Below are 288,358 nucleotides of genomic sequence, written 5' to 3'. Positions count from 1 at the left end.
ACTTGAATTATCACTGTATATAGCAATAGGATCATCATAAATAACTCCTATATTCTTCAACATCTACTTCATCCAAATTACTTGAGTACAATTGCTAGCAGGAGTAATGTATTCAACCTCTACAGTAGATAAAGAAATAGCATTTTGCTTCTTACTTACCTAAGAGACCAACCTCTTACCCAAAAATAATGCACCACCAGTAGTGCTCGTCTGGTCATCAACATCACCTGCCCAATCAAAATTTGTAAAAGCACTCAATGCAAAGTCATCATTATTAGGATACCACAAACCAAAATCAACTGTCCCTTTCAAATATCCTTTTTATAGCAATAACATGAGATTCCTTGGGATCAGCTTGAAATCTAGCAACATGACACACAACATTCGTTATATCAGGTCTAGTTTGAGTCAAATACAACAATCCACCAATCATAGATCTATATCTAGTTTGATTAGCTTTCAAAGAATCATCATCCTTTGTCAACTTACATCTGGTCACAATAGGTGTACCAACTGGTTTAGAGTCCTCAAAACCAAATTTCTTCAACAATTCCTTCACATATTTGGACTGAGATATGAAATTACCTTTATCCAACTGAGTAATTTGCAATCCCCAAAAAAATTTCATTTCACCAATCATAGACATCTCAAATTCATTTTGCATCTCTTCAAAAAATTTCTTGCATAGGCAATTATTTCTTCCAAAGATAATGTCATCAACAAAAAATTCAACAATCAAAATGTTACTCTGATCAATCTTGAAATAAAAATTACTGTCAACAGTACCTTTATTGAATCCAAGCTTCATCAAATACTTATCCAATCTAGCATACTAGGCTCTAGGGGCTTGCTTCAATCCATACAATACTTTCTTCAACCAGCAAACCATGTCCTTTTCATCAGTCAGCTGAAATCCATCTGATTGCTCAATGTAGACTTCTTCTACCAACTCACCATTAAGAAAGGTTGATTTGACATCTATCTGATAAACCTTAAATCTTTGCGAGCAACATAGGAAAGAAATAATCTAATAGCTTCAATTCTAGCTACTAGAGCAAAAGTCTCCTCATAATCAACACCTTCCATTTGTGAATAACCCTTACAAACAAGTCTAGCTTTATTTCAAACAACTTCACCCTGTTCATTCAACTTATTCTGGAATACCCATTTAGTTCCAATTACATTTTTATCCTTAGGTATAGGAACAAGAATCCATGTATCATTTTTCTCAATCTGATTCAATTATTCTTACATAGCTTTAATCCAATTTTCATCTTTACATTCTTCATCAACATTTTTAGGTTCAATCTTAGAAATCAAACAAATTTCTTCAGCAAGTCTTCTCCTAGTCATCACACATTTATTCTTATCACCAATAATCTAATTTTCAGAATGATTCAACCTCACATACCTAGGAGTTTTAGGATTTTCTTGAATTTCAAGCTCTTGAACTCTTTCTTCTGCACCTTTCTCTCCATTCTCTAAATTTTTCGGATCAATCTGAACTTGACTTAGGGTCTCCACTTGTTTTTCTTTATCTAAACTGGCATCTTGATCATCATAATCATATCCACAAGATCTAATTTGTCTCACATTACCTTCATCAACCTTCACATTAGTAATTTCGACTATCTTTCTCAATCTTTTATTATAACACTGATAGGCCTTCCTTCTAGTAGAATAACCAAGAAAAATTCCTTCATCACACTAGCATAAAACTTTCCAAGATCTTCAGCTCTTTTGATATAGCATCTACTTCCAAAAAATCTAAAATATCTAATAGTAGGGGCATGACCAAACCATAACTCATAAGGAGTCTTACCAGTATCACCTTTGGCATTTACTCGGTTAAGAGTGTATACAAAAATACTCACAGATTCTCTCCAATACACATGCATAACATTTCCTTCAATCATCATTGTTCTCGAAGCTTCTTGAACTGTTATATTCTTTCTCTACAACACCATTCTACTGTGGTGTCCTAGGAGCAGATAATTGTCTCTTAACTTCTTGCTCTTCACAATATGCATTAAACTCACCATAAGTGAATTCTCCACCTCTGTCAGATCTCAGACATTTCAACTTCAATCCAGTTTCAGTTTCAACTCTATCGTTGAAAATCTTGAACTTTTCCAATGCTTCAAAATTCTCTCTAAAGAAGGTAACACACATCATTATTGAATAATCATTAATCAACAACATGAAATACCTATCACCATGCAAGCTTCTTACTCTAGAACGACCACACAAATCAGTATGTACAAGATCCAATAATCCATTTGAATTGTACCATTTTCGCTTATAAGTAACTCTTGTATGCTTCCCTAATTGGCATTCCTTATATACCGAATTAGAAGGCTTTATTAGCTGCGGTAGATCTCTCAATGCTTGAGTCAAACTTATCTTAACCATGCAATCAAAATTTATATGACACATTCTTCTATGCCATAACCAACTTTCATCAACCTGAGCAATCGAACAACTTTTACTACCAACATTCAAGTGAAATATATCACCTTTAATCTTTGTACCTAATACAATCTCAGTTCCGAAGCTACTCAAGATCTCACATTTACCATTATTGAATTGCAAGTTATATCCCTTATCAACCATCTAACCAACACTCAAAATATTATGCTTTAAACCTTTAACATACAACACATCATCAGTATTGTGCTTACCATCAAGAGAAATAGAACCTCTACCACGGATTACACAAGATTTGTTATCACCAAATCTTACTATACCACCATCATACTTTTCCAAATTTACAAGTTTAATCCTGCCACTTGTCATATGGTGAGAGAAACCATTGTCAATTACCCATTTATCTTTCTCCACAACTTTAGTAGCCAAATTTTTCTCCTCATTAATGCAACTTGTAGAATCAGTAGTTACAAGATCATCTTCCTTGATAGCCATGAACACAAATTCATCTCCTAAATTTCCCTTATCCGACTCATCATCTGTCACACCTTCATCAACAGAATAATAACACTTCTTCTGATATTTAGTCTTATATAGCTTTAATGGCTTCTTAGGATTTCTATCTCTTTTCAGACACCTTGATGCAAAATGTCCTATCTTATTACATGAAAAACATTTAAAAGGTAATTTTCCTTCATAGTTACCGACACCTTTAGGCAGTCTTCTGGCAATAAGTGCTTCAAGCTCCTCAAGCTCTCTTTCTTCATCTTCCATCTTTTTCATCTTTTTCTCATATCTGGATACTCTTGTAGAACTTTCTCCCAAACCATATCTCTGCTTCCTAGAAACAACAGCTTTGAATGCAAATTTAGTCTTAGGAAGAGAGTCTCCAAATTCACTCAGCTCAAAAGTAGAAAGTTTACCAATCAACATGTCTCTTGTAACATTTGTCATAGTCTAGATCTCATCAATAGCAGCAACTTTATGGTTGTAAGCAGGAAGCAAGGATCTCAACACTTTAGCAACAATCTCAGATTTTTCTAATATTCCACCGGCACATCTGATTCCACACACAAACTCATTCACTTTCTGCATAAAAGATGTAATGTTCTCATCTTCACTCATCTTCAAGTTCTCATATTTTCCCTTCAAGCTCTGCAACTTAGCAATCTTCACATGACTATCACCTTCATGCAAGGTCTCCAATTTTATCCAGATTTCATGAGCAGTTTCTAAGTCCATCACATTAGTCATTTCAGAATCTGACAAGGCACTCAGCAATGCTTCCTTAGCTCTAATATTGAATTTTTCTTCATTTATCTCATCCGAAGTAGTAGGACCATTCTGAGGAACATTATATACATTCTTAGTAATCTTCCAACACTCTTTTCCAATGCATCTCAAATGACATTGCATCTGGCTTTTCCAGAGAGTGTAGTTTGTTCCATCAAATCTTGGACTATCCTTCTTGAAAGAAAAGGTTGCCATCCTGGATCTCCCCAAACGGTCAAGCTTCTTTCGGAGGATCTAGATCTGATACCAATTGTTGGCAACAATGCAGCAAACTGAGAGGGGGGGCGGTGAATCAGTTTGTTCAAAAACTTACTACAACTTAAATCACAAATCAGATTTGATAATTAACAGTTTAATGCATGAAACAACACCACATCATTAACACACATAACACCGAGATTTTTGATGTGGAGAACCCGGTTAATGGAAAAAACACGGTGGAACCTATCCACAATGAGATAATACCCTGTTAGGAGTAAGTGAAATATTACAATGGGGAATGCACATGCATTCAGGCACACTACCTAGAGCTCACTACTAAATTACAAGAAACCCAGAAGGGCTACAACCCTTAGGAAAGGCTCACTTCATTATAGGAAGTCTCATTGACTTACAAAATCATTTAAACAACAATCCAGATTACATGAACTGTGAAAATAGCATCTTCATATGCCTGGGTACAATTCCGGTTAAGCTCGCTATCAAATCTTCTTTGCAACACACTTCTTCACATAACTTCACACAACTTCCATGCTACTGAATGATTGATATAATATTCGCACATATCATGATACCTCTCAATGATTATTACATTCATTTATACAAGTCATCAACCCATGAAATATAGGTCAGCTCAACAATATCCATTGAGCTTATTTGTATCCTTTGAGTGTTTTAGAAGGTTTAATTTTCATTTCGAATACTTGACTTTGCTTGGATATGCATCCTCGCATGCAAGTCGAAGTTGGGGAAAAACTGAATGGTTAAGATTGCATACCCATTAACTTTACCTTTATGGTTTGGACCCACTATAATTTGGTTATTTATAATTGTTAAATAGTCTGCAATATGACATATTTTACTTGGATTCTATAGGAAATAATAGATATCCTAGCATCTCCTCATAATTACTCTTCTCTAGGATCTAGATCAAACTTTACGTATGCATCATTTGTCACTCTAGTTTTGGTCTATAATTACATAATTGACCTAAGTGATTTCTATAGGCATAGATTTGAACCTTAAACTTTTAAATTTGGATTTCTTAATTGTGGCCCATTTTTCTCTCACTCTTAAGGTCTTATGAGCCTAATAAAGAACAAATTATTTCAAATTGCACATTGGGTCCAAGGGATTGAGCTTAATTAGTTAAATAATTGAGTTCTCAACATGGAGACCCAAGTTTGACTCTTAATGGGGCATCTAGTATGGAATTCTAAGTTGTGACTCATGGTCTTCCATAGTTGACTTCTAATGTGGAGGCGATTTCTAAATATGTGGATATCTTAGTTGTGACTCTTGGTATTTCATAGTTGTTTTCTAGAGTTGTTGCTCAAAGAGAGCTAATATTAGTCTCATGGTTGTGTTCACAAGAGCTTTATTGATCTCATGTTGATGCTCATATGAGAATTTTTTTTTGTAAATGACTATCAATATAAAAATATTGCACACTAGGTTGGTGTACTAAATTTTTCCCCTACTTATTTAGAGCATCTTGGACAAATCTAGGATTGTCATTAAAACATTTATACAAAAGCATCATAACAATATCATAGAGCATTGTAACTACATAACTAGGGTGCATCACCATCTTAACATGCTAAATATTTCATTGTTATCTTTAATTGTTCTAGAGTCATTGAATGCACATAACTAGTGTGCATCATCATCGCAACATACTAAAAATCTCATAATCTTGGACTTGTTTATCTTTAGCCCCACGTGGCATATTTTATGGTTTACTGTGACTCTTTTAAACTCTGTTAATATGGGTAGAAATTTTAAAGTTTTTGATAGAGGAAAGTTTTAGGAGGCTGTGATTTTGATGTTTCTCTGCTAACAGTTGCTCGTCTGCTCTTAATATGACTGTAGCTAGGTCAGCCCTCTTGTTTTGGCTGCTTTTAATATAAAAAACATACTAAAAATCTCCTTGTTATCTTTTATTGATGTTCTAGAGTCATTGAATTGGTTCACGTAGGGGCTTGACTAAGGAGAACATGACCATCACTTAGCAACTTCCCAAATAGTATTTGTAAACATCATTTTCCTATATTCCTATAATTGACATAATGACAATCACATTTCAATTCCCAGATTTTAGCTAGTTTATTTCCACATATAGGTTTAGGGTTGCATATTAGATCACTTCCATGAGCACACATATTAATTTTGCAATTATAAAAATTATACTAAGACAAAGCACAATCCATACAAATTATAAGTGAATCATTCAAACAAACTCTTAATTTTCAACATATTAACACACTAATTTTCAGTAATATTTAAACAAATCATTAACAAAAATCAAACTAAATATCATATTTATCAATTTATTTAATTTTATCATTATTTTATATCTAAAGGAAACACCATTCAAATTCTTATTACTGAGAAAGCACATTCTTATTACTGAGAAATTACAGTGCTATAGCTATCAACTTTTTGACGAAGGTATTTTAGATTTTTTTACTAACATGATTGGGAGGACAAAACTTGTGCTTGAACCATACTTTTGGGTATCCACAAAAGTCGTCTGGAATGCATATTAAAACCTAACAACAGCAGTACAATTTCTAAACTATTTTCTAATATTTCTGTGCGATTCGCAGTAGATGACAGTGGTACAATATGACATGAACTGCTACCATATTTTTGTTTTTATTGTGGCAAATAGGTCAAACTCTTACATCCATTTTCAGTCCAGTACTTCCATTGTCATGTTACATTTTGTCTAGCAAGTTTTATGACAGTCCCTACTCAATATTTTATTTACATCAAGAAGGTTTTGTTTGCAGCATATCTTGCAGCTTACAACTTTATTTAAGTACACACCTTTCAGTGACAGCTTTTCATTGCATTCCATCACAGACCTTTTTTCATGTTACTTCCTCTAGATATATAAAATCACTACACTGCATCACTTGGAGTGTAAGGATACATAGTTAATTTGATAAGCCTTTATCTTTAAGTTTTTTTTGTGGATTGATAATGTGATGTTGCTTTCAATTATTTTGATCAATTAAAATGTTGTAACAAAATTAGTGGTATGAAAGTTTTAAGTTTTGGAAGGTCACACATGTGGTCTAGTATTGCGGTCTAGTATTGCGATACTTTGTCTTAGTTTAGTTATTAATATTGCTGAAGTCCACCTAAAAAATATGTAGATCATGTTCATGTGTGCTTGTCAATGCAGCTCAGGGTCCGAGAACCTCGTTAAAGGTTATCAAAGTTAAGCAACAAAGAACTTAAACACGCATGTAATTGTAGAATAACATAATATGGGATGGAAGACTCAAAGTCAATTTACAAAACTATCAACATTATAATGGTACAAAGATTAAAAAAATTGAGTTGTAGAATAAGTGATAGAGTTTTGCTATTTGATTTCTAACTTAGAAATGTTATCATAATATACAAATAGGTGCATATTTATACACACGTGAGTCCAAGAAAAACTCATTACAATCCCAACAAATTAGAATAACCCTTCAAGTATGGTCAATCATATACGTCAATAGCTTATCCACTCAATGGAGATAATTAATTGGGCATGATCTTCAAGGTATGCTACCTTATGCTATGTTTCCACAATGAGTGATATATTTTCCTCTTGCTATATCCAATGTAACTAATAGTTTAGAACTATAAACTAGGGAACAAATGAAAAAAAAAAAATTATTTATTTCAAACTACTACAAACCTCATGTAGAGAATGCAACTGAAGTTCAAACAAAACAACAAAGTAAATATTCAAAACAGAGTTACCATAAACTTGATTTCTAAGTAAGATTTGATCTTATGATTGAAATGTGGATGCCCATGACATAAAAGTTGCCTATTTTTGATAGTATGTAGTTAGCACAAAATTGGAAAATTATTTTGCATACATTGATAGTGTTAATTTATACATTTTTGGTAGGGAACATGAATGGTGGAAATGTGATTCAAATATTAATAATCAAGAATGTGTTGCGACTCCCTCAAATTTTGAAGGTTGTTTTTCTCTTAAGCCCTCAAATGTTCTAGGCTAGTAATTTATCCTCGAACCTCGGGCCCCAACATGGACCTAGAACCTTGGGTTCCAATTTCTTATTTCCTCGTGTTGTCTACCCCCTATTATGTGTTCCTTGTTCCCTTTTAGGCCTTTGGTTCCTTTTTCTCATCCCACTTTTCCTCCCACTCCCTACTTGTCTTGTCTTTTCATTCACCATGGACTGCAAGACCTATACCAAACTTGGAACTTTAGGTTTCAAATTCATTTTTTAAAACCTCATTTCCCACCTTGGGAGTCTTACATTGGTTTCATATTGGACTTCAAGCCTTGACAAGAATTAGGAACTCTACATTCCATTTTTTTCTTTTTCTCAAGATCTAATTCTTGATCACAAGTCAATCCTTCATTCAATATTGGACCCCAAGTACCAATGAGAACTTGGAACCTCTTGATTCTAGTTCCTTTTTTCAACTTGGAGTCTAATCTCCAACACATCCTTCTCTCTTTAGACCCCAAACCTTGGTCGGAACCTAGAACCTTAAGTATCAATTTCAACTTCCTCTCTACCACTAATCATTGTAGTACTTGTCAAACCTCAAAATCCACTTGAGAGTTGTACCTGGTGATCCTCAAAAGAGATTAAACCTTAATGAGGCAGTTGTGAAGTTTCTCGAGAGTGGGACAGGTGCCCTATGAAACTACCTCCGAGGTGTTAGAAGTTGGTTCTTTGAAATAAGGGGAAAGAGGAAAAAGGGGAAGAGATCTTTACTATTTCTTTACTATTAAATTGAACTGAAGAGGGGATATGTTATAGTAAAGATTGCTTTAGGAGATGACTTATTGTCGTTCTGGTCGAGAATGTGTGTGATGAAGTTCATAGGGTTTCGACCATTACTGGTTAGGTATTCACACCATCATGGAAGAGACATGATGCACCACAAACCCTTCATTGTTAGCTAGGAGAACAAAATGTGCAAAGACTACAAGGCACAAGACATAACATTAAAATCCCGACTGCGGGAAGCACCTGCAAGGGTCAAAGAAATGGTACAAACTCCTAAGGGATGTTAAATCCTTTGTGTTACAGAACATGATACAGGAAGATAATCCCAATCAAGAGATCCCAAGAATATTTTAACCTCCAAACTATGATTTCCTAAAGAGTATGCAATGGGGATACAATTCATCTTTTATTTTAGATGCCTTACAAAGAGAAGAAATCATTCATGATCATAAGCACACCTAATTAAACTCAAAATAAAGATACCCATATAAGTAAACTGGAACAAACTCAACAGAAATCAGCACAAGATACTTTGATTAATAAAAAGAAAGAGGCTCCATGGGCACATTTTTCCATAATTCATTAAGAGCAAAAACACCAAGCTAGAGAAGATTTTCCAAAAAACTAATAACATAGCAAACCCCTCTGATATTAAGAACATAGAGTTACCCATAAAAAACTATGAATTTATAATCGTTCCCTAGTAGAAACTTTTATCTTTTACAGGTTTTTCTCCTCAAGACTTTTTTTATTTTTATTTTTTTATCTCCCTAAACAATGAGAGCTCACAGGTTTTTAAAGAGAAAATAGGCCTCTTTCTTGGTCTTAGAAATGTATAAGTGATTGGGATTAGGAACATTTGGTATTGGTGCTTTTAAAATGAACCTAATGGGAATGGTTAATATATGCATGATAGATGGTAGTATTATAAGTGATGGCATTGAGAAACCCTAGGGAAAGGACAATTAGTTAGAAAAATCCGCATGTTTTGGTGGGCTTCTACAAGCCTAATTTTTATTTTTTTTGGTTACAAGGTGATTTGTACAACATTTTGTTACAATAGCGCTAGTCTGCGTTTGAATAGAGGTGCTATTTAACACAAACGCACTAAAAGAAAGGGAAAGACAGAGAAGGGAAAAGCACTGAAACAAGGTGAATAGCACCAAAACAATGTCAAACGCGCCAAAACAATGTCAAAAGTGCAACCTGTGTGACATTTTCAACATTCAAACATGTTATTGGTTAAAAAGAAAAGTTGATCTTTGTGGTGTTTGGATTCACGTCGGGTTCACCAAATGATGCTCTGCAAACAGGATTAGAAAATTTGTTTGATGGCAACACACACAAGAGCACAAGAAACAAACGTTAGTGTTAGCAACAAAAGATTATCCTAAACAGACATATCAAGAGAGATATTAAGCATGAAATAGAAAGCATATAAACATAGAATAAAATAGCTAATCAAGATGCTCATAGTTGCTCCTCCCTTGTTCCTCTCCTCTCCAAGTCCCAAATGAGTGTAGCTCTCAGCTTTTAGCACTAGCCATGGATGCCATATGGAGATTCAAGATAGTTGAATATGATAAGCAAATGCTATGCAAGTGTAGATAGTGATGCTATGAGAAAGCTCTATGCTAATGCCAGTATAACAACAATACTCTAATGCTTCTCTTTTTGCTTGAGGAGAAGGGTTCTATTTATAGAAGAAATGGGGAAATGAAGGGTTAAGATTGAATGGTTTAATCAAGGGCCAAGTTTGAAAGTTGGGGATCCATGTGCACAATTGGCACCAATAAAATGGTGACAAGTGTCAACATAGGATTGGGTTGAGAGAAGAGGTTGGAGGCATTAAAGGCCTGAGAAGACCTCATGGTTATCTAGAGGCTAAGGGTCAAGTCCAAATTAAGATTACCCACTGGATTAAGAGTTAATCTAAGGATAAACCTTTGTGCAAATGTTTAAGAGATAATCATGGTCAAAGCATTAATGGCCTGATGAGACCTTTGGGTTGGGTAGAGGTTGAGTCAAAACAAATGTTTTAACCATGTGGGAGGGTTTGAGGTAACCATTAATGGTTATTGGAGACTTTGGGGATTAAGTGGTTGAAGGTTGAAAGCCTTCAATGGTTATCAAAGACTTTGAGCCATTTAGTGGTTGAAGGTTGAAAGCCTTTAATGGTTATCAAAGACTTTGAGGGTTTGAGAAGTGACTTCCCTTTTGCTTAGGAATGTGACAAAGTTTAGAGAAGGGGTTAGGTTATTTAGAAGTGATTAGAAAATTCTAGAAGGGGTTTAGGCATGCAAGTGGATTTTGTAGGAAAATGCAAGTGGGAGAAATTTTGGTATTTTCAATTAAAATAAAATCATTTATTTCAATTAAATGGTGTAATTTGCATTTGGATAAATATTCAAATAAATATTAATTTATTTAAATGAGAAAAATGAAGATAAAGCATTAAAATGCTTGAAGACTTTGAGGGAAACCATTAAAGGCTTGAAGACTTTAAGGAAAACCATTAAAGTCTTAAGAAGACTATAGAAGGAAGCCATCAAGTTTGAAGACTTTAAAGCCATCAAGTTTGAATACTTTAAGGGAAACCATTAAAGGTTTCAAGTGGGTGAGGATAAATAGAATTTTAAATAAATAATTTATTTAAAATGGTTGTGCAACTTGCTTTTGTAGGAAAATACAAGTGGGTGAGGATAAATAGGATTTTAAATAAATAATTTATTTAAAATAGTTGTGCAACTTGCATTAGTAGGAAAATGCAAGTGGGTAGAGGATAAAGGTGATTTAAATAAATGTTAATTTATTTAAATGTGAGAGGTGGGATTTTGGGGGATTTAAATAAATATTAATTTATTTAAATGTGAGAGAATATTTAATTAAATAAATATGATTTATTTATTTAATTAATGGTCTGAATTTGGTTAAGTGAATTAAATCAAATAAATTGAATAATTTATTTAATTAATAGGAGAAGAGGGTTAAGATGAATTAATTAAATATTAATTTAATTAATTATTAATTGATGGTTAAATAATCAAATAAATACTAAGTATTCATTTAATTAAGTGGACAGATTTATGTGACTACAACATTTAACTGATCTAATTCTTACTATCGTTTCATTTCAAGATTAGTATTAATGTCTCAAAACATCGTTAAATTGTAATCATATTCACTCCACATTTAATCAATATATCACACATCAATGAATTGAAACATAATAATATCAAGTATAATACCATCTCACATGCATCACATGAAATGGCATCACAAAATAATACATCAAGTCCACACAAGGAACTTGACACAATATCAAACACACGTCTCAATACAAATACACCAGCAATCGACATATTGAGGAACACCATCTCAAACATGTAGGTGGTCCATACACACCAAGAATCATAAGGCACTAGAAATACACTAAAGCAAAGCATAGAATAATCACTCAATAACAAAACAAAACCATCATCTATGCAACCCTAGATACATAGTTGAATCAATGTTGAGATCAAAACATCTCCAAGCTACAAACGAGAAGGGCATTACAAAGATCTCATGTTCTACAAAATGATAAATTTTAACTTTAGATCATCTACTTGAATGTGGAAATGATCTTCAAATATGTGGATATTAGCTAGCACACATAAATGATCTATAGTTTATAGATTTGATTGGTTAGAATATGGATTATTGAGATTTTTTTCCATAACTGCTTCCATGTGAATGTGTGTAAGGATAGGCGATGGTTATGAACACATTAGGGGAATTTACAATATTGAGGCTCATGCTCTCCTAGATCAAACCCTTAATGAACTAATTTTATGGTTCTAAGTGAAAGGTTTGAATACAACAAAAAAGTAGGCACTAGAATTGGGATAGTGTGCTTCGATTATTTTAATAAGATGATTTGGTAAATTCTCTACAACAAGTTCTTGCATAAGCCTTCAACAATCTCTAACCTTTTATAATAATTTTAAATAAGTGAATGAATGCATTTAAATACAATAGCTAAACACAAAAATAAATATAACATACGCTAAGTCAACTCACAATGACTAATAAAAAATGCTAACAAGATGCAAATTTAAAACTTTATTATTTAAAAGCTCTAGGTTAAAATCCATAAATATAGAAATGAATTAGGCTAAATCTCCTACAAATCTAACCTAAGTTGATAGATCTAGAGACCAAGAATGAATTCAGAAGATTCATGATAAAGAATATAAAAATATATAATGACATGAATCAAATTCATACAAAGATATGTCAACTGTAAGCTAAGCAATACGTTTTAAATATTTTATTCAAAATAAACCCAAAACATAAAAAAGACATAAATATATTATTTAATTATTCTAAAAACAAACAACCTAAAACAATAAACTAATCATACACAAACCACTATGTAAGACTTATTTTCTTATAATATTAACTATGCATGGAACCCTAATCATTTTGACATATTTCCTTGCACCCATCACCTTTTGTAAGAAACTATGATATGGATGTCACACTCAAGCTCAAGGTGGTTATGAAAATTGTGTTCCTCAACTAACATCCTCCTATGAATTGACATCTCCATCATTCACCTAAAAAAAACTAACCCTATCATTTATTTAATTCTTGCCATGGACAAATAACAATATACATAAGTAGTTGAAGATATTATCAAAAAGGGAAGAAAAGCTATGTAACCCATCAAATAGTTTTATAAGAAATGGTGGGTTTAACTTGTATATGGAAGGACAATCACTCAAACCAATTTCAAAATTCGAGTTGCTATAACAAAAAGAAAGTTTTCTTTATTTCTTAATGATTCTTTTTCTTTTTAGAAGTGATAAAATCTTTTTTTCAAGGAAAAAAGATATTTTTAAGGGTGTAGATTGAGTAGTTGAAATTATTTTAAGATATTAATACTGATTTTGTATATAAATTTTAGTAAATATTGTGAAATAAATTTATCAGTTCAAAAATTATAAAAAAATTGTAATAATCAATCATATAGTTTATTTTTAAAATAATAATGTACACATTAAATCAATTTTTATAATTCTCTTTCTTTTAGTATTATTTCTCTCATTTTTTAATGATTTTGTTTATGTTTTATGTTCTTTGTTGTTGCTTCATATGAACTTTAAGGGTGTGACTATTTCCACACACTTTTGTTTAATGTATTTAGCACTATTTTATAAATGGTAATATAAACATATATTTATAAAAAACTCACACAATTAAATTTAAAACTAAACATTAAATTTAATAGTGTTAGAGTAATCTTTTATTAGCTAATAATTATTTATTTAATTATTAGTCTATTATACTCTATGCTTAAGCTAAACTTAGGAATCTTATAATTCTTTAAGGTTTTTCACCTTTAGGGTTTCGAGTATCCTCTTATAAGGATTCTCTCTTTGTATTTTCATAACAACTGTAATTATTGAATTGCATTCTTGTTGCATAATCAATATGACTCCTCTTTTCTGGATCTCTGAATTCTGGCCTCCATAGCTTTTTGGCTTCTCTCCTTCTGTGACAGGTTTGCATGCAGGTGATCTGCACGTGATCTTTGGGAGTTGTAGAGTTGATTTTTCCTCAACTCCAATAAATAGTATAAACTATATCTTATTATATCTCATTAAAAATCCAATAAAATATTAAAACTTTAAAAATTTCTTAATATTCATATATATGTATATGTGTGTGTGTGTCTATATATGTATACATATACATATACATACATATATGTATGTATTGTTGGATAGTGAAGTCCAACAAGTACAACCTATTGGACGCCTTTTGGCATTCCTTGTGAAGACTTCCAAATACAAACAAAACATTATGGATAATGTACAGTTGATGTATTGTTGATGTATAATGAGATGTTGCATGTAAAACCAAAGAACAAAGGTAATAAAGGGATTTCCTCTGCTTTTCCCGTGGAAATAGTCAAATTGGCGAATCATGTAAATCTAGTGTTTGTGTTTGTGTTTATTGTTTGTTCAATCTTCCCTTTTAACTCCGAGTTTATAATTGTTTATTTATCTACACTTTGCATCAACAATTGGCATCAAAGCTTGTTGGAGAAGTTGAGTCATAAATCGTGAATAATTTTTAGGAAGATAGGAGAGGTGGATAAATGGAGAATTGAAAAATTCTTGGGAAATTTTTTGGTATGTGGAAGATGCAAATGGAGGCATTGATTTAGAGAGACCTCTCTATTATGCTAGAAGGAAAAGCCAAGAAGCCACCTACAATGGTTGATGAGGAGTGGGAGAAATTACATAAGAAAGCAAGAGCAACCATCATCCTCTCTTTATTCAAAGCATATTTTTTAATGTTGCAACGGAGAAGACAATGAAATGATTGTGGGATAAATTGTCTAATATGTATGAGATGGTCTCTACTTCAAAAAAGTTTTTTCTCGTGAAAAAATTATACCACTTAAAGATAACATGCCAAACCATCTAAATGAATTAAATATATTAATCAACCAATTAATTTCCATGAATATAAATCTGGATGATGAAATCAAGGACATCTTATTATTGTGCTCTCTACTAGATAGTTGGGAAGGAGTAGTGATGACAATGAACGATTTGGTGTCCAATAAACAAGGAAGCGAACTGGAATTTGACAATGTTGTTAGGACTCTCCTTAGTGGGAGAAACTGGATATCTCAAAGACATATGAGAATCAAGCATCAAATGCACAATCACAATATGATATTTAAATTAATACATCACATATACAAAGTATGAAAGAATAACATGTGGAGGACTCTAGAAAAAAAATTGTATATGTTTACTTATAATCTCATCATGAGAGAGATATTTTCATTCGCTTACATGTCTCCTAGAATTATGAACTCCTTTGACAAATGCAACCATACAAACAAATATGGGTCACATAACACATTATTTATCTAATACTTGAATTGTATAGTCACCCTATTTCTATTAACTGAACACTACAAGGGGATAGCTCCTTTCACTACAAACAAGTATGAGGGTAATTTTTATTCATGCTTTTATCTATACTATACATCCTTATCAACCTACCATTATTGACTCATTTCACATGCATGAATTAGACCACAAAGATAGTGGGTGCATCACATTTCATATTTCACCACGCTAATTTTTTCACTCAGTCCTTTTATATGCATATCTATAAATACAAATAAACATGGCAAACTTCATGTCATCCTATTTATATTCACCCACGTGATACTTATAGATTATTGACTCCTTTCATACATACATTCAAAAGAACAAAAATATATGATATTATCATCAAACCATCCTATTTCTATTCACCCATATAACACTCAAAGATTACTAACTCCTTTCGCACATACAAACACAAAGATGAACTTATATGATCTCCTACCCATCTCATCACCCTATCTATATTCACCCTCACCAAACTCAAATATTACACTCATTTCACACTTGTGGCCATAAGAACACACATATGTGATTATCTAATCATAATTCATCATGTTTCAATCAAGAACTAACATGAATGGCCCATTAAAACCACATCATTCTGATTCCATTAGCTTGCACTACACTCATAGGTTAGCCCCTCCTTTCACATGTGCGGACACACGTGCAAACATATCTCTAAACCCAACATAAGCTTGACACACACACCACATTGGGTGATGCCTAAGCTGGGTAAAACACAAAAAACGTTTACAAAAACACAAAGGATACTTCACGGTTCCTTTACGATTCAACACAAAGTAGACAAATGATGACATAACATTTATTTATTATATTTCCTATAGGGAAATGATATTCAAGTTACTCTTTATCTTCCCTTTATTACTTATCTCAGGTACTATACCTTGGACCTTCACCCCAATAATTCGCCTTCTGTTTCCCTCCCTTATACCTTGCAAGAGCCCTACCACGTTGGGAAAGTCAGAATGCCATCAAAAGATTTTCTTTAATAGCTTTATTTCTGTCATTAAAATTTGGTTTTAAAAATCACCCTACGGTATCCATAAGTTTCCATGATTGTCACAATTCCATGAATTTACACCTATGCCCCCACCATGTTTGAATGTAATGAAAGGTCTCCATTCCTTCTAGGTTTCGTCTCCATGATTTTCTTATAACAATCCTCTCTTCTTCTCTTCCATTTTCTTGGAAATGACTTCCCCATCTTTTGTTTGATAAGTAAATTGTGACGAGGTGAACTCCCTCTATAACTTTTCACAAGGAGACTGACCGAGTCTAAATAGGTTGGCCACCAAAGTAAGTCAAGGTGAACAGAGAGGATCTTGAGACCTACATGGAACAAACCCAAAGTCATCTAAATCATCTATTTTTCTTTCTTTCTTTTCTTTCTTTCTTGTGTTTTGGTTTATTATCTTTTAGTTCTTCCTATAGGTTATCTATCTCCTCTTGTCGTAGCCTTGTACTTCATGCACCCTCTACCTTCACCCTTCCCCTTTCTTTCTTTTTATTCTGCTCAGGTCTGCAACCAACTCATTTTTATCTCCTTATGCTCTCTATCATCCTGATGATGGATCACAGAGTGTGATCTAAAACATTGATGATTAAAAAATATACACACAATCTAATCCAGAAGCCGCAACAACAATACTTCATGGATTGTGGAAATCTTTTATCATTAAACACAAAGTTTTTAACTACATCATTTCTTTTTACTCTTGTAATTTATGTTTTGTGTGTTATTCAATTGTTTATATTATATAATATCTTGTAAAGAGTAATTAGATAGTGTATTCTAAGACATATGTTGAGATCGTTTGTATCAATTTTTTTATGAGGTCGTGCATTGCCACCAAGGTGTTTTGATTGTCTATGCTTTTATCTTTTTTTTAATTACTATATATGATGTTTTCAATTGCTATCTATGTATCTTATTGATGATGTTTTGTATTGATATACAATGTCCAACAATGTGTTGTAGAATGCATATGTTGTGACTTTATATATTTGGACTATTTTAGTATTTTAGCTTTGCTATTTTCACTATATATGATTTGATTATTTTATTTAGTTCAACATTGAGATTATGGCTTATTATTGATTATGCATTGTCTTATCTAGATCATGCTAGTTGTATATGATTTATAGTTAGATATGATGATTGATATCATGTTATGGTTTATACCATATTGTATGCTTCGTTCTATGCTTTAGCTATCCTTATATGATGTAGGTATGAATGATGCTTCACTCGAGTATGTAGGTATATGTTCTCTTTATGGTGGTTAATAAGATGGCTATCTTGGGTATAATATGCTTGCTTAACCTCTATCTTAGTCAATTTGAGTTGCAAGATGAGTCTGGTGAGACCATGCATGCTTTGGATATGAATTGATGGCAATTTTAGAATACATGTGCTGTGACTAAACCTCTAAAGTGAGTGGTTACTCTACGTTTGTTTGTTTTACCTTGGTACATTACATTTAAGTTACTTTCAAAATGCATGTTTATCATGTTTGTAAAATATTCTCTATGCATATGTTGAGGGGTTTATTATTCCATGCTTTAGCGAAGAAAATTTTGTGTATTATTTTATTCAATGTGGAAAAGAAACCAAAATGAGTTTGACTTTATGAAAATAAGATGTGTCAAGTATTTGAGATTAAAAGTATATGTAGAAATCAATTGAGATATATTTACGCGGAGAGGCCTAACATTATAGTGGCACCCACCCATTTTTTTCTGTAGAAATTATAAAAAAAAAAAATTAAAGACTAAAATCTAAATTAAAAAGAATCTTTCTATTATTATTATTATTATTTATTATGACCACACAACGAATAATTTAAAAATAAGATAAAGAATACAAATCTAAATTTAAAAAACAACTTTCTATTATTATTATTTATTAAAAAAATTTAAAAAATTGAAGTCTAGATTTAAAAGAAACAAATCTAAATTAAAAAGCAACTTATTATTATTATTTATTAAATGTAAAAAAAATTATATTTTTAAATCTACATTTAAAAAAACTTCTAATTTAAAAAATTATGTTTTTAAATCTACATTTTAAAGAAACTTCTATTTTTTTATTTTTTTTGTATGCAAATATTTCCTATTCTAAGATAAGACTCTAAAAATTATATTTTTAAATCTAGATTTAAAAGAAGCTTCTAATTTATAAAATTATGTTTTTAAATCTAAATTTAAAAAAAACTTTTTTTTTAATGCAAATCATTTCATATTCTAAAATATAAGACTAAAGTCTAATAAATATTAACTATATGAAATTAATTAATCTATGTTTAAGGTAAGGATTTTTTAAATTTGATATCTTTCAACGTCCTCTACATAAATTTTATTTATAAAATATAAGTATGTTAATTTAACATTTATTTATAAACATGTTTGACCCAACTACTAACCTCTAATTTTCTTTCCTTTAACTAAAATATTTAAATGAAGTGGATTCATTTCCTTACAATAATGTTTAATATAGAAATTGTAATATTGAGACAAAACATCTAGTACATATTTGTCTAATAAATTATTTTACCAACAATATCTATGTACAAATGTCCAATAATTGTGTGTTATGGTTAACAATAAAGTTGCACAACTCCTTCAATCAAATATTCAAATTTTAACTATTGGGTGTAAAAATGGGCGTTTATTGATACATGTGGATTGTTTTAGTGGGATTTTAATTATTACTCCAAGAGGTGTAACTCCACAATGACACTGGTACCACTATAGGGCCTAACACATCCATGAAAGAAAAATAAGCCAACAGTCAACAAACAAACAACATGAACATGTTTATACTTTGAAGGATGTTTTTGATTAAAAAGCAGCCAAAACTGGGGGTTGACCCGAAAGAAACAAAAAAACCATTACCAACACTAGCACCGCAGACATGCAGCAATCAACCAATCCCTACTCTAGTAATAAAAAACAAAAACTGCCTGCCGCTATCGGATAACCCGAGATTGAAACCAATCTCGTCCATCAAGCGCCATAACTAGCAATAAACCATCATAATGTCATTACTATAACAACTATTAAAAGTAGCAATATTACCATGGAACACAAGCGTTCTAGCGACAAAAACTAAAGCAAAAAGGCAGGAAACCAACCATACAACCTAATTATCAGCACCTGTGTGCTTAGAGAGCATGAGCTCTGTCCAGTCATCAGCTAGGAACTAGAACAGTCCCTTAGTGGTGTCGCTTCCCAACCCTTCCAGATCCACCTTATCCTGGTGGAGCAAGCACATAGAGGTAGTTGACGAGTGCATCACTTTGACAGTGAATTTCCCAATCTTGTTGACATAGGACTCCAGGTGCTCCATCTTTTTCTTAACACCATTTAGATCTTCAAAGATAGCCCTACAACTCGAACACTACTCCACCTCTTTCTTCTCCCCTTCATCAACAACAGTCTTCCCATCGTCAGAGTGTCTACCATCCTCCTCTGAGGTGTGGGGCAGGGGAGTGTTGGAATGAGGGGAGGTGTTCTTGATATCCTCCTTGATGGTCTCCAAGTCAGGGACATTAGTGCCTAAATTGGAGGAATTTGAGCCCTCTGTGGCCTCTAGATCCTCCTCCCCCTTCTCACTTTCCGCTTTCTCATAATCCTCCTTATCTTCATCAACATAATGCTTTCTCACGACCATTTGCTTCATCCTGGATTTATTTCTGTGGGATCTGCACGGGGTGATACCCTCCTCAGCATCAAACTCAACAAGGAGGATTTTGGGCTCCTTTCTGGGTTTCTTGGAGGTGGGTTTCATAGCAGAAGGGTTACATTTATTTTTTTCCCCAATTTCAAGGGGGTAGGGGGGCCTTGGTCAAGGGATTGAGAAGGAGTCATTGACTTTTTCAAAGACTTCTTGGAGCCTTTTTTAGAACCTTCAAGGGGACCCAGAATGGAGGGGGCGGGTTGAACCAAGATAGGTTTAGGTGGGCAAAGGGCCTTATGAAAGTTGTAAAGCCTAAACATCAACCCCTGGTGGAGGATGGTAAAATTAACCTCTTGGCTCATACAATTGTGGATATCTTTGACAGTAGACTCAAGAGCATACAACAAAAAAAAGAAAAAGAAATGGTGTCATGGTTGCGAAAGTGGTTTAGCAGCAGGAAGTGATAATAGTAGAACACACCATACCTTCCCTCGAGGGTGAAGTATTTGATTATGATTTTGCAAACCTAATCCCACGGGTAGGGTAAACATTCCCTGTTGAAACCCCCACGCATTCTAGTCGGTTCCTCACCCTTTTTGAAGAAGCAGTTCATGTTGTTTCCGTCTGCAACCCTGCTGGTTTTCTTCCATTTCCTTCCTTCAGTGGAGAGACCCATAGCCTGGGCAATAACTTCTTCATTGATTTCAAACGAAATGTCCTCCATGACCACCCTCCTATCCTTCCAACTATTGACAAATTGTATGGAGAGGTTTTCGTCGAATCCCTTCATGGCTTCCATGAATGGGATGATTCCTCCTTCCTTAACATACATCCACACGCACGGGTCATTGCGAAAGCAGTTGTCAATTATGTCTAGTTCAATTCGGACTAAGTCCCCTCCCATGCTATCTTCCTCCAGAGTGAAGTTGAGATACAACGCAAGCCTGAAAGGAAAAATGCAGAGAGGAAAACCAGAGCTAGAGTTAAGAGAAAACAAACGATAATTAGCTAAAATAATGTAAAAGGTGTAATAATGTTTTTTGGTGTTGTTTCCCAAGGCTTGCGTTCACCATCTCTAGGAAGCATGTGAAGGGACACCTCTTGAGATCTCCGCCAACTTGAAAAGATCGTCATTATGATGAGTTCTAAGGTTCCATTTATTGTAATAATTAGGGTCCTTGCTATTATTAATGATCAAAAGTTGGCACTCTAACTCATCGATGATGCAGAAATAGGTGGCTAGCCAAGTCAACATCTAGCAGAGAAGGTGGCGACCACTAGAAGCCAGCAAGGCAAAGCCCGCCCAATTTGAATTTGAAAATCCCGCCAGCAGCGTAGCATAGCAGCCAGCCCAAAGTAACCTATTGATTAAAGGAAAGTGACACTTCATTGCTAGATAGAGGCGATTTGTTCATTCCCAATAAGGTCCTTTTGCTTGTCATTGAGAGAATCTAGGTGCCTCCAACACCTCATTCCTTTTATCTCTAGTCCCGTCGCAGCCAAATAGTCCGCCACCCCATTCCCCTCTCTATAGATATGCTAAATTTGAAAATCTTCTAGCCAGACAATCATGCACCAGATGTCCTTGATGACATTTTTGATTCTCCAGCAGATCCCTAAAGCGCCTTTAGTGGCTTGAATAATTAGTTTAGAGTCCCCTTCAATGATTAGTTTTTTGGTATTGGTGCCAAGGGCCAGCTTAAGCCCCCCAAAAAGAGCAAGGGCTTCCGCCATGTTGCTCAAAACAAAGTCAAAATTTCCTGCATTGGCCAAAACCAAGTTGCTCAGGCTATCCCTAATAATTCCTCCCCTTGTCGTTGAACCACTATGAGCATCACCATCAAAATTGAGCTTGAGCCAAGTGGGGGGGTGATGACCATCTGGTATTGAGCCTCTCCATCTTTTTTGAATTGTCATATCGGAGGAAGCTATCTGGAAACTTCCAATTTTTAATCCACCTCCGATACAGGGCCATAGGGCTAGCTTTCGGGGTTCTCCACTTGCTGATGATGGCGTTCTCCCTGAGGTTATTCTCAACTAAGTCAGTCACTGTGTCAACCAAGCTGCTGGTGTCATGGAAAATCCTATTATTTCTTGCCTCCCATATATGCCAATAGACATGGGGAGGAATGAGTCTCCAAAAAAGAGTGATTGGCGGGTGAGCAGAAGGGCACTTCTAGTTGCTGATAAACTGTTGCAAGTCTTCTGAGAATATCCAAGCCAAATTGAATTTCTAAAGAAATTTGTGCCAAACCCTAGAAGCAAAAGGGCAATGGATAAAGAGGTGATTTATGCTTTCCTCCGCACAGCTACACCTAACACATTTGTTGGCAAGCATAAATCCCCTCCTCTTCAAATTATCAATAGTAAGGACCTTCCCGTGAAGGGTCGTCCACCAGAAGAAGTTGATTTTAGGGATGAGCTGAGAGTTCCAAGCTTCTTTCCAATTGCAACAGTCGTTGAAGGAGGCAACCAAGAGATTGTAGGTTGATTTAACACTGAAAGACCTTGAGGGATTCGCGGTCCAAACAAGTTTATCGATGTGAGTGAAACAGGGGATCCTGATCCCCTACAGAAGGGATTGTATCTCTTCAGCCAGATGAATCCAATGAGGGGTATTTCCCAGACTATCAGCAAGCCTTAACCAACAGTAGGAGGGAGAGATGTAGTTGCTCACAAGGGAGCCAATCGAATCCTTCAGAGGGATCATGAGATAACTAAATCGGGAGGAGGCAAGGGGTCTGTCCCCAATCCAGTTGTCCTCCCAAAATCTAATTTTTTGACCACTTCCAACTTGCCACTTTAGACCCTGCTTGAGTAGTTTCCTGTTCTTAACAAAGTTGTTCCAAATTTTAGACCCAAGAGGGAGCTCATTGGAAGAGAGGAGGGAGGGGAAGGGGGTGTGGTTGAAGTACTTGGTTCTCATAATCATGCTCCTGTCCGTTTTGCCCTTCATAAGGATCCATCCAATTTTTGTCAACAAGGCTTTATTCAGATCAGAGATTTTTCTAATCCCAAGGCCACCCATGCTCTTTGGTTTGCATACCTTTTCCCAGTTGACTAAGCTGATTCTGGTCTTCTCCTCCAAACCCGTCCATAGAAAGCTTCTTTGGACTCTCTCGAGTTTCTCAGCCATAGAATTGGAAATCTTGAAAAGAGAGAGAAAGTAGACAGGGACACCTTGAAGGGAGGCCACCAAAGGCTGGAGTTTACCGACATTACTCAGATTTTTTCCAGTCCAGCCCACAAGATTCTTTTGCATTATTTCTAGGATTGATTGCCAAAAGTGGGGGGTGACCTCCTTGGTAGTGAGGGGGAGACCCAGGTAGGAATCAGGGAGATCAGTAGCACTACAACCCAGGATTTGGGTAAGTTTACCCTGGAGAATTTTGTCTATGTTAAAGAAGTAAACCTTGCTCTTGCAATAGTTAATCAGATGACTAGAGGCATGGGCGTACTCTCCCAGCAAATGCTTCCACTCTTTAGCCTCTATCATAGACGAAAGGCTAAAAAGGAAGGTGTCGTCCACAAATTGCTGCATAACCATAGGGGGAGAGTGGAAGCGACCTTTACCCTCGAGATTCTATTGGTCCTGATCAAATTGGAGAACTTCTTACTTAAGACTTTAGCTACCATAATGAACAAATAAGGTGAGAGAGGGTCTCCTTGACGAAGCCCCTTCCCAACCTTGAAGAAGCCCCAGGGGGTGCCATTGACAATCACTGAATAGTGAACACTTTCCACCGCCACCCTGATAATATTGATAAATCTTTCCTAGAATCCCATCTTAGAAAGGACCATATACAGGAATTTCCAATTAACCTTGTCATAAGCCTTAGAGATGTCAAGTTTGAGAGCCATACCTGGGTTGTGACTTTTCTCCATGGAGTGAATGACCTCATGAGTAGTAATGACAACATCAAGGATCTGCCTGCCCAGAACAAAACCTCTTTGAGAGGGACTGATGCATTTATCAAGGAGGGGTTTGATTCTGTTGACAATAACTTTAGAGAAAATTTTGTAAACTGAGTTACATAGGCTAATGGGCCGATAGTTTGAAATAAGTTTCGGATCAAGAACTTTGGGAACCAAAACAATGAAGGTGTTATTCAACTTCTTCAGGAGTTTACCAATGCCAATGAAGTCCCTGGTAGCATTAGTGAGATCATACTTCACAGTTTCCCAAAAAAGTATGGAAAAAAGCCGGGGGGAAGCCATCAAGACCAGGGGCCTTAAAGGCAATCATAGCAAAAACCGCTACTTTGACTTCCTCACCAGACACATGGCCTATCAACAGCTCATTATCAACATCATCCAGGACTTGAGGAATGAGACTGAGGAGTTTATCACTGATTTTAGTAAGTTCCATGATCCTATCATTCGAGTAGGCATTAGCAAAGTGAAGGGAAGCCCATTGACCAATTTCATTATTCCCCACCACTTCCTCATTTTTGTCATCGAGGATGGAGCGGATAGTGTTCCTCCTTTTATGCTTTGAGGCCGATATGTGAAAGAAAGAGGTGTTTTTGTCCCCCTCAGCTAACCATTGGATCCTAGATCTTTGCTTCCAGTAAATTTCTTCTAGATTCATGATATCTTTCCATTTGTGTTGAAGGATGTTTCCATTTCAAATTGTCTTCAAATATGATTTAGATAGTTGTAACTTTCTATTTTTTAAAAATAAATACATGATTTTAATAATTGTAACTTTCCTTTTTTTGTTGTTTTCTAATATTTGCAACTTTGTATATCTTTCTATTTAAAAAAATTTGGAATAAACCAATGATTTTAAAGTTGAAACTTTTTACTTTTTTTAAATAAGTGAATAATTTTAATATTTGCAACTTTCTATTTTTTTAAATAAGTGAATGATTTTAAATTCATGGCTTTTTCCTTCATATATCTATCTTAATTTATGTAGATAAATTATGCCAATTCTCAAATGCCTATTGAAGGAGTTGGCAACCATATATTCAACAAGTTATACAAGTGGCACATCTCCGAATTCGCCTTTTTCCCCTTATACAACTTGTTAAATATATGGCCAGATTCCTATTGAAGGGAAAGACACATAGAAAATAGGACATGGAGAAAGATAAATCTGACGTAATTTATCTAAATATATCTAGATGGATATGCTAGTTATCATAGATTGGTTATTTTTAAAGAGAGTAATTGGAAGGTTAGATAAGCCAAAACATAGAAATTATTGATGGCTATTTTTACAAATTAATTAGAGGGTTGGGTGAGCAAGAACATGAAGGTTATTAGTATATGGACAACTACTAGATTCTTTCTCCTATGGTACATTAAGACAAACCACATAGATATCATCTACAATAGAATATTCTTTATCTAATCCTAAAATCAAATATCCTAATCTTTTTATCATTTTTTACGCTTATTTATAAACATGTTTGACCCAACCCCGAAATTCATTTGACAAAAATATTTATATAAAGTAAAAATTGCAAAGTTGAGACAAAACATCTAGTAAGAGTTAGTAAGAAAAGTTATTATTTTTTATTTTTATTTTTTAAAATGAGAATTTAATTTACCATAGCGCATATTTCAAAGAAGAGTGTTATACCTAATGGGGATTAACCACAACAACATTCTTATAAAAGAGAATTTTTTTTAGTTTGGCCAAGAAAAGTAGTTTGGAATTATAAATATATTTTATAATTGGGAACAAACCTCGTTAAAGGCAGAGCCAAACGCTAAAATTTTACAACCTTTCGACAAATGCAAGAGATTCTTCTTCACTGCGTCAGTCTCTTTTTTACCTCTGGTCGAGTTAAGTTCGTAAACTCGGGTTCACTTTGCCGCGTGTGGAGTCAAAATCAAAGCGTCACGTCCAAGCTACGGTTAAGCAGGACCTTAAAACAAAATAATTAACCCCACCTTATTGCAGATGCAACAAACATGTCAAAGCAAAACAATTATTGAAAGCTGAGCATAAAGCTAAAAAGGCAGACCCCTTTAAATGGGTCCTACAGGGGACAATATATACGCGTGGTCTGCATCTCTGCTCACGTGTATGCTGACTCAGCTACAGCGGTGGGCCCACAGCTGGAAAGTGCCGGTCAAGTGTGGGACTGACCGGCTGCACAAAGCTGAAAATGATGGATGATAACTCGCGGTGACTGTCACAGCAACGTAGTTGGGTGACAGCTCAACCGTCTGAAAAAGGAAAGGAAAAAAGAGGAAAATTTCACTCTGCATGGGGAAGCTGTGTGTTTTTTCTTAATCTACTCAACCTAACTCGTTTGGCTTGCTGGACAAGGAAAATGAAGTGTGCTATTTACACTGCAAAATTTCAGAAGTTATAGAAAGAAATCAAAATAACCCGGGAAGGCACAAGCATTTTCATGTTGGGCTTCTACAGAATGGAGCTGGCGGCCATTGGAGGCAGCAGCAGGAGGATGCGATTGCTGGTTCTGTTGCTAGTTTTAATGGCGGAATTGGCAGAGCCATTGCTGGCTCCTCTGGAATTTCTGGCACTCCAATCAATGAAAAAAAACTTGCACGACATGCCTGGTTCGAATTATCTTTCGGCATGGGATTTTTCAAAAGATCCCTGCAAATTTCCCGGAATTCTTTGCAGCTCTTCGGAGCCCCAAAGAATCACAACGCTCAATTTGGGTGACCCGGCCGCCGGAGCGCCTGGACTGAGAGGCAAACTTCATGGCGCATTGGGTCTTCTCAGTTCGCTTGTGGAGTTTACTGTTGCTCCAGGGCAGCTTGTGGGTCCGATTCCAGCGACCATTGCTCAATTGGGTGAGCTTCAGTTTCTGGGAATCAGCAGGAATTTTCTCAGCGGCAGCATTCCGGCGGGTATAAGCGCGTTGAAAAAGCTGGAGACGCTTGATCTTAGCTATAACCAGCTCTCGGGTTCGATTCCTCAGGGCATCGGTCAGCTTCCTCAGCTCACAAATCTGATTCTGGCCCGCAATAAACTTACAGGGCCCCTGCCTAATCTCAGTGGGACTTCTTCTCTCTTACGACTTGACCTAAAGCAGAATGCCCTTTCGGGCACCCTGCCTTCTCTGCCTTCTTCTCTGAAATATCTTGCCCTTTCCAATAACCAGTTGAGCGGGGGCATACAAAATGTAGGGCATTTGAGCTCCTTGACATACATTGATCTCAGCTTCAATAAATTCACAGGAATTATACCCAGTTCCCTGTTGGGTTTCCACATTAATTCTCTCCATCTGCAGAGAAACTCCCTTTCAGGCCCTGTTCAGCCCAGTGCCGCTGTTAACATACCCACTGTTGATCTCAGTTACAATGCATTGAATGGACCCATTTCCCCATTTTTTGCATCTGTACAGACTCTGTATCTGAACAACAATCGTTTCAGTGGGGCAGTGCCTAGAGATTTTGCTGATAACCTGCTTTCTGCCCAAATTCAGGTGCTCTATCTGCAGCACAATTATCTGACCCAGATCAGTATAAAGCCCTCTGCAAAACTTCCTATCAGCACTTCACTCTGCATTCAGTATAATTGCATGGTTCCTCCCATTGTTTCCCCCTGTCCTTCCAATGCTGGTAAGCAGCAGAAGAGACCTTCATACCAATGCAAATGATCAAAGGGATAGATACATTGATTAATAAATTCTTGCCTTATTTTTGGACCTGCATGATCAACATTGCAAGCACAGAGAGCAGAGCTTTCTTGGCAATAAGTTGTTGCTTGTATATTGATCACCAGAGGTAACTTCACACTTGCCTGTGTAATTTTTGATGGGTTTTATTGATTGGATTCTTTGAATATTTATAGAGGTTTATTATATCAACAGAAGATCTCTTCAAGGAAAGCAATTTTAAGATATCTGAGTCCAAGGTTGAAGGATTCCTGCCAGAATGTTTTGTGGATGTTTATCTGGTGACGAGTTATAGAAAATGTTTCATTCATTGGGGACTCAGTTTTTGTATGGTGATTGTAAGCAACATTTCTGCTTACAGGAAACAGGGCATGTCTTCATCTCTGCTCAGATTGTTAATATATGATATTTGAAAGTATTGAAGCAAATGTGTTGATTCGTATGATATGTGGACTGGTTCAGAGCTCTGCAAACCAGATTAGTCCTACATTAGAAGAAAGTAATTGAAAAAAAGAAGCTTCCCTCTATTTTGTGATCTTGTAGTTCATTTTTTCCCCAACGTTGTAAGTGAGGAATTAACTACATTTAGAAAGTGACAATATTTTGGATTTATTTTGATTCATGCAGTGTTCTTTTAATGGGTTTTCTTTGTACTTTTTGACACACGAGTGATGAGATCAACCAATAACAACCCGAAGAGAAACTCTGTTTTGTTAATGAAGATTATCAGATGATGATTGTTTTTATGATCCAGGTGGACCATTTGTCATCACGAGAGATAAAAGAATTCTCATGAATTATTATTCATTAAATGTAGGAATCATGTAATTGAATTAAATTTTTTATTATGGAATAAAGAATTAGGAAAAATAGAAATTCTTGTAATAATAAATTAAAAAAATGATTAATGCAGTAATAAATAGGAGTAAGGGAGATATGTACAAGGAATTAGTTGAAGTTGTGATAATGATAATGACATTAATGTTAATAAAAAGTTAAAATTGATGATATAATAGAAAATATGAAAAAGTAGAGTGTAAGTGTCATTTCAATGAATCATTTGATGTCTTATTAATCTCATCATATTTATAAGTTTGTCATTAGTTTGCTTCATAATCAATTTTGAAGAAGAAATAAGGTAAATGAAAGAGGTAATCATTCAAGTTTCTTAGAGCATTGTGGAAGCGATGCCTTTAGTCATTGAATTTTAACAAAAATCAAACATCTCTTGAAAAAAAAGAGCCAAGTATCTTTTTTTCCTCATAAGTTAAAGTTTGGAGAGAGTTATCTGAGGCTTTGAAAAGGCAAAGTAATTGGCTCCTAATCTCATCTAATCTCTAGTAAGGAGAACATTTAAAACAAAATGATCCTTGATTCCAAGCTCCATTGAATGCATTTGACAAATATGATAGACCTAAGGAACATAGTGATTGGTTTTGGTATAAAGAGAGTGAACAAATATTGAACTATGACAAAGGGGTCCTCAAATAAGGAATTTAGAATGTAGTGTAATATAGAGTTTAGATGATCCCATGCATAAGATGAAAATGTATGTTATAGCAATGTTGAAGTTTCAAGGAAAGATATTCTTAAGGCTCTAACCATTTGGACCATAGGTAAGCTTTATGGATCTCATCTTTTGGACCCTTAATTATTTCCTTTGTAGAAAGAGTTGGTGCATCAATTAAAAAATTAAGTTGACCTGAAGCTTGTCCCTGTCAAGGCCTACAAGACCTCGCAAAGCAAAAGCCTTGACACTAGAGTAGATCATTTGTGATGTTACTTGTATAGAGGATTTAAATGCTTGATATAGGTATTAAAAAAATAGCCAAAGAATTGGTCATTCATCTAAGTTTATGCATCATAATTACCACTTGAAAGGTCACAACAATAATGAATGTGGTAGTACTAAAATTAGGGAGAATGGCGTCTTGGGCAATTGATTCATTAACATGAAGATGATTTTATAACTTAAGTACTCTTCTAATTTAGTTTTGGTTAGCTTTCCTATGATAAACCCCCAAATTTTGGACCTATATACAAGAACTTAGGCTAACAAGTAAATGAAAGAAGCAATTTAAGTTTAAATGTCACGAATCTAAAGCCTTTTAAAATCTCTATTTATTTATTTTGAAACGAAATGAGATGGATATAAGGGAAGAGAACTTAATATTTAGACACATTAAATATTTGAAGATTTGATGTATTTATTTGGAATCAACTTAATTAACTAAGTTTATGTGAACAATTAATAAGATGTACCAAAACTACACTTTTTATTTCATGTATTTATATTTAGTAGATCATACATTAAAGCATCTAAGAGAAGAGATTTCAAGTACCAAAAAAATGAGCCAATAGCTTGTATATTAAGTCATGTATGTTTGGTGTGTTTATGTGATCATTTCTCAATTTTAAGTAGAATGGAGGTCAATTACCATATATAAGTGCGACACAAACACCTATGATTGAAAGATCTTCAATAAAAGGAACTTCAATTGAATATCATGTGTCATCATGTGCTACATAAATACCTTTGATTGAAGGTGGTCTCTTTAGAAACCATCTAAAAAATATATTTTTGGGACTAACTCGAAAGTACATAGGGTTCTATGTTTTTGCCTAGTAGAGTGTTTTGGCACAAACATATTGATAGATGATAATTTGTGCAAAAGAAAGTTCCTTCTCTTATGCTATACAACTACTTTATTGCACATCTTCTGTACTTCTAACACTTATCCTCTTTCTCATGTTCACATACCTTTATACATTTTCCTTATCCACTCATTTTTTACTTATATGTTTGCACGTATTTCCATGTACACACTATCTATTATGATTTGACCTCCTTATTACAATATTTTTCATAGTCATTAAGTAATCCTTTTAGAGATAGACTCATCTTGACCTAATTTATATTTTAAAATTAAAGTGTAATCAACTTCCCACATGTACTCTTCCTCCCTAAGGTTGTCTAAACACTAGATTGTGCGATATGTTATTGTGCCATTGTATTTAAAGACATTCAACGAATTAATTTTTATCATCAAATTATTTAAAGACATTCAACGAATTAATTTTTAGAGTGATGTCCTCAATTTGATCTAATATTAATGAGTTGATTAAGGCGAATGGCCCTCACAAATCAATTGCATGACAACTAGTAGAGATATATATATCCAACCCCTACATATACCAAAACTCAAATAAAAAATCAAGGAACCTCAAATGATGCAAAGGGAAATAGTCTATGAATCACATAGGTCATGTTTATGGTTATAAAATTTTCACTAGTAGGGAGACTTATTTCCAAATTATCATTAATTAATATTATAGTTTTTAAATAAAATTTTCAATCTATTAACTAAGTACCAACTTTTGAGACACATTAAATTCAAAATCATATTGATTTATTCCATTCCTTAATCATCAAACTATTTATTTTTTCTATGTACATTTCTTGCATTCAATTATTACAAATTATCAATATTAACTTAACTCTAAATACTCTTGGAACAATGAATATGACACCACTCATGACCACTCAAGGATACTTTGCATTAGTTTTAAATGAACCTTTCTCACTTCTCCCTACTTCCTCAAGAATTTGTAGGGATTTCAATGGTTTTGGATGTTTGTGCATCTTGTCTAGGGTTTCTTATGATGTGGTGGTGTCCCTTTTATACATGTGCAACCCATTTGGCATCTCTTTTGAAATGATCATAATTGGTCATTATGTGGCTACTAGGTCATTTCCTTTTATTTGCAACAACCTCTCTTGACATGGTTCCTTCTATTGAGGATATCCCTCATGGCTATTGTGGTTTAGAATGGATGTTGTTTATGTCATGGTTGGGCTAGGGATCCCAATTATTGACCTTGTGTGTTGCAAGAAATGATTGTCATGTTCGTGATCCTCCCCTATGCTTATTTGTGGATATGAAATAATTGATAACACAAAATATTTTGCTAGTGTTCATTCAATTGCTTATACCATCTCTTCCTAACTTGCATTAATGGACATTGGAGTCCTAGTAGCCTCTCACAAAGGACAAAATCAAGCTCTTTCCTTACACTAAGGGTTTTTTCATTATAAATTTTTAATGTGTTTCCAATAAGGAGGCAACGTTGGGTGGTAGGTTGCAAATGTGGGGTCAACATCTTTCTTAAGCCTTGGTTTCTTTCTCTCAACCCTCTTTTTGAGCCCCTCAACATTATGCACGTTTGGGTTAGATTACCTAATCTCTCTCTCCATTTTTTAGGTATCTCTTGTTTTGAAGATATTGGCAATGCAATTGGCCATATTATTAGGATTGATGTCAGTTCTTCAAATTTTGGCCACACCACTTATGCTTGTATTTTGGTTGACTTTGATATTTCCAAGGCTCTCCTGGATATCATCCTTATGGTAAAGGAAATACCTTACACTTGGTTACTCAATTATGAAAGCCTTCCCTTACATTGTAAAAGATATTTTTTGGTTGGACTATTGTCTAAAGACTATTGATAAACAATGTGTCATAGACTACCATCTAAAGAAGGAAGATATGTCTTCTTAAACACGTATCTATTTCTAATCCACACATTTTGGGTATGCAAACTACTAGATGAGGGGATGGTGTGTAGGTTGTTGATCCTCTAGGTCTTTTGCATTGGTTGCTTTTGTTGAATTGTTGTTGTGAAACAACTTGACTATAGTTGTGTTGTTATAAAAAATGTTAAGACATTTCAAAACTTGTTTTATATGTATAATAAAAAACTTACCTCTCCTCTCATTTACCCGTCGAAACCCGATTTGTAAATATGTATATATACGACTTATTAAATTGACTAAAATCACTTTAAAAAAAATTTCTCCATAACTTTTTAGATAACTTTTTAGTCAACATTAAGTTTGAATGTCACCATTTTTTTTGAGGTATTTGGTCATTCCCCCTTGTCGATATTATTTGCTAGATTGATATGCATGATAAGTGAGAGTATCACAACAAGATTGAGGATTATATGGCATTGTTATGGAATATGGTTTGAATATCATCGTCTTCTCAAGACCTGTAATTGTGAGGAGAAAGAAGAATGGTTGGTTGTAAGGGAGTCAGGAGCGTTGAAAAACTTGCCATTTAAGAAGAAGAATATAGACTCTGTAAATTTCACATTTAACAATCCATATTACGGCGTAGCATATGGAAAGTTTGACCCATTCTCCATACTAACTAAAACATAATAATGTTCATTACTTAATATTTTGTTTAGTGAATAGACTATTAAAGTTTTGATCTGTGTGTAGTCTCTTATACTAAAAAAATGTGTTATGGAAGAGCTTGAAGAATAGTTGTGATCAACGCGTTGATTTTTATACTGGGATTGTTCTCACTGTTTTCTGACAATTTGTTTTTGTTTTTCTTACCCTTTTTTAAAGAAAGAAGAAAATGGTTAATCATTCTAGTTTGTTGAATTATGGTTGCAATTTATTTTAATCATAGTTTTATGATGTTTAAGTAAGGAGGAGGATGTGAAAGAGGAAGATGCGTTTATTTAGATATCTACATAAAAAAGTTTTTGGAAAAGAAGATTAATGGTATTTAAAAAATTATATATTTTTAAGTTAATAAGGAGCATATGTTTTGATTAAGATAAGTTGGTTTTGAAGAGATCATAGTTTTTTTTGTCAACAAATAGAATAGCTCAAAGTATACACAAAACAACTTAAGATGAGACATAATCACAAAAAATTGTAGCTAAAATGCCAAGAATAAACCAACACAACTAGAACCAATTTGCACATCACAAAAGAAAACCTAAGGATCCAAACTAAAAAATATCAAACCCCATCCTGTTCAACTACACACCCTTCACTTTAGTATGTTATTAGGAGATAACTTTAAGTATGTACCTTTCTTCCATCTTCGAACAACTATCTAGGAGATATTATCATTTGGTTCCTTAAGCCTAGGAGAAGGGGGGACTCAGGCCCCTTCATGGGCCCACCTATGGGAAATACACTAATGAAAGAACATCTAGTTGGAGATGCTAGTCATTGATAAACCACCACAAGAGTATGCACATGTTGTGTCAAAGTTGTGGGTATAACAAGAGCCTAGGAAATGGGGCATTGAACAATTAGATCAAAAGCTTGATGAAACTTACCAAGAGGAACCAAAGGAGCTAAAGGTGTAGGAATAAACAGAGTCACACCAACCACATGAGAAACTCCCTCAAGAATAAGACATTTCACAATAATAATGGGAAGAGACCTAAAATCCTAAGAAAACTTGTCATCCTGGGAGGAACCATAAGCTAGAGGGTCAAAAACATCAATACTCGAATGATAAGGGGCACATGTTTTTTATTAATAAAGCAACATTAACTAGGGCGTCAACCCTTTACATAGTCAAAGACTATCAACAAAACATTTACCGAACATAGTCAGAGATTATCAGCAACACAATTACAACAACAAAGAAACCTTAGAAACCATCAACAACCCAGACCCAACTCAAGGAGGGGTAGAGACACCCGAGCCTTGACAAGGAGGGGTCTGGGGGGATGGGAAATAAGGGACACATGTTAATATCATGGATAGGTGATATAATTACATGTAAGTCAAGAAAGGTGAAGATTAGTAAGTTGTTTTTAATCCTAAACCTTTAGGTAGATCGTGGGCTAGGTGATCTTTGCATGTAGGGAAAACTTTTTGCATTGATGGTGAATTATGTGTGATGTTGAGGAGGTTGTGAGAATTATTTCTTTAAATTGAATGAAATTATGAGAAAGAAAATCAATACTTAAGAGGGTGGTATCATATGCCATAAGGATATTCAATCTAGATGTGATATAGTAAGTGGTTCTAAAAGTTATTTTGACTCTAATTTTTAGCATGAGTAGCAATGGCTTCCTCTTTTGACAAGGGTAAAGGTAAGAAGTAGGGCCTAGAAAAGAGAACAAAATATGGCGTGGGAGGCACAAGTAAGGAATGCGTTGAAGATGAGGAGATGATCAATAATTTTGTTGAATATTTCAATAGAGAAATCTCAAACTTAATCACGAGGTTGTGGGTGTTGCAGGTTTGGGAGTTCACCAAAAGCATGGACAATATCACATGTGTTATCATTAGGAAGGTCATGTCAAAGCTAATTCTAGATCCTTCCAAATGAATTGGGTATAAAAATATTTTTGACGTCAATCAATCTCTAAGCTATGCATCTACATTATTGAGGCCAATAGGAACTTACCTAGTCCACAATAATCTAGATTAGGTACAACACAAAGTGGATACATCGTACAATTGTTGCATGGTAAATATTCATGGGAAAATGAATAATGTAAGAGAGTTTAGAAGGCTATGATGGAAGTAGCAATTGGACTCAAAGTAAGCCTTAATATCAATTATTGTATTATTCTTGCTATATGTTAGTTATGATTTCGAGTTAGTAGATGATTTGATAGTTCCCCCTCTTGGGTGGATTGGGGACCTATGTAATTTGTCCCCTCCCTTAAGTATAAGTAGGGTGAGGTAGTTTGCCTCACTATGGCCTAAAATATATCCCTTTTTAATAGTAACAATAAAGGAGACATATACATGGACAATGCTATTCTGGTTTCAAAATGGTGTATGGTGCGACTAACACGTGATGTTAGTCCCACTTTTTTAATCGTAGATTTTTGATTGGATGGCTGAAATTGCGTAACACGTCGCTGTTAGTCTGACAGATTCATCCATTTTGAAGCCAGAATAGCATCGTCCCGTATACATATCAGAAAAAGTACAAAATAAGATAGGGCAACCGAGGAAGAACCCCAAGTAGCAGTAGTAAAAGTACCAGCACCAAATCAGTGCACCAGAATAAGTAATCTAATGAGCAGCCAACACCCAAGAATGAATCCACAATGCCACCGACAAAAACCAAAAGAAAAATCCAGAAGAAAAAAAAATCCATAAAGCTACTGCTATAGTGTAAATCTACGTAATATCTACAGCCAGTCCAAATGGCAAAAAATCTCAGGAAACAGCTCCAAAGTTTTGATGTTGACAGTGATATCATAGATCAATGAATTCTTTTGTTAAAGAAAAATGATAGGTATAGGTGCATAACGACAATGAAAACAGAATTATATGATATTTTTCTGATGGGGAGCAATACAAACTTTTGCTTCAGCAGTACTTGCAACCCTGATTTGAAGTTTTGTACGCATAATTGTCATGTCGCTTGCTTTTATCTTTTAAAGCAAGAGGAGCCATGACCATAACTTGCTTCTTACTGTTGGAATAAATGAACTTTTCCTCTATTTGATTATTTCTTTCCATGACAAAACTGAATGGAAAGACCCACCAAGTGAAACATTGTCTGATCTCTCATTTTAATTTTGGTATCTGCTTTTCATACATAAAGTTTTATTATATTATTTTAGGAAGATATAATTTGTATTTTTGAAAAGTGGGCTGAATGAAATTATATATTAAATTGTAAATAAGTTTTTTAAAATAAAAGATAAAGTAATAGATATAAGTAACATGAAAAAATTATAAATTTTGAGGTTTGTTCTATTTAGTGCAATGTAAAGGTTAGATGATTTCATTTTCAAAGTGAATAGATATATTATAGTGATGTTTTTTATTAAGAAAGTAGTAAAATCCAAGGGTGTTGACCTTTAATACAACAGTCCGCAGGTTGTAAGAAAACAACAAAACATGGAGTCAAGCCCCGAAAAAACAAGGTCGGACAGGCGAAAAAGAAAACATGTCTAACCATCAACAACCCATACCCAACTCAAGGAGGGGTAGGGACACCCAAGCCTTGACAAGGAGGGGTTTGGGGGAGAAAGGAGGACTTCCCCTTCTACTTGTGACAAACCTTAATCTAGGTGATACTGTCATTGGGACCATCAAGAGAGAGATCAAGCAGTAAGGACCCCCCTAGGTTACCATCGGTAGTGCCAACAGAGTGTTGCTACAAAACGAAAAACATCTCTAATTATGGTTCAAGAAAAGATATTTTTAAGGTTCTAATTATTTGAATCATAGTTATGTTATACGTATCTCATCTTTGACATCTTTATCTATTTTCTTTCTAGAATGATTTGGTGAGAGAAAGTTTATCCATGTCAATGTCTACAAGATCCAACAAAACAAAATTCTTAGCATACTAGTTAGGGTAAATCGTTTGTGATGTCAATGATGCAAACAATTTAAATGCTTAATAGAGGTGTTCAAAAAATAACCAAAGTATTGACTATTATCTAAGTTCATGTGTCATAGTTACAATTTGAAAGGTCACACCAATAATTAATTTAATAGTGCCAAAATTAGTGAGAATGATGTCTTCATGTATTGATCTTCTAACTTGAAATTAAGTACTCTTCTAATTTAGCGTTGGTTGGCTTTCCTATGGAATGTCCCAACTTTCGGCCCCATATTTAAGAATAGGTATAATAGATGAGTGAAAGAAGCAAAACTTAATTTGGATATTATTGAATTAGAGATTTTAAAAACCACTATTTACAAATTACATATTTATTTATTTTTTAGATGGAATGAGATGGGTATTAGAGAAGAGAACTTACTAGTTAAACATACTACATTGGCATATTTTAAGTATTTATTTGAAAAGAAATCAATTAACTAAGTTTCCATGATATAATTAATAAGGTATGCTATAGCTACACTTTTTAATTATATTAAGTAAATAATATATTAAAGCATCTAGTAAAAAAAAAATCAAATATAAAAAAGTAAATTAATAACTTGTGCATTAAGCCATGTAATTTTGGTGTTCTTGTGTTATCATTTCTCTAATTTTAGTATGTATTACTCTTTGTAGTGGTGAAATTTTCATGTCCATGCCCTTTCTCATTTAGTTTTGTATCCATTTCAAGGGGTTTGAAAGAATAAAGGTGTGTCTCATTTTTTGTCCTAATCAACCACTAAAATCAACATTTTTTTCCCCAAAAGTCATTAAGAATTTAAAAACACTATAAACTATTAAATTATGAGACTTTCTATGTAGATTTAAAATCTATTGTTTATCATCTAAAAAGTAATTATCTTTTTTTAAATATGTTAGTAAATTATTTTTTATTCTTTACCATATTTTAATGAACAAAATATTTCTCATAAGCATAAATTGAATTATAAATAAGATCTTTTCATAATTTCTTAAACATGTAGTTCATTAACATTATGTCAAGAACACACAATTTTATTATAATTTTATTTATTAAATTAATTTTTAACTAAGATTAGTTAATTTAGACATATATTTCTCCAAAATGTACTTTTTTTTTGTATATATCCAAATTGTTCTTTTTGTTTGTTAAAAGAAATATATCAATACACAATAGATTTTTAGTTTTTTGAAATTTATTTCCATTGTTTGCTATTTTTTCACGTATCATGAGCATTGAAATGAAGGAGCTTTGATTGATGGTAGTCAGTTTGGAAGCCATCTAAAACTCATGTTTTCGGAAGTGACTCAAAGATCTTTCAACCAAAGATCAAGTTTTAGTGGTGCACACATGGTTTTTCTATGAGCTTCAAATGAATGAACTTTGATCAAAGGTGGTCACTTTAGAAGCCATAAAAAAATCATGTTTTTTTAAGTGACCCACAAGTGTGTAGGGTTTTATGCTTCCACCTAGTGAAGTGCTTTGATACATAAACACATTAACAAATGGTAATTTTTGAAAAAAAAAAGTTTCGTGTCTTATGTTTTACACTTATTATATTACACATATTTCTATGTACATCTACCGGTTATCATCTTTCTCATGTGCACACACCCTTATACATTCACCTTATCCACTCATTTATTACTTCTATGTTCGCTCTTATTTCCATGCACACTCTATCTACTATGATTTAGACTCCTTTTTAGTACATAATTTATCATAGTCCTGAGGTCATCCTCATGGATGAAAACTCATCTTGACCTAAGTTAAATTTTTTAATTTTGATTTAGACTCTTTTTTAGTACAAAATTATCATAGTCATGATGTCCATGGATGAAAACTCATCTTGACCTAATTTAAATTTTTAAATTTAAATGTAATAAACTTCCCACATTTACTTTTCCCATTTAATGTTGACTAAATACAAGATTATGTGATATGTTGAGCTATTCCCTTGTATTTAAAGACATTCAATGAATTAATTTTAATAATGAAATAATAATGATGAGTCAATCACATCTACACATTTCAATTGGTGCGCTAAAAGGAATAGATATTGTTACACAATCATTCTAGGAGCATTTACGTGACTAGATGGTGATGTCCTCACTTTTATCTATTCTTAAGGAGTTGATTAAGATGAAGGGCCCTAACAAATTAGTTGTAAGAAAACTAGCAAGGATACATATCAATATATCCAACCTTGACATATACCAAAAAACATCTAGGAAAAATCAAGGAACCTCAATTGAAGTAAAGGGAAGCAATCTATGAATCATGTAGATCAAGTTTGTGGTAACAAATTTGTCCAAGTTATGTAAGATCATTTCTTTTATAATCATAGCCTAACATTTTGTTTTAAACAAGTTACTTTACAAAATATTAATTAACAACTTTTGAGACCCATTAAATTTAAAATCAAATTAGATTTATTCCATTCTTTAATTATCAAACTCTTTTTATGTATATTTATTGCATTAAATATTACACATAATCAATAGCAACATAACTCTCCTCTTGCAACACTGAATATTGCTCTACTCTGGACCACTCTAGGATCCCTTGCACTAGTTTCAAATGAATCTTTCTCACTTCTGCCTACTTCATCAAGCATTTGTGAGGCTTCTTATGACTCCACGTGTCTTGTCTAGGTTTTTTTTTTGGTGTGGAGGAGTTTGTTCATGCTTATGTGGCCCATCTAGGGTCTCTTTTGGAATGACAGTCATAAATGGTCAGTCTTAAACCACACACACTAAGCAACATATTAAGCCTAGAGAATGTTAGTCAACTTTGACTGTTTAACACTTTTAAGTCTAGAAGTATATTCTTAGTGTGACCACACACCTTAAGCAACATATTAAGCCTACAAAATATCAGTCAACTCTGAACGTTTAACACTTTTAAGTCCAAAAATGTAATCTTAATGTATATGATTTAAGCCGTTCTGTCATAAATAATCATGTTGAAACTACTACGTTAAATTTCCTTCATTAAGATGAAGGACCCTATGGGGCAGAGAAGAAAAGATGAATGGCTGATTGTAAGGGACTTGGGAGCGTTGAAAAACTTGCCATTGATGAAGAACAAAATAGAGAATGCAAATTCCACAAATAACATCTCCACTATGGGAGCTAATCATTTTTGCTAATCATTCTAATTTTATAAATGATGGTTGCAATTTTTTTAATCAGAGTTAGTATAAATCATATATTAAGTTTAGAGAATATCAGTCAATTTTGAATATTTAACATTTTTAAATTTAAAAATCAAAATTCTGTGTGGGACAATCTAATATTAAATAAAAAAACCAACACCAAATGAACGCACCAGAACAAAGAATCCAATCCAAGAATAAATCCAAAATGCCACGGACAAAACCAAAAAAATATCGAGGAAAAATAATTGAGATAAATAGTGGTATACTGTAAACCTACGTACAGCCAGTCCAAACCCCAAAACAGTCGCGAAACAGCTCCGAAGTGTTTGATGTTGACAGTGATATCATAGTGTAATGAATTCTTTTATTAAAAAAGATGATAGCGACAATGAAAGCAAAATTATATGATATTATTTTGATGGTGAGCAATGCAAACTTTTGCTTCAGCAGTACCTGATTTGAAGTTTTGTTCGCATAATTGTCATGTCGCTTGCTTAAAGCAAGAGGATCCATGACCATAACTTGCTTCCTAGTGTTACAATAAATTAACTTTTCTTTCAATTGATTATTTCTTTCAATGACAAAAGCGAATGTATAAAGACCCACCAAGTGGAACATTGTCTGGTCTTATTTTAATTTTGGTATCTGCTTTTCATACATAAAGTTTTATTATATTATTTTAGGAAGATATAATTTGTATTTTTTTTTAAAAGTGGGTTGAATGAAATTATGTATTAAAGTGTAATATGTGTTTAAATGTAAAAGATAAAGTAATAGATTTAAATAACAAGAATAAATTATAGTTTTTTATTTAGTGTAATCTAAAGGCTGGACAAATCCATTTTTAAAAGTGAAGATATATATTATAGTAATGTTGAAGTTTCAAGAAAAGATATTTTTAAGGTTCAAATTAATTGGATCATAAGTATGCTCTATGGATCTCATCTTTGGTATTTTTATTTAATTTCTTTCTAAAATGATTTGGTGTATCAATTGAAAGATTATGTTGAAGAAGTTTATCCATATCAATATCTACAAGATCCAAAAAAGAAAAAGTCCCGACATACTAGCTAGAGTAAATCACATGTAATGCTAGTGATGTAGACAATTTAAATGCTTTATAGAGACGTTAAAAAAAACCTAAGTATTGACCATCATCTAAGTTTATGTGTCTAAGGCCACAACACTAATTAGTTTGGTAGTGCCACATTTAGTAAGAATGATGTCTTGATGTATTGATCTTTTAACTTGAAATTAAGTGCTCTTATAATTTAGTGTCGGTTAGCTTTCCTATGGCAAGGCCCCAACTTTTAGCCTCATATTCAAGAGTATGTGTAATAAATTAGAGCTTTTAAAAACCTCTATTTACAATTTTTATATTTATTTATTTTTAGATGGAACGAGATGTGTATTAGGGAAGATAACTTAATGTTAATGTTTGCGTACACTTCAGAAGATTTTATTTATTTCTCCAATGGTTGTCTTTCCACTTTGTTGTTCCTTATTTCTTGTCCGACGATTAGCTGAAAGTATTATGTCTCTGTATTGTGTATGTGCTAGCATCGTTTATTCCATCATGGATTTCATCCGTTGAAGTTCTTTGGCTCTTTGTGTATGTCAGTTGTGTAAGTGACATCTTCTTTTGGTGTTTTGTCTCCTGTCTTTCTTCTTCGTGAGCTATATCAGGTCCTGTTATGTGTTATATATATGCTGAGGGATGTGAAGTTTAATGTGATCAATATTCTAATGTATTTGATGATTACCAATGAAAGTCTTAGGACTTTGTTGCCGTGACCTTGCATCATCTTCAATCTTTTGATATAATTATTATGTTCAACTGAGATCATTCGTGTGTGAGGATTTGATCTCTTAAGTTCTGTACACAATTTGTGCATTCCATAAAATATTTTTTTGTGTGGCTGGGTTTTTCACCCTCAGGTGGAGGGTTTTCCCAGGATAAATTTTGTGTATCTTGTTCCTATGAGATTTTCTAAGTTTCAGATTTTTGTGTCTTATGTTTCTGGATCTAACATTACCATGGTATCAAAGCCAGGTTTGAGGTTGTCTCCCTTACGAGAGGTCTCAAGATTCTAGGAGGGTTGTTTGTTTATTGTTTGGTGTTATTCAAACTATGTTTTTCTAAAGACTACACCTTTCTCTAAGTTGCGACTTCATTTCTTCCTATTTCAGATTTCTTGAGCAACCCTACAAAACTCAACGAGATCTCTGCAATGCGACTGATCTGGGTATCACATCATGTGAGGTCCACTTTATTATTTTGGAAGGACAAGATCACGGCTTCTCTGGGTCGTTGCCCTTATCTGACATCTGCATCCTATCAGCTTGTATTTATTGTGATCATTTATCACATTGTTGTCATTTCTATAATTTGCAATCTTTGTTTTGTTCAAAGGAGAGAACACTCAGTATGTGGTGTATTTGAGCAAACCTTAATGCATACCAAAAGATTTCTGATATAAAGAATAGTGCTGGAGGAGTCTTATGAGAAGATTAGACTCAACTACAAGACTAACTCAATGGGAACTGGCAATAAAGAGATAAGTTTCTTTTATGTTTGAATGATGTTCATGAATTTTCATAACATTGGAATAGTGAATCATTATTTCTATTTGTGCGTGTTATTATAGGTAGAGGCCACACATGTTCTAGGTGCATAGCATGTGTTTGTGAACTTCCAACTGAATGCTATATTTGAGCATCATTTGAACTATCATTATGTTTCATATTGTTGGAGGTGTTGGTCACTCTACTGAGGGGAGACTTGGAATTGGGGTATACTCTAACATACCTCTTGATCGCTACAACACTGAAAAATATTAAAATTGAGACAAGAGGGCTCTCTCAGTGAGAGGAAACATACTGCAAGGAGATTTTTGTTCTAATCTCAGGATGGTCATATTCCAAGGATCATGGTCTTTTCAGCTTCAGAGGGAGCCTGCCATTTCAGCTTCAGAGGGACCCTGACATCTGTTATTTCATTAGAGGCAACCTTGGGCGATGAGGTCGGAAGGTTGATATCAGGTTTAGAGGGAGCCATGTCATCATGGGGATTTGGTTAAAGCATTTTTCTCCATGATGGAGAAATTTGAGGTGAAAGCCCTTGTTAATGAGTTCTTCTTTGTGAGGGAGAAGTTCGAGGTGCAATCCCTTGCTAATGAGTTCTTCTCTGTGAGGGAGAAGTTCGAGGTACAATCCCTTGTTAATGCATTCTTCTCTGCGAGATAAGTTTGAGGTGAAAGCCCTTGTTCCACCCTCTGTGAGTAAGCATTGTGGAACCACTGTCTGCAAGTAGGCATGGTGGTAATGCACTCTTCTCTGGGAGAAGTTTGAGGTGAAAGACATTGTTCCACCCTCTAGGAGTAGCCATGGTGGATGTCATGTTGAGAGACTCCATGACAACATCAGTTTGAGTGACTCTCTGATGAGAGCTTGTGTTTATTTCACTCATGGGAGTAGCCATGGTGAACATCATGTTGAGTGAATCCATGATGCTATCACGTTGAGAGAATCCGTGATAAAGTGTTGCTTTTTACACATATGGGTGTAGCCATTGTGTTAGTCATTGTTGAGAGATTCCATGACTTGAAAATCAGAAAATAATATCTCCTTTACTAAGAGGGAGTGTTAATGTTTGCGTACGCTTCAGGAGATTTTATTTATTTATCCGATGGTTGTCTTTTCGTTTTGTTGTTCCTTATTTCTTGTTCGATGATTAACTGGAAGTTTTATCTCTTTGCATTGTGTATGTGTTGGCAGTGTTTATTCCATTGTGGATTTCATCCATTGAAGTTCTTTGGCTCTTTGTGTATGTCAGTTGTGTAATTGACATCTTCTTTTGGTGTTTGGCCTCCTGTCTTTCTTCTTCGTGAGCTATATCGAGTCATGTTATGCGTTATATATATGCCGAGGGATGTGAAGTTTAATGTGACCAATATTCTGATGTATTTGATGATTATCAATGAAAAGCTTAGGACTTTGCTGTTGTGACCTGGCATCATCTTCAGTCTTCTGATATAATTATTATGTTCAGCTGAGCTCATTTGTGTGTGAGGATTTGATCTCTTAAGTTCTGTACACAATTTGTGCATTCAATAAAATATGTTTGTGTGGCTGGGTTTTTCACCCTCAAGTGGAGGGTTTTCCCAAGATAAATTTTGTGTATCTTGTTCCTGTGAGTTTTTTTAAGTTTCAGATTTTTACATGTCTTATGTTTCTGGATCTAACATTAACACTTAATGGTTAAATACACTATTATTTGCATATTTGATGTGCTTATTTGGAATCAAGTCAATTAACTAAATTTCTATAATATAACTAATAAGACATGTTGAAGCTACACTTTTTATTTATATTAAGTAAATAATATCAAAGCATCTAGTAAAAAAGATTTCAAATATGAGAAATGTGAATTTACAACTTGTATATGAAGTCATGCATTTTTGGTGTCCTTGTATTATTAATTCTCAATTTTTAGTATGTCATATTTTTAAGAATAACTTTGTAATGGTGAAATTTGCACATGACCATGACATTTCTCCTTTAGTTTTGTATCTATTTCAAGGGAGGTAAAAGCATACAAGGGTGTCTCATATTTGACCTAATCAAAATACACAAATCAACATTTTTTCCCCAAAAGCCAAATTAAGAATTTAGAGGAACTGTAAACTAATAATCTATGACATTTCCTATATAGATATTAAATCTATTTTTTTAACATTTAAGAAATAATCTATCTTATTTTTTTAATTTTTTTAGTAAATTATTTATTATGCTTTACAATGTTTTAATGAATAATATATTTATGGGTATGTGCACAAAGATGGTGGTTAGAAAAGTGGACACCACCCAAAAAAAACATGAAAAAAGAAGCAGCGCATACGTGGTTCTAAAATTTGAATTCACCGCGTACGCGCTTAGGTTTGTTCTTCCTGAGCTTAGAGAAGGTAGCGCGTACGCGTTGCTTTTAGGAAAATGAGCGCGTACGCGCTACACCAAGGAAAATGAGTGCGCACACGCTACTTATAGGAAAATGAGTGCGCACACGCGCTAATAATCCCAAGATAACTGCATACGCGGTGCCTATTAAAAAAAGTTTTTTTAAAAAAACTTGGACTCATTTACCCATGAATAGTGTGTTTTTACTTCGTTTTTTCTTCATTTTATCTCCTAAACTGTGAATGGGGTGCTAGATTTCTCCTCCACGCTATGGATCAAGGTTAGTTTTTGTTTATTTTTGTCTTCCTTTCCCATTTGTTCAATTTGTTTTACATTTTGAATTTAATTTCATTAATTTTGATTAGGTTTTTTCATTTTTTGTTTCAAAAACTAAATTCTTCTAATCCACAACAAGAACAACCAAGTGCACCTCCTGAAAACCCACAAGAACAACCAAATGTACCTCCTGAAAACCCACAAGAACAACCAAATGCACCTCCTGAAACCCACAAGAACAACCCCCAATTCCTCCTTTTGACCGCACACCCGAAACACTGGAGCAATTAATTAATCAGTTAGGACAAAATACGTCTAAAATCAATAGATTGATTGTTAAATTGAAAACATCTGAACTTGAGCATCATCAATCCCTCGCCACTAGCCTAGAAACATTAGCTAGTGGTGCCATAGTTGTTTCCACACAAATTACCAAATGGGGAAGCTTTAGGGATAGGTGTCGTCAATTCTATGCCGATGGGCTATCATACGATGAAGTAAAAAACAAAAATATTACTAAACAACAAATATGTGACCTTTTTCATTGATCCCAAAACTGGTCAGTCATTACCTCTTAATGCAAAGAGATTTTCCATACATTGTTGTACCAATGTGCAGATGAAGAATCTTTTTTGGCAGAGGTGGTGGATGGTCTTTGATGATCTACCTTGTAATAATTATGAGGTGCCATTATATTTTTTGAGAAAAGTATATTGTGAGTTTGTGCTCAATGTGCGCCCAAACTATTTTGACATGAGAGAGTTCCATGGTAGAGGTGGTGGCTCTTCCCAAGATAGACCTAGAGCCCATAGGCGATTACCCGCGAAGAGTCACCGCCTCGTAGCACCCAAACCAAACGTGCATCAAGCTGTCCCAGTAGAGTTGAAAGAGTCGATGGAGCTACAAACTCTTCATGCAGCCACAATGTTGACTGGTGCCATCATCCAACATGGGACGTCATTAGCATACCTTATTGTATTGGATGATGAGCCATTAGGTGGCGACAGAGAGCCCATCCAGCATATGTGTGTCAGTTGCTTGGGGATATGCTCGGGGATAGATGATGCAGCTGGTGCAGATGGATCCTCATCTCATTTGTGCATGATTTGTGGGAGTAGATGTCAGGCCCACACAACTAAGGATTTTGCGCTGACTGATGAGTTGATGGACACGGTGTTTGCCCAAGAGCGACAGACACAGGTGTGTTGATTTGAATTCATAGCATTTTATTTATCAGTCACTTTAAATTTGTAATTACATATGAATTTTCATTTATACATCGATTTAAATTGAGACAAATAATATACATTTCAGGATGCAGCAATGGTATCCCATACTCCTCCCCCAGTTACTATAGCTGCAACTTTGATGCCTGAGGTATAAATTTTTTAACATGTTAAAATAGAATAGTACACTTTGAGTTCAAAAAAATACAAGATATACTAACTATCTTTAATGCTTGGTCCGATTTTTGGTTTGTAGGTGTTGACAAGGGATGAAATGTCCCAGATTGATGACATCATGCTCTCAGTGATCGATTTTGGCCTACAAGGCTATACGGTATCATATTGTTTTGATGGAATATGCAAGTCATTTCATTTTAGATTTTTAAAATAATGTTTAATTTATTATTTGTACTAATATCTCATGTTAATTTTGGTTTTTTAGGGTACCCCCTCCGCGTCTAGGGCTTGTCCTAAGAAAAAGAATTGCTCGAAGATGCCAAAACGTGGGAAGAAGGTAATTGAACACATTTTTAGTTGTAGAATTGTTTGAAAATGTTGAACTCAAGTATTAGTTGGGGTTTGTAGATTGTGTATGGAGGAAAAATGGATTGTTAGAATTAAAAATGTGAAAAATATGTAAAATACCAATCACACACACACACACAGGACTTCTTGATGCAAGCTATGGAGTAACGTAATGTTACTCAGCTTCCCAAGGAGGGTCCCATGGTTCTCTATCTCACAATGTCCCTCAAACCAATGTTTTGCTCTCAGATTACTAAGCAAAATGGCTTAAGGATGGCAAATATGAGAACGAGAGAGATTTTTAATCGATTTTAGCATGAGATGTGTTATAAGCTAGATGAGATACTAGAAATGCAACAAACTAAATGATAAGATGACGAGGTTAGTATGAATACTATCCTAGCATACTATATTTAATCTATGATTGACCTAAAATGATAAATAAATTACTCTAGCATGCATGTTCATGATTAATTCTGATCTAAAAGAGGCTAAATGAAGAGCATAAGATGATATGAAAGCTTGAAACAATTTGAGTATAAGTGTGATGCTTCAAATTTGAAAGATGATTGTTAAGAATGGAGGAATGAGAGCTCTATTTATAGCACAAACAGGGCAATGGATGGTCAGGATTGAAAGGTTCAATCAAGGGCCAGGTTTGAAAGTTGGGGATCCATGTGCACAATTGGCACCAATGACATGGTGACAAGTGTCCACACCAGATTGGGTTGAAAGAAGAGGTTGGAGGCATTAAAGGCCTGAGGAGACCTCATGGTTATCTAAAGGCTAAGGGTCAAGTCTAAGTTAGGTTTACCCACTGAATTAGGATCTAATCCAAAGATAAACCTTTGTGCAAATGATTAAGAGATAATCATGGTCAAAGCATTAATAACCTGATGAGACCCTTGGGTTGGATAGAGGTTGAGTCAAAACAAATGTTTTAACCATGTGGGAGGGTTTGAAATAACCATTAATGGTTATTGGAGACTTTGTGGATTAAGTGGTTGAAGGTTGGAAGCCTTCAATGGTTTTCAAAGACTTTAGGGTTTTAGTGGTTGAAGGTTGAAAACCTTCAATGGTTATCCAAGACTTTGGGCCATTTGAGAAGTGACCTCCCTTTGCTTAGGGATGTGACAAAGTTTAGATGAGGGTTAGGTTAATTAGAATCGATTAGAAGATTCTAGAAGGGGTTAGGAAGGGGTTTGGGATTTTGCAAGTGGATGAGGGGATAATAGGATTTAATTGAATTAAATGATTTTCATTCAATTTGGTTGCAATTGGAGAAATTAAATAAATTAGATTTATTCAATTTAGGATAACTATTTAATTAAATTTGAATTTAATTAAAAGTGGCTAGGGGGATTTAATTGAATAAAATGATTTATTCATTAAATGGGTATAGTGAATTTTATTTAAATAAATTAAGTAATTTACTTAATAAAATAGAAGAATGTGGATAATTTAATTAAATTGGATTTAATCAAATAGAAAAATGAACATAAAATATTCATTTAGGAATGTGGTCATTTTTATACGTCTACATTTTGCCCCTCTTTGAAGTGACGTGTGTGCACATGTTAATTCAAAGAAAATGATGTGTTTTGTGATGATTTATGATTAAATGCAATTTTTGTGTCGCTCTCTGATTTGCAAGTCATGCCCCAGATTCGAGATTCTAATGTGTGATGCCCCAGATTCGATATTTGATGTGATGCCCCAGATTTGATTTGATGTGTGATGCCCCAGATTCGAGATTTGTGTTGTGTTGTCATGATTTTATGTAGTTGTCCAATACGAGTGTCGGTATAACTTGTTTTGATGTGAGATATTTCAAGTGATGTATAAATATCAATCTGTTGTATTGATCAGAACATGATTATTTGCATTATCTGTTTCGAGTTCAATGTGTGTGAAAGCCTGAGTTGTTTTACAAGCCGATATGGGTTGGAAACTTGAGTTGTTTTACAAGCTGATATGGGTGGGAAACTTGAGTTGTTTTACAAGTTTATGATTGTGGTACTTGAGTTGTTTTACAAGTTTTGATATGGTTTTTGAGAACTTGAGTTGTTTTACAAGTTGATATGAAATGATAGGATTTTGAACTTGATGTAGATGAGCAAATTTGTTTCATGTTGTTGATGTAAGTTTGATTTTGATATCTTTGTTTTGATGTGGAAACTGATATTGGATTTGTTTTGAGATTTGATATGATAATGCCCCCTCGGGAGATCGTTCGTGCACACAAAGCATGAATGATCTCTCAAAAGAAGAAGAATGTTGTTTGAAAGATGGAAGAGTAGATAGTGATGGCATGCATGGGTTTGATAAGATTGATTAGATAGATTGGAATGAGAGCAAGTCTTGTTTCAGGTATGACACCTCCTGTATAAGACATGGATGATCGATCATCTGGGTTTAGGAATGATATCGTCTGTATAAGATATGGATGATTAAGTGTCTGGTTGCAAGAATGATACCGCCTGTATAAGATATGGATGATTGAGTTTCTGGTTGCAAGAATGATACCGCCTGTATAAGACATGATAGAAGATAGTTTGGAAGAATGATAGAAAATAGTTTGGAAGAATGATAGAAGATAGTTTGGAAGAATGATAGAAATATGAAAGTGAAGAAAGATTCCATGATGATGTGATAGATATGCATGCGAGGGATGCAATGATGAATGATGAATGATATTTTGAAAATGAGATGTATGATATGATATGCAACTAATTGTAAAATGATATGGAACTAATTGTAAAATGATATGTAGCTATGTGTAAAGTAATATGCAGCTAATTGTAAAATGATATGCAACTATGTTTTTGGAGCATCTCTCGTTCTGTATTTGCCATCCGATAGAACCATTCATTTGCTTTCTTTGTAAATATCATCACTGAGCATTGATTTTTTTAGGATATGTTGAAAATTTATACAAGCATAATGGTATAATTGAACCATAATGACCTGAGAAAAATTTACCTGATTTTTGATTTTGCAAGATAGCACAAGCGTCAAGGTATAATTGAACCAGGACAACCTGAGTGCGTATTGCGTAAACATACAAGAGTTAACCTTTGTCCCATACAAATCCAAAATGTCCTCAGCAATATGCCACCGGATTTCTTCATAGGACAAATTTGCATGGTAAAAGACTTCACTCACAGATAGAAGACAAATAAAATATCACATTCCTTCCTTGCTTCTCTAGTCATAAGACATCCTGGAGGTGCTCAGGAGATATGATAAGCAAAAATTAACAACCATAAGTAATCATGCATGCTATTGGAAATGTATTCTTGTCAATTAAAACATCTTGCAAAATAGATCTTTGTTCAGTTGAAATCAGTTCAAGTTCGTGATGTTTAGCCTTCTTGCATTGTCATTTGTCATTTGTTGGTTGTTTTGATCCTTGTTGTCTTGCTACGTTTTTGGTCTGATGTTGAAAATCTTGAAGGCGAAATGCCCCAAGCGAGGTCAGGATTTTGCCCCTTGTCGTTGATACTACTTTGATATGGATATGTACACTCATCACCAAGCCATGGTGGGATATTATTTGGATAATTGTTTCAGATAAACCAAGGACAGTGACTACACTAAGTATGTCCAAGATTGATAAGCATTTGTGAATTTTTGGTGATGTCTCAGATGGATGGATATGATATGTACAATATGATTTGTGAAACATGTACTTCCATCAATTGATAAAGATAAGGCTAACTATAATAAAATCCAGCAGTCATACTGATTGATGTCATTGTTATGATTTGGTTGATGATTGATGTATAAAAACTTATTTCTCTTGATGAATTTGGAAAAACTAGGTTGTTGTTTCTTCAACGTGATGTTACGATAGAAGTTCTTTCTTCTTAGAATAAGGAGATTAGTCATGCATGAGTGATCAATGGTTTCCTTTGATTTGTTTGGATTCAGTTGATTCTTGTTTTTGAAAATTTCAAATCTTACTTTATCAGAGTGAAGGTTTAGCTGTCCCTTCAGGATAAAGTGTGTCAAATGATATGGATAAAAGCCTCCCGATCTGGAAACTAGATTTGACAATTTGAAAATTTTAAACAAGTGTTTTTGAGATAAAAATTTGTAAGATGGTAAAGGATTTGATTGATACTGATGATGAAAATTTTCCGGATTATGATAGGAGAGACATCCTCTATTGCTCGATTCGTTTAGGATTCAGACAACTTTTGTTTTGGCACAAATTTAGCTCGAGAAATAGTTTTAATGGTTTGTTTGTCACTCTGCTTTGATGAAAAATGATGTTGATGGATGGATTGATTATCAAGACTTGATGATTGATAGGAATGTCTAGATTCAAAGAGTGAGTACCCCGTATAAGATCGATCTGTCTGGTTTCGAGTGTACCTATCCCTGTATAAGACATGTTTGATGTTGATGTTGATTTCAAGAAATGAATTGATTAACAAGACATGTGATAAGTTTGATTGCAGACTTTGAGAGTTTTCCTGTTGTTGATCTGATTTGATGGATGGTCCATGTGTTCATGCTTTGATTTTTTTTATTTTTTTTTTTGTTGATTTTTGGTTTTTGGATATTTTGATTTTTTTGAGTTTTTGGATATTTGATTTTTTTTGAGTTTTTGGATATTTGATTTTTTTGAGTTTTTGGATATTTGATTTTTTTTTTTGATTTTTTGGATTAGAAGAAAGATGTATTTGGTTGCCCCAATGTATATCAAGACAAGGAATGGATGAATGGATGACTGAACCATTGAGGTTGAAATAGATTCGTTGTCCATAGTTTTGATCAAGATCAAGGATGAAAAAGGGGATATGGATAGAGATAGGATATAGATAGCACTGGATGATGGAAGCAATGAATAGATAGGATAGATAAATATGGATTAGAGTGAAGCAAGATTGTAGAAAGAATTGGATGATAGAAGAAATGAATAGATCGGATAGGGGATATGGATTAGAGTGAAGAAAGATTGTAGAAAGAATTGGATGATAGAAGAAATGAATATATCGGATAGGGGATATGGATTAGAGTGAAGCAAGATTGTAGAAAGAATCGGATGATAGAAGAAATGAATAGATAGGATAAGGGATATGGATTAGAGGATTTGGGAGATATGGTAGGAAGAATAGAGTAGATGAACTTTGCCCCCAAGCATAGAGGTTTCCATTTGCAAAAAGGTGATATGTAAGATTGTCATAGTATTTAGCACCATCTGAATAAGTGTTCTCGAACTTTTCAAAGATAGAGACCCAACCCACACTTAGAACCTCTGGAAAATTCAACTGAACATTTCTAGCAACTAGGAAGCAGACTCAAAAGGGAATAAGAATCTCAAACTGGATCAAGGTACTTAGTTCTTTGATTACCGATGTGTGTGCAAGTGGGTTCATTCTGGCTCATATGATCATTGTAATCTTCAGAATCCAACATGGCTAGCTACATGAGTTACCTTAACTTCAAAAGCATCCTGGATAGAGCCTCGCTGCCAGCGAACGTCCATAGCCCCGACGAGGTTATCGTTGTAATCTCACAAATATTGCTCCATTGCCAGCCAGGCGTCCATAGCCCCGATGGAGTTACTTGCATGTTCCCATAGCCAATCATTTTGATATTTCATTTCATTGCATTTTTCTTTTCTTGATATTCATTTTCTTGCTCATGCTTTTGATATTTCTTTTTTTGCTCTTTATTTCTTGCATTGGCTTGTAAGTGATGAAACTTACATGGGTCTGATAATTACAGTGGCGCTGAAGCAAGATTTTAGATTTTTCACTAGCCATGTCTTCAATTTAAGAGATCACAATGATTTTTAGAGCAATCAATTAAGTGTATGAGATATAGTAATCAAAAGATGTCAGTACCAAGATATGATAAGTGGTTCTTTTCTGGATTGAATGTGTATCCCAACCAAAAGAAAATGTTAAAGAGGAACAACCTCGGATTCTAAAGCATTTCATGAATAGATATCTAAGAAAAGGACTGAACATGAGATTCGAACATGGGCAAGTATGTGACAAAATGACACAAATGCCTATTTCACTGATGAAGGATTGTATGCAAAGGATTGAATGATAGGGATGGAAGGATAGAAAAGAGGTGTTGGATAATAGATAGAATGTTGGAAGATTTGTGCAAGGATAGAGGGAAATGTTTTCAAGATGAGTGTTGGTACTTGAGAAGTGATGAAGAGATGGAGGAAAATTGAATTTTGGGACAGAAGGACCCAAAATAGATAGAGGAAATGATAGAAGAAGTTTTGGAAAGATGTTTAGATAGAGGATTGAAAGAATTTCAAAGATGTGCTCCTCGTTGATCTTTCTTATGGATCATTTGAGGTGATGGATTTGTGGATGGAGGGAAGTAAGGACCCAAGATGGATGGAAGGGATGGAGAATTCGATTGTGGAATGAAAGGACCGAAGATAGATTTGGAGGATGAAGAGATTCCTTGATCTTGATCTTGACTTGGAGTAGGATCATTTGAGTTTGTGCTTTTCTCGAATCTTGTTGGATGAAAGTCTTTCCTAAAGATAGTTGAAATGTTGATAACCATCTCAAAAGATGTTTTGTTGGATATGGAAATCTTCTCCACTTTATGATTCTTCCTTGTTTGAACTAATTTTTGAGTTTGATTGTTGGATACTTTGCAAGATATTTTAGCATTTGTGGCAAGAATACATAGCACACATGAAGACAATGATCATCCTAATGCTAAACATTGAGTGTATATTCTTTTGAGGATGTGTTCAAATCCTCGATGTTATCACTGGTTTGATTTACAACAAAAGACACATCAAATAGACTCTTTATTCAAAGGTCATTGACAATATCATAGCCCACTAGTCTCGATACTCCATCAGCTCAAACAGCCTTGTCACCCCCTAGAGGGCGCCCGTTTTTTTGCCTTTTGCCAGAAATTAACCCAAAGTGAATTGCTTCACAATTGAGTAGTTATCTTGGGAGATATATGGTGAGTGATCTTGGGGGCGGATTCTTCCCCACCCTTGCACTATGATATTGCCAATGTTTGGCGACTGACTCGGTTCAAAGTTTCTAATGCTAAGGTTCTTGATCAGGCTTCCCGTTCGGCCGTCAGTGATAAACTCCCTCAGGAGGCTTCCCAACCTTTAGAACAAAGGCTTTACGTATCTCAAGGATACTGGGGGAAGGCTAATCGCTGCGCGTAACCGTTGAAAGGGACTTTCGTCACCCTCCACTTTTGATTATAGTGGGTTGGAACACTTGGCTTCAAAGTCGTTCCCCACTTAGGTCGTTCCCTTCACACCGGCCAAAGAATGGCTTTAAGAGTTTTTCAACCCCTCGGGAAGGCAGGCCTGCTAAAGGATTTAAATGCTTGAAATACAGAAAGCTTAAGAGTGGTTTGGCTTTTTGGTCACCCAGTTATGGGGAGAGCATATACCTTCCACTTTCGAGACAAGGCAATCAATTTGTTCTTTTTAGCCTCCAAGACAATGATTTGCTAACTTCTATTTGGAGATGTTGCTCCAACAAGCATGATGTTCTTTTTAACCCTTCATAGCAAAGTGTGTATTTTCAAAACTTTTGTAAAACAAGCCTGGTCAACAAAGTAAATCGTGATGTTTGATCAACAAAATTCAAGTCGATAGGGGAAAGTTTTCCCTCTTTGCCTTGCACAAAATGAAGATGAAGTTCTTTTACTTTGCAAAATGAAGTGAATCCTTTTAAACACCAAAGGATGGTGAGGTTCGTTTTAAGCTTTGCAGAAAGTAAATTTGTTTGTTCTTTTTTAGAGCTTCCAAAAATGAAGTGTTTTTCCTAACTTGCAGGAATGAAAGGTTTGTTTTGTTGTTCTTTTTACCATGCAATAAAGAAAGATGAAGTTTCTTTTAAAACACCAAAAAGGAAGGCATGAAGTTCATTTTATGCATCCAAATGAAATGATGAGGTTTATTTTAATTTGTGCAAAAAGGAGAGTGAGTTCTTTTTAACCAACTTTTGTTGAAAGAAAGTAAAAAAAGAAACTTAAACCCTCTAAACTAACTCCTCCCCCTGCACAAAAAAAAATATTAGAACCTGCACACAATCAGTGATCAAATGTTAGTGTGGGCTTACACAAGCCTAAATTCTGATCTTGGTTACAAATTTGACAATTCTGATCCTGAAATGCCCTGAAATTTGACTAAGTCTGAAATTTGGAAGATCTTCCAAAAACTAGATTTTGCATTACAACTCCTAGAGGTCTGAAACCCCTCTCAAACATCCTGAAAGTATATATGGAATATAACTTAAAGTATAAGTTACATTTCCATTTCCTCTTATCTTTTTCCTTTCTTATACTTAAATGTTATATTCCATATATACTATGCCTCTCACAAGCCTAATTTTTTACTCTGTCGTGAATTTTTTACTCTGCCAACTCTATGCGCTAAAGTATTGCATAAACGCGCTAAGAAAAAGCACCCACGCGCTATTATGTGGCTCCAATGCGCTAAGCTGTTTTATGGACGCGCTATTCTGTTTTTCTTCCGCGTCGAGACATACAGAAAAATATTAGTGAAAGTCACGCGCTAAAGAAAGGACTCCACGCGCTAGAGTATAGTTCCCACGCGCTAAACAGTGAGTGCGATGCGCTAGACTGTTAATTAGATGCACTACTCTGTTTTTCTCCCACGTTGATACCTACAGAAAAACTTAATAGAGGTCACGCGCTAATGTTTGAACTGCACGCGCTAGGTGATGGTCTGCACGCGCTATACAGTGGATTGGATGCGCTACTCTGTTTACCGGATGCGCTAAACAGTGTTTTACCCGCGTCAATACCTACAGGAAATTTTTTTAAACAAAATCACGCGCTAAGGAAAAGTATCCACGCGCTAAGACAGAGAGCCCACGCGCTAAACAGTAGGCTAGAAGCGCTAAACTGTTGGGCGGATGCGCTACTCTGTTAAGTAGATGCGCTACTCTGTGTTTTGCCCGCGTTGATACCTACAGGAAAATTTGTTAAAGAGTGTCATGCGCTAAGGAACAGTTTTAACGCGCTAAGACAGAAAGCCCACGCGCTAAACAGTAGGCTAGAAGCGCTAAACTGTTAGGCGGATGCGCTAACTTATGTCTTTGACGCGCTAATTCTAGTTTCCCGCGTACCTGCAAAAGTCTTCAAATTCAAAAAATGATAAGTTATTGGGGTGCGGGCCCCACGGTGGGCGCCAGAAATGTATGGAGGAAAAATGGATTGTTAGAATTAAAAATGTGAAAAATATGTAAAATACCAATCCACACACACACACAGGACTTCTTGATGCAAGCTATGGAGTAACGTAATGTTACTCAGCTTCCCAAGGAGGGTCCCATGGTTCTCTATCTCACAATGTCCCTCAAACCAATGTTTTGCTCTCAGATTACTAAGCAAAATGGCTTAGGGATGGCAAATATGAGAACGAGAGAGATTTTTAATCGATTTTAGCATGAGATGTGTTATAAGCTAGATGAGATACTAGAAATGCAACAAACTAAATGATAAGATGACGAGGTTAGTATGAATACTATCCTAGCATACTATATTTAATCTATGATTGACCTAAAATGATAAATAAATTACTCTAGCATGCATGTTCATGATTAATTCTGATCTAAAAGAGGCTAAATGAAGAGCATAAGATGATATGAAAGCTTGAAACAATTTGAGTATAAGTGTGATGCTTCAAATTTGAAAGATGATTGTTAAGAATGGAGGAATGAGAGCTCTATTTATAGCACAAACAGGGCAATGGATGGTCAGGATTGAAAGGTTCAATCAAGGGCCAGGTTTGAAAGTTGGGGATCCATGTGCACAATTGGCACCAATGACATGGTGACAAGTGTCCACACCAGATTGGGTTGAAAGAAGAGGTTGGAGGCATTAAAGGCCTGAGGAGACCTCATGGTTATCTAAAGGCTAAGGGTCAAGTCTAAGTTAGGTTTACCCACTGAATTAGGATCTAATCCAAAGATAAACCTTTGTGCAAATGATTAAGAGATAATCATGGTCAAAGCATTAATAACCTGATGAGACCCTTGGGTTGGATAGAGGTTGAGTCAAAACAAATGTTTTAACCATGTGGGAGGGTTTGAAATAACCATTAATGGTTATTGGAGACTTTGTGGATTAAGTGGTTGAAGGTTGGAAGCCTTCAATGGTTTTCAAAGACTTTAGGGTTTTAGTGGTTGAAGGTTGAAAACCTTCAATGGTTATCCAAGACTTTGGGCCATTTGAGAAGTGACCTCCCTTTGCTTAGGGATGTGACAAAGTTTAGATGAGGGTTAGGTTAATTAGAATCGATTAGAAGATTCTAGAAGGGGTTAGGAAGGGGTTTGGGATTTTGCAAGTGGATGAGGGGATAATAGGATTTAATTGAATTAAATGATTTTCATTCAATTTGGTTGCAATTGGAGAAATTAAATAAATTAGATTTATTCAATTTAGGATAACTATTTAATTAAATTTGAATTTAATTAAAAGTGGCTAGGGGGATTTAATTGAATAAAATGATTTATTCATTAAATGGGTATAGTGAATTTTATTTAAATAAATTAAGTAATTTACTTAATAAAATAGAAGAATGTGGATAATTTAATTAAATTGGATTTAATCAAATAGAAAAATGAACATAAAATATTCATTTAGGAATGTGGTCATTTTTATACGTCTACAGATTGATTAGTGTTTTTTGTCTATTTTACATGTACAATGACCATTGAGCTATGTGGATTTGTTGAATGCACCTGATTTGCCCGTGGATCAAGAGAGGGCAGAGGTATGTATCTCTACTTTATTTTCTTGATTTCATGATTATATGCACTCGTACATGTGAACTTGTGATATATTATAATCTTATAATTTTTTCATACATGAAATATCCATACCTATTTCATCAATGGCGAACCCTCCTTCGTGCACTAGAGAAGCATCTCAGGATCCGGTACACTTTTGTTTGATATGTAAAATTAATTGTTTTTAACCTTCAATACTTATCATTATATTAATTGTATTTAATCTTTGAATATTTTTTGTATAGGTAATATAGATATTTTCTACATCGATGGTGAGTCATCCTCGGTCCATTGGAGAAGCATCTCAGGCACAGGTACGTCATTGTTCTCTATATTATAATTTTTAAGTGTTTTTGATATATTTATGTTAGTACATTGTATTAATTGTACATTTAATCTACAATAGACCCCTTCGCGGTAAGGCCATAACGTGGATCGATTTAAGTATGTCTTCAAGAAAACTCCTAAGAGTGACAAGGAGAGGAGAGCAAGGACATTAGATCCTAGATCAATCGATGAGGTAATCTACATTTCAACTGCAAAGGAACTATAGTTAAATGCATAGTTATGTTGTTAATTGTGAACTATTTTCTACAAAAGAATTCTAACTTAGCTTTTGAATTGTGGTTTTGCACTACAGAGCCACGTACTGCATTCAAGAGGCTTGATTTTGATGATCCACCACAAGTTTAAGATCATATAGTGTTAGTTTTGGTCATAGAATGACCAATACATGTAGATATATTCTACATTTTATTGTATATCAATTTGGACATGACATATGCCACATTTTTGTAATACTTGTATTGACTTGGCAGACATGCCTTTTTCTTATATATATAAATATTGATATTTGATCCAATAAATGTGTACTGAGTTCATTATTTTGTATTCGTTGTATTTTGTGGTTGTCCTTTTATAAATTTAATTGATCATTTGCCTATATAATCAACAATATGAATATAAACAACAAAAATATATGATATAAAACATTGCAATCATGGAATATGATTTGATAAAATTTCTAAAATGTTTAATTAACCCTACAAAACTCCTTGTATTCAGTTCATTATTGTGTATTCGTTGTATTTGGTGGCTGCCCTTTTATAAATTTAAATGAATATTTTCATATGTAATCAACAATATGAATATAAACAACAAAAACCAACAATATGAATATAAACAACAATATGTGTTTGGTGCGAGAGCACCCTCACGCTCGCAATGGTCAAATTTTGTTCATCGTGTGCACAAAACGACATCGTGAGCGCGTCCGAGTGGGAAGGTTTACACTAGGCATGCCCGTGTTGTGCATCCCAAAGCACTAGAACATTGTGAGTCATACCATACCGATGCGATCTCTCAAGTGCCCCGAGTCCAAAAAAATGTCAAAATTTGACGGACTGTTTCTTGAAATCCAGGACACATATGGTCGATCTGTTTGAACCCGTGGGGTCATGTGACGCTCCTCTACAATGGCCTATCTTGGTTTTTGATGAATCGGAGCCATTTTCAATTGTTAGCATTTTTTCACCTACTGCAAAAACCATCAGTTGCGTGCAATGCAAAGTTGCAAGATTGGCTAGAATTGATTTGGTTCATCATGTGCACAAACCAACGTCACGAGTGCGTTTGGGTGGGCAGGTTTATGATAGGAATTCCCCTCTCATGCATCCCAAAGCGTCAGAATGTTGAGAGTCATACCGTACTGGGGCGATCTCTCAAGTGCTCTAAGTCCAAAAAATTGTCAAAATTTGACGGACTGTTTCTTGAAATCCAGAACACATATGAGCGATCCGTTTGAACCCATGGGGTCGTGTGAGTTTCCTCTATAATGACCTATCTCAGTTTTTTATGACTCGGAGCCATTTTCAATTGGTAGCATTTTTCGCCTCCTGCAAAAATCGTAAATTGTATGCAATGCAATGTTGCAAGATTGGTTAGAATTGATTCGGTTCATCGTGTCCACAAATTGATGTCACAAGAATGTCTAAGTGGGTAGGTTTATGCTAGGCATGCCCTTTTCATGCATCCCAAAGCGTCGAAACGTCGAGAGTCATACTGTACCGAGGCGATCTCTCAAGTGCCATGAGTCCAAAACATTGTCAAAATTTGACGGACTGTTTCTTGAAATCCAGGACACACATGGTCAATCCATTTGAACCCATGGGGTCATGTGAGGCTCCTCTACAATGGCCTATCTTGGTTTTTGATGAATCAAAGCCATTTTCAATTGGTAGCATTTTTTCACCTGCTGCAAAAACCGTCAATTGCAAGATTGGCTAGAATTAATTCGGTTTGTTGTGTGCACAAACCGACATCATGAGCGCATCTAGGGGAGGCAGGTTTACACTAGGCATGCCCCTCTCATGCATCCCAAAGCATCAGAATGTCAAGAGTCATACCGTACCGGAGCGATCTCTCAAGTGTCATGAGTCCAAAAAATTATCAAAATTTGATAGATTATTTCTTGAAATCCAAGACACATATGGTCGATCTGTTTGAACCCGTGGGGTCATGTGACACTCCTCTACAATGGCCTATCTCATTTTTTTATGACTCGGAGCCATTTTCAATTGGTAGCATTTTTTCACCTGCTGCAAAAATCGTTAGTTGCATGCAATGCAAAGTTGCAAGATTGGCTAGAATTGATTCGGTTTGTTGTGTGCACAAACCAACGTCACGAGCACGTCTGGGTGGGTAGTTTTATGCTAGGCATGCCCCTCTTGTGCATCCCAAAGTGTCAGAACATCGAGAGTCATACCCTACCGACACAATGTAGAAATTGCTTGACAACTTTTTTGACATTTTTTGCTCAAATTGTATCTAGTCTCAATGTATGACCCCTATGACCCGATAATGACCCAAATAATTCTCCATGATTATACAAGAATTAAGAATGCTCATGATTGACTAGGGACACATCACATATACTCAAAACATAGTCACAAAACATTGACACAAAAAATAGTCACAAAACATTGTCACATATTATTCAAAAATTTGCCTCTAAATATGGTTAAATCAGCTCTTGACTATTTGATTATACAAATAAATGTCTAGCAAATCATCTCATGGGATTTTATACAAAATTTGGCATTACAATATGTGCGATTCAACTTATCGTCATTTTAATGTACAAATCATCTCATGGGCTTTTATACAAAATTTCTTCATACACTACCTTTGTCTTTCCTTTTAAGCCTCTCGTTGTTCCATCGTTCCTCGCTTGTTCTTTCCCATGGTTGATATTGGTTGTCCTAAATAGAATCATATTACATATATATGTAAACAAAAGTTCATAAACAAACAAATAACCATAAATTTTCATCTTATCACTATTTTTTGGAATCAAACTATTAAACAATCACAATACTATTGACAAAACTAATAAGAAAAACAATTCAATCATTTGAAATCATGCAAAAAAAATAAAAATCACTTACTTCTATATATAAAACAATGATAGAAGTGCAGACACAGTTCCAGTGGGACCTTCAACGACCTCAAAAACTTCTTTTGAGGTCGTTGAGGCTCTTGGGCAACTAAAACTGTGTCTATGTACCGCGTACGCGCTGTTAGTCCATAAAATGTTGGCAAGCCCAACGGTATTTTTTTTCCCATTCTATACTAATAAGTAGCGCATACGTGCTCCTAAGCCTAAAAAATGTTATCACAGGGTAGTGAATAATGGGCTCAGTACCCCGTACGCACTTACAAGTAATAAGTACCATGTACGCACTCCTACGCCTTAAAAAAGTTATGGCAGGGTAGTGAGCTAATAGTTTCAGTACCCTGTACGCGCTATTGGTAGTAGAAAAAATGTGAATGAAAAGGGAGAGAGAGAGAGAGAGAGAGAGAGAGAGAGTAGGGGGGAGGGAGAGAGGAGGGGGGGCAGAAGGGAAGGAGGGAGGGAGAGAGGGAGAGAAGAGGGGGGAGGGTGGGAGAGAAGAAGGGGTATGGAGGAAGGGAGAGGGAGAGTAGGGGGCAGGGAGGGAGAGGAGAGGGGGGAGAGGGGGAGGCGGAGGGGGAGGATGAGAGAGAGAGAGAGGGAAGGAGTGAGAGGGAGAGAGAGAGAGGGGGGAGGGAGAGGGAGAGGGAAGGAGGGAGAGAGAGAGAGGGGGGAGGGAAGGTAGAGAGAGGGAGAGAGGTAGAGGGAGGGAGAGAGGGAGAGAGGAGGGGGGAGGGTGGGAGAGAAGAAGGGGTATGGAGGAAGGGAGAGGGAGATTAGGGTGGAGGGAGATAGGAGGGCAGGAGTGTAGTACCCCTACCCTAATCAATCTCTAATCTTGGTTTAATCTTGGTTAGTTTATCTTAATATAATGTTATAGTCAGATGTTGATTTAACGCATAGCTGTTGATGTGGTTTCCACACTAGTTGTATGCAAGTTGTTAGTGTACCTATTTCGTGGTATTAATATCGGGCTAACGCTTTCATTAAATTTTATATATGTATGCATGTATGACTCTTGGTTGCAGGAGATTTCAGGTACAACGCCGCATGAGTGCGAGGTTCGTCTTCACCTGGATGTGCAGGTTTGAGTGTACCTCTTTAACCCTTAGAGTTGGATTAGGTGGTCGTAAGACCCTAGTTGACCTTAGTCGTGCTCAAGTGAGCATCATCAGTCATCGTCGGTGTTCCCTTTTTGTTTGAGTTTGCGAGTCGTCTGTTTGGTTGACCTCCTCGATTTGCGTGTGTGGTGTGACTGGTTAAATTGATTAATTAGTCCTTAGTAATTATCTTGATTAAATATATATTTGTGCATTAGAGATTAATGGACTAAATTAATCGGGATTTCGTTATGCGATTTTTGTTGATATTGGATTGCTCGTTTTAAATTGGGAGTAAGTTAGAGTAAATGACTGATTTTGAATATTAAATGCATTTTGTATATGTTGTTGAAAAGAAAGTTTTGTATTTAATTGCAATAGATTTAATTGTATTCTGTTGGCTTTTGAAATTAGAAAGGTTAAATTGAATTAAATGAGAAAATCGATTTTGAATTGAAAAGGCAAGTCAATTTGTTGTTATAGTTAGAAAAGAATTAATTTCGAGAATTATTTTTAAATAAAAATTTTAATTCCAAAAATGGAATTTTGGTCAACTCTTCCATATAACCTAAAATTTGGGGAAATTTTGGAGGATGGAGATTTTAGGAAAATTTTTGGTTGGGAAATATTTTGGGGATGAAATTTGGGGGTTTTGGATGGGAAAGGATTCCTTGAGCTGCAGATTGGGGCTCTTCAGCAGGTCTTGCCAAGAATGCGAGATAAGGTAGGATTCAGATCCATCTTTTGATTTCTGGTTGTATTGTTCTTGTTTTTCTTTCAAAACCAAATTTTGGATATGAATTGGAAATGGCTGTTCATGAGGAATTTTTGTGTAAATCTCCATTGGGTGCTCTCAATTTGAATTCTATGTTTAGAAATTAGATGTTATTGGGAAGAATGGATGAGTTATTTAGTTTATTGCCCATTTTACCCAAGTATGGGTTTTGTTGAAGAAATTTTTATAATTTGATATTCTTCAGATTGTTGGGGTTTTGTTATTCCTCAGATTTTACCCTGTTTGTGGGTGTTTGAAAACCCAGTTGTGTTTGGAAATGAGGGATAGGAAACCAAAACATTTTGTTTTTGAACCGGATTTTATGTAAATCAAAATATATATTTCAAAGGGTTTCATTGATATATCGTTTTATTTGTTTAAAAACCGAACTGTGTATTTAAAAAAAAAAAATACATTTTAAGACGAACTGGGCGTGTGGTTTTTTTTTTAGACTGTTGGTTTGGGGTTGGAGGGCGGGGAGCGAAGCTCCACCCGCTCCTCCTCCCCTCCCCCGCTCGTCCCCCTTTCTCCCGCTCGCCAAACACCAATGGTCGCGGCTCACTGTGGTGGCCGCAGGGCGCCGCGGGACCTGCGGAGTGGCGCCGCCCGCGCGGACTCCCGCCTGCGGCTAGGGTTGGGTGCCCAGCCGTCCCCGTTGGGGGGTGGGCCCCGCCTTCGCCCTTTTCAAAATGTTTTTTTTTAAATTAGTTTTTAAAAAAGTTTTTTTAATGTATTTTTTTTATTATTCAAAAAAAAAAATGCATATAATAATTTTAAGTATTATTTTAATGTTAAGTTTTAATTAGTTTCTTAATTATGATTAAGGTTGCATCATCATGATCAATGTTAATTGGATATTAATTAATTTTATAATGGAATTTATAAGTTAACTATTATTCAATTTCATTTTATGGCTTATGCACTCCTTCTAATTAAGTTCTACAACTGTAATTTCGCAATTGGATACTATCGATTATATTCTGATTGATCTTGGACTAATAAATTTATATCTTACCTTCTAGCTGATTAGGGAAGTTGGCTAATTGAGGTAGTATTGTTTAAAAACAAAATAGAATATTATGTTATTGGAAAACTGTTGAAATATGTTATAATTACTAATTGATGATGTTAAATATTATTCCAGAACATATCATTTGAGTAATCGAGAAGTAAGTGAAATATTTATCGTTGAATATTTGAATTTAAACGATATGCTTTTGGAAATGATTATCTTCATTTAGACTCTCTTTTTATATTTATATTTCCGTGATCCGTATAGTGCATCTGGACTTGGAAAAAAATATGAAACTGTAGAGGTCGGTTTTGAACCAATATGTCAATGACGTTTTAATTGGAGATTAAATATCTTATTAATTGATTAATGGTTGTCTGAATTTTATTAATATGAATTGGTTTAAAAACTCTTTATGGCTTAATATGTCTGTTCGATGCTTTGAACCTTAGAGAGTTAGAAATCCAAGAACCACCTATTCCTAGGTGAGGTAGATAACTGTAATCCGATTTAGATCTTGTAGAAAACTTGATCGACTTTTAATGTTTAGATCAATTCGGAAAGATTGTATCTGTTGATTATTGCCTATGCGAGTTTAATTTCTGTATTCACTTTTGATTATGAAATGGCAAGTCGTGCTGGTTTTGATAGGACCCTGTCGTATGGAAGGATTTGAGGTACCTGTTTCAGTCCTTGATTCCGAGTTGACTGTTGTATTGTGGTAGTGTCGTTTTGATCATATCCTCTTTGTGTGAGTCGAATGATGATTTGTACTTGACCATTATTGGTCAGGTCTCTAGTTAGAGTACCGTTAGTAAGTGTGCATCTTTGAGTCGTGTCTGACCAGATGGTTGTTTCTCCCTTCTTGAACTCCGTTCGTCTGACCATGTCTATTCCTTGGTTTTGAGTTCGTTTGAGTTTAGTCTAGTGTCGTATGGGAAAGTGGCTTTCGATTGGGGGCGGCGCCCAAAGTGGCTGCTGGGTAACCCATCGAAAGTGAGTCTAATAAGTGATAACCTAACAGTAGATTAGAATGTAATCTCTAAGTAAGATAAATGTGCCTCACACATGGGACGAGTGCTAACATAGACTCGACATGCTGTGAGAAGGCCTGAAATGGCAAACCACCATCCTTGTCTTCACGAGAGGATGTGTGGGTCCACATGAGGCTTGGATGGGCCGGAAGCTCGGATTAGGTTGCCAGGGTGACCCAGTGTATGGGGTCAGGACCTATGAAGACTTGCCATGGTAACCATACCAGGTTGTGTGATGACACTTGTCCCTACGTTCGCTAGTGTGTGGTCGTTTTGTCTTGTTAAGAGTACATTTGTGGGTCGTCCTTTTGTCTCTACCCTTGTGAGTATCAGTTTCATGTTAGACCTTGGGTGGTGATGGCTCGGTTTTGTGGATGCTCTTCTGGACCTTTGTATTAGCTTGATTATGTTCAGCTGGACCCTTTCCTTTTCAGGGATCAATTATGTATTAATTGACCGATGCGGTCGTGTGTATATTGTTTATATTTCGCCTTGATGGCCAGATTGTAATGGTGTAACCTCTTGTATTCTTAACTTTATTAATTATCAGAGGGGTCTTGCAGTTGAGCAGACCCGGAGATGTAGCCCTTTAGGGGTGAACTCCGAGATCATTATGGTGTTATGTGATGTATTCTCTCATGTTTCCTTTATTCAGCTTTATCATGTATGATTAGCTTATGTTAGAATGGTTAAGTGGATAAATGGAATTAACTTTAAATGCTTATATTCAGTCCCTTCTTGAATGCCATGTTGATCGAATGTGTAAGTGGTTTAGATGAGATTTATCGTTGATGCATGTATGTAATCATCTTTTAAAATGCAATAAGATGGAATATGAAAGAATGTAACTTAGAGTAATGGAATATATTCAGTTGTTGTTAAAGAAATTAAGTATGCTTGAAAAGATCTCTTATGTTTATGATGGAATTCTAGTGTGTTAGAATATTAGATGTATGGCTTGTATTTTTATGAAAAGCTTGAATGAAGATTATGAATAGATCTTATGGATGAGTCTTTGCTTGTGATTTATATTTCCATCTTTTGAAAGAAATTATCTTGATTCAGAATTATCTCGTTATTAAGATATTCAGCTTATTGGATTAATTGTGTGAGTTAAGTGAATTGTGAAATTTAAGTAATCTCGTTGGGAAACTCTTTAGGTGTTAGTTGTTGATGTCTTCCGCTATGTAATCTGAATCTTTGATATCTTGTTGTATATTAATGTGGTGTAACTTTAAAAAAAAAAAAAAAAAAAAAAAAAAAAGAAAAAAAAATTATTGCACTCTATTCTTGTGTTATGGCTTAATCCCTTTGGGGTTTCCCGGCGGGGCATTACAAGGAGGGAGAGGGAGAGAGGGAGAGAGAGGGGGGAAGGGAGGGAGAGGTGTAGAGAGAGAGAGAGAGAGAGAGAGAGAGAGAGAGAAGGAGGGAGATGGAGAGAGAGGGGGAGGGAAGGTAGAGAGAGGGAGAGAGGTAGAGGGAGGGAGAGAGGGAGAGAAGAGGGCAGAGGGAGGGACCTATAACGACACCAAATAGTGTCCTAAGGGTCATATGGCATCCTATGACCCCTTAGGACACCATATGGTTTTGTTATGTGTCGTATGGTGTCTTAAGGGGTCATATGGTGTCCTAAGGGGTCACAGGACACCATATGACCTCTTAGGAAATAATACAACCTCTAATGATGCCTAAGGGGTCATATGGTGGGCTAATAAAATGATATATTAAATTTAAAGTTATGAATAGAACATCATACAATAGAACTTCAGTAGTTTAGTTTTGACATAGCTAAGTGTAAGAGCTTAACCTAACCCTAAGAGTACTGCCTAAGTTCTAAAATATATGATGCTATTAAATTCACAAGGTTATAGGACTGATCTCGATTGTGACTATAGGAATTACAGAAGAAGAGAAAGAGGGAGGGAGAGAAGAAGAGAAAGAGGGATGGGGTATGGAGGAAGGGAGAAGGGGAGAGAGCGAGAGAGAGAGGGATGGGGTATGGAGGAAGGGAGAAGGGGAGAGAGAGAGAGAGGGGGGGGGGAGGGAGAGGAAGAGATATCGAATCTAGGACACAATATGACCCTTAGAACACAATATGATCCCTAACAACATCTAAGGGGTCATAGGGTGTCCTAAGGGGTCATATGACACTATATTATCCCTTAGAACACCATAGGACCTATAACGACACCAAATAGTGTCCTAAGGGGTCATAGAACACCATATGACCCTTTAGAATACCATATGGTGTTGTTATGGGTCATTGGTGTCCCGAGGGGTCATATGGCATCCTATGACCCCTTAGGACACCATATGGTGTTGTTATGGGTCGTATGGTGTCTTAAGGGGTCACAAGACACCATATGACCTCTTAGGAAACAATACGACCTCTAATGACACCTAAGGGGTCATATGGTGGGCTAAAAAAATGATATATTAAATTTAAAGTTATGAATAGAACATCATACAACGAGACTCCAAGCAAACAAACAATGAGGCTTCGCTAAAAAGCAAGTGTAAGAGCTTTACCTAACCCTAAGAGTACTGCCTAAGTTCTAAAACATATGATGTTATTAGATTTGCATGGTTATAAGACTGATCTCGATTGTGACTATAGGAATTACACACTTGATTTCTTTCATGGGTATGTATCGTTCCAAGCTATTTGACAAGTGATGATCATCATATACTACTGCTGCCATGCATACAACAAACTTTAATTTCTTTAGGTGATAAGCATTGTGTAACAACATGGAAACTCTCGCATACCCACCACTATCATTCTCCAGGACATCATCTGTGTTACTCTCCCTCTTTCTCTTCCTACCAGTTGTTTCCTTCTAAAAAACATATTGCAGGTACTCTGACTCATCATGTTGCTTTGTTGACACTATTTTCCACATCTGCTTTGCTCATTAAAAAGACATTCAAGAAGAATATTGTTGTAGGTTTCCTTGTTTGTCACGGTAATACACCCATGGTTCAATTTCAAACCCTATTCCTCCTATTCAATACACACACACAAATCCATTAGTCAATTTTCTTAGGAGAGCGTACATGATAAAAATAAAAGAGGAAGTTGCGGACAAGAAATAAATTCACTTACTTCAATAGAAGTGCATACACAGTTGTAGTGGGGTATGGAGGGAGGGAGGGAGAGAAGAAGAGAAAGAGGGATGGGGTATGGAGGAAGGGAGAAGGGGAGAGAGTGAGAGAGAGAGGGATGGGAGGGATGGGGTATGGAGGAAGGGAGAAGGGGAGAGAGGGAGGGAGAGAGAGAGGGATGGGGTATGGAGGAAGGGAGGGAGAGAGAGAGAGAGAGAGAGAGAGAGAGAGAGAGAGAGAGAGAGAGAGGCACCTTGTATGCATTTGAGAGGGGGAGACAATACACTTACATGTGTATATATATACTTAATATATTATATATATATACATACATACATATATATATATATTATATATTATATGTATATACACATATTATATATACAATATCATATTATACACATATTATATATACAATATCATATTATACAATAGCGCGTACACACTGTTTATAGTAAACAAAGCACGTACGCGCTGCTTACACCATAAGTACTCCATACACGTTTTTTAAACCATAAGTACCCCATACACACTTTTGATTGTTTAGGCTTGGAAATAGGCTTGGAAATAGTCATGGATGACAAAGCTACAGTTTGAAAGTTTGATTTCCCTCCATTTCTCTCATTTTTGATGTGTTTTATTTTATCAACTTGGTTTATCGAATTTGTCGTCATCAGGTTTACACTTCATCAAGTGGGTATTTCTAAAATTGCCACCATTTTTCACCCATCTTCTAAACTTTCTAACCATATAATTTTTTTTCAATTTGAACAACAATAACATATTATTATTGAATTTCTTTTACTAGTGCCTCCATAGTTCTCACAGAGATAGGTGCACCATTTTTTGAATAACTTTTGATATACATCCAAATTTAAAAACCTTTATATATTATTGTAGTGCACTTGACTCTTTACAATTAAAAAAAATAAAATTGTATTTTCGATTTGTTTAGTGCAACTTATGATTTGCGCACGAACAGGTACCTAATTTTCAGGATGTGCTCGATTGGAAAAATCATAAAAAAAAAATACTCAAAAAAAACTACAAAAAATACACATCTTCTAGTGCTCACTCTTAAATATCTTTCTGTCAAAGGATTTGTCAAAATACTAAATCTAACTATGACTATTTTGATGCACACGTCAAACACTATGTTATGTTTTTTAGAAAAAATCAGGGTCAGTTTTTCGTGCGTGAAGGATTTGACCCTCTTAATATTATCCAATTTTGAAAAAGTTTAGTAGTTTGGAAACTAGATTCAAAGTACTACAATATTTGTTCTTTTATTATCTTCATATCTTGAGTGGATGACTTTCAAATTTTCCCTCCAAGTTTAGGTTCATCTGATTTCAGAAAAGGAAAAAAAAGTATCCACTTATACCCCCTTTTTGACCACCATCTTTGTGCACTTACCCTTATCATAATCATAACCTAAATTAGAAATAATATCTTTTCATAATTTCTTAAACATACGTCTTTAAGATAGGGTAAGTGCACCAAGATGGTGAACAAAAAGGGGGTATAAGTGGCCACTTTCTTCTTCTTCTGAAAACAAGTAAACCAACTTCAAAGAGATATTTGAAGGTCATGCACTCAAAACTAGAAGTTGAGAAAAGAATAAGAATTGTAGCACTCTGAATCTAGTTTATAAACTACTAAAGTTTTTAAAAATTGGATAATATTAAGAGGGTCAAACCTCTCACGCACGAAAAATTGTTCCTGATTTTATCAAAGAAACATAACATAGCTCTTTTCGTGCGCTGCACAAAATATATAGTTAGATTTATTATTTTATTTTTAAAGTGTATAGAATATAGTGTAGAACAATAGTGTGTAATTTATTTTGAATTTGGTCAAGTATATCAAAATTTAGTAAAAAAATCGTAGACATATGCCTATGAGGATTGTCAAGGCACTAGTAAAGAAAATTAAAGTTTACTATGCTAATGTTGTCCAAAAATAGAAAACTTTATATGGTCAGAAAGATGAGAAGACGTACATGAGATTATGGTGGTAATTTTAGAGATACCCACATGATCATTTGTAATCATGTTGGAAGATGAAAAAACATGTAAAGGGACAAAAATGGAGGGAAAATGGGCTTGCAATCCTTAGGGTCATTTTCAAACCCTCTTACCAAGCCAAAACCCTCACGAGTTCTAATATGCAAGATAACCCACTCGAGTTTTTAAAAACAAAAAGTACCATTCATAGTTCTACATAACCTGTACACATTATGTAGAACTAAAACCATCATTTTGAGTTTCACAAAACCTGTACGGGTTATGAAGACATCAAAATGTATGCTTGTAAACTTAGCATTTACTACACATATGAATAGACATACATATATAATATTTGGTTATGTGTGTATATATGCACATCTATAATTATATATACATATATTTATATAGATATATGTATATATATTTGTATACATGAATGTCTCTCTTCTTTTCCTCTCTCTCTCATCTTCCTTCCCCCATCACCGTCTCTATCTATTCTAAGCCCTAATTATCCTCCTCGAGTTATATCTCATCTCTCTCCCCCTCACACTTATCTCTTTGTCGAGTCTCTCACCCTCTTCTCCTTCTCGTTCTCTCTCTACCTCATGTCTCTCACCCTCTCCTCCTCTCTCTCTCTCTCTCTCTCTCTCTCTCTCTCTCTCTCTCTCTCTCTCTCTCTCTCTCCCTTCTCTTTCTTTCCATATCTCTCTTCCTCTCTTCCTATCCCCTTCTCTCTTTGTCTCTAACTCTCTCTCCCTCTCTCCCTTTCCCCTTCTCTCTCCATCTCTAACTCTCTCTCCCTCCCCAACTCCTTATCCTATTCTATCCCTCTCTTCGTACCCCCTACTCTCTCTCTCTCTCTCTAACTATCTCTCCCTCCCCCTCTCCCTACTCTCTCTCTAACTCTCTCTCCCTCCCCCTCTCCCTACTCTCTCTCTCTCTCTCTCTCTCTCTCTCTCTCTCTCTCTCTCTCTCTCTCTCTCTCTCTCCCCACTTCCTCTTTGGTTCCTAGTTCTACATAACCCGTACAGGTTATGCATAACTAAGGCCAAAACTTCTAGTTTTGCATAACCCGTACGAGTTATGAGAAATTGTGAACATTCCCATTAGGTTTGCATAACCCGTACTCATTTTGAGGAACTTTTTTATTTTTTAATTTTTATTTTGGCTACCAAGCCTAACACGTTTTTTAATTTCATAGAACATGCACGCGTTATGAAAAATTTCATTTTTTTTTTCATGTGGTCACTTTTCTGTTCACCATCTTGGTGCACTCACCCCATAATGTCATCGAGAGGAAACATTTTTCTAACTTTCTATTATAATTTTATTTATTATTAATTTTAATTGAGATTAATTATAATTTAGCCACATATTTCTTCATAATTTTTTTTTTCATATATACCCAAATTGTTCTTTTGTTTGTTAAAAGAAATATATCAATACAAAAATAAATTTATTTTTTTGAAATTTGTTTCCATTGTTTGCTATTTTTCCACATGCCATGAGCATTCAAATGAAGAAGATTTTATTAATGGTAGTAAATTTGGAAACCATCTAAAATTCATGTTTTTGGAAGTGACTCAAAGGTCCTTTAACCAAAGGTCAAGTTTTAGTGGTGTCCACATGGCTTTTCTATGGCCTTCAAATGAATGACCTTTGATCAAAGGTGGTCACTTTAGAATCCATCCAAAAGTCATGTTTTTTGAAGTGACCGACAAGTGTGTAGGGTTGTATGCTTCCACCTTGTGGAGTGCTTTGAAATATACACATTAAAAAATGGTAATTTGTTCAAAAGAAAGTTTCATATCTTATGTTATATACCTATTATATTACACATCTTTCTATACATCTACCACTTATCATCTTTTCATGTTCACGCACCCTTTACATTCACCTTATCCTCTCATTTATTATTTCTATGTTCACTCTTATTTCCATGCACACACTATCTACTAAGTTTAGCCTCACAAAAATTATCATAGTCATGGGTCATCCTCAAGGATGCAAACTTATCTTGACCTAATTTAAATTTTCACATCTAAATGTAATATACTTCCCATATTTACTCTTCCCTTAAGATTGACTAGACACAAAACTATGTGATATGTGATGAATAATGATGAACAGTAAGTACTCAATAGATATTGAGAGGTTGGGGGGGGGGGGGGGTGAGTCAGTATAGACAAAAACTTCCTTAAACCACTTTGACTGCAAAGATTGCACTAACTGGTAAACAGTATCACTGATCTAAACCATGGCACTACCGGTAAAACACAGAGAGACTATGAAAGACATAAACCGATAACACTTAGATCTTCACAAAACCTAATAACTCATTTCCACTTCACACATATGCATAAGCAAGTAATACATCAAAAATATAAAGACCACTAGATCAACATGTTTTACCACTTAACAGAAAACACTAATCATCACATGAAATAACATCACACATGACACACTGATTTTTCACATGGAAACCCAACTGGGAAAAACCACGGTGGGGATGAATACCCACAAGTTGTTCTTTGAACTCTTTTGAAGTCCGCTCTATTAGGAGCCTAGTCCGGTTAAGGACTTTACAACAGGTTTTGCTAGGAACCGATCCTGCTAGGGATCACCCGATTAAGGGATGGATAAATACTCGGTTAAAGGTTCGAACCCTGTTAAAGGTTACCTCGCAAGAGGATTTGAAGAACTCAATGATTTTGAGTCACCTTGTTAAAGGATTTACAAAAACCTTGTTAAAACTACCTGGTTAAGGGATTTCCCAACTACTGAAATGATTAGAAATCAACATGTAAAACACTTTAGTTCCTTCACATCTGCAATCACACTCTGCAAATCTTAACTCACTGCACCGGTTTGGAAAGAATCAAGTATCTCTTCAATTGGATACACACACAACCATTTGTCAACAACTTCACAATGCAAATCATCATCGACCTTATAGACAACAATTAGGTTGGTAGCCAAAACCTAAAACCCTAAACATCTAGGTTATCAATACAATCAGTCCAATCCTAACTGTTCAATTTCATTGCATAGTGTAAAATAATCTTGAACAAATCTCAAGATGTTCTCTATCGTTTGTTCTCTGCCGCTTCTAGAAGCTAATAACCCATCACACACTCTCCACCATTTACTGAGACTTCGCACATTCCCGAGGTAGATAGGATCAATCTTCTTCATGCAAGATCCTCAAGGAAATCCTTCACGCACACAAGGCTAATGTGACAACATGATCTGATCTTCATTTCAATGCTAACTCATCACAGGATGTCGTCAATTGAATCAAACAAACTTGAAATGCATCAACCAGAAACCCTAAAGTTGAGACTACCAACCGGTAGTCATATCAAATGAAATCCCGATACCAGTTCACATTCGAACATACAGATTCACATCATCATACTAGTTCACTTCATACCATTATACCAGTTCCCTTGCCAGTTTTCTTTCTTCAATATACTGGTTCACACTTCAACATATTCACATCAATGACAACATACAATATCATCATGTCATCAAACTCTGCACATATTCCACTTATCATATTTTCATGTTCACGCACCCTTTACATTCACCTTATCCTCTCATTTATTACTTCTATGTTCACTGTTATTTCCATGCACACACTATCTACTAAGTTTAGCCTCACAAAAATTATAATAATCATGGGTCATCCTCAAGGATGCAAACTTATCTTGACCTAATTTAAATTTTCACATCTAAATGTAATATACTTCCCATATTTACTCTTCCCTTAAGATTGACTAGACACAAAACTCTGTGATATGTGATGAATATTGATGAACAGTAAGTACTCAACAGATACTGAGAGCGGGGGGGGTGAATCAGTATAGACAAAAAATTCCTTAAACCACGTTGACTGCAAAGATTGCACTAACTAGTAAACAGTATCACCGATCTAAAACATGGCACTACCAGTAAAACACAGAGAGACTGTGAAAGACATAAACCGGTAACACTTAGATCTTCACAAAACCTAATAACTCATTTCCACTTCACCCATATGCATAAGCAAGTAATACATCAAAAATATAAAGACCACTGGATCATCATGTTTTACCACTTAACAAAAAACACTAATCATCACATGAAATAACATCACACATGACACACTGATTTTTCACGTGGAAACCCAACTGGGAAAAACCACGGTGGGGATGAATACCCACAAGTTGTTCTTTGAACTCTTATGAAGTCCGCTTTGTTAGGAGCCTAGTCCGGTTAAGGACTTTACAACAGGTTCTGCTAAGAACCGAACCTGCTAGGGATCACCCGGTTAACGGATGGCTAAATACCCGGTTAAAGGTTAGAACCCTGTTAAAGATTACCTCGCAAGAGGATTTGAAGAACTCAATGATTTTGAGTCACCTTGTTAAAGGATTTACAAAAATCTTGTTAAAGCTACCCGGTTAAGGGATTTTCCAACTGCTGAAATGGTTAGAAATCAACATGTAAAACACTTTAGTTCCTTCACATCCGCAATCACACTCTGCAGATCTTAATTCACTGCATCGGTCTGGCAAGAATCAAGTATCTCTTCAATTGGATACACACACAACCACTTGTCAACAACTTCACAATGCAAATCATCATCGACCTTATAGACAATAATTAGGTCAGTAGCCAAAACCTAAAACCCTAAACATCTAGGTTATCAATACAGTCGGTCCAATCTCGACCGTTCAATTTCATTGCACAGTGTAAAATAATCTTGAACAAATCTCAAGACATTCTCCATCATTCGTTCTTTGCCGCTTCTAGAAGCTGATAACCCATCACACACTCTCCACTGTTTACTGAGACTTCGCACATTCCCGAGGTAGATAGGATCAATCTTCTTCATGCAAGATCCTCAAGGAAATCCTTCACACGCACAAGGCTAATGTGGCAACATGATCTGATCTTCATTTCAATGTTAACCCATCATAGGATGTCGTCGGTCAAATGACACAGACTTGAAATGCATCAACCGGAAACCCTAAAGCTGAGACTACCAACCGGTAGTCATATCAAATGAAATCCCGATATCGGTTCACATTCCAACATACCAGTTCACATCATCATACCAGTTCACTTCATACCATCATACCGGTTCTCTTGCCAGTTTTCTTTCTTCAATATACTAGTTCACACTTCAACATATTGACATCAATGACAACATACAATATCATCATGTCATCAAACTCTGCACATATTCCACTTATCATCTTTTCATGTTCACACAACCTTTACATTCACCTTATCCTCTCATTTATTACTTCTATGTTCACTCTTATTTCCATGCACACACTATCTACTAAGTTTAGCCTCACAAAAATTATCATAGTCATGGGTCATCCTCAAGGATGCAAACTTATCTTGACCTAATTTAAATTTTCACATTTAAATGTAATATACTTCCCATATTTACTCTTCCCTTAAGATTGACTAGACACAAAACTATGTGATATGTTGCTATTACCTTGTATTTAAAGGCATTCAATGAATTAATTTTAACCATCAAATAATAATGAGGAATCACTTACATCTGCACATTTCGATTGGTACACTAAAAGGTATTGATAGTGTTACACAATCATTCTAGCAGCCTTTGCAAGACTAGATAGTGAATAGTGATGTCCTCACTTGTATCCATTCTTAAGGAGTTGATTAAGATGAAGGGCCCTTACAACTTAGTTGTATGATGACTAACAATGATATATATCAATATATCTAACACCTAAATATACCAAAAAGTATAGACTAATCTAGGAATCTCAAATGAAGTAAAGGGAAGAAATCTACAAATAATGTAGGCCAAGTCTGTGGCTACAAATTTGTCAAGTGAAGTAGGATTATTTCTTTTATAATAGTAGCCTAACATTTTGTTTTAAATAAACTTTCCATCGTATTGACTAAGTACCAACATATGAGACAGATTAACTTTAAATTCAAATTAGATTTTTCCATTCTTTAATTATCAAGCTATTTTTTTAATGAATATTTCTTGCATTCACTGTTACAAATTATCAATATCAACATAAATCTTCTCTTGCAACACTAAATTTATTTCTCTACCCTTGACCACTCTAGGATCCATTGCACTACTTTCAAGTGAATATTTCTCACTTCTTCCTACTTCATCAAGCATTTGTGGGGCTTCTAATAGCTTTAAGTCTCAATTCTAGGGTTTCTTTTGATGTGATGGAGTTTGTTTTATGCTTATGTGGCCCATCTTAGGTCTCTTTTCAAATGATGATCACAATTGGTCATGGTGTGGTAACTATGTAATTTCCTTCATTTTGAGCAACCTCTCTTGATGAGATTCCTTATGTTGAGGTACCTATTCTCCATGGATGTTATAGTTTGAAATGGGTGTCATTTAAGGCATGATTGTGTCAAGGGTTGCATCTTTTGAACCTATGCATTGTATGAAACCTTTATTGCATTTGTGATCCTCCCCTATCCTTATTTGTGGATAGTATGCAATTGATGATGCAAAACATCTTGGTAGTGTCGATTCAATCATTTATGGCCTTTTGATTCTTGACTTACACAAATGGGTGTTGAAGTCTCGATGACCTCTCGTAGAGGATACAATCAAGCTCTAGTCACATTATGGTAACATTTTTTCCATTGCAAAATTTTAATCTAATGTTGATAAGGATGTGGTGTTAGATGGCAAGTTGTGGATGTGGAGTCAACATTCCCTCTCTCTCAAGCCTTGGCTTTCCTCTTTCAACCCTTTTTGTAAGCCCCTCAATATCATGTATGTTTGGGTTAGATTATTTAACCTCTCTCTCCTTTTCTGAGCTATCTCTTGCTTTGAAGATATTATAAAAGTAATTAGCCATGTTCTCAGGATTGATGCCACTTCTTCAAATTTTGGCCACCATTTATACTAGTATTTTGGTTAACATTGATTTTTCTAAGATTTTATCTAGAGATATTGTCCAAGTAATGTGGAGGCAAGACCTTAGACTCAACTACTTGATTATGAAGGCCTTCCTTTCCATTGTAAAATATGTTTATCTATTGGACTATCATTCAAAGATTGTGTTGAAAAATAGTGTGTCTTGGACTATATTCAAATAAGGAAGAAATGTCTTCCTAAACATGCATCTATTTCTATTTCATATATTTTGGGCGTGCAAACTACCAAGCAAGGGATTGGTGTTATATATAATGCCAACCATATAATTTTTTGGGTCGGTTGCTTTTATTGAATAATTGTCGTTGTGAGACAACTTGATTATAATTGTGTAATTATTTGATTTTAATATGAACTGTTATTTGTTGTAAAATATTTTAGAAGCCTTGCTCATTCAATAAAAAAACTCAACTCAACTCTACTATCATTAATGCACCCAAACTGATCTGTAAGTATGCATATACATTTTATCAAAATGATCCATTTAGTTTCCTTCGTAACTTTTTATTCAACCATTAGTTTTGAATGTGATTAAAAGTCTTCAGTTTTCATGAATAGCAATTCAAAACTAAACATAATAAACATGTTAAGGAATAGGTTGAAGAGCTAGTTGTGGTAAACGTGTTGATTTTTATCTTAAAGCAAGAGGGGCCATGACCATAACTTGCTTCCTACTAGTGTTGGAATAAACTCATTTCCCCCATATCGACTGTTTTATTCAAAGCCAAAAGTGAATGGAAAGACCCACCAATTGAAACATTGTCTGCTCTCATTCTGCTCTCATTTTAGTTTTGGTATCTGCTTTTCATAAATAAAGCTTTTTTATATTATTTTATGAAGATATAATTTGTGTTTTTGAAAAACTGGGTGGAATGGAATTATAGATTAAAGTGTAAATAGGTTTTTAAATGGGGAATATAAAGTAATAGATTTATTTAGTAAGAAGAAGTTATAATTTTAAATAATTGGTTATTGATGTAGAAATTGATATTTCCTTCTTTAAAGCGTATATATATATATATATATATATATGTTGAAGTTTCAAGAAAAGATATTCTTAAAGTTTTAATTATAAGTATGTTGTATGGATCTCATCTTTGATATCTTTATTTATTTCTTTTGTAGAAAGACTTGGTGCAACAATTAAATAAAAACGTTGAGGAATTTTGTCCATGTCAATGTCTACAAAAAGTATTCACATACTAGCTAGAACAAATCATGTGTGATGTTAATTGTGTGGAGGATTTAAATGTCTGATATAGGTATTCAAAAAATAGTCAAAGTATTTATCATTCATCTAAACTTATATATCATAGTTACTGCTCGAAAGATTACATCAACAATGAGTGTGGTCGTAACAAAGTTAGTGAGAAATATGAAGATGCATTCATGACTTGAAAGTAAGTACTTTTTTAATTCGTCTTTTGTTAACTTTCCTAAGATATGGCCTTGATCTTTTGGCCCATACACAAGAGTAGGTTTAATAAGTGAGTGAAAGTATCGAATCTTATTTTCAATGTCACAAAATTAGAGCTTTTTAAAATGTTCATTTATAATTTATATATTATTTATTTTTAAATGGATTGAGATGTGTATTATCTCATGCCCCTATGTGATTGGTTAAGTGCATTTTTTGCTTAAATTTGAGCATTTGGAGTGTTCCCACAAAGTTTTATTTATGAAAAAATGAAAAAATGAAATCTTTCTCCATTTTAGTGAGAAAACTACTATTTATAAATTCAAAATAGCTTATAAAAAGATGGGGCTAGATATAAGTAGCAATTGCATATTGACAAAAAGTTTACATAGCTCAACAAATTTCTTTCCCTCCCTTTTTACATTTGCCTCCAATATTTGCTCCAAATTTTATCTACACAAATCATTTTAAAATTCTATAGTTAAAAAAAATGAAATTTAAGATGAGTGCTTATAACAAAGTAGAAAATTTATATATTCATGAGGCGACTACTTCCACAAATAACTCCTTAAAAAGTTGAGTAATGGTTGCTAACCAAAATAAACCAAGTATTCACATGGGATTCTACCCTTAGAAAAGAGAACTTAGTGGTTAGACACATTATGTTTGAATATATGATGTACTTATTTGAAATCAAGTCAATTAACTAAGTTTCCATGATATGCTTAATAAGATGTGTTCAACTTTTTATTTATAATAAGTAGATCATATATTAAAGCACATAGTAAAAGAGATTTCAAGTTAAAAAAAAATAGTTTTAATTTGTTTATTAAGTCATGTATTTTTGGTGTGTCTTTGTGATCTTTTCTCAATTTTTATTAGAAATTACTTTTAAGAATGACTTTCTAATGGTGAAAGTTGTATATCAGTGACATTTTTCATTTAGTTTTGTATCTATTTTGAGGGGCACCCGAGTATAAAGGCATATCTCATCTTTTGATCTAAGTAGACCACTCAAATCAACCATTTTTTTTGGGAAAAAAATCATTAAGGATATCAACACAATGTAAACTAATGATTTATGATATTTTCTATGCAGAGTTTAAACCTATTTTTTAACATTTAAAAAATAATTATCTTATCTTTTTAATTTTTGTTAGTAAGTTATTCATTATACTTTATAGTATTTCAATAAGCAATATTTCTTGTACCACATAACTTGAATTAAAAACAATATTTTTTCTTAAATTTTTAAACAAAGATCCTTTAACATTATGTCTATGGTACTCATTTTTTGTTCAAAGTTTATTTATTATTAATTTTTAACTAAGATTATTTATAATTTAGACATATATTTCCTTATAATACATTTTATTGTTATACTCAAATCATTATTTTTGTTTGTTGAAAGAAAGATATCAATATATCAAAATCAATTTTTTAAAATTTTTTTCATTGTTTTCTATTTTTGAACATAGGTTTTTATATTTGACAATAAAATATGTAAATTTAGAAAATAAAACAAAAACATGATTATTACATATAATTTATTAAAATCCATATTTTTTTTAACGCTTACTTCAAGAGATATGTTCATGTAAAATATCATGTCATGATGTCTGCATTTGAATGTAGAACACATTATCTAAATTAGTATTTTTTGTGCAACAAAATGGAGAAAGGTAGATTGCCATAGAAATACCCAAAATTGAAAGATATTTAATTGAAGGTTACATGAAATTATGTATAGTAAAATAGTTTTGATGTAATATTATGTGACATATATTTGATTGAAGGACTTTTGATCAAAGATCCTTTAACCAAAGGCCAAGTGTTAGAAATATACACACATGGCTTTTTATGGAATTCAAATGAAGGAGCTTTGATCGAAGGTGGCCCTTTTGGAAACCATCTAAAACTCATATTTTTGGAAATGATCCAAAGACCCTTCAACCAAAGGTCATTGTCATTAGGCTCCAATTGTCTTTGTTATAACCTTCAAAAAGAACCTTTAATTGAAATTTGTCATTTTGGAAGCCATTCAAAAGTTATGATTTTTTAAATGATTCACAAGTGAGATAAGATTTTATGCTTCCACCTAATAAAATAATTTGACATAAAAACATATTGATAAATAATAATTTGTATAAAATCAAATTTCATGTCTTGCATTATAGACGTACTCTATCACACATCTTTATATATTTATACACCTACTCTATCACACATCTTTCTATATTTATAAAGCTACTTTATCACACATCTTTCTATATTTCTACCACTTATCCTCTTCCCGTGTTTACACACCCTCTTCAGCCTATCCACTCATTTATTATTTATCTATATTCATTTTTTACTCAAATCACTTGTAAGGAAAGTTTAGATTCCTTCACAACTTTTATTCAAACATTAGTTTTGAATGTCCCCTTTTATTAATAAAAATTCCTCAAATATTATATTAGAGTGTTGGAAACAACTCACATATTGGGCCGTCTCCCCTTGGTGATATTATTTGTTCATTGGATTGTTATGCATGATAACTAAGAGCATTAAAAGATTGATGATTATATGGCATTGTTATAGAATATGATTTGAATATCATAGTCTTCTCAAGACACGTAAATGTTAAGAATTGGGGCAAAAGAATGATTGGTTGTAAGGGATTCAGGAGTGTTAGAAAGTTTTATCCACTCCCCATACTTTAACTAGAACATAATTATGTACAACACTTTATTTTTTTAAGCACCAGGTTTGTTCATTTACAGCCCCTAATAACACTCAACTTGGTGTTTTTGTTTTGTGAATAGTGTTGGCACAAAACAATGGATGTTAAACTCAACACAACACTCAGCTTAGAGATGCAAGTTTCTAACCAAGCAGCTATCCAAAACCCCACTATTAAGGCTCATTTATCTTGTCAATCTGAGGTCGTACAACTTGAAATGGGACAACAAAATATATGCACCAAGAGTGTCAAGGAACAAATCTATCCCATTCTAAGAAAATGGAAATTCTAAATAAATCTCCATAGGAAAGGAACTTGCTCCAAAATTATAACTCGGAAAGACTATGCTAACTTCTACTAACAAAATGTAAACTCCTCTAACTTATACATAAATGACTATTTTGTTCTATCGTGGTTGCAGGAACAGAAACAAAGTAACAGTTTGTGGTTGCAGGAGCAAACAACGAGCAATTTAACATAATAGAGTTAGACAACTGGGTAAGTGCACAAAGATGGTGGTCAAAAAGGGGGGTATAAGTGGACACTTTTTTTTTGAAATCAAGTGAACCTGAACTAGGAAGAAAAATTTGAAAGTCATCCACTCAATATATGAAGATAATCAAGGAACAAATATTGTAGTACTCTGAATCTAGTTTCCAAACTACTAAACTTTTTCAAAATTGGATAAGATTAAGGTGGTCAAATCCTTCACGCATGAAAAATAGACCTTGATTTTTTTTCTGAAAAACATAACATAGTGTCTGACGTGCGCATCAAAAAAGTCATAGTTAGATTTAGTATTGTGACAAATACTTTGGTAGAAAGATAGTTAAGAGTGAGCACTAGAAGATGTGTATTTTTTATAATTTTTTGTTGAGTATTTCTTTTAATGATTTTTCCAATTGAGTACATCCTGAAAATTAGGTACTTGTTCGTGCGCGAAGCATAAGTTGCACTAAACAAATCGAAAATACAAATTTATTTTTTTTAAATTGTAAAGAATTAAGTGCACTACAATAATATATACATTTTTTAAAATTTGGATAAGTATATCAGAAGTTATTAAAAAAAATGGTGCACCTATGTTTGTGAGAACTATGGAGACACTCGTAAAAGAAATTCAATAATAATATGTTATTGTTGTTCAATTTTTTTAAAATTATATGGTTAGAAAGATCAGAAGATGGGTGAAAATATGGTGGCAATTTTAGAAATACCCACTTGATGAAGTGTAAACCTGATAATGACAAAGTTGATAAACCAAGTTGATAAAATAAAACATGTCAAAAAGGAGGGAAATGGAGGGAAATCAAACTTCCAAACCTTAGCTTTGTCATCCAAACCTATTTCCAAGCCTAAACAGTCAAAAGCGCTTACGTGGTACTTATGGTATAAAAAGCGTGTATGAGGTACTTATGGTGTAAGAAGCATGTACGTTGTATCTTAACCATAAACAATGTGTACATGCTATGTTTACTATAAACAACACATACACACTATGTTTACTATAAACAACACGTACGCACTACGTTTGTTTAAATTTTGGGTGTGTATATAATATGATATTGTATATATAATATGTGTATATATATATAATATATAATTTATATATATATATATATATATATGTATATATATATATATATAATATATTAAGTATATATATACACACATATAAGTGTATTGTCTCCCCCTCTCAAGCGCGTACAAGGTGCCTCTCTCTCTCTCTCTCTCTCTCTCTCTTCTTCTCTCACTCTCTCCCTCCATACCCAATTACAACTGTGTCTGCACTTCTATAGAAGTAAGTGAATTTATTTCTTGTCTGCAACTTCCTCTTTGATTTTAATCATGTATGCTCTCCTAAGAAAATTGACTGATGGATTTGTGTGTGTATATATAATAGGAGGAAGAAGGGTTTGAAATTGAACCACAGGTGCATTACCGTGACAAGCAAGGAAACCTGCAACAATATTCTTCTCGAATGTGTTTTTAATGAGCAGAGCAGATGTGGAAAATAGTGTCAACAAAGCAAAATGATGATTCAGACTACCTGCAATATGTTTTTCAGAAGGAAACAATCGGTAGGAAGAGAAAGAGGGAGAGTAACATAGATGATATCACAGAGAATGATAGTGGTGAGTATGCGAGAGTTCCCATGCTATTACACAATGCCTGTCACCTAAAGAAATTAAAGTTTGTTGTAAGCGTGGCAGTGGTAGTATATGATGATCATCACTTGTCAAAAGGCCTAGAAGAGTACATACCCATGAAAGAAATCAAGTGTGTAATTCCTATAGTCACAATCAAGATCAATCCTATAACCTTGCAAATTTAATAGCATCATATGTTTTAGAAAGGTAGTACTCTTAGGGTTAGGTGAAGCTCTTACACTTGCTTTTTAGCGAAGCCTCGTTGTTTGTTCGCTTGGAGTCTCTCTTATGCTGACAATGGTCTAACTTAGCCATATCAAAACTAAACTATCGATGTTCTATTGTATGGTGTTCTATTCATAACTTTAAATAATATATCATTTTATTGGCCCACCATATGACCCCTTAGGTGTAATTAGAGGTCATATTGTTTCCTAAGAGGTCATATGGTGTCCTATGACCCCTTAGGACACCATATGACCCCTTAAGATACCATACGACACATAACGATACCATATGGTGTCCTAGGGGGTCATAGGATGCCATATGACCCCCCAGGACACCATATGACCCATAACAACACCATATGGTGTCCTAAAGGGTCATATGGTGTTCTATGACCCCTTAGGACACTATTTAGTGTCGTTATAGGTCCTATGGTATGCTAAGGGATCATATAGTGTTCTATGGCCCCTTAGGACACCCTATGACCCCTTAGATGTTGTTAGGGATCATATTGTGTTCTAAGGGTCATATGGTGTCCTATGACCCCTTACGACACCATATGGTGTCGTTATGTGTCTTATGGTGTCCTATGACCCCTAGGACACCTTATGACCCCTTAGGGAACCATATGGTGTCGTTAGGGGTCATAGGGTGTCCTAAGGGATCATATGGTCTCTAACGACCCCTTAGGACACCATTTGACCCCTTAGGACTCCATATGGTTTCGTTATGGGTCCTATGGTGTCCTAAAAGGTCATCCCTTAGAATGTCATTTGGTGTCATTATGGGTCGTATGGTGTGCTAAGGGATCATATGGTGTCCTATGACCCCTTAGGACTCCATATGACCTCTTATGTGTCGTTATGGGTCATATGGTGTCCTAAGGAGTCATATGGTGTTCTATGACCCCTTAGGACATATGCATGGATCCCTAGGATACCATATGACCCCTAAGAATACCATATGACCCTAGAGAAGGAGAGAGGGGGACTTAAGTGAAAAATAGAGACTTGATTCTCTCTCTTATCTCTTCCTCATACCTCTTCTTCTCTCTCTCCTTCCCTCCCTCCCCCCTCCTTATCTCTCTCTCTCTCTATCTCTCTCTCTCCCTCCCCCTACCTCTCTTTCTCTCCCCTTCTCCCTTCCTCCTCCCTCCCTCCCTCCTCTCTCCCTCTCTCTCTCTCTCTCCCTCTACCTCTCTCTCTCTCTCCCCTTCTCCCTTCCTCCATACTCCTCTCTCTCTCTCTCTCTCTCTCTCTCTCTCTCTCTCTCTCTCTCTCTCTCTCTCTCTCTCTCTCTCTCTCTCTCTCTCTCTCTCTCTCTCTCTCTCTCTCTCCCTCCCCCTCCTTCTCTCCCTCCCCCTCCTTCTCTCTCTCTCTCCCCTTCTCCCTTCCTCCATACTCCTCTCTCTCTCTCTCTCTCTCTCTCTCTCTCTCTCTCTCTCTCTCTCTCTCTCTCTCTCTCTCTCTCTCTCCCTCCCCCTCCTCTCCCTCCCTCCCTCTCCCTCTCTCTCCCTCTCTCCCCTTCTCCCTTCCTCCATACCCCCTCTCTCTCTCTCTCTCTCTCTCTCTCTCTCTCTCTCTCTCTCTCTCTCTCTCTCTCTCTCTCTCTCTCTCTCCCTTCCTCCATACCCCTCCTTCTCTCCCTCTATCCCTCCCCCTCCTCTCTCCCTCCCCCCTCCTTCTCTCTCCCTCCCCCTACTCCCCCCCCCCCCTCTCTCTCTCTCTCTCTCTCTCTCTCTCTCTCTCTCTCTCTCTCTCTCTCTCTCTCCCACCCTTTTCCTTCACATTTTCTCTACTACAAATAGCACGTACAAGGTACTGAACCTATTAATTCACTACCTTTCCATAACATTTTTAAGGCATAGGAGTGCATATGGTGTACTAGGCCTATTAGTTCGCTACCCTGCCATAACATTTTTAAGGCTTAGAAGCGCGTACGCATTACTTATTAGTACAAAGTGGAAAAAAAATACCATTGGGCTTGCCAACATTTTATTGACTAACAACACACATGTGGTTATTAATATAGAGCACACGAGGTACTTAGACATAGTTTTATTTTCCCAAGAGCCTCAATGGCCTCAAAAGAAGTTTTTGAGGTCGTTGAAGGCCCCTTTGCAACTGTGTCTACACTTCTATCAATTTTATATACATAGAAGTAAGTGAATTTTTTGTTTTTGCATGATTTCAAATGATTGAATTGTTGTTCTTATTAGTTTTGTCAATATTATTGTAATTGTTTAATAGTTTTGATTCAAAAAAATAATGATAAGATGCATATTTATGGTTATTTGTTTGTTTATGAACTTTTGTTTACATATATATGTAATATGATTCTATTTAGGACAACTGATATCAACCATGGGAAAGAACAAGCGAGGAACAATGGAACAATCAAAGGTTGAAAAGGAAAGACAAAGGAAACGTATGAAGAAATTACATGGCATAAGAGCAATGGGAGAAGAGGGTATGTCATCCTCAACATCTCAATTCGATTTACCAAACGAACATAATGCACATAATGCAATTGAAGAAGAGACATTTGATTTACCATATGAACCTAATGCAATTGAAGAAGATACCACATTGAATAATCAATTAAATGATGAACATAAACCTTCTCTATTTGATGAATTGAATGTACATAATGCACCGATGTTAACACCTCCTAGAATCATTCGTAGGAAACCAAAGTATCTAATTGACATTGATGAGAATATATTGAAGCCAATGCCTGATAAAATGAATGAACAAACTTATAGGAGAATGGTTAAAAGAATATGGCAAAAATATTTTGAAAACTTAAACCAAACTGCAAGATGTCAATTAATTGTTCAAATGATTAAAAATTTGAATTTTAGAGAGACAATGAAAATTCTAGGCCTAAGATCGTCTGAAAGTAATAGTGAAAGAACTATTGTGAGAAATCTATTTGATGCATATCAAGCTATTGGTTCAAAATCATGTACTAAAGATTCTAATGCTACTCGACGTGTCATTACATCAACCATAATGAGCAAGAAAATAAAAAAAATTGTTTGATAATCAAAACAAGTAAGTCATTAAACGTTAGTAGAACAACATTAAGTAAAGCATTAAAGAGGTGAGAAAAAATAGAGGAACCCAACAATAATTCTCTTTGGGCATTCTCAGGTAGACTACCACGCAAAGACAAGGTTGTTGTTGATGCACTAAGAACATTAATTGAAATTTTTTGGCATCACAACACAAGAGTTTCACCCAACCAAAGAGATGTTGTTAGAACACGAATTGGGTCTACAAATCGTAAGCCACATGCCAAACACTTTGGATATGAATCAAACTAAATTTTATGAAAGATTCCTTCATAAGTTTCCTCAAATAAGAATTTCTCAAAGATTTTTTGAAATGGCAAAACATTTTTATATTAAGATTAATCATGTACGCACCACGTGTTGTTGTAGGATGCATATTGAATTTTCCATGCACTATGATATTTTTCATCATATTTGTTATACTTTGCACACTAATGACGTTTTGCAGGAATGCAATATACAAGTACCTCCTAAGTCGGTAAGATAATTTATTTCAAGTGTTTTGTGTAATAGACATGACGGTTGCATTTATTATAAGATGCCTTGTTTGGAAGGTTTTTGTGCTATATGTGGTGGTTTGCAACATTTACCAAGATGCATACATTTGGAGACCACACATGAAATTGGTAGGAAACTAGTTTCTTTTGGAAAATACAAGACAATCACACATGGAGTTAAAGATGGAAAAGATTTGAAGAGATGTGAGCAAGTGAAAAATGATATATGTGTAGCTGAATTTATGAAAATGTTTCAAGAGAAACTAGTTTATGAGTATATAATGCATACACATAGAGCTCGATGGTTAGATGAGCAATTCAAGTTATGTAAGGACACATTTCCTCTTGGCACCATTGTCTCTATCATTCATTTTTCTGAAAATTATACACTACAACCTCAAAATGAAGTGAAATCTATGTATTATCATTCTACACAAATTTCTATTTTTGTACACATAGCATTCATGCATTCAAATGATAGAATAGAGGAGGATAGAAAGGTTGTAAGAGAGTATCACTTTACATAAGTGATTATCTTACTCATTCATCGGAGTTTGTACAAGGATGCTTTAAAGTTTTCTATGATAGTTTAAGGGAAAGGAACATACAATACAACCGACACTTAATATGGTCAGATAATTGCACTGCACAATTCAAGAATGCAAGGATGTTTTATTGGTTGACAAGGATTCTTATGACAAGTGGTGTACAACATTTTTGGAATTTCACTGAGGTTGGACATGGTAAGGGAGAACACGATGGTGCAGGAGCATGTGTAAAAAGAGCCCTAGCTAGAGAAGAATTGAAGTACGAAGGTGGTGCTGAGTTGATAGATGCAGAAACAATTGTGTGATGGTGTAAGTCTATGATGGGTCTAGGTAATCCAGGTACGTCAATGGTTCATAGACATTTTTGGTTGATCAATGAATCTAACATTGAAAACTATCTATATTGTTGTGCAGTTGTAGGATAGAGTGACATGCACTCATTTATGAGTTCAAATTCAAGTTCACTAGTAATTTATACGAGACAGATGATATGTTTTTTCTCTTCATGTATGTATTATTTGTGGGAAGAATGTGAATCACAAGAGTGGGTTGACAAATGGTCTTGTAGACTGTTGGTTCCCATTGATACATATCAAATTCCCAAAGCACTACAATTGAGCCAAATGGAGACATCAGTGGATTTTGACCATGTATCCAACCTAGTGGATTCAGGTGATTTTTGAGTTAATTTTTTTGCAAGTATTCTTTTTGGTTCATTTTGTTGTACATAATACTTTATTTTTGGTATTAATTAACACTTTATAAAATGTAGGTCATGTGTATGCAGTTGTTGCAGAAGAGAACAATGAAGAAGGAACGGATTACTATCTGTGTCATTGTGTTGAGCCAAAAAGAAAATTGACAATGTTTTGTGACCATTTTTTGTGTCTATCTTTTGTGACTATGTTTTGAGTTTATGTGATGTGATAAGGTCAATCATGAGCATTCTTGATACTTGTATAATCATGGAGAATTATTTAAGTCATTATCGGGTCATAGGGTTCATAGATTGAGTAGAGATTGTGTCGGTAGGGTATGACTCTCAACGTTCTGGTGCTTTGGAATGCACAAGAGGAGTATGCCTAGCATAAATCTACCCACCCAAATGCACGCATGATGTCAGTTTGTGCACATGATGAACCGAATCAATTCTAGCCAATCCTGCAACTTTGCATTGCATGCAACTGATGGATTTTGCAACAGGCAAAAAAAAGCTACCAATTGAAAATGGCTTCGAGTCGTAAAAAAATGAGATAGGCCATTATAGAGGAGCCTCATACAACCCCATAGGTTCAAATGGATCAATCATATGTGTCCTGGATTGGAAGAAATGGTCCATCAAAGTTTGACAAGTTTTTGGACTCAGGGTACTTGAGAGATCATGTTGGTAGTGTATGACTCTCAACGTTCTGTTGCTTTGGGATGCATGAGAGGAGCATGCCTAGTGTAAACCTACCCACCCGGACATGCTCGTGATGTCGGTTTGTGCACATGACGAAATGAATCAATTCAATCCAATCCTGCAACTTTGCATTACATGCAATTGACCGTTTTTACAATAGGCAAAAAAATGCTACCAATTGAAAATGGCTCCGAGTTGTCAAAAATTGAGATAGGCCATTGTAGAGGAGCCTCACATGACCACATAGGTTCAAATTGATCAATCATATGTGTCCTAGATTGAAAGAAACAGTTCGTCAAAGTTTGACATTTTTTTGGACTCAAGGCACTTAAGAGATCACGCAGGTAGGGTATGACTCTCGACGTTCTGACACTTTGGGATGCATGAGAGGAGCATTCCTAGTGTAAACCCACCCACTTGAGCATGCTCATGACATCGGTTTGTGCACACGATGAACCGAATCAATTCTAGCCAATCCTGCAACTTTGCATTGCATGCAACTGATGGTTTTTGTAGCAGGTGAAAAAATGCTACCAATTGAAAATGGCTTTGAGTCGTCAAAAACTGAGATATTGTAGAGGAGCCTCATGCAACCACATAGCTTCAAATGGATTGATCATATGTGTCTTGGATTGGAAGAAATAGTCTGTCAAAGCTTGACAATTTTTTGGACTCAGGGCACTTGAGAGATTGTGCCGGTAGGGTATGATTCTTGACATTTCGATGCTTTGGGATGCATGAGAGGAGCATGCCTAGTGTACACCTAATCACCCAGACACACTCGTAACATTTTTTGTGCACATGACAACCAAATTTTGACCATTGCGAGCATGAGGGTGCTCTCACACCAAACACATATTGTTGTTTATATTCATATTGTCGATTTTTGTTGTTTATATTCATATTGTTGATTACATAGGAAAATATTCATTTTAATTTATAAAAGGGTAGCCACCAAATACAGCGAATACACAATAATGAACTGAATACAAGGAGTTTTGTAGGGTTAATTCAACATTTTAGAAATTTTATCAAATCATATTCCACGATTGCAATGTTTTATATCATAATTTATTTATTTTTTATATTCATATTGTTGATTACATAGGCAAATGATCAATTAACTTTATAAAAGGATAGCCACGAAATGCAACGAATAAAAATAATGAACTCAATACACATTTACTAGATCAAATATCAACATTTATATATATCAAAAAAAGGTATGTCTACCAAGTCATTACAAGTATTACAATAATGTGACATATGCCATGTCCAAATCGATATACAATAAAAATGTAGAATATATCTACATGTATTTGTCATTCTATGACCAAAACTAACACTATATGATCCTAAACATGTGGTGGATCATCAAAATCAAGCCTCTTTGATCCAGTACGCGGCTCTGTAGATGGCTGCAAAACCACAATTCAAAAGCCAATATAGAATTCTTTTGTAGAAAATAGTTCACAATTAACAAAATAACTATGCATTTAACTATAATTCCTTTGCAATTGAAATGTAGATTACCTCATTGGCTAATCTAGGAGCTAATGTCTTCGCTCTCCTCTCCTTGTCACTCTTAGGAGTTTTCTTGAAGACATACTTAAAAGGATCCACGTTATGGCTGTACCATGAAGGAGTCTATTGTAGATTAAATGTACAATTAATACAATGTACTAACATAAATATATAAAAAATACTTAAAAGCTATAATATAGAGAACAATGGCGTACCCATGCCTGAGATGCTTCTCCAATGGACTGAGGATGGCTCACCATCGATGGAGAAACTGTCGCTATTACCTATACAAAAAATGATCGAGGATTAAATACAATTAATATAATGATAAGTATTGTAGGTTAAAAATAATTAATGTAATATATCAAACAAAAGTGTACCAGATCCTAAGATGCTTCCCGAGTGCACGGAGGAGGGCTCGCCATTGATGAAATAACTATGGATATTTTCTGTATGAAAAAATTATAAGATTATAATATATCACAAGTTCACATGTACGCGTGCATATAATCATGAAATCAAGAAAATAAAGTAGAGATACATACCTCTGCCCTCTTTTGATCCACGGGCAAATCAGGTGCATTCAACAAATTCACATAGCTCAATGGCTATTGTACATGTAAAATAGACAAAAAAAAACACTAATCAATCTACAAACCCTAACTAATACTTGATTTCAACATTTTCAAACAATTGTACAACTAAAAATGTGTTCAATTACCTTCTTCCCACATTTTGGCATCTTCAAGGAATTATTTTTCTTAGGATGAGGCCTAGATGCGGAGGGGGTACCCTAAAAAAACAAAATTAACATGAGATATTAGTACAGATAATATATTAAACATAATTTAAAAAATCTAAAATGATTTGCATATTCCATCAAAACAATACATAAAAAGGGTTGTGCAAAATATGATACCGTATAGCCTTTTAGGCCAAAATGATCTCTAAGAGCTTGATGTCATCAATTTGGGACATTTGGTCTTTTATCAACACCTACAAACCAAAAATTGGACCAAGCATTAAAGATAGTTAGTATATCTTGTAATATTTTTGAATTCAAAGTGTACTATTCTATTTTAACATATTAAAAAATTTATACCTCAGGCATCGAAGTTGCAGCTAAAGTAACTGGGGGGGAGTATGGGATACCACTACTGCATCCTAAAATGCATATTATTTGTCTCAATTTAAATCAATGTATAAATGAAAATTCATTTATGTAATTACAAATTTAAAGTGACTAATAAATAAAATGCTATGAATTCAAATCAACACACCTGTATCTGTTGTTGATGGGCAAACACTGTGTGTATCAACTCATCTATCAGTGTGAAATCCTCAGTCATACGGGCCTGACATCTACTCCAGCAAATTGTGCATGGATGAGATGTGGATCCATCTACACCACCGCATCATCTATCCCTGAGCAACTGACACACATATGTTGAATGGGCTCTTTGTCGCCACCTGGAGCAACTAATGGCTCATCATCCAGTACAATAGGGTGTGCTAATGATATCTCATGCTGGATGATGGCACCAATCAATGTTGTGGCTGCCTGAAGAGTCTGTAACTCCATCTACTCTTTCAGATCTACTGGGACAACCTGATGTACCTTGGGTTTGGGTGCTAGGAGGCGATGACTCTCGAGGGCTACTCGCTTACTGCCTCTAGGTCTATCTTGGGCAGAGCCGCCACGTCTACCATGGAACTCTCTCATGTCAAAATAGTTTGGCCACACATTGAGCACAAACTCACAGTATAATTTTTTCAAAAAATACAATGGCACCTCATAATTATTACAAGGTGGATCATCAAAGACCATCCACCACCTCTGCCAAAAAAGATTCTTCATCTGCACATTGGTACACCAATGTATGGGAAACCTCTTTGCATTAAGAGGTAACGACTGACCAGTTTTAGGATCAACAAAAAGGGTACATATTTGTTGTTTACTAATATTTTTGTTTTTCACTCGCTCATATGATAACCCATCAACATAGTATTGATGACACCTATCCCTAACGTTTCCCCGTTTTGTAATTTGTGTGGAAACATCTATGGCACCACTAGCTAATGTTTCTAAGCTAGTGGCGAGGGATTTATGATGGTCAAGTTGGGATGTTTTCAATTTATCAATCAGTCTATTTATTTTAGACATATTTTGCCCTAACTAATTAATTAATTGCTCTTGTGTTTCAGGTGTGCAGTCAAAAGGAGGAATTGGGGGTGTATCTTGTGGGTTTTCAGGAGGTGCAATTTGTTGTTCTTGTTGTGGATGATCAAAATCTAGTTTTTGAAACAAAAAATGAAAAAACCTAATCAAAATTAATAAAATTAAACTCAAAATGTAAAACAAATTGAACAAACGGGAAAGAAAGACAAAAATAAACAAAAACTAACCTTGATCCATAGTGTCTTGAGGAGAAATGAGGCACCCCATTCGCAGTTTGGCGGAGAAAATGGGGAAAAAACATGACTGTCATGGGAAAATAAGACCTAGTTTTTTTTTTAACTTTTTTTGACAGGTACCACATACACGGTCCTTTAGGGCTTATTAGCACGTACGCACTCATTTTCCTTTAAGTAGCGTGTACGCACTCATTTTCCTAAAGGTAGCACACACATTCTCACTTTCCTAAAAGCAGCTCGTACGCGAGCTACCTTTTCTAGGCTTGGGAACAATGGACCTGAGAGCGTACACGGTGATTTCAAATTTTATAACTGTATATGCGCTGCTTGTTTTTCCTTTTTTTTTTTGGTGGTGTCCACTTTTCTGACCACCATCTTTGTGCACATACCCAACTTAAAAGAAAAAGTGCATAAGAGATAACCAGATAGAATCCTCACCAAGTGGGCCCCCTTGGGTGAGTCTTTTGGAGTAAAAGTTATATCAGAAACTAACTATTATTCTTGTACAACCATATTAAAACTTCAGAGACTTAACTATTCCCAAAAGTATATCAATTTAACAACATAACATTGTTTTATCAAAAATAGCTACTAACTAACTAGGAAACATGAGAAGGATTTATAACATTCATCCTTGCAACAGTTTCCACAAGAGTTGCTCCACTCCCTAATATCTAGGTGGAGGCTTTTATTTAGAATATGAAATCTAAGAGAACTAATACAATTAGGACTCACCATCCTTAAACATCTATAAATTTCCCTAGATATGCTCTAACATCCAACATGATTATTAACAAAACTATTAATGGATCATGACTACTTTTGAAGACTTCTTAATGAGCTTGAACAACTAGTGCCCAAGTTGTATCAACCTCTGACATTTTCCATGCCTTGTTTTCCAGTCATATCCACGTTGTCATGCTACTATAAATGAAGCCCTATTTCATCAAAGAATTTGTCCACACAATTGTAACACCAAGATTAGCGCAATCATTCATATCCATATTTCATGATCACTTATTGCAACACATTCATCAATCATATAAAGATAGTAAATATTTATATTTGCATTCATAAGGTTCATGGTTTTGTCAAAATAAAGATTCCAAACTATAGGTAACATGATATGAAATAGGTCCATAAAGTCAGTCAAAGCATAATATAAAGTCCCATCAACAAATATAAAATTCCTAAGTATAGAAAAATGTCTACAAATAAAAGCATAAAACTAAGGCTCATCACATCCCTAACTGAAGGTTTTCTTGGTCCACTAGCAAAAGTTTTATGATTCTCCTTCCAGGTAAGCAATATGAAATCAGTAACAAAAGTTTCCCCTCTTGTTTTGGCAATAGGGATCTAATAGAATCCCTTACTTTTTGAAATTCTCCCATCCATCCCTCTCTTTTTTTGCATCATAATACCGAAGTTCTTCCCAGTGTGGAACATGCCACCATAACATAGGTGGCTGGAAAATCAGAGGCATCCACTTTTCTTGCTAGTTAAGCCCAAGTGAATGTAAGTGGTTTCTCTTCTAAGTGTTGCATGATAATTCCTAAGAGAATGACGCCCTACTCTTTTCAGATCTTTAGGCAGCCAATTCCAACTGCAGACTAAGTATCCATATACTGTTCTTGTCGTTGTTTCTATCATCTGTTCATATTCACCATAAACTTCTTTTTTCAATGATAGCATCCTTTTCTTAACATCTAGTTTAGCAGTTAGTTGGTTCCACCTATAATATATTTCATCAGGATCCCCTATTTTAGCTCTCAACGGAAACGGAACAATTTTCTCTATGTCTAGGTATTCCCTAGCTTGCTCTCCTTTGTTATTATCATTCTGAATGTAGGACATAAATGCCTCAAGGTGAATATCTCCAATTGAAAGCAATAGATTCCACTGTGGAGTATATGGGATACCATAATTATGGAGATAGAATTCACACAACAAATTTTTATGTTGGGGAGATGAGGTGTTATAAGCATTAATAAATTCCTCAAGGGTCATTAATGATGAGTTTGTTGGAATCCAATAACATTGAGAGGGGGTCGGTGAATCAATGTTATACCATAATTATCAATATTAGCCTTGTTAAAACATGCATACACCAACGGGTATACCAGTATATACAGAATTGAAAGAAGTAAAGCAACCAATAAGCCAATCACATAAATGAACACCATAACACACATAATTATACGTTGAAAACCTCAAAGAGGAAAAACCATGGTGGGATTTGTGACCCACAATATCAATCCATTGGCCTTATGAAGATATATTACAAAATATAGGGGCCTACACTTGCAGGAAGGCTTACAACCTAGAGCACACTGCTCAATCACAAAAGGAGCCTCGCTGACTACATATAAATCTAGACTACAATCCAGACAAATGATTGAACTACAAAGATAGCATCTTCTATGCTTGAATACAGTTCCGGTTAAGCTATGTCTGTTCCAGTCTAAAACCCTAAACTCTTTACCAGAATAACCCTTTACAATAATATCCTCACATACATGATCTCTCTGATATATTTCGCATTACTTAGCATCCATATTTGCATCCATTCTATTACTTCTTTCCCAATTACATATTCATATGATGATATCAAAATGATCTAACCAATTGACCTATATACCCTATACAACTTATCATGCCTTATGTTGGCTTACAAAGATATTTACAATATCAAAATAAATCTCGACTAGATAACATAAATACATGAATGTCAAAAACAATTGTCGATGCCAGATCCAAAAGATGTCGGCCTCCAATACCAATAACCTTATTCTAAACTATGTTGGCCTACATTGCTAGTAACAAAAGAAATCAATCCATCCTACCGGTGCTGATGTCGGTGCCAGTGAAGTATCTATCAATGAAGTGCCTGTTGATACATAACTAACCCAAAACATGAAGCTAGAACAAGATATCATGTTGCCATCAATGACAACATAGTGAAACCAACCAATTGAGTGTCAATTGCCAACATAATTCAATCCAGATAACTCCCTGCTTATCTTGTAAGAAAGATGCAATTCCTTTAGGTAAAGTGAGTATATTCTATGAGGTGGTATACACTCCATTTCCCACGGCAGTAGAGTAGCAATGCTATCTATTCTACCCTCCAATTTATTTATTTCTACATCTTTCTTCCTCAATTTTTCTTCTAACATTTACTTCTCCTTTTTCCATTCTTCTTCCCTCTTTTTTAATAATTTTTATAATTCAAGAGCAATTGAAGCCCAATAAAATGAGGGGGGTCTATGCTTACTTACCATGATTTTCATCCTCTTCTCCTGATTTAATTTTTCTACATCTTCAACCAAGTTTTCTAGCCCGAATGTAGTAGTCTCTTTCTCAGTCAAGAGTTTTGGAGGATCTTCTATGTTTAAGTGGACTCCAATTTCTCCAGAATGGACTGATGCTTCCTCTTCAAGGATTTCTTCTTCCTCTATTACAGCATCTTGTTTTTCATGTTCTGTCATAGGCCTAATTACATCCTGGGTCACATTATATGCTTCATAATATGTCGCATCTCATAATTCTTCTTCTCATGATTTCCCTTCAGACTCTTCTTTGGAATGGGATGTTTCATAATATTATCTTTCTTTAGTACTCTCAGAAGAAGATGGAGATGGAATTTCAGGTGAATTCCTTTGAGGATCTTCTTCCTTGGAATCCGAGCTCTGGATATCAATATTTTCTCCTTGAGAAATATTACTTCTGGACTTTTTCCTCAACCAATGGTTGCTCCTCGTAGGATGCTTGCTTTCATTTTTGCCCAGTTTGACAAGCTTTAGCAACTTGTTTCTTTAATTTCCATGTTGATGCAGGGATTTTAAATTTATTCACTTTATGTTTCTCAGCAATGGTTGTGTGTGATGTTGTCTCTCTCAAAGTAATACCAGGAGGCTTAACCTTCTTATCTTTCTTAACCATTGTTTCTTTTACTCATTTCTTCTTTTTACCTTTAGTTGCAAGCCCTCGTGCCATAGGGATTTTTTATGCAACCTTTGAAGTGGCATCCTCATCTTCACTATCTTCAAAGAACGTTCACTAGGAACTTCAGTAGGCCTGGAGGATGAAGTACCTTGTGTCTCTCTAATACTAGGCACCTGCCTTAATGGTTGAGCCCTACTCATATCAAGAAAGTATTTCCACTATTACAGGATTTGTTTCCACAAGGTTTTTTTTAATCAATAACTGAATTAATCAGTGGTGAGAAACCGACTAAGGGTTACCTTTTTGGAATTGAACCACCATTTGTTTCAACAGGTTTTAAAGAAAATTGGGGACATTCATGCGTCAGCCATGCCTCAAATGACTTAGCAATTTGAAATGTATAGAGTACAATTATGACTTCCTTCCTTCATAGGTGATATACATAATAACATAAGTGACTTTGTGAGCCCAAAGAGGTGGAAGTGACATCCTATTTGTTTCTTGCTTAGTGAAATGCATCGGAGGATCGTCATGCTCTATGAATTGAGCTCAAGCTGACCTATCATCTTTAGCTTCAGGGAAAGGTTCTCCATCCATAGGCAGGCCTTAAACTTGTGCAATGTGTTCCTCTGTGACACAAATCCTTAATCATTTTACTACTTTTATATCATCCTTTAACAATTGTGCAAATTCTAGAGCAACATTGTCATCATAGTCATGCAATTTTAGAAAATGGTCTAGCCATCCACAACCTTTGAACAAAGGTTCACAATATTGATCATTTAATATCAGGCTATGATATGTAGGTTTCCGCCTAATTGGAGGACCCCCCATTTGTTGAAACAGATATCTACACCTTCAAGAAAACCCTTTTGCTATTCAAAAATATGAATCTATTTGTTTCCCATTCTCTGACATCTATATGTTTGCATGATTGACATAACTGATGCAAATGAATACAAGTGAAGAATGATGACTGAACCGGTAAAGGATGGTTTATGATGACATTGTGATGAAGAGATTGAGATCGCATAATTGGATGAATTTGATCAATTATTTGTGTTGTTATTGATGGCAACTGATGTTTACTATGTTGTATTTTGTCATCTAAGTCTTTTTGGTCTACCAGAAATACCTTACCAGTATTGAAGATAGTAAACTGGGAATTAGGACCTTATCCGGTAAACGAGGAAATGTTTTGATTAGATCTGGTGATTGGTTATGATTGAAGTGTTGTGGTTTAGAATGTGAGTTTATATCATTGTAATATGTACCTGACCAGAACTGCATCATGTTTTGGTTATCGGAAATCATGTTTATGATTTATGTTGTATTTCTGCTAGGGTTTAAGAAGGGTTTAAGGACCGGTAGAGAATTCTCTTGACTGGTAATGATTTTTGGTTTGGCGGTGATCTACATCAAGTTAAAATGTTGGTGATGATGTGGCACAAACCACGTGAAGTGTTTGAATGATGTTTTGGTGCCTTTGAAGAGCTAATTTCTTGGGAATGTGTGATGATCAACCAATAGTTGTAATTGATTTGTAATTGATTGTAATGATCCATATGATGATCAATGATGATATGTAATGAGTTGTAAAGATCTATGATGATCTATGTTGCAAGTCTTAGGGTTTTGTAATCGACTAAGTTGTAAAGGTTATTTATGTCGGTATAGTTGATGTTTGTTGTGTCGGTGGTTTTTTACAAGAGTGTGAAGCCAAACCAGAGTATGAGATCTGCTAGAGAGTAGTAGATTTGGAACAAGAATTGGATCTAATCAAGCAAGAAGTTAAGTGATATACCTAGATCATTCATTGTTGTTCTCTAACAATTGCAGCAGGAAAATCCCTTAACCGGGTAGATCCTAACATGCCTTACATTGTAAATCCCTTAACCGGGTAGCTCAACATTTGAGTGTTAAATCCTCTTGTGAGGTTGATCCTGATAGTTCAAAGCTCCTAATAGAGCTTATCATCTAAATCCCTTAACTAGGTGATGCCTAACAGGGTCTGCTCCTAACAAGGCATCATTGTAAGCTTCTGACAGGGTTAGGCTCCTAACAGGTCGCATTCTGAAAGAGTACACAATTTTTCTGGGTACCAATTCCTGCTGTGGTTTTTACATGTTTGGGTTTCTACGTGAAAAACATGGTGTTCATATGGTGAATGTTTTTTATGTGTTGTTATGTTTTACTTTCAATTTATGCATGTTGATGAACACTTAATGAGGAGTTCTGATAAAATGGTTTAACAGTTGGTTATCAGTGATTATCAGTAATGGTAAAGAGTTTATTACTAGTCTTTGATTGATTTGGTGAAGTTTTATAAGTTTAAGTTTTAAGTTTGAAATTATTGTTAATACTAATTCACCCCCCCTCTTAGTATTAACCGGATCCTCAAAGATTAACACTCACATTTCCTTGTATAGTTGACTACATCCTTATGTAGAGAAGGCCAGTAATATCCTGTATTAAGTATTTTCATTGTTGTCCTTTTTGCTGCAAAATGACCCCCATAGGGCTCATCATGACAGGCATGCAAAATGTCATATGTTTCATCTTCTTAGATGCATCTCCTCATGGCATTATCTGGTCTTGTGTAAAATAGGAATCCATTGACCCAAGTGTATGAAAAAATATTTTCAATAAGGATCCTTCTATCCTTTGGTGAGAAGTAGGAAGGTGCTTTACCTGTAACCAAATAGTTGGCTATATCAGCATACCAAGGTGTATGAACAACAAAGAGATGTTCATCTAGAAAAGAATCATCAATGATAGGTTCTTGATGCTGATGTGTAAGCCTATACAAGAAGTCAGCCACTGCATTTTATTTACCTGGCTTATCTATGATAGTAATATCAAACTCCCACATTAGAAGTAGTTATCTTGGAACTCTGGAAGAAACAACCAATTTGTTCATGAGGTATCTGATTGTTGTTTGATTAGCGTAAACATATACCTGGTATCCTATTATATAATGTTTGAATTTGTTGAGGGCATATATTACTGCTAACATTTCTTTTTCTATTACAGTGTAGTTTAATTCAGCTCCTTGCAAATTTTTACTGATGTAATAGACTACATTTTCAATGGCTCCATATTTTTGGGCCAAAACTGCTCCAACTGCATAGTCAAAGGCATCAGTGTAAATATAGAAGGGTAGATTCCATTTGGGTCCTTGAAGGACTGGGGCTTGTGTAAGTACAACTTTAAGATCTTCAAAGGCTTTATCACATGTTGATGTCCACAAAAAATCTACATCTTTCAACAATGGACCATACAAGGGACTTGTTGTGGTGCTAAGTTTTTTGAAAAATCTCCTATAGTAACCATCATGCCCCAAGAAACTACATACATCCTTTTTCTTGGTGGGAATTGGAAGAGTTTGAATTACCTCAATCTTGGCAGGATGTACTTGAATTTCCTTAACTAAGATGTAGTGACCTAAGACCACTCCTTCCTGCATCATGAGAAAGCATTTCTCACTATTTAGTGAAATATTATGATCTTGACATCTTTGTATAAATTCGGATAAATTATCAAGTGTTTCTTGAAACTCATCTCCATAGGTGGTAAAATCATCCTTGTAGATTTCTATGCAGTTGTGGGAGATATCAGCAAAAAATTTTAAGACTTCCCTCTAAAAGGTTGTTGGAGCAATACACAATCCAAATGGCAGAACAAAGTAGACATAGGTTCCCCAGGGACAAGTGAAGGTTGTCTTGTCCTAATCCTCTAGTGCTATCTGAATCTGATTATAGCCACTAAACCCATCAAGGAATGAAAAACACTTCTTCCCTGATAAAGGATCCAAAACTTGGTCAATGAAGGGAAGTGGAAAATGGTCCTTTTTTGTAGTTTTGTTTAATTCTCTATAATCCACACATACCCTCCATTTTCCATTCTTCTTTGGAACAATCACCAGGGGTGAACCCCATTCACTGTCTGAGATGGGGTGAATAAAACCTGCATCTAGTAGCTTTTGTAATTTAGTCTTGACAATTTCCCTAAGAGTTGGGTTAAATCTTCTTTGTGGTTGTCTGATAGGTTTAGTGTTGTCTTGAATATATATTCTATGAATACGTATTTTACCATGTCAGTGTAGTCCCAAGCGAATGAAGTCTTCTTCTCCTATAATAATTGTTTCATTGAATGCTCTTGTTGTGCAGAGAGATTACAGTTTACAATGAGTTACTTCAAAGGGGCTACTCCAATTTGTTTAGTCATCTCCTTCATAGAAGATTCATTTGCACTAGGTAGCTTTATTTCATGGGGCAACAGAGTATGAAGTAGTCTAGGAGTAATCAATTTTGAGCTAGACAGTAGTCTTTGTGATGGACATCCAGAATTGTTTGAAGTACATTCTCCTGTAGCATATTTCACACATGTATTATTTAACACCTATGTCAAAACTTGATCTTCATCATATAATTGTAGGAGAGGACTTATGTAAAGCATCATTAGTTTTACCACATAATTATTATCTTCCTCAGTCTCATCACCTAAGTCAGGCCAGATGTATTGTTCTAATTCTTCATGTGGTTGAGCAAGTGGATAAAGTGTCAATTTCTTTGTGCTATCTCCATTGGAAATAGTCATATCTCCTTACCTGCATCCGATATAAGAATCTGCAGTAGCCAACCAAGGTCTTCCTAGAATTACTGGATACCCTCCCAAGGTAGCTTTGGGAGATAAAATCATAAAATCAGCTAGATATTCCCAAGAATCAAGAGTTACTACAATGTCTTCTAGCATACCATCTGGCTTAATAGTGGAACTATCTGCCAATTGAATAACTATATGAGTAGGCCTTATATTTGCCAAATTTAGATTGTAGGTGATTTATTTGGTCATGACATTGATAGCAACTCCTAAATCTATGAGAACATTTTGAACCATAAGTCCATTTATCATTATTGCAACTACTAGGCTACCAGGGTCTGGATACTTAGGCATGATTGATTTCCCTAGCATGGTATCAACTAACTTACCCATTACATCTTTAATGGCTTGAAAGAGAGGTATTTTAACACAGACATGCTTAAGCTGATCCAGGAAATCAAAGGTTGGCTTACAGGTGGGCTTAGGTTGAGCTAATATTTGAGGAAATGGAGGATCTGGTCTTTATGATCTTCACTTGGTAAGACAGGAGTAGAACCTACATGTTCCTCTGCTTCACTAGATAATTCTATGATAATAAGAGTAACAGGAGGTGGTAAGGTTTTTCTTGACCGAAGATGTACATCACTAATATTGACTGATTATGTAGGGTATTGATTGAATTATGTTGAATATACTAGCTACTATTGTTGTTGTGTTTTATTGTTGGGATTAGGAGTAGGTTGGGTTGGTAATTGAGTAGGCCTTGGTGGAAAATTGGTAGGTGTATGTGGCATAAGAGTCGGTTGACTAGCAGATTGGTTGGGTTGTATATATCCAGCTAGTTGATTAGGCCATTGTTGTCCTCTCCAAGACTGGGATTGAGGCCAATTGGTTTGTTGTGGCTGCCAATTTCCTTCAGGTGGTTTCCATTGAGCTTGAGGTCTAGACCAAGAGTTTGGCTGATAATTTGATTGTGGGTTCCCATAATTGCCAAAGTTTGGAGGATATTGATTTTGCCACTAATTACTAGGTGCATAAGAATATGGACAATTAAAAGATAAAGGATTAGGCGGCATACCTTGTTTGGAAACCCATGGTTTCCTTTGTGCTACATAGAAAATTTGTCCTTCATCATCTTCTACTGGATGAAACTCTAGTTGTTGAACCTTGTTGTTGATACTTGCCAGCTTCTTGTGTCTACACTCCCTCTTCTTTTGTCTACAATGAGGACAAAATTCAGCCAACAATGCCTTTGTTGCCTCCTAATTTTGTTTTTCTTGAAGAGTATCTATTTGTGTGGCCATATTGTTAATAATATCTTGCTGAAAATCTTTGAGCAAATTGGTCAACTCTGTTCTTGACACACTAGAGTTAGATTTGCTAGATGTATATTGATATCCTCTTGGTTTCTTTAATGCAGCTCTAGAATAATTTTGACAGAGTTGATGCATATCATTCCAAGTTGCTTGTGTTATATCTCCTCCTACCATGAGATTCAGTGCTTCAATACATTCTTCATTAATGCCCCTCAAGAAGACCAACTTTTGAGAATATGCACTTAACTCATTATGTTTTGATTTCTTAAAGCTAAAGAGAAACCTCTTTGTGTAGTCTTCCAAAGATTCCTCATCTTTTTGTTGCATGCAGAATGTATCATCTCCCCTCATCTCACTTCCTCTACAATATTCCTTGTACTTGTTAAGGAACTTTTCTTTCATAGTGTCCCAATCAGCTATAGAATCTTCATCTAAAGATGTAAACTAATGAAGGGAAGAATCTTTCAAAGTAGAGGAAAACAAATTGAGTCTATGAATTTGTAGTATAATCATAATTTCAGCATAACACATCAAACTAAAAAAGAAAGGTATCTGGATCTTCAATGATAAGGCCATAAAAATGAGGAAGGGTAGCAGGATGGATATTCTTCAAATTGGCATTGGCTCTTTGTGTTGGAATAGGAAATTTGAAGGTAAGATCAGGAGGTGGGGGTGGATTATTGCCACCTCTCCCACCACCTCCACCACCTAGGCTTGCCATATTGCCCTGATATACTACCAATATTGCAAAAAGATTTTCTTCAAGAGGTGGCTCAGGTGGAGATATGAGGTTAGCTAAGTTGTTTTGATCTAGGTCTGCAAAAAGTTGTGCAAAAGGATTAATTTTTGGCTCAATATTCTGATTTCTAGGTGGATATTCTTTAGAGTGACTCAGGTTAGGAAGGAATCTCCCAAGGGGATCTCATCTTCTATGCATATAGATATTGAAAAGATAACATTAGATCTGTGTAAATGACATGAATAACTTAATTTATCTTAAGAAGTAAAATTCTTCTATAACAATGACTTTGACAAATGAAATCCTATGTTCCTATAAAATCTAAGTTTGTCACCATTCCCTAGGAATGATGCCAAAAATGTTGGCACAAAATAATGGATGTTAAACAAAATACAACACTCAGCTTAGAGACACAAGTTTCTAACCAAGTAGCTATTCAAAACCCCACTATCCAAGCTCATTTATCTTGTCAATTTGAGGTCATACAACTTGAAATGGGACAACAAAATATATGCATCAAGAGTTTCAACGAACAAATCTATCCTATTCTAAGCCAATGGAAATGCTAAATAAATCTCCATAGGAAAGGAACTTTCTCCAAAATTATAACTCAAAAAGACTATGCTAACTTATACTAACAAAATGTAAATTCCTCTAACTTATACATAAATGACTATTCTATTTTTTCATGGCTGTAGGAACAGACATAGAGTAACAGTTTGTGGCTACATGAGCAGACAATGAGCAACTTAATAGAACAGAGTTAGACAACTTAAAAGATAAAGTGCATAAAAGATAACCAGACAAAATCCTCACCAAGTGGGCCCCCTTAGGTGAGTCTTCTAGAGTAAAAATTACAGTAGAAATTAACTATTGAGCTTGCACAACCATATTAAAACTTCAGAGACTTAACTACTCCAACAAGTATATGATTTTAACTATTAGGATTCCTAAAGATACTGAGAGACCGGGGGGGTGAATCAATATTTGACTGGTTTATACATTTACTTGTCTTAAAACATGAAAAACATATTAAAACAGTGTACTGGTAAACCAGAAATAATGTAGTAAACAAGAATAACAACAACCACATTCAATCACCTGCAATTTCTCATTGGAGTGTGCATTTTCCATCATTAACAACATAACATTGTTTTATAAAAAATAGCAACTAACTAACTAGAAAACATGTGAAGGATTTATAACATTCATTCTTGCAATAGTTTCCACAAGAGGCGCTCTACTCCCTAATATCTAGGTGGAGGCTTTTATTTAGAATATGAAATCTAGGAGAACTAAGACAATTAGGACTCCGTTCCATCCTTGAACATATTTAAATCTTCCCTAGATATGCTCTAACATCCAACATGACTATTAAGAAAACTATTAATGGATCATGACTACGTCTGAAGATTTCTCAATGAGCTCTAATAGCTAGTGCCCAAGTTGTATCAACCTCTGACCTTTTCCACACCTTGTTGTCCAGTCTTGTCCACATTGCCATGCTGCTATAAATGAAGCCTTGTTTCATCAAAGATTTTTTCCACACAACTAAAACACCAAGATTAGAGAAAGAATTCCTATCCACATTTCATGATCACTTATTGCAATATATTCATCAATCATATAAAGATAGTAAATACTTATATTTGCATTCATAAGGTTCATGGTTTTGTCAAAATAAAGGTTCCAAACTATAGGTAACATGATCATGAAATAGGTCGATAAAGTCAGTTAAACAATAATATAAAGTCCCATCAGCAAATATAAAATTCCTAAGTATAGAAAAATGTCTGCAAATAAAAGCATTAAACTAAGGCTCATCAAACAGACTATTGAAGCTTTGGTTTGTGCTAAGACTCTTAAACATTACAAAAAGTGTTATGGAAGAGCTTTAAGAGTAGTTGTGTTCAACAATTCTCACTGTTTTCTAACATTTTTATTTTTCCTTTTATAAGAATAGTTACAAAAATCTTCAAATATATTGACTGTAACATGTTGTATTAAGGATCAAAACCCTTGTTTTTTCTACTTCTTTAGTAAAAAACATGTATACAACAAATAATGAACTTTCCAATTCTTGAGTTATAGATATGAAACCATATTTTTTGATAAAGAAGAAAAGTAAAATATCTTGTCCATGATGGAAGCTAACCATTATTCTAGTTTCTTGAATGATGGTTGCAATTTTTTTGAATGGTGGTTAAAATTTCTTTGAATGATGGTTTTATGTTGTTCAACTATGTCAAAGAGGGATATGCATTTATTTAGACATTACACTATTTTTTTTTTAATTCATGATTGTAGTCACATAAATCTATCCACTTAATTAAATAAATATTTACTATTTATTTGATTATTTAACCATCGGTCATCAGTTAATTAAATTAATATTTAATTAATTCATCCTCAACCTCTTCTATTATTTAAATAAATTATTCAATTTATTTAAATTAATTCATTAAACCACACTCTAATAATCAATTAAATGAATAAAACACATTTAGTTAATTTAACCCCCTTTTCTCTTTTAAATAAATAATAAAATATTTATTTAAATCCCTAAACTACCCTCGCCCCACTTGCATTCTCCTACAAATGCAAGTTGCACCTATTTTTGTTGAAATAAAGTGATTTTATTTTAATTAAAATCTTATTTTCCTTCATCCACCAAACCCACTTGCATCCTAGACCCATTCTAGATTCTTCTAAACCATTCCTAATTAGCCTAATCACCCTCCTAATTATTGTCACATTCCTAAGCAACTTGAAGTCACTTCTCAAAGCCTTCAAAGTCTTTGAAAAGCATTTAATGATTTATGTCTCCAACAAGTTAACCCCTAAAGCCTTCCAAACCATTAAAGGTTCTTAGATAACCATTAATGGCTCTTACATAACCATTTATGGTTAGTTCCACTTGCCCACATGGTTAGAGGTTTTTCCTCTAACTCAGCCTATTTAACTCATGGGTCTCTTCAAGCATTCATTTCTTTGACCATGGTTATCCCCACTAACTCTTGCACAAGAGTTTATCCATTGGATAAAGGCATTATTCATTGGATAATGGCTTTATTCATTCAACTCAAGCTTGACCTTACCTCTCAAGCTAACATTCATGTCATCTCAAGCATTTAATGTTTCTTACCTCTCCTCTCAAGCCATCTCATGATGACATTTGTCATCTTGGGATTGGGTTGAAAGCCCTCACATGGATCATAAACCTTTCAATCTTGACCCTTGTTGAGATTACTCAATCTCAACCATCCATTTATCTATTTTTCCTATAAATAGAGCCCATTCCTTCATAATCCAGATCCAAAAATCTTTATGCATCTAATCAATAGTGAATTTAAGAGAGAATTTTAGGAAAATAGTTACTTTGTTATTTTGGTTAAAAATTAACATAGTTTAATTTAACTCATTATCCTCTCATTCCTAGTTGGTTTACATTTGCATACTCATTAATCATTTTTATAATCTTGAACCTCCATAAGACTTCAATAGTAGTGCAAAAAGTTGTTGAGAGCTACACTCATGTGGAACTTAGAGAGGAGAGGAACAAGGGAGGAGCAACTATGAACATATTGGCTAGCATTTGGAAGAGTGTAGTGTATCTCTTTGGTCTTTGTATGTTTTTCATTACATGTTTGATAGCTCTCTTGATATGCTTGCTTAGGATAGTCTTTCATTTCTGACACTAACACTAACATTTGAAGTGCTCTTGTGTCTGTATTCCCTAACATCTATCCTATTTTGCAGTGCATCATTTGGTGAACCCGACGTGAATTGAACACATAACCTTTTGATAAACTACTAACATTTTTCTTCTTGAAATTGACACATAGGTCATGCTTTAGCGCTTTTGTTCACAAATTAGCCCGATTGTCTTTCAATTAGTGCTTTTGTCTCTATTTTAGTGCTATTGTCTTTTAAACAATGCTATTGTAATTAGTTTAGCACTTTTGCACTCTCTATTTGACAAAAAAATTTATTATGTTCGACAGATTCTTTTAGTGCTTCCGTCCATTTTATAGCACGGTTGTTTTGCTTTTAGCACTTTTGTTTGTCATTTAGCGCCTTTGTGTTAAATAGCGTGTATGTTTTTACATAGAGTAGCGCTATTGTAATAGAGAGTTGTAAATAAAAATATTTGGACTGAAAATAGAAAAAAATTAGGCTTGTAGAAGCCCACCAAAAACTTCTTTTTCACTAACTATTTGTTTTTTTATGCAAGTTTTTACTAACTTCTTTTTGCAAGATTTGAAGAGTTATATTAGGAAGTTTAATTTCTTTTTGTTTGCTAGCTTTATTTCAAATTTGGATTAAAAAGAGATCAGTTTCTCTTTTGGGATTAAAAATCAACCTCACTTTTCATTTTGGGTTATAAAATTGATCAAATTTTTAGTTTGGAGCTTAAAAAGAACCTCATTTTGCAAGTTAAAAAGAAACCACAAAACTCACACAAAAACAAATTTGTTTTATTGCAAGTTATGGGCAAATTTTCATTTGGGCTTAAAACAAAACAAACAAGCTTTCATTTTCTTGCAAAGTCTAAAAATCACAATCAATTTTCATTTTTGCAAGTTAAAAAGAACCAACAACTTGTCAAAATTTTATTTCCAAAATCGATTCCCTTAAGTAAATGTGTTTCAATTTGGTTGACTAGGATTTTTCATTTTCCTAGTTAAACAACATATTGCTTTGAAGGATTAAAAAGAACACCATGTTTGTTGGAGCAACGTCTCCAAATAGCGTTTAAATCACATTGCAATAAACCAATTAAAAAGAACAAGTGTTTTTCAGTGTTTGGAACACTTGTGCAAAAAAAAAAATCTATAGTGGTCCTACTTCTAACACGCACTATCCTCTCCCTTGGCTTTTGTAGTCCTAGGTGCAGTAAATCCTTCGAGCCACTATAGAAATCAGATGTGAGCGAAAGTTGTAGCCTTGGGTATAGCTATTCCTACACTGTAACTTACTGAAAGGACATATGGTCCCCACCATAAGTTACAAGGCTCTTAAGTGAGTCACTACAGAATGAACTTATGTCCAAAAACATTGAACATTACTAGACACCTTTTATTATAGAAACCCACCTGTTCCATTGATTGAGAATATTTGTGAAAATTTCAGTGCAAGAGCATAGATTGTTTTGCTCCCAAGATACTCACCATACACATTTCCTTGAGTAGAAAAAGGGATTTTTGAAAGGCTACTTGTAGCCTGATAAAAGTGGTGACTCCCCCATCATAGGGATCATCTATCTATTATGCTCATACAAGACTTAGTATATCACATTCTTACCTACCACGGTGGGATTCATAAGGTATGTAGTACCAAAGTTGAAGAAATATCAAGATGTGGGCTGAAATTATTGCAACTAGCCATTTGACCTTAGGGATAAAGTGTATTTGAAGTGTCTTTGTTTTGTGTCAGACCAGTAATAATCTAAGCCAAATTCAATCTTTTGGGAAAACATACAAAAATATTTGAAAGGGGGTCATAAAGTTCAAATATTGGGTTGATTTAGACCCACACCTATTGTGCCTTTTGAGGCAAGATTATTGTGGTTGTGTGCTTGCTCTGTTTTCTTGTCAATGAAATTCAAAACAAACTTAAACCAAGTATTCATCCAACACAATTTCACATCAACATTGACCAACAAACAAACATCAAAAAGTGAAACAAAGTATCAATTTGTATGACCATCACTCACATTTTGATAAAAAAAGTCTTCATCAAAAGACTACATTGAAAAAAAGACCATTGAGTTCAAAAGCTCTTATCAAAAGAAGGAAGTTTTTCTATATGAATAGACAAATTTTTCTCTCACACAGAGCCTTCTTGTGTCATATGCATTTATATCTTCAAGGAAAATCCAATGAATTCAATAAAGAACCTTTGAAAAATAGAGCTTTTAATCAGTATAGCGCCTTGAGTTATCACAAAAACAAAGGAGGCAAAATCAACCATGCTTTCTTTCCAAACATATGTATTAGCTATAATGTAGCTCGAGAAGAACCACCAACCCCTGAGAGAGAAGAGGAAGAAGAAGTCCCCTTTGTGACACAAAGTTTTTGTTGAGTTTCATATTCCATTTTCACCTTCATACATCACAAAAACCATTCAACTCTCAAAACATAAAAAGGTCTTGTCCTAAGTTCTTTTTACATATTGCTTAAATCAAACCAACAAATCACTTTTTAGAGTGTCTCTACATCTAGGATCAATCATCCTAAGAGGCATTTCTAAGAAGGTTAAAAATAGTTTATGAGTGCATCCTCTCATTACTAGGTAGCTTGGTTTGTAACACATCTCAAACCTTGCTATACCTTATCACATCCAAACTGTTGAAAACACAAGAGTAATTCACAAAGAACTTTGTTAATATCCAACCTTCAGTGTTAGAGATCCATCTTCTAAACACTTCACAAAACACTTATCTCTCATCAAAACATTTCATCACCATAAATCACCAAAAACCTCAAAACTCTCAAACAAAATGGCTCACACCAGATCAAAAACTAGAGAACTAGAGATTGAAGAGGAGGAAGAAAACCTCAACTATTTCCATGAGGCCATTGGAGGAGGCACAAATTATGAAGATCCTAGCACTCCAACTCCCGAAGCTATAGAAAGAGTGCAACACAATCCCAGGTTTAATAGACTTTTTGATGAAATCCTTAGAAACAACGCAGATGCCATTTTTTGAGACTTGCGCAAGAGGGTGCTAAACTACCCTATGATTTTGATACCACATAGATATGACAGACACCTGAACAACATAGCCATAACGATGGTGGAAGAGGTAGAGATTACTTTTGATATGACCTTAATCATCAAGGGAATCCCCTGCCTCCTCCTCCTACAGAAATAGACATGTTGAGACAACAAGTCGAGAATCTCGCTCAACAACTCAATAGTGGTGTGAAGACTACTCGGTTTTCACTTAATGATATTTGTCCCTATCCTTTTGATAGGAACATGCATATGCCACCTTTTCCACGAGGGTTTGAAATGCCTAAGTTTGAAAAGTGCAGGGGCAAAGGAGACCCTAGAGATCATGTCCGAGAATTTCACTCAGCTTGTTTAGAGGTGGCTTATGAGGACACCTATCTAATGCACCTTTTTCCTGAGAGTTTGGGAGGCACAACCACGCAATGGTTTTCCCGATTACCAGGTGAGATTAGAACATTTGAGGAACTAGTCCAAAAGTTCATTGCTCATTATTCACATAACATAGAACGAGATGTTACCATGGCAAATCTATACAACACCAAACAAAAACCAGGGGAGTTGTTCTCAACTTTCCTACAATGGTGGAGGCAACTGTCTAGAAAATGTTCTCTTCATTTACTTGAACAAGAACTAGTGGAAATATTCATTTCCAACTTGAATGACGAGATGGAATTCCATTTAGACATGAAAGGTATTGAATCTTTTGAAGAGATGATCACTCAAGGATTAAAATGTGAATGAGCCCTTATCAAAAAGGGACTTATCAAAATCTACAATGAACCAAAAGATGACCCTCACCCATGTTTTAATAGTGATAAACCCAATTTCTGGAAAAAGAACAAGAACATCGTCAATGACGGGGTTGTAGATGCAAGGACCATAAAGATTTTGCAGCCTATAGTCAGATTCGTAGGGCAAAATCCCCCTCCTAAAAACAACACCATCACTCATCCACAAAATCAAGGTCGCAATGCACCACAAGAAGAACCAAGACAATGACAACATAACTATAAACCAAAACGTACATACACACCCTTAGGGGAACCCATCAAAACAATATTGTGTCAATTGGTCTCTTAAAATCTTGTGACTTTACCGAAAACATCTAACTATGAACCTCAGGTCAAACCTCCATGGTGGAGAGATAATTAACATTGTGAATTCTACCAGGGAAAAGGGCATAAAATGAGTAATTGCCATCGACTGAAAGATCTTGTTCAAAATCTCATTGACAGAGGAGAAATTGAAATTGAAGGAAATGGCCCTAAAACATCAAATGGCGATCATCTAATGTTCAATAATCTGCTTCCATCACATGATCAAAGGGATCCTTCCACCTCAAGGTGAAACACAGATACTACAACTAATTATACACAAGCTACCTATAATTATATTGTGAATCACCTCTATGACGTTGACGAACAAGTTGCAACCCTCACCATCAAAGATCCAAATCCTTCATGCAATGTTGTTACATATCGTAGAAAAATTACTGTTCAAGCGATACCACAAGGAGCAACACCCCTGCCCAAGCAATATAATCTTGTGGAACAATTGGATAACACGCTCGCACTCATATCCATGTTAGAGATTTTGCGCTTATCTCCTTCACAAAAAAAAATATTGGATGAAGCTCTCCAAGAAGTGTCAGTCCCCACCAACCTTAACATAAATCAATTTCAAGCCATGGTTGGCAGTCTTAGGCCATCACCATGCCTCACTTTTTTCGAAAGTGACAATGCTTCATTCCAACAACCACATAATGCATCCCTTCACATTGAAGGATTTGTAAACCAACATAGAATCAAGTGAGTCTTGATTGACAATGGAGTCAGACTGAATATATGCACCTTGCAATTGGTCACATCATTGGGATATGCAGTAGAATTATTGGACCCCAGCAAAAAGATAACCATTAAGGCCTATGATGATGTGGAGCGTTCTTTGAAAGGAGATATTGTATTACCTATTAGAGTGGACCCAGTGGTAAAGCATATCATGTACCAAGTTCTGGACCTTCCTCTACCATATAATCTCTTGTTAGGAAGACCTTGGATACAAGCCATGCAAGTTGTTCCATCCACCTATCATCAGTGTATCAAATTTCCCCATAACGGTGTCAAAATCACAATCCTTGGAGATGAAAATCCATTTTTATATTATAATAATATTAACCATCAACCAGAGATCACCGTTCCTAACAATCAAGAAGCTATCCCTTCCACATCTTATGTTAGTCCAGCCTCTCTTTCTAGTTCAATCACCCCTATACCAAAGCAAGAGAAGTTGAAAATGAAAATGGTCAAGGAAGGTTCGGGGGAATATAATCTAAGCCAACTCTTTTGTGTTGGGCCATTGCCCACTTCTCCTAGAACTTATGGCAAGCCTCAAAAGTTTCTTCAACCACCACTGGCCAAGCCAACATGTACTTTGGCGCAGTTCATCCCTGGTAAAAGTCAGGAAGAAGAAACCAAAGATGAGGACCTAGCAGAATGGATCTACAAAGACCCTATCACCACAAAAATCCCACAGGCTAAGCTTCCTACTAATAAATATGGCAAAGGCCTCACTATTATGCAAAGAATGGGCTATGATGGTCAGAGTGCTTTGGGACATTGCAAACAAGGAAGACATGAGCCCTTGCAACCTGAATTGAAACCCAAAGATAACACTGGATTAGGTTTTAAAAAGGAGAACCCAACAAACCCAACAAACCCATCTAATCTATAGTGAGTTTAAGAGAGCATTTTAGGAACATAGTTACTTTTTTTATTTTGGTTAAAAATTAACATAGTTTAATTTAACTCATTATTCTGTCATTCCTAGTTGGTTTACATTTGCATACTCATTAATCATTTTCATAATCATGAACCTCCATAAGACTTCCATAGTAGTGCAACAAGTTGTTGAGAGCTACACTCATGTGGAACTTGGAGAGGAGAGGAACAAGGGAGGAGCAGCTATGAACATATTGACTAGCATTTGGAAGAGTTTAGTGTATCTCTTTGGTCTTTGTATGCTTTTCATTACATGTTTGATATCTCTCTTGATATGCTTGCTTAGGATAGTCTTTTTTTTCTGACACTAACACTAACATTTGAAGTGCTCTTGTGTGTGTGTTCCCTAACATCTATCATATTTTGCAGTGCATCAATTGTTGGTATTATGGATGACTTCGTCATGTGTTGCATTGGTTTTGTCATTGATGTCAACACTTATCTTTCTGGAGATCTATATTATTGATTTGGCACTTTAATTATATTGGTTTGTTGTTGAACCGACACATTGTGGTCCCGGTATGGATATTGGCTTATGCATAGTTACCAGTATATGTTTCACCGGTAGCTCAGGAAGTTGAGGATGACTTGTTATCATCTGGAGATCATTTGGTTATGTCAAAGACATGGATTGGATGTTTACATTTGGTGTTTTGTATATTGGACTGATCGGGTTCACATATTTGCCTTAACCAGCAGATAGGTCTAGGTTATGAACAAGCATATGATATCATGTTCCAGATCCGCACGACACAATTTGGAAATGATTTATTGATTGGATAATGTGTAAATATATTGAGGCCGACATATTGTATTGCACCAAACTTATTTTTTAATTGATTTAAATGTAATATATTTTAGAAGCCGACCTAATGATGAGGTCTTAGGTTTTGTATAAATAATTGTAAGATCTTATTTGCAAGAGGTATCCGTACATGTTGAGATCATTGTGAAGAGAGAAAATAATAAGATCCTCATGTGAATTACTTAGATATCGTCTGAAGTTTGAAGGAAGGTTGTTAAAGGTTATGAAGGTGTTTGGTCCTCATGCTCAAAGCTTAAACTAGTACTAAATTCAACATTGAAGATGTTATATTGAATCAGTACATTGATTATTAGATTTAACCATCCAACTGTGTAGTCAATGTGACTCCTATTTTGTGATTAAGTAGTGAGCTCTAGGCGGTTGGCCTTTCTGCATGTGCAAACCCCATTATTGTATTCACTATCTACAGTAGTATCATCTGATTGTGGGTAAGGTTTCCCAATATGGTTTTTCCCCTTACAGGGTTTCCACGTCAAAATCTATGTGTCATGTGTTGTGGATGTTGTTTTCCTTTCTATTTCATGCATTAAGTTGTATCGGTATTAATATAACTGTTAATCTATTTTACTAGCATTGCATTTTAAGTTGGAATAATTTGTTTTGGGTTGCAATTTATTGACAACTGATTCATCCCCCCCCACCTCTTAGTTGTCCTTCTCAGTTCCTAACATCAATGATATTTTAAAAAATGGGTAGTTTTAGGTATAATAAGGGGTGCATGTTATTATTATGGATAGGTGAGATAATTAAGTGCAAGTTGAGAAAGGTGAATATTAATAAGTTATTTTAAATTCTAAATTTTAAATTTTTAGATAAGTTGTGGGTTGATCGGTCTTCACGTGTAGGAAGGACTCTTTTTTTTCATGGTGAATTATGTGTGATGTCAAGGAAGTTATGGGAATTGATTCTTTGACTTGAATGAAATTAAGAGAATGGATATCATGACTTGAGAAGGTGGTATCAAATACCATAAGGATGTGAGGAATGTGATATAGGAAGTGATTTTAGAAGGAAAACATGGACTACACTATATATGTTTTCATTAGGATGGAAATGTCAAATTTGCATCTAGATTCTTCCCAATCAGTTGGACATAGAAATGATTTTTATGTTGCTCACTATCTAAGTTGCACATCTATGTTATCAAGGGTAGTAGGAATTTACCCACTCCACAATGATCTAGATAGGATAGAAAACCAAGTGGAAACCTTTTTCAATCATCATCTAGATCATATTCATGGGTTAATGGATAGTGTGGAGAGAGTACACAAGGCTATAGCAAAAGTATCATCCAAATTGAATATAAGACTTAAATATCGACACTTGTGTTATTCCTCCTAGGTGGTGTTGTGATTTAGAATCATAGAATGGAGTAATCTAAGATTCCCCTCATGTGAAGGAGGGTTAGTGCCATAGAATTTTCTCCCTCACCAAGTATTTGTAATTGTGACTATAGACATAAAACAACCACGATAATTTGCCTTGGCTTGAAATATATTCCTTTCTTGGTTGAATTTTAGTTTAGTGGCTATACTTTTTGTTAATGGTTTGTGCACTAGATGCCATGACATTCTCAAGATAGCTGATATATGAATGTATATATGAACACAATAATCTAGTAGTATCTAGTAGATTAGGCACTTTCTTAATTTATATGGTTTCTTTCTTTAGGTAAAGAATGTATCTAACTTTTTTGTTAGTGACACAATGGCCAGTGATTTTTTATTCAATTTGTGAAGAATTTTTTTATGATAGTGTGTATTAACATTTTTAAAGATTTATAAGATATACATTTGAATTTTTTCTAACAGTTGAATTTAATGAGCTTAAGGACTATCAAAATTCAAGCTTAACATTCTATTTTTTTACCCTTAAATTTCTAACCCAATCAACTAAAAACTCTTAGAAACAATATATAATATTATATTTAATAAGATGAAAAATGACAATATATGTGAATTATAGATATTGTAATCCTTACCATTGATGAGAAGAGTCGACTCAAATACAAAAATTCTCACAAAACATTTTCATAGTTTCATGTTGATAGTGATGGAGGCAAAATTATATGATATTCCTTGATTTAAAGTTTTGGGGCAAATGATTGATATTTTCATGTGGCTTTCTTTCATCTTAAATTAGGAAGATACATAAGCATATCTTGTCGTTAGGGTTTAGGAAGATCCAGAGAAAATACAAATTAACAATTATATGCAGATACAAATACAAACGATGAAGAAAATTGCATAACAAAGACAACACAAAGATTTAATGTGGTTCACCCAAGATAGGCTACATCCACATAACACAGTCGCCCAATCTTTTCTTATTATCTAGTAAATCAGTACAACACCATTATAATGCCTTTCACATTCCAACCACTTATAACATACAATTTTTAGGGCAACATACAAAGTCAACCTTTTAGGGTTTTTTCAATGTCATTGTTTTTCACAAAAAAATGACAAAAAAAATTAGAGTTTATAGTACTAGCATGATCAATTGCCACATACAAACAATCTCCCACTTGGAGACTAATCAGTCTCCACACCAAACAATCTCTCATTTGGAGATTGATCTTGAACGACACTACTCCAATTGCAGCTCCCACAAGATAAAACACCTGGACTCAAGTGTTCCTTAATTCCATGATTTTCAATCAAGAAGGCCAATGGAAAATAATGATGAAATCAACTTCTCTCTTGTGACTAGCTTCATGAACATATCTACAAGATTGTCACTTGTGTGAATATTTTCAAGCCATAACTGACCATCCTCCAAAATAGACTATATGAAGTGGTACTTGAGTTGAATGTGTTTTGTCCTAGAATGAAGAGAAGAATTATTTACAAGATGAATGACACTCTAGCTATTAGTATACAATGGGCTATCCTCCTGCATCTTTCCCAACTCCTCTAGAAAAAATTGTAACCAAATCATATCCTTGCTAGCTTCAGTAGCAGCCACATACTCAGCTTCAGAGGTTGAAAGTGCAACAACCTTTTGTAGTCTAGAAATCCAACTGACTACAATTCGCCCTACAACAAAGACATACCCTGAAGTACTCCTCCTTGTATCAGTATCACCTACCAGATCAAATTCAACATATCCTCATAGAGAAGAGTTTGATCCTTTGAAATATAATTCCTTATTAGTATTACCTCTCAAATAATTGAGAATCCATTTGACAACATTCCAATGTTCCATTCTCAAATTGCTCATATGCATGCTTACAACTCCCTCTACATGTGCAATATCTAGCCGTGTGCATATCATCACATACATCAGACTGCCAATAGTTGATGAATATGAAATGTTAGACATTTTGTTTACCTCTTCCTATATCTTTAGACACATCTCTTTAGTCAATTTAAAATGACTAGCCTAAGGTGTACTAACTGCTTTTGCATTCTGCATGTTTAATATTTTCAACACCTTCTTTATATACTCACTTTGGGACAAAGTTAATGTTCTATTTTTCTTGTCCCGTGAAATCCTCATACCAAGGATTTTCTTAGCTGCACCCAAATCATTCATAGAAAATGACTTTGCTAATTCTATTTAAGTTCATTTATATGCTACATGTTAGACCCAACAACAAGCATGTCATCAACATAAAGTAACAGGATAATATAACTGTCATTATCCAATCTCTTAATATAAACACAATGATCAGAATGACATCTATGGAAACCTTGTTCAGTCATGAAACTATCGAATTTCAAATACCATTGTTGGGGTGCTTGCTTTAGGCTATTTAGACTCTTCTTTAGCCTACACACTAACTCCTCCTTACCTTTGACTCATATCCTTGTGGTTGTTGCATGTAGATTTCCTCCTCTAAATATACATGGAGAAAAGTCTTTTTAACATCTAGTTGTTCAAGGTGCCAATCTTTTCCAGCCACAAGACTTAGAATAGTTCTAATTTAAGTCATTTTTACAATAGGAGAAAATATTTCATCAAAATATATACCCTTTTTCTATGCAAATACTTTTACCACAAGTCTGGCCTTATATCTCTTTTGTCCTCCATCCTCCTCCTTTAGCCTATAAACCTGTTTATTCAACAAGGCTCTTTTTCCTATAGGTAATGGGACCAAGTCCCAAGTCTGATTCTGCATCAAGGAATTTGTTTCCTCTTTCATGCCTAGCTCCCACTGTTGTTTGGAATCCACCTACATTGCTTCTTCATATCCTTCTGGTTCACCTGAATCAGTTAATAATATAGAATACAAAGAAGGAGAAAATCTTTTAGGAGATCTACTTAACCTCGTAGAACGTCTAACACTTGCAAGATTTTGTAGAATATTTTGTTGTTGCTGAGCATCAGGTACCAATGAAATTTTATTTTTAGGATTCTCATCCAGCACCACATATTCTTTTTTGACCTATTCATGCTTCTTTTCTTTATACATGATCTTCTCATTGAATATTACATCTCTACTTATAATTATTTTCTGATTTTCAAAATCCCATCACCGATAACCAAAGTCATCCATTCCATATCCAATGAAAGTACATTTTTTAGATTTAGCATCAATCTTGGTTTTGTTTTCTTTATCAACATGGACAAAAGCTTCACAACCAAAGGTTTTCAAAAAAGAATAATTTTCATATTTACTAGTTCATGCCTCCTCTGGTATACCACCATCCAAAGGATTTGAAGGTCCTTTGTTTATCAAATAAATAACATTATGTACAACATCTCCCATAAACGTAGGCGCAGTCCAACATGCAATCTCATGCTCCTTGCACGCTCCATGGTGGTCTTATTCATTCTCTTAGACACATCATTTTCTTATGGGTTTCCTGGAACCCTCTTTTGTCTTCATATTCCATTGAAAGAATAGTAATCTTCAAATGTTTTTTCTGCAATACTTGCCTCCATTCACATATCTGAGACACTTCAACCTTTTCTATGTCTCATTCTCAACCAAAGCTTTCCATTTCATAAATGTTTCAAAAAGATCTGATTTCTATTTTAGGAAATACACCCATGTTTTTATGGTTGCATCATCTATAAAAATAACATAATAGCAAAAGCCACCAAGAGATGATACCTGAGTCAATCCCCATACATTTGAATGCACAAGCTCTAACTTTTCATTCTTCATCTCTTTCCCAACCTTGATAAACTTGACTCTTTTTTGTTTATCATAAACATAAATTTTGCAAAACTCTAAATCAATTTGCTTCAATCCTAGAAACAAATTTTTAGAGTGAAGTATTTTCATCTCTTTCTCACTCATGTGTCCAGGTCTATGGTGCCATACGTTTGAATCTATCCTTACAGCATCTATTGTAGTTGTCCTTGCAACAACTTTTTCTGTAGCAACTATGATAAAATAAGTATTACCATTACATAAGTACAATGTGCCTACCTTTGCACCTTTAGTGACCTTCCAGACATTGTCTATAAAGATAACTATGTAACCTTCACTACCTAGTTGACCTACAAAAATTAATTTTTTTCTTAACTTAGGGACATGCCTTATCTCCTTCAGCAACCAATCATTTCCATTCTACAACTTGATTTTTATCTTGCCTTTTCCAACAATCTGTCAGGGCTCATCATCACCCAATTATACTTGTCCAAAATCACCTTGAACATAATCTAAAAAGTATTTTCTATGGGGTGTGGCATGAAATGAAGCCCTTCAATATATTACCCAAGAATCATTAACATTATCTAAACATAGAATTAAGGCATCTTGTACAGTATTACTTGCAATGTTGGCTTCCTTACTGTCATCTTCATTGTCATCTCCTTGTTTATTTTTTTCAGACCAACTATCTTTCTCTAAACGTCATGGCTTTCCCCAGTACCAACAATCATTTCTTCCTCTGGATTGAGAGCATCCTTTCTTTGACCTCCCTCATGACTTCTCATGCCCAAGGCCTTTTCCTCTTTCCTTTGATCTTACCCTATTCTCTACATTCAAAACAATACTCGATGATGTTGAAGTCTCGCCTATGTTTTCCCACCTCTTTTTCTCCCTTAGGATAACACCAACAACATCATCAAATTTCAAAGTGTCTGTACCACAGTCATAACCAAGATATCCTAGCTTTTTGGCAAAGAACATTAAATTAAGAGAGCCCTAACCTCTTCATCAAAGTTAACTTTTATAGAATTCAATTGGCTGGTAACTCTATTAAATTTGTTGTTTCTTTAGTTATATTGAATGCTACAGATAGCACTAGGCACAACCAAATGGTTCCTAATGCCTTTCTGTCTAGAATATCCCAATCTTCATCTAACATTGCAATCGGTTTTTTTATCTTTCCTTCCAATGGCCTCCACAAATCCTTTTGATGTAGGTAATCCTCCATCTGCATTTTTCATAATTGATAATTCTGGCCATTGAACTTCTCAACCTTGAATTTGGTTTCTTCCATTGCTCCCACTCAAATCTGAAAGTCCCTGCCAATTTACAGAAATACACAGCTCTGATACCAATTGTTAGGGTTTAGGTAGACGTGAAGCAAATATAAATTAACAATTATATACAGATACAAACACAAAAGAAGAAGAAAAATGCATAACACATAGATTTAATGTGGTTCGCCCAAGATGGGCTACATCCACAGAACACAGTCATCCAATCTTTTCTTATTATCTAGTAAATTAGTACAACACCATTACAATGCATTTTACATTACAACCACTTATAACATGCAATTTTTAGGGCAACATACAAAGTCATCCTTTTTAGGGTTTTTTCAATGTCGATTTTTTCACAAAAAATGACAAAAAAAAATTCTCGGGGGCTACCGCCCCTGAACCCCCACGAGGATACATTACAAGAGTACAATACTAGCATGATCAGTCGCCACGTACCAACACTTGCTTCTTACATTTACAATAAATGAAATTTGATTATTTCTTTCAATGACAAAAGTGAACCACCTACAAAATATATTGTCTCTACTTTCATTTCATTTTTGGTAACTGTTTTTCATAAAATAAAGGTTTATTATATTATTTTATAAATATATAATTTGTATTTTTTAAAAGTGGTTGGAATGAAATTATATATTTATTAAATTGTAAATAAGTTTTTATATATAAACTAATTATAGATAAAGTAATAAATTTAAGTAGGAAAAGAACATTATAAATTTTAAGGAATGTCTTATTTAAATGGTAAGTTTTCTTTTTAGTCTTATAGATAAAGGATGAGTTCTAAAATTTGTTAGCAATGTTTATATTAGTTTTTGTTCGTGATGAGTATTATTTAGAGGGAGGTTTTAATGGAAGAAATAGTCAAATTACTTTGGGAAATAAGCCTTAGTATCATCCCAATTACATAATTGTGGAGTAGTAGAAGAAAAATATAAGATTACAAAAAGTCTCAACACCTTTGAAAAGAGATTTTTATAATTTGAAGTAAACATCATCCTTGGGTATGTTCTCTTATTTTGAGCATTGTATTTTACAACACATTTTGATGGGTAATAATACTTATATGATGTTACTAGGAGAGGGTTTATAGAGGTTGATTATGGCACATTCAGTGATGTCCTTTGTGTCCATTCATTACTTTCCAACCTCCTTTCCATAAACCAAATTACTCATAGTAGGATTGACAAGACAACAAGGTTCGCCCATAATTAAGTTATCATTAGATATCTATGAGAGCTTATTGTAGTTGGTAGTGTTGATCACACATCTCTCTTATATTATTTCTCACACTTTTCTCCCACCAAGCTTATAGTTTCGTTGACTGGTCCTCACTCTAATGCATCTAGACTAAATAAGATATTTGAGAAATTTGGTCACTTGAACCTATGTGTGCTTCCATCATCCACCATGGTTACTAAGACTTTTGTTGTGCCAACCTCCTCTACCTTCTACTTCTTCAGATATTAGTTCAGCTTAGCAGGTTGACATTTCCCTTCTAGTTTTAGCATTGTGGGATGAGTACTTTCCAGATATTGTAGGGTTATTTGTTGCACATCACACACACTCAAAACATTGGGGAAATATTTGAGGATATTCCATTTTTCTTTAATGGTAGCTTTAGCATTCCTATCATCTCATCTTCATCAGTGCCTTCTAAAGTTGTTCATCATGTATCCTCACAATTGTTTAGACTTGCTTTAGCTGATTGGGCATATCTTGATTCAAACATGTGGATGGTTTAGTAGTCTTCATGGCACACATAATGAGACCTTTCCTCACATCTCCTTTAACAAAGTTGCTCCTACATTGGCCATTGGATTTGTTTCTTCTTAAGGGGAGGAATGTAGTTTCCACTCTTGGATCATCCTCAACAATCATCTTCAAGCACTCACTTTTGGTATTGGGACTTCTCTCTTGTGGGGGAATTACATTGTCTCTTTATTTCTTTTGTATGGAGAGAAAATTGATTGTACTTATATGACCGATTTGATACTTAAGGGACATGTTGAGTCCATTCTTAGTCACATGTACTCTTTTCTATTTTTTATCTTTTAGAGAGTCATTTTTTTCCCACGGGGTTTTTCTCCTTTTCTCTGATTGTGAGAGGTTGTATTGGTTTGTACATGACTACCTAATCAATGCTTCTTGTCGAGACTCATTCATGCATTCATCATTAGTTCTTTAACTTGTCCCTAAGTTAATCTTAAAGGGTGGTGTTAGAGTAATTAAGATAATCACCTAATTAATTATCTAATTAGGTCCTCATTACTTTATTCACTTAAGCTAAACTTAGGAGTATTTTTACTTTTTATTACATTAGGCTAATAATAGATCATGTTGTCTCATTCACTATGATGTGGCACTGTTTAATTAATCTTCCTCTAGGATTTAGATCTAGGGTTACATTCATCCCTTTTATAAGGATTAATTTACTCATTGTATTCATTAATCTTTTCTGTATGAATACAATGCTCGGTTTGTTTGGCACATCTATCTTGCTTCATCTTCATTTGTGATAGGTGTTTTGCTTGTAGGTGATTCAAGGGCTTGTGGGGTTGAACAAATAACTCAAATAGTGACTACCCCACAAGTGCAGAGGACAAATGTGTAACAAGTGGCTACTAATTCATATACAAATGAGTTGAGAAAAAATAAGCAACTGAGTAAAGGTAAATGAAAAAAGAATGTGACTTGATTTAAACACTCATGAGGTCACTTATGAGAAAACCGCTAGGTCTTATAGAATGGCAAATTCAAAATAGTCACCTGCAAATAACCAATAGGTTCACACAATTAGCAAGAATTACAAGCACAAAAAGCATGAAATGGATATAACATCGAAACTAAGGAAGATTAAGAGGCAAACAGGGATAGACATGGGAGGTTTGATTGACAAGTTTTGTCTTGGATGTCAAAGTCAATTGTTGTTTTTCTTCAATTTTAGCTTTGTAAGGTAATTAAATCATCATCAAACTAATAATTTCAATCATGCATTTTGTATTTACAAGGTATGAGCACAATGCAAAAGGTTATATAAATATAAAACAAAATCGCAACATAAGGACTAGGTCATGTGGTAATAGTTAGTCCTAGATCAAGTTAATTGACACAACATAATTCTATGCCAATTCAATATCAAAGAAATTTGTTGAAGGGTTCAAATCTTGAATCAAATTTTTAGTTTCAATTAACTATCACAATAACAACAAATCATCACACATCAGATTGAAAAAAAAAAAGTGTATTCTAACCTCTTTTGTATTTACTAGACTTGGCTCTTTTTCTTTATTGTTTAATCCTTTGACCTAAATTATTGTAGAAAAACTCTTATATTTTCCTTAAAATATCATCTTTGTTTCTCAATCACATCCATCTATCTTGCATTGTTAACACATCATTTATGTGCATTTTGGAGTTGAGCTTGTCAATATGATCTCACAATTATTTTCTTCTATAGAAGATGAAATATGTATTACAGAAATTAATGCCTCTTGTTTATATGAATATTTTAGACCTATGGGATTTGAGTTGAATTTGATAGGCTCCTTTGGTGGAACATTCTTGCCATCTAAGACAAATTAAAATTATTAAAGCATGAAAATCATTGTTAGGTCATTTCAATTAAGGGAATTTGATAATTCAATATCAAAATAGCATTCACTCAGACCTTGATATCAAGTACAATGGCTCGCAGGCGACAATGGTTACCAAGGTCGAATGTAGAAGGTTGGAGATTGGTGGGTAGGAGAAATAAAAAATTCCAAGGATGGAAGGCAAATAGCATCAACTATTTTCCTCAAACAAAATATCTTTCAACCAAAAATAAAGGAGTGTATTGAGGGATACCAAAAAGTATCAACGGTAAAAAATTGTAGAAACTTTTAGGAGATAGGGATCAATGTTCCTTCCCGAACAACATTTTGATATTTCCACTTTGGCATTTAGGGAAGCTGGTGAATCTTCCTCTATCAAAGAAGACTTGGACATCAGAACATTGGAGGACATTTAACTTCAAGAATAGGATATTGAATCATCAAAGAGATAATTGGAAAATGTCAAACCCACATTTCGGGAAACCCCAAAATCATGTCTTTCTAGGTCCAGAGATTGGGAAATTCCAGACACCTTTTTTCCATCCATCATTTCCAAACAAAATCCCCATTGTTTCAGAAGAAAGACTCGCATAGACCATTCAATGTTGGTAGAAGAAGCTTTCAAGGAAGCCGTCATAATCAAAAGGGAGATTGAAAAGGATATGTGGAAAATAATGAGTTTGATAAAAAGAAATGGAGTTTAAAACCACTAGATCTTATCAACAACCAGTCAGTTAATGAAAAAAATAAAATGAGTGATTTATTGGAAAAAGGAAAAGCTTTAGATTTTTATGAAGGTGAGGCATTGAGTTCACATTCTCGAAATGAGAGGAGCCCCCCTTCAGAAACCTAGGCAGAAAGAGAAGCTAGGGAAAAAGAAGAAACGAGAAAGAAAGATGAAAGCAAGACTTTCGGGGTGAAGGTTATATTTTTAGAGTCAATTTTGTCTCCTCACATAGCATTCCATCAAAGAGCAATTATATGTAAGTTTTGGCATCTATCACCGAATAAAAGAAATTTATTACAGTGGGTCTCTAAAAATTAGGGAGGGGTTTTTGAGGTTTTTATGATAGATAATGGTAATGGGTTTTTTATTTCCTTGTTTGATTCTAAGGAGAGTAGAGATAAAGCTTTCAAGATAAAATCATGGTTTTGTAAAAACTCTGGATTACATATGCAGCTTTGGCAACCTAACTTTGATCCACATTCTGCTATAATAAAATTTGTTTTGTTCTGGATTCATCTTCAATGCATCCCATTAGAATATAGAGAAATAGAAATTATAGAGATTTTGGGAAATACAGTTGGCATTTTCCTAAAGATGGGTATGACCTTCTTCGAAAACCCTAACCTTCCAATTAGATTTTGTCTGCTTATGGATACAACAAAGAAATTTCCTTCCTTCATTAAGATCACTTCAAAAATGGTATTTGGGATCAAAAGGTGTTCTTTGAAGAACCCTCCTTAGTATGTGAGAACTGTCATTTAACATACCATTTATCCATCTCTTGCCTAGATTTAGGCAAGGAAATCTTTTTGGAAACCTTATTTTCAAAGGACAAGGAAGAATGTCCTTCCTCTCTTACTCTCTTGATAGAGGATATGAAATTGCAGAACAAGTTCTACAAGAAGATAAGGAAATCAAAGGGGGGTTAATAAATGAGAGTCAGTTGAGGCCCACTTAGTCAGAACTCTTTGAAGTTGTTTTGTGTCCTATTGGGAATATTTGTATAGAACATGGGAGTAGCCCAATCTATGTTTCCCCTCTTATGATAATATATTCCTATATGTCTCTATTCTCTAATCCATCCCCATTTTCTATTTCAATGGATGGGTGGGATTCAGTAGGGAAAATGTGGATATTTCTCTACAAGGAGTCAAGAGTTGAGGATAGGATTTAATTATGAAATATTTTCATCCAAGTCTTAGATTGAAGGATTTCTCATATATTCAAAATGTGAGTAAGATTGTGGAAATCAAAGACTCGGTTCAAGATAAGAAAGGTTGGAATTTAGGGTTGGACTTATTATAAATAGGGGAAAATTTTCTATTAAAAATAAGTCAAGAAGATATTGGAAAAAATGTATTCTAAAAATTGTTGGTATCTTTTAAACCTTGAGAAAAATGCTTCAAATCCAAGAATTGATTTGGCTAAAGTCATTTCTAAAGTTCCAGAATCATCATTTAAGAACTTTCAAAATTTAGAGGCAAATTTCCAAGAAGCAGATTCCGAGTTTTTTACTCCAACTAAACCTAAAAGAGGTAGACCTTTGAGCAGTTTAAATAATTCAAGAGAAAAGATTAAAGGGGTATATATTCTATGATTCAAACTTCAAAGATGGAAAGAAGAAGATCAGTGAGACTGATGGAGAAAATAAATAAGAAAGGTTCTCAGTATATGCCAAAAAACAAATCAACTGCTATGGCTTCAAAGTCATTTAGGGAGGATGAAGAGTCGAGAGCGACTAAAATAGATGATACATCTCAGCAAAAAGAGGAGGGTTCAAATGCTTCAGATGGACATTCCTCTTTAAAGGATATTTCTTCCTTCTGGATTCAATTTCTCTACTCCCTTTAACAAGGGAATAAGTTGTTGTTTGTGATTTTTTAGGAATATTAAAACCCCAGAAGGGGGAATCAGAGGAATCTTGGTCTGAGAAACAAGAATGAATAAAGAAAAATTTTAATATAGAGGATTCAGTGGAGGAATTAAGTGAAATGTATGTTCTAAATCCTCATGGATATTTTAATAGAATTCAGTAAAAAGGAACCACTTGGTCTTCTAGAGTGTTACTCTAGCAAACTAAAACCATATTGTGGTCAATCACTAGAGACCAAGAGAGGTAGGAAATATTCAGCGGTCTGAAGAGCATTGGATGGAGAAGATTGCAATCAGTTGAAAATTACAACCCTTTGGAGTAAGGGAAAGGGGGATTCCCCCACTAATAAGGATCAATGAAGATTATTTCATGGAATGTAAGAGGCTTGAAATGCCCTTAAAAAGAAACAATTAGTCAGGTGTTGTGTCAAAATCTCAAAAATAGATTTAGTTTTTCTTTAGGAAACAAAACTAGGTGAGGCTCAGATTTCAACATTCACAAAAAAAACTAGGTCTATTAGAAACAAGCCACACAATATAGCTTCGAAGAATGGAGTTTATACATGAAATAATAGAAGACTGGGTTTTAGCTATATAGCGGAGAAGCTAGATAGATTTTTCTTCAAAGGGGACCTCTCTATAGTTCTTTTTTCTTTGAGTTCCTGGATTATGCCCTTCTCGAGGTCATATCACTATCCATTTTAGTTAGAGATTTCTGGAGAGAAGAAACCTTCAAACTGCCCATTTAAATTTGAAAAAATGTTGATGAAAGATCATAGCTTCTTTGAATTAATTGAAACACGATGGAATGAAGCTAGCTTTGAAGGATCAAAACTCTTGTTTCATTTCAAAATTGAAAAAGATCAAACAAAACCTTCTAAAATGGAATAGAGAAAAATTCCTAAATATTTTTCAAGTAAAGTTAAGAGTGGAAAAAGAATTGGAGCAATTAAACTCAAAAGTGCTAGCACATGGGATGAACCAAAGCAAATTCATAAAGGAGAAAGAGCTTCTTCAACTTCATGAAGAAATTTTAGCGAAAGAAGAAATCTTTTGGAAACAAAAATCTAGAGATATCTAGCTTTTAGAGAGAGATAGAAATTCAAAGTACTTTCATTTTAGCACAAAACAAAGAAGAGTAATCAACAAAATACAAAGGATTCAAGATTATCAAGGTGACATGATAGAAGACTCGGTAGAAATAATAGAAAAATCAGTCATTCTTTTCAAACACTCTAAACAATTGGGAGGGGTCAGATCTATGCTCTCAAAAGGAGCTATTGAGAAATATCCCTAGTATGCCATCAACTGAGGATTGTGCATTGCTTAACAATAAATTTTCCAAACAAGAAGTAGAAAATGCTCTCAATCATCTCCATATAGACAAGTCTCTAGGGCTAGATGGATTCCCAACCTATTTTTTTCAAAAATGTTGGCATATTTTAGGGAATGAGCTAACCGAAGCCTTATAGGTAGCTCGAAATTCAAGAAGATTTTTGAAAGAGATCAATAATACATTTATAGCTCTAATACCCAAGAGAGAGAAGTCGATCAAAATGGGGGACTTTAAGCCAATTTCCCTTTGTAATACCATATATAAGAGCTTTTCAAAAGTCTTAGCCAATAGATTGAAGAAAGTCCTTCCACTTATCATTTCTGAAGAACAAACAGGATTTGTCCCAAGGAGATCAATCTTGGATGGAGTGATCATCGCTCAAGAAGCAATTCACTCAATTCAAATCAACAAACATCCTAGTATGCTCATAAAACTGGATATCAGCAAGGCATGTGATAAAGTTGATTGGAGATTCTTATGCAAATGTTTAGAGGCATTTGGATTCTCCGAAATCTAGATCAATTTAAGTTTTTTATTGTATCTCAACTTCACATTTTTTTGTTCTCATTAATGGATCTCCTCATGGTTTTTTTAATTCTTCCAAAGGTCTTCGACGGGGAGACCCAATTTCTCCCTTTCTTTTTATTATCACGGCAAAATCTTTGGGCAGAACCTTCTATAACTATCAACTAAATGGTCAAACTAGAGGAATAAATATCACTAAAGCAGTGGAGCCGGTCACTCATCAACAGTTTGTAGATAACACTACGCTATTTGGTTAAACTAACAAAAGAGAAGTAACAAAATTCAAGAAGATTCTCAGTATATATGCTTTAGCCTCAAGTCAACAGACAAATCAAGAAAAATCAAAGGTCTTTTTTAATGTCAAAACAAGGATAGAGCATCAGATTCTTTGTTAGTTGAATTTTAAGGTAGGGAAACTACCTCGCCTTTATCTGGGTCTGCCTCTAGATAAATGTATAAGAACAACCAAAGTTTGGAATCTGATGGGTGAAAGGATGGACAAAAAAATGGAGTCTTGGAAAACAAAATGGCTCTCTTGGGTTGGCAGAATTATTTTGTTGAAGACAGTTCTATCTGCTATCCTAATTTATCTTATGTCTTGTCTATCCTTATCGATTGGTGCTAATTAAAATTTAGTGAAGAAAATGAGTTCCTTCTTTTGGCAAGGTATGGTAGAGAAAAGAAAAATGGCCTTGATAGCTTGGGATAAGAAATGTAAACCCAAACATTTGGGGGGTGTGGGATTGAGAATCAATTATGGCAAAACAAAGCTCTAAGAGCTAAATTAGTATGGAAAATATATAATGATTCAAATTGGAAATGGGTAAGAATCCTAAAGGGTAAATATTTGGAGGATATGAGGTTGGAAGGCATTTCCAAAGTTCACAATCCTCTAAGAGGATCTAGAGTATGGAACTTCATTTTCAATTGTAGAAATCTTATCACAAATCAAATATAATGGAATGTGAAGGATAGAAGGAAAGCTTTCTTTTGGTTGGATTCATGGGGAGGGTATTAGGCTTTAGAAAAAGAGACGGGACAGAGTAATTTAAAGGCAATCTCAGAGGCAAGTTGGAGCTTCTTTGTGAGCAATTATATTGAGATGGCAGATGAAAACCTTCCGATGGGTTAGAAATGGAAAAGTTTTGAAGTACTTCCAGTAGATAGAACATAAATAAAAACTCTTACAGAAATTTCAGAAGAGATCTTTGGCTATAAAAGAAGGGGCTGATTTGATCATTTGGATTGGCACAAATTCAGGAAATTATAATTCAAGGGATGGATATAAATCAATAGTTGACAATGTTAATTTCGAAAGAACAAAAATTTCCATCTCTCTATGTTGGGACAAGAAATGTCTTCCAAAAGCAGGTTATTTTGTTTGGGCAGCTTTACAAGGCATAATTTTAATAGCATAATAGTTAAAAAGATTGGCTACTTTGGCCCTTCAAAGTGTGTTCTATGTGAAATTGAAGAAGAATCAATAAATCATATTCTACTAACTTGTCCTTTTGCCTCCAAATGTTGGCAGTAGATATGTGCTAAATTAGGTTGGAAGTCTACCCTACCAAATGACATTTTGAGCCTATTCAAAAGTTGGCCCATTCTTCACAGATCAAGTTTATTTAATTCATTATGGATATCCTCTCCATCTATTTTAATCTAGGAGATCTGGAAGAAAAGAAATAGAAGAATTTTCCAAGGGGAAAAAAATGTCTTGGGAAACTTTTATAAATAAGCTAGAAGCGGCCATTGTAGAAATAGTGAGCAGTGGTCTTTTATTCCATTTGTCAAATAAATCCCATTTTTCCCACTAGGATAGTATAATGAAAAGAAAATGGTTTGGATTAAATACTCCTCCTTTTGTTGGGAAAGGAAGAGAGGAAGTAGTCAAACAAAGAGCTTCATCGGTATGGGCACCTCCAAAGGAAGGATGGTTTAAATTGAACTTCAATGGAGCTTCTAGAGGATATCCAAGTGTTTTAGGAGCAGGATGCATAATTCATTCATCAGATGGTGTGATAGAAGCTAAACTAGCCAAAGCTTTAACAAAGGACACTAATAACGTAGCAGAAAGTCAAGTAGCTATTGAAGGGTTGGCATAATGTAGGGAACTTTGTCTCAAAAAAGTGGAAGTTGAAGGTGATTCAACTATTATAGTTTTTGCTCCAAGGACGGATAAAACTCCCAATTGGAGACTTAATTATGTTTTAAGTAGAACTACTAAATTACTTAAGATTTTTGAAGCCTTGACTATTAATCTTATCTTTAGAGAAGCAAATGAAGAGGCGGATCAGTTAGTTAATAAGGGAGCAGATGGAGTTAACAAGAAATCTATCAAAGCTTCTTATCCTCTGGAGGTTGAAGCCTCTGATTCCATCTAAGGGTGTTCATATTAACTGTTTAGATTAAGCATTATACAGAAAGCTAAATCTTAAACTTGAAATGATAATAGCGGTGGACTTGGCAAATTTCAAAAGTTCAAAATAGACAAGATTTTCAAAAAAATAATTTTAACCAAGCTATTAATAATCAAAATTGTCGTTTTTTTCTATTGCTGGTGTAAATGCCTTCAACAATGGGATTTGATGGGATTGGGAGATCTATTTTATTGAGATTAATTCATTTCTAGAAGGATTTAATGTTCGTGGTTTGATTTTCAAAAAGGTCTTAACAACAAGAAAATATTAAATGTATCGATTGAGAAGGTGGAGTGTTAAGTTAAAATATCTTGATGCAATCATTAGTCGAAAAAGAAATCTTAAACCATTAGATGGTGGATCTTTATGATTTGCAGGGTCTTGTCAAACACTCCAGTAAATAAAACTAGAGGTCATGGGCCTAATGGAATGTTGAAATTTAGATAGTTGACATATTTGGCGGGATATTGGGTTGCCCAGAGAGAGCGGTTATCAAGTTAGCATTATGGATACAACCACCTAACCTGATGTAGAAGGAGCATTAATTAGAAAAGATGGAGAATTGTCGTGAAAGGATATGACTAGACAAGTTGCCTCTACATGAGGCTCTCCTTGGATTTATAAATGGAATTGAATGCTTATTAGCTTCTTCGACAAGCCTTCTGTCGGACATGTTTCAAATCCTTCATATTGAATTTTCTCTTTATAGCTAAAGGTTTCTTCTTCGAAGTTTTGTTGCAAGCAATTTTCTTTGTGACTGCAGATGTCCAAGAGGACCAAAATCAATGGATACCCCCATTCGACTTCTCTCATCCAAAAGACAGATGACATTTTTAGGGGAAATTAAGGGGAAAATGATGGAGGTTCTCAATGAATCACATTTTATCATTACCAGAGCAGTAAAGCAAATTCTTGAAGATCTATTATGAGAACAAGCCACAAGTACAAGGTAAATATGGAAATTATGGCAGTGTTTGAAGCTACTCTCCTCCACTTTGGTTTGTCTAAAGACAAAATAGAGAAGCCCTGTAGAAAAGTATTCAAGGCGGATTTGCTTGGCAGTTTGAGAAATGTCCCGGAGAATATCTATGAGAAATTGACCATTCCTTTGCCAATAGATTTCAATATAACTATCAGAAATGGGAAACCTCCCCCTAGATTTCCCATTTTATATTTTGAGGATGAAAATAGTTTTAAAGTAAGGAATTTCATCATAAGAGAGAATGCTAGTTTCCTCTGGGCAATATTCAAATTGACAAAAAACCCCAAGGAAAATTGGATAAGTATTTAAAGTTTCATAGGTTGACAGAATGCTTCGACTGAGAGAGTGGACGATTGGGAAGAATTGAAAGAGCCCTGAGCCAACAGAAAAGATTGATTGCTTTCTAAAACCTCCAGAACTAGTTTGGGGCAAGAAGATCCCAATGATTGTCCACTGGGTGGAGACTTCAATTGCTCCTGGTCCTTCCTCACTTGCCTCGGGACCCTCTTCTCCAGCACAATGAATTTCCAGCCCTGTTGAGATTCATCATGGCTGGATTAGGCTATTTTAGTTTGCTTTTTCAATCTTTGTTTTAGATTTTCCTCTGGTTATCCATCAGACTCTATGCTTTGAAAATGGTTTTTTGGTTTATGCCCCTGTAGATTTCTGGGCAATTCATGTATATTTTCATTTGAGCATGTTTTATCAAACTGCTTTTAAAACTTTTATTATGTATATTCTTCTTATATAGCTATAATATTTCCAGCCTTGGCCCTTTGTTGATAAAATAAAAGATCAAAATGGAGGAGAACAAACCAGCAATGCATAATTATTATTTAAAGGATACAAAAACTAAAGCAATTTGAGATACTTTCAATGTATAAAAGCCTTTGTAATGGAATATAGAGAAATGTGGATTTCAAGCTTGTGGGTTTTTCAAATACCCATATTATGGTGGTATATTATGGTGGTATTGTGGATGACAAGATGTCTATTACATTTTAGTTAATGTATTTGGAAACAAGCATAATAGTTTAGTGTTGTGAGAAGTTAAATAGGTGGATGCTTTGTGAGTGATGGTTCATCTTCATATGATTCTTTAAGAGTCACAAAGTGATCAAATTGTCCTACAATTTGAATGTGGATAGTTAAAGTGTAATCAAAATTTCAAAGATATTTGTCCTTTATGATAAAACAAAACACATGGACACAGTATCACTATTTGAGAATGTTGACAACACAAATAGTTGGTTCTATTTATTGTCCCACAAAGGACAATTTGAATGTGGATAGTTAAAGTGTAATCAAAATTTCAAAGATATTTGTACTTTATGATAAAACAAAACACATGGACACAAAGTATCACTATTTGAGAATGTTGACAACACAAATAGTTGATTCTATTTTTTGTCCCACAAATGAACAAGTAGTCATATTGACTAGGCTTTTGGATTCAAACCAAGTCAAAGAAATACAAATGAAGATAGACTTTCCATCTTATAGAAGAATATCTTAGGAATATTGATCCAAAATGTACTAGTTTTGTTAATTAAATATTTAGTTTTGTACGTAGAACAATTTAATTTGGTTTTCCTGACCACATAAGATGCAAGTTGAAAGGCCATCCACCTCAATTATGTTTTTAGTGTCAAGCTTTTCAACTTCCCTTAGTTTTCCGTTTTTGTTGAAGCAATTTGTATAAGCGCAGGCAAATGGTTTGTGGACACTCATCACAAACTTTTATGAGCAATCCGTATGGGTATGACAAACCGTCTATGGACACCCACCCCAAACTTTGCTGACATCAATAAAATTGTCTTAGCTCAAGTACTACTTGCGGAAACCACCTCTATTTTTTATAAGCATTCTCTCGTGTATATAGGTGTAAAAAGTTCCATCCGGTTAGCTGCAGCAAAACAATATCAATAGTCACAACCTCCTCCACAATTAGGAAAAATTAACCAATGAAAACAGAGGCATAAAGGAGGTAAATAGTTGTATGTAATCAATCAATAAATTTCTTTCTTCAGACTTGAATATTTACAAAAAGAAATCAGGATCCCCTGTAGATAAGGGCAGTGGAGCGAACAATCAAAAAAGAAAAAAAAATCTTAGGAACAAACACCCTTCCTACTTGATTATTTTTTCATTAGTAATATTTTTCCTTCATTATTTAATGAATTACTCTATTTTGCAATCCAACTAAAGATTTTGGGGGAAACATATTTATGATCCCCTATTTGAAGCATAATTAAATACTAATGATACACATTCTTTACAAGGTTACCTCTCATAATGACCGAATATCTCTAGAATTAATTGCATTAATTAAAATCCTGATACATATAAATTACAACAAAAGAAAGTGATTACATTTTACACCCGAGACAAATTTGCTTAATTTCTGAAACATGTTTATAATATAAACCATGTGTCCTTCAACGAACAACTTTGCTAGTTACTCCATTCAACAAAAAGCATCGCTCGAGTTTTGTTCTTGTATGCATTTTTGGAGAAAGTGCTAAATCATCTGCAACATCAACCTCCTGAATGCACAAAACAAATAATAGGGAAATATTATTCTTCAATTACAATAATAGTCAATTGTTTCTCAAATATTCTTTGCAGGTATAAATAATAAGAATTATTTCAATGACCCTTTTATGTAATATAATAATATTAAATTTCTTTTGAAGACTGTTGGTAAAAAGAAGGCTCTAGAGTCTAGATAGCACATTAGAGAAGAATCTAGAGGAAGAATTCTTGGAGCAAGAATTAAAAATGCAGAAGAATGTTAATGACAAAGTTACTTATGATAGTCTCAGCTGAGGTGATTGCAAAACCATAAGAACCAAGGAGCTAAAATCAGAGTCAAAATTAGTTAGTTGAAGGAGGAAAACTAAAGATCTAAATATTTTATCAATATGCTCAAAGAAAAAATTGGCCTTATTGATATTGGGGATTATATGACTGAAGACCTTGAGTAAATGAATAATATTTAACAAAGTATCTACCAGAATCTCTTTTCTTCTAAGGATAATGATCAGAGAAGGGTTAACAAAGTTTTTTTGTAAGAGAATCATGCCTAAGAAAGTCAGCGAGGAGGATGCAAAAGATATTAGTAAGAAGCTTTCTAAGGAAGAAATCATTAAAACTATTAAGCCCTTCAACAATGGCAAGTCCCATGTTATTGATGGGCTCCCCATTGAATTTTACAAGGCTAATTGTGAAAAGATTGCAGAGGGCCTTCTGGAAGTCTATGAGGAATCTTTTAATATGGGCTCTCTTGGTTATAATATCAATAGGGGGGTGGTCAAGCTACGCCTAAAGAAGGTGATAAGTCCATTTTTAAGAACTAAAGACCTTTAACCTTACTGAATGGTTCATGTATAACCCTTGCTAGGCTAGTAACTTTAAGACTTACTAATATCTGCCCAAAGTTGTGTCTATCACTCAAAATGGTTTTATAAAAGGTAGATATATTCTGGAAAACTTGATTACTAGCTAAGAAAGTTTAAATTGGGCTAAACATTCCAATCAGAACTCTAGTATGCTAATCCTTGATTTTGAGAAATCTTATAATAGGCATGGATAGAAAACCCTGCAAAAGCTACCCGAGTTGCCAAGTACTCGCAGATTTTTCAGTTGGGCGAGTACTCTCAAGTTTAACTCGCAAGTCTCTGCAGACGAGTCACAAAGGAAACATTGCCATATTTAAGACGAAAACTCATTGGGCTTGATGGGATTCTGAGGTAAAAATTGCGACATAGGATTGAAATGTGCCAATGTGGGTTAAAATGCATCAGGGTAGGTTAAAATGAGAGTTCAAACAGGTCGGGGCAGGTTAAATCATGAGTTAAAATGTGTATTTCACAAAGATTTTTTCTATAAAAGTTTAAAACCCTACATTCGTCCCTCCAATAAACCTTGGTTTTTGCCAATTCTTTGTCAAGTCGAAAAATTTGGGCTTGCTGAGTAGTCTCCAAGTTTGAGTCTGCAAACCATGATAATAGGGTTGAACGGATTTTGTGATTACTGTTATGGAAGCTTTTGGCTTTCCTGAGTCATTCTGCCAATGAAAATTCTATTCAAAGATTCTTCCAGTCAAATTGACATTTATGGGTCTATGATTAAGCCTTTTTTCTACTAAGGTCTAGATAAGTAGGGTTGTTCTCTTGCCTTGGCACTATTTGTCATTACTCCAAATCCCTTGTATTATTTAATAAAGACTGATTCTATTAAGCTGCCTCTCAAAAGGATTTGTTTGCCTGATCAAAATGAGTTACTCAATGCCCAGTTTGCAGATGATACTGCACTTTTTATTCAAATGAGTGAGCAAAGCTTTAACAATGTTTTAGAAAGACTTGATCTGTTTTCTAAGACATCTGGGGAAAAAGTTTCTGATAGTGAATCAATTACCTAAGTTGGAATGATTCTCCTCCTGATTGGATTTCTGCTAGGAACTGGCAATAGGAGGCCGAAGAAGATCAAATACCTTGGCATTCCATTCTCTATCGAACCCTCCTTGGAAGATATGTGGGAATAGTCGTTTAAAGAAAATTGAGAATAAGAATAATAAATGGCAGTATTGCCTATTTTCATTGGCTAGTAGTGTTCAAGTGTGTCAAAAGTTTATTTCTTCTTACAACATTTATAACTCCTCTGCTTGGCTTTTTGCTAAACTTCAAAAATGCTAAGAGATTTCTTGTGGTCTGATGGGAAAAGGAATCAGAAGAGATATGTGGTAAGTTGGGTCTGCCAAAAGGTTTGGGAGGTCCTGGTCTTAAAGATCTGAAAGTTCAAGGGATTTACCTTGTTGTAAAGTGGATTCTGAAAGCCTTTGAGGGCAATGAACCTTGGAAAGTTCCTGTGAGAAAGAATATTGCCTTGTCTAGACCTAGAAAAAAGAAAAATTGGAATTCTCTGCATCCACATGACCTATTGTTTGGTAAATTTTAAGCCATTTGGCTCTAATGTCTTCAACGGCATTTGGAGTGCATGGGAAGTGTTAAGCATCTTGTAAATAATAAGGAAGCCTTTATTAGAATAATATCTTTCTCTTTGTGTTATTAATGGTCATTTAAGTTGTTTCTAATTTCGCCTCTAGTTAACGATTGTTTCTTTTAGAAACATCGTCTTTGTAACTCTATTTAAAGGAGCTTTGTCTCCTTGATTAATTGAACATCGATTCTTTGAAATACATATGCTTTTGCATCTGTATTATGGTATCAAAGCCTGAATAAAGAATTTGTGAATTCTTTTCCGAGATTTTTCGGGCCTCTTAGTTTTGCTGCAGATTTTCGAAAAAAAATATTTTTGTTCAAAAGTCCGTTTTGGACTGTGTTTATGCCATGTAACAGGGTTCTTCCTGTTTGAGTCTGTCTGGCGAGGGTTTTCAGCATTTTTCGGCGCAATACAGACCGGCCATTTTTTTCTGCAACCTGCAACTTGGTCAAACCCGCATTTTTTGACTTTCGGCTAGGGTTTTGACCCTTCAAATTCAGTCGAAATTTTTTTTTGATTACAGATTCGTGGTGGGTTTTTCAAGATCTCAACTAGGTTGTCAGAATTTTTTGGGTGCCTCGATTTTTGTGCCTCGATTTTCGAGCCAGCGGATCCAGATTCCGATAGCAGATTCCTTCTGGGTTTTTCGCAAGGATTTCTAGGTTGTCTTCAAATTTTTCTGGGTCAGTCGGAAATTTTTTCTTGAAATTTGTGCCAGTCATACTTCATTTTTTGAAGTCTATACCTGCATCTGCCTCTATTTCTGCAGTGGGATTCAAAATTTTTGAATTTTGTGCCAGCACCTCTTCTCAGTTTTTTTCGTTTTCCCTGCATTGGGAAACGTGCAAGATGGCGTCATCGACCAACTTGATGTTGGAAGGCAGTCAAGTTTTGTGCACTTCGGCTTATGGGCATCGATGTTTGTTTCGGTTTTTAATATTTTTTTACCTAAAAAAAATTCTGATGGGTTTTAATATTTTTTTTCCCTTGAAAAAACCTGTGGGTTTTAATAATTGTCCTAAAAAAATTATGTGGGTTTATGATTTTTTCCTCAAAAATTGTACTTTGCTGCAGTCTATTTTTAGTCGCACCTTGAGTTGTTGTGCGAACATCTACACTAGTCTCTTATTTACAGTCTATTTTTGGGCATCTTGCTCATCTGCAATAGTTTGGAGGGTTTGCCGATTTTTTCCTCAAAATCGTGACAGTTGTTCTTGGTGTGTCTTTGGTTACAGGGAGGGACAGTTCTCCAACATCAAGTTGGACAGTTGGTGTTGTTTTGGGTATCTCCAGATGTTCTGCAGTTTCTGGGAGGGTTGGTGGCAGACTCATCTCAAGTGGCAGAGTTAGTGGCAAGCTTTTGTCTTCTGTTGCAACGTGTTCTAAGAAGAAGGGGGCAACCTTCTCTGTTATTTCTCTTGGTAATTAGAACGATGACCATTAAGGGAGGGTATTAGAATAATATCTTTCTCTTTGTGTTATTAACGGTCATTTAAGTTGTTTCTAATTTCGCCTCTAGTTAACAATCGTTTCTTTTAGAAACATCGTCTTTGTAACTCTATTTAAAGGAGCTTTGTCTCCTTGATTAATTGAACAACATCGATTCTTTGAAATCCATATGCTCTTGCATCTGTATTAGCCTTATCCAAATCTAATAGTGCTTTCATTTCTCATTAGCCTCTTTGATGGAACCTGAGTTGGAACAACAAGCCCTTTGCTCTCACTCAAGGTTGTTCTGCTAAAAAATGGGCTTTTAAGGATATTTTTGTAAATGTAATAATAAAAGAATAGGTTCCATCCATCCAAACTAAATTTAAAATTGCCAATAGCTAAGAGAAAAAGCTCTATCCTAAAAAAATCCTTCTATGGGATTCAATTTTCTGTCTCTTTAAAATTGAATCCTGAGATTTTGATAAATTTTCCTTCAAAGGATGGATTCGTTCTTTATAGTATCTCTGCTAAAAAGCTCTAGACTATGCTTGCTAACATGAGGGATATTATTTGCAAAGTTAATGATAACTGGAATATTGACTCGCTTGACAAGAAATACCTCTATATTCTGAAACATAGAAGCGAAAAAATCCAAAAATCCCAGTTATACTGAATTTTTTGCAAATCAGTCCCATAGGCGATTTTTCTCCCCAAAATCCCTTTCTTTTTAAAAACCCATTGACTATGAATTTTTTGCATTTGAAGTGCTTTAAAATCACATTTAAATCGCATCTAAAACCTTTATGAATCTCCCACCAACTGGTGCAGGAGCACCTAGAATTTAGTTGCTATGTCAATCAGATGTTTGAGTCTTAGGAGTTAGGGTTCATGTCTTTTTGATTCAATAAGGTCTATGTAGACCATTTGTAATGTCATATCATGTTTTCAGGTCTGTATGTCAGAGTAGGAGTCACAATTTGCAAGTCTGTAAAGTTGTTCAAAAGTTATCTTTCTATTGTCATTGGGATAGTTAACCCGAAAAGGTGTAATTGTTGGGAAAAGTTGTCATCGGGATAAGTTATCCTGATAAAGTGTCATCGCGATAGGTTTCTCTGTCGGGATTGGAAAATCCGGTTCAGCCGACTTTGGGGGGGCTATCCCGATAGGCATCCAATGCTTTGTTCGGTATAGCTATGCCAAAAGGGGGACATCGGGGTAAGTTTACTCTATCGGGATTGTGGTAAGGTTACTCCGCCTGTATTAGCTACTCCGATGGGTGATAATGACTTCAGTTCGGGATTGCTATCCCGACGTCAATGTCCAGTACAGTTTTGTCTGGTCGGAATTGTTATTCCGATGTTAGTGTCCAATTTTGATTTTTCAAAGTGTGGGAGTCGTATAGTCATGTAGCCCAACGGTCTGTTGTGACCCTGGGAAAGAGCACAAATTTGGTCTAAATTGTATAACCAACGGTTGGAAACAGGGGATGTGGATATGTGAATACAAAATTTGAATTTCTGAAGTCTGATCATTGGCAACTAATTTGGAAGCTCATTCTTTTCTGCAGTTACTCTGTTTTCTACACTTGTATGGTGTTGTATGGATTCGAATTGACTGGACAGTCATATGTATGAACAAAGCATCGAATTATCTCTCTTTTGCCAGTGATTTTGAATTTCAGATTCATTGTGAGGAAGAAGTTTAGCCATTTGCACACGGTGACCTAGTTCACAGGGTAACTAGGGTTTTAACCACGTTTCGACAATTCTCCCTCCCTGTTTTGCATCAAAGTGGTATCAGAGCTTAGGTTCTGATTGGGAGTTTTGTGTGTGTGTAGTCTGAGCGGAAATAGTGATTGCAGAGAAGGAGAAGGGCAAAATGCCTCCCAAGGGAAGTGCAGTCCTCACAAAAGAGGTGAGGTCGGTCAAGGAGGGTCAAGATGGTATGTTGGTCAGGATAGCAGCACTGGAAGCAGCTTTGAGGGCTAATGTGGATAGCGACTCGGAGGAAGAAGAAGTAGGTGAGCAAGGGAATGAAGATCCCCAAAATGTACCCCGAGAATAACAGTTGGGTCCAGAAGAGAAAAAGTTCCTAGCGATGCTCAAGGCTGTCAAAGGAGACCATTCCAACATGAAATTGGATTTGCCAATGTATGGTGGCAAGATGGATAATGAAGAGGTACTGGATTGGATAGATGCCCTCAATAACTATTTTGACTTCAAGGAGGTTCCGGAAGACCAAAAGGTGAAGCTGGCCAAGACGAAGTTGAAGGGGTCAGCACTAACTTGGTGGAATTACACTCAATCAAAGAGATTGAGAAGAGGAAAGCCCAAGATTAACACTTGAGACATAATGGTAACAAAGGTGAAGGCCCAATTTCTACCGGGTGATTATGAGGTCCAAATTTTTAAGAGATTGCAGAACCTAAAGCAAAAAAAAATGGATGTGATGACATATACAGAGGAGTTCCATAAATTGAGCCTGAGGGAAGGGCACCATGAAGATGAAGTGGAGAAAATAGCAAGGTATATGAATGGGTTGAGACATAGCATACAAGACGAATTGAGTCTAACTACCCCTAGGAGTGTAGAAGAATGTTTTCAGTTGGCCACAAGAGCAAAAGAGAAGGTTAAAAGGAGGCAGGAGCAGCAAGTCAAGGGTAGAGGAAAGAACAATAGAGGAAGAGGAAACTTTGGAGGACGTAGAACACAATTCCAAAAGAATCAAGGGGAGACTAGTGGACAGCAAGAACAAACCAATGAGCAAAGAGGTGGATTCGGGGGCAGGAGATCTAACACAAGAGGCAGATTTGGAAACCAAGGAAGAGGATCAAATACATTCTCAAGGAAGTGTTTTCAATGTGGCCAAATTGATCACCCTGCTTGGAGGTGCCCGGACAAACCAAGTGCAATCTCATATGGAGGGGAAAGGAGGACACAAGTTGTTCATGAGGAAGAGGCAGAGAGTGTGAACTCACCATCATTGCTTGTAGAACCTGTGGTAGGGGGAAAACCTACTCATGAGGAGGACATTGATCAAGGTCCCAACCATCAAGGAACCACCACAAAGAAAATCTTCGTTTGGAACCACATGTATGGCACAAGATAAGGTATGTAAAGTGGTAATTGATTCCGGTTCGATTGATAATTTAGTTGCAGTAGAGATGGTAGAAAAGTTAAAACTAAAGAGGATCCCTCACCCCACACCATACAAGGTGTCTTGGCTAAATAAGGGTCAGCAAGTACTTGTCAATGAGCAGTCTTGGGTAGAGTTCAGTATTGGTCCTTAAGAGGATAAAATTTTGGGTGATATCATTCCCATGGATGTGTGCCACATCCTACTTGGCAGGCCTTGGCAGTATGATAGGGAAGCCCAACATGATGGAAAGAAGAATGTCTTTGTCATCAAGAAAGGGGGAGTATCTTATACCCTTACCCCATTAAAGGAAGATGAGAGTGCAGTCCATTGAGGACCTAGTGTAATGGTGGTGAAGGAAAAGGAGTTCATGAAGACCTTGGAAGAAGAGGAGTGTGGATACGCTATTGTGGGGAAACCAATCTCAGAAGCAGCAGATAATGACAGCAAGGAAGTCCCTAAAGAGGTGCAGACCTTACTTGATAAGTATGAAGGTATAGTAATGAAGGAATTACCTAATTCTTTGCCTCCCATCCATGATGTGAGTCATCATATTGACCTAATTCCTGGTGCAAGTCTTCCCAACAAGGTGGCATACAAAATGACACCTCAACAAAATGAGGAGATCAAGAAGCAGGTCCAAGAATTGCTTGATAAGGGCCTAGTGAGAAAGAGTTTGAGCCCATGTGCTATGCCATCTGTTTTGGCACCCAAAAAAGATGGAGATTTGAGGCTTTGTACAGATTCAAGGGCTATCAACAAGATAACCATTAGATATAGATTCCCCATTCCCCGGATGGAGGATCTTATCGACAGTTTGGCTAGAGCAAGGTACTTCACTAAAATTGATTTAAAAAGTGGTTATCACCAAATAAGGATCAAAGAGGGGGATGAGTGGAAGACGGCTTTCAAGACTAATGAAGGCCTATATGAATGGCTTGTCATGCCTTTTGGGCTATCTAATGCCCCGAGTACATTCATGAGACTCATGAATGAGGTCCTAAGAGACTTCATAAACAAGTTTGTGGTAGTATACTTAGATGGCATTTTGGTATTCAGCAATACAAGGGAGGACCATTGGAACACTTGGATAAGGTGTTAAGGAGGTTGGATGAAGAAAAAATGATGATCAATCTCAAGAAGTGTCAATGCATGAAAAAAGAGTTGGTATATTTGGGGTTTGTGATTTCACAGGGAACTTTGAAGATGGATCCGGAAAAAGTAGAGGCCATACTCAACTGGCCAACACCTAAATCAGTTGGGGAAGTCAAGAGTTTCCAAGGTTTAGCAAGTTTCTATCGCAAGTTTATCAAGAATTTCAATCATATTGTGGCACCCATGATAGACACCATCAAAGGAGAGAAGAGGAGCATATTCCAATGGACCAAGGAGGCTGATCAGAGTTTTGAGTACCTCAAGACAGGGGTAGCACATCAACCTATCCTTACTTTACCAGATTTTAATAAGGTATTCACAATAGAGTGTGATGCCAGTGGCTATGCCATAGGGGCAGTGTTGAGTCAAGAGGGGAAGCCAAAAGCTTTCTTTAGTGAGAAATTGAATGAAGCCAAAAAGAAGTATTCATCCTATGATTTGGAGTTGTATGCCAATGTGCACGCACTGAAAAAATTGAGACACTACCTACTACCCAAGGAGTTTGTGGTATACACAGATAACCATGCTTTGAGTTTCCTAAACAGTCAAGAGAGGTTGAGTCATCGGCACATGAACTGGGTAGAGCGATTGCAGTCCTATACTTTTACCATAAATCACAAGAAATGGCAAGCTAACAAGGTAGCTGATGCTTTGAGCAGGAGGACAATGATGATACAAGAGACCTGCAGTTTCAAAGTGTAGGAATTGATTCCTTAAGAGGTATGTATCAGAATCATGCAGACTTTCATGAAGCATTTGCTGTTTGTGAGCAGTCACAGGGTTAAATTCAAAGTGAGTATGCAGATTATGTAGTACAAGGTGGTCTTTTGTTCAAGGGGGCTCAATTGTGTGTCCCAAAGTGTTCCATAAGAGAGAACTTAATCAGAGAAAAGCATAGTGGCAGTCTAGGAGGACATTTTGGTTGTGACAAGACCTTGGATCAGGTCAAAAGATTCTATTATTGGCGGAGATGCATCTAGATGTGAAGAAGTTTGTGGAAGGCTGTGGTATATGTCAGAGAGAAAAGGGGTCAAGTTCTAATGTAGGGTTGTATCAACCTCTGCCCATACCTAATAGACCATGGGAAGCCATCAGTATGGACTTTGTTTTGAGTCTACCAAGGACCACAAGAGGATATGACAGTGTGTATGTAGTTGTGGACAGGTTCAGCAAGATGGCTCACTTCATTGCATGTAAAACAACTAATGATGCCTCTCACATTGCAAACTTATTCTTTAAGGAGATTGTAAGGATCCATGGATTGCCATTATCCATTGTGTCTGACAAAGATTCAAAGTTTATTAGACATTTTTGGAGAACATTGTGGAGAAAACTAGGAACCAATCTGACTTTTAGCTTTGCCTATCATCCTCAAACGGATGGGCAGACTGAGGTTGTCAACAGATCATTAGGCAACCTGCTGAGATGACTAACTAAGGAGCACAATCAATCATGGGATCTAATCCTACCGCAAGCAGAGTATGTATACAATGATTCAATCAACCAAAGCATAGGGAAGAGTCCGTTTGAAGTTGTCAATGGAGTGCATCCCAGAGGTATCTATGAATTGAGAGATTTGAGTGGAATGGATAGGAGTGCCCAAGGTGGAGACTTTGCAATAGCCATGCATGACATCCACAAACAGGTCAAGGAGACACTTGAGAAGAATGTGGACAAGTATAAGAGGAAGGCAGACTTGAAGAATAGAGATGTACAATGCAAGGTGGGTTATCTAGTATTGGCACATTTGAGGAAGGAAAGATAGCCAAAGGGCAAGTATACAAAGTTGATGATGAAGAAGATAGGGCCATGTAAAGTGGTTCACAAGTATGGCAATAATGCTTATGAGATTGGGGGGCCCATTCCGATAGGCATCCAATGCTTTGTTTGGTATAGCTATGCCAAAAGGGGGACATCAGGGTAAGTTTACTCTGTCGGGATTGCGGTAAAAGGTTACTTTGCCTGTATTAGCTACTCTGATGGGTGATAAAGACTTCGGTTCGGGATTGCTATCCCAACGTCAGTGTCCAGTATTGTTTTGTCTGGTCGGAATTGCTATTCCGATGTTAGTATCCAGTTTTGATTTTTCAAAGTGTGGGAGTCGAACAGTCATGTAGCCCAACGGTCTGTTGTGACCGCACGAAAGAGCACAAATTTGGTATAAATTGTATAACCAACGGTTGGAAACAGGGGATGTTAATATGTGAATACAAAATTTGAATTTTTGAAGTCTGATCATTGGCAACTAATTTGGAAGCTCATTCTTTTCTGCAATTACTCTATTTTCTGCACTTGTATGGTGTTGTATGGATTTGAATTAACTGGACAGTCATATGTATGAACAAAGCATCAAATTATCTCTCTTTTCCCAGTGATTTTGAATTTCAGATTCGTTGTGAGGAAGAAGTTTAGCCATTTGCACATGGTGACCTGGTTTGCAGGGTAACTAGGGTTTTAACCACGTTTCGACAATTCTCCCTCCCTGTTTTGCATCACCAACCCATGAAATGGTGAAATATTTAATGCACAATATTTTACGAATAATTCAATTAACAATATATTTATGGCATGACTACAAACAGGAGCTTGTCGGTACATGCATAGAAGGTGCAACTAATTCAAAACTTGTAGGGAGTCAGGAGGAAACACATTTGAGCCAGAGGTAGGCGATTTTTTGCTATAACATTGTTGCAAATACATTGTATAACTTCACACCATATAAATAGTTTTTACACAAAATTCAGCCAACACATACAAATAGATGAATAATCTATTAAATAAGATTTTCAATTTGTACATCACAAGGATCTTTCAATTATTAACAGGATAAAAAACGTTAAAAACTATTTTATTTTGGTGGGACTTTCATCCAAAGAGATAGTATTTTAGTTCTATATTTCAATTGTGGGCACAGTTCATATTTTGTGTCTACTTTATCACAGTTTAATTTTATCTATATTTAGATATTAGGATTTCTAGCAATATCTTGTCACACAGTTTAATTTTGTGTCTACTTCTCATCTACATTAAATGTCCTCATCATTCTTGATTTTCTACATAACTAAATTGTTACTGTGAAAATTTGGTCCAAACAACTGTCATGCCCCTACCAATTACAAGGGATCACAGCTTTAGAAAAATTCAAGATCATGGCCCTTCAACTTATAACCTAGGTGATTGATATGAAGGTGGCAGCGATCCTATAGAGGAAATAGATAAGATTAAATAAAAGATTATCATTGCCATTGGTTCCTAAAAGAATTCAATTAAAATCAGAGTTCCATGGAGTTCCCTGACAAAGGGATGGGTTTCAGGGATGAGGGGACCGAGGGCCTAAATTTGGGGATGGCGAGGAGATAGCGGGGCAACGGCGGTAGAATGGTGGTGGGGGGGTGGCGCTGATATACAAATTGGGGTGAATTGAAATCTTTGAGGCACAATCTGCAATATAATATCTTTGCAAGTGCCCCATGAAACGCAAAGTAGTTTTCACAAAGTTAAAGGTTGCAATCAATATGTAATGGCATGTGCCATATAGAAAGTGACTAGGCAGCGTCCCCAGTGGAGGTGGTAGAGGTGGTGGTGCTATGGTTGGACGTTACCCTCAATTCCCCAAGTCTTGAAAACCTACCCATACAAGAGACATGGGGTTTTTTGGGGAGAACACGTCCCCATGGAACATTGATTATAATTAAATCAAAATTCTCAAAACAACGATTAAGGATGATGGGTTGTGTTGGTGTACGTTTTATCATTCACCGAACAACATTAGAATAAAATGCCAAAGACACTCTACCCTCTCTTGAACAAAATCACTAAGTATGCCAAGATTGCAAAGACAAACCACATGGCGACTCCAAGGTTTATATGTGCGAACGGGTGACTTTATGTTGGATACCTTCCTTGGTTATGTATGCTGAATACAAGGGGGACTTACGTTCAACTAATATTGATCACAAGTTAGGACTTAGATGAATATAACAATGAATGCTCTCTCTTTTTTTTTGGATTTTCAATTTGGACTTCAAAAAAGGATAAAAGGATGAGGGTTTAGAAGTTCTATACTACACCTAAGAAATTGGGAGATGGTAGAGATTAGGTGAAACCAACCTACAATTCTTTGTTTCGCCACACTATGGACAACTAGACAAAGTAGGTGCAATCTTCTAAGGTTGTGCTTGAGATTTGTAGACTACGAATGATACCATCCAGCGAACAATATTCACCCAAAGTAGAAGTTAAGCATCCACGATATAAGCTCAAGCTAACTTTACACATTGAATAAAAATCATCTATTCAAAGAAAGTATGAGCAATAGTTTCACAAACCTATACTATCAAATCCTTCATTCATTTAACAACTTTGAAAGCAAATTTACTCTAAACAAAACTATTCTATTGTTGAAGAAAGATATGCAACCATATGATAATAATAAGGCTTCAAAGCAAACTGCAAATGAACTTATATTATCAAGATAGCTCTAAGCAACAATTTCATAAATCTTTTCACAACAAAATGAAATGAGAGAATGAGAGTTTATATAGAGTTCCTGAAAACAAATGAAAGACCGAGATCGATCTAAGATCAACGACTGAGATTAAGACAACACGTCCCTAATTAGGGTTTCCCAAAATTACATTAAAGATAAATGCATGCTAGACAAGTGGCGCAAGGAGCTATCTCTTAGGAAGGCACATCCCTATCCTTGCGAGTGGCAGTGTGTTCAATGAATTTGGACACGATCAGGCCAAGCTCTTCCATGGTGACATGTGGCAGCATATTGATCCTGTATTCCCACCTGTCCAAGTCGTCTGCACAAGCACCAAATGCAATCTCCCATTCCAACTCTTGTTTTTGGAAGGCATCCCGAATGGATAAGAAATTCGATGCCTTTCAAATTCTGCTTGAAGACTGGTCCAATGATGACAAAGAAAATTTCCTGAGTTCTGAGTTTGAGATTTTCCAGCCACATATCATTTTCTCGGATGGTCTCCTTTTCAAGTAAATCAACAATTACAAGGAAAATTTTTCTTTGTATTTCTTTAATCTTCTCTTCGGCCTTAACACTATCAACCTTCACTCTCTCCAGGACCTCGCTTCGTGCAACCAATGCCCAATGCCATGCATTGAAATCATATGCAGCTCCTACTGCAATTATCTTTTCGTCAATCAATTTTTGTTTAGGAATCCTTTTCGATACTCTAAGGCATGGGATAATTCTATCCTGAACATCCTGAAGGTCAACCCATGCTTCTGCCATGCTTGCAATTCTAGAGAGCAAAGAGGAAGTTTGCCCGTATATCAGCATCAATCTATCCACAAATGTGGCTGCTTCTCTTTTGCTTGCCATCCATTCTTTAGTCTCTCATGTTGTCACTTTTTCTTCTTCAAAATTTTCAATTGCTTCATGTGAGGAATTCAAAAGTGGAGGAGTTGTTGGATTGCCTTGGTTAAGTGGCTTGGTCAAGTGTTGAATGTATTCCTTCAGGCACTCATTTTCCCTTTTGTATTCTCTCTTCTTTCCAACCTCTTTGTCTAGTCTTGCCTTCATGGAAGCGACTGAATTGTCTAAGTCTTCCATCTCTTGACCCTTTGTAGTTGGTCCCAAGTTGAAAGTGGTAATTTCATACTCCTGATGAGTAATATCTTCTTTTGACTTGTCCACTTTTGGTACAGCAATTTGAATTGTATGATAGCCTGTCTCATCTCTCTGGATTGTGGAAAACTTCCTGGTAGGCTTCTTTGTAGCAACCTTCCCTAATTTGGCCAAGAAATCGACCGTGTCATCTTCTTCTTCTTGGACTTCCACTGGTACTTTTACTTTCAACCTTTATTTCAACCAATCAAGAATCGTGGGTTGTTCAATGCCTTCCTCTTCCTAATTACTTTCTTCACATGGAATATCTTGAGCTCCTTGAAGAGCAGAAATAATTTCCTCCTGAAATTCATCGCCCAGAATATCCATTTTGTTATCTGATTCCAATATTTTTGTTTCTGTAGGAGATGGTGGTTCTTCTTCCTCTTGTTGGATTGACATCACATTTCCTTCCTAGATTGGTGAAGGGATCTTCAATTCTGCTAATGGCTCATCCTCAATAGTCAATACATCGTTCACATTCCTAGATACTACAGAATGGGATGGCTCTGATCTTTGCTTCTTTTGAACAGGTTGCCCACTAACAACCTTCTTTCCTTTTGTTGTCGAAGAGCCCTCAACTGCTTCCTTCCTTTTCCGAGAGTTAATACTTTCAATTGGCTCGACATTTTGGGATGCTTCCGCATTTGAAGAATATGACTCCATTTCGCCCATCAAGATATAAGTAAGAGTCAAATGTCTTCGCCTTAGCACTTGGACTTGCTAATCAACCCACCATTGTGAATATTTGATGAATGGCCGCATCAAGGTGGCTAGATCTGTGAGCTCTGGTTCTGACCATCGTACAGGAGGAAGAGGCCAATTCTCATCAAAGCACGGTTGAACATATTCTCCATCACCCTCTAACTAATCAAGCACACGAAAAATCTCAGTTGTTCTGATCAAGCTTACTAGCAATCTAGACCATTGTCTTTTCCTGATGTCATACTCGTCTACGGCATTCGCCCAAAAATCCTCCAAATCAACCCTATGTCTATATTTTTCTCCATTCACCAATCCAATATGATTGTGTGGATCGAAATCAGCCCTAGATCGGTAAAGTGTGAATGGATACCACTGCATCTCTAATCTAGCACTCTCAACTGCCCGTGTTGTTGGACAAGACTCCAACATATTTCCGATGAAAAATGGAAAGGAAATGGCTGCTTTCTGCTTGGTTCTTTGGAACCCTTGATACGTTTCCAATTGCCTCAGAACTTCTAGCAAGATCATTCTATTAGTGGGATAAATTGGAAGTCGATAAGGACATCCGGTAAATCCCTGGACTCTTATGTATGTAAATCTTGGAAACTAGATAAACCAGGATCCATACTTGCTTATCAGGCTCTTGGCTTCTAGAGTAAGCCTCTAATGGATTCCTCCTTGCAATGTTCTGGTGATATACATTAAGAATGCATCATTTACCCGCTTGAAGTGGGCCTTCTCAGTAAGCTGCAGTTGTGGATACCAATCATAGAACTTAAATTCATTTTCACATTGCCTACTATACCTTTGCAAATCAATCCAGTGTATCTGTAGTTTCTTGCCAACAAATAGACAATGTAGGAGCTCATGTAAAAGGATTTCATCCTTTCCAAATTTTTCAGTTGCTCATTCAGGTTATCACTGATTATCCTGGACCAATTAAACATTTTGACCCCAGAGGTGATCTCATTGATAAAATAATACATCCATGTTTCAAATGGTGCACCTTAGGGCTTCTCATTACTCTAATTCAGCAATAAAATAATATCACCATATTCCTCCTTGAAGTCCGTGCAAAGCAATTTCTTTGGCACTTTCTTGAGGCTAGGCCTTGGCTTTTCTAACCATGACTTATTGACATTTGTCACGCAGAGCTCAAGCTGGTCTTCATAAAGTCTCCTAGTTTCTTCCTTAGTTTTATAGGAAGTCTGGCTGTAATTTGGTATCCCAAATGCTTCCTGGATGGCTAATTTTCAAGATGAGCCAAAACTCTTCCATCCGGTGCAACGATTTCTCTCTCTTGGACATTGTAGTGTATGGCACATTCAACCATAAGCTCAGCACATTCCATAGCTGGTGGAAATTTAGTTGCTTGAACAATGCCATTTCTCATCATCTGGCGAGCAATAGGTGTTGGCAAAAATCCATCTTGCCCATACATTCTCCTCTTGAAATCTTTGAAGTCCACATGCCCAAGGTTGGTGTCTGTGACATTTTTCCACTTGGAATTGATCTTTGACTCCAGTTGCAACCCTTTATTGGCGAACTTCATTTTAGTCTTTTTTGATGGTCCTCCTTTAGTTGTCATCAACTTGTAATACACATGAAATTTTAACATTATTTCCAAAAAAATTGAAGATTCTAACTCTGATTTTTTGGACTCTTTTGCTCGAAAATTTCACTTTCAGTCTGTCATAAAGCTAAATTTATGTGAAAAATCAGACTGAATGGACAAATTTGGCTAAATACTTAGTAAATTTTGCGAGAATAAGTGAATAAGACAGAAGAAGGATAAAATAATTCAATCAAACTCAGATTCCAAACCTTCAAAATTGCACTTGTGACTGAAAATCTATCTTCAATTCTGAAAATTGTCTTTAACTCAAAAAAAGCACTTTCTTTTCTGGAATTTATGTCCTTCAACTCAGAAATTCTACTTTTTCTTCAAGAATTCCTTTTCCAAAATCATTCTTTCATAAGCTTGAGAGAGAGAGAAAACCTCTTCACAATCGAACTCCAATCTTCAAATTTGATAATGAATTGAAAGTGACAAATTGAATGGATATAGAGTTGAAGAGTTTGATTTTTAGAAACTTCATGCTTTTTTTTGTTTTATGGTTTCCTTAGGTCCATCGAACTTGGACTTGTTTTATTTCTTCTAAAATGGAAACTCAATCTTCTCCTCAAGAGAGTTGGCATAGAACCTTCTAAATCCTTCTCTCAAATTCAAAAAAATTTCCAAGTGTTGGATTTTTGAAAATTGTTCTAAGTGTTGGACATTTTGAAAATTTCTTGGTTAAACCTTTGTCCATGGCAAACTTGTTATTTCTCATGTCATTTCCTTTCTCTTCTTGGCAAACTTGATCGTCTTCATGCCAATTTTACCTAGGCAAACTTCTTATTTTCCAAGCCATACTTCATTTGATCATTGCTTTTTACTTTGGCGGACTTCACCTTGGGCTAACCGCCTTGACATTCCTCCTAGGCAGACTTCATAATATCTTAGACATTGTCCACTTATGCCTAGGTCGGACTTTGCTATGCCTTGGACATTCTTTTCAAGTGCTAGGCAGACTTTCTAACTTCCATGCCATTTTTACCTTTAATGGACTTTGTAGATGTTTAGACTTCTTGACCAAGGCGGACTTTAGCATGGTCTTGCCATCTTTCTCCCTAGCTAGGCAGACTTGACCTTCTTCACGCCATGCCAAACCTTGTGCGAGATTGATGGCTACTTTTCTAGGGTGGACTTTGGCATGATCTGGCCATAAGGTGGGCGGAGTTTACCATTGCTTGGACATTCTCTTTACCTTGCTGGGCTGACTTCAACCTTGTCCTACCATTCATGTGGGTGGACTTCATGACTTCCAAGACAAGTGTGAATTCTTCTTTGGGCGGACTCTAAGAGCCATTGGACATTGTCTTGAGGGCGGACCTTGCAGCTGCTTTGCCATGTTTTTCTCCTTTGCTTGTGGGTGAACTTCATACATCCATTGCCCTCCCTGCCTTTGGCATGGCAGAATTCATGTCTGGCTGGCCATCTTTGCCTTGGGTGGACTTGAAGGTTGGCTGGACAATATTTCATCCTCACGCCATCTCCTACCTTTGCCATCTTTATTTGAACTCATCCCTGATACAGACACTTAATAGACTTGCTCAACCATGCATGCTTATCGGGAACAAACCCTTGCCTAGATATTTTACCCTGCTTTTTACACTTGGAGACACAAATTTTTTATTTTGAAGATGGGAATGCTGATGCCATGACCCGAGGGACCCAATCCTAGGTCTACTTTCAAAAAAGCAGAAAAAAACAAAAAGCAAGCCAAAAAAGTTGCTTCTCAAATTGGTCGCAAAGTGCCAAAAATTAAAAAAGCAAAAAAAGCAAAAAAGCAAAAAAGTAGAATCCCTAAAAAATATGGTGTCAGAATTGGCCCTAAGCAATAGTGATCTTCGTCCGTTGGGCTTTCTGAGTGCTTTGGTGGTGTCCAAACACTGATCGGGGCATGATTTCTCTATTTGGCTTGGATGACTCTTGGAAAACTCTAACTCAAACTCTCGAAAAAGAAAGACTTATGAAATTGCAAAGCTAAGACAAAGCCCTAAAAAGCAAACAACTGGGGGTCCCCATTTGTAATGGGGCGATGTGTGAAATAGGTCACAACAGGTTGTACTATTTCAAAGGGCAATAATTGTGAAGGGATGTGACTACCTCAATAATAAAATATAAAGGAGATCATTTCTTGGGAAGAGATCATCATTCAAGTATTCACTAATCAATCCATCAAGAAATATCAATCAACAAAGATCAATAAAGCAATCAGCAATAAACCAATCAAGCACTCAAGCAATCAATCTTGAATTTGAAGAAGTAATTTGTAAATAGGGAGGACAAAAGACCCTTCCAAGTTCATGAGAGATTAAGGACAGAAACCCTTATTTCTCTTATCAAATTTGGACAAAAACCCAAATCTTGGTCAAGAAAGACAAGAACCTTGAATACTCTTGACAAGTTAAGCACAAAAACCCTTAATATTGCCACTGCAGAATTAGGGACTAAAACCTCTGATTCAGAAGATTTGAAAGCATTTCCAAAAAACTCAAGATATTATTGATTTTCAGAAGTATATCATGATTTATTGATCTTAATATTATAATAAATTCAGAATTTTTGACAAAGCCATTATAACTTTAAGTAAGGATTATTGTTTTTACGCAAAAATCGGGAATATCCTAAAATGGGGGGTTACAATTGGTATCAAAACATTGATCCTGCCAGCCTACGGATCTAAAAAGTACTATATGCAATCAGGCCAAATAGCTCAATGAGCCTTGGAAAGAGAGAGGAAAAAACTGGAGGCAACTAGCAACCAAATTAAAGGTAATAAATTGAGCAATCGTGAGGCAAATCAAGAGAATGATTTGAAGGCTTTTATGCAGTGACAAGAACATTCAACACAATTGCTTCTCCAAAAACTTCAAAATATGAATAATATAACCAGTGCTCTTAGACCTACACAAGCCAATGGAAGAGATGTTAATTAAAACCATTCTGAAAATAACAATAGAACTTCATTGAGATCACCACCTAGAGTAACCCAGCCTACATTCTTACCTAGAATGAGCAGTCACAAAAAAGAAGAAGAATCAGACATGGCAACAAATGGCTTTGATGAATGTATAGATGCATACTCAAGACTTATCCAGATCTTAGAAGAGAAATCCCATTTAGAGAATATTATAAAGCAAGATCAAGAAAAATTTCAAGAGGAGAAAATAGACAAACTAACAAAAATTTGCAGCAAAGATTAAGTAAGATGACTCCCCACTTTTGATGGTTCACGAAAGGCATTAGCATGGGTCCAAAAACAAGATACTTATCTTTCTCTTAGCCTTATGACGGAAGACAAAGCTACTAAATTTGCCATTCTTCACTTAGAGGGGCAACACATGAATGGTGGCATCATCGGCTAGTTAGACAGGGGCATCATCTATTTGTAATATACACCAACTTCACACAAAGACTCGTAAAAAGATTTGCTAAGAAAAAACCCGAAGATGCATTTTGAGTTAACACAACTAAGGCAACAAGGTACAATGGAAGAATATTTAATAAAATCCCAAAGAATCTTAGTCATGGTGCCAAATATTACCGAAAATAGACTCGATTTTATTCATCAAAGGACCCTTTGAATCACTTAGGGGATTGGTCCAAGCTTTTGAATCATCATCTCTACAAGATGCTATTTGAAGGACTTTAAATTTGGAAGACAGCACACCTAAAAACAAGACATATACAAAGAATATGCCATCAAGGTTGCATAAGCAACCCTTTTACAAGGACAATTGGCAACCAAGAGTATTATCTCCTTCCAACATGATGGAAGAAACCAAGAAAGAGCTTCAAATGAAGAAATTGTGTTCTAATTATAGAGAACAAAGGGAGCCAAGCCATCGATGTTCCAAGAAGGGACAAGTACACCACATAGAAGCAATGGCAGATGAATAATTGGAGGACAAAGAACTTGAACCCAAAAGGAAGAAGAAGAAACAAGAAAAAGAGTTTGCAAGTGGCACATTGGCAACACTTTCAGGTGCACACAAGTATCACCCTTTTAGAATTCATAGTGTTTTACAAGGTCAAAAGCTGACTACCCTACCTTAGTTGATAGCAGTGCTATGCATAACTTCATTGATGAAGGTCTAGTGATGAAGATAAAATTTATGGCTGAAAACTTTCAAGGTTTCAAGGTAGTTGTGGCTCACGGTTTTGCTACCCCTTGCACACAAAGAATTCAGCAGCTAAAAATTACTTTGGGAAGACAGCAAATAAGTGAAGATTTCTATGTGGTAAACATGGGCGGTACAAATGTGGTTTTGGGCATTCAATGGTCACATTCATTAGGTAGCTATTATAAAGATTTTCAAAAGATGGAACTATATTTCCAACATAATGGCAAGGAAGTAATTCTACAAAGTATATCAGATGTGTCTCCCAAGGTTGTGTCATCCAAAAGGATGGAGAGAGCATTTAGACATTGACAAGTAGAATGGGTAGCACAATGTGTGATCCTTGATAGATTTTCAGCCAAATAAGGGAAGACTACTCATATTGATATCCAATCTATCTTAGAAAAGCATAGGGGGGATTTGAGCAATATTCCATTGGAATTGCCTCCTAAGAGGGGTTCCGAGCACACCATCGAACTAGGAGAGGGCTAAAAACAAATCATTACCACACCTTACCACCACCCAAAGAAATATAAGGAAGATATTGAGAAAACAATTAAGAAATTACTTGAGATGGGGCATATACAACCTAGCTCTATTACTTTTGCTTCTTCCATAGTATTGGTGAAAAAGAAAGATGGTTCTATGAGGATGTGTGTGGATTATAGGCAATTAATAAAAAAACTATTAAATACTAACATCGCATCCCTAGAGTTGATGAATTAATTGATGAACTCCATGGTGCAATACACTTCTCTAAGATAGATTTACATTTCAGATACCGTTAAATAAGAATGAGAGAGGATGCTCCTAAAATTGCTTTCAGGTGTCATATCGAACATTTTGAATTTCTAATATTACCATTTGGACTAACTAATGCCCCGACTACATTCCAATCTTGCATGAGCCACATATTTAGTAAAGTGTTAAGGAAATGTCTTTTGGTTATCCTTGACAATATATTGATTTATAGTAAAAGTTTGGAAGATCACTTAAGGCATCTTGATGAGATACTGGGAATACCTGAGCAATAGTCACTACTTGCTAAAGCATCTAAATGTGAATTTGGCATGACTAAAATCTTGTATTTAGGGCATAAGATCAATGCCCAAGGAGTTATTGTGGATGAAGAGAAAATCAGAGCAATAGTAGATTGGCCTCAACATAAGACTTTAACACAATTAAGGGGATTTTTGGGACTCTACAGTTATTACTGTAGTTTTTCAAAGAATTTTCAAGGGTAGCTGCTCCATTCACAAATTTAACAAAGAAAGGTGCTTTTTCATTGAGTAAGGAGGCACAAAGAGCTTTTGACAAGCTTAAAGAATAATGAGTTCTTGTCCAGTATTGGCCATTCCAAATTAATCTATTCCAGTTGAATTAGAATGTAATGTTTCAGGAGAAGGTATTGGAGCCATATTAATGAAAAATAAACATACAATAGATTTCAAGAGTTGCAAGATTAGGGAAACAGAAAGGAATTATTCTATTTATGACAAAGAGATGCTAGCTATCATGCATGTGCTAGCCAAGTTCAGACAATACCTAGTTTGTAAAATATTTATTGTTAAGACCGACCATAACAATCTAAGATTCTTCTTGAGCCAAAAGGATCTAAATGATAGACAGCAGAAATAGGTTAGCAAGTTGCAAGCCTATGATTAATGTTGTATACATGAAGGGAAAGAATAATGTTATGGTTGATGCTTTATCATGAAGGCATCACTTATGATCCACAATGGATATTTTTACAGAATGCGAAAATTCAATACCAATAGAAGAATCAGATTCAACAACATTTCAAAGAGACTGGACAGATTCTTCTTGGGCCCATCATGGTGGAATAGTGACATAAATTTCAGAACTCAGATTCTCCCAGTGGCTTTATTGGATCACCTTCCAGTTCAGATTGATTTTGACACATGAAAAAATAGGCAATGGCTATTTTAAATTCTAGAGTTTGTGGTGGCGTTATCCTAATATCATTAGTCATCTCAAAACATGGTGGAGGGAAAGCAACATTTTCAAAGGTATGCACAGTTATTGCTTTATGAAAAGATTACAATTCATCAAAAGTAAAATAAAGGTCTGGAATAAGGAGTCATTAAGGAATATTTTTGCCAAAAAAGATGTTGGCATTGAAGTTGTCATTGATGTCAACATGTGTGTGTGTAGATCTGATGAAGTTGCTGAAGAATTGTTGTGATCAAGTTGATGGCAGAGTTGAGCAGGTTGCAGTTTGTGTCAGATCAGGTTAGCTATACCGATCAAGTGTTGTGCAGGTGATAACTGCTCAAGTGGTCGTATCGGAATAGCTAGGCCGGTATTGAGTCGTGTGGAAGAAATGGCTATCGGCATAAGTCAGGCCGATGTCTAGTCGTGTGCAGTTTCTTGTCTATCGAAGTATCCTATGCCAAATACAAAATATGTGCTACTTATCGGGATAGCTGAACATAGGCGAAGTAGCATTTTCGTGTGATACCGATAGAGTAATCTACTCCAATATCATAGTATCAAAATAGCTATGCTGACTTGGAGACTGAGGATACCTATCGAAGTAGCTTTTGAAGGCAGGATAGTGAATTTCTACTAGGCTAATAGACCAAGCTATGCCGATAGATGAAAAAGTAGAAAAGACCCATTGTTTAGTTCATTAGAATAACATATGTCGATGTGGAGGAGGTCTTTGGAGTTCGGTGTCAAAGTAGCTATGCCGATGCAGGTTCAAGTTGAGTCATCAGAAAAAGTCTGTACAGACGGTATAACATCCAAAAGCTAATCCGATAGTGTTAGCTATTCCAATGGGTGTGCATTTCGAAGTAGCCTACGCCAATGAAGTTTGTCACTGCAGAGTATGCACTTCAGGATACCTATGTCGATAAAGGGACGTAGACAGTGTGGCATTGGAATAAATAGTTCGGTCGTTCCAACAAGTTTTTCCTATGCCGAAAGTGATGGTCATCCCGATAAGTGGTTGTTTAGCGTGAAGTCCTTTAGTTCGGGGTGACCTATACCGATAAGGTCAATCAACATGGAGATTCTTTGTTCGGGATAGCTTATGGCGACACGTGAAATCGAAGGTGAAGATTTCATCGGAGTAACTCATGCGGATGAGAGTGATCGAAGGCATCAAATGGCCATCGAGATAGGTTGTGAAGATGGAGTAAGTACTAGAAGTCTGCCTGACAGTGATTGTTATGCCGATGAGTGGACAAAGTGTTACATCAGGGTAAGTCACACCGATAAGAATGGCAAGTTGAGATGAATGATCGAAGTAACCAATAACTATCGGGATAACACTTCAAGGTCCAACCGACTGTTAAAACTATACCAATAGAGCTTTGAGAAATCGACATCGAGATAGCTATGGTGATGAACATGAGAAAAGAGAGAGATCCAATTGACAAAGAAAGGTCACGATAAGTGTTTATTGAAAACCCGATAGGTGCGATATGTCTGCATAACACGAAGGTTATTCACAGCATAGAGTTTGACCAATCTGAGCAGCCCGATTATCCACATGGACAATGACCGACCTTGACCATCTGATCCGGATGAAGAGAATGAAGACATGTGGCTCCCTAATGAACATAGAACAAATCAGATATGCAGAAGCTAGTGATGGTGGATTTCAGCATATTAGTTGTCCATCTTCTTCAGGGTAGGTCAACAGAGGATAGAGGTGCAGTAATGGCGAACCTATTACAGGTGATTGCAGGGCTCGACATGATCAATTGAGGAAAACCCAAATCTGTGAGACAAATTGAGTTTGCTAAATATAGCAAACTAAGTATAGAGAGTAGTTGGAGAATTCATTAATGGTGAATCCAGTGGCAGACAGGTGCACGGCTCACGATGATCAATCAGATCTTATGAGCAGATACATAGATGACCGTGCTAAGATCAAATAGTTGCAGCAGTGTTGACAGAAGGTAGTGGCAAATCTGATATGATTCGACAAGAGCAGATGAGGCGGCTGAGTTGGCAGAGTCGTGAGGACAGTTGGCAATTCAGACAAAGTAGATCACAAAGATGATGTGGCATGTGAAACTGCCACGATGCCAACAATGAAGGTTGAATCTAGTAGATTGACGACTTAGATTCAAAGTTGATCATGAACACAGGTTGGCGCATCTGGAAACTTGAATTGCCAACTGGGAGAATGATAACCAACTAAATGGACGACCACAATGAAGAGTAGAGCAGGGCAGTGAATGTGATCTGACTGGGGTAGTTTGCTCGCAGTGAGAGAGACTAGATAGAGAAAGAGCGGTTGCAGAAATAGAAAAAGTGAGAGCTGGATAAGTTTGATGAAGTGCTTGTTGCTAACGTGACAGAGGTGAATAGTGAGGGTTGAGTTGCAGCCGAATTGATAAGTGGATTGTTGCAGAAGCACTGAAAAGAGATAGAGTGCAGCAGAGACGGAGAGATAGCGAGTTGCAAAGAACAGATAGTGGTGCGGTGTGGTAGCAGGGTGAAAACGCAGAGAGTAGAATAGAGAGAAAGTGTATTGAGAGCAGCAGTGATCAGAGTGCAGATAGTGCAGCAGAGGGAAAGCAAAACAGAACACAAAGCAGAGAATAGAGCAGAAGGTAGAGAGCTGTGATACACAGAGTGCAGCTAGCTGCGCTTAAAGCCTAGGGATAGAGAGCAGAAAAGAGACAAGTCAATCTCAAGAGTAGATCTGTAAGGTGTTACAAAATCTCATTTGTAACAAGGTGCATAAGTTGTATTTGTAATTAGATTCATTGTATTCTCTGAGTGGGTGCTCAGAGCTAGGGGTTGGTGCCCTAAATGTTGTAATCAATTTTACCTGTGAGGTTGGATTGGAGCAGTAGACTCCAGCAGCATTTCTCGCCGAGGTTTTTCCCCATCGTGAGTTTTCCTCGTATGCACTTGTGTTATGGGTTGTCTCTTATGTGTGTGTGCTCATGTGTTAAATATCTCTGCTCATGGTTGTGTGATTAAAGTAATTGTTGCTTAGATCTTTTAGAAGCTTAAAGTTTTTATTCATAACCACCGATTCACCCCCCTCTCAGCGGTCCATTGTAATATCCCCTGTCCTAATTATGATTGAAAACAAGGAATGTTTTCTGTCCAAGTTGCGAGTTATGCAGTTCTGAAGTTTGTGTGATATGCTGACAGAGTTTTCAGATTGTAATGATGACCAATACACATGAATATCTTACGAATAATCAGCTCTTAAATGACTCTTTTGACTGATTTTTAACTTGAGATGTATATACAACTATCACATGTTGATACATGTTAAACTAGGCCCAAAACCACAAGCTAACAGCAAACTGGCATTATGACAACAATTGTCATACACTCTCAGACTAGCAATATATGAATGCAACCTTATATTCTTTCTTTCATTCGAAAAGAGGTTTCAACCAGTCCTTACAATGATGCTTATAGAGATCCAAACTCAACCAATTATTGACTCATAATTTTCTGAGTACATAGGCAGCCATGACTTCATACATAGATATTATTAAATATACACTGAAAAACAACACCAAATTGAACCTGGTTTAGACGCCTTGATGAAAGGATGAAGAAGCAACCAATATCCTGTTTGTTGGGCAAGCTTAATCATCAAAATGAGGTGTTTCCCAAAATCGCCCCTGCTGTCATGGATGGTCTGATCACCAATTAAATATCAGCTGCTAGGCCTCAAACTCCCCTCTAAAATGTTCGCCCTTCTACACAATGGTAGCGCTGACATTGGGAATGTGATTCGATGCCAAATGTATGAGCCAAAGACAAGGGTATAATCTGACTGCTGCGACTTTGCTTCAGACTGATATATTAATGAAAGACTGCTACAAGTTCATTATTTATTTACCAGATTGTTCGCCCTTATCTCTTAAGTGAGGCACTATTCTCCAAAATGAGACTCAATGCCCATAAGGTCAGCTACAAGCAAAATCATGGGTTCTTATATATCTGATGCCAATTATCTCAGACCTCAAATGGCAGCCGAATTCCGATTATAACTCCTCCAATTGCCTCTACAAATTATCGCCCTTTGCTTCCAATGATGAATAACCCCTCCAAGTGTCCCTTGAATGCTCCAATGAAGAGTTATGTGCAAATCAATGGAATAGAGGGTGAAGTCGATTTAGATATCAGACCTGCAAGTTTATCAATCTAAACACACTTCTACCTTCAATCACCTATCAAAGAATCGCCTTCTTATTTTAGTGAAGATTGATGCACATGGGCACTCAAATCTGAAATTTTGTGGATGTCATGAATACCCATCCACCAAGAAAGGTACAGCAAACTCATTAAGCACAAGTGAAAGGACTGATTTGTCCTTCCCAACCACCATAAACTCGTTATGCACAATGTGGAAAACTGAGTATCTACCACTCTCAGGAAGAAGAAACTAGGGTTTCGTCCAGCCCTTCTATCAATCTGCTGAAGGTTTGCATCCTCAGAGATTCAACTAATGCAACGCATTAGACAGTTTATCAAATCCAAATCCATTCTCCAATGATCATACAATGAGGCTCAACCTTTATTTATCTTTTTTCTCCATACGTCTCATAAACTTCTAGAGGATTCTAGAAATAATATTATTTCATTTTAGTGACTTTATAATTAATTATTTTATTTTAAGTCACTAATTAATTAATTAATTAAATATAAAGTCACCCCTTTTATTTTTAATTTATTTCATGACTTTATAAGAAATTAATTGATTAATTTCTCCTTATTTCTCCACTTAGCCAAAAGGCTAAAACTTCATAAGAGGCTAGAAAAAATGGGGACATTACATCCATTGTGTTCCAACAAAAGATTTGGTGGAAAATGAGCTTCTCACTATAATCAAAAAGGTTATAAAAAATGGTATGTTCAAGGAAGACTTTGGAAAGGAGAAAGAACTAAAAAAGTCGTTAGCTGAGCTCTTGGCTGGAGAGGAGGAATTTTGGAGAGACAAGGTTAGGGAGTCGTGGGTTATGGCTGGTGATGGAAACACCAGATTCTTTCATGCAGCAATGAAGGCAAAACGTTCTGCCAACAGAATTGATGGGGTCATGAAGTCTAATGGGAGCTAGATAAGGGATGGTAGAGGCATCAGTGAGGATGTCGTCCATTAATTCCAAAATCTTCTGGAAAGTACAAGTGCAACAAGCGAGGGCTCAAAAAATGAAATCTTGAATGTTATCCCTAAAATCATCGCCGATGATGATAATGGTATGCTCCTCAAATTGTTCACATTGGAAGAAATCAGTAAGGCTTCTTTTCAATTGGCCCCAAACAAAGCCCCAGGACCGGACAGGCTGCCAGCTAAATTCTACCAGAAGTGCTGGCATTTTTGGGGGGAAGACTTTCTCAGATTGGCAGAGGACATCAGGAAGACTAAGAGATTTGTCAGAGATCTATACAACACAATCATTGTGTTGATACCCAAGAAGGAAGTTTGTAAAACAATGGCTGATTACAGCCGATTTCACTCTGTAATTCTTTGTATAAAATTGTGACTAGAGCTCTTGCCACTAGGCTTAAACTGGTATTGTGAAAACTCATAGCAGAAGAACAAAATGGTTTCACCCCTAAGCGTGAAATCTCAGACATTATAATCTTGGCGGTTGATACTATTCATTCAATCAGGGCTGATAGAATGAGTGGGATGATCCTCAAACTAGACATTAGTAAGGCATAGGATAATGTCAATTGGGAGTTTTTGTTACAAGTTTTGAGCAGATTTGGCTTCGAAAAGGCATGGATCAATGTGATCCGAGGATGTATCACAACCCCAAGGTACTCAATCTCGGCTACTAGAACTATTCATGGCTTTTTCAAAGCCACCAATGGTCTTAGACAAGGAGATCCAATATTGCCTTTCCTCTTCGTGTTGAAGGCAGAAGTCTTGGGCAGGATGATTAGGCAAAAGAGACAGTTGAGATTATGGAAAGTAGTAATACATGGTGATTTGGACCTTATCACCCACACTCAATTCACGGATGACACCACATTATTTGGTGAAGCATCAATTCGTGAGGTGAAAACAATCAAAGAAACGCTGGATATATGTGAAGCCGCCTCGGGACAAAGAATGAACAAAGAGAAATCTGAAATATTTTTCAACCAACAACTTTGCATTTTGATTTTGAAATTCCCTGTTTAGGATTGTATTTTTCAATTTGGACTTCCATGCCACACAAGGATTGCACTTGAATTTTACACCTTTTGTCCAAGGATTTTTACACAAAATCTTCCTTATTTTCCCTTCCTATCAAGGTCCAAAAATCCAACCTTAACAAGGAATCTAGGTATCACATCCTTGGAACTTCTCTCCTTTCCACACTTTAACACTTAAATTTTTTCAAATCCTTGACAATTTTCCTTGACAAAACTTTTGCAACATTTTTTGCAATTTTGACAACTTCTCAGTCTTGACGTTTATTCATAGATTCTGGACTTGAAACTTGAACTCCTAACTCAATCATGCCTCAAGGACAAGACGTTACACTCTAACTCATTTCAAGGATTGATCAAAGCGTTATTCCTAGACTGACAAGACATTATAAAACCATCTCACAAACAAAGGCTAAAGACTAAAACTATTGCCAAGCTAAAACAACTAACCAAAAATGACTAAGCTAAGAAGCTAAAAAGAGGGGGGGGGCATTTGCAATGGGGCGTGTGTTTACAACACAAAAGGTAGCATAGAAGAAGTAATCCTTATCATGAGATTTTTCATTAAGAGACATTTTGTTTACTGTAATATAAGGTACTCACTACTCTCTACCCCTTACCTATCTTCTTATTTTGGAGGAATTTCTTTGTGAGCTATTCCCCAAGTTTTTTTTATGTGTTCCTAGTTACTTAATCTATGATAGAAGAGCACTGGCTAGATAGCTTCAGAGACTCTCTCATGAGGTGATTTTAACCTCACAAACAAATCCAAAGCAGCTTAAATAGTCATTGACACCTCCAAATTTGTGTTATTTAAACTCAAGCAGCTCGAGATCTTAGCCAACTTTGGCTTAAAGTCATAATTTTAATGAAATGACATGATTTTTTGTGCTTTTATTTTTGTTGAATTTTTTTATTAAAAACTACTAATCATTTTTGTAAAGTAGCAATTTACATTTTTTAGATATTATTTTATCATGTTTTCCTTTTTTAGAATATATTACTGTATTTTAAAAAAATGTTAGCATTGCCTTTTTTGCCATAGATATATAGTACTTACATGATACATCAACAAATATATGTCAGGTTTGTGTCAATGGCCTGTATTGTATATAATATCGTCTGAGCATAATGTTGAAAATCTATGTACAAAGTTTCATGTACATTTTTGGATACCAAGCTTATCTAGTAGAGTTTCTGGTTAAATGATACAATAAGTAAAATCTAAAATTTGTTATTTCTATCAGTTTAATAATAGTATTTTTTACTCATTAAAATGAAAAGATGAACAACAAACCTGTAAAAGGTGAAGAATGGCATTTAGCAAGTCTGTATCATTTTCTGATGCAATGTCTAGTGCATCCTGCCTAATCAGCCATGACAGACCACATTGGAGATGATTGCGAATCCTATATCTCAGAAGAATCTGGTTCCTGTCATTGTCAAGAAAATAGTATAAGTTAACTTCAAAAATCATATAAGAAACCTCTTAAAAAAGAAACTAAATCTAAAGTCTAGACAACTGCGAACCATTTAATGCAGTAGTTTAAGAATGATCTCCTCAAAACACCCTAAGATACATTCAACTTGGAAAAAATCTCAGATTTATGGTTCATAAAAATGATACAAGTTATCTCATTAAGATATCCCAAAATGATTATAATTTTATAAAAAGAAAGGTATGAAGATTGAACTTGATTCAATCATCTCTATTGCACCCAAATGAACAGATCTAAAGAAAAATCGGCCAAACTCCAAGATTGCTTAAGCTGAATCACAATCATGAATCCTTACACAAATAAATTTAAACAGAATAGTTGTCCAACATTGATTTTGGATGCTACAACTCAGTTATCCATTGTATCACTATACGTCTACTTGGATCTACTATTCTCTGACCAAATATGCCCAAATTGTTCACACCTAGGGTATAAGTGGAAAAATTTTAAATGTAGGGTCCGTCTACTCTATAGCCTCTATGACATGCTTTTTCCATTTGTAAATGATGAACCAGTGCAATATTTCAAAACTCTGACTACAAAGGTTTCCACCACCCCATAGCTGCACTCTCCCCTCTCCAAGGTACATAGAGTGAATTCTTAGAGCTAACCACTTATCAATGCACCACAAAATTCAAATGGCCAATGGCTTCCTAAGAATAAGTTTCTCCTAATCCTAGAGGGTCTTCCAATATGCCTGAAAGTATGCGGAAGGTACCTGTCTATAGATGTTGTCTAAGGCCTCTCCCACCTCACTTCAGATATCAAAACATGCTTAGCCAAAAATGACAGCTCTCTACAATTTAAAACCCCCAACACAAGGTTTCTAACCTAAAACACTATTGCAGGGAAACAAATGTAGCAAAAATACTTAGTAGCCCATTACTTCAATCACTTTCTAACCTCTAAGATCCCATATGATAAAGTAAGTGCATACAGTAGGTACTTGCAATAATAAACTAAATTGTTGTTATCATTGCAGAACACAACCTTGGAAAATGCTTTGATATCACTTGGTAGGAACTTACCTACAAATATTAACAAATAAAAACAATGAGATGCAAAAAAGAACACAATGCATGAAAATTGCTGCAAATTTGCTTATATACATGAATCTGGAACTAATATTGCAGGTGTCTTCGAGGAGGTAATCTCCTTTAAAGAAAAGTTTCAACACAAAATATGATTCCAAAATGCTCTTCTCCTCATTAGAACATCAACATAGAAGGATCATAAACGGTGTCTTATAAGGTACAACCGATGTGGGACAAATCCACATAATATGAACTCATTACATTATAGCAACTTCATGTGATACACTTGGACAAATCCACACAATGTAATATTACCTAAATTACTAAACTATGATTATTACAGTGCTTGTATTAATAATCAAGGGTTAAGATGCAAGTGTCCTAAAAAGCATTGCCATGGGATGAACCTCATTATCAGCTATAGAACAAAATTGAGCTCAATGTCTTCAAATAAGGGTTTCTATAGGTAATTGCACAATAAATAAAGTATACACTCAACAAATTATAGTTATAAAAAATGAATTGCATCCCCATAAAGTGCTAAATATGTTTCTAACTGTTAATTGCTTCAATCATCCATTTCTTTCATAAGATAATGTCAATTCCAAAATTATCGCTTATAATTCCACTTGCTCACAAAAGTACCTGAAACAAATGATGCCTTTGTCATAAACTGTTGGTGTTGAAGTCCATATCGAGGACCTATGTGATTACAAAAAAAAAAATGAATGTCGAATCAGAATATGAAAAATAAACTATGAAGCTATCTTTCACATTTGCTAGATGCTGTGTAATAGCTAAAATGTAAGTAAAGCAAGACAAATAATAATAGACTGTTACACAGACAGACAAACTTATTGTTAGCACATCAACTTCCAGAGTAAGAGAGCAATGATCAGACATGACAATTCTTAAAATTATCATCAGATAATAGCATAAAGATTCTCCATAAGAATTTTAGGAGAGACAAACCTAGATAAAGAATCTCTGAGGGCTCAAATACAGGTCTAAAGATGCATTTACAAACCATTGTGACAGATATGTCTCAGTTTCTGAAGTTCTAAGATTCCCTCATAGTGCCAACAAGTCCTGATGGCAATTTCCCCATATCTCTCAATGTCCTACCATTATTAACAAGCATTGACACAACAAAGATCTTATGAATTAAGAGAAACACGGTGAACTCTAAAACTCTGAAGTGTAAACCATTCCCATTAAAAACATCATCCATGCATGTGGTCTATTACATTGTGTAAGCAAGTAATTGACCTAAAGGATGTCTAATGATTTTTAATATTAATGGCAATCCACTAGATACTTTATTGGCCATGCTTTGGCAGTCCATGATAATGACTACCAATACAAACAAAAACATAAAAAATGAAATGCTGTCAAAATCAAGGGCAGAACACTGTGTCAGCAACATCCACAAATTTAGAAGCCATACTGCATATATAGAAAAGTCTTGGAAATATCATTTCATACAGAAAGCGAAAAAAACAAAAACTAAAGTCTTTGAAAAATCATCTAGCCAAAGATACAACAAGAAGCACCATATGATATGCATAATATCATATTATAAACCCACCATAACATTAATTGACAGAACAGAATGCATCTACTTAATCTATTTCATGTTTTGAAATACCTAAGGCTAAAACTATAAGCTTCTTATGATTGCAAACAGTATTCCCATCTTCGCTATAGTACAAATAAAAACAGTTGCAACAACCAATGTTTCAGGAAAGAAATAAGTACCATTCTTTAAAAATTAGTCCTGCACCATGGATGAAAAAGAATAATCAAAACATTTTTATACTCTTTGAAACCATCAAATCTAGAGATCTAAACATTTGATGTGGCAGTCCCAAAAGCCTAAAACTCTCGATTGTTTATCTCATAAATAGGCAGCATTTATTCTAAAAAGAGCCTCTAAAATTAAACAGCGAGAGTTGAAGCATCAAGTGTTTTGCAGGTACTATCTTCCAGAAAAATAAGAAGCAACAAGTATCAGTGATTACCATCAAACAATGCCCATTGTCCCACACCATTACTATCAGAAATATTTGTTAAAAAAAATATTGTACAAAATCATAATGCTCAGTTCCATATTGTTCCCATTCATCTCTTTACAATAAAAGTTAAGAAACAATAATACAAAACCTAAAAAACAGACTTGAAAATTTATATCTCATTAAAGTGACTTTGAGACTAAGTTGCTTATATAGGTACCCTTAATTAACATTCCTTTGAATTAAATAATTTAAGTATTGTACTAACTACCCCTGGTTACTAATAATTTTTGTTTTTTTTAAACCATACCAAACCATAGCAAGGGCGGTAGCTCTACACCACAGTTATACAATCTTGCTCTGAATAAGATAAGCTCAAATAATAGGACAAATCCCTAGACCCAAACCTAATTCTCAATGGTTCATTTGAGATGGCCCTGCCTGTGTATCCCTTTCTGGGAATTAGAGGAGGTGGAAGTCACATGCAAAAATAGAAACACTTCATCCACACAATCCATATAGGGGCCAACTTATCCATACATCACATACATACACAGTGATTAGCTGGCAAAAACGGAAGTGGTTGCAACCTTACTGCAAGCATCTTCTCCCTTTACCTGGTTCACTAACATATAAACCCTTAAGTGCATCCCAGCCAAGAAGAGGAATGTCAATGCATCCCATACACACTATGGGTCTCATCCTTTTTCTGAATCACTACCACCTGTGATGATGAGACAAGCATCCCATACTACTTGTGTCATCACCAACAAAGGACATAAGTGTAACAACACACAACACAAGTAGTCATTAATAAGATTTCTGAGCCTATTAATCATCTGCAGCATCATACAACTGAATGAGTTACACAATCAAGATAACTTATAGTCTTACCCCAAACTCAAGACTAGTGTCTATACTATCAATCACCTAGATGGATTTAACAATCAAAACCTTGAGAGCTGTATCCCAAGAAAACACAACACAAGAGGCACACATATTCCTTCAAATACACCAAAGCCAATACTGAACTCCTAAGACGGATAGATCCTAGCATCCATCACTTCCATATCATTGATGAAAGCCTATCTAAACCTTATAAAATCAAGTAGCTCCTAGCATCTATCACCTACATACTACTGGTGAAAGTCAACTAACCCTATGATACAACCAAACACTCCTTTTGGAAAAGCACACTCCCCTGTTAGTTTTGTATCAGACTGTAGCAAATTAGATAACAACAACAGATAGACAAATCAGTGCACACAAAGAACACCAAACTACCCTGGGAAAACCTCCCTCTTGGAGGTGAAAACCCTAGCAACTAATCTCAGATCTTTATTATGCAATAATCAGAGGTAATTACAATATGCTTCAACACTTGAAGCAATCAAGACCAGTAAGATATGCACAGAAGAACAGCATACACAATGATGCACTTATCTCTGAGAATAGAGTGGTTGCTGTCACAAGTAGGTTCGCTGTCTCAGAGATGAAGTTTGCTGCCTTCAAAAGATGTTCACTGTCCTTCCAATTATGATCGCTGTCACTGGAGTTCAATTCACTGTCCTAGGATGAGGTTAGCTGCCTTCAAGGATAGTTCACTGCCTCCAAAGATAGTTCGCTGTCACTAAATGATGATTTGCTGACTCAGAAGACAGTCCGCTCTCGAATGCTGAATGTGTTTGCTGATCATAGAAGATATTCGCTGTATGAATATGTTCACTGAATTGTGTGTGTTTACAATGAGATTGTCTTTGCATATATATGAGACTCTAGCCTTCCAATTTACCTTAGGTCGGCTTTACAATGAAAGCAAATTAATGACAATACAAAACTTACGGTTGGCACCAAGACAGATAGGTCATGATTAAACACGAGTTACATATACCACCCACTTAGGGCTCGGCTAACACAAATCATTTATGCCTTCTAAGGCCGGCAGGGCCACATAAACGCTAGGTGTGCTAGGTCGGCCCTAGAAGGGCTCCGACCTAGCTACATACATCAACATCCCCAACTTTAGCCACGTTGGAGTAACGATAAGCTTATCTATAAGCAGGTCATAGGTTTTACAATTTCAATGATCACCTCAAGATGAGGGAGACAAGCGACACTAAGAGAATAATTATCCTCTACCTATTCCTTCGTATCGTCCTTTTCTCAACCCTAGTTGTGATGCTCTAAAGTTGGCTATTGTATCAATATTGGTTCAACAATCTATCATTTAGAGGGTACACGAACATTGATCTAAAACATATGGTCCTAAGGGTTTACACCCTAGCCTAGTTAATCTAGTTAAAATACAACAAAGATGAGCCCATTAACCCCCTACACATGGTCTTGTAGGTCTTGGGGTCTAATCACCAACATTCTAGTAACCCATCGAACCCACATGAGCCATCTTCTATTTGGTCACCAATACATAAACAAGCAAAACCCATGAAGTAAGTTCAATGGTTGTTCACTCCATTCAATTGTTACCTAGAAAAATTGTCTATTAAATAGATATCAAACCCACCGTAAATAATTTTACACAATTTTCTACTTCTGGGACATAGCATTTTTTAAAATTACCAATTGCAAAAGCTTAACATATAATTATCCATCAAACAGATACAAAGACAAAATGCCATACCATATTTGGTAATAAATACCATTAATTCCCATAGTTGGCAAAGGCAATTCCATCCTAAAATTAACAAAATCCAGACACATATTTAGAGTAGGTTGATCATCCATAAAGATAAGAGTTATTTATTGTTGGAATGTTGTCATTGATGTCAAAGTGTGTTTTGTTCAAGAAGGGAGATTGTTGGAATGTGGTCATAGATGTCAAAATGAGATTGTTGGAAATAGTCATTGATGACAAAGGTTGTTGATGCCAAATTTTGGAGACTATTTGTATATTGGCTTTAATTGGAGGCCAACTCATGGAATTTTATTATTTTGAAAGAGGGGTAATTTGAGGCCAACTCATGGAGTTTTATTATTATAATTTAATTTTTATAAGGCCGGCTTGTGTTTTATGTAATTAATTTTGGCACCCAAAGGGGTATAAAAAGGTGAAGCATGTTTGTAAGTATGCTGTGTGAGAAAATGTTTTATCATTCAATAAGAAAGCAGAGTAGATCTAATAAAGAGCAAACTTTGTGGAGTGTGAAAGAGCAAAAAAATATGTTCATCTTCCATTGAGGAAGCAACATCTAGATGTTGAAATTATGCTTAAGAGGTTGGTGCCTCCTAAAAGAAGAAATAGGTGTCTCTTGCTGAGTTGGTGCTCAATTATGGGGATTGGTGTCTCTAATAGGTTGCTGCCTGCAAATTTTGAAAGTGGGGATTGGTGTCTCCAATGGGTTGTGTTGTGACGTATTCACACATCGCCCCATTGCAAATGGGAACCCCTGCTTTTTGCTTTCTAGGGTTTGTTTTCTAGGTCTTTTAGGGTTTTGTCTGTTAGCCTTTGCAGGATGAGTGTTGTTGAGGGGATCGTTAGATTGCAGGCTTTGCTTGAGCCAGGGTGAGTCCACAGGGCCCCAGAATTAGGGTTTCTTTGAGAGTCTTCCTTAGGGCCTGGTTTTGCTCGTTACTAATTGTGTCTTGCTTGGTGAGTGAGTATCATTCTTGAAGGTCCGAGCTAGGTCAAGTTGGTGAGTGATAAAGTCTGGAATGTCATCCTGATCTTTAAATGTCCTGAAATTTGGCTAAGTCTGGAATGTCCTGATCCTGAAATTTGACTGAGTCTGTAAAACTGAAGAATCCTCCAAAAACTAGATTTTGCAATATAACTCCTGGAGGTCCGAAACCACTCTCAAACATCCTGGAAGTATATATGGAATATAACTTAAAGTATAACTTAAATGTTATATTCCATAAAATAATCCTGACAAAGAGGCTAAAATGTCAAAATTCGCTCCTGACCCTTCCAAAGGGTCCAGAGCGAAAATTCACCAAAGACTCAAGATCTTGCCTAAGTCAAAGAGTGGTCGAGCAAGTTTGCAAGGATATGGAAGGAAATGGATCTAGGATCGAGTCTAAGACAAAGTCAAGTCAGTTTGAAGGTGAATTGAGCCTAGAATAGAAATTTCGCTCTTGGCCCTTCCAAAGGGTCCAGAGCGAAATTCTTGAAAACACTCATATTCCCCTTTGCTAAAGTCAAGACCAAGATGGAGATGAAAGGAGAGTAGTCTATGTTTGCCTCCCAAAGAAAATTAGAGTTGAAAAAAGCAAGAATCAAGGTCAAATCATGATTTTCGCACCTGACCCTTCCAAAGGGTCTAGAGCGAAAATCCTTGTAGCTCTTATTTCCTTCTTTGTTTTGGCTAGGTGTTGGCGTGATGTAGGATAAATTGGTATGTTCTTGCCTTGGGAGGGAGTTGGACACTTTGAAAGATGAAGATTTTACCCAAAAAGTGAATTTCACTCCTGACCGTTCCAAAGGGTCCAGAGCGAAATTCATCATAAACCTTTTTTGCTCCCTTGTTTTGGCTAGAAACCTTGCTCCTTTGATGGAAAACGATCTATATTTGCCTCCAGGAGAAAATTGAAGTTTAAAAAATGAACAATCAAGCCCAAATGGTGAATTTTGCTCCTGACCCTTCCAAAGGGTCCAGAGCGAAAATCCTCCTAAGGCTCATTTCCTCCCTAGTTTGACCAAATTTTGAGTTGCAAGGCATCTTGAAGGGAAGTATGGACATGTTTGGACTTTGGAAATGTTTGAAAGCCTTGAAAAAATGAAGGATTCTAGCCAAGAAGGTGAATTTTGCTCCTGACCCTTCCAAAGGGTCCAGAGCGAAATTCCTTACAAGCCTACCTTTTTGACCTTGCTTGGGCTTAAGACTTTGTTCCTTGCATGAGAATGATGTTTAGTTACCTTCTAGAGAAGATTGGAGGTGAAAAGATGAAGGATCAAGTCAAGAATGAGATTTTCGCTCTTGACCCTTCCAAAGGGTCCAGAGCAAAAATCCTAAATCCACCTATTCCTTTCACATTTGTGCCAAGTCAGGCCTAGACAAGGATGATAGAAGCCCTTAAGATTGCCCTTGAATGGATTTTTGTCTCAAAAAATGATGATTTTGGGCTAGAGGAAGAATTTTGCTCCTGACCCTTCCAAAGGGTCCAGGAGGAAATTCATTATAGGTCTTGTCCCTGGCCATGATTTCTAGCGAAATTCTCTTTTCTAGTCACTTTGAGGTCAAGCGAAATGTTGCAAGCATGGGAGAGGGATCCAAGGATAAGAGTCCAAGTAAACAAAGTGAATAGAATGGAATTGAATGCGGATAAACAAGCAAATCATGAAATTTGCTCCTGACCCTTCCAAAGGGTCCAAGGCGAAATTGTGCAAAACCTATCTTTTCCCTCAAATTTATGCCAAGTCTAGTGTGGGTCAAGATTAGAGGTGTCCTTAGGCATGTCCTTGAATTGTCAAGAGTCATCAAATATGAAGAAATGAGCTCAACACAAGAAATTCGCTCCTGACCCTTCCAAAGGGTCCAGAGCGAATTTTCTCAAAAACCACCTTTTTTCCCAATTTTGTGCCAAGCCTAGTGTTGACTAAGGTGAGTTTTGATGGAAGAGGTCCTTAGAAATAACTTTGACTTATCAATGATTATCAAATGTGAAGGAATTGAGCCAAATGGTGAATTTTGCTCTTGACCCTTCCAAAGGGTCCAGAGCGAAATTCCTAAAATCACTTATCTTCCTTGCAAATCAAGTCAAGCTTTTGGTTTTTATGGCTTAGGGAAGGATGGAGCAAAGTTTCCTTGACCTTGGAGGTGAGTTGAATGGTGGAATTTGTCCTAAAAAGTGATTTTCGCTCTTGACCCTTCCAAAGGGTCCAGAGCAAAAATCCTAAAAACCATCTTTTCTTCCAAAATTTGAGCAAAATCAAACTTGGACAAGGGTGAGAGAAGTCATTTGGATTGCCTTAGAGTGGATTTTGGTCACCAAGAATGCAAATTTTGAAGCCAAAATGAGAATTTCACTCTTGACACTTCCAAAGGGTCCAGAGCAAAATTCCTAGGATCACCCTTTTTTCCTTGCAAATCAAGTCAAGTTTTTGGCTTTTATGGCCTAGATAGGAGTGAGGCGATGTGTCCTTGGTCTTGGAGGTGGATTGGAGTTGAAAAGATGAGGAAACAAGCCTAAAATAAGATTTTCGCTCCTGACCCTTCCAAAGGGTCCAAAGCGAAAATCCTAAAAACCATCTTATCCTCCAAATTTTGTGCTAAGTCAGGCCTAGACCAGGGTGAGAGAAGCTATTTGGAATGCCTTGGAAAGATGTTTGACCTTCAAAAGTGTGAATTTTGAGCTAAAAGGTGAATTTCGCTCCTGACCCTTCCAAAGGGTCCAGAGCGAAATTCTTCATCTACCTATTTCCTCCTTGTGTCAAGTCAAGACTTGGAGTCCTAAGGCGAAGTTGAGGTTAAATTGATGTTACTTTGCCCTACAAGATGAATTGAAGTGAAGAAAATGAAGAGTTGTGACTTAAAAGGTGAATTTCGCTCCTAACCCTTCCAAAGGGTCCAGATCGAAATTCCCAATTTCACTCAGATTGCTCATGATAAAGATCAAGGCGAAGAGTTGGTTGTGAGGTAATGTTGAAAAGAGGTCTAAATGAGCCAAGAATGCAAATTTCGCTCCTGAGCCTTCCAAAGGGTCCAGGGCGAAATTCTTATGAAGCTTGTCCCTGGAAAGAATCTTGAGCAAACTTCATTTTGATGTCTTCTTGTTGATGATTTAAGGTATAAAATGCTATGTCGAAATGAATTTATTATGTGTCCTTAATCATCTTTTGGGTCTGTTTTGCAGAGGAAAGAAGACCATAACAAGGACGACCTTCTCCAGTCCAGCATCAACAGGGACAACCTTTTCGGTCTAGCATCATCAAGGACGACATCTTCCAGTCCAAGGTACATCATCCATCCTGCACATCAAAGACAAAGGAAGATAAAGCAAGGGTTCGTTGAAGAAGCAGATAGTTTCAGAAGAGTTAATTAAAGCTAGCTTCGCAACATCATCAAATTGAACATCAGCCAAGTTCCGAGTGTCAGGCAAGGTGGCATCCCAGTCATCACTCCTCCATGTTGGGTTGATCCACCTCAGCGTGTCCAGGTTCAATGTACCTGACTCATCAAAGATGACACAAACTTCAATGTACCTACCCCGGCTATCCATTGGTTGAATATTCCAAAGAAGACGTGTCCAAATAATGCAATTATTTCATTAGCCAAAATTGAGTTTGTTGTAACAAACCCTAATTAGGGTTTTCATTGTAAAATCTCGGCCATTGATTTCAAGTTGATCTGAGCCATCGAATTGTATTGAGGGCACTATATAAGCCCTAGCTCCTCATTTGTAAAGGCTAATAGTTAGTCAATAGTTAGAAGGTGAATAGTTAGAAATAGTGAATAGTCAGTTGATAGAATAGCAATTAAAGTAGAATAGAAAGAGAAGGCAAGAAATTGTTGCCATTGATTGTAAATGAACTCCATTTTCATTGAAGTTATGGTGAAGTGTGTCGTTTCTTGCAATATGCATGGTTTCTTGTTGAATCTTCAATTCTAGATGGTAGATGATTAGATTGAATGAAGAAAATTGTTGAATGCACCTATGTGGAATCCGTCTAATCCAAACCACTAGCCTCTTGCTGATGGTAAGTGCACCTTGCGTGGTCAACTGGAATAAAATGAGCTTAATCTTAAGTCGTTACACGTCTATTGTTCATGCATTATCTTGAATGGTGATCAGTGTCTGATGGTGTACGATTTGAACGTATTGGAAGCACCCCTTAGAAGATTGCTTTGAGCTAGTGTCGAATTGTTCAAGCCTGATGGCGAGACCCAGCCCAGTAGGACTCCGCCTAGTCATTCATCCATCTTCTCGCATTCTAGGTAGTAGAGTAGACTTCCTGAACCCTGCATCTTTTGCCATTTGTTTGTCTTCCAGTTAGTAAATAGGACTTGTGATTCCAGCAAATCAGACGTTCAAGTCATCGAGTGTAAGTCCCCTTGTGATTCCAGCAAAATCACATCATACCACAAAGAGCTTATCCAAGAGTAGAGAACCTACATACAAGAACCTTGGAGTTGCCTCGACTAATCCTTCGGCGAGATCTTCAGTAGTCGAGAAACTTTGCTCAAGAGAGGATAAGGTACCTTTAGGTATTTTATTCTGTGTTCGCATGTGCATAAAAACACATCAACAGGTTGGTGCCTACAAATATTGTAAAATTCGTTTATTTTTGTTGTGGCCGGATATGGACAGTAGACCCAAACAATGATTTTTTGTGGTTTTTCCTCGAAAGGATTTCCATGTAAACCTTGTGTTCTTAATTGTATGGATCTTGTGTGTTTGCTATTATTGTGGTTGTTAAATTTTAAATAAGTAAAACTTTGTGTTATACTAATAGGTTTCTGTAGTTGGTCAAGTATGTCGAGTTTGTTTATAAACTAAGTTACCGGTTCTTTGGGTATTGGCTTGGGTCCGGGTTCTGGTTCGTGCCCGGTCCTGGTCCGGCCTGGGTTCAACCTAGGTTCCACTTGGGTCCTTCCTAGGTGGTCGGGTTCCCTCTGGGTTCGGGTCCAGAGGGAACCCAACCACCTGGGAAGGACCCAGGTGGAACCCAGGTCGAACCCAGGAGGACCCGAGTGAACCCAGGCCCGTGGGTTCCCAAAAACGGGGCCCACGGGTCAAAAAACAATAAAAACCAATAAAAAAGTACTTTAAAAATAGTTAATTAATAATTAAACCCTAATTCGCCCCTTTATGATACATTTCATGCATCAAAACATTCATTCAACTCATTCTATTTGCATTTTTGAAGATTATTTCTCTAAAGCCGGGTTTCTTAGTTTTTGCATTTTTCTTCGAAGGTAGAGACTATGAAGATGTGAGACACGCATAAAAGGCATAGGAATCACTGGAGAAGGAAGATTTAGCCATCAAAGGTGAGTAAATCTGAATTTTTTACAAGTTTTCAAGAATTTTTTAAAGTTTTTTTCAAATTTTTTATTTTTATTTTTAAATAAGTTTTGTATATTTTTTTACACTTTGTATGCATAGTATGGGGTTATAATGCCAAAATTTTATCAATTTTTTTCAATAATGTTGTGTTTTCTCTTTTTATTTTAGGTGCATTATTCATAGAATCATACATAATGGCTGAAATTGGAAGTGCAAGTGCAAGCTCTAGTTCAATTGCCCATGCCCGAACTGAAAATAACCCCTTTAAAATTGATCAATATTCACCACTTTGGAATTATACAACAATGATCAAGCAAGTGTCTGGTGGTGGGGGTTTTGTTTGGAAGTGTAACCATTGTGGAACTGAGTATACCAGCTCATACTATCGAGTGAAAGGCCACCTTTGTTTCATCCCCGGGCGTGGAATAAAATTTTGTAAGGGATCAGATGGCAAGGGGTTGCCAAAAGCTCTAGTTTTGGAATATATTAGAGAACAAGAGGAAGCTGATAGGAGAAGTGGCAAAGCAAAGACTGATCATCCTCTTGTCCAGTCAAGCTCGAAGACTACGAGGCCTTCTAGTAGTATTGGCTCCACAAGACCAGCCGGATCGCATCCTTTCATGCCAAAACCACCAATTGCTCCACTAGAGAATCAAAATGTTGTGGCTTCACCGAAAAGAGGCCCATTGGATACTGCCTTCAAAAATGAAATGAGAGAGATTGCAGATCAGAGCATTGGGCGTTGCATTTATGGCAATGGGCTTCCTTTCAACCTTGTTAGATCACCTTACTTTCAGGACATGGTACATACCCTTTGCAACACACCTTTTGATTATGTTTGTCCAAGGTATGAAAAGGTGAGAACCACCTTATTGGCAAAGGAGAAAGCATCTGTAGAGTCACAATGGAAAGTCATCAAAGATACATGGCCGGAAACAGGTTTGACCATCGTTTCTGATGGATGGAAAGATTGTAAAAATAGGCCATTGATCAATGTTATAGCAGTGTGCCCTAAAGGGGCAATGTTTTTGAAAGCGGTGGATTGTGAGGGGCAAGTGAAAGATGCAAGTTTCATTGTCAATATCCTCATAGAATGCATTGACATGGTGGGGCCTCAAAATGTTGTCCAAGTCATAACGGACAATGCTAAAAATTGTAGGGCAGCGGGGACTATAGTGGAGGCTACATACGGTCACATCTTTTGGACACCATGTGCAGTCCACTCACTCAATATAATCATGCAAAAGATTGGCACACAAATTGATTGGGTGAAAAAACTGTACGACAAGGGCGAGGAGATTCAAATGTTTGTGACTAATCATCATATGTCACAAGCCATTTTTAGGACCTTCTCCAAGTTGGAGTTGTTGAAGGTAATTACTAATTTAAATTTTTTATTTTATTTTTTTATTTTTTATAATTGATATATGTTGTGTATTTTTTTATGTCATGTTAGGTAGCTGAAACACGATTTGCATCTCACACACTCGTCTTAAGACGACTTGTGAAGGTGTGAGAGGCCTTGAGTTCTATGGTCATCAACGGATTGTGGAGTGTATGGAAGCAGGCCCAGACATAAAGAGCTCTAAAAGTAAGAGCATTGATCCTTGATGAGAAATGGTGGGATAATGTGGAATATGTTTTGAATTTCACTGAGCCCATCATGAGCATGATTAGGTATGCTGATACTGATCGCCCATGTTTGGGTGAGATTTATGATGGCATGGATTGCATGGTGGAAAAAATAAGAGAAGTAATAAAAAGAAAAGTAAATGACCCGACGGAAACATTTTTCAAAGTTGTGCAGAATATTATTGTTGACCGTTGGAACAAGATGACCAATCCCTTACATCTCTTAGCATTTGCTTTGACACCAAAATTTTATAGTGCAGAGATGCTTGCAACACCAAGGAGGGTACCACCATATAGAGATGCAGAGGTTGCTTCTGGCTATAGAGCTGCCTTTAAAAAGATATATCAACATGAGGAGACAAAAAATGTTGTCATGAAGGAGTTTGGCCAATTTGTATCCACAAAAAAACATGATGTTGTAGCTCTCAATGCTAGATATGGGATGGATGCTGATGAGTGGTGGTATTGTTGACGTGTATTTTGTACACAATCATACACAGAATAAAATACCCAAAAGCATCTTATCCTCTCTTGAATAAAGTCGCTAACTGCTGAAGATATCGCAAGAAGGATCAGTTAGGATGACTCCAATGTTCTTTTAGTAGGGTCTCTACGTGTGGATAAGCACCAGTGGTCGTTGTGATTGTTGTGTCATCAAGGGGCCTTACGTCGCCGAAGATTTTGCTAAACTAAACAAGCTTTTCAAAAAAAATGACAAAAGAGTAGGGTTTGCAAGAGGTCTAATCTAGTCTAACCCTAAGAATGACTCAATGTAGACAAGACTTGGTGAGATTCTACCAACTTCAATATTGCCATAAATTAACAACTCAATTGAAATTGATGCGATCTTCTAAGGTAACAAATGATTTTCAATACATCAAAGATCAAGAACACTACCACGAAGGTACATATTCAAGATACAACAATGATTGAAGGTTTAAGTGATTCAAATATCTCCAGTTGACCACACAAGGCATTCCTACAATCAGCAAGAAGCTAGTGGTTTGGAAAGCGAATCCTACCAAAGATCAAGTCCAACACTTTGTCCTTCGAATTAACACACTACTTTGATTGAGAATGATTCAAGAAAATTGAACAACCATGAAGATAACCAAGAGAATTGCAACAAAACACCATAACTTCAATATTTCATTGATCTCAAAGCCATCATGTACAACAATTGTTTGAATTCCTTCTTCAAAGCTCAATCTTGCTACAAAAGTAAATTACTTCTAAACTCTAATCTCTCTAATAATTTCTAACTCTCTCTAATTTTCTCCTTTTCTAATTACAAAATGAAATGAAATGAGGGTATAAATAGCATCCTCAATTACAATGAACGGTCTAGATCAAAAAGCAGATCAATGGTCAAGATTATGACACCTAAACCCTAATTAGGGTTTATTACAAATAGCCTCCTTTTTACTAAACAATATTAAATGCATAGCCAAATATTAAATTTGGCACAAAAACCTAGGAGACAAAGACCAATGACGATTAAGGTGCCATGTCATCTATAACAACCTCTCATCTAGAATCTTATTCCCTTTCCAATGCTCCTTTTTAGCATATGCAATGAATCTTGATATGATTCCTTCGATCTCGGCAATTGGAATCTCGAGAAGATTCTTCATTCTTTCTTCTAAGTGGATGACCTGATCAAATGCCTCGAGAAGAGCAGCGTCCCATTCAGGTTCAAGTTCCTTAGTCTTTTCAATCAGGAGCATGGTAGCAAACATCTGGTCTTGTTGCTCATCTGTAATAATATTAGCATCCTTGCAAAAGATGACCTTAATTCTATCCTTCAATTCCTGCAAATCCACATCTGTCTCAACTTCGATCCTCCTGCCAAGAATAGTACGTAGTACCTCAAATACTCTGTCCTGGATCGGGTGGATCACCTCCTCAACATGGCTACATCTAGTACTAATATCCTCAAAGAGCACTTCCTTCATCTGGAGTAAGGTTGACCACTGAAGTAAACTGTGAGGTCCTCCATCCATGATCTTTTCCTGTGCTAAGACCTTCCTCGATGTTTGTCTGATTACTCGCAAGACAGGAATGATAACATCTTTGGTATGAGCAAAAGCGGCTACCGTTATCATCAAGTTGTGGATGATCTCAAGAACCTGGATAGCCCTATGAATAGTCTTCATCATCCTTGTTGCAAATTCTACGGTAACTATATGAGATTTGTCCATCCAAGTACTCATACGCTGGACCATACTCCTGAATCTCTCTGCCTCACCAATTGATTGCAGGGGAAGTGCCTGTACGGGTGATCTTGCTAGATCCTGACGTCCTAAAGGCTGATTGAGATGGCTGAAATATGTTCTCCATGCACCGACTTCTCTCTCAAGCTTTCTATTCTTCTCCATTTCTTCTCTAAGCTTATCTTTCAAGGCCTCAAATGAATCGGTGGCATCGTCCATCGTCTGCTCGGCTGTGGATGGACCTAGCTCAAATGTCTCTACATCATATTCCTCTGTGAGGATCTCACCTTCATACTTGTCCACTGCCGGTGTAGCTATCTGTAATTTTCTGGATCCAGTCTCATCTCTAATCATCTTGGACATCTTGGTAGCCTTCCTCTTCTCTGTCACTTCTTGGGAATGTCCGACAAGGCTCTCTAAATCAATTACATTGTCTTCGTCCTCGATCACAATCACCTTCGTTAATCTTTCCTTCAACCAATCTGGGATGGCCGATCTTGTCTCTTTAACCTGTATCTCCTTATGCAATGTTTCTTCTTCTCTGGGAGGAGATGTTACCTCGTCATTGTTCTTGTCTTCATGTAACTCATAATCTTGGAGAGATCCACTTGGTGACCCTTGAGGTGCCTCTCCTTCTTTATCATTCTGCACCATTGACTCCATAGACTCTTCCACTTCAAGTGTCCTTTTCTCTTGTCGAGAAGATGTGCCGGATGAACGATTTCGGTTGGCCCCTTGCTTCTTCTTGGAAGATTCTCTCTTTTCAAGTCTCTCTTTCCTCTTTAAGCCTCTTGGATGGAGATTGCCTTCACTTGCACTTCGAAGGTTACCTTCACTTGTATTTCTGGGATTAGGATTGCCTTCGCTTACACTAGCTCCACCTTCGGCTGGTTTCTCTTCCAAAGTGAAAGTCATAGCTATGCCTTGCTCTCTCAACTTCTGATGCTGCACATCAACCCATCTGCGAGTACAAGACAAGACTGGAGCCATCAAAGCATCTAGATCCACAACCTCGGGCTCATTCCAATCTAACCTTACTGATTTGCTTTCTCGATCATAGGATGACTGGAGATGTCTGCCACTGTCCTGAGCTTGGTCGGCCACTCTGTAAATCTTGCATTTCCTGATGAAATCCAAAGGCAATCTAGAATGCATCTTTCTTTTTACTTCAAGATCGTCTAAGAGATTCATCATAAAATCTTCTATCTGAAATTCATGCTTAAACTTCCTACCGACTGTCTCCTCTATATATCCATGTGGATCAAAGCTCTCTCTCAAAGCAAAGAATGAAAAAGAATACAAAGCTAACTCCTTCTCTGCGTCATCCATGGCTAAAGCATTAGGACATACCTCAACTGAATTGCCTAAGATAATAGGCACAGGAACTCCATTTCCATGTCTATGTCTGAATGCCTTCGCATATGCTGCCAACTGTCTCGTTACCTCAAGTAACACTATTTTGTCTGTCGGATATCTTGGCAACATGTATGGAGGTGAAGGACATCCATGAACTCTAATATAAGTAAACTTCGGAAATTGGATAAACCAAGCATCGTACCTCTTTACCAGCTCTTGTGCATCCTGAGATAATCTGTTGTGAATCCCGCCTTGCAACGTCCTTGTGATGTTCATCGTGAAGGTATCATTGACTAGCTTGTAGTTGCTTCCTGGCGGATGATGCAAGTGAACATAGGAATCACAAACTCTGACCTCGCCGGGTCCTCTTCCAATCACTCCTCTATGAGGTAGTCCTGCGTACTCAAAGCTCCTGATCAAAGCATATATGACGTATGAACTCATGTGGAAGGACTTGGTAGCCTTCAGTCTCCTCAACCGTACGTCCAAGCAATGGCTAATCATCCTAGCCCAATGGATTGTTCCTTTTCCCTGAACTATCACTTGGATGAAGTAAAACATCCACTTCTCAAAGTAGAAGGCTTGAGGGGCTCTTGTGACTCGGTTGAGCATTGTAATCAAATCTCTGTACTCCTCCTGGAAATCAATCCTATGTGGTGTGTTTGGGATCTTGCTCAGGCGAGGATGACTCTTGAGTAACCAGTTCTTGTTGATGATGCTTAGGCAAGCATCTGGATCATCTTCGTACATGGACCTGGCTCCTTCTATGCTTTTGTAGACCATATCTCTGTGCTCTGGAAGATGGAAAGCCTCACTTATAGCTTCCTCTAAAAGATAAGCTAAAGTGTTTCCTTCCTTGGACACTATCGTTCTGGACTGAGGATCATAATGACGAGCACACTCGATCATCAACTCATGGCACTGTACTGCTGGAGGGAAGTCGGCCGCCTTAATGATGCCACTTTCAATTATCCTCCGGGCGACAGGTGATGGCTTGCCAATGTAAGGGACCTCTCGAAATTTCTTCGTGCTGAAGTTGCCCAAGTTGGTATCTCCAATGTTGCTCCACTTAGACAAGATCTTGGTCTCCAGTTCTTCGTTCTTTTGATCTTCCTTCATGAGAGCTGGACGGCTGGTGGATGCTCCCGTCTTCGGGGTCGCCATTGTATCACCTACACAACATTTCATAATAAGTAACGGATTTTGCAATGTATAACTAGATTAGATTAAAGATTAATTTTAGGAAAATTCATGATAAATCCTTGAGTTATCATTTCCTAAATGACGATTGAGCTATTACAATTCAAAATTTCAAAATTCAAAATTTAAGGCTATGACGATCAAAATTCAAAATTAAAACAAGGGATCCTCGCCATACCTCACTTGAGAACTAACTCTAAAATGCAAAATAAAGAGATTCGTCTAGGCAAAAATCGATGTTTGATGTATCAACGTGATATTCCTCAAGCGAATGTCCTCCTTAGCGCCCTCGCCACCTTTAGGAGATCTTCAATGTCTTGATGGCAAGTTCGCTCAACTTGAAATAAGTTCGCACCCCCTTTGATGATGCTTCGCACCTTCTTTTGATGAAACTCGCACTTTTCCTTTATGAAATTCGCACACCCCTTTGTCTTCTCCAGATCACATGTAAATGATATTCGAATGATGATTTGAAAATGAAATAAACCACTCCCCTTTATAGGCGCTTACCTTATTAATCCCCATAGGCCGACTTGGTAAAATAAGGTAAAAAACAATTTTTAAATAAAAACCAAGGCCGACTTTGCAAATAATTGAGAATTTAAATCCATGTGCTCCAATTTGATTTTTAAAATAATAATTAATTAATTAATTGCCTTCGTTTTTAATTAATTTGATTTTTTAAAAGGCAAAAATTAATTAATAAATGCTCATGCGCTATTTTAAATGCTATTAACTGAATATTCAAATTTTATCGATTTTTCTAGCATTTAATAAAATTCAAAAAATGTGTTAGCGCCAAAATTTGGAGAGGTGGAAAGATACAAACCATATCGCTCTGGTCCCTGGCTGAGGGACAGGAGCGAATTATCATCTTAGCCTTGATTCTCGCCTTTGACGTTCAAAACCACCATCTCTACGTTGAAACTGGCATTTTTGTTAGGAATCTCGAGCTTGATTGACTTGATTTTGTGGATGAATGCCTTTTAAGGTTGATATCGCCCTGGTCCCTTGGTGAGGGACAGGAGCGAACTTGCATTTTCTCCTTGACCTTTGTCTCTTCGATCGCCAATCTTCATCATGAGGCAAGCAACAGCGTCATCCCTTCATTCCACGCTTATTTTATTCGTCCTTAACAAGGCATAGTTGATGTTTGAAGGATTTTCGCCTTGGTCCCTTGGTGAGGGACAGGAGCGAACCTTGTGTTCTAGCTCAAAATAGCTATCTTTTAACCTTAGCTTCTTACTTGTCGCCTTCCAAATGACGTTTTCGATCTTGTGTAATCTTGCTTTGACGTGATCTTTGAAGGAAAATGAGTGTTTTTGTGAAAATCGCCTTGGTCCTTGCCTGAAGGACAGGAGCGATTTTGTCTCCTTGCTCTAGTTGATCACTTTTGATGTTTGGTTTCTTTGCATATCATCTTCTTAAGGACACTTTAACCCTTTTGCAACCTTGTACATCCTTGACTTAGCGTGATTTTTGGATGAACTGACTAGTATAATGAACATCGCCCTGGTCCTTGCCTGAAGGACAGGAGCGAACTTTGGTGTCTTGGGCTCATCCTTGTTCTTGTCAACTTGCAATTGCCTTCACAATGTAGAATGAGGTCCTTTGATCCCTCTTGAACGTACGAAATGTGATTATCATTCAAAACTTAAGCCTCCATAAAAATTTCGCTCTGGTCCCTGACTGAGGGACAGGAGCGAACTTGAGCATATAGTGAAAATCTTCCATCATATTAACTTGCAATTTTCTTCAAGGTGCAAAATGATGTTCTTTACTCCCTTTCGAACACTTAAAATGTGGATGGCAACTTAAATTTGGACACATTTGAATATTTCGCTCTGGTCCCTAGGAGAGGGACAGGAGCGAATTTGAGCATTTTAGTGCAAGTCCTTCATCTTTGGCAGTCTTTGATACTTCATTCTTCGACGAGACACCTCAAACGTCATTGCCTCCTTGTATCCTGACTTGGAGTGGTTTGAACTTGAGTGGAAGGCAAGATAACTAACATTTCGCCCTGGTCCCTGGCTGAGGGACAGGAGCGAACTTGCATTTTCAAGCTTAATCACACTTTGCCAATGTTTAAAAATATCATCAACGGACTTGTTGTGCTTCCTTTCATTCATCCTTGGCCTGGAGTTCGTTCTAACTTGGTGAGAAATTGGCCTAAGGTAGAAATCGCTCTGGTCCCTGGCTGAGGGACAGGAGCGCCTAGGCAAATATGAGTCTCCTTTTGGTGTCTTGCAATCTTCAATTTGTCTTCAACAGGTTCGTTACACCTTTCCTTGCTTGCTTCAAACTCAAAACTTACTTGATCTTTGTCCGAATTTTGCCCTATGAGGAAATTCGCTCTGGTCCCTGGGAGAGGGACGGGAGCTATCATTAAGTTCGCCCTAGTCCCTGACTGAGGGACAGGAGCGATTTAGTTTCTAGGCCAAGTTTTCCTCATGTTTGCGCTTTCAAATTATATTCAACTGATAAAACATATCTCCTTTGATCTCCTCAAATCGTCAAATCGTTCAAATCCTGCAAGGACAAGGTAATTTTAGGTTTTAAGCTCCGGTCCTTCACTGAGGGACAGGAGCGATTTTTGCTCCTGGCACATTTCCGTGTTTGTGAAATTCTTCAAATTATATTCAACGGAAAGAACAGGCCTCCCTTTATCTCTTCCAATCCAAAAATCATCTTGATCCTGCAAAGACGGTAAAATTTTGAGAAACAAGCTCCGGTCCTTCACTGAGGGACAGGAGCGATTTAGCTTCTACAGGCCAAAATATCAAGATTTCAGGACTTCAATCACTTCACAAGGCAAAAACAAGTCATTTCCAATGCCCGGGATCAATTATCAAAATTTTCAAAACTTGGTCAAAATCATTCAATCGGACAAAAATCAAAATCTCATCATCAACACTTAGGCAAAATTTTGGAGTTGCGCTCAAAATTCCAACTGAAACTAGACAAACATTCTTGACCTCTGGCGAATTCACTTTATTCAAAATTGCATCCTACGAGAGGAAGCTCAAAAAGCTCTCAAGATTGACTGGACTCTGGCCTGAAAACATTAAAACGGGAACCCTAAGGCTTGACCCTAGTCCAGACAACTGACAAACTAAACCAAAACCCTAAAAAAGCAAAGCGAAGAACAGGCAAAACGAGCAAAAAGAGGGGGTCCCCATTTTAATGGGGCAATGTGTGAAATGGTCACAACAGGTATGTACATGGTCAAGGCTTTGTTTACTTAGAGCCTCTTGCAATTAAACTTCTCTCCCAAGTATGTATCTTTTTATTTTTTATAGTTTTCCAATTCCATTTGATGCTATCATATTTTTATTTTATAATTTATAAATTTCTAATAATGTTTTTAACTTTTAACAGGTTGCAAGTTCTTCTTCAGCTGAGCGGAATTGGAGTATATACTCCTTCATCCACTCAGTCAAACGTAATCGTTTGGGTGCAAAGAGAGCTGAGGATTTGGTCTACGTACACTCCAACCTTCATTTGTTGTCACATAAGGACCTTGAATATAATGTGGGTGCAACAAGGAATTGGGATCTAGCCCCTGAGTGTGCTGATTTAGATGCTACAGTTGCACAACTTGCCCAAGTCTCTATAGACGAGGCAGCCATGGAACTTGAGAGAGACTTGGCTAGTGGGTGTGACATTCCATTCGATAGTGGTTCAATTGATATTGGATTTGAACCACTTGATGACCTTGGGCTTGGGTTGGATGGTTCAGATGAAGATGAATATGGAATTTAAATCCCATAGATGGCTTGTAATTTGAATTTTTATTGTGTCATGACATATTCACATTTTGAAACTTGAAACTTGAATATTATCTTTTTTGCAAATTATGAATATGATATTAGACTTTAGTTATTAGTTTACTGATAACATTTGCGATATATGGATATTTATTGGCATTGGCAATTATGGATTTATCATTTATCATTTATCATTTATGTATGGAAAGTCACATTGTATATTTTATTTTTGTATGGATTGTATATATTGAAGATATATATAATATATGTGTATATATATAAATTTATAATTAATGTGTATATATGTACGGACGAACCCATACCCGTGCCCAAGAAAGAAAAAAATTTGCCGAACCCACGAATCCGTACCCGAATCCGAACCCGAACCGGTAACTTAGTTTATAAATAAATATTAGTTAGCCAAAAGTATAAAATGTGTAGAAGTGAGTCAACTATTTGGTAAATAAAACTATGTTATGTAATTGTGTTTATTTATCCCCAACAAATGGTTTGTTACTTGACAATTCTTGATGGTTGGTTATCTTAACCAATTGCAAAATACTATATCTATATTCATTTTGTATGTGTCAAGGACCTATTATCATTGTCATGTACACATTGCATCTGAAGTTGAATGGAATAATGGTCTATCTTTCTAGAATTTGTTTTCGTAATTGATATTCCATGTTATGTATTTGACATTCCATGTTTTGTAAGTTACATTCTCGTTTGCTCTATATGTTAACATAACCTTACCCAAGCAAAAATTTGGCATCGTTGCCAATATGAATATGGAAAATATAATTCACAGATAGGCAATATGGTGACATAATGGGCCAACCAATAGAAAACCTGGAAGTAATTGAAACTGAAGAAGAGTACAAGATAGAAGACAAATTGATGCAAGACTTGGTGTACTTGTGGGAAGTATCCATCAATTTGTAAGTTGAAGGGAGGTTCTCCAACAAGAGGTCTCCGAGAGCACCATCCAAGATAACCTAACAATGAATGACGAAGTTAACCATCTTCTTCGAAGACTACCAAGGTTGTTGGCACATAATTTTATTGCTCTTTGAGACCTAAAGGAAGAAAGGGACCGAGAGAACCATAGGCAGCAAATGCTACAACAATACCAGAAGAAGGAAGAAGAATGTGATACAAGTAGACATCGTACCTCCGACAATTAATGCCCTATGGCCAAACAAAGACCAAACATGTACTACAAGCGGTTGAGAAGAGGCAGACAGATCAATGAGAAGATCTCTTTATATATATATAGCTGAGAGAGAAAAGTGAACAACGACCACAATTGCAAATTGGGATGTCCACCAACAAATAAAAGTAGATCTCTCCGGTTGAGAGAGCAAGGTGAACAAAAGTGAACAACGACCACGATTGCAAAATGGAAAGTCTGATAGAAGTACGGTTGTTGTTGCACCAAAAGATCGACCTGTTAATGCCCACTAGAACCACTAGAATTATAGAATCCATAGGAGGCAATTAAACCATGTCACAAACCCGAGCGTTGCGTTGCACAACACAAGGAGACCAAGGGCACACACCTTACAACAATCCCCCCCCAATGCAAACAAGGGGGTTTGAACCCATGACCAAGCTCTGATACTACTTGATATAAGTACGGTTGCCGTTGCACCAAAAGATCGACTTATTAATGCACGATACAACCACTAGACTTATAGAATCCACAGGAGGCAATTAAGCCATGTCACAAACCCGAGCGTTGCAATGCACAACACAAGGAGACCAAGGGCACGCACCTTGCAACAAAGTCCACCGAGAGTAAAAGTATAAGTGTTAATAGAAGTCATACCCAAGTGAGAAAAAAATCATCCAATGAGGAAGGCACACATTGTACGAGGAGTGAGTGGGAGAAGATTGCCAAACACCTAGCACTCCCCGACGAAGTAAACGAAGACTTTGCCGACCAAACAAACAAAACCCGTCCATACAGTTAGTATTGGACAAAGAAGAAAACTTTGAAATTGAGTCTACGAAGAGTAACCGATCCATACAATCTGTACGGGATGAAGAGGACAAAGGAGGAAACCTTGAGGATGAGGTTGTCGAGATAATTGAGAATAATCTATAATGCATTGAGAACCTATCCATATCGGAAGAACCAAGAATAGGGGTAATTGAGCTTAAAACCTCGAGAAGGAGAGAGTCCAAGGATGACGAGGAAGATAACCAAGGTGCAAGGGACAAGACCCCGAGAAGGAGAGAGTCTCAAAATGACCAGGAAGATAACTAGGGTGCAAGGGATACTGAGGGTGGATGTGTAGAGGACTTGTACGTGGTTGTGAATGCAAGCAAAACACCAAAACATTGAGAGCATAACAATCCAACCAGGTCTTGGGCACGAGGTACACAGGGACCGAGAAGGTGATTGCCCCAATGAGTCCAAATGTCGACAAGCAAAAACTCCCCAAGTTTACAGAAAATGGATCGCTGGATCCAATAGGGCACTGTAGGACATGCGGGACTACTTGGATAGCAAGTGGTCAATTGGATAAGGATTATTGGCTTTAGTATTCCCCGCAGCACTAAAGCCACAATCTTTTAAGACATGTTAAAGAAGGCATTAGAGAGCGAGTTTAAATTGCTATGAGATGACAATGAGATCGTCGCCAAAATTTACAACACGAAACAAGGGAAGCATGAAAACATGGGACCTTACAATCGTAGGCTCGAGGAATTCTTGGTAAAATTGGAAATCAACCAGTTGATGGACTGAAGAAGTGTTGTATCATGTCCTCTTTTATTTAAAAACTAATTTTGGCACTAACCCATTTGTTCTTCCATGGGTTAATTGGATAAGTTTAGAGAGAATAATTAATTTAATATTTAGAAATGTCCAAATGTTCTCAATATCAAAAGGCCATTTAAATATTAAATTAAATTCTTAGTAGGGTGTTGGAATTTGTGCCATTTTGGTAAAGTTGTTGCAGGATGAATTTTAGAAAGTTTTTGTTATTACAAGTGGAGGACAATCTTTGATAACTCAATGACAACTTTTGGCAATTGTCAATAATTCCAAAGGAGGGAGTTTGAATTTGAATTGAGCCATTTTGGGAAAGTTGTTGTAGGATGATTTTTAGAAAGTCTCTATTGTTACAAGTGGAGAAGAATCTTGGACAGCTCACTGATGACTTTTGGCAATTGTAATAACCAAATTAGCAAGAATTCCCAAGAAGGAAGCTAAATTTGGGTGCCAAAATCTTGCATGCAAGATGGATACAAATATTGTAATTTTGATCATTTGGAGGGCATTCTTGATATCACTTTTTCTCTCATATTTGCAAATTTGCAGGAAGATTCTTCAATGAACAAAACCCCCTTGGAGTAGAAGGCTTGTGGACAAAAACCAATGAGTAGTAGGTGGTCAAAGGACGGAAACCCTTGTTCATGGTGGACAATCTCATCCAAAGTTTGCATTTGGGCTAAAGGAAGATAGGAGATTTGTTAGTTTCTTCATTTTAGTTTGCAAGACTTAATGGAGTTGTTTGGAGTGGTTTAATGAGCATAATTGTGTGTTTGTGGTTGTTGTGACTTATTTGTGGGTGCAATAACAGCAGTATACTGCTGTTACAATGTTTGTAACAAACTATATATTATGTATTTTGCATTTGGAAGTGAAATAGTGACATTTGTGGGTTTTAAGTGATTCAGGTAATTGTGGGAGTGATAGTTTGTGGGTTTTGCTAAACACTTTGGAGTTTGGGAGATTTTATGTTGCTGTTGTTATTAATCAGTTTCAGACTTGATTACATGATGCTCATATCAGAAAAATCAGTTTCAATAACATTCTCTAAGGTTTTATTTAAATTGGCCTCTTAAGTGCAAGACTAGCTATCTAGTTTAGATAGTTTAGAGTGTTATTTGCAGAATATATTGTTAGTTTAATTTCAGATATAAAATTATTGATAAATATTTGGTTGAGGACATTACACGTCGGTTCATCGAGGGATTGATCCCCTCGCTAAGAAAGAAAATGAAAGTTGTACCTCCGTCCTCGTACATAGATGCTTACAATCAAGCGATGGACATTGAAAGTGAGAATAAAACATCCTCATGGGGAAAGAAAAGGGCAAGTGACGACAAGAGCATGGAGGACAACAATAATGACAGCAAGTCAAGATAGTGCAAGCCTTGAGACAGGATATGCTACACATGATGAACTCAATGCCGAGAAGGATAGCATGAAGCAGACACGATTTGTGGTGCACCAACTCTAAGGCAGAAAGCCACACAAGAGTGAACTGTCCAAAGAAGTTGTTTTGTGACATCTGTCAAGTAATGGAACATTCCATCAAGGAATGCTCTTTCAATCTAGAAACAAGAAGCACACAAGTGCTCTTCGCCCAAGGGGAACAATCAACCCCTTTTACCCCAAAACATGAACAGCTGTGCCTCTCTTGGCGGTACCAAAACCAAAGAGGGAACAATAATCAGCAAAATAACAACAGTGGGCTGAGAAGCCATATCCAATATGATTCCAAGGGGAGACCCATGATCCAGTGCTGGAAGTGCAACGAATGGGGTCACTTTGCCAGGGAGTGCCCGAGCAATCAGAACAAGAAAGGTCTATTGTGCATGTGGTGTAGTTCGAGCAACTGTGTGGACACCGACTACCCAAATCAAAAAGGCATTAACGTGCTGAAGTAGAAGACAAGGAGATTCTGGCAATTAGCAAAGCACAAACCAAGAAGGTAGTGTACCTATGTAATGTCCCCTACTAGGAGACTGCCATTTTCCAAATGAATAACATACATTACTATGCAGTATTATGTTTCTATTTTATAATTCTAAATAATGTTACATGAATTGGTATTCATATCACATTAACATTCATTACATTAAGGCCTATCTTAGCTTCTTCCTAATCCTAATGAGAGATGGGGAATTTACTGTCATAGGGTGCTAACACCACCTACAAGGAGGCTCCCTCAAGGCCCAGGACTACATCCCTACCCGTTTTGGGCTTACCATCACTTGTGATTTGGTTTACTTGCCTTTCCCTACACACACCAACCTATCCCCTCATAGGACTTAGTAGATGAATTAAGACTAAGCCAATAATATAATAATATTTTCATGTATTATGAATGCATATTAAATTAAGTATGACTGTCATACGTATTGCAGTCTATATTAATATTGCTATTAAATTCTGCATAAGAACATTATCAGACTTCATATAATAAGCATAAATAAGCACATCCCCATGCATACCACCAGGAACAAGGATGTTACTGCCTGTAACTGAATAACAATTCTGATCTGATCTGATCGATGGTGTTCCCTTGGATGCTTTTGATTCCTTTATCTCTCTCCATGCGAGGGAAAGGTTACACCTCTTCATCATGTATGCCCTTTGGCAAGAGACACGCCCTTTCACCATTAGCACCCTTTGAAAGTGTAACTCTTTATTATTTCTGTCCTTTAAAAGGGACACAACCTTCCACAATCAGATCTGCACTTCTTATTTAAATCAAATCTGCACTTCTAATTCTCAAATTATCCCCCCTTCAAATGAGTTCTCCTCTCCCTTTTATACCTCATATTTGGGGGAGTCACAACTTATCAATTCATGCCTTTTGACCACTCATTAACTTTAATCAAATTTTAATTATATTATTTTATATTTTAAATTTTATTTTTATTTTTATTTTTTTTCTTTTGTTAATACTATTATTTATTATTAAATTATATCAAAGTAGGGACATTACAGTCTGCCCAAGATAAGATTGCTTGTCCTCAAGCAATGTCAATTTTAATTTTCTCAAACTGAGTCACCTACTAATATGAGGATTCCCCAAATCAACCTTTGGGAATTTGTAATCTTTCATGTGACGTAATTAGCTTCTTCTATACACTCAAAGATAATTTAGGAAGTGGAGGTTCTATACCAAGTGATGTTTCTTTCATTATCTTTGTTATGTCCACTTGTGCTTGTTAACGCATGATAGCTTCGGTAAGATAAATGATTGAATGAGAGATAAAATGAAGTCTCTCATTCAATTATCTATCATATCGAAAACTATGATAAAACCTTCAAGCAATTCCTCTTTAATAGCCATTCTACATTTGCATCTAAACAACCTATTGATAATCATACTATATATTTTGGTTATGTTCATCAATCTATTAAATCTTGTATTTAGATATATATCGATTAACATAAATAATATTAAATAAATGATTAATGAAAACACCGATTAAATATCGAGTTGCATATAATATACCGGGCTGCATATATTATCGGATTGCATATGATATATCAGGTGGCAATATAACATCACCGATAGTTATCGGTGTGTTAGTCTACACCAATAGTCATCGGTTGTTAAGGCTAACACACCGATAACTATCGGCTGTTAGCATTAAGCCAACACCGATAGACATCGGTTGTAATACTACTCCCACTGATTGGCATTAACGTGGAACATACATTTGTTTAGTATAAACAAAGAGCCACGATCAAGTAATGTCTTGATCGGTCATGACCGATCAAGGCATTGCTTGACCGTGCCTCATTTGTTACATACTTATATTGAGTGGCATTCGTGAGATAGGACATAGAAAATATTAAATGCTTCTCTCACCTGCCACAAACAAGAAGATAGTCAGATATATACATTAAGGAAATATTAAAATTAGTCAATAGAATATAACTTGCATATTGAATGTAAATTGAACATCATTTACATGGTATCAGAGCTATAGTTAAATCAAACCTGAGGTTGTTCAATTTTACATAAAATTCAAATCAAGTATATATTCAACATCACAATCCTATCAATGGCCAGCGCTATCAGATTTGAAGACAGACTTGCAGGAGGAGACGACTTCTCTGCATGGAAATTCAGAATTCAAATGATTCTAAAAGATAACAAAGTTGAATCATTTGTAAAGAATGAAACTAAAGACCCTGAGACCGAACCTGATCGAGCAATTTGGAGAGAAGGAAATGATAAGGCCATCAAAATAATAGTTGATGGGGTAAGGAACAATATTATGCCCATTATAAAGAAACACGAAACAGCCTTCAACATGTTCAAAGCACTTGAAGACGCTTTGGAGATATCCAATGCCAGTAGAACCTTGGCTCTAAAAAGAGAGATAAATCATATAACCATGATGAAAGGAGAATCAGTCAATACCTACTTCATGCGGATATCTACCTTAAGGAATGAACTAGCAACTCTTGGATATGAGATCCAAAGCAAAGAATTAACCCTCATTGCTTTAGATGGGTTGCCTAGTATCTGGGAAACGTTCATCCAAGGCATCAGTGCAAGGGATAACTTTCCAAAATTCGATAGGCTAAAGGCTGCCTGTCTCCAAGAGGAATCAAACAAAAGAATATAGATGAAGACCTTCAAGTTCTAACTACGAACTCAAATAGAAAGAGCAAGAAGAAGCAATTCAGGAAGAGAAAAGGTCATCACAGCAAGAACTCTTTCAAGGACCTCTCTCAAATTCAGTGTTACAGATGTAACAAATTTGGGCACTATGTTGCCAAATGTCCAGAAAGAGCTAAAGAAGCCACATTTGCTAAAACAGGAAAATCGAAAAGGGAAGAGGACTCCGAGAAGTATGTACTCTATTCAGCACTCACAAATCACGCATCAAACAAAGTGAACTCTTGGGTGATCGACAGTGGCTCATCCAGACACATCACAGGATTCAGAGAAGTACTAGACTCAATGAAAGAGGAGAATGAAGAAGAGGTAACCATCAGAGATGACTCCACACACCCTGTCAAAGGAGTTGGAAACTGCACCATCAAACTAAAGTCAGGTGTATCATTACAACTTAGAGGAGTGCTATATGTTCCAGGCATTAAGAGGAATCTTGTCTCAATATCAGCACTGGAGGACAATGGATACAGAGTGACCTTCATGGACAACAAAGTGTTGGCTTGGCCAAAGAACTCATCTATCATGAAAGCTAATACAATTGGTCAAAGACAAGGCTACTTATATGAGCTATGCACAAAGCCTAACTTAGCCCTAATTCATGAAACTACAGATGCCAATGAAATATGGCATAGAAGACTAGGCCACCTAAATTTTAGAGCTTTATCATCAATGGGAGACCTTGTCACAGGTCTAACTAAGCCAAAGCAATATCATTCAGGGGCATGCACAGGATGTGCCCTAGGTAAAAATACTAAGGGTGCTTTTCAGAATAGTACTAGGAAAACAAGTAAAATTTTTAAGTTAGTTCATTTTGATGTATGTGGACCTATGTCTGTAAATTCATTGGGGGGATTTTTGTATTATGTAATATTTGTTGATGACTACTCTAGGAAAATCTGGATCTACTTTCTAAAATGTAAAGAATCAGAAGAGATCCTTAATAGGTTTAAAGAATTCAAATCACTAACAAAGAACTACTCAGGAAACAAAATTAAAACCCTAAGAACTGATAATGGGGGGGAATACACATCAAAATTGTTTAAAGAGTTTTGTAAAAATTCAGGGATTAAGAGGGAGTTAACAATACCTTACAACCCTCAACAAAATGGGATAGGAGAAAGGAAAAATAGGACAATTGTCGAAGCTGCCAAAGCTATGATTCTTGATCAGAATCTAAATATCAATCTTTGGGCAGAAGCAACTAGCACTGCAGTATATATTCAAAACAGATGTCCTCACTCTCATCTTGAAGACAAGACTCCTGAGGAAGTCTTTACTAAATCAAAACCAAATATAAGCCACCTTAGGATTTTTGGATGCCCTGTCTATATTCATGTACCTAAGGAGAAAAGATTAAAATTAGAGCCCTCTAGAAAAAGGGGAATCTTTGTAGGATACAGTGAAACCTCCAAAGCCTATAGGATATACATACCTGGTCAAAAGAATATTGAACTAAGTAGGGATGTGATATTTAAAGAAAACCTAGCCTTCAAAAGAGCCCAAAGCTCTCTAGATCCTGAAGTCTATATTCCCAACCCTAGCTTAGATAGAGATCCTACTCCTGAGCTTCAGAGGGAGAATCCTGAGGAAACTATGAGTGAAACTCTAAGTCCACCTAGAGAAAACCTCAAGAAAAGACCACTATGGGCCACCAAAACTGTAGAAGAAGCTTAGAAGTTTGCTGCTCCCTTAGGAACCTTCAGAGAAAGCAAAAGGCCTAATAAATTTACTAGCTATGTTGCCCTTATGAATGACCTCTCTAACGTTGAACCAAACAATGTATCAGATGCACTTGAATATCAAGTATGGAAGGATGCCATGTCTGAAAAGTATCAATCCATTATGAAAAATGATGTTTGGGAGATTGTTCCTAGGCCAACCAAGAAATTTGCGGTTTCATCTAAATGGTTATTCAAAATCAAACATGTTGCAGACGGCAGCATTGAGAAACACAAGGCTAGATTTGTAGCCAGAGGCTTCTCACAAAGGGAGGGAATAGATTATGAAGAAACCTTTGCACCTGTTGCCAGGTATACATCAGTAAGAGTTGTATTAGCCATTGCAGCAGCAAAAGGATGGAAGGTACACCAAATGGATGTTAAGACAGCATTTCTAAATGGTGAGATCTCAGAAGAAGTCTACCTAGAGCAACCTGAAGGGTTTCAAATTTATGATGCAGAGTCTTATGTGTGCAGACTCAAGAAAGCTCTCTATGGGCTTAAACAGGCTCCCAGGGCCTGGTATGAAAGAATTGACACCTATCTCTCAGGACTAAGCTTCTCTAAAAATGATGCAGATCCTAACCTCTACTACAAAAGAAATAAAGGTGATATGCTAATGTTGATTTTATATGTTGATGACTTATTAATCATAGGAAATGATCATCTTATAGATCAATGCAAGAATGATCTATCCAAAGAATTTGATATGAAGTACTTAGGACTCCTTCATTACTTCCTAGGATTGGAAGTATGGCAGAATTCTGACAACATTATACTAAACCAAGGAAAGTACACCTTGGATATTTTGAAGAGATTCAGAATGCTAAATTGTAAACCCATGACCTCTCCTATGGAAACCAACTTACATAAACTTAAAGAAGAAGAAGTAGAGTCACAACCCACTGATCCTAGTCAATACAGACAGATGATTGGGTCCCTGATGTACTTGGTAAATACAAGACCAGATATCTGTTATGCAATTAATGCTCTAAGTCAGTTTATGTGTGAACCGAAGGAGATACACCTGGTTGCAGTGAAACACATTATGAGGTACCTACAAGGTACTCTAAACCTTGGTCTCAAATACGAGAAGGTTAATATAGACCTACATGGATTTACAGATTCAGATTGGGCTGGAAGTGTGACAGACAAGAAAAGCACTTCAGGGTGTTGCTTTAGTCTAGGTTCAGCTATGATATCTTGGATCAGCAGGAAACAAACTTCTGTAGCTCAAAGTTCCACCGAGGCAGAATACATTGCAGCTTCTATGGCTGCCCGAGAGGCAGTATGGCTTAGGAAGTTGCTTGTGGGGTTATTTGGAGAACCTATGAAACCCACTGTTATACACTGTGACAACCAGAGCTGCATAAACTCTCAGTAAACCCAGTATTTCATGACAGATCCAAGCATATTGAGATTCCATACCACTATGTGCGAGATATGGTAGAAAGGAATGCAATCCAACTAGAATATGTTTGTACAAGAGATCAAACTGCAGACATTCTGACTAAACCCCTTTCCAGAGTAAAGGTTGATCACTTCAGAAAAGGCTTAGGTATGATAGAAAGGTAATTTGCTTTGTAATCTATCTTTGCATACCTATAAGATGTTTAATGTGTAAACCTCTTTGTCGTGTTAGGACAATTTTTTGATTCTATCCCCTGGGTTCACATCTAAGAGGTGACGATCTCTCAAGATAGTGAACACTTGTATCGGGACATTATAAGGTGACGATCTTGTAATGTCCAAACCAATTATCATGTTGGATCTCTGGTGTGTCATGGATGTGCCATGATTGTGTTGTGATAAAACATTTGTATAAAGTGTTAGTGCACATATCACAACTTGGATAAGGTGAGAAATTAATCCTTCTCATATGATTATCCTTAAGTATTGTGTGTGTAGGCAATACTGATATCACATGCTTAGGTTCTGTAAATCACAAGATTGATGTGATGTACTTTAGTATCACGTGTTTAGGTGATACTTCATACCATATGACTAGGTGGTATGATTTCCCATGAATGTCTAAAATGATTACTCTCAATTGAATTGTGATGCTTGAATATATTGTCTACATTCATCTTACCTAGCTAAGAGGGAGTGTTAACGCATGATAGCTTCAGTAAGATAAATGATTGAATGAGAGATAAAATGAAATCTCTCATTCAATCATTTATCATATCGAAAACTATGATAAAACCTTCAAGCAATTCCTCTTTAATAGCCATTCTACATTTGCATCTAAACAACCTATTGATAATCATACTATATATTTTGGTTATGTTCATCGATCTATTAAATCTTGTATTTAGATATATATCGATTAACATAAATAATATTAAATAAATGATTAATGAAAACACCGATTAAATATCGAGTTGCATATAATATACCGGGCTGCATATATTATCGGATTGCATATGATATATCAGGTGGCAATATAACATCACCGATAGTTATCAGTGTGTTAGTCTACACCGATAGTCATCGGTTGTTAAGGCTAACACACCGATAACTTTCGGCTGTTAGCATTAAGCCAACACTGATAGACATCGGTTGTAATACTACTCCCACCGATTGGCATTAACGTGGAACATACATTTGTTTAGTATAAACAAAGAGCCACGATCAAGTAATGTCTTGATCGGTCATGACCAATCAAGCCATTGCTTGACCGTGCCTCATTTGTTACATACTTATATTGAGTGGCATTCGTGAGATAGGACATAGAAAATATTAAATGCTTCTCTCACCTGCCACAAACAAGAAGATAGTTAGATATATACATTAAGGAAATATTAAAATTAGTCAATAGAAAATAACTTGCATATTGAATGTAAATTGAACATCATTTACAGTGCTAACATGATAGACATGTTGGAAATACATCAGGTCAAACACAGAGCATACACATGAATATATGCAGATACGAAGCATACACACGAATACACATGTTGTTAGATTTATTGATTCATCTTTACCCTGCAGGATGGAGAATGAAAGCTCTGATACCATTTGTAATGTCCCCTACTAGGAGGCTGCCATTTTCCAAATAGATAACATACATTACTATGTAGTATTATGTTTCTATTTTATAATTCTAAATAATATTACATGAGTTAGTATTCATATTGCATTAACATTCATTACCCTAGATCAGTAATCAGATTTATGTCTTTTAATTATGCCCTAGTTTGTTAATCAGATTTGTAACATTTTAGTAAACCATAATTCAGTAAACTCAGAAATGAAGGAAGTAAACAAGGGACAAACACAAATACCCTGGGAAAACCTCCAAGGAGAAAAAAACCCAGCATTAAAGACCCACAGGTCAGATTATATATTCTCCTTTAATAGCACAAATACAATACTTAGCTTCCCTTTCAAATCTGATCCCTTTTTGTATGACAGATCTGCACTTCTAAGCTCTTCAAGTCTGCACCAGAACGGTCTATGTCTTCTTGAACAAATTCGCACAATCAAAGACAAGTTCGCACAATCCTTGTGTAAGTTCGCACCTTTTACTTGCAGAGCTAATTCGCTGAATACATGAATGATTAAATTGAATTTGCAAGATGGCTTTATTTATATGAGTCCTTAGCCTTTATTAGTATCCAAGTCGGCCTCCTTCTTTTGGCGCCAATTTATTATTGTGGTGTAGAGTATTTAGGGTGGCGTGGAAGTATAGGGCTGGGCTCAATCTTGGGGGCACGTTACCCTTTTAGGATAGGGCCTAGTCCTAAATGGGTTCGGATGTTGCCTTAAGGCAATCCGAACCCATATTTACCTAGTTACAAACAACACTCCCTCTTAACTAGGGAAGAAGAGAACACATAATCTGAACCTTTAGAGTTCCATCTAGCACACAAGCATAGAATTACATCTTCCACCTAGCACACAAGCATAGAAGGTGTAATACACAAGTGGGTCTTTACATAATTACAATTTTCCATCTAGCACACAAGCATAGATTGGACACAATTCATTTTTGCACACAAGCAAAGAATGATCAAAGTGTTGCAGATAGAGTCACTAAGATTGGAGCTCCCTCTCAATCAGGGTTCCGTTTTCCACAATATCGAGTCTATCTCTGAAGTATTCGAACTTCACTCTGGATAAGGGTTTGGTACGAATGTCCGCAACCTGTTCATCCGTGCTAATGTACTTTAGTTGAATGGTGCCTCTTTGCACCATATCCCGAATGAAGTGATAGTGTGTTTCCACATGTTTGGACCGGTCATGGAACACAGGATTTACTAACATCTTTATACAACTTTGATTATCACAATGAATGGTGGTAGGACCACTAGCTTGACCAAATAACCCAACAAGGAGTTTGTGAAGCCACACTGCTTTTTTGGATGCAACGGATGCTGCAATGTACTCAGCTTCGACAGTGCTAAATGCTACAGAAGATTGCTTTCTACATGCCCAAGAGATCACTGCAGAGCCCAAATTGAAGCAGATACCTGAAGTACTTTTCCTGTCCTTGACACTTCCTGCCCAATCTGAATCTGAATAGCCTTCCAAGAAGATTGAGGTATTAAGTGAATACTTCAGCCCATAACCAATAGTGCCACGCAGGTATCTTAGAATGTGCTTGGCAGCCACCAGGTGAACAAGTTTAAGCAAGCTCATGAACTTACTAAGGGCATTCACAACATAACAGATATCTGGCCTTGTATTGACTAGATACATCAAGGATCCAATCAACTGCCTATACTCAAATGGATCTGCAAAATCAGAGTTAGTTGCAGAAACACTTAATTTCTTTAAGTTAGATTCCATAGGAGTATGCATGGGTTTACAATCCATCATTCTAAATCTTTTCAGAATATCAATAGTATATTTTCCTTGACTTAGAAAAATTTCATTGGAATTTAGTAATGCATTAGACCTAAATCCTTCATTTCAAATTCTGAGGCTAATTTTTTCTTACATCTTATGATTAGTTTATTTTCACCAGTGAGAAATAAATCATCCACATACAAAACCAAAATAAGCATATCATCATTATAAACCTTTAAGTAAATGTTAGCATCAGCATCATTCTTACGAAATCCTAAGCTTAGTAAATACTTATCAATTCTTTCATACCAAGCACGAGGAGCCTGTTTGAGCCCATATAAGGCTTTCTTCAACCTGCAAACATGAGAATCTCTTTTATGGATTACGTAACCTTCTGGTTGTTCAATATAGACTTCCTCCTCAATGACACCATTGAGGAAGGCTGTCTTAACGTCCATTTGATGTAGTTCCCAACCTTTGGCTGCAACAATAGCTATCATAGATCTAATAGAAGTATATCTAGCAACAGGAGCAAAATTTTCTTCATAATCTATTCCTTCCTTTTGAGAGAAACCACGAGCTACAAACCTAGCTTTGTATTTTTCAATACTACCATCAGCATTATGCTTAATTTTAAAGAACCATTTAGAAGAAACAACAGACTTACCTTTGGGTCTGGGTACAATGTCCTAGACCCATACTCTTCATCCATGGTTGATTTCCAAGCATGATGGGACATAGCTTCTTCGACATTGTGAGGTTTAGACTCAATGATATTACACATCACAGAAATGTAGTTGGCGTGGTTTTGGAATCTCCTGCTATCTCTAAAGGTTCCTCTGGGAGCAGCAAATCCTTCAGCATCTTGAATTGTGTTTCTAACCCAAAGTGGTCTCTTCTTGCAAACCACAATATCCTGAGGTATATCGGTAGAGTGCATGGGTTCTGTTGGGTCATTCAGAACTTCTTGATCCGGAAGGTCAGTGGACTCCTCCTGTATCTCAGGGTTAGCATCAACCATTGAATCTTGATTTTCAATCACCATATCATTATTGTTAGATAATGAACCTTTAGATCTTTTGAAAGCAATGTCTTCTTCAAAAGTTACATCTCTACTTACCTCAACATACCTTTGACCTGAAATGTAGATCCTGAAGGCTTTGGAAGATTCGTTGTATCCCACTAAGATACCTTTCTTTCCAGATGGATCCAACTTGGTTCGCTTTACTTTAGGCACATGAACATACACCGGGCTCCCAAATATCCTTAGGTGGCTGATGTCAGGTTTGATTCCTGTAAAGGCTTCTTTAGGAGTTACATCCTTTAGGGCACGATGAGGACATCTATTCTGAATATAAACTATTGTTTTGGATGCTTCCGCCCATAGAAAAGGCTACAAGTCTTGATCATGGATCATGGCTCTTGCAGCTTCAACAATGGTCTTGTTCTTTCTTTCAGCAACTCCATTTTGCTAAGGATTATAGGGAACACAGAACTCCCTCTTAATTCCTGCCTTAACACAAAAGTCATAGAAACTACCTGAGGTGTATTCACCTCCATTGTCAAACCTTAAACATTTAATTTGATTTCTTATAGTGTTTTCAACTAAGGGTTTGAATTCTTTAAATCTATTTAGGACTTCTTCAGACTCTTTAGATTTAAGAAAGTAGATCCATGTTTTCCTAGAGAAATCATCTATGAAAATAACATAATATAGAAAACCGCTAGGAGATGCTACAGACATAGGATCACATAAATCTGAATGAATAATTTCTAACTTTTCTTTAGCCCTACTATCGCTTTTATGAAAAGGATTCTTTACAATCTTACCCATTGCACAACCTTTACAAGCATCATCATGAGATAAACTATGTTTAGGCATGCCTTTAACCATTTTACCAAGAGTGGGAAGAGCTTGAAAGTGTAGATGTCCAAGTCTTCTATGCCATAGCTCGCATGATTCAGGGGCCTCATGGATGAGAGCTTGAATTGGATTAGCTGCAAGCTTATATAAACTATCACATCTATTTCCAATAACACGGGCAATTTTGAAATTAGATTTCTTAGACCAAGCAAGTACTTTCCCTTCAGAAAATGCTATTTGCAAACCCTTATCTTCTAAGGCGGAAATGGAAATAAGATTTCTTTTAATACCAAGTACAAAGAGAATATCACAGAGTTGTAAGGAAATACCAGAATCTAGTTTTAAAGAGGTAGTACCAGAACCTTTTACCGAGTATCGAGCATCATCACCGATTACCACATGAAGGTTGGTGTCCTTTTCAATCAGATCTGAAAGATGCTCACGAAAACCTGAGATGTGTTTGGAGGCACCAGTGTCAAGTATCCACGTATTACTGTCCGTAGGAACATTGCTGGATAGAGCAGAGATAAGAAGATAATCCTCACTTTGTTCGGCAACTTCATTTAAATTGACTTCCCTTTCTTTTAGATCATTCTGACAATCTCTGGCATAGTTACCATACTTATCACATCTGAAGCAACGAATGTGAGAGGAATCTCATGACTTCTTCCTTGGATCATAGGAGGAGGATCTAAAATCTTTGCTTCTCTTTTCTTTCTTCCAATGTCCACCTTTCCTAGATTTAGCTAAGAGAACATGATTATCTTTGTGAGAGTTCTTGAGTTTTCCCTTTACCTCAATTCGAGATTCCTCTTCGATGCAATCAGATTGAAGACGCTCAAAGTTGGGACGATTGGCTCTTCCACCAATGCTACGAATGACAGGTTCCCATTCATCAGGTAGACCATTTAATGCAATCATAACAAGATCTTTATCCGAGATTTGGCAATCAAGAGTACTTAGCTTGTCCTTTAGTTCATTGATCTTCATGAAGTAGGCTATGATTGAGTCTTCTTCTTTCATTTTCATGTGAAGAAGTTGATGTCTTAGAGCAAGAGCCCTGCTGAGGTTGTTGACTTCATACATCCCTTCCAAGTGTTTGATCATTTCCCTGGCAGACGCAAATTTTGATATGACAGTGACAAGATGATTCTTGACGGATTCAATTATGATCTTCCTAGCCTTGAGGGAGTCTTTCTTGAACTGCTTCAGCTCTTCAGCATCTTCTGGAGGGGACAGCCTTTCTTCTTCTACGAATTTCAGCAGATCATTCTCTTCAAGGATCAATAGAATACGGACTTTCCAAGAAGCAAAATCAAGGGCTCCATCAAGTCTATCTTCAGCCCTCAAGCCTGACATTTTAATCTGAAAACAAACAGCAGCTATATGCAACAAATGATTTACTAAAATCTGAAGTTAGTGACACCTTAACTCTAATACCATGTAATTTTGTGCCCTAGATCAGTAATCAGATTTATGTCTTTTAATTATGCCCTAGTTTGTTAATCAAATTTGTAACATTTTAGTAAACCATAATTCAGTAAACTCAAAAATGAAGGAAGTAAACAAGGGACAAACACAAATACCCTGGGAAAACCTCCAAGGAGGAAAAAACCCAGCATTAAAGACCCACAGGTCAGATTATATATTCTCCTTTAATAGCACAAATACAATACTTAGCTTCCCTTTCAGATCTGATCCCTTTTTGTATGACAGATCTGCACTTCTAAGCTCTTCAAGTCTGCACCAAAACGGTCTCTGTCTTCTTGAACAAATTCGCACAATTAGAGACAAGTTCACACAATCCTTGTGTAAGTTCGCACCTTTTACTTGCAGAGCTAATTCGCTGAATACATGAATGATTAAATTGAATTTGCAAGATGGCTTTATTTATATGAGTCCTTAGCCTTTATTAGTATCCAAGTCGGCCTCCTTTTGGCGCCAATTTATTAATGTGGCATGAAAGTATAGGGCTGGGCTCAATCTTGGAGGCACGTTACCCTTTTAGGATAGGGCCTAGTCCTAAATGGGTTTGGATGTTGCATCTTCTGGAGGGGACAGCCTTTCTTCTTCTACGAATTTCAGCAGATCATTCTCTTCAAGGATCAATAGAATACGGACTTTCCAAGAAGCAAAATCAAGGGCTCCATCAAGTCTATCTTCAGCCCTCAAGCCTGACATTTTAATCCGAAAACAAACAGCAGCTATATGCAACAAATGATTTACTAAAATCTGAAGTTAGTGACACCTTAACTCTAATACCATGTAATTTTGTGCCCTAGATCAGTAATCAGATTTATGTCTTTTAATTATGCCCTAGTTTGTTAATCAAATTTGTAACATTTTAGTAAACCATAATTCAGTAAACTCAAAAATGAAGGAAGTAAACAAGGGACAAACACAAATACCCTGGGAAAACCTCCAAGGAGGAAAAAACCCAGCATTAAAGACCCACAGGTCAGATTATATATTCTCCTTTAATAGCACAAATACAATACTTAGCTTCCCTTTCAGATCTGATCCCTTTTTGTATGACAGATCTGCACTTCTAAGCTCTTCAAGTCTGCACCAAAACGGTCTCTGTCTTCTTGAACAAATTCGCACAATTAGAGACAAGTTCACACAATCCTTGTGTAAGTTCGCACCTTTTACTTGCAGAGCTAATTCGCTGAATACATGAATGATTAAATTGAATTTGCAAGATGGCTTTATTTATATGAGTCCTTAGCCTTTATTAGTATCCAAGTCGGCCTCCTTTTGGCGCCAATTTATTAATGTGGCATGAAAGTATAGGGCTGGGCTCGATCTTGGAGGCACGTTACCCTTTTAGGATAGGGCCTAGTCCTAAATGGGTTTGGATGTTGCCTTAAGGAAATCCGAACCCATATTTACCTAGTTACAAACAACACATATCACATTAACATTCATTACATTAAGGCCTATCTTAGCTTCTTCCCTAATCCTAATGAGAGATGAGGGATTTACTATCATAGGGCGCTGACGCCACCTACAAGGAGGCTCCCTCAAGGCCCAAGACTACGTCCCTACCCGTTTTGGGCTTACCATCACTTGTGATTGGGTTTACTCGCCTTTCCCTACACACACCAACCTATCCCCTCATATGACTTAGTAGATGAATTAAGACTAGGCCAATAATATAATAATATTTTCATGTATTATGAATGCATATGAAATTAAGTATCACTGTCATACATATTGCAGTCTATATTAATATTACTATTAAATTCTACATAAGAACATTATCAGACTTCATATAATAAGAATACATAAGCACATCCCAATGCATGCCACCAAGAACATGGATGTTACTGCCTATAACTTAATAACACTTCTGATCAGATCTGATCAATGGTGTTCCCTTGGATGCTTTTGATTCCTTTCCTTTATATCTCTTCATGCGAGAAAAAGGCCACACCTCTTCATTATGTATGCCCTTTGGCAAGAGAGACACCCTTTCACAATTAGCGCCCTTTGAAAGGGACACAACCTTTCACAATCAGATCTGCACTACTTATTTAAATCAAATCTTCACTTCTGATTCCCAAATTATCCCCACTTCAAATGAGTTCTCTCCCTTTTATACCTCATATTTGGGGGAGTCACAACTAATCATTTCATGCCTTTTGACCATTCATTAACTTTAATCAAATTTTAATTATATTCTTTTAAATTTTTATTTTTATTCTTTGGTTATTATTATTATTTATTATTAAATTATATCAAAGTAGGGACATTACAACCTAGACCCTCATATGGAGAAGGAAAGAATTAATCAATTAAGCAATTAAGCAGCAATTGGGTAAACTAGTAAATAGCTTCCCTCTAAGTTCTGAAACGAACGTACAGCTCCCTTCTTAAAATGATTTTTTTGGTTTTTAAAATAGATTGGGGTATACTTCTAACTTGAAAGTACTAAAGGTACTAACACTTGCTCATCAACATGAAACAAATGTGCAAAGCAAAGAATTGATACAATATATTATGAGTATTGAAAAACTATCTTCTTAAAGATTAACTTCACCGCACAAAAACTATTTCCAAACAAGGCATTAATTCAAAGATTAATAGCCACATTTATACGCAAAAGAGAGAATTTTAAAGACAAAACAAATCTTTGAGGAAGACGGAAAATCACTCATATGAACGTAAATATCACCAAGAGCATAATATCCATTGCATGAATCAAAAGTTCATAAAATGAGTATCAAATTCTGATGCGCAAAGACATCCAAACTCAGAAATTTGTGCAAAACCATATACAAATTGACCTTCGAATCTGACCTAGACTCACTATTGCCTCAAAGGGCAAGGGGGATCAAAATTCGCCAATCCTTTGCAATGTTCCTTTCCATCATATTTAAAACTTTACAAAACATAACCATCCATTAGTTTAACGAAACCGATTCTTTTAAAGAATCATTTTAAAACATCGTTCTGTAATGTCCCCTTTTGATATTTACCTAATTTAGTCTTGAGATAACAATTCTAACTTAAAGTGAGAGTTATAATGTATTAATAAATATATTTTTGTCCAAACTGAATACTATACATTATAATATTTAACTTAAGATTCTAAGATTAGTTTGGAAGATAGAGCTTATCTTGATAGCTTCCTCTAATTTGTATACTTGACATATATGCCTCAATGTTATAATTGTTGCTGCATATGATCTTCTTATAGATTAGTCTTCAATCTGGTGTATAGATTTTTTATATATATTATTTGATTCATTCCACTGCCTGTAACTTAATAGCAGTTCTGATCTAATCTGATCTGTAATGATATATATAAGAGCAATCATAACAGCAGTGTAAGGTTAATCATAAGTATGCAGAAACGTATGTATATTGTTACAACACTCATTATGCTACGCACAGAAAACTCTACCAAAATGTGGTAACCAGACAAACTGCTGGATATTTAATATCCTCTCCTCACCGTCCTAATCCCCTTCAATGATTTGTCCTATCTTTTATATCTTCCTCCCCCTAGAAGGGACATAGCCTTTGGGATTATAAATATCTTTCCAACTAGGACATGTCTTATGTTCGTTAACTACTAATCACACCGCTTCTTGCTATTATGACTATCAATGTAGCCTTTGGTAATTAATCTATCCCTTTCCATTGCATGCTGGCTGCTGCTAATTGTATCTCCTTCATTAAACATTGGATATCGCATCATTCCTTAAAATATTAGTTTATTACTTTTCCTAATGATATCAGTATGTTTTGTCTAACATTACTGATGTTTGATTATTGTCTTGATAGTTGTTATCAGAAGTTAACCAATCACATCTTTATTTATTATTGCAGCCACTCAATAGTATACACCAATTATTTTAGACACCAATCTTTGTATTATCAACTAATCAGTATTAACTCATCTCCTACTTCCCTTATTGATTACTACTGGTCTCTTAACAATTTGCGATTGTAGATGAATCGCTACACATAACTTGGTCTTAGACTGTATGTTTGGTTGGGTCGACATATCCTTGCAGTCAATAAAGAAATATCTATCTCCTTCCGATAAATATAATTGCCGGTCATGTTGTTACTAGTCATCGCTTAGCTCAATCAATGAAATTCATCATTAATATTACAAATTGCTGCTTAAGATTGGGATAATCTCCTTCATTCGTTTTATGGAGTTTCCATGTCACTGAAATTATAATCGATGCCTTCTCTTTCTCTTAGTCGATCTATCTTGTTTGATTGCTTGCATAGGCTCCACAACTTCAAGACTATTCATGCCATACGAGGCCCATGGGATCAATTATTGACCATATAGAGATTACTGGTTATCTAACATATCCGACTTCTTCACACGTGATAATCTGATTAATTATCTCAATTTGTAATGTTTATAATAATATTGATTTATTCTTATTTGAATATTTTCAGAATATTATTATTAATGAATATTAATAATATTTAAAAAATAAACAATTATTTAATGATTTCAATTAATCTTTCATTAATGAATATTATATCAATAATAATTATTTCATTTAGGTTTTATATATATAATGATCTAGGAGGGGACATGACACATTAAGTTTTCCAAATGAGAGCAATAAAATTAGGCAAAGCAAACAAACGGCAACATAAAGAGCAGTTTCATTGTGTGGCGGTCGTATCTCCCGGCTGAGTAGGTTGCTACTACACTTGCTGATCTTTATAGTCTTGTAGAGCTTTAAGGACACCTAGCATTCCATCATCATTAGGAATGATTGCATCCACAAAGACTTCCCTTTCCTGATTTCTTCAGCCTTTGAAATGAATGTCTTGTAATGATTGGCATGCCAAATCAAAGATGCGTCACTCCTTGACAAACTATTATGCTTTTCATCATCAAAGGTTTTTGGGTCAGCCAAAATGTCTATGTTTTTCTGGAATTCAGCCTTTAGCTCATCAGTCGAGGAATACCTGAAATTATCTTTTCTCCTTAGTGTTGACGTGGATGAAATCGCATCGCTGCAAACTCCATACGACCAATGCAGAATAGAATAAACTCACTGAGTATCCTACCCTCTCTTGAAATAAGGGAATCCCTAATGCTATTTTCTACGCTTTGATCAAAGGGGATAACCTCAAGGTTTCTTTTGTCAGGTCTTGACTGCGGGATCTCTCAGTGACTTGATGTGTTTATGCTGGAAACACAAGGGGGACTTACGTTTGACTAGCGATTCTATGGATAAATTCCCTGGAACCCTTTTACAATCTTTCCACCAGATGATATTGGTTAATTTGAAGCTGATTTAGCAGGACTGCAGATTTTCCGAAAAGATAAAAAAGGGGACAAAAGAAAGGAAGGATAGGGAGAGAGAGAGACATGAACTGTAAATTCTAACTAAGACAGCAGATTCAATCAAGCAGACAGACACCTCCAGGAAACTAGATTAGGCATCATCAGCCATTTAGACACAATGCTTGCATAAACTTAGTGCAATCTTCAAAGGAGAAACCAGATTTTCATATTACCAAATACAATATTAGAATTTCTACATTCATGACATATATTTGATAATCGAACTGAGCATGAAATGGTCTAGATTAACCATGCGGAAAGAAAAGCAATCAGCTATTCTCTAATGGTATGGACTGTGAAGACTCTATCAGATGCTTGATTAAAAAACTGCTATGCAAAATGAATAGACATAACTAAAAGCTTTCAAAATTAAGTGAAGAAGGAGACCATGCACTCACAAGGAAACTTGAAAATAGTCTTAATCCATTGTATTAATTCCTGCAAATTCCTTCAGAGCTTTCGCAACAATCCAAGAACTTCTTACAAAATGAGGGAAGACCAGTCCCTTAAATAGGCCTCAAAAAAGATGAATGGCCTAGGTTAAATCTAAATAAGTGGCCCAGATTCATCCATAAAGCAGTGCTGCCCATACCCATAAATGGGAGGCAAATATCAACAACTACCCCAAAATGGGTAATAACTACCCAAAAAGGGATAATTACAACAATTTGGAATAATCCAAAAAGGTGTATAAAAAAGTTTTACAATTTGTTGACCAAAAGTCAACTGTCACCTTTTTGGGACAAAAGTGCACTTTAAGATTTGGAGGGAAAAAAGCACTTTTGAGAAACTACTTTCTCTATTTCGGTTTCACACTCTTTCTTTAGAAACTGGTCCTCGTCATGCAAGTATTCCCGCCATAAATCACGACCTGCTGCTCGTTCCTTGCGAACGTATTCCTGAAATTTGATACATAACTGGAAGAGGAGACTGAAAGGTGGCATGGGAGGGTGGCGAATTTTGTACTGCATGCCCTCAAGATACTAGTCTACGTGCTTTAAACTGTCCTTCCAGCTGGAGCGATTACGCTCGAAGCACAATATGTCTGAATGGAACTGACCAGCAAAACTCAAGTCTCCAACGGAATAAGACACCTTATCTGCTCCCAACTTTTCTTCCCAGTCTGGCCGGATTACACTGTCGGATAGGTCATTTATCCATCCTGAAACCATTGATCGGAGGAAAACCTGCTGCTTGGGCGATGCCACTTTCCACCATCTGCCTAGGCCTGCCATATGCGTTGGGTGAGAAGACCCGATTCCTGAAGTCCTGAATATCAATATGGCCAAGGTCGGTGTCACCAATGTTGTCCCAGACGCTTTGAACCTTAGACTCCCTTAATCCTCCCCTTTGATATTGATACTTCATCCTTTCAACCTTACGCGAGATGTCTGATTTGGATGCTCGTGAGGTTTCGGCTACAGCGGGTGTTTTTGATGATTCCACCGCTGATTTAGGCATCTATCCTGCACAACCGGACGCGGATTATAAGGTGATACAAGAACGGTAATGCGGGTTAGATGACAAAAGAAGTGCTCCAACAGGCCGGGATTAATTTAGAGTTTAGTCCGGACATGGAGCAATATCATTTTAGCTAACAACTTGATTATCTTTAACCGCAGCATATTCTTGAAGATTTGTGACTACGCATTTATACTTATCACTTTCGGATTTTGGATTAATTTTAACAAAGGCAAAACATGGAAATTTACTCGAGTTTGAAAAGAGATGCAATTTCGGGCTAAACCTTGGGAGTGAATTCTAAATTTCGAATGCATTGAACAACGCTTTATGAAAAAGAGATGCAGATTTCAAGAATTCAAGCATTGTGATCAAATTTCACGCATTTGTCTACTTGATTTAAACATTTTCAAATGATCATACGCAATAAAGCGTACTTACCTGATGGGAGCGGATGGCGAGAGATTACCCGACCTTGCCGCGTGAAGTGAACGGACAATCCTGCCTTTTGTCGGACCTTGGAGAGTTCTTTCAAATTTTGAATTGTATTTTCTCTTCAACTTTGGATTTCTGACGAATTTGGAGGTTTCGGAATTTAAACTTGGTTCCACCCAGCCTGCACGAAATTCGGAGCCTGAACGCTATTTGTAAACCTGGAGATTCTCAACTTGTTGGCGAATTTCGGAAGTCCCTGGGGTTTTAGGCGAGCTGGAGACGTTTTCGGAGCTCCTCAAAACCTCAGACCTGAGCGCCCCCCTTTTCGCATGCTCTCGCAACTTTGGAACTTCGGAGCTGGAACACGTTTTCGCAAACCTCAGCAATTTTGGAAAAACTTCGGAGGACTCGCCGCGTAAGCCGGGTGCCTTCGAAACCTCGGAGAGTTAATATGAACCCGCAAGCTTCGCCAAACTTCTAACTATGCCATCCTTCGCGATTTTATCATTCATCCCCAGAGGTCCGAAAATAAGACTTCACGTTTTACCTTTCCCAGGGGTTCGAAAATGGACTTTCGCGCTTTCGGAGCTGGAGGCGCTTTTAAAAGATTTCGCACTTTAAACTTTTCTTCGGGGGTCCGAAAATGGACCTAAGTGCCTTTTCGGACTTTCGGACCTAGTGCGTCCTTTTTTAAAAAAAACATTTCGCCCTTTTCAAAAACCTCAGACCTGAGGTCCGAAAATAAGGTTTTAAGTGATTTCGGGGGTCGAAGGCGTTTTTTGCGTTTTAAACTTCGGACCTGGGGCGTGTTTTAAACATTTCGCGATTCACTTTAAACGTAGGGGTCCGAAAAGAACTTAAGTGACTTTTCGGAGCAAAGCACTATCTTGTTTTAAAACATTTCACGATTTAAACTTCGGACCTGGGGTCCGAAAATCGGACTTAAGTGATTTTCGGACTTTCGGACCTAGTGCGTCCCCTTACAACTTTTCACTTTATTTTCAAGGGTCCGAAAATAAGGTTTTAAGTGGTTTTTCGGACTTTCGGACCTCATGCGTCCGATTTAAAGTTTTCGCCATTTTATTTAAGCTTTTCTTCTCTTTTGTGTTTTCCTTTCGACGTCTCTTACCCCAGGGGTCCGAAAATAACACTTTTGCCATATTAAGAAGACCTCGGACCATTTGGACATTCTAGTGAAATCAAGGCACTTCCAAATTTCGGAACAGGGGTCCGAAAATGGACTTTTGAGTGACTTTCTGGGTTTGAAGCGCTATCTTCGCAACATTTTAAAAGAACTTTGTATTGCTTTCGAACCGAGCAGGGAGCATCTGCTTTGAAATTTTTGCTCCAGGGCCTGAAATCTGCCCCTTAGACAATTTTGGAAACTTGCACGGAACGTCGGACCTGCCACTAGCTTTGCCAAGTTCCACGAATTTGGATTTGGGAGGCATCAGAATACTAAGGCACTCGGCCGAGCAATTCGATCTTTCCTCAGCAGGCGAAAATCATTTCTTGCCTAAACCTTGCAAAGGTCGGGTGACAAACTTTATGCAATCGGCCTCATAGCTCTGGCTTGGCGGGATCCGTCAATTCCTACCATCTTACGCCCATCCAAGGCGATTTTCAAAATTTTGGAACAAAGCTCTTGGCGCTCATGCCCGAGAGCTAGACCAATCAGGAGGACTCATCGGCTCATTACTTCAACGTCAATCAGTTTACGGATTGGTCACGAACTCGCTCGAAGAGACACAAGAAACTCTGCTTGGATCCTCAGGACAACGATCGAAAGCTCAAAACAGGAAAGGGGGACCCTGTCGGCGACAAGGAGCGTGTGCAACGCACAACACTTAGCTAGCATCCTATGTCCACAAATTATTGAATTACTTGGATGACCATCTCATTGGCTTCCAGTAGCACCTTGCTTTGTTCTCTGATGTTATGTTGCAAGAACTCACGCTTCCAATCCAAGCTCTAAATCTATGTGGCACATATAGTGTCATTTGAAGGAATTATGCATTTGGCTACGGTCACATCAATTCCCATATCAATGATTTCCTGCAACTCTTCTCTAGCACGCCGATGTGAAGATTCCCCATTTTAGAGTTGCTAATCTTAGAGGACACATTGTTTCTTGCCAAGACTAATTCATTATAGGACCTAGTTACATTATCAATAAATGGAAGACCTTTAGCCTTCATCTTCTTGATCCACTCTTATGCAATCCAGCCAAAATGGCTATCAATCTACAACTTTGCTACCAATTCTTTATTCACATCAAATTGTGGATTCAATATTGTTTCTAAGGAACTTGAAGCCTGTGATGATGATGGGCTTAACAAAGATCTCGGGCATTCTGAAAATCCCTCCACCATAGCCTTCAATCCTTCCTTATCCAGTTTTGTCTTTTTCCAGCCTTCCCATCACCTTGGTGGCTGTGACCTGGAAATTGTGTAACTCGGTATCCTATTAATGTGTGTTTTGTGACACTTCGAACACAGAATAAAGTATTGAATACTCTATCCTCTCTTGACCAAAATCTTCCCAGATGCTGAGTTAAATGATCACTTGAGATGACTCCAACGTTTATACCATCAAGTCTTGATGTGTGGATAGTCTCAATGGTTGATGTGATTGCTGGTAATCCAAGGGGGCTTATGTAATGGTTCTTAGGAGATGATCACTCAAAAGCAAGGAGATGTCCTATGAGTCTGATTTCGAATTATTTTCAATGATGCTCTTTGCTTACTACTACTAATGACTTTTAAAAAGTGAAAAAGGATAGGGCTTGAGAGGAATCTTAATCTAATCCTAAAATGCAAGAGACAATGGACGATTTTAGTGAAACTCAACCAAACTTTGTTTTGCCATGCAAATGAACAACTAGGCAAAGCTAGTGCGATCTTCTAAGGAAAGTGAATAATGTTCAAACCACCACCAACAATCATCAATACCCTCAAAGGAATGCATATCAATGAGTGAGTAGCAATTGAAGTTAAGCTTATTTTGAGAGTTCAGACTAACCATGCACTACAATTTATAATCAACAAATTGTAAATGGTATGAACATAAGAGTTTCACCATAGACCATGCACAATGACTTCTATTTTAACTATATACTTAAGCAAATTTTTTTTTTTTGACTTGAGAAGATAGAAAACTATGCAAATACTCCAAGATAGCATATAAAATCACGAAGCTTCAAAGTCTTATATTAATCTAGCAGCGCTATAGCAACAATTATTCCATTTCTCTCATGAGTTACAAATGAAATGACTTGAGCTTATATAGAGCTCTCAATATAGATGTATGGCCAAGATTAATCTAAAATCAAGGGCCAAGATTGTGCCACCTAAAACCTAATTAGGGTTTGTTACAACAAAATACCTAATTATTGACTTTCATTAAATAATGACCAATCATAAGCAATCATCAAAAAAGGGCAATGATGGTTTATCACTATTCTCGCACACCACTACACCACCTTAGCAATTTCCCCTATGGGAATAGTATTTATAACCATCTTGACAAAAAAGGATATATATCGTTTTTTTAAGCTATGGAGTTCCAAAGCCGAGGGTTCCCTCAACGGTCAAATCTTCCTAGTAGAGGTCGAAGAGTGCAGAGAGGCAGATGGCTTCCATGAAGCCCGCCTCAACGGGTTTGGGAGGATCAGAAATTATGGTCGAACTTCAATAACAACTAGATTTCAATGCAAGGAAATTGGAAGAGGAATCGATCTCCGCCAGGCAAGTGGGGTTATGTGAATGTGATCAGAGGCAGGAATGAGGGTTTCAACAGTATCGCAAAGAAATTTTGGCGCCGCCCAAAAGCAACTAACAGGGCTACGTTTGAAACCTAGAAAAACATTCTGGTAGATGAAGAGAAAAGGGTCTCGATTATAATAGAAGATGAGGGCTGGAAGCACGCAATAAAACTGCTTAAAGAACAAGGCATCTTCATCAAATGGGGCGGGGGAATGGCCAACGGTTCCAAAAGTGCGAAGATGGTGCGAGGAGGTATGGGGGAAAGGCAACATTATCAAAACCCTACCCAATGGTTTTTTCCTAATCATCTATGTAGATGAAAGAAGTAAAGAGGATATTCTACGAGGAGGACCGTATATGATGGACGGTTTAGGTGTCTACATTAAAGACTAGGAATCGAATTTCAACCCTCTAAAAGCCAAGATTGAAGAACTCCCTATATGGATTAGACTATATAATCTCCCACTAGAATACTAAGAAACAGAGACTCTAATGCAGATTGGAAATAAACTGGGTAGATTTTTGAAGGAGGATGAAGCAATGGAAGAAAAAGAGGGCAGCATTTACACTAGAACTTGCATCATGTGGCACCCTATACCACTGCTACCAAAAGAAATAGAATTAGTTAGGAACGAGGGCATATGGATACCAAAAGTAGAAGTCGAGAATATAATAGATAGTTGCAAATCCTGCAAGAAAAACGGCCATAGTGCAAAGGAGTGCTTGATTAGTAAAAAAAGGAAAGGAAAAGGTGGGTACAAAGCTAGAGGAGGAAGATCTAACTAAGCAATCACAAGTACAAAGGGAAGAACAAACAATGACTAAAGAGATGGGGCAAGAAGCTAATGGCAAAATAGATGGGAACCAAGTTATGGACGCTCAACAAAAGAAAGCTCTCCAGAATACTAAAGAGGATGAGGAAAGGCTACTTCAGCCAGTAGGACAAGTCTAGCTAACAAGGAGAATACAGGGCTTGAGCCAACGTGCCACCAAATAGAAGGCGAAGGCCGGATTGTTATAACAAACTTGGACCCTCTAGAAGAAACAAACAACCTAGGTCTATTTATTGAGGGAACGGTAATTGGCAAGACGCCTCTACAGGAGGTGTGAAAGAAAATGGGAGAGAACCAAGAGGAAGAATTTATTTCTACAAGTAGAATGTACCAAAGAAGAACCTCATATCAGCAAAAAAAGAGGAGCAGAATAGAGGCAGAAACAGGTAATGCAAGAACAATTAATATAGGGATACCCAGTCCTAGAACAAAGCCAAAGGAGGAAAATAGATCATCATCATGCAAAGCCACGCCAAGGAAACCAAGGTTTGAAGAAACATAAACACTGGAGCAAGAGGAGGAGGATCCTTTCGAAATAGAGGAAGAGGATGTAAGTGAAAAGAGAAACATTGGACAAACTAAGGCATCTACAAGCATAGTATTCCTGGGGGAGAAAAAGAGTTGAGGGAAGAAATCCAAAAGGACTTTACTTGAGATGGCTGGAAGTGAGAAAGGCCAAAGAAAACTAAGATTCAGGAAGGGCGTTACCCTTCTTGGAGAGCAATGAAGATCCTATCCTAGAATGTCAGGGGCTACAATGCCCCTGACAAACGTCACCTGGTCAAAAGGGTTGTTGATCAAGCAAAGCCAGAGGTGGTAATGCTTCAAGAGACAAAGATCAAAAGAGAAGATAAAAGCTCATTTCAAAAAGAATTGAAAGCTTGGTAAAGCTCTATGGTAAATGCTGAAGGGGCCTGAGGAGGTTTGTGCATTATGTGGAATCCTCAGTTGATCAAGGGGGAGGAACTGATATGAAATAGAAGCTAGCTAGCGGTGAAAATCAAGGGGTTGATGGACATCAGGGAATTCGCACTAATCAATGTCTACGGGCCGACTTCAAGCAGAGCAAAGGCGGAGGTATGGGGTCAAATTTCAAATTTCCTATTAACTCTAGAGTTTAGACAATCAGTATGTGCTTTTAGGAGGGGATTTTAATGCAATACAGAACCCAACTAAAAATTTGGGTGTTGTGAGGGCAATATGCAAGCAACATCTAGACTTCCAAATTTTCATTATGGGGAATGAGTTGATTGAGCCTAAGTTCAGAGATGGCTGCTACATATGGACAAACAGACAAATAGGGGAGGCTAGTATATCACAAAAATTGGATAGATTCCTCCTCTCAAAAAGCTGGAAAAATTCACAGATCTTATGGGAAGTGTCCATCCTTCCCTTGGCTAGATTTGACCAATATCGCTTATTCTACAAAATGACTTGGTCCCTCTCAGATGCTCATTCAAATTTGAAAAGATGTGGTTGAGAGATGAGAGTCTAACTGAGCTAATAGCTCAATGGTGGTTTGAAGCTCCCGTGGAAAATGGAACAGAGGCAATAAGGGTGGCAAGAAAGCTACAATACACTAAGACAAAGTTAAAAGAATGGAATTGTGTTCATTTTGGGAACATTTTTGCAGAAAAGCTCTGAATTGAAAAGAATTTGGCGAAAGTTAATGAAAGAGTTATTCAGAGGGGTATGATGGGTTCAGACTTTCAAGAGGAGAAGGCTCTACATCAACAGCTAGCTGAGGTTTGTTGATGTATTTTCCATGCACATGCAAACACAGAATAAAATACCCACAAGTATCTTATCCTCTCTTGAACAAAGTTACTCAAATGTTGAAGATTAGCTTGAGGATCACTTGAGACAACTCCAAGGGTTTGGTATGTCGGGTCACGACGTGTGGATAAGCTCATTGGTTTGATGTGATTATGCTGGAATCACGAGGGCTTACGTTGAATTGTTGAATGTTTGAATTGTTGGAACTCAATCATCTGATGTTGCAATCTTGTGATGCTTTTTGTCCTAAACTAGCTTGAATTGAAAAAAAGGACAAAAGAGAAAGGGTTGGGGAATTCTATCTTAAAGCGTAGAATGCAAGAAGATGGGTGAATGATTAGATGGAATCCTATTGGGCAAGGCCTCATCTTCAAATTGAACGATTTGACACAAGCTCGGTGCAATCTTCTAAGGTGCAATTCGGAGATGTTCAAATCATTACCATCCAACATTTATTACCATTCAAGTTAATGCATAAACAATGGACGTATAACAATTGAAATTGAGCTCATATGATTCCAGTTGACCACGCAAGGCACACTTACAATCAGCAAGAGGCTAGTGGTATGGACTAAACGGATTCAACACAAATGCATTCAACAAATTCCTCCATTCAATCTAATCAACATAAAAGTAAATTGAGAAGTAAAGACTATGCAAGTTGTTGAAGTAACCAATCAAATTCACCATAACTTCAATGAAATCAATTGTTTTTTACAACAAGGTTTGGCAACAATCTTTGCCTTCTCCTAATCTAACCCCTATTCTAATTGCTATTCTCTTCTAAAACTATCTATTAACTATTCTCTACTACTAAATATTCACTATTATTCTTTACAAATGAAGAGCTTGAGCCTTTTATAGAGAGCTCATTACAATTCAAAGGCTCAAATCAATTTGAGATCGATGGTCGAGACTTTACAATGAAAAGCCTACTTAGGGTTTGTTACAACAAACTCAATTCTAGCCAATGAAATGATTACAACACTTTGACACATGTCATCTCTGAAATATTCGACCAATGCATAACGAGGGTAGGTGCCTTGCAGTTTGGGCCATCATGGACGAGTCAGGTTCATTGCATCTAGACATGCTGATGTGGAACTTCTCTGATTGGCAGAGTAGTGACTGGGATGATGACTATGATGCCACTTCAACTTGCACTTGTAGACCTGGTAGATCATCATGAAGGAATATTTCTTGATACTCAACATTATCCAGCTTTAGCGGTGATGATGATGATCTTCTAACTTTGATTTACTCTTCTGAAACTAACCTCTTGAATGCTTCAATCATGGAGATGCAAGGTATAGATCTTAGTTTTGAAGTATTGGTGTTGCCTTGGAACGAACTTGTGATCTCCCCGATATAATTAAATAATAAATTTAAATACTTTATTGTAAGGCCCCAAATGTAATAACAAATCTTTCGGGCCCTTTATTTAATTAGATTAGTCAAGTCTTAGTTTGGTCGTGTCGGCCCGTTTGTAACCCTTAGGGAAAGTTCCCGGAGCCCATATTTATGGCCAAGTCTGTCATTTGTGTTGGTATGCAAATTTGGTATTTTCTCTTGTTTGTGCGGATTCCAGTTGGAGTTCTATTATCCGCCATTTCTGAGGTGAAAGACCCTCCCTATTTGGTTCTCGTAGTTTCGGCGGGAGTAACTCCTCACCCTAATCTGCCCTGCTCTCAATCCCAGGTTGTTGTAATTTGAAGTGCAGTAATCTGACTATTCTCTGGCTTGTGCAATAACATATAAATCTTCTTGTTCATTGTTTATCTGGCATCATACCTTATTGCAAGCTTCATCGATTCCACATACCACACTTTGGTTGAATACACCACACCCTGAACAGCCTGATTCGGGCGACAAGTCTTCACTACCATATGGTTTTCACACTGCACGGTCTACACCCTCACCATACGGTCTCACACCGTACTGCCACCCCTCCACACACCACCATACAGCCTTTGCACCGTATGCCCCCCCTCACTCCACCGTACGACATTCACACCATACTGCCACCCCTCCTCACACCACCGTACAGCCTTCCTCACTCCATCGTACGACATTTGCACCGTACCACCCCCTCCTCATACCACCGTACGGCCACTCCTCCTCTCACCACCGTACGGCCTATTCACCGTACGACCTTTCCCTCGCTAGTTCAAACCGTCCATATGCCCTTGCCAGTTACACCGTACGGTCAAGGAACATTACAAAACTCTTGATGCCACCACTGCTTCTCTCCTTTGAAATTCCTTCTCTGTGAATCCCTTCTTGTTGTTGGTGTTGTCGATCATGTTTTTGTGTAAGTGAATGCTTCTTGTGTAATCACCTTCTTGTGCTTATTTGTGAAGTTACCTTGAAGATATCTTCCTTGTATCTTGATCTTGATGTTGAAATTTGCTCCTTGAGAGACTTGTTCCAATCCTCCTCCAATGTGATCCCCTTGATTTCTTTCTTCATCTCCTGCAAAACAAACAAATGAGCATCAAACACACATGATATATAACCTCTACAATCTCTTAATTTGACATAATTTGCAGGTTTGATAAGAGGGTTTCGCTCCTAAGGGTGGGCAATAGAAGTTGTCTCAAACTTAAACTAATTATGCCTTTCATCACTTCAGGTTTGAATACTTTATCCTTCATGCAGGTGGAGGCATCAAATTAACTTGGAAGAGGGCTCTACCAGCAATTTTGCTCCTAAAGTGGAGCACTTGAAGTTCACTTTAGGGATGGTGCACATGCAGTTCACTCTAAGATAGGTGCACATGAAGTTAGCTCCAAGATGGGTGCACATGAAATTCGCTCCATTTCTTATGCACGTGAAGTTTGCTCCATTTCTCATGCACACGAAGTTACTTTCAAGTTTCAAATCTCGCCTTTCATCTTCTCAACTCAAAATCCCTCTTTTCCAATCATCAAATCGGCTCAAGGCAAACAATCTCACATCTTCTCTTGGGCAAATAAGGCAAATTTGCTCCATGATCCATGCACTTGAAGTTCGCTCTTAAACACATGCACTTGAAGTTCGCTCTTGTGGCCATGCACATGAAGTTTTCTCTAATTTGGGTGCACATGAAGTGAATTTCAAGCCAAAATTGAACTCGTTTTCAATCGTTTTTATCACTTCATTGACTCAAATCTTGGAATTTTTATTCATTCATTCATGGAAACATGTCAAACTTCACCTCATGAAGACTTGAAAGGAAAATTCACTCTTATCAAAGAGCACATGAAGTTGAAATTCGCTCCAAAGATGGAGCACTTGAGGTGATCTTCAAATCAAAATCATGCTCTCTATCTTCACTCGTGATAACTCAAACACTTCAATTTGCACTCAAACAAGGCTTCTAAGGCAAATTCACTCCAAAAGTGATGCTCATGAAGTTCGCTCCTAAGGTCATGCACCTAAAGTTAGCTCATGAGGCTATGCACCTGAAGTGAATTTCAAATCAAGACTCTAACTCTCCTTCGCTCACTTTCACTCAATGCGTCATGCCATGCTCATCATGAAGTCTTAGGAGGAATTTTCACTCTTAGGGAGAGGCACATGAAGTTCGCTCCACAAGGTGTGCACTTGAAGTTCACTCCAAAGTGGATGCACGTGAAGTGAAGTTCACCCTCAACCTTGAGCACTTGAAGTAGCTTGAAAACGCACCTTGGGTTGAATCTTATTACTCTATGCCTTAGTTTTTGTCTCTATATACTATAAGACCTCAAAACTCACCTTGCTTATGGCTTCACCTTGTACCTGAGTCATTTAGAAGTGAAGTTCACTCTGAGAGAGGGACACTTGAAATGAATTTTGCTCCAAAAGAGGAGCACTTGAAGTAGCCCTTACTAGTAATCCCTCTTCACTCCTTGGTTGAATTCATGATAGACTTCACTTCCTCTATGATCAGAATGTTGTTAAAGACTTATAAACTCACTCATTTCCCTCAAATGCTGCTCAAGAAGTTCATTTCGCTCCTGAAGATCATCTCTCGTTGGGATACATATAGGTCATTCGAATGATAAAAGAAGTATTTATACTATTGATTGGACTTGCTCTTTGAGAGCTCCTACATCAAACTTCTTTTTCCATTAAAATCACTTTATTCTACCCCTAACAGGAAGGGCTATCCTCTTGATTCCTGGCCCCTTGACCATCTATACCTCTTCAATGCAAAGGCTAATAGCTAAGGACTCTAACACTATCCTAGAAAGCAGAAAAAAGTGGGGGTCCCCATTTGCAATGGGGCGATGTGTGAATACCTCACAACAAGGTTTTGGAAAGGGAAGAAATCTTTTGGAGACAATAGCCTAGGGAGTGCTGGCTACAGGAAGGTGACCGAAATACTAAGTTTTTCCATAGCTCAATAAAGGCAAGGAGAATTAGTAATAGAATCTCGGAAATCAGGAGCATGGATGGAAATCTTCTTAGCTATCTGGAAGATATCAACAATGAAGCAATCTGTTTCTTTTAGGACCTATTGTCGAAGGAAAACAATTACCAAGGGCCAAATATTGAAGAAGTGATAGACAAAATCCCACAGATTATCTCATAATAGCAAAATGAGTCTTATGCAGAAAATATCCCTGGAAGAAGTGAGACGAACTATATTCTCAATGGAGGGTGACAAGGCACCAGGTCCAGATGGCTTTCCCCCATTCTTTTTCCACAAATTCCGGGAGATTCTGAAGAATGACATTTGGGAGATGGTGGTAGAGTCTAGGGAGAAGAGACATATGTTGAAAGACCTTAAAAATACATTTATTGCTTTGGTACCCAAAAAAGAGACAGTTCAGTCCTTTGAGGATCTGCGGCCCATTTCTTTATGCAGCACTACCTATAAGATCATAGAAAAAGTGATGGCAAATAGATTAAAGGGAATTCTTCTGGATATCACATCAAAATAACAGAGAGGCTTTACTCCAAACAGGTCCATTGTAGAAGGGATTATCATCGCTCATGAGACGATCCACATAGTCAGGAGAGCAAAGACAAACAGGATGTTAGTCAAATTGGATATACGAAAGGCTTACGATCATGTCAACAAATCATTTCTTCTTAAAATAATGTGGAAATCTGGTTTCCAAACTAACTTGTTGGAATGGATCAAAAGTTGTATATCCACCCCAAGAATGTTTGTGTTGGTGAATGGCAGCCCACAAGGTTTTTCCTCAACCACGAGTGGTATAAGACAGAGTGATCCTCTTTCCCCATTTCTGTTTGTAGTCATGGCTGAGGCATTGGGCCAGTTAATCAATAGATGTAAAGAAGATGGCAGGTGGAAAGGCATCAAGGTTGCTCATGGAGTTGAGGCAGTAACACATACACAGTTTGCAAATGACACATTACTAATGGGGGAGGCTTCAGTCAGAGAGGCAAGAACTATCTGCAACACTCTAGATAAATACTGCACAGTTTCAAGCCAGGCGGTAAACTGGCATAAATCGGAGTTCTATTGCTTTAACACACACGGAGACATACAAAGGGAAATATCAAGAGTCTTGGGTATCAAAATGGGAAGACTGCCTGGAAAATTTCTTGGGATTCCCCTGTTTGAAGGTGCTTGCCGTTTAAGCTTATGGAACAAATTAGTTGAGAATTGTATTAGCAAGATGGAGGGCTAGAAAAGCAAGTGGTTAACATCTGCAGGTAGACTCCTAATGCTGAAATCTGTCAAATCTGCTATCCCATTGTTTTCAATGTCTTGTTTGAAGATTCTGGAAAAGATAAATAACGTTACAGAGAAAGGGATGAGAAAATTCTTTTGGAATGGAAATCAGGAGAAAGATAAAATTCCTCTTCTTGCATGGGAAAAGATATGTAAACAAAAGAAATCGGGAGGTGTTGAGCTAAGGTGGAACTTAGTCAATGAAGCAATGGCAGCCAAACTAGTGTGGAATATGTATGTTAACCCGCATCAAAAATGAGTGCAAATTTTATCTAACAAGTATCTAGATGTCCAAAGAAGGGAAAGAATATTGGCTATTAGAAATCCTAACAGAGGATCGGCCATATGGAACTTCTTGCTAGATTGTAGAAGAGTGATTATTAATCACCTATCATAGAGACTTGGAGATGGTAAGAAGGCTAACTTTTGGGAAGACTCATGGGAAGGACTCTCAAACCTCAATGAAGATGATTCTTGGCAGGAAGTAAAAAACATTTCAGAAGCTAGATGGGGTAACAAAGTTGCGGACTATATGACAAGGGAGGATCATTATGGTATGGCAATGTGGAAATGGAAAGATCCAGGGGAGCTGAACATGCCAAGAGAAATGGAAAATAGATTTAGGAACTTCCTTAACTCAAGGATTGTTAAGCTATCAGAGGAAGAAGATTCAATAATATGGTGTGGATCCAAGAGTGGAAAATATGCAATCAAGATAGGGTATAAACTTTTAGACCAGGACCTAATGGATGAATAGTGGCCATATCATCTTTGTTGGAACGCTCATTGTCTTCCTAAAGCCAGCTCCTTTGCTTGGTTGGCCATTAGAGACAGAATTCTTACTGGGGATCAATTTAGTAAATTGGGATTTGCAAGGCCCTTCATATGTACTGTGCAAATGTGAAGTGGAGACATCAGATCATCTACTCCTTCATTGCTCAGTAGCACAAAACTGCTGGATGAAATTAATGAGAATATTAGAATGGTTTACTCCTTTGACAGCCAACCTTAAGAGTTGGTTTCAAGGATGTGTTGTTTGGGGTAACAGATCGGTGTACTCGAGCATTTGGAGTATTGCCCCCTCAGCATTAATCTGGGAAGTATGGAAGGAGAGGAATAGAAGAATATTCCAAGAGAAGGAAGAGAATGAAGAAAGATTATGGAGTAGGATAGAAAGATCAATTTCAAAACTGGTCAGCACAGCTACTTCAAGGATTAAAATCGGTAAATACCCTTATAACTGGGTAGATAGTAAGATACAAACCTATTGGCCACTTATAAATTTCAGGCCCATTAATGGGCCTAAAAGGGTTAATCATTCCAAAGATGCAGTGAGAAAACTGATGTGGACACCTTCAGATAGAGACTACGTTAAGGTAAATTTTGATGGGGCGACACGTGGAAATCTTGGACAATCTGGTGTCAGGTGTGGCAAGAAATAATGATGGTGTGGTTTGGCTAGATGCAGTCAAGGCTTAGGGGTGATCACAAACAATAATGCAGAAGCTAATGCAGCACTTCTAGCAATCCAACTGCTCAAAAGGTTGGGAGTGGTGAACCCGCATTTAGAAGGAGACTCAAAGATTATAATTCAACCTATAATGAAAGGGGAAGCAATGCATTGGAAAATAGACAAGATCATTAAGATCATCAGCCAATAGCTAAGTGAGTTTCAGAAATTCAAAGTCTCACACATAAGAAGAGAGGATAACCAAGAGGCAGATGCTCAAGCCAAAGATGTAGTTGATATCCCACCGGAAGAGATGAAATGGTGTTGATGAAGAGAGTGTTCCAGAATAGAGGAGTGGTGGACAAGTCGTTTGAGTTGATCATACCAGCAATTAATAATTGTCATATCAAGAACGGTGAAGTTTAAAAAGGAAACCGTTGGTATGCAATCCGAGAGGATTGTTTCAAGGATCGAGAGAATGGGAGATGAAATGGAGCTCGTGCAGATCATAACAAGAAGTGGAAAGGATGTACAACTACAGTGCATTGAATGCAAACTACACCAATGGTGTAAATGGCAGTGGAGATCGGAGGTACACCCTGCATGTGTAACGAGTGGAGGGCCAACATTTCAAATTACTAATTACATCAAGCAATTAACTCCGGCTTTTGATCACAAAACTCTAAAAATCCTCCAAGTGGGTGCAGCTAGGGTGGATTGTTATGATGCACCATTAATTAGATGCTTGAAAGATTGTTTGGAATGAATTTGGATTTAAGGCAATCCTAAGAGTGATTGTATCATTGAAATCTTGGAGAAGATTGGTCGGCTGTGAAGGCTTTCTCAAAGGTGATAGACATGGAGGCAAATTTTCTTTGCAGTATGCCAAGTCGATGGTGGCTTTCTGGGGTCAAATAACTGATGAAAGGTTGTCGAACATTTTCATCTTCGACGATCGAGATTTCCTTACCTGGGCCAAAATTGCTATGGGGAATGAGTATATCACGGCCCAATTCAGATACCGCACAAATGCGGATATCGTCTCCATGTTCCTCGCTTGGTGCCTCAAGTTGGAGTCAAGGGAAACAGTAAAATGGATAATGCAAAGTTGCATAAGGAAGGAGTGGTTGCAAGGCCTGGACAGATTCTTAAGAATGGCACAAGATGGGAAAGGATTCCTCTGTCCGGGTGGGAGATTGGATACATGTGAGTGAATTTGTCCCACCCTTGAGGCCATTTCTCCTATGGAGTGCAAATTGCAATAAGGAAGCATGCAAGGCTTCTGCGTAGATTGGTGTGAACAAGGTGAAGGCTTTTATCAAATCTCGAGAGGCTCAGAAAATTCGAGAGGAACTTGCTAAATGGGGACTATCCAGTGAGTACCCGGCTTTAAAAGTGGTCAAATCTCCCCCAAAACGCAAGAGAGGCCATCCAATGGGATCGAGGAAGAGAAAAAGGGTAAGCCATTTACTACGAGGTGAGTCAACTGGGGTGAGGAATGAACCAAAGATCATGATAAGGAAAGCTGCACAAGTTGAGGTAATCAAAGGAAAAGGAAAGGCGATAATGGAGGCAAGTTAGGAGGAGCGTCGTCATTTTTCTCTGCTTGTTTTTGTTGATGATCATTGAAATGCTGAATGCAGAAGATAGATACTGAATGTTTAGGATTTGATCAATAGGTAGCTTAAGAAAGTTTAGTATATTTTTGAGTTTTTGAGAATAAGAACTCTGGATGTAACTTTTTGATATCAATATACAAACTTATTAACCAATAAAAAAAAAGGATATATATCCAGATATCTATACTATTGATAGAGCACCACCTTCTCAGTACCGAGCTATAACAGTCCTTAACCAGTACCATCATGAAATTTGGTACGATCAATCATAAATCTATGCACTCAAAATTGTATAAAATATATCTACAAGAATAAATATTATCACCAACACATCTTAGGAAAAGGCTAACCTTGAGAAAAATGTTAGGATGATAGAGTCGCTCCATGCTCTTCTCTCTTTCTACCTAGATACAGCAATATTCTAGTTCCTAAACTTATCAAAAAGAGAGATGAAATTGATTACTTACCACTGTCAGGCAAATTTGAAGAATTACCTCATAAAAGAAGAGAGCAGTTGCCATTCAAAACAATATCACCACCTCCTTTAGCACCTTCACACAAAGGAACAATCTCTTTGACATACTACCAAAACCAATCTCCCAAAGTATAGACTCCAAAGAGCCCTCAATAGTGAATTTCAGAATTTCCTACCTCCATCTCTAGGAATGATGTTGACGATAAATCTATAGTATCTGCAGAAATATAACCTATTGCCTGTCATTTTTCTTTCTCCCTTTCTCTTCTCAAAATGCTGTAGCAAACATAGACATGTTTTAAGTGATTTTTGTAATGATATTTTTAATGGCTGTGCAAATTTCTGAAAAGGCTTATAGATTCCTCAATCTGTAACACCAAACATCACTATTCTCAATGTGCAATCATATTGGATTCCGCATCAGGTTATATGTAATGTTATCCAGCTCGTAATTACTCACCCTTCTGGTAGCAAGGATTGGCACAGTAAGCTGCTACAGCAAGAGGACCTAGAGATAGAAGAATAAGATTGTCCATTGAGACCGCCCTCAATTTTTCCACGTACAAGATAGGCTTGGCTTCTGACCAGCCTAGTAAAGCAGTGAAATGGCTGATTGAGAAATGCAGCTCTGCAACTTTTAAACTGCCTACCATATCTCCCTCCAATACCAATTTGAAGTCTCCTTTCTACATCGTTCCTGTGGCCTTGTCCTAAAAACATGATAATGACAAGAGAGAGAGGGGCGCCATGCCTTAGTAATGGCATGGCAAATGGACTTCCTCCCTCAAGGCCGTACCCCTGTCATTAATCTATCTCCTCTCATGGTATTTTTCTATCCATCTGCAATTAAGTTTTCCTACTTCTGTATGTCAGTTTGGTAGATTTAACGTCACCTTTGATTTTCGTTTCTCTTCCTTTTTCTTTTGTTATTTTATTTTATTGCCTTCTCTATTTGATTACTCTAGATTATTGATTAGACACTAGACATGAGGTTGTAGGGTAGACCAATCCCTTTTACTTCACCATCATTTTGCTATTCATTTTTATATTTTTATTTATTATCATATCTATGTGATGAATAATATTTACTGATTTTTGAGTTACAATTTAAAGCAAATAGTTTATATTTGTTAAACTGTGTTCATTAAAACTTAAATTATTATTGTATATTCATTATTACAAGAAACAATATCCTTCCGAGACAAGGTCTCCATGACAACATGACAAGACAATACCAATTACGTCTTCAAAAAACTCTAAAACATTCATCATCTGCACGCAGCCCTCAATGAATCAATCAATACACCAATTCATGACAAGTAAATTGGTTGTCCATGGTTGTCAATATTTTTTAAAATTTGGTAAATTCCTCTTACAGTTTAACCTTTTGCTTACATGCCATGACCAAGCAGTATCTCCAAAGAAAGTCTCCTAGGACTTTGCACCCAATCACATCCATTGGCACCTGGCAATCTGGATGTGCAATTTTAAATTTTTAACCAATTTCAACACTCATCATGTTTCCTGGGGGTTTAGATATGGAGCTTTGCTTTGGGGAGCTCAATGATGTACCACTTGAGATCATTCCATTTGACACTAGACTCTCATTGGCTATTGTACAAATTATAAATAAGCTATGCCTTATTATATACTGATGCATCAAAAAAATTTAAAGGAACAAGATATAGTGCACACTAGTTTCTGCATCCTCTCTATCATAGGACAGAATGAAAACATTTAATAGATACATGGACTTCTCCCAATGAATGCAAATGAAGTACCTGAGATCAATCCATCCACAAGGATCGTAATTCTCAGCACTCATTATGAGCACATGTGGAAGACAAAAAAATGCATGATACCTAATGAAGGCAAGGCCAAACGGTGAAACAACTTGCCAATATCCACAACTATCTAAACTTTTTACTGTCTTCCCAGCTAATAAAATTCTTTGTTAAATAACATGCTGCCAACCACATATAACATTGAGTTACATATAACAAATTCACAAAAGCAACCTAAACTTATACCCACTGATTAAGTGCTTTTGTGCATCCTGCTTCAATCCATAACCTACAATATGGCATTGTCTCAAGAAATCCATCAAGGATGTGGCTTTGGGTATAATATAAAAGGTTAAGGCTATTGATTTGGCTCACAGCCAAGCCAAGTGCCAATTTGGCATATGAGCTCCCATGTGGAAGCCCCAAAGGAGATTTCTTCCCATTTACGTTATATATTGTTCAAGTTGTGTATCCAAGATTCAATTTCATGACCAAGCTCAGGGTTACACAACCTTGTCAATACACCTACATCCAAAAGCATAACTGCCGACCTTGTATGGAGACTTAGATATTCATAAAGATTAATTAAATGAGTATTTGTCTGACATACAAAGCAGTTACCAACATTATCATTCCAAACCTTCCCTATAAAACTGATATCTTCAAAATCATCCCAGGTCATGTCAACAAATCATTCCATATGAAGATAAACTGTGTTACATGAGGATATAATAAGGTAGAATATCATAGACCTAGGCCCATATATTTAGATGTATAAAGGTTATCAAGTACACCCATGGCAAACATAAACCTTGGATACTGGATCTTAGGAGTAGCTTGTGGATTAAATTAAATAGGTCAGACATGTGTAATGTGTGGCTTAGGGATTTACCATTCCCTGCTATTATTACATGATCAGTTACATAAAGGAGACTTGTATCATTGTAAAGACATCATGAATTATGAATCACTTGTATCAATTAGTAAGGATACAGTAGCTCAAAAGATTTATCTCTCATTAGCAAAAGATCTCATAGAGTGATTTCTTTCTTAAGGAATATTTTATCATTTAAATCTACCTCGGAGGTATTTCAATTTTGATTATATTGGAATATGACAGGACATTTGACCCACCATTCATACCTTGTGTTATTTGATTCAGTTATTTTTGGACCACAATTTTGTCAGTGCACATGAGGTTCTGATCGAAGTAGGTCAGTATATTAACTTCCCTGCATTAATATTATGCTAAGTTTTAAACTTCTATTTAAGTTAATTAAAAAAATTCATTTATAAAGTTTATCTATATTAGTCAATGGATTGAGTGTGGCCCCTTCAATAAAATAGCTGTATTAAACAAGTACTTCTTTGGCATACAACACAATTATCAATCCTTTCATCCCAGTAATCAAATTTCCATTTTCCCTTTCAATCTGTATTTGCAAAATATTCTCCCAATGGAATTCCCAATAGTGGCTCTAGCATGAATATAATTTGTAGTGAGTGTGAAAAATGTAATGTATGCTTTTTAAATGCCCTAGTTTTTTTCCCTAAAATCCTACTAGGGTTAGGAACATTAACTTAATCATATGATATTTCTAATTTATTGGGGAAATTCAACCATAGGGAAGCTAGAATAAGGTGACTCGATAAAGTTCCTAAGAGATCCTCTACCCTAGGCCCAAGAGTGGATATACCATCCCTCTTGGCCTCATGTGGCCCGTGTCATCCATATGAGGTGGTGTACCTAGTGAGGTGCCCTATAACCATTTCTCTTCATCTTGCCATCCATTTCCATACTTCCTATGATTGGACTTCTTGGCATATTAATTCACCGTGATAGAGGGATGAGGCATACTCACAATAGGGTGCCCCCAAAGCCCATCTCTTCTAAGCCCAAAGGCAGGACCCTTGTACCCCCTTGGCCTCATGGGATCATTCGGTCACCACCATGAGGTGGTATACCTAAGAGATCCTCTACCCTAGGCCCAAGAGTGGATATACCATCCCTCTTAGCCTCACGTGGCCCGTGTCATCCATATAAGTGTTGTGATGTATTCACACATCGCCCCATTGCAAATGGGGACCCCTACCTTTTGCTTTCTAGGGTTAGTTTTCTTGGTCTTGTAGGTTCTTGTCTATTGACCTTTTGCATTTGAAGGGTCGCCAGGGGGCTCATTAGGATAGCAGGCTCTACTTGAGTCAGGTGGATCTACTCAAGAGGTCAGGTCAATTCAGTGATTAGGGGTTATTTAGATCATTCCTAGGGTGTTTTTTGTGTACTATCTGGTCGCACTTCAAGTTGCTAAATCAAACCTTGGTTGAATGCATAATGTCCTCCTAGGTCCCATCCCTTATATCAAGGACAGAGCGAATTCGCCTTAAGGAGTCTAGAATGTCATCCTCATCCTCAAATGTCCTAAAATTTGGCTATCTGGAATGTCATCCTGATCCTGAAATTTGACTAAGTCCGGAAAATTGAAGAGTCCTCCAAAAACTAGATTTTGCATTATAACTCCTAGAGGTCCAAAACCACTCTCAAACATCCTGACAATATATATGGAATATAACTTAAAGTATAAATGTTATATTCCATATATAGATCCTGACGGAGAGACTAAAGACAAATTTCGCTCCTGACCCTTCCAAAGGGTCCAGAGCGAATTTCCTAATCTCCCTTCCTGGTCTTAATTTGCCTCATAAACCTTGTCCTTATGGCGTAGTTGAGAGAGTAATGAGGTGTGAAACAAAGTGAAGTGATGAAAAGTAAGGAATTTGAGCATAATTGCAAATTTCGCCCCTGACCCTTCCAAAGGGTCCAGATCGAAATTTATTCAAGCTCCTGACCCTTCCAAAGGGTCCAGAGCGAAATTCCCCAAAATACCTGTTTCTTCACTAAGGACATCAAACAATGGACATACATGGCAAGGAAAGGGATCAAGGGTTGAGTCTAAGGCAAAGCCAAGTGGAAGATAAGTCAATTTGAGCCTAGAAGAGCAATTTTGCTCCTGACCCTTCCAAAGGGTCCAGAGCGAATTCCTTCATAAGGCATTCTACCTTGCCCAAACCTATGAACTAATCCTTGACCCATGCATTTTTTAGAGCAAAGCACTTGTTTGGATAAGGAAATGCGGGAAATGTAGTCAAGATTTGAGCCTAAATGTGAATTTCACTTCTAACCCTTCCAAAGGGTCCAAAGCGAAATTCTTGAATAACCTTATTTCTTCACTAAGACCATGAAATAAATGCCACTTTGAGAGCAAGTTGACTTGATGATGATAGGAGAAGTCTTGAGAAGTTATATCCAAGGCAAGGAAAGGAGGAAAGAGGTGTGAAATGAGCTCAAGGAAGAATTTCGCTCCTGACCCTTCCAAAGGGTCCAGAGTGAAATTCACATAACCTTTATTTTAATCCTTGTTATGACCAAGTTTTGGATTTCTAAGCCATGGTTGGAAAGACTTTGATGTGTTCTTACCTTTGAAAGGTGAATTGAGGCAATGGAGTAGTGAAAATCAACCCAAACTAGGAATTTTGCTCCTGACCCTTCCAAAGGGTCCAAAGCGAAATCCTCATTTGACCCTCTATCTTGCCTAAGACATTGAAAAGTGAGGATTTCGAGCTAAGTGGATGGCAAAAAGACTTGATTGTGGTGAGGAGAGGTGATTTTGATCAAGTTTGAAGGTGGATTGAATGGAAGAAGTGAGAAATCAACCTAGAATGGAAATTTCGCTCCTGACCCTTCCAAAGGGTCCAAAGCAAAATTCCCCATAAACAGTATTTACTTCCTTGTTTAGACTAAAAGCCTTGTTCCTTGGACATAGTGGGGGTAAATGGACATGTTCTTGCCTTAGGAAGTGAATGAAAGCATTGAAAAGTGAGGATTTTGTCCAGGATTGGGAATTTCGCTCCTAGCCCTTCCAAAGGGTCTAGAGCGAAATTCTCTAAAGGTCTTGTGCTTGGCCATGATTTGGAGTGAATTTCTCCTTTTAGGCCTTCTTAGGGGTCAAACAGGTGTTGCCTTCATGAGAGAGGGATCCAAAGTTGAGTATTAAAGGAAAACAAGGTATGAAGAATGAATCTAGGTGAAGGAAAACAAGCAAATCTTGAATTTCGCTACTGACCCTTCCAAAGGGTCCAGAGCGCAATTCTCAAAATCACCTAGTTTGTTCATGATGAAGACTAAGATATGGATTCCTAGGCCTTGGTGGAGAGAAGACTAGTGTATGCTTGACTTGGGAAGCATTTTGGAGTAGAGAAATGATGGAATTTGGACTTAATCATGAATTTCGCTCCTGACCCTTCCAAAGGGTCCAAAGCAAAATTCTTAAAACCTCTATTTTGCTCCCAATTTTGCATCAAGACTAGTGTTCATTGAGATTGAAAACATCCTTAGGCATGCATTTGATCAAGTTGTGGTCACAAAATGTGAATATTTTGTCCTAAAATGCAAATTTCGCTCCTGACCCTTCCAAAGGGTCTAGAGCGAAATTCCTTATAGGTCCTATCCTTGGCCAAGGTCCAAAGTGAAATCCTCTTTTTTGGTCTTTTTGGAGGTCAAATCAATGATGTCTTCAGGAGAAAGCGATTCAAAGGTCAAGTGAAGTGCAAGGCTAAAGGAATGTGATTTGAGCCAAGAATGCAAACTTCGCTCCTAACCCTTCCAAAGGGTCCAGAGCGAAATTCCTAGGAGGTCTAATATTTTGCCTAAATCCTTGAGCAAAACCTATTCCTAGGCAATTTTGGAAGAGAATGACTTGATCTTGGTAAAGTAATGATGAAAATGAGGTCTAATTGAGCAACTTTGTCAAATTTCGCTCCTGACCCTTCCAAATGGTCCAGAGCGAAATTCTTATAGGGCCTGTCCCTGGGGAGATCCTAAAGCAAATTCCATTTTGATCCCTTTTTGTTAATGATTTAAGGTAAAAGTGCTATGACCAGGATAAATATATCATGTGTACTTAATCACCTTTTGGTTTGTTTTGCAGGTGGAAGAAAATCAAGCCAGGACATGTACGACCTATTCTAAGCCCATCATCATCAAGGACGTTCCAAATGCATAAAGGAGGACTCAAGGTGTTTTGAAGCGTTGGAAGACTTCAAGTGTTCGAGGAGTTCCACGCTACCCTCAAAAGACTCCATTCTACCACACAAAAGACCCACATGATGACAGAGAAGAATGACCTTACCAACACTTCAAGGCGAGACATGCTACCAGAGAAAGAACACTTGACAGTGAGGAAGACTCATCAGGCACATGGAATCAAGGAGTGCATCATTCATCACAACAAGGACAGAGGAGGATCAACCAAGATACAAACATCAAACAAGGTGGCATCCCAGTCACTTTTCCTCCAGTCGGATTGGTCCACCTCAGCATGTCCAGATTCAATGTACCTAATTTATCAGGGATGGCACAAACTTTGGTGTACCTACCCCTACTTCCTATTGGTCCACACTCATTGAATGTAATTTTCTCATTGGCTAAGGAAGTTTGTTATAACAAACCCTAATTAGGGTTTGTCTTGTAATCCTAGCCATTGATTCTAAGTCAATCAGAGTCGTCAATTTGTAAAGGGCTCTCTATATAAAGCCCTGGCTCTTCATTTGTAAAGGTTAATAGTCGGTGAATAGTCAGAGATAGTCAATAGTCAGTAGTGGTAGTTCAAGAGCAATTAGTTTTTAGGGTAGAGTAGAAAGAGAAGGCAAAGATTGTTGTCAAGACATTGTTGCAAAAGACATGTAAACTTCATTGAAGAAATGTGAATTCCATGTGTTGATTCAACAATTTGCATAGTCTCTATACTTCTCAAATTTAATTTCATGTTATTAGATGAATGGAAGGAATTTGTATTATCAATGGTGAAATTTGTATATCCATACTACTAGCGGTTTGTTGATTGCAAACTTGCCTTGCGTAGTCAACTGGAATCATTCAGCTTAAGCTTAACTTCAGTTATCGCTTCTTCATTGATATGCATCAACCTGACGGTGTCTATGCTTGTAGCGGTGATCTGAACATCATAAAGCTTTCCTTAGAAGATCGCACTAACCTTGTGGAGATGATCCTAGCATGTCATAGCAAGACTTAGTTAAAGTTTCATCAAAGGTCATCCATTGCTCCTACATTCTTAGTGTTAGAATTAGATCCTTCTCCAACCCTTATCCTTTTCCCTTTTTTAAAAATCAAGGATCAGTAAAGACCCACGTTCCAGTGCTATCCAGAGTAAATCAGGCGTTCAGGTCATCAAATGTAAGTCCCCTTGTGATTCCAACAAAATCACATCATACCGCAATAGCTTATCCACACGTAGAGAACCTACAATCAGAACCTTGGAGCTACTCCGATTGATCCTTCTGCGAGATCTTCAGCATTCAAGGAAGCTTTATTCAAGAGAGGATAAGGTAACTTTAGGTATTTTATTTTGTGTTTGGTCGTGTACAAAAGACACATCAACAATAAGGTGGTGTACCTAGTGAAGTGTCCTATAACCATTTCCCTTCATCTTGCCATCCATTTCCATACTTCCTATGATTGGACTTCTTGTCATATTAATTCACCATGATAGAGGGATGAGGCATATTCACAATAGGGTGCCCCCGAAGCCCATCTCTTCTAAGCCAAAAGGCAGTACCCCTTGTACCCCCTTGGCCTCATGGGATCATTCAGTCACCACCATGAGGTGGTGTACCTAGAAGAGTACCCCATCGCCACTCCCCTCCTTGTAATCCCTCATTACCCCTACCATGGCTGACTTTAATAATCAATCAGCACATGTAAAGAATTCAATATTATGCATGTATTCCACATATGATAATCAGTCATAAACAACAGCATATCCTGATGTGTAATGAGCAGATACAAATAATATTCATTATGCTATGTGTAAAGAACTCATACCAAACCACAAGTATGTTCGAACTTCTGTACATTTAATTATTAATATTCAATCTGATCTGTCTGATTCAATGCCTCCTTGGATGCTGAATGTTGTTCTTCTTATACCCCTCCATCGGGGTGAAGGGTTATGTCTTTCCCTTAAGTGGTGACTGTTGAATGGGAGGTGTCCCTTTTCAACCGTTTGACTCTTCATGCCTCTTAATGCTTAACCCACTCTCTTAATGCTTAATTGTTTATTTCTAAACTAATCTTTCATCCTGTTTAGAGGAGATCGCTATTGCTAGAGGAGAGAGGGTTGATCAAATGGTAAGTTTCATTATCTCTATTCTGTAAAACCCTGATTTCTGTAGTGTGTTCGATTTCTGAAACTGTGAAGTCTTACTTTGTAAGACAGTTTCATTTTTGAGATTCACTGTTTCACTTAGTACTGGGTCTGGTCATGACAAAAAATTACAGCTTTCAAAAGGCCATAAATTACCTCTCACTAGCAAATATCAGATCTTATATCACTGATACAAAGATTATTATTGTCTTCACTCCGAGACTATTTGAAGTTCATTCTTTGAACACTGAAACTGAACAACCACAAGTCTGGCTGGTGATATGACAATTTGATAGAGAAGATTAGCAGATAAAATTTGCTACAATAAACTTATGTTAAGTTTGAAATTTATATTACATAAAAGAAATTATATAATCTGTGTATGTATATAATATATTAGTCAGTGATATGTATATAATACATTTCAATGAATTGACTATGGCCCAACACCAAAACAGCTGTTTATTTATAAAAAGCAAAGAAAATGGGAAAGAAAGGACACTTCAATTCTTTCAACTATTTTTTACAAGTATGAGTGGAATAATGGAACTTGATTTGATTTTGTACATCTGCATTCAATAATATAGAAAGTGGATGAGGAGTTTTAAGTTATGATTAACTTGTCTTCTTGACATTTATACTTTCTCTTAAGGTGTCCTCCAATCTTGAATGCAATTTTCACTTGACAAGAACAAAAATATTAAATAATAACTCCACCCACAAAGGCTTGGCTAATTACATATCTCTAAAGTGAAGATATCTTAGGTTTACCACCATTGCCACTACTGCAACATAGACTACTAAATTCACTCTCTTATGACAAAGTGACCCCATAAAATTATAAGATTAGGAATGTTGACAAAATTAAAGCAATGTCTCATATTCTGGTTGATTGTGAAATTGTTTGCCATTTTGAAATAAGCAATACCTCCCTTAAAAATTGATGTCATGCTGCTTTATTTGATGGTAAAAAACTTATGCTCGTGATGGCTCACATAAGGAACAAATGTTAAATGACATTTATGAGCTGAAGATAAATAACTAAAAAACATCAAAGAAAACCTATGAACTGTCAGTAACTAAAATAAGTAACAAACATCAAACAAAATCTATGAGCTGATGATAATGCACACAAGAACATCAAAGAAATCTATGTAATACGATTCAAATCAAGAAGGTAGGATTAATCAGCCATTTTCGGGAACAAACCTCGCTCTCTCAAGCGTGACTTGATAGTTTAAATATTGACAATGAGTAGAGACAAGACTGAGCCAACGTTTATATCGCACCCATGATTCTTGCACAAATTGCCACATCTCTTTGCCAAGTAAACCATCCTCTGTACTTGATAGAGACTTCCTTGTGGAAGAATGCCTGTCTTCCATGCACAACTGATAACACTGGGGAGATCCGCCTTTCTTTAAGGGGTGAGCATCAACATTGCATGCAGCTCCACTTTCAAACTCTGTTAAAAGATAATTTGCAAGGATGTCAACACGCTCTGAGAAAACCACTGCAAAAGCATCATATACAACAGGCCATTCACGAGCTGCCATCTTGTTAATTAAAGACTGCAAGGACTTAGAGCTGTAATGCCAATCTGGTCCCCCAACATTCCACCATGAATTTAATGCTGATCTTAGGTAGTCGTAACCTTTTGAAAAATAAGAAAGCCTCTGTTTTATTTGGGAATCCAAAATGCTACCCTTAATTTTAATCCACCTGTAAAACAAATGTCATATTATTTTACCATTATAATTATTAACAGATTCAGGATATTGTAAGGAATGCCATTCAGTTTGATTAATTTTTTAAATCAATTGATATTAAAGTGTTATTCCAATATATGATATAATATTATCATTTATACATTAAAACATAGTCAGGTTAACCATAGTCTTTAATCCAACACAATCTAAACAGTTTATTAGTTTATCCTATACTTTTCAACGATCATTTGCTTGGAAATAGTTATAAATTTGAGCTATGTAACAGTATGCTATTTCAGGGAAAACTAAACACCATATTAGTGACTAAAATAATAATCAAAACATCCACAAAGCAACAAGCATAAAAATCTTAAATATCAAATTACATGAATCAACAAGTAAATATGATTATTTACAGCAGGAAAGAGCAGGATTGTTTCAAAAGAACATTTCAGCACATAGAAGGTAATGCAGCATATTCCAAAAAGTCTGAAAACGTTAAAGAAAATCTATATATTTTTCAGGTACTTTCCTATTGATGTGTAACTCTTTTTTTTCCTTTCATGGACAGTATAATGGGCATTCATCATTTATCAGGACTATATTAGAAGGTTGAATACCTAGATATCAATGTGGTTACAATTTTGATATTTACTTTTCCTTTTTCACATAATCATAATGTTTCACATTCTAATTTTGTTCTCTTCATACTCTTCCATTTTTACAAGGATCTGAGGAAACTCCCGTCAACTAGCAAATTGAATGCAGAAAAGTTATCCAGAATGTTCCTTGTGCTCACATATTATGGGAGGACTGTGTGACAGTTAACAGCTATGTCCTTTTCTTCTGAGATACTACAAGTACAGATAATGAATAAAGTAAAGCTTAAGTCCAACAATTGCCATTCTATACATGTTTTAGAGAAGATAAAGAATATTAAAGCCATGAAAGATTGGTCACTTTGAAGGATAGTTGACTATAGAATTTCAAAAAGAGCAAATTCCTGGTAAGATAATTTTCTGTATTGCACAGAGATTTTTTTAGGAAATATATTTTAATTGCAGTCAGTACACAAATACAATGTAAAACATAATCCTACCATCGTAGGATCGGTCTTATTCAAGAGATTAAATTGCTTATAGGTTATATGCAAAAGCTATTTAAAGGTGTTGACTCTATGCTATGAATAAAGCTGGAAATAATAAATCAAGTATTATGACATCGAAGAATTTGGGTTGCAGTTGGCAAGTATATAACACACTCTACATACAATTTCATTAAAAATATTTAATGCCTTTTAGAAATTAATATATTTATAGCTATACAATATTAAAAAGATACATGGCATAAATAAACTTGTTATAATCATCAATGTTTTTCAGGGATATGAATGATCTATCCCCATATATCAATAAGATCCAAACCTTCATCTATATTTCAATTATTCAGGTGTTTGCAGATCTCAATGGCTTCTCTGATTTCCTTTTCGTATGGTGTTCCTCCTTTATCAAAAAGTTTGCCTTATCCAGATAAATGTCACGTGAAGAACTGTGTGCATGCTCCACTAAGGCAGAAGACTTGATGCAGACTGGATGAATATCAGCATTATAAGGAGACTTCTTCTGTTATATTCATACTGATGATGAAACACGTTATGGAGATAAGTCAATATCTTTACAACTTACGTGTATGCAATTTGTCACTATTATGCTCTTTTCTTGGCACTACAATAGCAAGCAATCCACAAAGAGAAGTGTTGGGTTAAATCTTGGCCCCCTCTGACAGTTGCTTGATTTGGCACTTGATCCCAACAATCTCAATGGATATAGCACAATATGTTGGCAAATGTAATGCCCCCTCCTTAATTTTATATTAGGGGGACGGCCTTTTCCCTGCAAAGCACTGGGTTTTTAAATTTTCTACAAGATGTTTTATGAAGGAAAAAACAGTTCAAACTAAATCATTGGCAGCGCTTGTTTTCAGGAGAGGCAAAAGTTAATTATAAATTTATTCCTAAAAGACAAATGAAGGGTAGTGCCCTTTGGAAGAGAAGGATATCAAAAAAGTCAAGCAAGGAGGATGGAAGCCATCATTTGAAGACATCTTTATATATTTGTTTTTTTGTCCAGTTGAGCAGAGATTGTGCTCTAACAGCCTGAGGATGAAACCCCTCTAGGCCTGAAAATTAAATGATGAAAACCCTTTTCTTTTCATTGCAGAGTTGGTAGACAAAAAACACTGACTCAAGCAGATCGGAAGTTAATTTCAAAAGGCATTTTAGTGTATTAAACTGCTGCACACTTAAAGTAACTCAATTATTCTATAAGAGAAAGTATTTGACTTGAATCTAAGCTGATTTCTGAGTTTCCTAAACAATAAAAATCAAATTTAATGGCAACCATTAAGTTACTAATTATATAAGAAAATTCTTATTATTATTGACTGTGCAAGTTTTGCTGTAAGTTAGATATTAATATATTTAAGGAAAAATAAGAAACAAATCAAAAACAGCAAATTAGGTCATCAATGGAGGCATCCCTTTAGACCGCTCAAAAACATCCATCTGCTACCTTGGCTTCCCAAATAATACCAAGAGCCAAAATTTATTTAGATGGAATGTTTAACTATGAGTTTGCCAGAGAGTATAGGATTAACAGAAGATGTGAAGCTATGCACTATACTGTCTGATACTAATTGATATAACCTCACAAACTGCAAAAATTGAATGACAACAAAGACTAAATTGGACATAAATAAATGATAAAACAACACCAAATACAAGTGACAGCCACCAAAACTGTTGATGCACACTCTTACATTAGTGTAGAATAAATAGATTTACTGTGATGAGATTAAACGGATGCAAACTGCTGCCAAACTTAACACCTGAAAATGAGCAATGAAAACTGCATTACTCATTTACATGTACGGACCATCAAACACTAAACCACAACCATCAAGTGACATTAAATCTGCCTCCATTTCATCTATGTAATGTGCATCAATAGAAAATCTCATTTTAAAATTGATTGGTAACTCAAATTCTACATCCTTACACAGCCATTCGAATAGGTATGGATAGGGATGACAATATGCCTCCAATCCAAGCTTTTTTACCTATGCCTCCAAAATCGAATTAACTAGAAAAGTAGAACCAAAAAGTGTTATCACCTTTCATCTTTTTTCTTTGACTGCTTTGTCATTTCCTCTTCCTCATTTGATTCTTTACTGCTCATCAACTTTTTGCAGAGTGACAAGTGTTATTTCTCATCTGCTTCCAAACTTTTCTCAACCATATTTCCTCTATCCATAACTATCATTCTTGAACTGCTCCTTATGGCAGTTTCCTGGATGCTATTCTAGATAGAACTTTTAAAACTTCACAATGTAGCATGGAAATCACTCTCTGAGTGATTCTTTCGGTCATTGCACTTATGCCTGATGGCCTCATTCCTCTTGCTTTGTTCATTCCAACTCTTATTGTGTAAGGGCCAGTTATTATATGATCCGGTCACAACCATTATACCTAGTAATTTCTTGTCAACGGATCATATGTTAGAGACGGGGTGTCGATTGTTGTTCTTGAGTTATGTTCACTTACATTTGATTCACTTACGCACAGTTCCTTGTGGGTGATTCACAGTATGGGACACCTAAAAACATATATTGATTTAGTTTTTATGGTTAGTAAATTATGTTAACAATTTCTATATGTAATGTCCCCTTTTATAAAATGCCCTAGTTTACCCTGGATTATGATTCATAACTATTAAGGGTGGGTTAGAGAGGGAATATCTTTGTCTCTTTAATAGAAAGACCCAGAGTATCGCCTTATCTCCCTGATGGTTGCAGGTTCGATCTGTTCTTTATGCTCCCCTTTTCCAAGATTGTTCAATCCTCAAACACCAATGCAATACTTAAATATTGATCAGTAATTAATTACCAATACAATAGTGATCATAAACAGCAATACGTTATTAGTCAGTAGTATGCAGATATAAACAGTATTCATTATGCTATGTATGGAGAACTCATACCACAACCACCATATAGAATCGAACTGCTGTATATTTACTTTCTTATAAATGCCAAATCTCATCTCATCCGATGATACCTTGAATGCATGAGTGTTGTCTTCTTATACTCCTCCATCGGGCTTGGAGGGTTACAACCTTCCTTCAAAGTGGTGACCATTGGAATGGGATGTGTTCCTTAGCTTCTAACCATATGTCTCTTCATGACTTAATCGCTCTTTTAATGTATTGTTATTTATTCTAACTAATCCCTCATTCCCTCCTAGAGAAGATCACTACTAGAAGGGAAGAGGATTGGTTCTTTCATATAAATATTATTTACTATACATCAAATCTTATCATATTGGCCCTGCAATATTTCTGACTGTTAAGGATAGACAATTGTAACATGTTCTACATGACAGCCTATATTAATATTACTATTAAATACTGCATAAGAAAATGACCAGGCTTCATATATTAAGCATACATATTAAGCACATCCCCATGCATACCACCAAGAACAAGGATGTTACTGCCTGTAACTTAATAACAGTTCTGATCTGATCTGATTGATGGTGATATCACTGGAGGCTTTTGATTCTGTTCCTTTATATCACTTAATGTGAGGGAGAGGTCACACCTCTTCATTATTTCTGCCCTTTGAAAGGTGCATAACCTTTCACAATCAGACCTGCACTTCTTATTTAAATAAGATCTGCACTTCTGATTCCCAAATTATCCCCTCTCGAATGAGGTACTCTTCTCCCTTTTATATCTCATTTTTGAGGGAGTTGTTGGCGTGTTTTTTATGACTACGCTTAACACAGAATAAAGTTGTCCAATGGTCACTTTACTCTCTCTTGATCAAAGTTCAATCGTATGCTGAGATTGCAGTAAGTTCAAACAATTGACTACAAGGTTCCGGTTATGCAATGGACATGACTCAGTTGGCTTGATGTGATATGCTGGTAATCCAAGGGGACTTACATTTGGATTGTTCTTTCACTTCTTTGTTGTGGCTGGAACTTCATCATGGGATATAACAATTTTGTGATGCTTCTACTTCGAATGAACTGAGCTAGAATGAACTGAAATTAAAGGGGAAAGGGTTAGAAGGATCTAGATCTACTCCTAAGGGTAGTGATATCAATAGATAATGCTCTAATGGACGAATTCCAAATAAACCAAGTTCTGCTTTACCAAGATTAACTACAACTCCACAAGAACTGGTGCAATCTTCCAAGGATGTTGAAGGATTTTCACATCGAGAAAGTGCATTTGAATACCCAAAACGACACAATCCAATAAACTATCCACAATTGAACTTAGCACAAGTTTAGTGGCTCAAGCTAACTTTACATTGCAACTTATAATCAACAAAATGCAAAAAGTATGAGCCATGGAAATTCATCAAACACCGTTACGATCTCCATTGAAATCAAAGCACTATTCTATTTCTACTCTAAGTGAGGAAGGTGAAACCATGCAAGTTTTGAAAAATAACTTAAGTGGACACCATTAGAGAACAATGTTTCACTGTTATTATCTCAAAAACTTATCGCATCAATTTCATACAAGTCTCCCTCCTTTTACAAATGAGCAGGTCACCCCTTTATATAGGCTTCAAGCCACGACTACATGCAAAACCCTAATTAGGGTTTGCCCTAAAAGATTCTCCACACATGATGCAACAAGGTGGGAACATTCATTAAATGCCCATTATACCCATCAACAATTAATTCCTACATGCCAAAAATGGCATTCACTTGATGTGTAATAAATGCTCCATCATCTCCTAAATATGATGGTTACATGCAAAAGATCCTCCACCACCTTGCCATACATTGACTCAGCCGCCACGTTGGTCAAACAATTGCCAACAATAAATGTGCCATCATGTCGCCATGTATTCAATAGATTCTTGACATGTAAGTGGACCCTGTCGTCATAGGAACTATAATTTTCCAGGTTGTGCTTCATTAATACAGAATATTCTCTTTTCATGTCACCAACTCATCCTTTACGAGAATCTTTCCATTCCAGGCCCACAAAAGACATTTTGGAAGATTTTCTTGTCTTGGAAGAATTTAAACAAATTTATCTGCTCCTACAAGAATCCTGCACATCTGGTATTCTTGGGGAGAGAAAAATTTTGAAGAGAGAATTTTGTCCTTAAGGAAAATTTATGTGCACACTTCGTCCTAAAGGAAGATTTTCCTGACCACTGAACATTTTCCATGCCTAAGAAATTTTGTCTTGTTCTGAGCTCTAGAGAGAGAAAGTCTTCTTAATTAGCCAATTTGTCATGTCCCCATCTTTTTGATGCAATTCCCACATTGCATTTGATGAATAAGCCTAAGTTTCTTTTTTTAATAAAGGCTTATGTTTGAATAAAGTGCTATGTGTACCTTTTAATAAAGTGGCCCCTTTTATGTCAACGCCACCCCTTCGCTCAAATCACTTAAATGACAAAGCCTTTAAGCCTTTAAGTTGTGTAGACCCAAAAGATGCCAAGGAAGATGCCTTTTGAGTTGGATTCCAATGGGATATTCTATTTAGGGTTACGCCACTCTTTGGAAAAGGTTATTAGACATTTTGGAGGAGAGAATTGGTATTATGTTATTTTATTTCTGATTTTCTCTACTCTGCATCAGCAGCAGAAATTGCAGGGGTTTGGAGGACGTAAACCCTCAGAGCTGCATTGGTAGTGGAGGTGTACCCACTAATTTGCCCACGTGGGACAAGGATGTGCCTTGTCTAGACCCATTGGGGGTCAATTTAGCAACAAAACCAGCCCAGCAATCACCATTAGGTATGATACATCAGTTTTGAGTAGTTTGCAGCAAGTGTGGGTTTCATAATTGCAGCCATACCATTCCAGGCAGGGTCGTCCCATTCTAGAAGGCAGTGCATCCATTTAAAATTAAATGGAGGGTTCTAACTCCATTTCTTGTGCTTGATCTCATTGTTGGGATTAGAAAGGGTAATACAGTGCGAAAACACGCAATGGATTTCAAAGAATTGATTGAATGAACAGAATGAGCAGAACGCTCATAAATAATACAAGCTATTTACAAGAATAGCAAGTTTCTAAAAGAAACTGCTGAGAAGATCGAAGACGATCTTTCTAAAATAGAATATACACTGAATGAGCATTAATACTAAAATTAACATATTTTAATATTCTATTACCCTCCCTTAATGCTCAATCTATTAACTACACCTATAGACCCCCTGAATTTTACAAATTTATCAGGACCAAGGGGCTTGGTGAATATGTCTGCTGGCTGCTCCGAGGTAGGAACATACAGCAACTGGATGGATCCGTCTTCAACCAGCTGTCGAATATAGTGACAATGCGTTTCCACATGCTTGGTTCTTTCATGGAAGACTGGATTCTTGGCGAGTTTGAGCACTCCCTGATTATCACAGAACAAGGAAGTAGGACCTGCCTGGGAGACATGCATATCCGCAAGCATTCGCCGAAGCCAAACCGCCTCACAAGATGCCTTAACTGCTCCCCGATACTCTGCTTCCGTCGAGGAGAGAGCCACTGCCTGCTGCTTCTTACTAGTCCATGTGACAGCACCAGATCCCAAACTAAACACATACCCTGCTGTAGACTTACGGTCATCAACCGAACCTGCCCAGTCAGAATCTGTGTAACCACTGAGTATAGGATCAGAACTCCGAGTGTACAGAAGTCCATAATCAGAAGTGCCACTCACATAACGCAGCACACGCTTCGCTGCTAACCAATGATCAGCCTTGGGAGCTGTCATGAAGCGTGAAATGTAGCTCACTGCAAAACTGATGTCAGGTCTAGTAGCAGTAAGATAGATGAGACTGCCCACTAGTTGCCTGAACAGAGATTCATCCACAACTGGTGAGGATGACTGAGCTGAAAGTTTGAGCCCGGGTTCCATAGGAGTAGAGGCAGGTTTGCAATCCTGCATTCTGAACCTGTCCACAAGACTTCTGGCATACTTGGACTGAGAGAGAAAGATACTGGTCTCAGTCTGCCAAACTTCAACTCCTAAGCAGTAATGTAGAAGTCCCAAATCTGTCATATCAAAAGTGCGGCACAAATCCTGTTTGATCCCAGTGATCAAATGTGCTGAACTGCCAGTAATGATTAAGTCATCCACATAGACAACTACAAACAGAATATCATTACTAGTATGCTTGATATACAGGTTTGCATCAGATGGACTCCGCTGAAAGCCATGATCTGTCAGGTACTTATCAATTTTCATGTACCAAGCCCGAGGAGCTTGTTTCAGACCATAGAGTGCTTTGACTAGTCTACAGACCTTCTGTTCTTGACCAGCAACCTTGAATCCTGGGGGTTGCGTCATGTAGACTTCTTCCTGTAAGTCACCATTCAAAAAGGCACTCTTTACGTCCATTTGATGGACTTTCCAACTGAACTGGGCTGCTAAGGCAAGAATGAGCCGTATGGTACTCATTTTGGCTGTAGGAGCAAAAGTCTCCTCGTAGTCAATGCCTTCTTTCTGTGAGAACCCACGAGCAACAAGACGAGCCTTATACTTGTCTAGGGTTCCATCAGCTTTGTATTTTACTTTGTACACCCATTTGCAGCTAATGGGCTTCTTCCCTGAAGGAAGATCAGAAAGGGCCCAAGTGTGATTCTTCTGAAGACTCTGGAACTCAGCTTCCATAGCCTGTTCCCACTCAGGTATACCTTTAGCCTCTGAATATGTCTGAGGTTCAAAAACACTGTGTATGTTAGCCATGAGAGCAAAATTGACTGTATGCTGCTGTTTGCTCTTATTACGGGAGGTTCTACCCTCAATGAGCTCAGTATCCCTGAGATCACCAATAGTCTTGGCCCACCATTTAGGCCGGAGAGTAGAAGTGCTAACATCTGGAGGAGCTGGAAGAGGCTCAGGATCAAGAACAGGAGCAGCAAGAGGAGGATTATTCTCCGGAGGGAACTCAGGTAGTGCATCATCGAAAATAGATTCTGCATCATCCCTCCCATCAGGCGAACCTAATGGAATAAGAACACTGTGAGGCTGACCATCAGAAATCTGCTCAGAAGAAGGGGACTGAAAGAATCCTCTGTCTTCATCAAATACAACATCACGACTGAAGATAAGACGTTCAGTGTCTATATCTATCAGTCTGTAGGCCTTATGGTGATCACTGTATCCTGTCATCATAAGTTTCTGGCTTTTGGAATCCAACTTGGAGCGCTTAGCATCTGGAATCCAAACATAGGCAACAGAGCCAAAAACCTTCAAGTGGCTGATCTGAGGCTTCCGACCAGACCAAACCTCTTCTGGAGTCTTCCCCTTAACAGCCTGAGTAGGAGAACGGTTAAGAAGGTAGACAGCAGTAAATACTGCTTCAGCCCAATACTTATTCGGAACACTCCTGTGTTGTAACATAGAACGAGCCATCTCAACAACCGTACGATTGCGACGCTCGACAACACTGTTTTGCTGAGGAGTGTAGGGTGTAGTCAACTGGCGTTTGATGCCATGGGTATCACAGAAGTTGGAGAATGCAGAAGAACAAAATTCCCCCCCGTTATCTGTCCTAAGAGTAATGATACTTTGTCCAGACTCTTTTTCAACAAAGGACTTAAACTTCTGAAAGATACTAAATACATCTGATTTATGTTTAAGAAAGTACACCCACATCTTTCTACTGAAATCATCTACAATAAGCAAAAAATATTTGCAACCAGTAACAGAAGATGTATTCATAGGACCACAAATATCAGCATGAAGTAATTGAAGTACCTTAGATGCGCGCCAAGACTTTCCATGTGGGAATGAAGTTCGATGTTGTTTGCCAGCTTGACAGGCGCCGCATACTCCAAGATGCTGAGTCTGAATATCAGGTAACCCTGAAACAAGTCCCTCCCGAGACAGCTGAGAGAGATACTGAATGTTGAGATGTCCATATCGCTGATGCCACAAAGTGCTAAGAGGAGAAACACGAGCTGCCAGAGCCACTTCAGGAGAATCACCAGTGTCAAGGAGCCTATATAGGCCATGATCCTCTAGACCAACAGCAACAGTAAGACGAGTCTCCCGATCAATGATGGAGCACTTGTGAGCACTGAACACCACATCTAGTTGAGGAGAATTCCTCATAATCTGGCTGACAGAAAGCAGATTAAGTTCCATTCCAGGAACATAATACACATTCAGAAAAAGAAGAGTCCTGCCACCAGACTGTATCTGAACAGTGCCTCTGCCAACAACTGTATACTCCTCACCTCCGCCAAATACAACGGAATCACTGAAAGGTGAGAAGTCTGTAAACCAGTCACGCCGATGAGAAAAGTGACGTGATGCACCAGAATCGATGTACCAAGCAGAAGACCTGGCATGATCTGAAGACCTCTTAGCCATAAAAGCATAAAAGGCGGACTCCTTCTGCTCGGAATGTTCTGCAACATGCGCCTTCTGGTGTGACCCTCCCTGCTTCTTTTGTTCAGAAGCGAGCCTCTGACGGCAATCTTTCTTCATATGGCCGTACTTGTGACAGTAATTGCACTGCACATTTTTCTTCTTAGCTCCATCCTGTGTCTGAGAAGAGCCTTTCTGCTGAGAAGACTGAGAGGACTGAAATTTGCCTTTATCCTTCTGAAAGGATTGAGCTGTGAAGGCATTTTCCGAGGAGGCTGATGTAGTACCACTACCAAATTGCTGTTTCCAGCGATCCTGCTGTAGAAGTTTGGTGCATAGGTCTGAAAACTTCAGATCAACATTAGTGGAAGTAATATTGAGGGTTTCAATGAAGTGTTCATACGATTTCGGAAGACTTTTTAAAGTGATTACAACCATGTCTTCTTCCTCCATAGTCCGACCAATAGCTTCGAGTTGATCTCGAATGTCCTTAATCCTCGTGAGGTGCTCCTGTAAGGACATACGTTCGTCCATCATAATGGAGAACAACTGATTCTTCAGAAAGAATGCTCGGCTCTTGTCGGATGTCTCATGCAATTCCTTCAGATGCTTCCAGATGTCAGAAGCTGTCTTGCCGGAAGGAATCTGCGGTAACTGATCATCAGTTACTGAGAGTTTGAGAAGCATGACTGCCTCCCGATTGCGTTCATCAAACTTATCTTGATCTGCACCAGGTGTACCAGGACTGAGTTCTTTTCCCAAAACAAGCTGGTCAAGACGCCTATATTCAAAAATGGTCATCATACGCTGTTTCCAGATGTTGTAGTTGTGACCATTAAAGCGTTGACTGCCTTCTAACATCAGATTGGTGAGAGAAGCCATTTGCACGGTTCCCAAGAAAAATTCCTGGCTGACCCAAAAAAATCCAAGGACAACCCAGAAAAGCGTGCAAAAAACCCAGAAGGATTCTCCTGTCAGAATCTGGATTCGCGGGCTCGAAAATCGAGGCACGAAGATCGAGGCACCCAGAAAAAATGGACAACAACCCAGATTAGGGTTTGAAAAACCCACCACGAATCTGCAATAAAAACTGAATTTCGATAAAAACCGGAGGTAACCACCTCAATCGAAAATTGCAGTGGTCGGCGCCATTGTTTGCAGAAAAAAACTATCGCCGAAGATGCAGGTCAAGTTTGCAGAGGACGACGCAGGAGAAAGTTGCAGGTGGCGACGGCGACGCCGGAGTTTGAAGTCGCGACGCCGAAGAGCGTTGCAGGTTACGGGAACAGGTCGCGCGGGAAGTTGCAGGCGGAGGTCGCGACGCCGAGGTCAGAAACGAGCCAGGGTTTGCACGAAGCCGCGGACACCACCAGGAATAGAGCCACGATCGTCGAGGGTTGCAGACTGAACGCCGAAAGACGACGACCCTGCGCGAACACCGGTCTCAGGAAAACACGACGCCGAAGAAAAAACGACGACCCTCCCTGCGCGAACACAGGTCGCTACGACGCACGACGACCCTGCAGACAGAAGTTGCCGAAAACAACGAACCTGCAGGTCGACGATTCCGTCCCAGAAAACTTTGATAAATTTTTCAAAAAATAATTTCGAAAATTTCCACTAATGAGAAATTAGGATTAAAAATTTTCGAAAAAATTCCTCCTGTAGCTCTGATACCATAATACAGTGCGAAAACACGCAATGGATTTCAAAGAATTGATTGAATGAACAGAATGAGCAGAACGCTCATAAATAATACAAGCTATTTACAAGAATAGCAAGTTTCTAAAAGAAACTGCTGAGAAGATCGAAGACGATCTTTCTAAAATAGAATATACACTGAATGAGCATTAATACTAAAATTAACATATTTTAATATTCTATTAAAGGGTAGTGTAGAAGAAATCGCAGTCAACTGAAGATTTGTGATCAAGGTGAGCAAAACAGTGGGACAAGAAGGTCAAAATTGTATAATTTTGCCTGGCAAAAGTTGGATTTCCAGCTGGTAATTGGGTTCTTTGCCCAATTTGTTATTGGTAATTCATCTTATGGCAGAATAAGCAAATTGGATCCACTGATCTGCTCCTACACCATCCTTCTCAACTTGTATCCATTTTCTAGATAGCAAACCAGCCTCAAACCCTAGCACTGGATTTTTGGTATGTTTTCTGCTTGTACATGTGAATGTTATTTCACTTCTAGATGATTGTAATCGGCTGTCATATAAAAATCAGAAGCTGATCTCTTGATTACAGTTCATTTTTATATTGTTTCTTTTCATATGTTGCAAACCCCATCGCCAAACCAAAACAACACAAAAGAAACAAACTCTTCTGCATCTTCTATCTAGTCTCTAAGAACACCAAAAATGGCCCCAAAATATAGTTTATTAAATTAAAATTAAAACGGGGCAGCAAAAGACCTATTTAGGGATCTTTCACAATTTTCCTTGTGCCTTGAAATTCTTCACCTTCGGCACATTTCTTCCCCGAGGAAGGAATTTCTTCAATCTTTAGCCAAATTTCACATTTTCCAAGAATTATGTCATGAAGGAAGGGAATTCCAACACTTAGTCCATTTTTTTTACTTTCTTGGAATTCCAATTTTTTTTTACTTTCCTGGAATTCTATCCTGAAGGAAGGAATTTCCAACACTTATCAATTTTTCACTTTTCCCATTTTTTAGGAATTTTTTCAATTTGGAGTTCCAAGGTCCAAGAGAAAGAAAATTCTCTTACTTAGCCAAAACTATCATTATCTTGAAATTTAGACGAATTTTCATGCCTAAAAGAGGATTTTTCAATTTTTTTCCCGAGGGGAATTTTCTTTTCATTCTTATCATTGTCTTCAAATTTATGTGCCTTGGAATCCATCCTTCAGTCTTGGGCGTTGGAATGACATTGTGGAGGAATTTATCCTTGGAAGGAAAATTCCTTCCCTTCCTCACTTTGGTGCCTCGATGCACACTTGGGTGAAATTTCTCTGCTGTGGAGGATTTCTCCACCTTGGACAAAATTCCATTACCCCCTTTGTTTGGCACCCTAAACTGGCTCCAGGCGCTAATTCACCCCCATGGAGGAATTTAGGACTTTATTGATATTTTCCTTGACACCCTCATTCTCCCTACTTGGGCGTTGAAACTCACTTGTGGAGGATTTTTTGACAATCATTGACTTTCCATGACACCCTCCATTTGGCGCTCTAGCACCTGACTGGGCTGAATTTTGGCATGATGGAGGAATTTTGGGTGTGGAGAAAAATTCCTCCATACCCTCATTCTAGCGCTCCGGCTTCTCCTTGGGCGCACCAATTTGGTGGAGTGAAGAAAATTTGTTCATGGAGGAAAATTCCTCCATGACCCAAATCTAGTGCCCAACTCCCTACATGGGCACCATTTCCACATGGTCATGAAATTTTGGAGGATTCCTTGATTTCTTTCCTGACTTAGTCAATTTTGCACACTTTCTGGATTGGGGTGCCATCCTTGGAATTGAAGTGGATTTTTGCTTTGCCAGACTTGGAAGATTTTTTTTCAGTGCTTTCCATTTTTTGAATGAGTTCCACACAGCCATTTTTTGATCAATTAGCTTGCATTTTTTTATTTTCCGGATTTAGACAATTCTTCAGGAATGTTTAGTCTTCAGTGTCAGGACCCCTTCTTGTGACGAGACTGCCAAGAATAGACTTACTATAAATAGTAAGTACTTCAAAATGTTAAAATTAGGGCAAAACAAGACAAGACAGTACTTACTAAAAATAGTAAGTTTGATTTTTGGCAAAATAAAGACAATCTGGGAGGCAATGAAATCCCTAAAAAATAGGAACTTTCTAAAAATAGAAAGTTGCTTAGAATTTGCTCAAATTTCACTAGTAGGTTCCTTGAAGGGTCTTGATTCCAACGCAATGCTCAATTTTTCCAAAACCCTAAGAAAAAGACCTCAAATCTAAGTCTAAAGGGCAAAACCCTAAAATAGGCAAAACAGGTTCCAAACTTAGCCAAATTCACTCAAACGACTTGCAGACTTGATCATATTTCATTGAAACACTTGCAAACCGAGGAGACCAAAGAGATTGTTGTGAAAACCGAGGAGACCAAAGAGATTGTTGTGAAAAGACCCAAAGAACCAAAACCTAAAGACCAAGAGGACCTAAAAAGTAGGGGGTCCCAATTTGCAAAGGGGCGATGTGTGAAAACGTCACAACAGGAGTCACAATTTTTCATTCCATGTCTTTTGTCCAATCATTAACTTAATTAAATTTTAATTATATTTAAGTGGGGACATTACACTAAATATTATGAGATGCAGTTAAGTTGATTATCATGTTCCAGCAAGGATTGTTGTGTATACACATGTCAAGGCTTTTTGACAATTGTCTGCTTCCTAAGTACTTTGATTAGATGAAATGTGTTTAAGCATAAGAAGTTATGTTAGAAACACTCTCTTAGACCTTTTGTGCTCTTGTCACTCTTAAGTTGGATTTGATTAACTTTGTCGCATGTTATAATAACTTAAATTACATGTTGTTAAATCTTAATTATATGACTTGGTAAGCTAATTTTAGACTTACAAACATAATTAAGGATACTTGGAGAACATCTGCGTCTTGTTGTCAATCTTATTACTATAATCAGTAATTTAATTAGTGTCATATGTAGTGTTGATATAAATTCATTAGATGACTAGCTTATAACTGGTTTGATTACCATACTCATCATTAATTACAAAATTATTATTGGTTGAATTGCATTTTGCCTTCATCGTGTTTTTTGTGAATCTTGTGATTCAACAATGTGTGACAATGTCGCTTCAGCTACATATTTTTAGTGGATGCATTTGATATGCAAATTGAGTGTGCAAGGCACAAGTTTAGTCAAACAAGAAACAAGGACTCCAAGTCGAGTTACACGTCTCTCTCGATGCCTTGAAAGAGACCTTACACTATGTGACTAATGCCTTGAAAGAGAACAAACCATTAACAACAGTTGGAGAAGTTGTGATTGCTTTACAACTTTCCTCTAAATTTGAGAGGTACAGCTCCCTCTTATGATATAAATTTAGGTTTCTCTGGATATGCTTTTAACCAAAAAGGAGGAAAGGCAAGCATTACAAACTAAAGAGAGCAAAATAAAGATGAGATTAATCGCACATGATCTTCATAGCAAAGTGTAAAAATCAATCTACATGTAACTTAAACAAAAATCATCCATTAGCATTCATACAAAGATTTCCACCAGTAAATGATCATCACATAAAAGAGATCAGTAACAACAACATGCATAACATTCACTTCAGATTCAAAATAACACAGGAAACCATTCTCCAAAATAAGATAAATAATTATTTTTTGACTAGGACCACCATGATCTAATCTCATGCCCTATCTAACCTTTATAAACCTTACCCCTCGCATGAAATGTGAATGAACTTGCAGTTTTTTCTGGTTGCAAGTGTTTAATGTGTTTGAGGCCCACAAGGCCCCCCTTCTCATAATTTTGAATAGATTATTTTTGTGGGTTTTAAATTGTCTAGAAAACCTGAATTTTGCTCTCTTCTAGTTAATTTTAGATCATTGCGAGAAGTACAGAGGACTGAAATGAGTTTAGGAACACCGCAAATGTCCATGGAGATGTGTAATTTTTTTACTTTGGGAAGTGCAAGGTATGAGTTGCATGTGGGTTGTAGTGAGTTGACCTCTAAACCCCCACGTGTCACTTTCTTGCCTCTAATTTCTGTTAACAGTTTGTGTACAGTATGATCCTTTCTTGGAAGAAAACAAATAGTTTTGTACGAACATTCATTGTTTTTGTAAGAAAGGCTAGAGTGTTTTGGTGTCATGCCATGCCTAGGGTTTAATACAAACAATAAAGACAATCACCAGATAGCTATGGGCCGACCCCTTTTGTATTATAAAATATACAATGAAATAAAATACAAACCCTATGCTAGCTGACCTCAATATCTTTCCCAAGACAAAAGGCATATAAATAATAGGCTAATTGCAGATATAAGGGAGAAGGAAGGCTGCAATTGGAGAAGACCAAGATAGATCACAAAAAGCTATAAATAATAAACTTAGGCGATAAAATAGAAGAAATGATAGGCCAACTCAGAAAAAAGGATAGCAATTAAATAAAGAGGCCGAACAGAATTAAAGAATTGAAATACCAAGAAAAGATGACTAAGATTAATCAGTGGTGATTATTATTAAAGAAAATAGGATGAAGGCAGCATTCCATTATGAGGTGTGACCTTTGCAAATGCAACAATTGGTTAAGAGGTGCAACCTCCTCTCCTCTCCACATGAGGATATAAATATTTGATTAAGTGGGCAATAGAAGAGCAGATCAAGTGATAAGTCATTATACCCATCAGGAATAAGCAGTATACATATGTTACACCCAGCAGAAATTACTAGGGAAATTAACAGATATCTGATTACCAAATCAAAGTGATCAGATCAAAGAGACAAGTCTACAAACAATAAGCAATAGACTTATAAACCCAGCAAGAGATTGCTAATCTGTCTACATTTCTATAATCAATAATCTATCTATTTCTTACCCTACAAGCAATCAATCCAGGCACGCAAACAATAGGACAGAACATCAAAGAACATAAGCAGTTTCATAACAGCAATCAGGCCAGATCAGACTCTGTATGATTCACTAGGCAGTGGCATTTCTGTTTATTGCAGGAAAAATATAGGGTGATCCAACAGGGAACATTACAAATGGTATCAGAGCAGTGATTCTGCCAGCCTGTGAGAACAGCACTATGCAATGTGCCTGAAGATGCTGATCAAGAACGAGTGGCAAGAAATGACAAGAGTCATAGTGCAAATCATCACTCAAGATCACAGTTGACACTCAGTCATTTGACATTATGCAAGAGTTTCAAACAAAGAGGATTGCACAGGGACGTTCTGTGGAAGTTAGAGTTGCAGTGACAGAGTTTCATTTACACAGTGGGTAGGTAAAAGAACCACACAAGATGAGGGTCCAAAAGTTGCCGGCCCAACATGTGGGTAGAGAGTGCAATGTGCATTTCTTAGTGTAGAGTCAAATGAACAAACCTAGAGTGGAAGATAACAAACAATGAGGGGCACTGTTAAGTAGGCATAAAGGTTGCAGTTCATAAGCATGAAAAACAAGACAGATGTCAGAAGAGTTATGATCACTCAAGAAAAGTGTAAAGAATCTGTCATAGACGTGGAAATAATGTTAATGGTGATAACAAGATAGAAGGAAGGAATACTTGTAACTAGCCAAGTGACATATCACTAGCCCAAGGATTGGGTTTGCCAGACAAAAGGCAGATTAAATATCATGCAAACATCACAACAGCCCTTTGATAAGTCTAGGGCAAAAGTGTAATGGTTGAAACTTGAGATCATCTTGGTAATGTGTAAAGAGACCTCTTGGAGTGAGTACACTGTTAGAGTACACTGTGACATAGATGGATATAGGGTAGGTAATGCATAGTGTTTTTTGACAGAGAATAATAAGATCTGACAATCATCTGCAAAGTAACGAGGGCAGTATGCCTTAAAGATAAGCATCAATGACATGGCAGAGTGGATGGAGAAAGAGGAGCTTCATGACAGAGTGTAGAGGGTTTAAATGTATGCATGATCAGCCTATTAGGAGGAAACTGAATCGTGCAAAAGCAAAACATACTGTCATAATAAGAACAAGCATAGGACAGTCACAATGTTCCAAAGTGGCAAGGTAATGGCAAAGTTAACGAGTGACAGATATGTCAAAAAGATATGATGATCCTAGGGTGGGGTTAATGCTCAGTTAGCACACCAAAATTTAAGACTAAAACAGTGGTAAATGTATAAAATGACAAATTTAAACATGAGCTCATACTGCAAGGACAATTATACAAGAGACATATCAGTTATTACAGTGAATAAAGATCATTAGGACAATCTAAAATTGTTGTAACAATCCAAGGGTTTGGTCTATATGGAAAATAGTAGCAGACTTATCTCAAAGGTAGTTCTAACTCTAAGTGTGAAAGGCAGACAGTCCATAGAACGTGATAGAGAAAGGCCAACCTTGTGTAGCATGAATGAAGGTATGACAGTCCAAAATGAGACATTCATGACTTTCTAAACCAAGAAGAGGACACGGGAGGGACAAGGGTTTTTGAGAATTAACCCTACATGGAAGGGTATTAAGAAGTGACAATCTTATGACTGAGACAAGAAGCATGAATTAGTAATAGAAGAGCACACCTCTTCCCCAATAGTCATAAGAAAATCACCTATTATTAGATATGATACCAATTTGATGCAAAAGCAGTTATAAAAAAGGCCCACTTTCTGGCTCTAAATGGCTTAGGATTAGCAAGAATAGGGTTAGGCCCCCTTCCCGGCTCATGGGAGCAGTAAGGTGGCGTTAGGCCCCCTATGGAAGTATAAAGAAGGGATGCAATCATAAGATCACCATCTAAGTAGGCCACCCTGAGTGGATGTCCAATGTACTTCCAACTGGGGCAAAGAGGGTGAGGAACCACTCTTGGGCTTAGATAGGTAGATTGCAAGGCTCTAACTGCAATCTCCTCTCCTAACTCTACTATGATTGACTACTGACTTAAAGGGATGATGCATGAATAGGGAAAGCAGATATAAGCACTCCACTAAGTAGACCACCCCAAGTGGATGTCCAATGTGCCTGCCACTGGAGCCAAGAGGGTGAGTGTCAACTCTTGGGCTTAGTACAGGGGTGGCTTCGGGCAGACCTATCATGTTTTCTTCCCCAAACCATAATGTGTTTGAATACTAGGGCAAGTTCTAGGGTAAATCTATAATTGCATTCTAGTCAAAGAGAAGGGAACTAACAATACATGTATTTATATGTATACTCCGTGTTTGCATATATTCATATGTATGCTTCATGTTTTTACGTGTAGTGTTTGGTTCACACCTGATGTGTTTCAAATGAATACTGTAAACATATTCCTATCATCATGAGATTTCTATTTTTTTGATCTAGAATATGAGAATAACTAAGAGCGAACCAAATATATAAATTTATTTAGAAAAGAACAATTTAAGGTCGTAGATGTGTGTCATGCTTCTAATCCTCGTATTTGCAAAAATTGGGTTAAAATCTATCATTGCTTGAGGACAAGCAATCTCGGGAAGGGCAGACTGTCATGCCCCGCCTAGGGTTTAATGCAAACAATAAAGATAATCACCAGATAACTATGGGCGGCCCCTTTTGTATTATAAAATATACAATGAAATAAAATACAAACCCTATGCTAGCCGACCTCAATATCTTTCCCAAGACAAAAGGCATATAAATAATAAGCTAATTGCCGATATAAGGGAGAAGGGAAGCTGTGATTGGAGAAGGCCAAGACAGATCACAAACAACTATAAATAATAAACTTAGGCAAAAAAATAGAAGAAATGATAGGGCCGACTCAGAAAAAATGATAGCAATTAAAAAAAGAGTCCAACCCGAATTAAAGAATTAAAATACCAAGAAAAGGGGGGGCGACTAAGATTAATCAGTGGTGATTATTATTAAATATAATAGGATGAAGGTAGCATTCCATTATGAGGATTTGTGACCTTTGCAAAGGCAACAATTGCTGAAGAGGTGCGACCTCCTCCCCCTCTCCACATGAGGATATAAATAGGAGACCAAGTCATTCGATGAAGTAGGGAATAGAGGAGCAGATCAACTAATAAGTCATTATACCCAGCAGAATACATATTTACACCCAGCAGAAATTACTAGGGAAATTAACAGATATCTAATTACTAAATCGAAGTGATCAGATCAAAGAGAAAAGTCAACAAACAATAAACAACAGTGTTAAACCCAGCAAGAGATTGCTAATCTGTCTACATTTCTATAATTAATTATCTATCTATTCCTTACCCTACAAGCAATCAATCCAGGCAAGCAAGCAATAGGACGGAACATCAAAGAACATAAGCAGTTTCATAACAGCGATCAGGCCAGATCAGAATCTGTATTATTCAGCAAACAGTGACATTCCTGTTTATTGTGGGAAAAATATAGTGTGATCCAATAGGGACATTACATTTGGGGTTTGCGAATGCCATATGGCTCCACTTCATTAGTTGTCCGGGAGTGGCATGGCACCCTTGTCTAAGTGTGAACCCTTGGCCTTTGAGGGGGATCAAATGTTCATTTTTCTTGCTTTAGATTATGAAATTGAGCTTTCAGCTTGGTTCTTATTGGATTCTTGGGAAGGGTTTGTAAGAAAGACAATTGGCTTCATCAAATTGGAGCTTGAGAGACCAAGGTAGGCTCTCAATCTCCTTATACTATCATGTTTTAAAAGGAAACGATGATCAGTACTGTGTTGATGATGAAATGAAGTTTATATGTGAATTGTTCTTGTGGTGTGGTGGTCTTGTAGGTCATGGTTTTGGTTTGTCATCTGGTTTTGAACTAGTTTTTGGGCTTGTTCCATGGCCAACTGTAAAGTAACTTACAGTATGTGAGACGACTGGGCTGATCGGACTGTGCAGAGACTGGTGGCAGAGTATATGAAAGCAATCTAATCATATCAAATATATTTTAACCACTGGGCTAATCGGACCATGCGTACACTAGAGGCGGCACATGTTAAAAGTGACCTAATTACATCAAATTTAATTTAATTGAGGATCAATTATACTGCAAGGCAGCTTACGACATATGAGACTATCAGGCTGATCAGACTCTGCATTGATTAAGGGCAGCAAATATAAACAGTAACGTAATAACATCAAGTTTCTCGTGATTGAGGATCAATTAAGGGAAAATGAAAGTTACCTGGGTAAGGGAGATTGAAGTAGGCGCTCTTCCTCCACTTTGTGGTCATGTTGATGCGTGTCATGCCAGGCATCATCATGGGAAGCAAGAAAATAAAACCAGCAGCAGGTCTGCCTGAGAGAGCAAAGCTCCTTGGCATTCAAAAACCTCAGAATGTGCATCCATAATTCATTTGGAATCCTGTAGACGAAGGTTCCAATCCCGGGCTTGTCCGCCGCTCCAAAACATTTCTTGGCAGATTTCAGAGAGGAAGAAGGGCAATCGGCCGTATTTCCGACGTGCCTGCTAATAGCGGCGCCTTTGCATATGTCGATTCCCCAGCCGGGAAACTGGAAAGTTAGAAGTGATTCTCTCTGAGGGTAAATATCATTGACATTCTGCGTTGCTTCTGGTTGAATTGAAGATGGTTGAAGAACGAAAGTGGCTGCAACCTTTTCCAATTCTTTGTCTATTTCTTCTTCGTCCTCGTCCTCATCCCTGTCCCCCGCATGATCAATGCTCTCCCTGGTGTTCTCAGCTGCTGTTATTATCGATTCTGTGGAATTCATACTCATACAATTATTTGTAAATCACAAAGTCGTTCCAATATTAGGAGTACTGGAGGATGCAATGGGTGCCATGGAGCTGCTGCAGGTCTTATTTTTGTGGAGCACGGGCATCATGATATGAAAAAACTTATGTTGCAGGTAAGAAAATATAAGCTTTGTTCTTTACATTTTATTTTCGAAAGTTTCGTGATAACAAAAGAATATTGTCAGGTTGGTGAAATAAATAAACTAGCATATATATCTTAGGTATAATCTATTTAAGTACACGAAAGATGTAGATTAAAATAAATTATTATTATAAATTAATAATATATATTTATAATAATTTAAATAATATTATTTAATAGAAATTAAATTTGAATTTCTCTGAAAAATGCAGTGTCGAGGGTTTTTGTAATGACAGTCATGGATGAGGAATGTCTCTTTCTAGTTTCCTCTTCAAAGGAGACTAGGGAGTGAGAAGGAGCCTACAAATTCTCAGAGATATTGTAATGACGGTCATGGATGATGAATGTCTCTTTCTAGTTTCCTCTTCAAAGGAGACTAGGGAGTGAGAAGGAGCCAACAAATTCTCAAAGATTCGGTGTGGCTATAGGCGAAAACAATATACTGATTGGAGAGAAGAGATTGAGAGATTTCCAAATTCATTATGAGATTAACCTTAACTGGAGATATGGTGGTCTTCAGAAAGGTTGGAGGTTGAAGGTTAATAGAGGGGCTCACAGAAATATTGTATATGCATGGGAGGAATCAAAAAGAGACAATTTGTTCAAGAATCAAAAAGAGACTTGGCAATGGACAATGAGAAAATGGGGAGGTGGAGGTCTGTGACATAACAGAGCTACAAGAGGAGATAAGCTAAGAACAGACCCTAATTATGTTAAGAGAACTAGTATTAAGATGGTAGTGCTACCTCCAAATCTCTTAAAGGCATCGGCAGAACATCTAAAGGACAGAGCATTATTTGTCAAATGGAACAAGATAGAAGGATCACAGAGGAAATCATGGCTTGGTGAGAAGACTCTTTTCCAAGCAAGTTGAGTATTCACCCTCTCCAAAATGAGTTCTTTCTAATACAATTTGCATTGATCAAAATTTAAAAATGGAACTCCTCTACAAAGCTCTAGTTTTTGATAGAGGGTCTGGTTTCAATAGGTTAAATTGGAACCCTAGCTTTGATACATGTAAACTTCATTTTAGCAAAAAACTAACACGGATTAGTTTGATTGGTCTCTTGGCAGAATTTTGGTAAGAAACTACATTAGTTAAAATAGGAAATGCTTTGGGAGCATGTTTAGGGATAGAAGAGGAATTTCTAAATGGAGAGTTAGGAGACATAGCTAACTTGTTTGTAGAGATAGATTCATCCATGGGGATTTACAAATAAATAGAGATCTTGTTTGAGTTTGGCAAATGGAAGCAAAGAATGGAGGTGTTGAAGAATAGAACTCTTGAGAAATGTCTATTGAGGGAAGCTATGAATATTTGGAGTTCTTATGGCATCCATGGAATGGATAACCCCACTATCTTGAAAGAAGATCCAAGGTCCAACAGGTAACAAACAGATAAGAAAAAGGTTCTTAGAGGTTTAGAAGACAAAGAAGCACAAATATCAGCTAACTCGAAAAGGGATGATTCACAGATAGTCATAGGAGATAGGGGGAACAAATCGGTTATTCATCCAAATCATGAAATGGGATCTACTCAAATGATTATTGGAGCTAGTTCAAGAACATTAAAGACCAATAAATTTAGAGTTCAATGGTATAGAAGGAATGATAGAGGCCTCAAGACCAAAGTATGAATCAGAGTTTGGAGAGGAATGAAGTGGCTTCTTCAAAGTTTGAGTGGAATGATATAAGAATAACAACTCTTGAAGAGCTCAATGTATTAAAGAAAGATAGTAAAGCCTTAAATGAAGAAATTAATTTACAAGTGTCTCTCCTTAATAACAATGAGAGGACAAGTTTGTTTAATCAAGGAAAATCGTTGCCTTTGGAGGACCCTCACAATGAGGTGGATGAGAGAAATAAGGTTAGTGGCTCCCTAGAATACTCTCAATTAGGAAATACAAAAAGAGTGAGAGTATTTGAGACAATCACGAAGACCCCTGGATTTGAAAATAAATCAACAAAATTAGAAGCGGTGTGTGAATTCTTAGGGCTTTCTCCATCAACAAACATGAACTCAAAGGAATCAAGAGAAGCTAATTTCAATATGATTGGGAGCATCTTGGAAAATGAGGGGATTGAAGAAATAGAGCAGGTTCTTCCTATTGATGTAGAAAACTTTGTTATAATGGACAAAGAAGAAGGTGGGGAGGAATGTTTAGGACTATGTCAATGCTGCCCCAAAGGGACAAACCAGATTGTGGAAAAATAGCAGAGAAATGGAGAGGAAGGAAATCCTTAGTTGAACTTAGACTAAAGGATGGATTTGCTATTGACCAAACCAAGATAACCACATTGTTGAATGCAAGGGAGGGGAAGCTCCTTCCCAAGGAATCATGAAGCTACTAGCATGTAATGTTAGGGGTCTTAATGGCCCTAACAAGAGGTATTTAATTAATTGTGTCATTGCAAAGATCCAAGCAGAGATAGTTTTATTACAAGAAACTAAATTGAACAAGGAGGAAATGGTTGGGTTTAGGAAGGGTTTTGGGATGTAAAGGCAGTTCAAGCCAAAGGAGCCTTCGAAGGAATTGCTCTTCTATGGAACCCAACGAAGGTAGATGTTGAAATGTTGGTAGAAAGAAGTAATTGGATGGTAGGTTATGTAAAAAGCATCAATAATGGTGTTAAGTTCATATTGATTAATGTTTGTGGGACCACCCCAACTGAAAAAAAAGAGTTATGGAGAGATATTGATGAGTATCCCAATAGTAATGATTTTCCACATACAATCATAGGAGGAGATTTTAATGTCATCCTACATCTGTCAAAAAAGAAATTCATACAATTATAACCCTTGTCTAATATCCCCAACAAGATTTCAAAGATTCAAAACCATAAGTTGATAGACAAATTCTCAGAGTCAGAAATTCATACAGCTTTATTTCAAATAAATTTGGACAAAGCCCCTGGTCCAGATGGATTCCATACTAGTTTTTATGATAAATGTTGGGAGAAGGATTTTGAAAGAAATTAATAACACATTTTTGGTATTGATCCCCAAAAGGGAAGTCACAAGAGGATTTGAGGATTTTAGACCAATTTCCTTATGCAATACAATATATAAGGTTTGGTCAAAGCATTGGCAAACCGTCTTAAAATTTTATTGCCACAAATTATTTCTAAGGAGCAATTAGGATTTGTGTCTGGGAGATCTATTTTAGATAGAGTTATTATAGCACAAGAGGCCATCCATTCCACCCAGAGCAACAAGCATCTGAGCATGGTGATCAAACTAATCATTAAGAAAGTGTATGATAAAGTAGACTGGAGATTCCTTTGCAAATGTTTAGAAGCCTTCAAATTCAATAAATAGTGGATAGAGTTGGTCTTTTATTGTATATCTACTCCAAAGTATTCAGTGATTATAAATGGTTCTCTAGATAGTTTTTTTTAGGCATCCAACGGATTAAGACAAGGAGACCTGCTATCCCCCTTCTTGTTCATTATCATGGTAGAGGCCTTGGGCAGAAATATTTAAAAATCCCAAACAATTAGAAATATCAAAGGAATTAGTATTGCCAACAACATCCCTATTGTCTCCCATCAGCAGTTTGTGGACGATACAATGCTTCCAGGAGAGGGTTCTTTGCAGGAGGCATTAAATTTTAAGTTTATTCTTGAGAAATATACCGAGGTGTCGAGACAACATATCAGTTTGAAAAATTAGAAGTTTTCTTTTTCTATCTACGACTATGGATGGAGGTCTTCCCCTTGAAACTGGAATAAGGTCAACTAAACAATGTGATCCCTTAAAAGAAAAGATGGACAAGAAATTGTCAACTTGGAAAGGCAGATGGTTGACATGGGCGGGCAGAGTTGTAATGCTTAAGGTATTCTTATCAGCCTTACCTATTTATCTTATGTCCTATCTAGCATTACCAATTGGGACCAACAAGAAGATAATCAAGAAAATGAGATACTTCTTTTGGTAAGGATTGGCGGAGAAGAAAAATATGGCATTAATAGCATGAGACTCCATTTGTAAACCCAAAGAGTATGGAGGGGTAGGTGTGAGGAACCAAATCTGGCAAAATAGGACATTAAATTGGTTTGGAAAATGTATGAGCAGCCACATCTTAAATGGGTTAGTATATTGCAAAAAAAAATACTTAATAGGTGATGATCCAAAGGCAATATTCAAAATGGATAATCCTCCTAGAGGATCAAGAGTTTGGAATTTTATTTTAATGTATAGAGAGTTGATCATGAAGAAATTGACTTGGGATGTAGCAGATGGTTCTAAGGCTTTATTGTGGAATGACTCTTGGGGTGATTATTCCCCAATTAGCTTCATTGTGGATACAACCAAGTTAAGAGCAATTTTAGAGAGAAGTTGGGGTCTACATGTGTAGGACTGTGTGAGGTTTATTGTAGAAGGGAAAGCTTTAGGGTGGGAATGGAAATCTTTCCAAAAGCGTCAGGTCCCCAGAGAGGATATTTAGCAACTCAATGAAATCCTTCATACTAGATCCCTAGCTTTCAGGGACTTTAGGGACAAATTGGTGTGGGTTGGGGCCAAATCAAGGTCCTGAAATGCCAAAGATGGGTATAGGGAACTCACCAAACAACAAAATTGGTGCCACTCTGATTTACCTTAATAGTTATGTTGGAGAAAAAGGTGTTTTCCTAAAGTGGGAATTTTTACTTGGGCAATTTTAAAAGGAAGGATTTTCATAGCGGAGTGGTTTAGGAAAATTGGTTTCAAAGGCCCATCTAAATGTGTCTTATGTGAGTAGGAAGAAGAGACAATAAATCATCTCTTTATACATTTTCCCTACTCAGAATGTTGGCAGTGGTTGTGTGCCAAACTAGGGTGGCCCACTACTTTACCTTTAGACATTTTAAACCTCTTTTAAAGTTGGTTGTTATTGAATAGGTCAAGGCTACATAGTGGTTTGTGGATAGCCAACCCTTCAGTCGTCATATGGGAAATCTGGAAGGAAAGGAATAGAAGGATTTTCAAAGAAGTAAAGATGCAAAAGGAGTGTGTTCTCGACAAAATAGAAGCAACTATAGTGGAAGTGGTTAATAGTAGGAAAGAAAAGTAGTCACATAAACAATCCAAATTTACTTATTGGGATGGTTTAACAAGAGGTAGATGGAATGGGCTCAAAGTTCCCCAATTCTCTGGCAAAGGGGGGAAAGAGAGCAACCAAGCCAAATTGAATTGCATTTGGGAATCTCCTTGAGAGGGTTGGTATAAAATAAATTTTGATGGAGCAGTGAGAGGGAATCCTAGAATCTCTGGAGCAAGGTGTGTCATTCATCGATGGGATGGAACAAATATTGCCAATCTAGCAAGTCCTTTGGATCGAGATATTAATAATGTAGTTGAGTTTCAAGCTTTGTTGATACATTTGATAAAGCGTAAAAATCTAGGTACCCAAAGACTAGAAATTGAGAGAGACTTATCTATAGTGATAAATGCTTTAAAAAAAGAGACTAGTTTGAATGAGAAATTAAATGCTCTTCTTGGAAGAGCGATGGACATCATCGGTTCCTTTGAAGCAATAACATTTAATCACATTTACAAGGAAGGTAACCATATGGCGAATGAGCTTGCTAATAAGAGAGTAGATGGGGATCAAATAGAGGATACTGAAGTTTTTTAATTTGAAATGAGTTGATATTCATTTTTATCTCTAAAAAGTCTAATGAGTCTTTTTAGACTATAAAGTTATTTATTATTTAATTCAACTTTCTAATTTATTATCCTATTTAAGTTGTTCTTTTGTTGTTTAGCGGGAAGTCAAAATTTAAATTATGCCCAAGTGGCATGTGGGGCTGGATGAAATCTTTGGTGGCTAATGTGGAATGACAACTCAGCGATCTCTAAAGCTCCTAGTCATCCTTTCACGACTCATTCATAGTGATGTGATGCATCATCATGATCTGTTGGCTTTGAAGAGCATTGATTTGGCTATCCCCTTTTCCCCAGGTGTTAGTGGTGGTGAGTTGTCTTGAGACCACTTCTTTAGTGGATGATATTGCACGAAAAAATGATTCTAAGCCCTCGATGAAGATTGTGGCAAATTCGAAGTGATGGGAACATTTTTGCATTTATTTCATTTTAGGGAAACTTGCCAAGGAAGTTGTTTGAAGGGGTTATTAAATACATTGTCAATCGGTTCTAACTCATCTTTTTTATGCATTTTACATTTCCTTGGTGGTTTGGCTGAAAATGGATTCAAATATCCAATTGGTAGTGAGCAAAAGGCAAATGGCCTTTTTGGGGGCCATCATTGATAAACGACTGAAAGAGATTATGAATTTTTTGCATGAATTGTTCGTTCATGCTTTGAAAAAAAATTTAGGGGTTGAGTTTTTGTTCTCAGATCATAAATATCGGGTGAATCCTAATATCACAATTTTTTTCCTCGCCAAAGTTCTCAACTTGGAGGAATCAAAAGTCACGACTCAAATTTTATGCAAGATGATGTTTAAAAATGACTTCCTTGGGCATTTGGAGAGGGTTCTACAGGAAATCGACCAAAACCTTACCATCCCACATACTACCAATTATGGAATGCCAATGAGAGGGGGAACCCGACTTCTCGGTTTCCCATCTTAGTCATTACCAACCAGGCCTTGTGGGAGATGAGAAAACTAGGGACAAGAATTAGCTTGGATTTCTTAAAGCATCTTATGGGTTTTGCAGAGGATGGCACTCTGTTGGCGTCAATTGGTGACACATTGGATATATGTGATCCATGAGTGCATAACTATAAGATTTTAATGGGGTTAAGAGATGACGGTGATTTCTCTTCCAACAGTGATAGTTCAAAGAAAGAGAAAATGGATGCGGTTGATGTGTCGTTGGTCCCCAGACGTTAAGGTGTTCTTTGTTGAATCTTGATGGTTTGTTCAGAAATTTCGCTTCTCATCTCTGTCTAATTTCTTATTTTAAAGTAAGTTTATCTAAGGTTGGTTGATTAGTCGATGTAATAGTCTAGTAATTAGGTATGAAGTCAGTTTGTCAATTCCTCTACAAGGGATGTTATATCTAGTTGAAGGTGGTCTGCGGGTAGTTCTATGAGTCCCATAGGTGCTTTGATTATGTTTTGGTATCTAGTTATGGTCATACATAGCCAAATTTTGCTATCTAACAAAAAATGTAATATCTTTTCCATATTTTAATATAAATCTTGACTTCGGCCTTTTATCGAGCAAAAAAAAATATTATTTAATAAAAATATAATTATTATTATAATAATAATTGTAATATAATAATTTTAAGTTATGTATAATAATATTATATTATATATAATCAGTGTTACTATTGGTGATTGAAATAATGTTGATGTAAAGTTGCATAATAAATTTTGGGTTGGGGTTATAGTTTTGGATTGATTTGGGTTATATTAGCTTTTTAGATCATAATTGTATTAAATTATATTTATTGTATTATTATATTATATTATGATTATATGATAATAATATTATATTATTATGTAACATTATTATTGTTAGGGTTATGATTGTGGATAAATTTACTTTAGATTAGTTTTTCATATTATGATTCAATTGGAAGTAATATTTATTAAAGTTTAATACGTACATATATTTATGATTATAATACTATTATATTTTAAATTATTTTTTTAATTTATTATTATTTTTTATATTTATTATTTTATTATTAAAATTAGTATTATTTTTATTATTAAATTATTCGTACTAATACATTATTCTTAATCTTAATATTTTAACCCCCAAAATCTTGAATTCTAATTCATGGATTCTCGAAATCTAATTCCATCTATATTATAATTAGTAAAATAAATTATTATTATATTATTATAATATTTTAATAATTGCAATATAATAATTCCAAGTTATATGCATTAATATTATATTATATTATAGTCTAAGGGGTTGAGCTTAATTGGCTAAAACACTGGGTTCTCACTGTGGAGGCCCAAGTTCAATTCCCAATAAGGACATCTAAAATGAATTCTAAGTTGTGACTCTTGTCCTTCCGTAAAAATGGGGAAGGGCTAGGGTCAATCTAATCAAACATAATAATAATAATAATAATTCAAAATACTGCGGCTTCGGCCTATTACCTACCCAAAAAAAAAAAAGAATTATATTATATTATACATAATTTGTGTTGCAATTGGTGATTGAAATAATGTTGATGTAAAGTTGCACAATAAAATTTGGGTTGGGGTTATGGTTTTGGATTGATTTGGATTATATTAGTTTTTTAGATTATGATTCAATTAGAGGTAGTATTTAATAATGTTTGATGATCATATTAGGATTAAGGTTTAATTAGGCTAAACATTATACTATTATATTTTAAAATGTTTCATAGTATAATAATAGTATTTAATTATATTATTGTATCATTATCATATTACAAGTATATTATATTAATATTAAAATATTATTGATATAATATTATATAACATTATTATTATTATTATTATTATTATTATTATTATTATTATTATTACTATTAGGCAAAGGGCCAAGACCCATAATATATATTAGATAATTAATAGAAAAATATGAGATTACAATAAGTATAAAACTATGTTGAAGGAGAGAGACAACTTCAACATCTAAATCCAAAAAGAATTCCACAATAGAATTCCATGAAGTTGATCCTAATTTGGACCTAAGTAGATCAAAATTCAGCCTTTCCCCCAAATGCATAGACATTACAAATTTTAATACTCGAAAGGCATGAAAAAATAGAGTACCCTCCATATACATTGGCACATACAAAACAAAACTCCTCCATCCGCTCGAAGTAGAGGGCCATTGATTACAACCCAAAAGATGGCAAAGGAGAAGCCAAAAGAGTAGTCAAAATTGAAGTTGATGAAGATAAAATCAAATTAAGGGGATTGGAACCTAAAGCCATTAGCATAAAGAAACTGCTTCCACAATTCCTTGGCTTTAGTCATTCAAAAACATCATTCAAGAAATAAAAATCTTAGACAAAGCACCACGAAATTCCCATGGGAAGAGAATCCTCTGAGTCAAATCCAGCTTGGGCTAATCACTGTCAGACAACTTAGCAAGTTGATTTATATTCAGTTGTGGTCCCCATGATCATCAGCAAAGGAAATCACTTCGGCTGATCCGTTGAACTGTCTCACTGAACTAGAATGTCATACCGAAAAGCATCTTATCGCCAAAACAAACCCCCTATCTCATCGAAATTGGCTTATCTTCCTAAGAGTATGACTTCAGTAATCTCCTTGGCAATTCTTTTCAAATATTGATGTCACATCGAAATCATATCATGTTGCCAAGACTCTTCAATTGTCCTATTGATATCTTATCATGCCATGAAGACTTCGCAAATGTCTTATCAATATCGGAAGATCCATCACTTCGGTTATCTGCTCAATTTGTCTCATCGAACTCAAAAGTCATAGTGACAAGGGACTTCTATTGGAAAGACTCACCAATCATCACATCGAAATGGTCTCTTTCACCAAGACCACTGCAGTATCTTATAGAAATCTAGCACATTGCCATGACAATGTGACTTCGGCCACCGACTTGAAAGGTCATGTTGAACTGCAAAGTCACATCGAAATGGTCTTTTTGCCAAGACCACTCCAGTGTCTCATCAAAATCAAAAACTCTATTGTCATGACATGCAAGATCAAAGAGACAAAAATGTAGCATCACATAAAGCGCTTCTCTGTCTGATGTCACCTAGACTACTTTAGAGTCTCACCGAACTGATCTTTGATGTTGACTAGACATATCCAAATTCACATTGAACTGAACCATGCAGAGCCAAAATGCAATCTGATGTCACACCAAAGTTCGTTGATACATAAATGTGGCTTCATAGAAAGCACTTCTCTGTTCAATGTTGCCCAAATAGATCAGAGTCACACTGAACTTCTCACTACATAATCATATTAGATTTGAAGTACTTCCTTCTATAATCAAACCTATCATGAGTTAGTACAAAGTGAGTCAGAATCATATTTGATTTTTGTTGTGAATTCCATATCCAGCAACATATCAGAGAGGGATAAAGTTTTTTCTCCTTGTGGCAATAAAGTCATTGAAGTCGCCAAAATGAAAGGCCACATGCTCAAAATATAAATCCAGCCAAACCAAAAGCGGCCACCAAGTAGTTTTTGACTTCATTATAATCTCGCCCACCAGAAGGGCAATTGCAATTGAATTGTATAAACAGTCTGCCAATTATCTTCATCCTAAGAATTTCTGAGAGGCAAAATGAAGCTCCAAGCCTCAACCTCTATGTCCATCTTCAACAAGTCATCTAATTATGGAACCATTTCATCTACAACTAGTTTGCTAAGTTTTGCACTTTTGTGGACATCATTGGGAGATAATATTTGTTCACCATCCTAAAGGCGACAACCTTGATTCTCTAGACAATGTGCAACAAGATTACCCTCTCTATAGCAATGCAAACTTGTGTAATTTTTTATTTTTTCATGATTGAGATGGCTTCTTGAATAATATAGTTTATTTTCTAGCTTGGTGATTCAAAACCTTTAAGAGTCGAGATAATATTCATGGAATCTCCCTTAATCACCAAGTTCTGGATATTGTTTCCCTGTGTGACTTTGAAACCTAACAGTAGTGCATTTAATTATGCAATATTATTAGAGCCATCTTGGATTCTTGCTTTTCCTACTGAGATGATATAACCCATGTGATCTCTGATGACACATCCAATTGTTGAGATACCCGAATTACCTTTAGAAGCATCATCAAATTTTAGTTTGTAGAATTCATTTGGAGAGGGATTCCATCTAATCTCCTTCATATTTATCTTCTTTTTTGAGTTGTTCAGAAGACTTCCTTTAAAAGGAATTTTTATTTGCTTCCATTCTTAGAGAATAAAATTATCCCACGAGGTAAATTAAGAATCTAGGTCCTTGTTTTTTATAGTACGAGCATTTACCACCTCTGGGATTTTATTTTCAATTTTGAAAATTATCTCCTCAAAATTGCTCTTTTCTTTCCTAAAGATCCGCCTGTTCCTTTCCCACCAAACATTCCAAATAATGAGGGCAGGAGAAGCTTCCCAAATTATTGAGAAGAAAATCTCTCTAGCCAACTGTGGCCAAGACTCAAACACCTCTTTTAGATTGAATTGTAAAGGGGATTCCCAGTTAAGCTTCCTCATAACCCATTTCCAACAACCTTGAACATAATCACAATTGAGGAGAAGGCGATCCATTGACTCAATGATTTGATCACACATAACACATTTAAAGGGTTGGACTAATCCAAGCAAAGAAAGCCTATCACTGGTTAAAATTATGTCTTTTAGAGCCAACCATGCAAACACCCCTGCTTTTTGAAGGTCGACCTTTTTTCCAGCAAAAGGAAAAACTTCTAGAAAAGGGGACGCTGTCATAGGTAATTAGAGACTTATAGCCCAGACTGAATATGCCCTCGTGCTTGAAGGTAACTAAACAAGTTCAACTCTAGTATTGTTGAGATGAATCACTCTCTTTTTGAGTTCTTGTCATAAGAGTTACTTTTGATTACAAGGAGCTGCAACAAGGTCCAAAATTTTCTAATGAACTGACCAATACCCCTCCCTCTAGAAGCATTGAAAGTAATGTTTAACCAGACAACCCCATGATGACTTCAACTAAATTTTTAGATCCTCAATCCCTTCTAGGTGTTCCAAAGGGGGGAGACCTTTCCAGGAGTCCTCCCAAAATATTATTAAGTTACCATCATGAACAATCCAAGAGAGGTTTGGTAAAGAAATTATTTTGCATTTCAACAAAAAGTTCCACATTTGGCTTCCTAAAGGGGGATTTACCATAGTAAAAATTATTTTTCAGGTCCTTAGAGCCTAAATATTTTTCTCTAGTAATTGAAGACTACACCGGCTTACTATCCTTATACAATTTCCAAACAAGTTTTCTGCCCAAGTCCTTGGAGGAACTAATAGGATCCCAAGCTAGCAGGGGAATTTTATTTTTGTTTTCCTCATTCCCATTCCAAAGGAATTTCTTCATAATAGTTTCTATTATAGACTTAATCTTCTTGGTCATAGGAATATAAAACATTATGTAGTTTGGGATTGTTGCTAGCACTCATTTGATCAAGAGAATTATGCCTACTAAGGAAAGCCAAGAGTTCATCTAGGAACCAATTCTATTCTTAATAGAGTCTACAATGGGAAACCAAAATCTTGATTTGTTAACCCCAAAGAATAAAGGGATACTGAGATAATTACAAGGAAAAGATCCCTATTTGAAGTCAAGGATGTGAGTTAGTCTATTCAACAAGGTGGGAGAGAAGTTGAAGAGAAATACCATTGTCTTAGAAACATTCACTTGTTGACCTAAAACTAAGCAATACAAATCCACTGCTTTCTTAATTACCTTAGCTTCCATGGCAGAAGCTTCCCCAAACAACATGGTGTCATCTGCAAATATTAAGTGAGTTATAGATAGCTGAGTTTGTGGAATAATAATCCCTTTCTAGACCTAAAGATTATGCAATGTGGAAAATTTTCTACTTAGGGCCTCAAGAAGAATAATGAACAAAAAGGGGGATAGAGGGTACCCTTGTCGAATACCCTATGAAGAGGAAAATAAACTAGTTGGTCTCCTCTTCACAATGATCGAGAACTTTGCACCTAAAACACAAGAGATGATTCACTTGCACCATTTTGATGAAAAACCAAACTTAAGTAAGACTTGATAAAGGAATGACCACTTAACTCTGCCATATGCCTTCGTCATGTCCAGTTTGATGATCATTTCTTCCACATTATGAGAGGAGATAGAATGAATAACCTCATGAGAAACAAAATCTCCTTCCAAAGTATCCTTATGAACAAACCAACCTTCTTGTTGTGAGATGATTTTAGGGATGAACCTGACCAACCTTAATGAAAGGGCTTTAGTAGAAATCTTGTAAATTGTGTTGTATAATAAGATTGGCCTTAAATTTGCAAATGTGGAAGGTTTTTCCATTTTTGGAATCAATGCAATGAGGGTGGTATTGAATTGTTTTAGCATGTTCACATTCTTCCTAGATTCCTCAACAACTTGTCAAATATCTAAACTCAAGAATTCCTAGAATTTATGAAAGAAGATGGCTATGAATCCATCTGGGCTAATAGATTTATGTGGGTGCATGTAGAAAACAACTATTTTGATTTCTTTGAAGGAAAATGGTTTTAGCAGATCTAAATTTTCCCAATCTGGAATCAAATGAGGAATATGATCTAATGGCTCTCTGTCATGTAGATGTGGATCTACATTCAAAACATCTGGATCTGAGAACAAAGAGGAGAAAAAATTAATAGCTTCAAGATTGATATCCTCGTTATCTATGAGAATGACACCTGCTCCATTTTTTATTTGAGAAATCTAGTTAGTTACATTCTCTTCATTTTTGTTGAGGAATGAAAGTATTTAGTGTTTCTATCTCTAGCTTGCAGCCAAGTCTCCCTAGACCTCTGCCTCAATTAAATTTCCTCTTTGTGAAGAACCTCCTCCAACTGAATATTTAACTTTTTTAGGTTATCATAAGATTGTCCATTGATCTTAGACTGAATGATAATATTATTTATATTCATAATTTGTTCTTCAAGTTCTAATTTGGTCTTGAAAATGTTCTTGAATGCCTTTGATTTCCACTCCTTGACCTTTGATTTCAACTATTTTAACTTCTTGCAAAACTGGAACATTTTGGAACCATGAAAAAAGGGAGCATTCAACCACCAAGATTGTAAAAGTGGCAAAAAAGAAGTGTCACAAAATCATATTTGCTCAAACTTAAAACAACTCGCTGGCTTTTGTTTAAGGAGAGAAAAGGGGATTTCCACAGAAATGGCAAAATGATCTAATCCTATGAGAGGAATAATTTTGGAAGTTGGGAAAACAAAGTTGGAGACCAATTGGGGTTGACAAAGAACCTATCCAACCTCTCAACAATATGACCGAATCCATCTCTCATGTTTTTCCAAGTCATGTTGCCATTACAAGGTATACAATCTTTCAATCCATTGTTAGCTATAAAATTATTGAAGTCTTGCATTGTTTTTGGAGGAATGATGCCACCCATTTTATCTCTAATGGAAAGAAATGCATTAAAATCCCTCCAATAATAAAAGGCAGATCTGGGAGTTTCTCTAAGGATATTGAGAGAGACTCTTATAAGTATTATTTCTCTATAGTTGAGTTTGGACCATAAACAACAATAAAGTAAAACATTGTCTGTGGAGAAGTAACACTTGCCAAGATATAATTAGCTTTGACCTCTAAGATTTCTACAATAACACTAGTCTCCTTCTATAGAATAGCAAGCCACCCCAAAGCCCCTATGGACTGAGATGCAATGTATTTCCAAATTTTCAACTTTTTGAATGGTTGCAATTTTTGAATTTTGAGAGGACTTGGTCTCCCGAATCAACATAATGTCTGCCCCACAACCCTCAATTTGGGCCTTAATAAGGCACCTTTTGTTAGGGGCATTAACATTCTAGGAGACAATCTTCATGAGTTCCCTAGAGAGCTTTCCACTCTCGTAAGGCTAAATTCATCATCCAAGGTAGTCTGCAAACCTTCTTTGATATCTTTCGAGGTCTTTTTTACCATCATCTTCTTCTTGTGGGGCCTGCCAACTCCATTTTGTCTTCAAGATAGGCTTCAGTTTCTTCGACCTTGTTTGATAAATAGAGCATAGCACAAGGGACTCATAGGAAGAATCTTGTAGGGTCTATAGGTGATTACTCTCGTAACATCCTTGAGATGATTGAATAGGAGATTCAAAAGAAAGATCTTGAAAACTTTGTAAAGAGTTGGACTTATCATAAATTAAAAAAAATGGGTCACTCTCTTCCTTATAATATGCTAACAAAAGAGGAGGTTCATCTTGTGGATGTTCTAAAAAGTTTAGAGGGTGGAGTGCTGAAACCAAGTTGGTTAACTTAACAAAAGATTATGCATCAGGAACCTATGAGCCTCGTACTTCTAAGCTAGAAGATTCTTGAGAAGGCTTTATCAAATATTGGAAGGGCCTGTCATGAAGAAGCAAATCTGGCAACCCACATAGTGTAGCTTCCTCATTAGTTATTCGATCACCTCCCTTCTCAAGGTGTTCCTTGAAGAGAGAGGCTATCTCCCCCTCCAGAGGAGAAGATTTAAAGTGCTCTAAAAAATCTTTGTTCACCTTCAGAGCTTCAAAGAAGTGAGAGAGAAACTTCCAATTTGAAAATGAATAGGAGCTTGAAAGAGTACGTTCACAGTCCTTATCAACAATAATCTTGATTTCAGTCGAGCTGCTAAAGTTTAAGGGAAATGACCCTCCATATGAAAAGTACCCTTCATTTTTTGACAAAAGAGAATCCATCACTAGTGGAAGGATAGAATTCTCCATGATAGATGATTTATACTGATGGGAAGTTGAGTGACGTTCAAAGTGCACAGATTTACCAAAGCCATTCATGGAGAGAGGAGGTTTAAAACTACATTTTTGAGGATCCGAGACTTGATCCTCACAAACTCTAACATCTCCACTACATTCACTTTGAGAAGTAGACATAAAATGACCTAGATGGTCAATAAAGGTTGCTACAATCGAAGGATTTAATAGTTCAACCTCTTGAATCCAAGTCCCAAACATAGAAGATATCTCAAGGCTTTCTGGAAAGGGCATGGATAGATCAATCAAGAGGCAAACCCTATAAGGAAGAGATGTATATTCAAAAGGAACAAGATCATACCTTAGGAAGATACCTAACTAATTAGCCATTGATTGAATCAAATTTAAATCTTTGTATTCCAATGAGAGAGAAGGAAATTGAACCCAACAAGGAATGAATTTTAGTTTTGTATGTTTGGGATCAAAATTTGGCCCCTAGGGCATGGTAAAGAGACCATACCCTTCACAAAACCATCCCTTATACTTATGCACCTTATCCCTAGAAGATTTTGAAGAGATTATGGAAATAAAGAGACCACTCCCGTTATCAATGTAAAAGGTCTCCTTTAAGCCAATCCAGTTCTCCCAAGCCCATGACTGCAAATAGGATGAATCAAAATAGTGATTCCAGTTTTTACCAATGAAATCTTTGTTTTGAGATTCACAATTTAAGGTGCTAGAGAAGCTTGTGGGAGGGAAATTTTGTGGCTTCCGCTTACACCTTTTCTCAAATTTGCAAGATTTGGAGCTGATTCTTTCACTTGCGGAACTTGAGGCTTCTTCCTTTTCCATACTTTTAACCTTCCTTTGTTATATGGCTCAAGAGGTGCTCGGCCCCAAAAATACTGACTATTGGATTTGTTATATGGCTCAAGAGGTACTCGGCCCCAAAAATTTGACTTATGATGTGCATGAGGGAACAAGAAGTGATTCCTATTTGAAGCCTTATACCATTCACCATCGTGCAAAATTTGTCTTGACTAAAATGGATCGTGAGCCTTAGAGAATGAGTTTGGGAGAGACCTAGGGGACCACAAAGAAATATTATTCGAAAAAGAGGGGAAAAAAGGAGCCTTTTGATTCAGATAGATAGGAACGGAGTTAGGTTTTGAAACAAAACTAGGAATATTGTTAGGAAAAGAGGGAGAAAACTTCCCTTTACTGAACCTAAAATGATTCTAATAGGCAGTTCTTTGCCCATGGACATTGAATCTATGTCCAGTTTGCTGCAATCTCTGGCATCTAGAAATTTTGAAAAAAATTCTTGCTCAAAGCCATCCACCATGCCTAGAGCCGCTCGAAGCCATCCTAATAGTATTAACTTTAGCATTATTATTATTATCAATAGGCTTATGATTGTGCATTAATTTAGGTTAGATTAATTTTTCATATTATAATTCAATTGGAGGCAATATTTATTAAAGTTTAATGCTTACATATATTTAAGATTAAGGTTTAATTAGGGAAAACTATATATTATCATACTATTATATTTTAAATTATTTTTAATATATTTATTATTTTATTATTAAAATTAGTATTATTTTTATTATTAAATTATTGGTACTAATACATTATTATTAATCTTAATATTTTAACCCCCCAAAATCTTGCATTCTAATTTATGGATTGTGGAAAGCTAATTTTATCTATATTATGATTAGTAAAAGAAATTATTATTGTTTTATTATTATAATGTTCTAATTTTATTAAATTCAAAAACAGTAACCCTAACCTAACCACAATAATATTATTAATTTATATTTTTATGTAAGTCTTGTATTTAGATACAAAATTTTAAAAAACATAAAAAATTTAAATATTTTATTTTTCAATAATATAAATATGATGGATAATATAATATATATACTTTTTACATTATATTTTCTATATATATATATATATCGTTTATTTTCTATATATTTATTACATCTCATACACATTAATAATTTTTATTCTGTTACATAGAATTAAATTCATTAATATTGAAATTTACTTTCTTAATTTAAAATGTCAATAAAAGCCCATAAATTTTGAATGGGTTGTTTTAAAATAAAAATAAGTGAAGGGCTCAATAGATGCAAGTAGAGGCCTCCGTAAGTTTGAAGCAACTATTTTCGTAAGTTTCTCGAATATTAGTGCAAGGTCATTTCAGTATGTGAGGTACAATGCATATACAATGCCAATCTCAATTGTACCTCATGGATGGGAATGAGATGATCTTAGGTGTGGGTTTTAGATTCAGAATTTGGGAGTGGCCCTTAATGGGAGTTGGGGCCCAAAATGGCTACTAGGGTAGCATTTTGGAGAGTTAACTAATGCAAGTGAAAACTTAACTAAAACATTGAGGGCAAACACACTAGTAAGTTAATTGAGGATGCCCCTTGCATTTTTTGAGTGCTTCTATAGTCTAAGGACATATTGGGAAGGTCTGATCACCCATGGGGTGATGATCTAGCATGATTGTGTCTCCTTGTCTTCATGAAAGGACTACTTGATTCTGCTTGATCCATCCCTTTGAGCTATGCAATGACATTCCCACTTATTGGTCTCTAATATCCAACCCTGTGTAAACTTGAGTAGTGACCCTTTGTAGATTCATGACTTGGTACCACATATATCATTAATATTCTATTGTATTCTTATCTTGTATGTCTTGATGTGACATGTATGCTCCATGTATGTTGTGTGTGTAAGCCTATTGTATCCTTGCTTGCATTGTATGATTGTATGGGCCTTGTGACTATTTCCACGCTAATGGTGGGTTGTACCTAAGGGTTCCACATGGTCAGGTGGTGTTGCACACCACCATTGGGGCCCAATGAACATAGTTTGTGATCACCTTAGAGAGCTTCTTCACCTTCCTCAAAACATGATCTTCTTCCTTCTTCTTCATTGCAAGTTGTGAAATGAATGTAAATTGATATAAACATTGTAATAATAAATGAATTTTATATTAAAAACACTCCAAGTGGAGGATTAATATTGTAGACACTAAAAAAATGGTCAATGCTTGTGTCTCGTATTTTTAACATATTATGCGTGTAGTCTTTACTGACCTAATTATCCCAATTCCTCCTAATTCTTCCCAATTTTGTCCATTTGACCTAATTTGACTTAATTTGACCAAATTGAGGTCTCTGGATGTTAGTTTGATTGTTTTGCCTTGCAGGTTTAATAAAGTAAACCCCTTTGTTACTAATTATTCTCCCTAATCATTTAATTGTTCATCATTAATCATCTTTTTAATATTAATTAAATAATTTATGTTATTTAATTAATATTGAATCCACACTTTAATTAAATGATTTTAATTATTTAATTAAATGTTCAATTTCTATCTTCCATAATTGAATAATTCATTTAAATTATTTAATTAGCTAATTATATCATTATAATTAAATAAATATTTATTTATTTAATTATTTGTCTCCTAATTTTCAAAATGGAAACTAATATTTCATTTGTTTTATCCTATTTTCCCAAATCTTTCTAATTTTCAAAAATGGGAAACTAATATCCTCTTTGATTTTCAAAAATCTATCTTTTTTCAAGAATATCTCTTTAATTTTAAGTTTAAATTCGAAAAAGAGGTGTGCATCTTCGAAAATATGCCTTTTTCCATTTACTCTACTTTATCTTTGTCATTTTCATCCTTCCTCAAATTGCAACTTTGTCATGCACTCAATCAAGTCCGTCCATCTAATCAAAAATCTTTTCAATCTTGTCTGTTCATTGAGTCTCGAGTTTTCTATAAATTGAGAACTCTCTTTCAATCAAATCATCTAACTTTAGGCACTCTTATTCTGTTGAATTGTCTAGCCATAATCTAACTTTAGGCACTCTAATTATGTCAAAATGCTCATCTTTCAATAGCCATTTAGTAATTTCATTTTACAATCCTTGTTTCATCTATTGAATTTTCATAATCATATACTTCTAGTAATCTCGCTACCTGATCATACTTGCTTTCATTTGATTTCGTGCACCTCACATCTTGAGAGAAACAAACCTAAATTAGAGATGAAAGAAGAAGCAATGAAGTTTTATTGAAGAAATGTGAAAATAATGATTTGCATTTAGTTCAATTCATGTTTTCTTTCAGTAGTTTTGTTGGTTAGATTGGGATTAGATTAGCATGATTGATTAAGTTTTGTGATTAGCTTAGTTTCGTTTTTTCATGCTTTGGTTTGATTTCTAACCCCGAATTTTCCTAACCACATATGGTGAACTTGACATGAATCTCATGTCTAATTTAACATTTTTATAAGTTTTTGATTGCATGCAAGTGTCCAAAGTTTTTTTTTTTGGCAAAAATTAAAATTTTAACCTTTCGAGCACCCGAAGTCAAAATTGTGCTCTAACATGCAAGGTTTTGCTAGTTTAATCTATCACATGTAGGAATTTGATCAATTAGGGTTTCTATTTGTAGGTTTTTCAGAGGATCTAATATGTTCTTGCAGGATTTGATGAAAATATAAATGGTTTGTTTCAATCAAATTTCTTAATTCAAGGCTTAAAACCAACCAAAAATTGCACCTAGATCTAGTTAGGAAGTTAATGAACCATTTCAATTTCAGTTGATAAATTACACATAGATCTAAATAGGTGGTAATTGAGTTTCAATTTTAGTTGACAAATTGCACATAGTCGAATTAGGGGATTAATTCATAAACAACTTTCCTTTTTAGTTGCATGTGGCTTATTTATTTTGCATGTCAGCTTATTTTAGTTGCATGTCGCTTTTTTATTTTTCATCTTAGCTTTTTAGCTCCATGTCGCTTTTTTTACTACATGCCACTTTTTTGATTGCATCTCTTTTTTGGTTGCATGTCATTTTTTTATATGCATATCACTTTTTTGCTTGTATGTCACTCTTTTTTATTATTGTGCATGTCACTTTTTTGATTTCATGTAGCTTTTCTTTGCTTGCATGTAAATTTTCTTTTCTTGCATGTTGCTTTCTTTTTTGCATTCTTTTTGCATGTTGCTTTTTCTAGCTAGATAAGGTTCATGTGTTTTTGATTAAGGAAAATCAGGTTTTAAGGGACCCGAAACCCGCTTACATTACGAAAGATGAACAAGAAAGAAACAAGAGAAAATAAGGCCAAGACAAAATAGCTGCAAAAAACCAGCACAAAAACCAGCAACTAGGACAAAAGGACAACAAAGAGCCAGTGAGAAACTGGCGTCCAAAACCCAACATTACAAGTCAAATGAAAACTTTTATAGACTCCTCAGCATTCTGAACCAACAATGATAAGGTTCATGTGTTACTAATCAATTTGTGTAGCCTTTTGGCATCCATGGGATCAAGATCAAAACAAAATTATACTACTAATTTGTTTGGTGTAGGATAATTGTCAAAGACTTAGAACTCAAACAAATTTATGTGTTTGATTTTTTTCATTAGCTTAGCTCACAACTAATTTGTTTAAAGGAATGAACACATGTCTTTTGTGTTTTGAGCACTTTCTCATTCTGTAGGGTGGTCCCACTGTTGCATCAAGTATCTTTTCCACCCACCATCGAGGTCTTGGGAGAAAGAGAAAGGTGACAAGGACACACACTTTTCTTTTTTTCGTAGAGGAATATTTTTGTGGGGATTTCATCACCTCACAAGGATATTTTAAAAAAAGAATAGCTCTAGGTATTTCATTAACTCTTAGAGATTTATGAGCAATATCTCTCCTTGGGCCACTATATGAAAGGCTTTTCCAAGGGGTACATATGGCCAAAGTGCAACGTGTGTTGGGGTTTCTCCCTATAGGGGTTGTTAGAGCTTTAAGTAGATTACTTTGAGAATTCATATTGTGATCTTGTTCCTCAAAGAATTACTACAAACTAGTATTTTAGTATCCCAAAACCCTTTGCTTGATGGTGTAGGAAGCCAGTCCTCTGAAGCCACCCCACATTGCTAATTCATTGTAGAGACAAAATTTTCCTTGGTTCATAAGATCTCTGGATCTTCAAGAAAAAGAGATTTGATGTGCCTATGTTGTGGAGGGAAGCTAGTGTCACCAATATGTCTAATTGTCCCCTTTGTTTCAGTATTTAGATTTATCTGAGTGGGGAGTCAACAAGTAGTATCCTCTTTCCAACATAGATAGTGCATTTTTCAAAAGTGCTTTTATCTATTAATACTGATAAAATCTAGGCTAACAAGGCCCCTTTCTCAACTTTGAGTGTGTTTCAGAGTTAGGTCACACAAGTAGTATCCTATTTCTAACCTAGGTAGTGCATGCTTCCAAAGTGCTTTTATATATTAATATCAAGGTCCCTTTCTTAACTTTGAGCATGTTTCAAAGTTAGGTCACAAACAACCATCTATGTCTACTTTGTCTTTTGTAAATGTTATGGATGAAATGGATAGCCTGACAAGACCCTTCAAATTTCATACTTAAAAATTCAACATGCCACTACTATTGTAATTGTTGATTCTTTTTTATTTACATGGATGAGATAAGGTTTTATAGGAACACCTCTCAGTGTAATGAAACCAACACCCATTGCAAAATACTGTAGATAGGAATCTGGAAATGATTAAAGCAAGTAGATATTTAAGCTAGCTCAATCACGAAAACTCAATTGCAATGACAAATCCTAATTACATTCAATAGAGATGCATAAAAAACAAGACATTCAAATGCAAACCATCGCAAATGTGAATATCTCCTCCAGAAATCTCCATTGTCCTTCTTTCTCCTTCAAATTACTTTGTTTTGTGGATCTCACCTTCAAGTGCATAAGTATCATATGAAAGCAAGATTGACAAGATGAGACGACATCATAAGGGTACTAGAAGTGTGATTGAAGAAATTCATCCAATTTATAAAAAAATTGGAGAAAAGACTAGATTAGCATGAAAATGATTCGAATGGAAATTCAAATCAAGAATAGCAAAATTATGACAAGTGTATGAGAAATTGTTATGCAAGGTGTTATGACAATTTATGACAATTTATGACAAATTGCTATGCAAGGATTATGACAAGAATTTGAAATAGAAATAGACATTTAGAAATTTAGGAGAAATTAGAAAATTAAGTTAGAAATAATGACTTGGAAATTAAGAAATTGATGCAAATTAGGTAAATTAATTAATAATTTTTCATTCATTAATTAATTTACAAAAAGAGGAGGAATTAATTAGCCAATTAAATAAACATTTAATTGTGACAAGAAGACTTAGGATAGATAAATCATTTAACCTAGAGGGAGAAATGACAAACAAGGTTAAATGAATAAATCATGAAACCCTTAGAAGATGAATTAGAAATGCAAGGACGACAATTAGGTCTTGACAAAAGATAATTGATGTTGATTCGATCATGATTCTGATTAACAAAGGACCAATGTTGACAAACGATTTGATTGATAAATGTGCCAATTGACGAGGAGAAATAACTAATTGATCCAAATTGACATGATTGAGAAGGATGATGATCGATGACAAATCGATCGCAAAATTGATGAGATTGACAAGAGGACAAGGATTGATGTCGAATCGATCGCAAGATGACAAGATTGATGACAAATTGATCACAAAATGAAAAGATAGACAAGAGGACAAGGATCAATGTCAAATTGATCGCAAGATGACCAGATTGATGACAAATTGATCGCAAAATGACAAGATTGACAAGAGGACAAAACCCTAATTCTATCATCGATTAGGATTGACGATGTCCAAAATGAAATTGAATTGACGATGTCAAAATATGACAAATGAGCATGCAAATTGATGCGACAGGATAAGATCGACCAAAATCATGACTGAAGATTTTTATTGACAAGACCTAATTCGAAAGCGAGATAAATGAAGAATGTAGAAGAAGAACTCGATGTTCGCAAATGATAAAGACCAAGTGCGCAACATAGAAAAAATGTTAATGTGATGCAAAAACCCTAAAATAAGGCAATGCGCAAATGTTAAAGTATGACTCCACAAGCATTGACCATTTTTAGATGTCTACAAATACCATCTGCCCTCTAATTAAAGATTGTCCATGGCTCACTACACATTACAACACCAATAGCTTATCTAACCAAAATATTCAAATAAAGAATATATAAAATATTATGTAAATTTATATTTAGCTCCCATTGAAATTGATACCAAGGTATACATGGTGTCATGAATAAAATCATTACCAAAAATCCATTGACTTTGAATAGAGCTTCTCATGCAAATAAGCTATTGCTAAGATTCAAATGAAATACTATATCAGGTTCTCCCAAAAAATCCTTTTCACATTAAAATTTGTATACCAATGTAATAATGGTGATCAACAACAAGGTCTACCAAATCAACACTTGTCTGATAATTTATAAGATCAATACATATGTAACATCTCAAAGGAGAAATACATATTCAACGGTCCAATCTCAAATAACTAAAAGATTCAACCCAACATCAGTATCATGCATGATAGAGATAATAAGCCATAATAAGCCATAACATCCGGATTTCCAAGACTCAAACACTAGAGTCGATGCTAGATTTGATTTGCCAAACAAATACACATATGAGGAACTATAAATCAATAAGAACCTCTTATAATTGTCTTCATCCAGAACAACATAAATACAATCTTATCATAGATCTACATAACACATATTTTGGTTAACACGTAAAACCTACAAAACCATCTTTGTATATCTAAAATATACTTAAACATCTAGACATTCACATTAAACATGTCATCTAAACAATGTAATAAGTATAGATCTACAAACTAACAAGTAAAAACAAGAGAAAATTGCAACTCAACAAGAAGGGCAAGCTGTCTAGGAGCTTGAAACATATAGAACATATTAGCTTCACAACTCATAAAGAGGTCAGTGGCTTACCTTCTAATGGTTTCATATAACTATGGGCTAAACTCATGAACCCATCATGAGCACTCTATCTCGTACTCCAAATAGTCAGTATTTCTCCATGTAACTAGGATGTCAATAGCCATCTAACTTGAACACATTCTCACTACACATTATCACAAGGTAAAGGAACAAAATCAACCAAACAATAGGATACACACATGTTAACAAATAAATAAATCATGAGATTCTAATGCACAACATAGATCACATTAACAATATACATGGCTTTCAATCTCACAAATATAAAAAATAGTTAAATCACAAAACATCCATTGCATTCCTTCAATAAATTTTAGTTCCTTCTAATAGTTTCCCATAAGCTTGCTAGGCTAATAAATAAAAAATAAAGAAATATCTAGAATTGGTTAAACCTTTAGCTCTGATACCAAATGTTGGGAAATATACAAGTTCAATACCAAATATTGTAAGTATCAATATTTATCCAATGAACTAGTCATAGTATGAGATATAAGGCTTTTACAACTACAACATGAAAATCTAAAACTTAAATTCAAATTTGAAAATCAAGTTGCCTTAATGTGAAAAAATTATGCTTAGATCCTTCTACTTTATGATGCTAAAAATCAACCTACATATCATGCTTAATAATCATATCTTATTAAAGGTGGTTTTGCAAGGACCCCCAATGACACCAACAATGTCGTAGAAGCTCAAGCCCTTCTTCATGGTGTCAAACTAGCAAATTCCTTCAAACTAAAGAAATTATTGATAGAAGGGGACTCTATGAACACAATCTTATCTTGTAGAAGAATAAAAGTCATGAATGGGAAAATTCACTATATTGCAAGAGGTCAAAATGCATTTTCTATAGTTAGAAGAATACACAATCATCAATTTCTACAAAGAACCGAACAGTGTAGCATATCATTTGGCAAATCAAGGTTGTAGGCTATCTTAAGGAGAAAAAAATCTCTCCCACTCTGATATGCTATTGGATACAAAATTAGTTACAAAAAATAGATATGATTCTAATATGCCTTTTACTAACCTATGATATGTTCTGATTGCAGAATGTAGTGCTTCAAATTCGAAGGTGTTTATAAATATGATGGCTTAGGTTTTCCTTCATTTTTTGGAATCATTATGCAGGTGTGAAAGTAATTTAGGAGAAAGGTGCAAAATATGATACTTGAAATCAAACTATAGATTTTTGAATTGTAACCAATTTTAGGGAACTAAATCAAATTTTTGCTCCATCAAACTTTTACGGTCCCTGGGAGTATTCTTAAATTTGATGAAAGATTCATTTGGGTACTTTCATTATTCCTCCTAGCAAGCGGATGTGACCATTTTAGCGAGCTTTAGTATTATGTAATCATTAAAAGGTTTTTTAATGTCTTTGTGGCAGTGCGCATGAATCGCGTGTCATCGAATTCGACACACTTCCCATGTCCATCAGCTTAGCTTCAAAGAAATTCATGTTGTTCAGAATTTGCCCAAGTTTGCACTCATCGTACTTCTCGCACGAGTGCCTTTCTTCACCATGTGTTAATCCTTAATCCCTCTATTTGTGATCATGCTTATTGTTCCCATTGGCTATGTTTTATGGACACTTGGTGCTCTGAGTACCACTCCACCTAGTTTTCTGATGCTCCTAATTATTCTCTGCTCATCACATGTGTGGCCAAGTGCTTTATCTCCCAGTGACTTCTTTCCATTTTTAGTATGCCTAGTTTTTTCCTTAATCTCTGCGCTAAACATTCTTTTCTACTTTTCTTCATGGTGTTATGAGTTTTGTTGCAAGGGAATTTATTTGTGCTATGGCTGCAAGGGAATTTAAATTCTTTTTCCTTCCATTCAGATTTTGCAATATTGTGTGAAAACATGGAAAATGCCTAGAGGGTGTGTTGGAGCTCAAAATTGCAGGTTGCTAAACCCTAAAGGTATGCCAAGCCTTATGTTCATGTTCAACATTCAATTCTGGCCAACTAATGGAATAAATCAATGTGATTGTGATTCCCTACTCTTCAGGCTCTCCTAGATGTAGGCGGGTGTACCTTCTAATTAAGCAGAATTAATCTTTCTTTAATCTCTATCTCTATCTCAGAATGATATGAACTTCTGGAATAGATTGATTTAACCTCTAACCCTACTCCTATCTCCTACTTGCATGAAAATTAAATTGAAAAGTATAAGTAATGATTTGATTGATCTTGAATTGAAATTTATATGTAATAGACCAATGCCTTCTTTTCTTTTGGGCTACAGAGTCACCCTCTTTTAGACTTTCATGTATAACCCTATGAGACAATTTTTAAATCCACCCCTTAGATGGATCTATCGGTGTATCTAACTCTTAATATTATTTGAGTTACTGTCTACCACAACAATGAGTCTGATTGAGTTTAACTTTCCCTTGTAAAGACCAATCAACAAGATTATAAGGATAAGGTCATCACAGATGTATCTTGTTTTATCAGATTATTATGGTAACAAGAAATTCTTTCATAAGAGAATTTAAGATAGCATCCATTTACTAGAAATGAAAATCATAGAGAACAAATATCTTGAACAAAAGATCTTCCATAACACAATTGAAATGAAAACACTAATTCTATTACTGAAATAAAAAGTCATTGCAGATTGTATGATAAAACTACTAATGACGGTCTTGTCTTTCCAATGATTACATCACATATTTATAATAAAGCAAGGCGTCATGCCCCTTCAAAGAGTCTTTTTGAAGCTTAAACAACATAGAAACTAACTTAACAACTAGGGGTTCTAGGATCTAATTAAGCACATATGTGCTCTTGTTAAATGATGTGCATATCCTTTGCTTGAGTATGTATCATAGTCTTTCATTATGCTCCTTGCTACAATCTCTACAACACTCATTTCTTCCATATGGCTACTGACTTGATCAAGATCTCCTCTTTTTGCATCTTTCAAAGCATCCTGTAAATACGTCTGATAGTTTTGGATCCATCTGGTTTGATCTTTTAGCTATCCATCTTCTTGGGATGCCTTGTTAATATATTCTGATCGAAATATCTGCAACAATCCTTCATGGAGTACTTCTATTATGCAACATTAATATCATCTATGATGATTAATGCATCAATAAATTTTGAAAATTGAACTATCAAATCGATGTGAGAACTTATTTTATCGGTGTAATGCCATTTGTTTGCACATCACCAAGACCTGAGTAACATGTTGTCGATGGGGGATGTCATTTGGTCATTTTCCTTTGATTTAGACTGACAATTAGCAATCTTGTCGATTCACTAGGTGACCTTTCAATTTGGTATGTTTTGCTCATCGGGGAAACTTTCTTCGATCCCTTTTACCTCCTGGACTTCCTTCCCTTATGGCCATCATTTGAGAGTTACAATGATTGAATGCCATTTGTGGGACAATAGCTATCAGAGTCATAAAGGTAACCTCTGACTGAAAGTTGTTATCTTGCTGATATGTATATTGTCTCGGACATAGGGACTTTAATCGCTTTTCCCTTATCAGCATGACTCTTGAAGTCGAGTTGTCTTTAAACATTTTGTTCTGATTGAGCAAGTTTGGCCAATGAAACCAATCTTTTGTTTTACCTTTTTTGGGTGACAAATGGATCTCCTACTGATACACTTCACATCTTCCTTCGTCAAGGTGACTTACATAATCGGTTTGGCTTTTATGGTTTCATCCTAATAGTGTTAGTCTTGCTGATTCATTTGGCTCTCTTTATTGTTTACATTGGGGTGACTCAACTCGATATGCCTTCATGTACCTCTGTTGGTATGACTTTCATTGTCAGGCTAACTTATGGGATCTCACCTCGACTATATAACTTCTACCCATGTCAAACTCATCTACCAGACTCTTCCCGATATTCTTCCATTTGTGGATGTGTATCGACATGACATATGAAATCGGGTTGACTGCTCCATACTCACTCCAACAAGCGTTACCACGTCAATATAATTTATCTATCTGTTTATTGGTATGTGTCTTTCTGATGACAGTGCAAGTTCTTTTTTTTACAACAAGATCTCCTATCCGTGTAACATGATGATGTCTTCCCAAAAGCTGCCTGTGATGACAGTTTGAAGAGTAGTAGTCTGATCAGTACGACGTAGTGGGGTCTTGCCAAGATATTGTTTTGAGGTGTTTTTGCTAAAATGAAATGTTGGGCTTTATTCATTAGGTAGGTTGCTTGTATTTTGACAAATTTAGATGTATTTGGGCAGTACTACTGAGGTCCATGGGGAAAAAAAAGCATAATAATGGGGATTCTGAGCCTGCATGGCAACCCTACATAGGAAGATCACTTCATTTTTTTCTAGGTGCTAACAATGGCTCTGTCTGGGGATGTGTGTGCCTAGTGGGCATAACAAGAATCCAACT

At 36.3% G+C, this 288,358-nt stretch overlaps 2 protein-coding genes across 4 annotated transcripts; one reads left to right on the top strand and one right to left on the bottom strand.

Moving 5' to 3' along the window:
* Positions 1-26,555: 26,555 nt before the first annotated feature.
* LOC131073521 (receptor kinase-like protein Xa21) lies at positions 26,556-28,594 on the top strand. Its single transcript, XM_058009966.2, has 2 exons — positions 26,556-28,091; positions 28,178-28,594. The coding sequence occupies exon 1, from the start codon at positions 26,747-26,749 to the stop codon at positions 27,962-27,964; it is 1,218 nt and encodes a 405-aa protein (XP_057865949.2). The 5' UTR covers positions 26,556-26,746; the 3' UTR covers positions 27,965-28,091; positions 28,178-28,594.
* A 105,073-nt stretch (positions 28,595-133,667) lies between these two features.
* On the bottom strand, positions 133,668-259,728 carry LOC131073520 (uncharacterized). Of its 3 annotated transcripts, XR_009112894.2 has the most exons (6): positions 258,979-259,726; positions 237,268-237,780; positions 166,419-166,475; positions 164,538-164,673; positions 134,665-134,837; positions 134,059-134,197 (listed from the first exon to the last, which is right to left on the bottom strand). XR_009112894.2 is itself a non-coding variant. In XM_058009965.2 (5 exons), exons 1-5 carry the CDS (start codon positions 259,530-259,532, stop codon positions 134,141-134,143), a joined length of 1,317 nt encoding a protein of 438 aa, XP_057865948.2. In that variant the 5' UTR covers positions 259,533-259,728; the 3' UTR covers positions 133,668-134,140. The 3 variants fall into 3 exon arrangements, 2 of the variants coding, with proteins under 2 accessions (XP_057865948.2, XP_057865947.2); XM_058009965.2 differs by lacking the exon at positions 134,665-134,837 and having other exon boundaries at positions 133,668-134,197; positions 258,979-259,728; XM_058009964.2 differs by lacking the exon at positions 134,059-134,197 and having other exon boundaries at positions 134,580-134,837.
* Positions 259,729-288,358: the final 28,630 nt, after the last annotated feature.

This window comes from Cryptomeria japonica, chromosome 1 (genome assembly GCF_030272615.1).
Source record: "Cryptomeria japonica chromosome 1, Sugi_1.0, whole genome shotgun sequence".
NCBI classification, from domain to species: domain Eukaryota; kingdom Viridiplantae; phylum Streptophyta; class Pinopsida; order Cupressales; family Cupressaceae; genus Cryptomeria; species Cryptomeria japonica.
Note: the sequence above shows the minus strand (reverse complement) of the source record. Positions and strands in the feature narration are given on the sequence as shown.

Excerpts from the sequence above, each read along its gene's own strand:
- LOC131073521 (XM_058009966.2), top strand. The coding sequence starts at position 26,747 with ATGTTGGGCTTCTACAGAATGGAGCTGGCGGCCATTGGAGGCAGCAGC.
- LOC131073520 (XM_058009964.2), bottom strand. The coding sequence starts at position 259,532 with ATGAGTATGAATTCCACAGAATCGATAATAACAGCAGCTGAGAACACC. Across the intron at positions 237,781-258,978 it reads CTTCAATCTCCCTTACCCAG|GTGGATTAAAATTAAGGGTA; the intron begins GTAACTTTCATT and ends TTTGTTTTACAG. Across the intron at positions 164,674-166,418 it reads AAAGGCATCATTTGTTTCAG|GAACCAGATTCTTCTGAGAT; the intron begins GTACTTTTGTGA and ends TGACAATGACAG.